The sequence below is a fragment of the Dipodomys spectabilis genome, unplaced genomic scaffold (assembly GCF_019054845.1).
Source record: "Dipodomys spectabilis isolate Male_0828 unplaced genomic scaffold, ASM1905484v1 ptg000157l, whole genome shotgun sequence".
Taxonomy (NCBI): Eukaryota; Metazoa; Chordata; class Mammalia; order Rodentia; family Heteromyidae; genus Dipodomys; species Dipodomys spectabilis.
The window spans coordinates 4595657-4810706 of NW_024870834.1; the positions used below are offsets into that span (position 1 = coordinate 4595657).

At 49.5% G+C, this 215050-nt stretch overlaps 10 protein-coding genes and 1 pseudogene across 16 annotated transcripts in view; 3 read left to right on the forward strand and 8 right to left on the reverse strand.

Moving 5' to 3' along the window:
- Window positions 1–7658, reverse strand: part of Serpina3 (serpin family A member 3) — an 8874-nt gene extending 1216 nt beyond the window's left edge. The window contains exons 1-4 of one of the 2 annotated variants that reach the window (XM_042692592.1): window positions 7576–7658; window positions 4640–5259; window positions 2854–3127; window positions 139–289 (exon numbers count right to left, since the gene is read on the reverse strand). In XM_042692592.1, the coding sequence (XP_042548526.1) occupies window positions 139–289; window positions 2854–3127; window positions 4640–5258 (1044 nt within the window). In that variant the 5' untranslated portion in view covers window position 5259; window positions 7576–7658. Of the gene's footprint in view, window positions 1–138; window positions 290–2853; window positions 3128–4639; window positions 5260–7237; window positions 7289–7575 lie in introns of those variants that run through there. The other variant, XM_042692590.1, reaches the window with a different exon arrangement.
- A 9704-nt stretch (window positions 7659–17362) lies between these two features.
- Window positions 17363–26931, reverse strand: Serpina5 (serpin family A member 5). Its single transcript, XM_042692783.1, has 5 exons — window positions 26819–26931; window positions 22074–22696; window positions 20161–20431; window positions 19011–19158; window positions 17363–18398 (listed from the first exon to the last, which is right to left on the reverse strand). The coding sequence occupies exons 2-5, from the start codon at window positions 22684–22686 to the stop codon at window positions 18213–18215; spliced, it is 1218 nt and encodes a 405-aa protein (XP_042548717.1). The 5' UTR covers window positions 22687–22696; window positions 26819–26931; the 3' UTR covers window positions 17363–18212.
- Window positions 26932–31872: 4941 nt separating this feature from the next.
- On the reverse strand, window positions 31873–37842 carry Serpina4 (serpin family A member 4). 2 transcript variants are annotated; one of them, XM_042692678.1, is made up of 5 exons: window positions 37768–37842; window positions 34934–35582; window positions 33847–34117; window positions 32868–33027; window positions 31873–32282 (listed from the first exon to the last, which is right to left on the reverse strand). In XM_042692678.1, exons 2-5 carry the CDS (start codon window positions 35565–35567, stop codon window positions 32082–32084), a joined length of 1266 nt encoding a protein of 421 aa, XP_042548612.1. In that variant the 5' UTR covers window positions 35568–35582; window positions 37768–37842; the 3' UTR covers window positions 31873–32081. The 2 variants fall into 2 exon arrangements, with proteins under 2 accessions (XP_042548612.1, XP_042548613.1); XM_042692679.1 differs by having other exon boundaries at window positions 34934–35602; window positions 37768–37800.
- A 4322-nt stretch (window positions 37843–42164) lies between these two features.
- Window positions 42165–45266, reverse strand: LOC122118750 (annotated as a pseudogene).
- Window positions 45267–54356: 9090 nt separating this feature from the next.
- LOC122118749 (alpha-1-antiproteinase-like) lies at window positions 54357–58747 on the reverse strand. 4 transcript variants are annotated; one of them, XM_042692683.1, is made up of 5 exons: window positions 58684–58747; window positions 57349–57983; window positions 56689–56959; window positions 55393–55540; window positions 54357–54626 (listed from the first exon to the last, which is right to left on the reverse strand). In XM_042692683.1, exons 2-5 carry the CDS (start codon window positions 57977–57979, stop codon window positions 54435–54437), a joined length of 1242 nt encoding a protein of 413 aa, XP_042548617.1. In that variant the 5' UTR covers window positions 57980–57983; window positions 58684–58747; the 3' UTR covers window positions 54357–54434. The 4 variants fall into 4 exon arrangements, with proteins under 4 accessions (XP_042548617.1, XP_042548614.1, XP_042548616.1 ...); XM_042692680.1 differs by having other exon boundaries at window positions 57349–58010; window positions 58684–58720; XM_042692682.1 differs by having other exon boundaries at window positions 57349–58010; window positions 58680–58697.
- Window positions 58748–66448: 7701 nt separating this feature from the next.
- Window positions 66449–70849, reverse strand: Serpina1 (serpin family A member 1). Its single transcript, XM_042692599.1, has 5 exons — window positions 70822–70849; window positions 69442–70076; window positions 68781–69051; window positions 67467–67614; window positions 66449–66686 (listed from the first exon to the last, which is right to left on the reverse strand). Exons 2-5 carry the CDS (start codon window positions 70070–70072, stop codon window positions 66495–66497), a joined length of 1242 nt encoding a protein of 413 aa, XP_042548533.1. The 5' UTR covers window positions 70073–70076; window positions 70822–70849; the 3' UTR covers window positions 66449–66494.
- Window positions 70850–78313: 7464 nt separating this feature from the next.
- Window positions 78314–83600, reverse strand: Serpina11 (serpin family A member 11). The gene is made up of 4 exons (XM_042692851.1): window positions 82958–83600; window positions 81189–81462; window positions 80347–80494; window positions 78314–78517 (listed from the first exon to the last, which is right to left on the reverse strand). The coding sequence occupies exons 1-4, from the start codon at window positions 83598–83600 to the stop codon at window positions 78314–78316; spliced, it is 1269 nt and encodes a 422-aa protein (XP_042548785.1).
- Window positions 83601–92381: 8781 nt separating this feature from the next.
- Serpina12 (serpin family A member 12) lies at window positions 92382–104879 on the reverse strand. Its single transcript, XM_042692717.1, has 5 exons — window positions 104861–104879; window positions 99172–99822; window positions 97163–97433; window positions 94106–94253; window positions 92382–92573 (listed from the first exon to the last, which is right to left on the reverse strand). Exons 2-5 carry the CDS (start codon window positions 99803–99805, stop codon window positions 92382–92384), a joined length of 1245 nt encoding a protein of 414 aa, XP_042548651.1. The 5' UTR covers window positions 99806–99822; window positions 104861–104879.
- Window positions 104880–132083: 27204 nt separating this feature from the next.
- LOC122118789 (alpha-1-antitrypsin-like) lies at window positions 132084–145561 on the forward strand. The gene is made up of 5 exons (XM_042692739.1): window positions 132084–132170; window positions 141861–142495; window positions 142899–143151; window positions 144404–144551; window positions 145335–145561. Exons 2-5 carry the CDS (start codon window positions 141865–141867, stop codon window positions 145524–145526), a joined length of 1224 nt encoding a protein of 407 aa, XP_042548673.1. The 5' UTR covers window positions 132084–132170; window positions 141861–141864; the 3' UTR covers window positions 145527–145561.
- Window positions 145562–159746: 14185 nt separating this feature from the next.
- On the forward strand, window positions 159747–167968 carry LOC122118787 (alpha-1-antitrypsin-like). 2 transcript variants are annotated; one of them, XM_042692738.1, is made up of 5 exons: window positions 159747–160016; window positions 164317–164951; window positions 165350–165620; window positions 166792–166939; window positions 167712–167968. In XM_042692738.1, exons 2-5 carry the CDS (start codon window positions 164321–164323, stop codon window positions 167901–167903), a joined length of 1242 nt encoding a protein of 413 aa, XP_042548672.1. In that variant the 5' UTR covers window positions 159747–160016; window positions 164317–164320; the 3' UTR covers window positions 167904–167968. The 2 variants fall into 2 exon arrangements, with proteins under 2 accessions (XP_042548672.1, XP_042548671.1); XM_042692737.1 differs by lacking the exon at window positions 159747–160016 and adding an exon at window positions 161356–161478.
- Window positions 167969–198213: 30245 nt separating this feature from the next.
- LOC122118815 (alpha-1-antitrypsin-like) lies at window positions 198214–207781 on the forward strand. The gene is made up of 6 exons (XM_042692778.1): window positions 198214–198249; window positions 198856–198966; window positions 199641–200254; window positions 203113–203383; window positions 205603–205753; window positions 206929–207781. Exons 3-6 carry the CDS (start codon window positions 199642–199644, stop codon window positions 207121–207123), a joined length of 1230 nt encoding a protein of 409 aa, XP_042548712.1. The 5' UTR covers window positions 198214–198249; window positions 198856–198966; window position 199641; the 3' UTR covers window positions 207124–207781.
- Window positions 207782–215050: the final 7269 nt, after the last annotated feature.

Consider the following 215050-nt stretch of genomic DNA (forward strand, 5'->3'; position numbering starts at 1 on the left):
TGGTTCTCTCGGGGGGCGGGTGTGCCCAGGGCAAGTGACTGGATATTGGGAAATGGAGGTGTGTGTACACACTCAAGACTCCCCCTCCCCAAATGTTCACGGGCCCATTCAAGCTCAGGCGTGGAGCTGACAGCTCACCTTGGTGACCCGTAGCTCGTGACATGTTGTGATCCCTGACAGGTTTGCCTTTCTGGAGAAAATTTCCCTGATGCCCAGCTGGGAAAGAATATCCTTCAGTTCATAGCTGTCCGAGATGGAAAACTTGGGCAGGGAGAGCTCATCTATGTCCCTGGAGAAGAAGAAATAAAAGCAGCTGAACATCACGTGTCTCAGCATCTCCATCTCCCAGCGCGGGCTAGGTGAGCTCCTACACCGTCACCTTCTCTCTCTGGAGAGAAGATCTCATCCGTTCCCTTTCTTGCATTGCTCTTCTTAGCTCACCCACTGTCTGGCAATACCTGTGAGTATCCGAATGTGCCAGGCAGTGTGCCAGCGTGGGGCTGGAGCCCTGCCCAAGCCTGCTCCAGGCCTTCGCGCAGCAGCGGAGGGGCCTTCACTCTACCATGAATCCTGCAGTACCTCACAAGGGCAGGCACACAGCCGCCTGCCCCATAGACAACAGGAAGGCTTCTTGTAGGAGGCACCAGAGAGAGAGAGGAGGATGAGCCTGGGCAAGGACCACAGTCAAGACATGAAGGTCCTGGTTGCAAACAAGGGGTCCGACTGAGCAGGAGATGGGCTGGAGCTCTGAACCCCTCCACCAAAGGTGTCTACGAGCCACCCCCTCCCTGAGTGCTGGGCCTGCTTGTGCTTGGATGCGTAGGCTGGGCGTGCCAGGCAGCAAGTTCTCAGGGCACAAGGTGGCATCTTCCATCACAAGGTGTGAGGTGTCACCCTCTGTCTCAAGTGCTCTGGTCAGCATCTGCCTGGCCTTAGGGCTGCTGAATTAGAGGAGGTTGTGTCTCCTGTGGAGGTGGGGGCGGTACCTCCTCACGTTCGTTGATTTGCACAATGAGCACCACTGTGGGCTGGGCACGTGCAGACGCAGCCCCCAGTGATCTGCACACTGGAGATGAAGAGAAGGGAGAGTCCAGAGGGAGTAAATGGAGGAGTGGGTGGGACCACAGGTCCTGAGGGCTCCCGGGAGTCAGGAGGGGCCCAGCTATCTGAGCAGGGGCTGGTTAATATAAAAGCAGGTCCTTGCCTTTTTGGTTTGTGAAGAGCCCTCCACATCCAATACATCATGGAATTCCAATAATCACCTTTTAAGGACCAGGATACAGTGCCATTACCGCCTTCCTTTTCAGCGGGCAGTTAGACCACAAAGAAGGGTGGTAGCCATGTCTCCTTGTGTCCCACTGCAGGGCCTGGGCCTAGAATGACTTCTCTGTCTTGCTTCCCTTCACTATTCGTTTGGCTCTATGGCCTGGCCTGGCTTAGATTTATCCAGGATTTGACTGCTACTCATACATTAGGGGTCCCTGCTGAAGTGCTGCCCCCATCGGCTCTGCCTGAGCCCCTGGCTGGTCTCTCCTGTTCCATGATTGGCCCTACAGTCTGGTCTCCACCAAGTAACCAGGAGATCTCCTTACAACGGCATCCAGGTCCATCACTCCTGGAAAACCTCAGAGGAGGAAGGCCAGGGATTTGCAGGGGTCTCCATGGCTCTGCATGGCCCTGACCCTCACCTCCTGGACTGCAGCTATCTGGCAGAGGGTTAAACACAAACATGCTGGGCTTGCTGGCCTTAGGCCTCATGCTGGCTGTTCCCTGATTTGGGATGGCTTTTCCAAGTGACTCTGTCACTTCCTATCACCTCTGACCTGAAGAATTTGAGCATCACCTAGCAGCCATGCTATTTAACAACTACAAATTCCCTCCAGCTCCAGCTCTCCTGACCCTTGGACTTCCCTGTTCTTACCTAATTTACCACATGCTTTACTGACTTATGACCGTCTATCTGTCTGTCTGTCTCTCTCTCTTCCCCCTCTCTTCTCTCAATTACAAGATAAACTACACAGTGCAGGAAATCAGAAGATTTTGTGTTTTTGTCTCTAATATAATCTTAGGTTCTATATCTATGCCTGGTATATAAGTATTTAATTTTTGTGTGTACCAGTCCTGGGCTTCAACACAGGTCTAGGTGCTGTCCCTGAGTTGTTTAGCTCAAGGTTATTGTTCTACCACTCAAGCCACAGCTCCATTTCCAACTTTTTGGTGGTTAATTAGAAATAATAATCTCATAGATTTTCTTGCCTGGGCTGATTTCGAATCTTGATCCTTAGATCTCAACCTCCGTCCGGAGTTGTCAGGATTCCATGCATGAGCCAGCCACCAGTGCCCAGCTTAGCAGGGGCTTAATCACTCAGCTAGTGCAGAATTGAGCTGAATGGGTCATAGGTGAATGTAACGGTCCACCCGTGCAAAGCTGATTCTTGGAGCCTGATTGGCTTCACCCTCAACTGGCTGAAGTGCTCTATCCCCTTCTACCTTTACCCACACATGTGTGTTGGGATTGCCTTGGAAATTGCTCCTGGACTTAGAATATGCTAGAAGCCATGGGAGCCTCATCTCCTTGTCATTGACTAAGGAAGAAAAACCACCAGGTCAGGCAGCAGAGGGCAAAATAACCCCTGATTCCTCTGGTCCCTGTGTGACTTTCCTACCGCTGAGCATCAGGTATGGCTGACGCCCTGAGATGAGACACACAACGTCCCTGCAAGCTGGGAATTGGGAAACCAGGTTGGGGGAGGGGCGTGAACGCAGCCAGGTTGGGGGGAGGGGCATGAACGCAGCCAGGTTGGGGGGAGGGGTGTGAACGCAGCCAGGTGGGGGGGAGGGGCGTGAACGCACTTGGGCTTCAGGTTCTTCTTCCACTTGCCCAGGGTCCCCGGGAGCAGCTTAGCTTCCACCTTCTGCATTTTGCCCTGGTCGGGGAGGATGAAGAGTGCACTGGCGTTGCCTGTGTATTTCAGCTCCACCACCGTGCAGGACAGCTCCTTGTCCCGGAAGTAGGGCACGGTCAGGTCCTCAACAGTCATCATAGGCACCTGCACCGATCGGGTCTTGCTCAAGTAGAACTTGGACTCGAAGGTATCGCGGGGGTCAAAGGGTGTCTCCCACTTGGCTAAAGGCAAGCAATCGATCAGAGACCATGAGAGCATTATCTCGGCCCAGCTTCGGAACTGTGATCACGCTAGGCCATCCACAGCTACCCCAGTCCCTCTTAGGGAGGAGGCGTGGCTGGTTTTGGAGAAGTGCTTTGGCAAATGAAAAAGGTTAGGGAGACACCCACACATCTGGAATGGAAAGGGGGTTGTGAGAGCAAGACATGGTTATTTGTGCTAAATGAGAAGTCAGTAGGAATCAGAATCAGGAGTCCATGAAAGAGATGGGGGCTAGAGAAAGTCGGGGGTGGGGAAGGGGTAGGACACCAAAAGGTGCTGGAGGCTGGGAGAAGCAGGGAACCCCGGGTTCTTGATAATGAACAATGCCTAGAAAGTATTATGAGTCACAGAAATTGCAGGATGTACACCTACCACCCCCTGCAGACCCTGCACCCTAAATCTCTTGCTCCCCTGCCGATGGCTTGTGGGGTTTGGTAGGAGCAGAAAGACAGAGACTGAGCTCTACCTGTAAGTTGGTGAGGTAAAGAGACCCCTGGCATTCACTCCAGTCTTCGCCAGTCTTCACTGGGCTGTGGGCCCAGCTAGGCCCCTGTCCTCTTTCCTAACTTGCATTTTTCTCTTGATGACTTACTGGTTTCTTGGCTGTAATCCGAGAACCTACCATCTCTCTGCTCTGGGCTATCTCAGGTCCAGCTTCAGACCCAACCCCAGTCATATCACAGTGGGGTTGGGTTTCCCATCTCAACTTCTGGGCTCTCAACATGGCTCCCTGATCTGTGGGAAATCAGATGGGTGTTGCTCCTGCGGGCTTAGAATGGCTCTGTCACAGGCACCGTGTACCCATAGCATGGCGGGGTCAGCTCCCGGCTTTCTCCCTCCTCCCCCCGTCAGTCATTCTGGCCCAGCACTCGGTCACAGGTGCTGTCCTTCAGGCCAAGGTTGTTCCTACACCCCTGATGGGACGAGATTGGCATTGCTGGGTTCCTATCAGTGAGATCAGAAGCCAAGGACCCCAGACCATGGGGCCTGGTCCTCCCAGAGGCTCTTCCCCATGTGAGAAGAGCGAAGTTCTAGAACTTCAGGGTGGCTAAGACTCCCTAGGGGCCTCCTTGGCTTTCCTCATGGAGATGGCCCCTCCACCCCCACCTGAGCCCTTGGGCTCAGCAGATATAGGACCCCTCCCGCATGAGCCGGTCAGAGGTGTCCAGGTTATCCCGGGCAGGGGGCTTTCCCACCGTGTCCTGCTCTGTAGGAAACAGTGTGGATCTTGCTCACTCCAGAGGGATTTGTAAGGAGGGCTGGCGCCTGCTGTCCACTGGGCAAGTTTAGAGCAGAGTCTTGGTTAATGAGGCGCCCCAAAGCTGTGTCTGGGAACCACAACCTCCATGAAGCAGACTGTGGGCTGGGTGCAGCCTGGGACCTGTGTCATTCCAGCCCCAGCACTTCCTCTCCAGGACACACCCCAAGGGCTCAGAACTCTGTTTCCTCCTCACCCCAAGCCAGGTGCTCACCTTTTAAGAAGATGTAATTCACCAGAATCATGGCCGTCTTTGGGTCCAGGTTCCGGACCAGCTCTACGATCTTCCCCTGGGTCTCATTCTTGACAAAGTCATTGATGAGCTGCTCAGCATCTGCGGGCTGCTGGAAGTTGGTGGGGACTATCTGGGCCTCGTACAGAGCACGTGCGTCTTCCAGGAACGCGTCCAGCACCTCCAGCTGCTCTCGGATGAACATGGCGTTGCCCATGCTAAGCTGTAGCTGGTCGCTGGGCTGGTTGAGCATGTGCAGCAGGTGCTGGAAGCCCTGGTGGATGTCGGCCACACGGCTTTCTGGGAGGCCGAAGTTCAGGCCTTTCAGGATCTCTGCCAGGGTAGTTCCTTGGGCTCCCAGACCCAGGAAGGCCAAGTCAGTGAAGATGCTTAGGGGGGAGAAGATGATATTTTTACCAGGGTTCTTCAAGACCAACAGCTTGTAGAGTTGGGAGGCGAAGTTGGTGTTGCTAGAGGCAATGGTGCTGAGCATCTCCACCTGCTTGTCCTGGACTGGGATCTCCCTGTCCAGTGTGCCACGTGGGCGGCCCAGTGCAGCTACCAAGAGGCCCAGAGCCAGGACCAAGGACATTCTCAGCATTCTGAAAAGCAAGAGTTCTTTAAGCCTGGGAGGACCAGCTGGTGCCCTGAGCAGTCACCTCCTAGGACCCCCCCACTCTGCCTGGATTCTGTCCCTGCACCCACAGTTGGCCGTGTGATCTCCCATGGAAAGTTCTGGAAGGTGTTGTACTCATTACTCAACACATCCTATATTTCTTTCTACCCCAGGAGGAGAGTGCTATAATTGCTACGTGTGGTGTGTGTGTGTGTGTGTGTGTGTGTGTGTGGTGTGTGTGTGTGTGTGTGTGTGTGTGTGTGGTGTGTGTGTGTGTGTGTGTATGTGTGTGTGTGTGTGGTGTGTGTGTGTGTGTGTGTGGTGTGTGTGTGTGTGTGTGTGGTCTAGTGGAGGATCCTGGCATAGAGAGAGGGAAGGGGCTTGCCTAAGGTCACACAGCAAGCAAATGGCATTGCTGGAGATGATAGAAACTTGTCTAATCAGAATGTCCTTTCCTGCTTCCTGCTGTGTGGCAGGCAGAGCCAGAGAAAAAGATTAGAAAGGAGGACGTTGTTTTTGTTTTTATCCTTGCTGGCCCCAGACCAACCCAAGAGCGCTGCAGCACTTCCCGGGCGCTCCATGACAGGTTAGGGCCTAGGCCAGGCGAGGCCAGTGCCTAAATGTAGCGCAGATTGAGAGTGACACACGAGCCCGCTTGAGCCCTGATAGCCCAGAAATGTTTGTTGGCATAAAGACCCAGGGACTATGGTTACGTTCTTTCCAGCCCTGCTAGGTTTGCACATGGTCATTTATGTCCACCTTCAGCCAGGAAAGGCCTTCCGGTGAGGAGAAAGCAGAGCTGGGGGGAAGAGGGATCGGAGAACCCCTGTGGGCTTCAGATCCCACCTCCTTGTAGCATGACCTGTGCTCAGGTGACTTAAGAGATGAAGGTGAAGCTGGGCGCCGGTGGCTCACGCCTGTCATCCTAGCTACTCAGGAAGCTGAGATCCGAGGATTGCGGTTCAAAACCAGCCTGGGGGCAGGAAAGACTGTGAGACTCCTATCTCCAATAAACCACTAGAAAACTGGAAGTGGCACTGTGGCTCAAGTGGTAGAGCGCTCGCCTTGAGCTGAAGAGCTGAGGGACAGCGCCCAGGCCCAGGGTTCAAGTCCCACGACCGACAAAAAACAAACAAACAAAGAAAAGAGATGAAGGTGGCTCCCCAAGATGTTCTTAAGGGTCACCTCCTTTCACATAAGCCTGGAGCTGTATACAAGTGACCCGGGACCAAGGCCTGTGGCTAGCAGAGATCCTTGAGGTCAGCCTTGGCAAGTTCTGTCCTGGCATTCAGAGGAGAAGGGAGGAGGGGAAAGCAAGGAGAGGGAAGAGATGTAGGGGGAGAGGAAGGGAGGGGAGAGAGAGAGGTGAGAGTGACAGGGAGGAGTGAGAGAGAGGAAGGAGCGTGTGAGGAGAAAGGAGAAGGAAAAAGAGGAGGAAGAGTGCAGGAGGAATGGGGGAGAGGGAGGAGGGGAGAGAGAAAGAGAGGAGGAGAGGAGGAGGAGCAGGATAAGGAGAAGGAAAAAGAGGAGGAAGAGTGCAGGAGGAATGGGGGAGAGGGAGGAGGGGAGAGAGAAAGAGAGGAGGAGAGGAGGAGGAGCAGGATAAGGAGAAGGAAAAAGAGGAGGAAGAGTGCAGGAGGAATGGGGGAGAGGGAGGAGGGGAGAGAGAAAGAGGAAGAGAGGAGGAGAGGAGGAGGAGCAGGATGAGGGACGTGTCATCAGGGGTATGGGAGTCTTTTGGAGAAGCCAGGGGACAGTGGTGGCTTGGCTGTCTCTAGTGTTTGCTTCCTCTCACTCTGGTGCAACCATTGCTTTGGGAAAATGTTCAACAATAATATTTTGCTCTAAGTTAATTTCAGTTCTCCACATTGGAGGTCTGGCTCTTCATGGCTGGACGAGAAGCCTGGCTGAGAACAGCAGACCCCACCCCACTGAGGCATTACCCATGGAATCCCCCAAATCACCTTGGGGCTTTTGACCGCTGCCCCAAGATGCCCACTTCAGCAATCCCCCTTCCGACAGAGGCCCCGGCGCCAGGCCTAGGCTCAGCAGTTCCTCTCCCCTGTGGAGTCAGACACACAGAGTCCACACGCAGCAGCATCCTGCCACCTGTATCCTTTGCACACATCTCCGGGTGGACCTTCTTCCAACCAAGTCCCAGAACTGTCCCCTGAGTCCCACCCTTGGGCCCTGGGCACAGTGCCTACACCTCCACCCTCCACCCTTCCTGGGCTCTGGACCACAGCCAGCATCACCCACCACCCACCCACATCCTTCACTCGCAGTGACAAGCCTGAATTACCTTCCCAGAGCCGCTGTCCAGAGTCGAGAGGATCATCCCCCTGGAATGAACCCCAATGGCTATTTATGCCTGTGAACAGCTCCTCCTCCTGCTTAGAAAATGTTGGCTGGGACAAATCTGCGCTGTGTTCTGACCAGAAGTGGTCAGATGATCATTTCTTGTAACTTGGGTTAAAGAAATAAATCTGAGACAATCCTGTTACTGGAACCTCCTTACCCTTCTCCCTGCAGACAACAATCACTAACTCCCCTGGGTCTCCTTCAGATGTTAGGAAAGGCTCATGGAGGCTCGTGGGAAAAGCGTGTGCGCATGAAGAAGGACAGGAGAGATATGCAACTCACATTTTGCTTGACTTATTTCCAAGTCACTTTTTAAAATTATCTGTGTTTGGGAGAAAAAAAAAATCTGTGTTTGTGATGGAAGGCGGTGACATTGATCAAGATACACTGCGTTCATAAACAGATTTTTTTTGTAAGTAAAAGCAGAAACAACTGTGTTTGTGAACCTCTGTGTGTGTGTGTGTGTGTGTGTGCCATGTCTCTCTATGTACATTTAGATACATTAGGGCATCCTTCCCCAGGAGTGGTGAGCCTCAGGGCTCTGCCCCCTCCAGATGTTCACTTAGAGTAGTGGGAGGCAGTGTTTCTAGAGAATGCTTGTTGGGGGCTCTAGTTCCCAGGCGCTCTTTGTCTTTGGCCGTCATCCTCTCCTGCCTCTTCGGCTGATTCACCCTCATTAACCTTGAATTTCAGGTCTCCCTTCATCTTAGGCCTGTCTCGGGCTCCTAACCAAACTCCCATCCATGATAGCTACTGAGAAAGCTGAGTGGAACCCCCCCCGCCCCTCCCCCGCAGGCTCCACACAAAGTCAGGTCTGGAAACCTCTGGATTAGTAGAGAGCTGATAGTTTGGGCCTGAGGTGGTTTGGGTTGAATCCCAAGGCTGCTACTCACTACCTATGTGACCTCTGACAAATCACCTCAAGTCCCGGCTTTCCCTATGTGTAAGAGGCAAGATGATGGGAAGTAGAGTCGGGTGCTGCTCAGAAACATTCAGAGAAATGTGATTCTGGATGTTTACCCAGTTGTATAAGTACTGTGGAGTGTACTTTCAGAGACACAGACCAGGTCGGGTATCAGTGGTTCACCCTCTAATCCTAGTTACTTACGAGGCTGAGATCTGAGGATTGTAGTTTGAGGCTAACCCAGGCAAGAAAGTCTGTAAGACTCTCAATTAACCAGCAAAAAAATGTGGAGCTGTGGCTCAAGTGGTAGAGTGCTAAACTTGAGTGAAAAAGCTAAGCAACAGTGCCCAGATCCTGAATTCAATACACTCTAGCCAGCCCAGTGGTACGCACACACATTGAGTTTGGCTCTATCCCTCTTTGAATAACTATTTGTGTTCTTTGGGTCTCCAATCCAAATATTGTCACTGTTGAATACGTATTTAATTACGTTAGTTAGTTGAATCAAGGATGGAGTCCAGAGACCCTCGCGTGCTAAAGTGGATGGCTTCACTTTGTCACGAAGCCAGACTGCTTCTGTCCCATTTCTCTGCCATCCCGAGAAACTCTTGTCCTGAAGGTTCTACCTGCGTCTTGTGTACAGGGTGCTGTCTGACACCGTCCTTCCCTGGGAATTTGCTGGAAAGCAAAGCAAAGGCCATCTAAGAGCACCTTCTGGAACCCTCCAGAACCAGCTCCTCCACTTACAACAGCGGATGTTAGGCCCATAACCACCACCAACAACAACAAAAAGGAGGCTTCTTTGCATTGTGTTGGACTTGCTGAATGGCTTTTAGTAATGGAAAGAGTATGGCAGGAGGACTAGAGAATTGTTTTTTGGGCTTGAATTACAAAGACTGAGACTGCCTGCTTTGTATTCTCTATTTCACACTCATTTTCGTTTGCTTGTTCTCACTTTCTCTCCCTCCGTCCTCCCCACCCCTTCGCCCTACTTTCTCCTGGAAGTCATTTGGATCAGCCCTCTGAGTAGGCCCACAGAGACTTCCCATCCCATGAGTGAGCTTGGATGGGGCACCTTTGGTCCTGGCCAACAATCTGACTACAGACTCAGAAGAGCCAGAGCCACTCAACTCAGCCCCTCTTGGATTCCTGACTCTGTGAGACAACATGTGTTTATTCTTTCAAGCTGTGAGTTTGGGTGGTTTGTTTTGTGGCAGTTCATGACTCACGCAGATGTACACCACCCTTTCTCTTGGCTCCTTGTATCAGAGAGAAAGACGGTAAGAAGAAAAATTGGAAGATTTTAGAAGAGAATCAGGCAATGTCCTAGCACAACCACTGGGTGGATGTCTTACCAGATGGGAGTCCCCGTTTCCTCTCCTTGTGCAAACTGGCTTTCCTTCCCTCGTCCCTCAGAGGCCCCAGGGCTTTGATTGTGGTCATGGCTTAAGAGCCGTACCATCTTCCTGCTGAAATGGGCTCCATTGGTTGCTCTTTCTTCTCTAGGGGGGAGAAGTAAAAAACTCAGAAGGTTACTGGCCAAAAGTGAGTCCCACACCCAAATAGGAGTTGGGGTTGAAAACCTCCAGTCCACTAGCTCACCCTCTAGCAAGCACAGCCCAATCCTGGCTGACCTGGGCCCAGCATGGCTGACACAGCAGCCCCTGAGTTTCAGTTCCTTGCGGAGGTCACCCGTGGGGAGGTCGAGGCTGAATGATGCCAGCTCTGAGGCTGTGAGGACTTGCAGCCTGGTGGTCATGGTGGCACACATTGTGCTTCTATGCTTTCAGGGATTTCACTGGGCTTTGGCATCAAGGGTGAGGGGTGTGCTTGGTGATCCTTTGTGACATCGTCCACCTCCCAGATCTGGAAGTGCTGCGGCTACTTTGTGTTTCAAGGTCTCTGGCAACCACGGGTCTGAGCCAGGGTTTTGACCCAGTCTCCTGGGCAGCTCCCCGAAGTGGCCTCTTGCAGTGTGCATGCACTAAACAGTTATACAGAGCTAGCCCTGCCTCTGCCTGCCTCCTGTGTTCCCCGTCTGTAACCCGTGCCTCTTCCCTGTGTTACCTGACTCCCTTCGACCTTCCCCCTGTGTGGGAGCTCCCTGCCCCCCTGAAACTTCCTCCCGTCTGTCTCTGCTATCCATACTCATCCTTGCCTCAAACCCTGTCCCTGCAGCAATGAACTCTAAGCTCCCACACTCCTGTACTGGCCCCTACCATGGTGGCCAGAAAATGAGTCCTTTCAGTCACTTTCTGTGACCCAAGAAGCCCTCATGGGAAGACCCCACTCTTCTCTAGAGCTGGGATTCTGACCCCCCTCTCTCACAATGCTCCTCAGATCAGAGCTCTCCCAGCAGACTCTAGGTGCCTCCACTAAATCCAGGGCCAGCAACTCTGCATGCATGAGGTACCTCACACAAGACCGTCTCAGGCAAGCCGCAGTCTGATATAATCATGCGTGGATAAGGCCCTGTGAACGGTGAGCTGTGCATCACCAGCAGCAGGCCTCCCCAGACATTCCTCATGGAAGCCACCCTCTTCTACGTCACCTGACTGTCAGGCTGGAGATCTTTACCCGTGGTTCTGTGACTGTCCCTCCTCACCACGGGGAAGGCTGTGTGCTCTGGGTCATCAGGATGGAGGCTTCAAGCTCATCTCTGCTCCCCAAAGCCATACTTGCCAGATTTGACAACTCCTCACTAATAGCCAAATGTGTGCACACTTTATGGGGGGGAATCTTGTGTGTGGTCAGTTCACCTGCCTGCAGAGTGGCTACTCCCTGGGTAAGTAGTGCAAGTGTGAGTCCCTGGACTCCAGGTGTGGAATGGCCACACACACACACACACACACACACACACACACACACACACACACACACACACACACACACACACACTATGACTAGTAGAGAATGAGAATCTCTGTGTATTCAAATGCACACCCTCACTTCATATTGATTCCTGGGATCAGGGCAGGAACATAGATGTATTTTGGAGGGATGTGGATGTTGAGGATGGAACCCAAGGCCTTGTACCCAGGGAAAGTCCTCTGCCCAAAGCTACATCACCCTACCTATGCATTTGCTAAAACTGACTTCAGTTAGTGGCACAAAGGGGTTTCATTTTGACAAGTCCATGTATGTATAGGATACTTCACAATCATCCTCCCTAGTTAATTTTATTAGAATATTTTATTTGCATGTGAGGTTATTTTGATGGAAACTGTTCTTCTAATATCTCTTTTGTCCTGTTCATTGCCGATATAATAAAAGCTGGTGTGTGTGTGTGTGTGTGTGTGTGCACGGGCATGTGCGCGCAAGCACGCACACTTGTCCTAGGAATCGAACTCATGACCTAGGCACTCCCCATAAGCTTATGTGCTCAAGGCTATTACTCTACCATTTGCAGCACATCTCCACTTCTGGCATTGTTTTTGGTGATTAATTAGAGATCAGACACTCATGGACTTTCCTATCTGGGCTGGCTTTGAACCACAATCCTCAGATCTCAGTTTCCTGAGTCACTAGGATTATAGTCATGAGGCACCGGTAACCAACTATGGTCTATTTAGTGTTTTAGTAATGAGATAATCAAATATGAATGCATATATTTTCTTAAAGATAAGCAAAGAAACTAAGTAACATAACAACAAAAGGGTAAAATATAAGTTTATAAAAGCATACAAATATTTTGGCAGATTTAAAAAATGTAGACTCAGTGACAGACATCTATGCTATTTTCTCTATTTGTGCTAGATAATTTGTACAATAGAAAGGACAATACTAACTTCAGAATCAGGAAAACAGCCTTTTCTTGTCCCTTACAATAGTTATTGTCATTAGCAAATGATACGACTTTTTTTTGGGGGGGGTCTGGTCGTGGGGCCTGAACTCTGGGCCTGGGCGCTGTCCCCCAGCTCTTCAGCTCAAGGCTAGCGCTCTACCCCTTGAGCCACAGCGCCACTTCCGCCTTTTTTCTTTTTGCTTATGTGGTGCTGAGAAATCGAACAAAGAGCTTCATGCATGCAAGGCAAGCGCTCTACCACTGAGCCACCTTCCCAGCCCTTTGATGCAACTCAGTTTTTCCATTGAACCTCATTTTCTACATTTCTACACTGAACCTTCATTTTCAACATCTTCCTGTTTGCTTTTACCATTCTGTTCTCGTGTCAGTTCAGTTTTCTTTCCTTCAGCTATTTGTTTGTAATAATCACTATTGGGTAATAAATGGAAAATTTAGCAACTCCTCCCCAAACAAACAAAAACAAAACAAAAACCCAAACCCAAACCCTCTTGAACCTGGCTAGATGTAAATTTCTTAAGAGTTGGGATTTTCTTTTTTGTTTTTACTCTATTGAATGTTTCCTATGCCTTTAGCTACCATCTCTTCACCTTTATGAATGCCCGTAAGGTGTACTTTGTTCTTTTGAGTTTCTCGCAAATTCCACTTAAATTTCTTTCATCTTTTCCCTTGTATTTTATTTGTTTTCTATTGTATCTGTTCTATCTTCAAGCCTGAAATTCTGTCTTCCATATCATCTGGAAAAGCTGGAGAAGCTTTCCACTTTGATTGTTTGATTTTCCTATTTAGGTTTTCTGTCTCTTTGTTGACATATATCACTTCATTAATCTGTTCATCTATGTTTTCTTGACTTCTTTTAGCTGCTATGCAAATTCTCTCTGAACTCATTTCACTGTTTATCTGTATTGACTTGGAATTCATCAAGCTTTTTATCTGTGTTTTCATTGAATCTATTTCTTTGTGTTGTTTGTGTTCAGGTCACTGCTGGTATATTTCCTCTTTTCTTTCACTGAACTTTCTTATCAACTTTTTTTTAGGCTCAGTACATTGTGTTCCTTCTCCACCAGCATTTCCATGTTTTCTCATAATATGCTTTTTGTGTTGGGGTTTACTTATGTGTGGGCCTCTATATTCTCACAGGGCTGCTATTTGCTGACCTGATGAACAGTTTCTGGCCACGGGTAAAACTCAACTCTAATCATTTTCCCATTTCAAAACCGAACAAAATATTTACATACAGTAAAATGCTTTTGGCGACTTCAGTCAACCAGTTACATCAAATGCACTGGGGGCTGTGTTTTTGTGTTGGACTATGAGGCCCTGGTCAGATCAGAGAGGGTGAGAAAGAGAGGAGTAAGGAAGGTGGTGAGAGCAGGGATGGGGAGTGAGGGATGCGGGTACTACTGTACTCACCTGCTGGTACATAGTTTACTTGATGCAGAGAAGGGTGGTGAAGCCAGGAGTATTAGAAATAGCTCGGCATGTTGAGGTGTTGCACAGGAATAAAGACACCACTCCAAAGGAACTCAAGTTTAGTTCTGCAGAAGGGTGTGCATCAGCCAGCAAGCGCAAAGAGCAGGCAGGCTGCTTCCTTTTTATCTCCAACCCAGCAGGCCCCGCCCCTCTGCTCACATGGGCTGAGCTCAGGTTCACAATCTGTGAAGGGATGTGGCTTAATTAACAGTAAGTAATGAAAAGTCAAGGAGCTTCTAATAGAATGTCTTACTGTAAGTGCTGAGAAAAGGATGTATGTAACTAAAATGTAATGAATGAGGGCCAAGCCACCTGGCAAAGCAGGAACTTCTCAGAAAAACAGCTCTCAAGATTAGCAGAAAGGACAAAAATTACTCCAACAGAAAAGAAGCTTTTCTCACAGGAGTTACAAGAGTGCAGAAAACAGATGAGTATTCGTGTAAGGAAGGGTGAAGCAGGGTAGACTATTAGTAGCAGAAAAGAGATAAAGGAAACAAAAGAAAAAAAGATGAAAACAAATATAAAATGTGAGGGTAAGTTTGGTTGCCAGCTGGGGTCTGTCATCAAAAAGGACTAGCTCAGCCTGTGGCTCATGCCTGTAATCCCAGCTACTCAGGAGTCTGAGATCTAAGGATTGCAGCTCAAAGCCAGCCTGGGCAGGAAACTCTTATCTCCAATAAATCACCAGAAAACAGGAAGTGGCACTGTGGCTCAAGTGTTGGAGTGCTAGCCTTGAGCTGAAGAGCTGAGGGATAGCGCCCAGGCCCAGAGTTCAAGGCCCAGGACTGACAAAAAAACAACCGAAGGACCAGCTCGCCCAGGCCCAGTCTGTTCTGTGATCTCATTGCAGAGGTGGAGCTCCTCTACAGGCCAGCCACATCTGCTGCCTACTGTCCCTCAGCTCCCTGCACCAGCACCTCCTCATTCGCCTCTTCCTCAGCTGAGCCAATGTATGCAAATACAGTTCAGAGTAAGTGCCAGGCACTAAGGACTTGGCCTCTAAGTGTGGCCTGTGTCATTACCCTCACTGCCTCCTAGCACACCGTCCGCTGTCTCAACTGAGAAGAGTGAGTCTCCGTTTTGTACTGCTTCTCCATCCTGCCTCCAGACGCCCACCCCGTCCCACCTCGGGACTTTTGTTTTCTTAACCTTTATCCCTCAAGTCTTGACTTCAACATTCCTCTGACTGCCAAAAGCCCCGAAACCCTTTCCAGTTAAGGGACTCTCCTCTCCACTTGGATTCCCAAGTTTACTGCTATCTATTCCTTTCCTGAATCTCTTCTTCTTTTGGAAAATTTTATTTTAAAATCGCCCTTTCTTTTCTTTTCTCTTCTTTTCTCTTCTCTTCTTTTCTTTTCTCTCTCTCTCTCTCTCTCTTTCTTCCTTCCTTCCTTCGTTCCTTCCTTCCTTCCTTCCTTTCTTTCTTTCTGTATTTATTTATTGTCAGTCGTGGGGCTTGAACTTTAGGCTTGGGGACTGTCCATGAGCTCTTCAGCTCAAGGCGAGTGCTCTACCTCTTGAGCCACCGCACCACTTTTGGTTTTCTAGTGGTTTATTGGAGATAAGAGTCTCATGGAGTTTCCTGCCTGGGCTGGCTTTGAACCGTGATCCTCAGATCTCAGCCTCCTGAGTAGCCAGGATTACAGGAGTGAGCCACTGGCCGGCTTGCCCTTTTTATTTTGAGACCAGTTTTAGGACATACAGACTCCGTGCAGCACAGTCAGCCCCCCTCCAGGCTCCTCCCAGCTCCTCTAGTGTATATGTACACATCTCCTGTTCTCATAGTGTTGTTTGTTTAAACCAAGACCTGCATACCAGTGCAACCTCGCCTGAGAAAATGAATTCTATGCATCTGATATCTTGATAAGATAAAATTGGACACAGAAATCCACAACAGAAAGAGCACCGGAGGACACGAGTAGGGAAGGCTGTCTATAAGCAGAGGAGCAGGCCTAAGGCAGAGCCAGCCCTAACTTGATCTTGTCTGTGAGTGGATCCCTTTCTGTGGCTGTGGCGCTTTGCCATGGCAACCTTGGAAGCAGATTTGGTGCCTAAGCACAAGACTCCAGGGGTTACGTAGGTTGCTCCATGGACGAGGTCAGTCCTGGGAATGTGTTGAGGAGACCTTGGAGAAGATGCTGAGAGCACCCCCTAGAGGGCTGAGCAGAGGCACCTGCTGAGGCACAAATGGAGAAAAGGGACAGGGAAGGGTACAGGGACCCTTGTCCCTGCTGTGGATGCCAAACCATGGTCATAGCGATGAGAAACAGATAAGGTGTTGGCCTCCTGTCCAGGTTCACTGTTCCTGTGCCATCAGCACAACAGTTTGCTATCTCTCTGTTCTGCTTCATACTCGCTCCACTGGTCCAGAAGAGCCTCTGTAATCCCCTCACCCCAGGCTTCACTCATCTCAGGCTCTTTCCAGCTGGTCTTTTCTACCTGTTCCTCAAGTCCAGGTCTTCTTTAAAATGAGCTCCATCTCCTTCTGCCAAAGGTTTCTTCATCTTCTCTCTGAGTCTCCTTCTGAGCTGCCAAGCTCTTCTCTGAATACAGGATTATACTGATGTTGAGCTAATTATCCTGTAACCATGCATGGGACAGACTGCAATGTACAACATACAATAGAGACCGAATGCATGAGATGCCACCTGTCCTGCACTACAGTAGTTGTTTTGAGTCTGTTTTTTGAGAGTCAACTTTAGACACCATTGGACTTTGATATTCTGTATAGGCAGGACATACCTCTGACCTTGGACTGGTTGAATAAACAGGAAGAGAACATTTGCCAAGAAAGACCAGATATTATGCAAGGAAAAGGTGCACAGGAGTGAGGTGGTCTCACAAGGAGGCTCAGTCCTGGAGGGTCATCCTGAGCTCAAAGCACAAACATAAATGAGACGTCTGGGCCTAGTTATAGACATGTGATCACCTGCTATTATCTTCTTCTATGTCAATGGTAGATCTTGCTGAGTTTTTGAGGGAGAAATCATCTCACAAATGCGAAGTGGCCAGTATGGGCCGGTCCACAGAAGGTTCTTTGTACTTTGGAGGGCAGTAAAAACATGGGGTTCTGATCTTGTAATGTCAAATGAGCTTCTATCTCCAATGCCATCCAGCCCCTGGGATCAGTGTTAGACACAGCCTTAGGGAAAGCATGATAGGAAAGTGCAGAGTGGTGGGTGGATGTTCTGTGGGCAGATGACCAGGGGACCATTGGTGTGAAGCTGAGTGAGGTAGGACTCACTCATCCTGTTGGCCTATTAAGAGAAGAGAAGGAACTCATCTGCATTAACCACAGGCTGCTATGGCCAAGACACACCTGAGTACTGCCCTTTCCCAGCGGAGTCATCCGACGCTGGTTCAACCGAGTGTGAGCTATGTGTCAGGGCAAGTTGCCTAGCCTCTCCAACCCTTACCTTCCCCATCTATACAATGTGAACATAGCGATGACTTGCTTTGTGAAGGGTGAATGTGAGTGCCCAGATGGTGTCCTGTACCAAATCATTAATATCACCTTGCTGATAGCTGCCTCATAAAGACAACCGGACCCAGTCTTTGCAAATGCTTTATTGTTATTACAAAGTAAAATTCGGAAAGCTAATCATCAGTGCCTGCCATCAACACCCTACTGTGTGCGGAAGACCTCTGTTCTCTCTCTGTAGCCTGGCCTGTGAGGTGATAGAGATGATGGCTGCATTCTAGGGACGGCGTGATCCTGCACTGGACCCCAACATGATGGACTCACAGATGATGGTCAGCTGTTGTGCTTAATGGATGAGTGGCATGTGAGTGGACTGAGCCAACCGTGACTGCCATAGAGCAGCCTTTAATGCTTCCAAGGGTGGGATTCTTGTCTTGATCCTTCTCCGTATGTGGGGAAAGTCAGGTTTACAGATGGACTGTGTTATGCCAGTGTCACACATGTGGACAAGGCTATAGACCCATACCAGACCTTCGTTCCAGAGTTCTTCCCAAACCATGATGAATTGAGAGTTGTTGGCTGATAGGTGGGACCACACTTAAACAGGTGCTTTGTGGTAGCTCACACCTACTCCCCTGCAGAACTTTGTGGCCCTGGATTCTAGCCTGTCCATGCCACAAAGGTACAGTGTGAGCCTGGGCACATCAGCTGGCCTCTCTAGGCCTCTCTAGGCTAATCTTCACTGGCTAAAGGCAAAGGAAAGACCAGTGTTGTCCTAATCACCCATGTCTCCTTGCTGTATATCAGAGGAAGCAATTATCAGTATATTGACAGCATTGTGGCCTATGATACCTCATTGGGCAACTAAACCTATGTGAATCAGTAGCTACCAGCAGACAGATGACCATACCACACTTTTGGCTCTCCTATGAGCTCTGCCCACAATGGGAGGCCTGTGGAATTCAGGAGCAGCCCCCCTCAGGGGTGGTTTACTTTCCCAAGGAAGAGGATGTTCTGGTTCTGCATTATGAGTAGCAGAAAGGGCCTGTTGAACACGATTCTTGGTGGACTCAGTTGGGCCGATCGGAAGGTGAAGATGACTCCTGTGGCTGCAGCCGCCCTGGTCCCTGCCTCATCCACGTCCACCTTTGCTTTGTGCACCATCTGCAGGGGGACACTAGGTATCAGTGGACCGCAGGGGCTGGGGGAGTCTTTCCAAGAATTGGCATAGACATGGAAACCGTGTCTGTGGGAATCAACACCAAAGCACCAAAACACTGAGCAGGTGCCCTGAGCCAGACACTACCTGGAGGCACATGTCAGCCATTGAGTTCCTGTGACACCTGACAATGACATATGACTCTAATTTTACAGACAAGAGAAAAGCTTGGAGACTCAAGGATTCGCTGGAGGCTATACATCTAGGGAAGAAAGAAATGGGTGCCCCAGATTTTGAGATCTGATCACTTGATACAGGATTTCTTTCCCTTAGGCAAGGCATGGCTTTCCATTGCCAAAAGGATAAGACTTAAAGGAAAGGAGGGGAAAGGAGGAAGATATGGGCTGGGTGGGGCTGGGATCCGATGGGCTAGCTTGGGGTAGGATGGGATGGGCTGGGTGGGGATGGGGGGGTGAGGTGGGATGGGATGGGTGGGGGATGGGATGGGTGGGTAGGATGGATGGGAAGGGTGGGTGGGCTGAGGTGAGTTGGAGTGGAGTGGGATGGGAAGGGATGGAGTCATCTGAAGGCCGGTACTCAGGAGTCTCAGGACCCACCTCTGACACCTGGGTGTTGGGGTGGTCAGTGATGCCGGACAGGTCTGCATAGGAGGAGAAGACATCACTGATACCCAGCCTGGGCAGAATTTTCTCCAACTGGTAGGACCCTTCAATGGAGAATCTGGGAAGGTAAAGCCGGAGTTCCCTGGAGAGAAAAACAAGCACCAAAACAAAACAGCTTTTTAAAAAATTTTTTTGGTAGTTTTTGGGTTTGAACTCAGGGCCTCATGTTTGCTAGGCTGGCTGGATGCTTCCAGGTCTGGAGTTGTTTTTCTCTCATTACTTTTAGAATAAGGTCTTGCTTTCTATCTGGACACATGACTTTTATCCTTTCTTGGAGCACAGGCTCAAGACACTATGTCCAGCTTCTCCCTGTAGAGATGTGGTCTCAGGGACTTTTCTGCCCTAGTTAGAATGGAACCACGATGTATCCCATGTAGCTGTGGATGACAGGAAAGTCTGTGAGACTACCAAAACACCCAAACAAGAGTGGTGGCTCAAGTGATAGAGTGCTAGCCTTGAGCACAAAAGCTCACAGACAGTACCCATGTCCTGTGTTCAAGTCCCAGGACTGGCAAAAACAAAAAAACAAAAACAAGTCCTTTTCCTATCTGAGCATGAGTGATTCATACTGTAAGCCTATTACTTGGGAGGTTAAGAAAAGTTCTCAAGACCCTTTTTGAATCCATAGCTCAGTCTCACAGACTTTCCTTCCCAGACTACCTTCAAACCATGATCCTCAGATCTCAGCCTCCTGAGTAGCTAGGATTATAAGCCTGAGCCCCAGAGCTTGACAAACAAAGGACACACTTTTAGGCTGATCATGGGCTCATGGAATAACTTTCAATTGGCTTCTTTCAGCCTTGTCTGCTACTCTGGCCCCTTGTCTAAGATGGACTTCCCTATGCTGTGGACGCAAATGGCTTGACCTCAGAGGTAACTGCCTGCTCCAGACCCCCCCGGGGAAAGCTAGCTCTCAGTTCTGGTTCCTTCAGCAGGGCCACATCCCTGGGCCCATGACCTCATGAAATGCCCAGATGTAGAGGCAGCTCACTGGCTGCTTGAGCCCTTGTTAGGCCCGGACCACCCTGGGGCCTGGGGATGGGAGGGTAGCACTGGGCTGACCCGGGAGTACTCTGACGAGTACCTCTTTGTGAACATGCGAAGCCACTTTTTCACTGTGTTCTGGCTCAGCCCATTCTCCAGCTGCTCCATCTTGCCCTGGTTGGGGAGAACAAACAGCGCCGTGGCGTTGCCTTGGTAGGGGATGCCCACCACCCTGCAGGCAAGGGTCTGGTCCAGGAAGTAGTCAAACTCGTCGACGCGGTTCATCATGGGCACCCGCACGGCCCTCTCCGGGGTCACGTGGAAGTCCTGCTCCTGAGTGTTCTTGATGTTGAAGCTTGTTTCCCACTTAGCTAAAGAAAACATAGGGATGTTGATGGAAGAGAGCTTTGTCTAAGAAGGAGAAAACCTCACCTGCCCATAAAGAATGGAGACAGACTGCAGACATAGAGGCTTCCTCTTTGGAGGGGCCCCAGCAGCAGGACACCCAAACTCCCAAGGCCCAAAGGTAAGTTCTTTAATAACTCTGGGATGGCCTGGACCTCTTATGGGCCTCCCCTCCATCCTCTCCCCCATCCCCCGCATCTCCACCTGCTCCCTGAGAAGATCAGCTTTACTGTCTGCTGAGGACCTTGGCTCTTTGTGTTCTTTGATTCTCTGCTATTAGTCAAATAGCCAATGGAAGAAGTTCAGCCAAGTACAAGATGGCAGACCATGCTCAACCTGACAGAGAGTTCCTCTGCTTTCCTTAATATTTGATTTTGGTCTCAGTTTCCTCTGCTGGAAAGATATGATATTCCCCCTCCCTCCCAGAAAGCTGTCATGTGAACAAGGTCTCTCTTCCCTCCTCCAACCCCCGCATTTTCTCTTTTGCTTAAGCCAGGCTGGAGAGCAATCATCTTACAACTTCCCCCCTGAATACCTGGTATCACAGGCAAACACCACCACATCCAGATTACTAGTTGAAATGGGGTCTTACTTAATTTGCCTGAGTTGGTCTTGAACCTCCATCCTCCCAGTTTCTGTCTCCCAAGTAACTGGGATTACAGGAGTGAGTTACCACGTCTGACTCTCACGTCTTAGTAGTTAATAAAGACAGACCCTCACCAAAAATCAGACTCATTTTACACTTGTCTTCTGCAGCCTGCTGTAGCAGGATCCATGCTGAGCTAGGAATCATGAAATCTAGACTTCGTGTGTGCCACTCTCCACCATCGAGTGACATTTGTGTCTATTCTCCAAAATTCATTTGTTGGTCCTAACCCTGAGGGTGACAGTATTAGGAGGTGGGGTCCTTGGGAATCAAATCCGTGATAAGAGCGGAGCCTCATGAATGGGATTGTCATCCTTACAGGAGAGGCCCCACCATGGACACTGGCCACAAATCAGGGGACAGCCTCGGCAGACTCCGAATCTACGGCTGATCCTCAACTCCAGAACAGACCTAGACCCACCCTGGCTGTCTGTGGCTGCTGAAACAGGGACAGGACAATTGGACTCCCCCCCCCCGTTCCTGCCTTTTCTCTCTTTTCCCTCCTCTTTCTCCACTCCTGCTCCCTCCCCCTCCCCAGTGGGAGCTGGGAGGGCTGCCAGGAGCACCTCATCTAGAAGGAGACATAGAGTCGCCCACTGGCAGGGCTGGGTGTTCACCTGCAGTATAGGAGAGGAGAGAACTTTTTAGAGAAGCAGCAGGTGCTTCTCTGAGGACATCCTGGTAGCAAGGCAACTGGAAGGGCAGCAGGCAAGGGCCGGGTGAGGGAGGGGCTGGGACATGTCCGCCAACCTCTTTCAAGCCATACTCATTCTCTGAGAGACGGCAGGGAAGGGCACCCTGCCTCCACTGACACCATATCACCAGCAAGAAAGTCCCGTCTTTCCTGTATCCCAGGCCCCAGGGGGGTTGAAAGCCACCCCCTGGTTCCCTTTTGTGTCTATTGTTTTGCTAAAAGCAGGAGGCAGGAGAGAGAAAGTACAGATTTCAGCCCCAATTCTCACCTTTAAAGAAAATGTAATTCACAATCACCATGAAATGGGTGCTGTCCAGGTTGCGGATCAGGTCCACAATCTTGCCATTGGTTTGCTTTGCCACATAGTCGTTGATCTGCTTCATGGCTGCGATGGGGTCTCCAAAGCTGACGGGGAAGGTGTCTGCCAGGTACAGTGTCTTCATGGCCCTTAGGAAGCTGTCCTGAACGGCGATTGCAGGGTCCATGAAGAGGGCGTTGCCCAGGGTCAGCTGGAAGCCCTCTCTGGGTTGGCTGAGTTCCTGCAGGAGCTGTTTGAAGTCCTCATGGAGCTGGTCCTCTGACCTCTGCTGGAGGTAGACGCCCAGACTCTCCAGGATCTGTGCCTTTGTGTGGGCTTGGGCTCCCAGGCAGAGCATGGCCAGGCTGGTGGTCACACTCACAGGGGAGAAGAAGATGTTCTGGCCATGGGCAGCTGAAGCCAAGCTTCTGTAGAGGTCAAAGGTGAAATCCTTGGGACTGGAGGTCACTGTAGCTCTGCCAGAGGGCTCCCTGCCTTTCTTCTTCATCTCCCGGGGGTGGTGGCGGCGCGTGGTAACCTGAGGGCTGAGGAGCATCAGGCACAGGAGGAGGACCAGCTTCATGATGGCCGCCCTGAAAGGAAGAACAAGAAGGTGTTCTTAGAGAGGGCATGGCTGGGCTACTTCCTGTAGAGAGAGACGCTGGGAAGCCAGCAAGGCTGGCACTGTGGAGGGATGAACACACCCAATGCCCAACATGTAGGGTGGATCTACAGGGCTGCCCTGCAAAGGCTGGGGCAGAGTTTGTAGCAGAGGGAGACAGCTGCTTCAGGAGAGACTCGGGGGCATGATGTCCAGCAGTCAGGAGAGGAAGCAGAAGGCAGAGGAGGCACAGGTATGGCCACCAGGACAGGGTTCTTCCCCAGGCATGCCATCAAGATGTATGTGGGAAGTCAGGGTGGGGTGGGGGAGAGAGCCTCTCACGCTCTGTCCTGTCAGCATTGCTGAGGCTGCCAGGGAACGGGAGTCTGTACCCGTGGTCACAGACTTTTCTGTGGGTTTCCTGACCAGCCCTGAGGTCCTATCAGCTCAGCCCAGCTGCTCCCTTGTGCAGCGAGAAGCCAAGGAGGGCACTGGGGTGTCCACTAATCCCCTCCTCTTCCTGAGGCTGCTCCAAGTCACCCTTGTGGGCACTGCCCCTTCCTGAAAAATGCTTGCACACTCAGTGTGGGAATCCAGACCTCTTTCTTCTTCCATTAGGGGGTGACTAGTGCCCCTTAAAATTCGTATGAAATCCTCACCCCAACACCTCACTGTGAAACTTCATTTGCAGAGGGACATGTACAAAGCATTGAAATGAGGTCATTGGATGGACACTAATCTTTGTGAGCCCACTGTTGGCTGCTCACTCTATAGTCCTACTTACTCAGGAGGCTGAGTTTGAAGCCAGCCCAGATAGAAAAGTTCATGAGACTCCAGCTCTAAAACAACTAGCAAAAAGCCTGGCTGGGGGTCTGGCTCAAGGGGTAGAGTGCCAGCCAAACAGATGTGAGGTCCTATGCTCAAATCCCAGTACTAGAAAATTAAAATGAATAAATAAAGAGGGTGATAGGGCCCAGGTACACACCTAGGGATGACTGTGTGAAGACACAGAGTGTGTAGCACCTGTCAGCCCAGGAGAGGTGTGCTGCTATTTCTCTGATCTTGGACTTCTCCCACGCAGCATTGTGAGAAAATAGATCCCTGCTGTCTAAGCCCCCAGCCTGTGGGGTCTCTCCTTAAGTCTTGCAGTGGAGGCTGCAATTCCTCCTGTCTCTCAGGTGGACCTCTGGGGGCTTTCTATGCTCCTGCCTCCTCCTCGAACCGTTAGTCCCTCTTCCTCCTCTTCCCTCAAGTCTGTCTGTCCAGCACCCACCTCGGGGCCTCCCATCATCTACTTCGCTGGTACCTCCTCATTTGCTGTCTGGGTTCAAACCTCAGCTCACTGTATTCTCTTAGTAGCAAGTTGCTGTTCCCAGAGCCAAGGCCTACCTGGGGCCTTGGTAGGGTGGCAGCCTGCCTCTAGTGTGACAGCCGCCCCTAGTGTGACAGCCTTCCCTTAGTTTGACAGCCCGCCCCAGTATGACAGCCCACCCTTACTGTGACAGCCCACCCCTAGGGTGACAACAGACCCCTAGTGTGGCATGCTGCCAGAGCTGCGGGACATGAGGTATATCACATGGCAGATCCCAAAGCCCCCAGCTGACACCCCAGTTCCTCAGGGGGTGGCGTGGGGTGCAAGCTTCCCATGCGTGCAGACACAAGCTTGGTGATGTTTCATCCTTGCACTGTTCTTGGGAAGAATCCAGGTTTCTGGGGTCCCCATGTCACCATTACATTGAGTCCCCTGGACCCAGATCAGGAGGGATAGCTTGTTGTGGTCCTAAGACCCAAGCAGATCCAAACCCCAAAAGGTCCAAGCAGCAGAGTGGTCGTCCCATGGTAAGACCCCTGGCCGGGAAGGCGTGGGAGCTGCAGATAGGACTGCAGGCCTGCCTCTGTGTCCAGAGTTGTGTTCATCCCCATCATCTCCAACCTCAAGCTGCACCCTGAGTTCAGAGGGGGCTCTTCTAGAACATTCTGCCTGCAGAACCCCTGGGATTGGGGTACAGCAGCCTCGGTATTCACCTGGCCACAGGAAGTCCAGTGAGACATCCCTCCTCCACTGAGCTCTCTGTCTTGATCTAACTTTGTCCATCAAGGGGCGGCTCAGGCTCCATTCCACAGACAGGAGAGCGTCTCTAAGCACTGCCCATTCGACGCCCCCAGATCCCTGGGCTGTGCCTCAAAATCCTGCTTCTGTGAGCCCCGAGGTAGATAACCCTAATCAGCAGATAATTCAGCAACGCTCTGCCCTCTTGCTGCACTCCCTCTTGGTTCTCACAAGATAGCGCCCTTCCAAGTCTTCAAGACACGGTGGGGAGGAAGTCTTGTGTCCTTTGCCCGTCTTTGTGTTCTGTACCCCTGTGTGGGGGAGGTCCTTCTGGACAACCCACAAAAGCTCAGGGCAAAGATGAGAGCTTTCCTACAGGAAGAAGGGGCCCCAGAACCCATGCAGCTGGTCGGGTCTCCTTAGCAAGCTGCTCCTGCTCCCTGGGCCTCAGTTTCTTCACTGACAATACCAGGTCTGTCTATAATCAACACTCTGGGGGACAAGAGCAGCTGTATCACCATAGCTCCCCCACCTTGACCAACAGCTCTCTAGGTCTCCTGGGATAGCAGGGTCTGTGCTGCAAGGCCCAAGGTCACATCGGATCCCCTGGGTGGTCTTGTTCTGTCTGGATCCACTCCTTTAGGAAAGCCACTATTTTGGAAGGACCTAAGAGACTCTCTGTAGGTATGGCTACATCTAAATTCACAGCAGGAAGGCCTGGTCATCAGCTCCATTTTACAGATGGATAAACGGAGGCTGAGAGAAATGGAAAAGCTTATTCTAGCTAGGGAATGATGGAACCTGGGTTCATATCTGGGTGCTTCTGGCTAGCTCACGCACTGACCTTGGCTGCCTTTTGTGGCTCTGGGGAATGACACCTCCTTCCTTGCCCCTATCTCCTGGTTGCTGGGTGCCGGCTTTTCTCAGGCTGTTCTCTTGCATTAGGTCCCTTACAGACTTGGGATTGTCTTAGTATCGCAGAAGAGGAACCAAAGGCCAGAAAGGCTTCTTTGATGGCGAGAAGAGTCCTCAAGAGCTCATTTTTCTTTTTTAAAAAATTATTAGAAAGCCTGAGCATTCGCATTCTGCTCTGATGGAAATACACAGCTTGGATGGAGATTTGTACCAACACAGAGCCAGGGTATGTCTGCCCCAGGTCCCAAAGGAGGACAGGGAGACCCTGGGCTGGCTGGTCCTTCCTGGCCCAACATGAGTGAGCTGCAGAGTCTTACATGGTTGATTCTAGACTCAGCTGAGGAAGTATGCAGTGGTGTGTGTGTGTGTGTGTGTGTGATGATCCAATATCTGTTCCTTCACTAGGATTTTCCCCTTGTTTTATTATTTTTTGTTGTTGTTGTTCTCAAAGCCCCACCCTTAGAAAAACTGGATATTCCTCTCATGTGATTTCTGTTGTGTCACACTTGGTCACAGCCCCCGGGGGTCAGGGAAGCGGCAGGACCAGCCTGCGGGCAGCCTCCAGCGTCTATCCCGGGGAGTGTGAGGGGCTGTTTGTTCTCAGCTGAGCCGATCACATTTGAGTTTTTCCTGACTTCTAAGGTCCAAGACAACAGGCACTGAGAACAGAAAAACTTGCTGTGTCCCCATCTTGTCCTGTAGCCTTGTTTCAGAGGCCCCCCCCCCACTTCTGCCTGCAGGATCTTGTAGGGGGGCTGTGCTGGGCGTTGTGGGATCACTGTCAACACCTCTGCCTTTGCCTACCAGATGCCTGTAACGTCCCTTCTGGCGGTGACCACCTAGCCCGTCTGCACAGGTGACGCCTGCGTGAGTCACAGCATTGTAGCTGTGTCTCAGTTACATTGTGTAGATGGCGTAACCGTTTCCGTCTTCCCTGTGAGGAAACTGAGGCTCAGTGTTGCTGAGGTGGCTGGGGGAGGGAAGACTCACCTCATTGACCTCCCCCTCCCCCTGCCCAAGGACCCAGCTTATTGCTGGACACCACAGAGGCCTTTCCTGCCACCCTGGGACCCCACAGAACTTTAGGTACCCTGGGGCCTGTCCCCTCCACCCCAAGCCCACCGGGTCCCATCCCAATGGTGTACTCACTCTGTCCAGAGACCAAGCGTGTGCACCGCAGAGAAGGCAGCCCACGGAGCTCAGGAAAGGGCAGAGGGCGGGCTGGGCTGCAGCCTGTTATTGTCTCTGATCCCAGGGCTCTGTCCCCACCCCAGCCCAGCCCCGCCCATCCTGCTCTGTCCGGCTTTCCATGCACTGGCCAACAGACCTCAGCAGACACAGTGGCTTGAGTCAGAGCTTCTCACCACGCTGCCTGCTCACTGTGCCCCAAGGCCATGCTGGCCACCATCTGCCTCCCGAGAGGTGGAAATGCCAGGCTGCCAGCTGCTGGTGCTCCGGAGCAGAGCAAAGGACACAGTTGACCACCCTCCTTCTGCCAGGCGGGATTCCTTCGCTTCCTGCAGTCAATTTCCTGTGGATTCTGTGGCCTTGGGCTGCTTCCCCACAAGCCTGCCGTCCATTTTCTGTGGTCAGTGGGCAAGTCTCACAACGGTGGGTATGCAGAGGTCATTGTACCCACTTCCAGGCACAGTAACCCCACGATGCTCAGAGGGCCAAGGGAAAAGTGGAAGGTCTTCCATCAGATTAGAGGCCTGGGGATCAGAACCTTGAGGCCAGGGCTCTTTGCTCAGAAATGGGCCACATCTGGAACTTCAACTTGTGCTCAGTTTTCTCCTTTGAGGCTGAGGCTCTCTCATGTTGCCCTAACTCAAGGGCATGTCTAAGACCTGGTGCCCTCTGCTAAAAGGGGCTTTATGATGTTTCCAAATTCCCGGGCCTGTGGCTTCCTCTCAGCCCAGTGCACGGTGTGTGGCCATGACCCAGGAAGGTCGTATGGGTGCGAGGTAGAGCGCGCAGGGCCCAGTGTACTCCGTGAGCAAACTCGATGCTCACAGCAGGTCCCTGCTCCCTTCAGGACGTCCCCCACCCCCACCCGTGCTTCTCATGACTGAGGGCAAGGTCAGTGACAGGGCCTCTGGGAGCCCCAGGGAGGGTGAGAACTAGAAACCAGGCTCTTCTCAGGCCGGACACTGCCTGTGTCCTGATCGGTCAGTGTTGGGATACATCACCAGTCAATCTCCAACCGGACGTCTTTGGAAAATCCTGGGAATTTGGGATTAGGTCAACGCTGCCTTTGACCTCCCATAATTCTGCTGTTGCGCACCATGCCTTGCTGCCATGTTACTTGTCTGCCTGGGTCTGGTTCCACATGTTCTCCCTCCCTCCCTCCTTCATTCCTCTCTCCCTTCCTCCCTTCCTCCCTTCCTTCCTTCCTCCCTTGCCTTCCTTTCTTCCTTCCTTCCTCCCTTGCCTTCCTTCCTTTCCTCCCTCCCTCCTTCTCTCCCTCCTTCCTTCCCTCCCTCCCATTCCTCCCTCCCTCCCTCCCTCCCTTCCTCCCTCCCTCCCTCCCTTCCTTCCTTCTTCTCTCCCTTCCTTCCTTTTTCCTTCTCTTCCTCCCTCCCTCCTCCTCCTTCTCTCTTCCCTCCTTCCCTCCCTCTCTCCCTCTCTCCCTCCCTCCCTCCCTCCTTCCCTCCCTCTCTCCCTCTCTCCCTCCCTCCCTCCCTCCCTCCCTCCCTTCCTTCCTTCCTTCCTTCCTTCCTTCCTCCCTCTCTTCCTTTCTTCCTCCCTCCCTCCCTCCCTCCCTTCCTCCCTTCCTTCCTTCCTTCCTTCCTCCCTTCTTCCCTTCCTCCCTTCCTTCCTTTCTTCCTTCCTTCCTCCCTTGCCTTCCTTCCTTTCCTCCCTCCCTCCTTCTCTCCCTCCTTCCTTCCCTCCCTCCCATTCCTCCCTCCCTCCCTCCCTCCCTTCCTCCCTCCCTCCCTCCCTTCCTTCCTTCTTCTCTCCCTTCCTTCCTTTTTCCTTCTCTTCCTCCCTCCCTCCTCCTCCTTCTCTCTTCCCTCCTTCCCTCCCTCTCTCCCTCTCTCCCTCCCTCCCTCCCTCCCTCCCTCCCTCCCTTCCTTCCTTCCTTCCTTCCTTCCTTCCTCCCTCTCTTCCTTTCTTCCTCCCTCCCTCCCTCCCTCCCTTCCTCCCTTCCTTCCTTCCTTCTTTCCTTCCTTCCTTCCTTCCTTCCTTCCTTCCTTCCTTCCTTCCTTCCTTCCTTCCTTCCTTCCTCTCTTCCTTTCTTCCTCCTTCCCTCCCTCCCTTCCTCCCTCCCTCTCTCCCTTCTTCTCTTCCTCCCTCCCATCTTCCTCCCTTCTTCCCTCCCATCTTACTCTCTCCCTTCCTAATTCCTTCCTTCCCTCCCTGCCTCCCTCTCTTCTTTCCTCCCTCCCTTCTTTAACAAGATATAACTGGTTAAGACAAGGTCACACTGGAGCAGAGCAGACTCTAATCCAAAGGGAGCCATGCTCATTATAGAGGGGAAATCTGGAAAGAACTTGGCCCCCTAACTGCTGGCAGGGGCTTATTGCCTGGGGCTGTCAGCATGGCACCATCTCACCTTGAGAAGCACCACATCCCACAGAGGACCTTCTCCCTGCCCTGTGTCCACCACACCAAGTCAGCAGCCAAGGCCCCAGACCTGCATCCTTGGGGACCCCATGTTCCCCCTGCCATTTCCAGGGCTCTGGCTGGTACAGGGCTCTATGCTTCCATTCACAGAGGAGGGAATTCAGATCCACAAGAGAAGCCATGGCCCCAGCGTATCACTGATGGAGTGGTGGGACCGAAGTCCTGTCCACTTCCCTCCACACTGCAGCGGTCTCTCCCCTGGCTGCCCGGCCACCGGTCCCTGCTCTGTGACATAGCAAGAAATACATAGTTGAGCTCTTCTCTCAAGCAACTGAGTCAGAGGTTCTTATACCTCATAGGGAATGGTACTGGAAGAATCTTTTTTTTTAATTTTGTATTTGATCCCTAAAACCTTTGCAATTTCTTAAGTGATAGTAGTGTCTGACATAGAGCTCCTCTGGTTACCAGAGAAAGCAAGCCTATGACTGGAAGGCTGGGAAGTTTTACCTCATCACTCCTGCCCTCTAGGGACAGGAGAAAGACAAGGCTCATCAATGGCCAACATAATTAACTGTGCTGTGTAGGGTCTGCCATAAACTGGAAAGGACAAGGACCCAGGAGCTTCCAGCAGCTGATCACGTGGAGGAGCATCGAGGGGGAGGGGAAGCGTGGGAAAGGTCCTGGAGGCTCCCCTTCCCCCAGGCTTTGTCCTGTGCCTCTCTTTCATGAGACTTCATTGCTGCCCTTGATTAACAGCATAAACTGGCAACATTCTGTCAGCTCTCCTAGCTGACTACCAGACGCTCAGGGAAGGGGTTGTGGGCATGCCGTGTAGAGCCAGCTGGCAGAAGTGTAGGTGCATTAAAGGACAATCCGACTCTGACTCCAAGTGGACCGTGAGCCAGCTGGACAGAATGAACTTGTAGGGTTCAGCACTGGAATCTGCCACGGTTTTGTGAAGGCCAGAACGTGGTACCAAAAAGGCCGATGGCTTGCTGTCCCCTCTCAGACACAGTGAGCTCCCATTCTAAGTGAAGAAGGAAGGGAATCACCCGCTGAGCCAATCTCTGCATGCCACTCCCAGACTCCTCACCACTGTCACCCTCCTGCGATCCAGGATCTCGTGGGGACCGGAGTGTGTCACAGGTGATCACGCTGCCTCTGTCTGCACTCCGCCTCAGAGGCCATACATGTTTTTTTGCTGGCAGATGGCCAGAGAATCACAGACACGATGGTCCCTCTGCACACTGGCTTTGGACTAGTGGCAGAACCTTTACAAACCCAAGGTCCCAAAGACAGCGACAAATGTAAAAGGGGCCTGGGCACCGCAAGCGGGCTGCAGCATCTCCTGCCTGACATCTTTATTTCACTTCAGTGTTATTCTCTTTAATGCTCCCAAAGGGCATTTTGAAATCTGAGAGGTTGGACTAAATATTTGCCCAATCAATTTCAGGCCAGGGCCTGTTAGCAGTGGTGGTGCAGAACAAATAGCTCAGCGACCTTGTACATAGCCCAGTGTCCAGCTTTCCTTCCCATTCACTTCTTCACTCAATCATTTGTTCATTCATTCATTCTGTAAGTACTGGCTGGGGCACTGGTGTATACAGTTGGCGCAGGGATCAGGGAGCTCAAGGAAGTCAGAGCACATAGTGCTGGCTGAGGTGTTTCATCTCATGGGCTGGGGTAGGTTAAAAAGGTGAAATGATTCTCAGGCCAGTTGTTTTTGATAGCAGGATGGCCTTCTGTCTTGAATGGGTGTGTGTGGGCATTTGTGTGAGGCCTTGTATGGCGTCTCAGATGGAAATCTGTAGGAGAAAGGCTGGAGGAAGCCTGAGGAGACAGCAGGATCTTCCGTGACTGAAATCACAGGAGATCGGAGAGCAGAAGGAGGGACTGAGGCATCAGGGCAGGCAGTATCAAGGGAGAATCTCTTATGGTCCCTTTTTAGACCTGACTAGACTCCACTCGAAAAGAAGAAGGAAGTGAATCAGTCCCTGAGCCACGTCCACCAATAAACCCATAGGCACTGCCCAGAGGAGGCGTTAGTCATACGCCACTGAGGTCAGCGGCTAACGAAGCTAGTTTTTGCAGGCCTCCCTCCTTCTACAGGAGCTGTGCTCATTCTCCCTCTCTCTGCGGGGGGAGGTGAGGGACCTTGCTCCTTGAAGAATTCAATATGGGCTGGACCAGCTGGGACAGCCTATATTACTCAGGAGGGGAAAATGAGGCCCAAGAAGAGGCAGAGTTTGTATGAATTTCCATAGCACATCAGTGGCAGGGCTGGCAGGTGAAAGACACGCTCCCAGCTTGTCCCTTGTTCCTGTCTCCTAGCTCTTGGGCAAAGCCACCCATACCAGAGCAATACGAGTACCTCTTATGGCCACAGGCAGGAAGCCCTCACCAGCCCAGAGGCCAGGCTGCCTGGATTGGTGCCTCCCCTTCCCAGATCCTAACCTGGAAGGAGGCCTGGGTTCCCCTTACCATCCACCTGGACAGCCTACTAGGATCTAGAGCACCTTTCTCCCTATGTCCCCAGGTTTTCCAGGGAAGGACAGGGTAAACCCTAGAGGGACAGGCAGAAGACACTTTTGTGAGGGTCCAGTATGTAAGCAGAATGACTTCAGAGTCTCCGAGACATCACTTGGTTTAATCAATGTGGCCAGCTAGGAGGCTCTCTCCCACTCCCCAGCCATCTCACCCCCATCCACCCATGCCCCTCCCTTTGCCAATGGCTTCTGCCCTGGACTCAAGCCCCTCTCACATGCCCAGGCTTGACCACAGAGCCGCTTCCATGCAGCCCTTCCCAGCCAAGTCCTCCCACTGGGGGCGGGGAGACCTGAGAGGGCTATGAGGTTGTGGGCTTGACCACCTTGCCCTGAAAGAGGACAGTCTGCATCCTGGATGAAAAGAGGATCATGAAGAAGGGTCTGTTGAACCGCAGGACTGGAGGGTTGTGCTGGGCAGATAAAAAAGCGATGGAAAAACCAGTGGCCGCGGCAGCCTCGGCGCCAGCTTCATTCACGTCCAGGGTGGCCTTGTGGAAACTCTACAAGAGAAACCACAGGCATTACCTCCACAGGCATTACCTCTGCAGACATTATGCTGGGTGGTGCTGGGTAAGGACTGGAAGACAGGGAACTCTTAGCAATCAGCATTGCCAAACCACCCATTGCTGGGATGGCAAACACCTGTGGTCACTGCGTTGGATGACAGGTATCAGTAATGGAACCCTGTGTATGCGAGATCACGTGATCACTATAGCCATTCTACAAAATCAGCATCATATTGACCATTCTCCACATGCAGACAGTTAATTCAAAGACCAGGCAATGTCCCAAAGTCATAAGAAACAAGTCTTCAATCTGAGAGGGTCTCTAGTACATGTCTGCTTTCCCCAGCCAAAGTCACATTACTCTTATTTAAACACACATGTGCACATACACATACACACACCTGGGCTATTTCCAAATTGCATTTCCTCTCCTTGAGGGCCAGAGCTGTGTCAGCTCTGAGACATGACCCTCAGTGCCTAGCATGTGACTGTCCCAACCCCAGCTGCTCCCTAGAGGCATGACCCGCCCTCCCCCCTCCCCCAAGACGTTCACAGACTTGCTGATCCTTGATCACTTACTTTGGATACGTGCAGTTTCCGCTGTCTGGTGATGCCAGAGAAGTTAGCCTGCTGAGAGAAGATGTTCCTGAAGCCCAGCTTGGGCAAAATCTGATCCAATTCATAGGAGCTTGAAATGGAGAACTTGGGGAAATGCAACTCCACTTTTCGGTAAAACTTTCTGGAAAGAAGATTGGGGAAAACCATTCGATTCATGAAGCAACCAGGGTTCCAGGAATGCTCAGTCCTCCTTAAAGGGTACTCTGACCATACCTCCACTTCTACATTTGCTCAAAAGGAATGCCTGTGGCTCAGGTGCCCTCTCAGAGAGCAATTGCAGTGGCAGCAGGCTAGGTTCCTCTGTGTCTCCTGGGCCCTGCAGCCTGGGAGCTCCTGCCCCTGGGAACTCATCTTCCACAGATGTTGAGTTCTGGGGCATCCAGGGGCTGGGAGGGTCGGGTGCAAATCCTCCACATGGCCCTTTGCTTTTGCCTCTGCTGGGCCCTGTGCACGTGCTCTGTATTGGATTTCTTTGGCCAGAGCGGAGTGAAATTTTCACCTCGTTGGGGGACCTCACGATGTCTTCTTTCCTCTACTATGGCTAAAACCTTTCACTCTGGGGCATTGGGTGGTGGGAAGCTGCCTTACTACTCCCTTGTGAGGGTAGATTTAATTTTATTCAGCCACTCAGGCAGCCAGAGGGCACTTATTTGTTTCACACGGGGGCGACAATGTCAGAGACACAATGTCACTCGACCCATAGCCTGTGCAAAAGAAGAGCTACATCCAGATCCCTCAGCCTCTATGATGGTTCTCTCCACTGGTGAGGGTGAAATGACATTATGAATACCATAGAAGAGTTCACTATCCAGGGGACCCCATGGAAAGCGAGGACAAGTATCTTGCGTAATGAAGCCACCACCACGTGTTTGGGGACCCTGGCTTGTCAGTAAAGAGCCTATCTGCAGGCCGGTTTAGCGTGAGGTGGTACGCTGGTTACCTGTTCTGGAGCAAGCGGTTCCACTTCATTATCATCATTGGAGTCAGCATCTGCTCCACCTGCTTCATCTTGCCTGGGTCAGGAAGGATGAAGAAGGCGGCTGCAGGGCCTTGGTAATCCAACCGCAGCACGGAGCAGGGCACATATCTGTCGTGAATATACCAGTGCGGCCACCAACTCCGCATCATGGGCACCCTCACCGTGGTGACCGCATCCACGTGGAAGTCATCCATCCTGGTTGTGGAGACAGAGAAGGGCTTCTCCCACAGACCTAAAGGGAGATGTGAAGGCGGCAACAGAGTATCTGTGGCCAGAGAGCCAACCCCCGAAGGGAAGAGCACCACCAGGAGCCCTCAGCCATGGTCCCTTTTATCTCATTAGTATGCATCACCAAGGGCATTTGGAAGAAGAGGTAGCAGAGAGTGTTCACTAGCTGCTGTGTGCACAGCGCTGGAACTCAAGGGGGGGAACAGGAGGGGATCCTTGAGCAGAGTGGGAGCAGAGGGGCTGGCTCTCCATCCAAGGTGGGTCCCTGCTCTGAATGCAGGGAGGGGGGCAGATGTGGAAGCAAGAAGGTGAGAGATTTCCATCTGCTTTCTCCATGGACTACAACGCAAGGTTTTTAAGCAAGAGTGGAGAAGGGCATGGGGATCAAGGAGGAAGCAATCCTCCTGGTTCTGGAGAGCATAGAGAGGTGTGAGGGGACCATCCGTAGGTGATGTACGGTGGCTGGTACAGACCCACACTCACAAATACCAGGCGAGACCACTGTCCACTTGGGTCATTTCCTCCAGCCACAGCCAGCTGCAGCAGATGTGGGGAGGAGGTTGAGGATGAGCGTTAAGCTGGCATACAGCTATACAGATAAGTGTGAGGGAGAGCACATGGTTTCAAGGAATGATCGCACCGAGCCCTGTGCAAGCCCGTATCACTCCAGGCAGTTATGATCAGATGGACTTGGAGATGGTTGGCTGTGCCACTCAGTCTCTGCCTGCTTCCCTGTAAGTTCCCCCACCCTTATACTTTGGGGGGCAGCACCCCAACCTCTGTGCTCAGCAGTGGGCTGATTACAGTGGTCTGACCTTACCTTTGAAATAGATATAATTCACCAGTATCATCTCGGTGTCTGGGCTCAGCTCACTGACCAAATCGATGATCTTTCCACGAGTTTCCTTCTTTACATGGTCGTTGATGAGCTGGACTGTGCCCGCAGCGTCTTCAAAATTGGGGCGGAAAATCTTGGGGTTGTAGAAGGCCACGGTGTCATTGAGGAACTCCGGCAGGAGCTCCAGGTCGTGGCTCAGCAGCAGCGCATTGCCTAAATGCATTTCCAATCTGTCATCCTGGAGGCTGAGGACACGCAGTAGCTGCTGGAAGCCCTGGTGGACATCGCGTGTGGACAGCTCGGTGAGGTTGAAGCCAAGGCTGGTGAGAAGCTGGGTCTGGCTCTGTCCACGGGCCCCCAGTGACAGCATGGCCAAGGCCGCTGAGATGCTCAGTGGAGAAAAGAAGATATTCTTCTCAGGGCTTTCCGACGCAATTATGTGAAAGAGGCTGAAGGCAAAGTCCATATTGCCAGCAATGACCTGGGGGTGTGAGGGGCCCTCCTCTGCCCCCTGAGCCTGCTTGTCAGAGCTGTTGGTGGGAGCTTCATTGTCACCCTGACCATAGGAAAGGTCCAGGAATCCAACCAAAAGGAGCAGGCAGAGAGCACGATGCATGCTTGGCTCTCAGATCTGCAGAGGGAAAAAGATACCTAGGGTGTTCCGGATCAGATGTCAGGCTTTGCTGAGATAGCAGCAGGCCCGGCCTCAGGAGTGCTGACGCATTGCTGTAGGTGGAGACTCATTGGAGCCAGCACCGGTGCTTTAAGGACCTACAGGCCCTCCACAGGACTCATACCCCTTCACGTTTTTGTTTTGTTGTGGCTTGGTTTTGTTTTGTTTCAGATAAGACCTTCCAGAGAAAACCCAGAGAAAACATGGAATCGGTTCAAGCTGGATAGAATTGCCTATCCAGCCCCTCTTCCACAGAGCTACAGTAAGCATGGCTTATCGAGAGCTAACTTTCCTCCACCCAGGCATTCCTGCCCACCATCTTTGACCACACAGCATAGGAAGTGTGATCTGCCACTGAGCCTGAAGGTAGCATGTGCTGCCTCTGAAGGTGATGGCGGGCCTTTCCATTGTGAACAAGTCCTGAGTGTCCCCAGTAAGTGTCCTGCCTCCCCGTGTTCAGGGAGACACTCCTTTGGGTGTCTGCCCTGCTGCTCTTCCTGCTGCTCACTTCCTGCAGTGATAAATCTTCGTTGAGTCTTTTATCGCCTGATTGTGCTTACCCTTGGAGTTCCATTACAGAGGAACACCTGTGCTCTGGTGCAGACAGAATACCGGGAGACACACTGCTCTTCACCATATGCATAGTGCCTTTATTTGGTAGCAGCTCTTTAGATTCACAAAGCATGCTCCTGTGTCCCCATCCCTTTTATTTATCATCCCCGTCAACATAATGAGGCTTCGTCTCATTTCGGAGAGGAAATGACCAAGTCACCACCTAGCCAGTGTCCAAGCGGGAGCCCAGATCTATTCTCCACCAGGCCCTGCTTCCCCGCGCTGCACCCCCATGCTTTATCTCCAGGCCCAGGGACAGGACACAGGCTGAGCATTTCCAAGGTCATTGGAGCATCTGCTCCTGCCGTCCGTGCTGTACTTTACAGTCTACAGTCCACTTTCCCGACACTTCCTATGACCCTCCCCTCCACCAGCAGAGGCCAGGGGAACAGTTCTTATTACAACCCTTCCAAGAAGGGGGGAGTGATGGTCAAACGGAACCTGCTAAAGGTGGCAGTGACTGGTACTGATCTCCTTCTCACAAGGAACTTGACCTGGCCAAGGCACACGGTGCCATTTTCCCCACCAGACCTGCTCTTGCTCTATCAAAGGACCCATGGTCATTGGACTCTGGGGCCAACAGCCCAGCAGCAGATCTAATATCTCTGTGGCAGCCTTATGCCTACTGCTCTCCCTTTCACCCATTCTCACATCCTTGGGCCTCTCTCCTCCCCTGTAGGACAGGATCCTAGTCCAAGTCTCCATGTATTTTCCTCAAACCAGGGCTTAGAAACTTTCCCTAGGGAAGGGAAGGGCCCGATCGTGACCTTGTGATCTGGCAGGGCCATAGCCTCTGTGGTCATGGCTCATTGGGAAGCAGCCTGGATACAATGTACACAAATACACAGAACCCTGTTGTAGCAAAACTTGATGGACCCTGAAATCGCTTTCAAACAAAAAAAATCACAAGAGTTTGTCTATTGACATTTCTCTCAGCCACCTACGCATCTTACATTTATGTTTATGTTTGACATTCACCGCATCTATCTTCAACTTCACACATATATTTTTAGTGGCCCTTCTTGGCCAATGAAAAGCCACGTTTCTCTAATGTTGACTACAGCAGTAGCTCCTATGTGGTCTTTCTCCTGTTTCCCCTCAGCAGCTGGACGGGACATTTGAAAACACATCTCCACTTACCTGCTCAGCATGGCTGCCAAGATCCCCACCCCCAACACCACGAACTTCTCTGTGGATTTATGTGAGATCACCCAGAATCTTCTCTGGCAGGAACGTGCCAACAACTCCTGGTCTGGGAGCCGGAAGACTTTGGCCCCAGCCTGATCCACCTCAAGCTTTGGGTCTGGATACCTGCTGCACAGTACTGCAGCAAGAACAGCGGGCACCGGACATAGGGTTGGCATTTCTCACGTCCAGGAGGCACGGGGCAGTGACCTGTGGTCCCGGATGGCCTGAGACTTTCCTGGCTTTAGCACTGAACTGCTGGGACCCAGGAGAGCTCATAGTCCTGTGCAAACGTGTCACCCTCCCACTGCAGTCTCCATGTGTCCAGGGTCCCCGGGCTACTCACCGCACTGCCAGTCCTGCGGGGGGCCCTGGTGGCTGTCAGAGCTGTGGTTTATCAAGTGCAGGTGGACCAGAAAACAGGGCCTTTGAGCAGGATGCAATCCTCCCCACTCAGCTAATGATTAACATCCAGACCCACAAGGAAGACATGGTATCCCCACAGAGAGCGAACTCCTTGCCGATGGGCCCAGTCTAGAACACTCCCTCTTTACACCCAGGGACCCCAGGGGTTCACCTCTGCTTAGTGTGTGGAGGCTCAAGCCACCACCAGCCCTCCCCCCATTTTCTGTGTTTTAGTCCATATAGCCCTGTCTCCGGGCTTCAGAAGGCCCCCTCCCATGTCACAAGGAGGGGCAGCAAAGTCCAGTGACCCCGTGAACTAGGTGAGGAGCTGCCAGGTGCGAGGGAGGGATGGCGGCTGTGTGGACAGTCAGCCCTCACAGGCCACACTCACCAGCCATGGGCTGGGCCTTCAGTTTACTGCCATGGACTATAGCATTTGGAGCCTTGGACCTCACAGGTTCAACCCCAAGGAAAGTGCATCTGGGACAAGGTAGACCCCTTCTTGGGCTGAGCATGCTTCCTCTCAAACACTTGACTTGAAACCTGCTCTTTCGAGGAGCCTCTACCCACGGGGAAAGCTCTGTCTTAGGCAATTTAAGAAAGAACCGTGGTGATAGTAGAAGGGACACAGCCTGTGGTGTTCGGAAGGAGGTGGCCTTAATGACTCAGGGTTCCTTTAGGAGACTTTTTTGTTTTTAGTGGTAGTTCTAGGGCTTGAACTCAGGGCCTAGGCACTGTCTCTGAGCTTTTGTGCTCAAGGCTAGTGCTCTACCACTTCAAGCCACAGCTCCATTTATGGCGTTTGGTAGTTAATTGGAGATTCTCATCTCCATGTCTCAAGGAATTTCCTGTCTGGGTTGGCTTTGAACTTTAATCCTCAGATCTCAGCCTCCTGAGTAGCTAGGATTACAGGCATGAGCCACTGGTGCCCAGCTTAGCAGACCTTTTGGAAGTGTTTCTAGGTGCTTGGGACTTAACTGAATGAATATACACACATAGCTCCGGGACAGGGCTGGGATCTCTGAGCCAGGAAGAACCTGGGATGGCAAAGCACGTCAAGCCAAGTCCCAGTGTCGTCATCATGTCAATATTGGGACAAGAGAGGACTGGATGTGTTAGGCTGTGAGATCTGTGCTGTCACTGAAGTCCCTCTCATTCTTCTCTCTCTGTTTCTGTTACTCTAGCCCTCACTGACTCATGGCACACCAATGCCCAGGAAGCCATCAACCCCGACGTCAGAGTCAGGACCTACCATTGGCTATGAGATGGGAGCTGAACTTCCTTTTGGCACCCAGGGCTTCGTTTCTGGGACTCACCTCACATCCACTGGAACAGCAGCTCCAGCTTTGTCCCCCATGGCATCGCAAGGACAGGACAGGGCTGTCACACACGGGGAACTCTGGGGTTGGTTTCAGGAAAGTGAAAACACAACACCCCCTTCACCACAGTCCACATCTGGGCTTTGCTCCCTCCCTCAGTGCTTCAGCGAGTGAGCAGCTGATGTAACAGAAGCCAGGGGTCAGCCTGTGCCTGGCTGCCACCCCAAGGACATACCCTTGTCCCTGCTGTGAGCACGGCGCCACTGACCTTTGGTCCGTGGCACCGGCAATGCTCTGGACAGAAGCCAGGTATTGGAGTCAGACGGATGCCGCCATCTCTGAGCTATAAATTTGGACAAGTCACACCATCTCTCTGTGCCTCAGTTTCCTCATCTGTCAAGTTAGGGGCAGTTAGCACACTGGAAAGGTGGGCAGGACAGCAGGAATGTGCAGAGTCCTCTTGGCTCATGGCACATCCTTCTTCCCTCCAGTGCCCAGCAGCGGGGAAGACAGGCTGGAGGGATGGTTCCTGCAGCCTGGTGGTTAAGTCACTGAATTTGCCTTGGTTTCCTCATCCATAAACTGTGCAAACTGTCCCTGAGCAGCAGGGTAATCAGAGGGTCAGGAAGTTGACACCTTTGAGGGCTTAGAATGGTATAAATTCAATGCCATGTGAGTGTGGAAGTCCAGCATCTTTTTTTTTTTGTCGGTCGTGGGGCTTGAACTCTGGGCCTGGGTGCTGTCCCTCAGCTCTTCAGCTCAAGGCGAGTGCTCTACCACTTGAGCTACAGTGCCACTTCTGGTTTTCTGGTGGTTTATTGGAGATAGGAGTCTCACGGTCTCTCCTGCCCGGGCTGGCTTTGAACCACGATCCTCAGATCTCAGCCTTCTGAGTAGCTAGGATTACAGGTGTGAGCCACCAGCACCCGGCTAAAGTCCAGCATCTTTTATTCCAGAAAAGTGCCCAGTTCCCTGACACCCCACCCCTAGTGTGTTCACAGCCTGAGGCAGTGATCAAACTCTGGAGTCAGGGCATCTTGAGAATCACAAGGGGGCTTGGGCTGCCCTCAACTAGCCCTGGATCCCACAGTGAGGAACATTCTGGAGCTCCCTGGGGTCCAGTGGTTCCTGTGTGCTTGGCAGTCACTTCCTCCATAAGAATGGACCGCCCAGGCAAGTGAGCTTCAGATCTGGCATGCAGCTACATGTCATTATGGAAGAGGAGGAGCAACAAAGCAGAAGGAGGAGAGGAGCAAGAAGACGAGGAGGAGGAGGAGGAAGAGGAGGAGGAGGAGGAGGGAGAAGGAAGAGGAGCTGACGATGGTCCTGGACCCAGTAGACTGCGCTCCGAGCTCGGAGGGGCTTGGTGCTGCCCCCAGCCTGGCTGCTCTTCACCCTGAGGCCTCGGTGGCACGTTTGCAATGTGGAGGGCGTCCCCGCCATCACCGTGGGTCCCAGGGGATGAGGAGTGCTGTCACCACCAGCCCCTCCGCCCCGTCTGAGGACAGCCTGGCCCCGAGAAGGCGCCCAGCAGAAGTTGGCAGAGATGGTGGGTAAGGAGACCCGAGGCTCTGCTCCAGGGCAGCGTGCGCTCTGAACACAGCAGGAGCGCAGCAGGGTGGGTTCATGCAGGGGCAGGGTGGTCTGCAGCAGTCCAGGCTGGCACAGGCAGCGGGGACCCAACGCTGGCCTCGGCCCTCCCAGGGTCGGCGTGCCAGGCCCGGCTGCTGCATGATGGGCTACCGTCCCCATGATGCTACCAGGCCCATCTCTGAGCTGCTCCGGCCTGTGCTACACCCATGTGCACAGAACAGCAGGTCCTATGAGGTCTCAGAGGTGCTAGGACAAGAAGGATTCACCTGTTTTTTTTTTTGTTTTTTTTTGTTTTTTTTTTTTTTTTGCCAGAAACAAGCCTTCTTCCAAGTATGGCTCTGGAGTCCTTGGAAGAGAGGTTTTGGGGAGGGGAGAATCACAGGATTTCCAGGGTGGGATGGGTGGTCTAGGAACCTGGCCTGAAGGAGCCCCCTCACCTCCCACCCCAAAGCCGGTACTGGGTCAGGGCCTGCAGTTTGATGTGCCACCTCTAGAGGGCACAGCACCAATTCCCCTCCCCCCCCCCCCCCCCCCCAGGGGCCTCCCCTGCATCTTCAGGTGAACCTAAACTACTGTCTTCTGGCTTTTGGTGGCAAGGATGGGTTCAGTTGTGGGAAAGCCCTCGTGAGCCTCTGACTTTCTCACAGAGGGACAGAAGTTGCCCCAAGAAGGCTAAGATGGGACTTGAGGTCAGTTAGACACAGCTTTGCCCACTGCCCAGAGGCTCCTTCCTCCCAGAGCTCACTGCCTGGGTGAAGGGTGGGCAGGGAGGAAAATGGGAGAGGGGAGGCATGGGCTGGATCACGAGGACAGAGTTGGGTGTCCCCAGCTGGATCACAAGGACAGAGCTCGGTGTTCACAGCTGCCCATATAGGAAGGCTCCACTCCACCTCCCGGAGCTATGCTCCGTGAGTCTCAGGCAGATGTGGAGTCCAGGCCAGGACTGAGCTGACAAGAGGAGGAGAGTGGATGGGGTCCTCTCCCTTCAGGGGCAGGAGAGACAGCCGCTGATGCCAGGGCTGGACAGGAGCATGGACACCAAGGCTGGGCTGGAGGCTCTGGGAACAGAGGGCGGCATTGGGTGGCACAGCCATCTCTGTGGGAGTGGCTGTGGGGAGGGAGTGGGTGTGGGGAGCACTCCCACAGGGACTTGGGACATGGTAGATCCTGGGCCTAATGCTGGTGTCTGAGCCAGAGGACCCCAGAATTCCCAGACCAAATACAGTTATGGGGCTCATATGGATTCAGGGCTATGGACTGAGGATTGTGCCAGTCCTGCCTGCCCAGGACAGAGACCTCATGAATATGAAGGACAGTGAGGGACGCGGGAACTGGAGTCTAAACACACTCTCGGGGAGTAAAGGACTATAAGTGTGAAGGTCATCCTGAGTGACACATGGGCCAGCTTGGCCTTTGTTGCCAAGGAAGGGAACTGCCCCGAGAGGTCACCGCTGTGTGGGGTTCACCACTTTGCCCACGAAGAGGGGACTCTCAGTTTCTTCATCAACGATTATGGCAAGGAATGGACGGTCAAATTTCAGCATGTCGGGAAGAGAAGAGAATAAAATACGATCTCCGTAAAGGTGGCCGCTGCGGCCTCGGATCCTTTCTCGTCCAGGGTCAGCACAGCCTTGTGCACAGCCTGCAGGAGAGATGTGCAGATGGCTTCTGACCTGTGCTCTCATGCTCTGCACACCACCCAGCCCAGACCCACGCTGCAGACAGCTCCAGGGACGGCCTCCCTAGCGCGTCTCAGCAGGAAAGTCCTGCTGCCCACCCACCCTCACCACTGGCCACACAGGCCTCTGTCTGTCCAACCCTAGCTTCACCTGGCTGCTCCCTTCGTCTCTCCCACCCGGAGCTCAGAGTGGAGACGCCCTGCACTCCATGTCTCCTGCACGTGGCTCCCCCTCATTGAATGCTGGGAGCTCGTTGGACAGGTCTGAAGGTGACCTTCACAGGACCCTGTTCCCACCGTGTGCAGACGTGATGCCCTCATGTCCTTCGGTATTTTCTCTTTCGTGAACAAATGGCTTTGGGAGGAGGTGATGTTCCTAATTTAGATTTGGTAGTGAAACAGCCCTTCTAGATGGTGCCTGTGGAAACCTCTAGAACATTCTCTGAGATCAGTAATTCTAAACTTCTGAGTGGAGAAATGAGCCCAAGGACTTCTGGACTCTGGGTGAAGAAGAGAGTGAGGGTCTGAGAGACACTTCTGAGAAGTTCCCCACCACATGAGCCAAATGAGAGGCCGCCTTTCCCATTGTCTCCTGCACCCGCCCTCTCACGTGCCCTCAGAGCTCAGCCTGGACCTTAGTGGTGATGTGGCCCCTTCCTCAGCCCCGTGCCCCAGCTATGACTGCCAGCTCCTCTTAAGGCCCCAAAGACCCTGGGAAAACACCCTCATCAGGTGACCTCACCTTGGAGACCTTCAGTGGGACATCTTTGGTGACTTAGAAAGGTCAGCACCATTGGTGAAGACCGTGGAGATGCCCAGTGTGCTCAGGACAGACCTCAGGTCGTAGGTTCCAGAGATGGACAGTTTGGGGAAGTATATATCTGCAGAGCTGCCATGAGGGAAAGATCACAAAGGAGGATTTCACCATTTCTCCCAATGTGCCAGGAATGCCATGTAAGGCTGTCTTCTTTTCTGGCTTTTCCTGCCACAGTCCCTGGGCAGGGCCTGCTCACTGCTGATGCACCAGTGTGTGCTGACCCGAGGTCTAGGCTCTAGGGTGATGGACACCTAGGAGTGGATAAACCACTGGTCTGGGGTCAGAGCAGTGGAGCCTCCTGCCTGGGTGTCCAGCACTGTCTCCGGCTGGCCTTCCATGTTCTGGGCCTTTGCAGCCAGACATTCCCATGGCCATCCTGGACACTCTGCCTTAGTCCACGATCCACTGTGTCAGAGTTCAACCCATCACAGGCCTTGGTACTGTGGCCTGTTCTGCTGTGCTGCCCCTGCACTGGACACTGGGTATGGGGAAGGTCTGTCCTCTGGGGAGGACGCCCCCAAACAGTGTATGGGCTCCCCACTCTGAGCACTGTCTCTTAGCAGGTCCCTGCTGCTTCTCCCTGAACTGAGCACACTGTGTGTCTTTCAGCACAAGGTCACACACTTAGCTAGGGTTAATAGCTGCTCCCCCGCCTCCCGCCCGCCTGTCTTGTCCTGATGGTCAGCCCTGATATGGCTCAGAGGTCTGGGCTCTCAGGCCAGTCTCTGCCTGAGGGCCCACCTTATGTCAGTTTCGTACAGGAACTTGCTAATGATGCTAGTGGTAAGCGTGGCCTCCAGATGTGACATTTTGCCCTGGTCTGGCAGGAAGAAGATGGCGGTGGCATTACCCTGGTAGTCCATCAGTAGGACCCAGCTGGACAGCTCGCTGCAGTAATGGACTCGGAACATGCCCAGCCGTGTATCATAGGCACATTCAACACGGTGGCCTCATCCACCTGGAAGTCCCCCTCTCTGGTTTGCTCTGGGTTGAAAGGTTTCCCCCACTTGCCTGGATTGGAGGGGGACATAGGTGGCTGGGCTTAGGTTTAAGGGATCCAGGAGACTCTGGTGTCTGTGGTGAGACTTGGAGCTCAGCTGTGTCAAGCACAGGAGACCTGGGCTCAGCCGTCCTGACCACCCCGGGGACTCAGTGATGAGAGGAGATAGGGAATTTCTGTGTCACATGGGAGGGTGTCCTCCTGACTGATCAGGGGACACCTGCATTTGCATATATGATTATTAAGAGGAGCATTACAAAACACGGTTTGGCTTAGCAGTCATATTTTGACACCTGTTCACTGAGGCTCCCTTCCTCTGTGAATCAGCCTCTCAGTTTACCCTTTGGGGCACCGACTGGTGTGTTTCCATGGGAACCAGCTGGGCTGGCTGTGCAGCCTTACCTTTAAAGAGAATGTAATTCACCAGGGCGAGCACCGTATCTTTGTCCAGGTCTTTCACCAGATCCACAATTTTCCCCTGGGTTCCCTTCTCCACATATTTGTTGATCTGCTTCTTGGCTTCTTCTGGGTCAGTGAAGTCAACAGTGAAGGCCTCTGACTGGTACAGGTTCTTCACATCCATAGAAAATGGCTCCAGGAGCTTCAGGCTCTCGTTGATGAACAAGCCACTGCCTGTGGTCAGCTCGAGCTGATTGCTGGGCCTGTTGAGGGAGTGGAGGAGGCTCTGGAAGCCTGTGTGGACATCTGCCACTGGCATCTCTTTGAGGTTGAAGGCCAGATCCTCCAGGATCTCTGAGTGGGTAGTGCCCTTTGTGCCCAGGGAGAGCATGGCCAAGGCCACGGCGATGTTCATGGGGGAGAAGAAGATATTGGTGGTGTTGGATTGCTGGGCCAGTTCCCAATATAGACTGAAGGTGAAGTCGGCTAAGTTTAGGGTGATCCTGTGAAAGACTGGGTGTTCCTGGTCCTCCTTGGGAGCACCAGTCTCCTGAGCATCTTCAGCCAGGTGGCTGGGGAGCAAGCACTACAGGCTGGCCAGCAGCAGCAGGCCCCATGCGATAGAGGACGGCATTGTCCTCTAGGACAGAGAAAGGAACAAAGCTCTGAGGCAGGGCTAAGATCACTCCCTGGGCTCCTGAACACCTTGTGAGAGCAACTCAATGCACAAAACATTGGATGGGGCCTGCCTGGGTCTTGCCCTTTTCTGTGTTTTCAGCACTGAACAAAGATGAGGCAAGCTACAGACAAGGTGCAATAGGCCAATTGCCCAGCCTTGTTCTCCTGTCACACTGGAGTCAGAAGATATGGACAGCAAAGCTTGGAGTAGCCTGGTTGCCTGGATTGTGACAGAGTTGCTGTGGCAACTATTAGAGGCCAGATACCTGGGAGCCAGGGAGGCCTGCAGACAGAGGCCTCATGAGGGTCTTCCTCATGAAATACAGATGAGCCTGGGCCCCTGGTGCCACCTCTGGCCTTATCCTATCCGTACACAGAGCAAGCTCCCAATATTCCAGAATATTCGTAGCAAGAGGCACCTTTAGACCCCAGGCACCACTGGGACCCAGTCTTGGTTTCCCCGGGCTTGGGACCAGTGGTCCCCTGCCATGCCTGGGTCTCACCAGGAGACTGCCCAGGAACTGGAAAGCCTGGGAACAGGACCACAGGGACTGTGTTGCCATGACAACGTGGCCTGGCTGCAGACAGCCCTATGCCCTCTGCCTCCCTGGGGCCCAGGCCTGCTGCCTGCTGGGTGGTGCAGGGACCTGGGGGCCCATTGAGCTCTCCCCGAGGGCGGGCGTACTTACGGATCACTGTGCCAGGGATTGTCGTGGAGACAGAGTCCTGTCCTCATCTGTATTTAAGCAGGGGATGGAAAGGGACATGGGAGGCTGCTAGTGAATATTAACCCAGGTCACCCTACGTAGCAGAACAGCAAACAGACTAAGGGACTAAGTCCATTGGCTAAGTGCTGAGCCTCGTGCCCGACCACGCTGCTGTCATCCCCTGGGCAGTGCCTGGCCCTGGGCCCCACAGCCATGGGGAGTTGTGACGCCCTGACCATCATGCATAGCTTCCTGCGGCCAAGGTGGAGTGGGTGACAGGAGCTAGACGGCCTCTGGGACATGATATGGCTTTGCCTGTGTGACCCGTTCCCCCTGTGTTGGTGGCTGAGGTCCCATATTCACAATGTGCTGGTCAGGACGTTCACAGAATTTGAGTACAGGGCCCCTTGTGTGGGGGAGGGGCTTTGTTTGGGTCTGTTCAGGCTCTGTCCACTCTGCCATCCAGCGGCTCTGAGCAGGAGCAGGTGCTACGTCCCCTGTCCTGGCCTGTTTCTGTCTCTGGGAAGCCCAGTGAGATGCATTGGCCACCTGACTGTTTCCTGGGATGGAGGCCTCATCCTGGGCAGGGCTGGTGGCTTTGCAGTCCAAGGTCAGAGCCAGTGGGACTCCACTGATGGTGGACCCTGCACACGAGCCTGTTTCTCCTGTGCAGCCCCGGGCTGGCCCATGCCCAGGGCGGCAGTGCAGATATGGGTTGGACCATGGAGCATTTCATCCTTCTCTCTCATCAGCACAGTCATCCCTCCAGTATGAGCTCTGCCAGGGTAACCACAGGGTCACCATGGTGGGGACAGTTCCCTAGTGGGGACCTCCTCATTTGTGGGAGGCCTGGATGCAGAGTTCAAGGGACACCCAGAGCCTGGAGCCCAGGGCGCTCAGGCAGCCCTTTGTGATGGCGCCTGGTGGTGGGTGGGGTTGAGGTGCTTCCTCCAGGCACACTCTGTGTGGGTGTCCCCAGTGGACTCTGTGGGAGACTCTGCACCCCATTCCCCTTGCAGGAAAAGGGAGACTGGACTCAGCAATTCTCCTTTCTCTTCTTCCCGTGTGTTCCCCCATCACAGGCTTCTGGTCTTGGCCTAGGCTCTGTCTCTGCATCCACTCAGGCATGGACAGTCATCCTGAGGCTGGGCTATGGCCTGCCATCCCCACTCACTGCTCCTCACCCCCCCCCCTAGTTTTGGGCCTCCAGTTCCCCAATTCAAACAGCTTCTCTGGAAGCCCAGCTACCCCTCCCATCTGTGCTAGGTGGGCAGCCACAGGTGCCCTGTGTGTCCTGTTTTCCCACACTCAGCACCTGCAGGTAGGTGAGTGGCCTACAAGTGCTAGAACATCCCCAACCTGGAATTCCTGGTGTCTCTGTCCAAGCCACCTGTAGCCCATGCCCCTCCTCAGAGCTGAGCAGGTCAGATCAGCACTCCCAGGGCTGCAGTGAGGGCCACACACCACCCAAGCTCCCAGCTTCCTCTTCTGCCAGCACGGCCCAGGGATGTGGTCCAGAATGGGATGGGTGCTGAGAGAGGAAGGGACCTCCCTCTGCCAGGTGCACAGGAAACCAGCCCTTGCTGGCCCTGGCAGCCCTCTGGGCCACCTTCAGTACTGAAAGGAATCCTTCACATCCATCCAATGGGAGCACGTTGGGACAAGTAGGCACAGGAGAAAGATTATTATAAGGTTTATTAGAGGGGCCACATTTCATAGCAGAGGGAGCACACAGCACCCCTGCCTATACAGGTAGCAGGAGGGTCTGGGGGTAGGGAGTGAGGTAGGTGTGTACTCAGGTAGGTCTGGCCAGCTCTATGGCTGGAACTCAAGTTGGGAGGAACTCAGTTCTGGGTGAAGCTGAGGACCAAAAGTGAGCATAATGGGAGCAAGTACCTGCCACTAGTGCCAGAGCTGTGTGACCCTGAAAGACAGCTTTCACACTGACGTCTATGAGAAACTGTTGCCCATCATCCATTAGAGGAACAGTGGCACTTGCTCAGATCTCTGGAATGGACAGGCTTTGCCTTCTGGCACAGAGCCCCGCCCAGCACCTTGGCAAGGTTTCCGGGCCAGCTTCAGAGAGAAGAAGCCTGCCTTGCCCTGCAGTGCCCAGCAGTGGCCCCTGCATCTGGGAAAGGGCTGTGTGCTGTGTGGGCCAGGAGGGCCCTGGCTGAGGGCAGAGAGGGTCACAGGTTGGCACTGAGTCATTGGGAGGGGAAGGACACAGAGTCGAGGCAGCTGGGAGTTGGGAAGGGTGAGGAACTGGCTTGATCTGTGTAGGTCAAGGGCTGCATGCTCAGCTCTCACTCTCCCCTGGCCCATCAAGAGCTCTGATGATCTGGGGAAATGGATACAGATACAAGGATACAAGGATACAAGAAGCGGTGGGTCTCACAGATGATGGGGCCCAGACATTAGAGGTTGAACCCTCCCAACCAGGCCTCACGGGGGAGACCTTGCCACTAGTTACTTTCTGACATTACTATTTGGTAGTCTGGGCTGATTTCCCACAGTGAACCCATCCTGGGGCCTCCCATAGGTGGCTATACACAAGGGACACCTGGTGACCCGCCTCTGCCTAGAGACAGTAGTCTGAGACCACCATGCTGAGCACGGACTGTGACATGGCACCAGGAAGGACAGATGGATGGCTGTGTGAGGGACCTTGCTTCAGGGGCTCAAGGGAGGCTGTCTGGGGAGACCGCAATCTACCTGATAAACACACAAACCATTAGGACACAGCTGTCTTCAATGGCTAAGGCTCCTGGTTCAAGTTCCACTCCACTACCTTGTTTGTGAGCTCTTAGTCAAGACACCTAAACTCTCTGTACAGGCAGTGTTGTCTCTGAATAGGGCCACAAGGTCACTCTGGGATCAGGAAGAGCAAATGAGGCAACAAGGTGACATGGTATATCAGGCAGCCTCTGGCCCATCATGGCTGACAATCTTGCTAACTATCTGTGGTCTTGGTGGGTGATGGGCCTAGGAAGTCTTCCTGATGAGACTCAGCACAGTGACTTCTGACCCCAGCTAGAGGAGCAGCAGATCAAGTTTCTAGTTCTCCAAAATGGCGCCCATTCAACTTTCAGAGGACTCCTGCCCATTTCACTACTTGAAGGGCACAGAGCCAGATGTGTTTTTGTATCTTCCTGAGGCCCTGTGATGAACTGGGGCCATGTGGCACCGTTGGCCATGCAGACACAAATTCAGGATAGATCTTCCTTTCACTTCTCTGTAGCTCATCTTTCCCATCTGTAAGGCAGCAAGCAATGGGCTTCTTTCTCATGCAGGCGGATGGAGAAAAGGTCTGGGAGAAGTTTCACATACAGTATGTGACATTGGCTCTTGCCAAACCTACCTTTGCCAAATCCTGATTGTGGGTAACCAGTGGGGTAGTTTCCTGTGTGGAGACAGTTCCAGAATTTTCTGGAACAATATGCCTACTCATAGCTGTATCATGTTACCGAACATGCTTCCCCAGCTAGCGCAAAGAAGGGGAGTCTCTGTGCTGTGCCAGCAGCAGGGTGAACAGAGGCAGGGAAGATGAAGCTCAGCTCCGCCCCTTCCACATGGAGGGAGGGAACCTTTGCTTGGCATGGTCCTTCCTTGCACCTTACTTTATCTCTGCTCTTTTCATATTCTGAGCCAGGAAGGACATCATGGATCCGGCAAAGGTCAAGAGTCAGCCTGTCCCATTTCACTCTACCCAGGATGAACTTTCTGGACAGTTTGTCACTTTGCCCTGTTGAGTGGGCTCTTTCCACCTGGGGAGGTTCCTGTTGACTTTTTCCCCTCCATCAATGGCACTGACACTGCCCACCCCACCCCCATCCTCTCCTGTCCCAGGACATGGGGTGCTGAGCTCCTATTGGGAAGACAGACAGCAGGGGGTGGCGAGGACCTCAGGGAAGCGCAGGCAGGGCTGGCTGGGCGAGCAGGACTCCCCTGGCCCGAGGGCTGAGGGCAGGCAGCAGGCCTCTGGGCCTTGTCCACAGCTCAACCCTGCGGAGGTGGCTCACATCACAGAGCTGTGCTTCCTGGAACTTGCCCAGCTCAGAGGCTGGCAGATGGTGGATCCATCCACCCTGTAGACTTTTCATGTTTCCCAGAGCATTTCTGTGAGTTTGGCTTCTCTGAGTCCTCCACTGCTGTCATTTCCAACACACATTCTTAGATGCACTCCAACACGGGTGTCACATCTTCTGTCTCACAGATTCATCCAGAACACGTGCTGCCTGTCAGGTTCTAAAGGATGTAGTTGGATCCACTCATCCAGTCCCAGGTACAAATTGGCCAAGAGGGTGTGCCTCTGGCACACCACAAAGACCCAATCAACTTGGGAGAAAACAGAGAGTTTCATGAAGTGGTGGGGGCAGAGGGTGATGGGGTGCAGAGCATGTGGGAGAATGGGATTGGAAGTGGGCTGAGCTCCACAAGATGAATCAGGACCAAGGCCTTTGTGGAAAAGAGCATTCTTTGGGGCAGGAAAAAGGGATTAATCTGCAGTGATTGGAGACCAGCACACACCACTGGAGTCAAGCTCATGGTTGTCTCAGCCTTTCAAGGTGTGAGATTGTACAGAAGGAAGCTTCTGGTGGCTTCTACATCCATTTTGATTTGGATGTTAGCGCTTAGAAGGAGTGAGACGCTGAGGCTCAGTGATACCCCCATCCTCATCTCTCTCCCTTCCTCCATGTTTGATGCATCCACAGCTATTTGCACACACCACCTCTGTTAGCATGAGGGTGCTGACTGACATCCCTGAGCGCATGGCACCTGCTCTATTTGACTCAAGTGTGTAGCACAGTTTCATTGTTCTCTTCACATGGCATCTCTGAGTTTCATCCTTTGGTTAATAGACAAGTCAAGAAAGGCTCTTAGGGGGCCAAGCAATGAGCACTAGGCCACCACAAAGCTGGTAGGGGAAGGAGGGACATTCTAACCAGGTTTGGGTAGGAGGGCAGTGGAGGTAGCACATAATCCCAAAGCTTGGCTACATTCCTAGACTGGTGGTGATCCGACTGCAGGGCTTATAGTGAGACCAAAACTGAATTAAAATAAAGTTTTAGAAAGAAAGAAACAAAAGAAAAGAAAGGATGAATGAAAGATAGAGAGAGAGAAAGAAAGAAAGGTAGAAAGAAAGAAAAGAAAGGATGAAAGAAACAAAGAAAGAAAAGAAAAGAAAGGAAGAAAGAAAGAGAGAAAGGAAGAAAAAAAGAAAGAAAGAAAGAAAAGAAAGAAAGAAAGAAAGAAAGAAAGAAAGAAAGGAAGGAAGGAAGGAAGGAAGGAAGGAAGGAAGGAAGGAAGGAAGGAAGGAAGGAAGGAAGGAAGGAAGGAAGGAAGCCAAAGAAAGGAACCTCAGCTATTTCATTTGTGAGCTGGAAGAGAAGACTGGAGCAAGGAGGGCAGGCAGTTCGGCAGCTTCCACCACACCTAGTACTGCCCTTCCCCTTTACCCTCTGAGGAAAGGGGAGCAGGTCCTGGTAGGGAAACAGAGGGAAAGCTGAGTAGTGATGACCAGAAGCCCCCATTGCATTGTGTTTCCCTGCTCCTCCTCTCAATCTCTGGTGGTCCCTTAGCGCTCCCCTTGGCCAGGACCTGGCCTCTCACCTAGACCTCCTTGCCCCACCTATTCCCAGAAAAGCAACCTGAATTCTGATTGCTTCCTGGCACCCTCTTGGTCAGTCTGTGTAGACATCTCCACAAAGAGGACTTGGCACATCTGCTGTGTGTCTGAGTGCCAGAGGGGGCATAGAAGATCAGCCCGCAGGAAGATCTTGTTCCTCCCAATACACCCAACCCCTGCCTGCCACATTCCTACAAGGCAGGGTTTCTCCCCTGCCTTTACTTCTTTTTTTGAGGCGGGGGGGTCTGGTTGTGGGGCCTGAACTCTGGGCCTGGGCACTGTAGCTCTTCAGCTCAAGGCTAGCGCTGTATCACTTGAGCCACAGCGCCACTTCCAGCTTTTTTCTTTTTGCTTATGTGGAGCTGAGGAATCGAACCCAGAGCCTCAGGCATGCAAGGCAAGCGCTCTACCACTGAGCCACCTTCCCAGCCCCCACCTGTACTTCTAATTGCTTGGTCTTCACTTAGGTATACATGAAGTAGAAGTTCAAAGCCTAAAAGCAGTATGGTTCCCATATACACACGAACTGTGGTAACAGCTTCTGTGACACTCAAACTAATGAACAATAAAGATGGCAGTTATAGCTATGCCTCAAATCATTGCTGAGCTCTGCCAGTCACAAGGTGGACATTGAGAAGTTGAAGCAATATGCTTCCCAGAAATCTTAGCGGTTCTGAGTTATTTCCAACTACTTCCAAAATTATTAGAAGTATAGGAAAAGCCATTGGAATTCTCATTTTTCATATAATTTTCATGAGCACAGGCAGGGTTTTCTACCTTTCGCTTTTTTAAATTCCAGGATATTGGAAGCAATCATTTCCTCTGTGAAAGACCCCCCCCCCCCCCACCCCGAGCCTCCTCTATGGAGAATATTGGACCATAAATATGAGCTAAAGTGGCTAGAATGCCCTGCTGTGGGACTGGCAAACCTGGGGCTTAGTGCAGAGCTGAGTGGTAGAGGATATCGTGGCATGGACCTCTCTGTGCCTCAGTTTCCTCATCTGTCAAGTTAGGGGCAGTCAGCACACTGGAAAGGTGGGCAGGACAGCAGGAGCGTGCTGAGTCCTCTTGGCTCATGGCACATCCTCCTTCCTGCAGGGCTCAGCAGTGGGGAAGACGGGCTGGAGGGATGGATCCTGCAGCCTGGTGGTTTCCTCATCCTGTCCTGAAGGAGCCCTGTCCTCCCCTGCCCAAAAGCCAGTGCTGGGTCAGGGCCTGCAGTTTGGTGTGCCACCTCCAGCAAGTGCAGCACCAATTTCCTGCAGGGGCCTCCCCTGCACCTTAGGTGAACCTAAACTCTGTCCTGTGGCTTTCAGTAGCAAGGGTGGTTTTGGTTTATGGGAAAGCCTTTGTGGGCCTCTGGCTTTCTCACAGAGGGACCAAAGTTGCCCCGAGCAGGCTAAGGAGGAAGCTGAGTTCAGGAAGACACAGCTCTGCCCACCCCCAGAGGCTCCTTTCTCTCAGAGCTCACTGCCCGGGAGAGGGGTGGGCAGGCAGGGAAATGGAAATGTCCAGCCTGTGGAGCCAGACTTTGTGCAGCAGTGGGTGGACTCTCATGACCTTTAGTCTTCCCTCCTTCCCACCAGTGACTTAGCTCCTTGTCCCCCCTGGTGGACACAGGCAGAGGAGCAAGCTCAGCCCTGCACCCATGCCCTGTGCCCTCTGAGGTTGAGCAGGAGCAGGAGCAGCACTGTTGCTGCAGGGAGTGTGGAGACACGCTACGTGATGGATGCTTGTCGGGTGTGCCTCAGGGGGCTGCATAGGGTGTGTGGTGGACATGCTGACCCCCCCCCCATTACTGCTGGAGGCCCTGCCTGGCCCATGACAAGGGCTGCTCCAGCACAGCCTCCTGCATTACAGAAAACCTGGGTTTTCCTGAAGATCATGAGGAGGGCCATGGGCAGCCCAGGATGGCTCTGCACTGGGCAGTGCCTCAGCTGCTGGCTTTCCAATCCTGTAGCCCAGGAGCTCTTGGGACTGACCTTCCAAAAGCATGTACTGCACTTCCATGTTCCCAACATCAAGGAAGAGAAAGAGGCACGTGGTAAGTGGCCTTGAGATGGTGGTAGAGTTTGAGGAGGAGACAGAGGCTGAGATCCCATCTTCCTGCTCAGTGGGAGAGGGGAAGCATGGGCTGGATTACAAGGACAGAGCTCAGTGTCCACAGCTGCCCATGTAGGAAGTCTCCACTTCACCTCCCTGGGCTATGATCTGTGAGCCTCAGGCAGCTGTGGAGTCCAGGCCAGGACTGAGCTGATAAGGGGAGGAGAGAGGATGGGGTACTCTCCCTTCAGGGGGAAGAGAGGCCACCACTGATGCCAGGGCTGGACAGGAGCATGGATACCAAGGCTGGGCTGGAGGCTCCGGGAACAGAGAGGGTAGCTTGGGTGGGCACAGCCATCTCTGTGGGAGTGGCTGTGGGGAGGGAGTGGGTGTGGGGAGCACTCCCACAGGGACTTGGGACATGGTGGATCCTGGGCCTAAGGCTGGTGTCTGAGCCATAGAACCACAGAATTCCCAGACCAAATGCAGTTCTAGGATTCAGATGGATTCAGGGCCATCGACTGAGGTCTCTGACATGGTCCTGTGCTAGTCCTGCCTGCCTAGCCCAGGGACTCGTGAATGTGAAGGACAGTGAGGGACGAGGGTCTGGAGTCTACACAAGTTCTCCAGTGCAAAGGACGACACAGAGACCACATCATGACAGAGGTGAAGGTCACCCTGAATGAGGCTTGGGCCAGCTTGTCCTGTGTTTAATGCCGTCAAGGAAAGGACCTGCCTAGAGAGGTCACTGCTTTGTGGGATTCACCACTTTGCCCATGAAGAGGAGACTCTCAGTCTCTTTTTCAATGATTATGACAAGGAATGGGCGGTTAAAATTCACCTCGGGGGGAAGAGACGAGGCCATGACACCCAAAGATGTGGCCCCTGCAGCCTCGGATCCTTTCTCATCCAGGGTCAGCACAGCCTTGTGCACAGCCTAAGGAGAGATGTGGAGATGGCTTCTGACCTGTGCTCTCATGCTCTGCACACCACCCAGCCCAGACTCACACTGCAGACAGCTCCAGGGACGGCCTCCCTGGGGTGTTTCCCAGGAAAGTCCTGATGCCCATGACTGACCACAAAGGCCTCTGTCTGTCCACCCCTAGCGTGACCCAGCTGCTCCCTTGGTCTCTCCCACACAGAGCTCGGAGTGGAGACGCCCTTTATCCATGCCTCCTGCACATTGCTCTCCCTCTGTGTGCTGGGAGCTCCTTGGACAGGTCTGAAGGTGACCTTCACAGGGCCCTGTCCCCACGGTGTGCAGATGTGCTTCACTGGTAGCCTTGGGTGTTTTCACTTTCATCAACAAATGGTTTTGGGAGGGCCTGGTGTTCCTAATTTAAATTTGGTAGTGAAACAGTCCTTCTAGATGGTACATGTGGAAAAATCTAGAACATTCTCTGAGATCATTAATTCTAAACTGAGTGGAGAAATGAGCCCAAGGACTCCTGAGCTCTGTGGAAAAAGTGAGCGAGGCTCCGTGAGAAACCCCTGAGCAGTTCCCCAGCCCATGAGCTAATTGGGAGCCGCCTTTCCCACCGTGTTTCCTGCACCCTTCCTCTCTGTGAGCCCTCTGTTAGAGCTCAGCCTGGACCTTAGTGGTGATGTGGCCCCTTCCTCAGCCCCGAGCCTGAGCTATGAATTCCAGATCCTGTTAACGCCTCAAAGGCACCCGGGAAAACACCCTCAACAGGAGACCTCACCTTGGAGACCTTCAGTGGGACATCCTCGGTGACCTTGGAAAGGTCAGCACCGTTGGTGAAGACCGTGGAGATGCCCAGTGCACTCAGGACAGACTTCAGGTCGTAGGTTCCAGAGATGGACAGTTTGGGGAAGTATATATCTGCAGAGCTGCCATGAGGGAAAGATCACAAAGGAGGATTTCAGCATTTCTCCCAATGTGCCTGGAATGCCATGTAAGACTGTCTTCTTTTCTGGCTTTTCCTGCCACAGTCCCCAGGCTGTGTCCACAGGAAGATGGCAGCTCCTTGGGTCCTCTACACCCAGTGCCAGTGAAGTTTAATATCAATGGACTCCCTGTGTCCTGAAGAGGCTGAATTGCCCCTGCCTCTGGAAGCCCTGCAGGCAGATGCAGAGTGAGCTCCTGGAGTCAGGGTCATCCTGCCCTGTGTGTCTGCTCATCTGTCCTCTGCCAGGGAAACGCCTGGACTTCATACTCTGGGGATCTGTGCACAAGCAGCAGAGTGCTGTCCACCTCTCATCAAGGAGAGAAAATGTCCCCCGATGCTGAAGGCTGGGCCTCTGTTAGTGTCTGGCCCTCAGGCCCTGCAATTGGTTCTGGCTTCAGCCTGGCCTAGTGGTCTGTGCTCAGTCTGGGTTCAGGGTCTGATGAGGAGCCAGCTGGAGTGGAGTGGTGACCCCTCTGCTCACGGTCGGCCTTGCCTTGTGTCTGCTGTGTTTCTGTGTCTCACAGCGTTCACCACTCTTCCGTGCAGCAGGCCCTGTTCACTGCTGATGCACCAGTGTGTGCTGACCCGAGGGCCAAGCTCTGGGGTGATGGACACCTAGGAGTGCATAACCCACTGGGATGGAGTCTGAGCCGTGGAAATTCCTGTCTGAGTGTCCAGCACTGACTCCTGCTGGCCTCCCCTGCTCTGGGCCTTTAAAGCCAGACATTCCCATGGCCATCCTGGACTCTCTGCCTTAGTCCACTCTCCATTGAGCTTTATTGCTGTGGCCTGTCCTGCAGTGCTGCTCCTGTACTGGACACTCACTATGAGGAAGTTCTCTCCTCTGGGGAGGATGTCCCTAAACAGCTCACGGGCTCCTACTCTGTCTCTTCCCATGTCCCTGCTGCTTCTCCCTGAACTCAGCACAGGCCCTGTGTTTCGGCACAAGTTTATACCCTCAGTTAGAGCCAAGGGCTGCTCCCCTACTCCCAACTCCTCCTCCCCACCCCTGCCTGTCCTGCTTAATTGTCAGCCCTGACATGGCTAAGAGGTCTGGGCTCTTGGGTCAGTTCCCGCTTGAGGTGTCACCTTATGTCAGTTTTGTGCAGGAACTCTCTAATGATGCTTGTGGTGAGTGTGGCCTCCAGGTGTGGCATCTTGCCCTGGTCTGGCAGGAAGAAGATGGCGGTGGCATTGCCCTGGTAGTCCATCAGTAGGACCCAGCTAGACAGCTCGCTGCAGTAATGGACTTGGAACATGCCCATCCGGTACATCATGGGCACCTTCACCACGGTGGCCTCATCCACATGGAAGTCCCCCTCTCTGGTTTGCTCCGGGTTGAAAGGTTTCTCCCACTTTCCTGGATTGGAGGGAACACAGGTGGCTGGGCTTAGGTTTAGGGAGGCCAGGAGACTCTGGTGTCTGTGGTGAGACTTGGATCTCAGCTGGGTCAAGCACAGAGATCTGGGCTCAGCCGTCCTGACCACCCTGGGGACTCAGTGATGAGAGGAGATAGGGAATTTCTGTGTCACATGGGAGGGTGTCCTCCTGGCTGATCAGGGGACACCTGCATTTGCATATATGATTATTAAGAGGAGCATTACAAAACACGGTTTGGCTTAGCAGTCATATTTTGGCACCTGCTCACTGGGGCTCTCTTCCTCTGTGAATCAGCCTCTCAGTTAACCCTTTGGGGCACTGACTGGTGTGTTTCCCTGGGAACCAGCTGGGCTGGCTGTGCAGCCTTACCTTTAAAGAGAATGTAATTCACCAGGGCAAGCACAGTGTCTTTGTCCAGGTCTTTCACCAGATCCACAATTTTCCCCTGTGTTCCCTTCTCCACATATTTGTTGATCTGCTTCTTGGCTTCTTCTGGGTCAGTGAAGTCAACGGTGAAGGCCTCTGACTGGTACAGGTTCTTCACATCCATTGAAAATGGCTCCAGGAGCTTCAGGCTCTCGTTGATGAACAAGCCACTGCCTGTCGTCAGCTCGAGCTGGTTGCTGTGCCTGTTGAGGGAGTGGAGGAGGCTCTGGAAGCCTGCGTGGATGTCTGCCTCTGGCATCTCTGTGAGGTTGAAGGCCAGACCCTCCAGGATCTCTGAGTGGGTAGTGCCCTTGGTGCCCAGGGAGAGCATGGCCAAGGCCGCGGCGATGTTCACAGGAGAGAAGAAGATATTGGTGGTGTTGGATTGCTTAGCCAGTTCCCGGTACAGGCTGAAGGTAAAGTCGGCCAAGTTTGGGGTGATCCTGTGAAAGGCTGGGTGTTTCTGGTCCTGCTGGGGAGCAGCAGTCTCCTGAACATCTTCAGCCAGGTGGCCGGGGAGAAAGCAGCATAGGCTGACCAGCAGCAGGAGGCCCCATGCGATAGAGGATGGCATTGTCCTGCAGGACAGAGAAAGGAACACAGCCCTGAGGCAGGGCCACAATCACCCAATTGACACCATGCTAGATCAACTTGGTGCATCAGACATTGGACCAGGCCTTTTCCCTTTGCTGTGTTTTCACCACAGAATAAAGATGAGGCAAGTTATAGACCAGGTGCAATTTAGCTGCCGCCCAGCCCCTTCACCTGTCATATTGGAATCACAAGAAGTGGAGAAGGCTTGGAGGTGGCCTGGTTGCATGAAGAGTGACAGGGTTGCTGTGGCTAACATGCGAGGCCAGGTACCTGGGAGCCATGGAGGCCTGCAGGCAGAGGCCTGAGAGGATCTTCCTAATGAGGTGGGGCTTAGGCTGGACCCCTGGCACACCCTCTGGCCTTATCCTATTCATACACAGAACAAGCTTCCCATGTCCCCAAGTAGGGATGCACAGTAGCAAGAGGCACCTTTAGACCCAAGGCTCCGCTGTGCCCCAGTCTTGGCTTCCCAGGCCTGGGGATCACATTTCTTGGGCCTTACCAGGAAACTGCCCAGGATCTGGGAACAGGACAGGACCACAGGGTCTGCGTTACCATGACCACCTAGCCTGGCTGCAGCCAGCCCTATCCCCTCTGCCTCCCTGGGGCCCAGGCCTGCTGCCTGCTGGGTGGTACAGAGTCCCGGGGGCCCATTGCGCTCTCCCCTAGGGTGGACATACTTACGGCTCTCTGTGCCAGACGTGTCCTGGGGACAGAGCCCTGTCCTTCTCTGTATTTAAGCAGGGGATGGAAAGGGATCTGGGAGGCTGCTAGTTAATATTAACCCAGGTCACCCCATGTTGGACAGGAGCAAACAGACTGAGGGACTAAGTCCATTGTCTAGGTGCTGAGCCTCCTGCCCGCCCACGCTGCTGTAATCCCCTGGGCAGTGCCTAGCCCTGGGCCCCACAGCCACCCTGGAGACTGTCCATAGCTTCTTGGGCCAAGGGAGAGTGGGTGGCATGAGTTAGCTGGCTCTGGGACATGATATGGCTTTGCCTGTGTGACCTGGTAGACGTTCCCCCTGTGTTGGTGGCTGAGGTCCCATATTCACAATGTGCTGGTCAGGACGAACACAGAACTTGAGTATAGGTCCCCCATGAGTATGGGGAGGGGCTTTGTTTGGGTCTGTCCAGGCTCTGTCCACCCTGCCATCCAGTGGCTCTGAGCAGGAGGAGGTTCCATGTCCCCTGTCCTGGCCTGTTTAGTCTCTGGGAAGCCCAGTGACATGCATTGGCCACCTGAAATTTTCCTGGGAATGAGGCCTCATGCTGGGCAGGGCTGGTGGCTTTGCAGTCCAAAGTCAGAGTCTGTGGGACTCCACTGATGGTGGACTTTTGTAAAACCTGCATGCGAGCTTGTTTCTCTTGTGCAGCCCTAGGCTGGTCCACACCCAGGGCTGCTGTGTGTGTATGGGATAGACTTGTGCCTGGACCATTTCACCCTTCTCTCTCACCAACACCATCATCCCTCCAGTATGAGCTCTGTCATGGTAATCCCGGGGTCACCATGGTGGGAAAAGCCTCCTGGGGAGACCTCCTCATTGTGGAACAGCCTCAGGCATTTCTGTATCACCTTCTGTGGTCTGTGGGAGGCCTGGATGCAGAGTTCAAGGACGCCCAGAGCCTGGAGCCCAGGGCGCTCAGGCAGCCCTTTGTGATGGCGCCTGGTGGTGGGTGGGGTTGAGGTGCTTCCTCTAGGCACACTCTGTGTGGGTGTCCCCAGTGGACTCTGTGGGAGACTCTGCACCCCACTCCCCTTGCAGGAAAAGGGAGACTGGCCTCAGCGATTCTCCTTGCTCTCTCTCCCATGTGGTCTTCCATCACTGGCTTCTGGTCTTGGCCTAGGCTCTGTCCCTGCGTACACTCAGGCTTGGGAAGCCAGGCTGAGGCTGGGCTGCTGGCTGACCTCCCCACTCCCTTCTCCTCACCCCTCCCCATCTTGGGCCTCCAGTTTCCCATCTTACAACGGCCTCCCTGGAAGCCCAGCTGCCCCTCCCATCTGTGCTAGGTGGGCAGCCACAGGTGCCCTGTGTGTCCTGTTTTCCCACACTCTGCCCCTTTAGGTAGGTGAGTGGCCTAGAGGTGCTGGAACATCCCCTACCTGGAGTTCCTGGTGTCTCTGTCCAAGCCGCCTGTAGCCCAGACCTCTCCTCAGAGTTGGGCAGGTCAGATCAGCACTCCCAGGGCTGCAGTGAGGGCTACGTACCACCCAAGCTCCCAGCTTCCTCTTCTGCCAGCATGGCCCAGGGACGTGGTCCAGGAGGGGATGTCACTGAGAGAGGAAGGGACCTCCCTCTGCCAGGTGCACAGGAAACCAGCCCTTGCTGACCTTGGCAGCCCTCTGGACTCTTTCAGTACTGAAAGGAATCCTTCACATCCATCCAATGGGACCACACGGGGACAAGAAGACTCAGGACAAAGATTATTGTAAGGTTTATTAGAAGGACCATATTTCAGGGGAAGTAGAGCACATGGTACCTGTCCCTGTCCAGGTAGCAGGAGGGTCTGGGGACAGGAAATGAGGTAGATGTGTACTCAGGTAGGTCTGGCCAGCTGTATGGCTAGAACTCTAGGGCTGGGAAGAACTCAGGTCTGGTAGCTGAGGATCAAAGGTAAGCATAATGGTAACAAGTACCTGCCATGTCTGAGCTGTGTGACCCTGAAAGACGGCTGCCCACACTGACTCCTAAGAGAAACTGTTCCCCATCATCCATTAGAGGAACAGTGGCACTTGCTCAGATCTCTAGAATGGACAGGCTTTGCCTTCTGGCACAGAGCCCCGCGCAGGACCTTGGCAAGGTTTCTGGGCCAGTTGAGGGAGAAGAAGCCTGCCTTGCCCTGCGGTGCCCAGCAGCGGCCCCTGCATCTGGCAAGGGGCTGTGTGCTGTATGTGCCAGGAGGGCCCTGGCTGAGGGCAGAGAGGGTCACAGGTTGGCACTGAGGCATTGGGAGCGAGAAGGATACAGAGTTGAGGCAGCTAGGAGTTGGGAAGGGCAAGGAACTGGCTTGATCTGTTTAGGTCAAGGGCTGCATGCTCAGACCTGATTCTCCCTTGGCCCTTCGAGGGCTCTGATGATCTGGGGAAATGGATACAGATACAAGGACACAAGGATACAAGAAGCAGTAGGTCTCACAGATGATGGGACCCAGACATTAGAGGTTGAACCCTCCCAACCAGGCCTCACGGGGGAGACCTTGCCACTAGTTACTTTCTGACATTATCTATTTGGTAGTCTGGGCTGATTTCCCACAGTGAACCCATCCTGGGGCCTCCCATAGGTGGCTATACACAAGGGACACCTGGTGACCCGCCTCTGCCTAGAGACAGTAGCCACGTGGTCTGAGACCACCATGCTGAGCACGGACTGTGACATGGCACCAGGAAGGACAGATGGATGGCTGTGTGAGGGACCTTGCTTCAGGGGCTCAAGGGAGGCTGTCTGGGGAGACCGCAACCTACTTGATAAACACACAAACCATTAGGACACAGCTGTCTTCAGTGACTGAGGCTCCTGGTTCAAGTCCCACTCCACTACCTTGTTTGTGAGCTCTTAGTCATGGCACCTAAACTCTCTGTACAGGCAGTGTTGTCTCTGAATAGGGCCACAAGGTCACTCTGGGATGGGGAAGAGCAAATGAGGTGACAAGGTGACATGGATTCAGGCAGCCTCTGGCCCATCATGGCTGACAATCTTGCTAAGTATCTGTGGTCTTGGTGGGTGATGGGCCTGGGATGTCTTCCTTTTGGGGCTCAGCACAGTGACATCTGTTTTTGGCCCCAGCTAGAGGAGCAGCATTCTCCTAGATGAAAGTTCTACTTCTCCAAAATGGCGTCCATTCCCCTTTCAGAGGACTCCTGCCCATTTCATTACTTGAAGGGCACAGAGCCAGGTGTGGTTCATTTCTTCCTGAGCTCCAGTGATGAACTGGGGCCATGTGGCACCCTTGGCCATGAAGACACACATTCAGGGCAGATCTTCCTTCCCCTCTATGAGGCTCAGCTTCCCATCTGTAAGGCAGCAAGCAATGGGCTTCTTTCTCACGCAGCTGTGAGGCGGATGGAGAAAGGGACTGGGGGAAGTTTCACACAGAGTCTCTGACGTTGGCACGGTGGCCACCCTGCGCCCCTTCTCCATCCCGCTGTTTCAGCCTCTGTCTTCTGGGAGATGAACTGTGTGGCACCATCTTGTTCCCTCCTACTTGGCTCTTGCCAATCCTACCTTTGCCAAATCCTGATTGTGGGCAACCTGTGGGTAGTTTCCTGTGTGGGGACAGTTCCAGCATTTTCTGGAACAATGTGGCTACTCACAGCTGCATCATGTCACCACACATGCTTCCCCAGCTAGCGCAAAGAAGGGGCGTCTGTGTGCTGTGCCAGCAGCAGGGTGAACAGAGGCAGGGAAGATGAAGCTCAGCTCCGCCCCTTCCACATGGAGGGAGGGAACCTTTGCTTGGCATGGTCCTTCCTTGCACCTTACTTTATCTCTGCTCTTTTCATATTCTGAGCCAGGAAGGACATCATGGATCCGGCAAAGGTCAAGAGTCAGCCTGTCCCATTTCACTCTACCCAGGATGAACTTTCTGGACAGTTTGTCACTTTGCCCTGTTGAGTGGGCTCTTTCCACCTGGGGAGGTTCCTGTTGACTTTTTCCCCTCCATCAATGGCACTGACACTGCCCACCCCACCCCCATCCTCTCCTGTCCCAGGACATGGGGTGCTGAGCTCCTATTGGGAAGACAGACAGCAGGGGTGGCGAGGACCTCAGGGAAGCGCAGGCAGGGCTGGCTGGGCGAGCAGGACTCCCCTGGCCCGAGCGCTGAGGGCAGGCAGCAGGCCTTGGGCCTTGTTGTCCGCAGCTCAGCCCTGGGGAGGTGGCTCATACCACAGAGCTGTGCTTCCCGGACTTGCCCAGCTCAGAGGCTGGCAGGAGGTGGATCCATCAGCCCTGTAGACTTTTCATGTTTACCAGAGTGTTTCTGTTTGCTTGGCTTCTTCCAGTCCTCCACTGCTGTCATTTCCAACACAGGCGTTACCTCTTGTATCCTCACAGATTCATCCAGAACACGTGCTGCCTGTCAGGTTCTAAAGGATGTAGTTGGATCCACTTATCCAGTCTCAGGTACAAATTGGCCAGGAGGGAGTACCTCTGGCACACCACAACAACCAATAAGCTTGGGAGGAAACAGAGAGTTTCTTGAGGGTGGCAGAGGGGTAGGGGGTAATGGGGTACAGAGCATGTGGGAAAATGGAAGTTGGAAGTGGGCTAGGCTCCACAAGATGAGGCAGGACTCAGGCCTTTGTGGAAATGGAGCATTCTATGGGTCAGAAAGAAGGGATACAGCCACAGTGATTGGAGGCCAGCACACACCACTGGAGTCAATCTCATGGATGTCTCAAATCTTTCAAGGTGTGAGATTGTGTAGAAGGAAGCTTCTGGTGGCTTCTACATCCATTTTGATTTGGATGTCAGCTCTTAGGAGTGAGACACTGAGGCCCAGCAAATTAGCTTGATGCTGATCATGTCTGTCACCATCCTCACCTCTCTCCCTTCCTCCGTGTTTGATGCATCCACAGCTATTTGCACACACCACTTCTGTTAACATGATGGTGATGCCTGACATACATGAGAACATGGGACCTGTTCTATTTGACTCTGAGTGTGCAAAACAGTTTCATTAGTGTGCAACAGAGTTTCATTATTCTCCCCACATGGCACCCCTGAATTTCATACATTGGTGATTAGACAAGTCAAGAAAGGATCTTAGGGGGCCAAGCAATGAGCACTAGGCCACAACAAAGCTGGTAAGGGGCCAGGCGCCGAAGCTCACACCTGTAATCCTATCTACACAGCCTGGGCACGAAGGTCCGGGTGACTCTTATCTCTAATAAACTACTAGAAAACTGGAAGTGGTGCTGTAGCTCAAGTGGTAAAGCTCTCTCCATGAGCTGAAGAGCTGAAGGATAGCGCCCAAGCCCAGAGTTCAAGCCTCATGACCCCCCCCCCCAAAATAAAGCTGGTAAGGAATGGAGGGACATTCTAATAAGGTTTGGGTAGGGGGGCAGTGGAGGTAGCACATTATCCCAAAGCTTGGCTACATTCCTAGACGGCAGGTGATCCAACTGCAGGGCTAATAGTGAGACTAAAACTCAATAAAAATAGTTTAGAAAGAAAGAAAAGAAAAAAAGGACAAAAGCAAGCAAGCAAGCAAGCAAGAAAGAAAGAAAGAAAGGAAGGAAGGAAGGAAGGAAGAAAGAAAAAAGGAAGAGGGAAGGAAAGAAGAAAGAAAGAAAGAAAGAGAGAAGAAAGAAAGAGAAAGAAAGAAAGGAAACCAAAGAAAAGACACCCAGCTATTTTGTTTGTGAGCTAGAAGAGAAGATTGGAGAGAGGAGGGCAGGCAGTCGGCAGCTTCCACCAGGCCTAGTACTGCCCTTCCCCTTTTCCCTCTCAGGAAAGGGGAGTGGGAGCGCAGCAGGGTGGGTTCAAGCAGGGGCAGGGTGGTCTGCAGCAGTCCAGGCTGGCACAGGCAGAGGGGACCCAACGCTGGCCTCGGCCCTTCCAGCGTCCGTGTGTCAGGCCCGGCTGCTGCATGATGGGCTGCCGTCCCCATGATGCTACCAGGCCTATCTCCGAGCTGCTCTGGCCTGTGCTACACCCATGCACACAGTACAGGAGGCCCCATGAGGTCTCAGAGGTGCTGGGAAAAAGATTCACCTGCTTTTTGAAAGAAACCAGCTTTCTTCCAAGTATGGCTCTGGAGTCCCTGGAAGAGGGGTTTGGTGGAGGGGAGAATCACAGGATTTCTTGGTCATTCTTCTGATTCAGAACCGTGGGCAGGGGTGGGATGGGTGATCAGGAACCTGTCCTGAAGGAGCCCCCCCCACCCCGCCCCAAAGCCAGTGCTGGGTCAGGGCCTGCAGTTTGGTGTGCCACCACAAGAGGGCACAGCCCCAACTCCCCACCAGGGGTCTCCTCTGCATCTTCAGGTGAACCTAAACTACTGTCTGTGGCTTTCAGTAGCAAGGGTGGGTTTGGGTTGTGAGAAAGCCTTCCTGGGCCTCTGGCTTTCTCACAGAAGTTGCCCCAAGCGGGCTAAGGAGGGAGCTGAGCTCAGTTAGACACAGCTCTGCCCACCGTCCAGAGCTCCTTCCTCTCAGTGCTCACTGCCTGGGAGAGGAGTGGGCAGGCAGGGAAATGGAAATGTCCAGCCAGTGGCAGAGGCTTTGTGTAGCAGAGAGCAGACTCTCATGCACTTTAGTCCTTCCCTCCTTCCCACCAGTGACTTAGCTCCTCATCTCCCCTGGTGGACACAGGCAGAGGAGCAAGCTCAGCCCTGTACCCATGCCCTGTGCCCTCTGAGGTTGAGCAGGAGCAGGAGCAGCACTGTTGCTGCAGGGAGTGTGGAGACACGCTACGTGATGGATGCTTGTCGGGTGTGCCTCAGGGGGCTGCATAGGGTGTGTGATGGACATGCAGACCCCCCCTCGCCGGCTCATTACTGCTGGAGGTCCTGCCTGGCCCATGACAAGGGCTGCTCCAGCACAGCCTCCTGCGAGACACAAAACCTGGGTTGTCCTGAGGACCATGAGGAGGGTCATGGGCAGCCCAGGGTGGCTCTGTCCAGGGCAGGGCCTCAGCTGCTGGCCTTCCTCTCCTATAGCCCAAGAGCCCTTGGGACTGACCTTCCAGAAGCATCTAGGGCAATGCCCAGTTCCCAACACCAGGGAAGAGAAAGAGACACATGGTAAGTGGCCTTGAGTTGGTGGTAGAGTTTGAGGAGGAGACAGAGGCTGAGATCCCATCTTCCTGCTCAGTGGGAGAGGGGAGGCATGGGCTGGATAACAAGGACAGAGTTGGGTGTCCCCAGCTGGATCACAAGGACACAGCTCAGTGTCCACATCTACCCATAAAGGAGGGCTCCACTCGACCTCCCTGGGCTATGCTCAGTGAGTCTCAGGCAGATGTGGAGTCCAGGCCAAGACTGAGCTGACAAGGGGAGGAGAGTGGATGGGGTAGAGGACCCCCCTTCAGGGGCAGGAGAGACAGCCGCTGATGCCAGGGCTGGACAGGAGCATGGACACCAAGGCTGGGCTGGAGGCTCTGGGAACAGAGGGCGGCATTGGGTGGCACAGCCATCTCTGTGGGAGTGGCTGTGGGGAGGGAGTGGGTGTGGGGAGCACTCCCACAGGGACTTGGGACGTGGTGGATCCTGGGCCTAATGCTGGTGTCTGAGCCAGAGGACCCCAGAATTCCCAGACCAAATACAGTTATGGGGCTCATATGGATTCAGGGCTATGGACTGAGGATTGTGCCAGTCCTGCCTGCCCAGGACAGAGACCTCATGAATATGAAGGACAGTGAGGGACGCGGGAACTGGAGTCTAAACACACTCTCGGGGAGTAAAGGACTACAGGTGTGAAGGTCACCCCGAGTGACACATGGGCCAGCTTGGCCTTTGTTTAATGTCGCCAAGGAAGGGAACTGCCCCGAGAGGTCACCGCTGTGTGGGGTTCACCACTTTGCCCACGAAGAGGGGACTCTCAGTTTCTTCATCAACGATTATGGCAAGGAATGGACGGTCAAATTTCAGCATGTCGGGAAGAGAATAAAATACGATCTCCGTAAAGGTGGCCCCTGAAGCCTCGGTTCCTTTCTCGTCCAGGGTCAGCACAGCCTTGTGCACAGCCTGCAGGAGAGATGTGCAGATGGCTTCTGACCTGTGCTCTCATGCTCTGCACACCACCCAGCCCAGACCCACGCTGCAGACAGCTCCAGGGACGGCCTCCCTAGCGCATCTCAGCAGGAAAGTCCTGCTGCCCACCCACCCTCACCACTGGCCACACAGGCCTCTGTCTGTCCAACCCTAGCTTCACCTGGCTGCTCCCTTCGTCTCTCCCACCCAGAGCTCAGAGTGGAGACGCCCTGCACTCCATGTCTCCTGCACGTGGCTCCCCCTCATTGAATGCTGGGAGCTCGTTGGACAGGTCTGAAGGTGACCTTCACAGGACCCTGTTCCCACCGTGTGCAGACGTGATGCACTCATATCCTTCGGTATTTTCTCTTTCGTGAACAAATGGGTTTGGGAGGAGGTGATGTTCCTAATTTAGATTTGGTAGTGAAACAGCCCTTCTAGATGGTGCCTGTGGAAAACTCTAGAACATTCTCTGAGATCAGTAATTCTAAACTTTTGAGTGGAGAAATGAGCCCCAAGGACTACTGGGTTCTGGATGAAGAAGAGAGTGAGGGTCTGAGAGACACCTCAGAGAAGTTCCCCACCACATGAGCCAAATGAGAGGCCGCCTTTCCCATGGTCTCCTGCACCCGCCCTCTCACGTGCCCTCAGAGCTCAGCCTGGACCTTAGTGGTGATGTGGCCCCTTCCTCAGCCCCGTGCCCCAGCTATGACTGCCAGCTACTCTTAACACCCCAAAGGCACCCGGGAAAACACCCTCATCAGGTGACCTCACCTTGGAGACCTTCAGTGGGGCATCCTCGGTGATCTTGGAAAGGTCAGCACCGTTGCTGAAGACCGTGGAGATGCCCAGTGTGCTCAGGACAGACTTCAGGTCGTAGGTTCCAGAGATGGACAGTTTGGGGAAGTATATATCTGCAGAGCTGCCATGAGGGAAAGATCATAAAAGAGGATTTCAGCATTTCTCCAAATGTACTAGGAATGCCATGTAAGACTGTCTTCTTTTCTGGCTTTTCCTGCCACAGTTCCCGGGCTGTGTCCACAGCAAGATGGCAGCTCCTTGGGTCCTCTACACCCAGTGCCAGTGAAGTTTAATATCAATGGACTCCCTGTGTCCTGAAGAGGCTGACTTGCCCCTGCCTCTGAGAAGCCCTGCAGGCAGATGCAGAGTGAGCTCCTGGAGTCAGGGTCATCCTGCCCTGTGTGTCTGCTCATCTGTCCTCTGCCAGGGACATGCCTGGACTTCATACTCTGGGTATCTGTGCACAAGCAGCAGAGTGCTGTCCACCTCTCATCAAGGAGAGAAAATGTCCCCTGATGCTGAAGGCTGGGCCTCTGTTAGTGTCTGGCCCTCAGGCCCTGCAACTGGTTCTGGCTTCAGCCTGGCCTTGTGGTCTGTGCTCATCCTGGGTTCAGGGTCTGATGAGGAGCCAGCTGGAGTGGAGTGGTGACCCCTCTGCTCACGGTCGGCCTTGCCTTGTGTCTGCTGTGTTTCTGTGTCTCACAGGGTTCACCACTCTTCCGTGCAGCAGGCCCTGCTCACTGCTGATGCACCAGTGTGTGCTGACCCGAGGGCCAGGCTCTAGGGTGATGGACACCTAGGAGTGGATAACCCACTGGTCTGGGGTCAGAGCCGTGGAGCCTCCTGCCTGGGTGTCCACTACTGTCTCATGCTGACCTTCCATGTTCTGGGCCTTTAAAGCCAGACTTTTTCATTGCCATCCTGGACTCTTTCCCTTAGTCCACCGTCCACTGTGCTGGAGTTCAACCCATCACAGGCCTTGGAACTGTGGTCTGTTCTGCTGTGCTGTCCCTGCAGTGGACACTGGGGATGGGGAAGGTCTGTCCCCTGGGGAGGACGCCCCCAAACAGTGTACAGGCTCCCCACTCTGAGCACTGTCTCTTCCCAAGCCCCTGCTGCTTCTCCCTGAACTGAGCACACTCTGTGTCTTTCAACACAAGGTCACACACTTAGCTAGGGCTAAGGGCTGCTCCCCCCCCTCCCCTCCCTCCTGTCTTGTCCCAGTGATCAGCCCTGACATGGCTCCGAGGTCTGTGCCCTCAGGCCAGTCTCTGCCTGAGGGCCCACCTTCTGTCAGTGTTGCGAAGGAACTTGCTAATGATGCTTCTGGTAAGCGTGGCCTCCAGGTGTGGCATCTTGCCCTGGTCTGGCAGGAAGAAGATGGCGGTGGCATTGCCCTCGTAGTCCATCAGCAGGACCCAGCTGGACAGCTTGCTGCAGTAATGGACTCGGAACATGCCCATCCGTTGCATCATGGGCACCTTCACCACGGTGGCCTCATCCACATGGAAGTCCTGCTCGCTGGTTTGCTCCGGGTTGAAAGGTTTCTCCCACTTTCCTGGATTGGAGGGAACACAGGTGGCTGGGCTTAGGTTTAAGGGATCCAGGAGACTCTGGTGTCTGTGGTGAGACTTGGAGCTCAGCTGGGTCAAGCACAGGAGACCTAGGCTCAGCCGTCCTGACCACCCTGGGGACTCAGTGATGAGAGGAGATAGGGAATTTCTGTGTCACATGGGAGGGTGTCCTCCTGGCTGATCAGGGGACACCTGCATTTGCATATATGATAATTAAGAGGAGCATTACAAAGAACAGTTTGGTTTACAGGTCATATTTTGGCACCTGCTCACTGGGGCTCCCTTCCTCTGTGAATCAGCCTCTCAGTTAACCCCTTGGGGCACCAACTGGTGTGTTTCCATGGGAACCAGCTGGGCTGGCTGTGCAGCCTTACCTTTAAAGAGAATGTAATTCACCAGGGCGAGCACAGTGTCTTTGTCCAGGTCTTTCACCAAATCCACAATTTTCCCCTGTGTTCCCTTCTCCACATATTTGTTGATCTGCTTCTTGGCTTCTTCGGGGTCAGTGAAGTCAATGCTGAAGGCCTCTGACTGGTACAGGTTCTTCACATCCATTGAAAATGGCTCCAGGAGCTTCAGGCTCTCATTGATGAACAAGCCACTGCCCATGGTCAGCTCGAGCTGGTTGCTGTGCCTGTTGAGGGAGTGGAGGAGGCTCTGGAAGCCTGCGTGGACTTCTGCCTCTGGCATCTCTGTGAGGTTGAAGGCCAGACCCTCCATGATCTCTGAGTGGGTAGTGCCCTTGGTGCCCAGGGAGAGCATGGCCAAAGCTGCGGCCATGTTCACGGGTGAGAAGAAGATATTGGTGGTGTTGGATTGCTGGGCCAGTTCCCGGTACAGGCTCAAGGCGAAGTCAGCCAAGTTTGGGGTGATCCTGTGAAAGGCTGGGTGTTCCTGGTCTTCCTGGGGTGCACCAGTCTCCTGAGCATCTTCAGCCAGGCAGCCAGGGAGCAAGCAGCACAGGCTGGCTAGCAGCAGGAGGCCCCACGAGGTAGAAGATGGCATTGTCCTGCATGACAGAGAAAGGGACACAGCCCTGAGGCAGGACCATATTCACCCCCTGGTCTCCTGAACACCTTGTGAGAGCAACTCAGTGCACCAGACATTGGATGGGGCCTGCCTGGGTCTTGCCCTTTACTGTGTTTTCAGCACTGAACAAAGATGAGGCAAGCTACAGACAAGGTGCAATAGGACAATTGCCCAGCCCTGTTTCCCTGTCACACTGGAGTCAGAAGATATGGACAGCAAAGTTTGGGGGTGGCCTGGTTGCCTGGATTGTGACAGGGTTGCTGTGGCAACGATGAGAGGCCAGATACCTGGGAGCAGTGGAGGCCTGCAGACAGAGGCCTCATGAGGGTCTTCCTCATGAGATTCGGATGAGCCTGGGCCCCTGGTGCCCCCTCTAGCCTTACTCTATGCATACAAAGAGCAAGCTCCCAATATTCCAGAAGTGGGGTGGGGGTTGCGTAGCAAGAGGCACCTTTAGGCCCCAGGCACCACTGGGACCCAGTCTTGGCTTCCCCAGGCTTGGGACCAGTGGTCCCCTGCCATGCGTATGTCTCACTAGGAGACATTCCGTGACCTGGGAGGCCTGGGAGCAGGGCAGGACCACAGGGTCTGCGTTACCATGACAACGTGGCCTGGTTGCAGCCAGCCCTATCCCCTCTGCCTCCCTGGGGCCCAGGCCTGCTGCCTGCTGGGTGGTGCAGGGACCTGGGGCCCATTGAGCTCTCCCGGAGGGCGGGCGTACTTACGGATCACTGTGCCAGGGATTGTTGTGGAGACAGAGTCCTGTCCTCATCTGTATTTAAGCAGGGGATGGAAAGGGACATGGGAGGCTGCTAGTGAATATTAACCCAGGTCACCCTACGTAGCAGAACAGCAAACAGACTAAGGGACTAAGTCCATTGGCTAAGTGCTGAGCCTCGTGCCCGACCACGCTGCTGTCATCCCCTGGGCAGTGCCTGGCCCTGGGCCCCACAGCCATGGGGAGTTGTGACGCCCTGACCATCATGCATAGCTTCCTGTGGCCAAGTTGGAGTGGGTGACAGGAGTTAGACGGTCTCTGGGACATGTTATGGCTTTGCCTTTGTGACCCGTGAGGTGTTTCCCCTGTGTTGGTGGCTGAAGCCCCACATTCACAATGAGCTGGTCAGGACGTACACAGAACTTGAGTACAGGGCCCCCATGAGTAGGGGGAGGGGCTTTATTTGGGTCTGTCCAGGCGCCATCCACCCTGCCATCCAGCGGTATCAGGCAGCCTCTGGCCCATCATGGCTGACAACCTTGCTAACTACCTGTGGTCTTGGTGGGTGATGGGCCTGGGAAGTCTTCCTGATGGGGCTCAGCACAGTGATGTATGTGTTTGGCCCAGCTAGAGGAGCAGCATTCTCCTCAGATCAAGGTTCTACTTCTCCAAAATGGCGCCCATTCCCCTTTCAGAGGACTCCTGCCCATTTCACTCCCTGAGGATGTGGGCTGGGTGTGCTTCGTATCTTCCTGAGCTCCAGTGATGAACTGGGACCGTGTGGCACCCTTGACCATGAAGACACACATTCAGGACATCTTCCTTCCCCTCTATGAGGCTCCGCTTCCCCATCTGTAAGGCAGCAAGCAATGGGTTTCTTTCTCACGCAGCTGTGAGGCGGATGGAGAAAGGGACTGGGGGAAGTTTCACACAGAGTCTCTGACGTTGGCATGGCAGGCACCCATGCCCCTTCTTCAGCCTGCTGCTTCAGCCTCTGTCTTCTGGGAGAGGAACTGTGTGGCACCATCTTGTTCCCTCCTACTTGGCTCTTGCCAAACCTACTTTTGCCAAATCCTGATTGTGGGCATCTGTGGGTAGTTTCCTGTGTGGGGACAGTTCCAGCATTTTCTGGAACAATGTGGCTACTCACAGCTGCATCATGTCACCACCCATGCTTCCCCAGCTAGCGCAAAGAAGGGGCGTCTGTGTGCTGTGCCAGCAGCAGGGTGAACAGAGGCAGGGAAGATGAAGCTCAGCTCCGCCCCTTCCACATGGAGGGAGGGAACCTTTGCTTGGCATGGTCCTTCCTTGCACCTTACTTTATCTCTGCTCTTTTCATATTCTGAGCCAGGAAGGACATCATGGATCCGGCAAAGGTCAAGAGTCAGCCTGTCCCATTTCACTCTACCCAGGATGAACTTTCTGGACAGTTTGTCACTTTGCCCTGTTGAGTGGGCTCTTTCCACCTGGGGAGGTTCCTGTTGACTTTTTCCCCTCCATCAATGGCACTGACACTGCCCACCCCCATCCTCTCCCGTCCCAGGACATGGGGTGCTGAGCTCCTATTGGGAAGACAGACAGCAGGGGGTGGCGAGGACCTCAGGGAAGCGCAGGCAGGGCTGGCTGGGCGAGCAGGACTCCCCTGGCCCGAGCGCTGAGGGCAGGCAGCAGGCCTCTGGGCCTTGTTGTCCACAGCTCAGCCCTGGGGAGGTGGGTCACACCACAGAGCTGTGCTTCCCGGACTTGCCCAGCTCAGAGGCTGGCAGGAGGTAGATCCATCGGCCCTGTACACTTTTTCATGTTTACCAAAGTGTGTCTGTTTGCTTGGCTTCTCTGAGTCCTCCACTGCTGTCATTTCCAACACACATCCTTAGATGCACTCCAACACCGGCGTCACCTCTTCGATCCTTACAGATTCATCTAGAACATGGACTGCCTGCCAGGTTCTAAAGGATGTAGTTGGATCCAGTCATCCAGTCCCAGGTACAGATTGTCCAAGAGGGAGTACCTCTGGCACACCGCAAAGTCCAATAAGCTTGGGAGAAAACAGAGAGTTTCCTGAGGGTGGCAGGGGAATGGGGGGCCAATGGGGTACAGAGCATGTGGGAGACTGGGATTGGAAGTGGGCTGGGCTCCACAAGATGAAGCAGCACTCAGGCCTTTGTGGAAAAGGAGCATTCTTTGGGGCAGGAGGAAGGGATACAGCCACAGTGATTGGAGGCCAACACACAGCACTGGGTTCAAGCTCATGGATGTCTCAAACTTTTCAAGGTGTGAGATTGTGTAGAAGGAAGCTTCTGGTGGATTCAATTCCAGACACGATCCCTTATTCTTTCTTAACTCTTCTACATCCAATTTGATTTGGATGTTACCTCTTAGAAGGAGTGAGACACTGAGGCCCAGCAAGTTAGCTCTATGCTGACCATGTCTGCCTCTGTCCTCACCTCCTCCCTTCCTCCATGTTTGTTGCATCTCTGCTATTTGCACACACCACCTGTTAACATGGTGGTGATGGCTGACATCCCAGAGCACGTGGCACCTACTCTATTTGACTCTCAGTGTGTAACACAGGTTTTCTTGTTTTTCCTCACATGGCACCTCTGAGTTTCATACTTTGGTGATTAGACATGTCAAGAAAGGATCTTAGGGGGCCAAGCAATGAGCTCTAGGCCGCCACAAAGCTGGTAAAGGATGGAGGAACATTCTAACAATGTTTGGAGGAAGCAGTAGGGGTAGCACATAATCCCAAAGCTTGTTTACATTCCTAGACTTCAGGTGATCTGACTGCAGGGCTTATACTTAGACCAAAACTAAATAAAAGAGGGGAAGGAAGGAAGGAAGGAAGGAAGGAAGGAAGGAAGGAAGGAAGGAAGGAAGGAAGGAAGGAAGGAAGGAAGGAAGGAAGAAAGGAAGGAAGGAAGGAAGGAAGGAAGGAAGGAAGGAAGGAAGGAAGGAAGGAAGGAAGGAAGGAAGGAGAAAGAAAGAAAGAAAGAAAACAAAACAAACTCAGTTGCTTTGTTTGTGAGCTGGAAGAGAAGACTGGAGCAAGGAGGGCAGGCAGTTCGGCAGCTTCCACCACACCTAGTACTGCCCTTCTCCTTTACCCTCTGAGGAAAGGGGAGCAGGTCCTGGTAGGGAAACAGAGGGAAAGCTGAGTAGTGATGACCAGAAGCCCCCATTGCATTGTGTTCTCCTGCTCCACCTCCCAATCTCTGGTGGTCCCTCAGGGCTCCCCTTGGCCAGGACCTGGCCTCTCACCTAGACCTCCTTGCCCCACCTATTCCCAGAAAAGCAACCTGAATTCTGATTGCTTCCTGGCACCCTCTTGGTCAGTTTGTGTAGACATCTCCACAAAGAGAACTTGGCACATCTGCTGTGTGTCTGAGTGCCAGAGGGGGCATAGAAGATCAGCCCGCAGGAAGACCTTGTTCCTCCCCACACTGCCGCCCACCCCAACCCATCATTACTTCTTATTGCTTCACTTCTTATTGTCTTCATTTAGGTGTATATGAAGCAGAAGTAGAAGTTCAAAGCCTAAGAGCAGTATGGCTCCCATGTACACCCTAACTGTGGTAACAGCTTCTGTGGCACTCAAACTAATGAACTATAAAGATCACAGTTAGAGCTATGCCTCAAATCATTGCTGAGCTCTGCAAGTCACAAGGCAGACATTGAGAAGTTGAAGCAATATGCTTTCCAGAAATCTTAATGGTTCTGAGTTCTTTCCAGCTATTCCCCAAATTATTAGAAGTGGTTGAAAAGCCATTGGAATTCTCATTCTTCTTATTTTTTAGTTCTTTTTTTATTGTGAAAATACCATACAGAGGGGTTACAGTTACATGGGCAAGATAATGAGTACATTTCTTATCAAGCATTGTTGCCTCCTCCTTTTACTCATTCTTCTTATAATTTTCATGACCCACAGGCAGTTTTTTATTTTACCTTTCTCTCTTTTTAAAAATTCCAGGATATTGGAAGCAATCATTTCCTCTATGAAGAACCGGTTCCTCCTGAGCCTCTTCTATGGAGAATATTGGAACATAAAATATGAGATGAAGTGGATAGAATGCCCTGCTGTGGGACTGGCAACCCTAGGAAACAGTGCAGAGCTCAGTGGTAGAGGCATCTTAGCATGCATGGAGTCCTGGGCTTGATTCACACAGAAGTCTCTGCCTGGTCTCTCAGGGACCCTGATGATTGCCAAACTGTCCCTAAGGTGGCTGTACCAGTTTGCACCCCACTGGAAATGGTGGCTTCACTCATCCTCACCTGTGTTTGCTGTTACCAGTGTTCTGCTGTCCATTCTCGTAAGTATCTGCTACTCTTTCTGTGTATGTGGTGCTGAGGAATCGAACCCAAGGCTTGGTGCATGCTAGGCAAGCACTCTACCACTAAGCCACCTTCCCAGCCCCTATCTGTTACTATTTGTTGTTATTAAACATTAACAGGAGCAGATTTTGTAGGGTGGATCGAGAAGCTGCCCTCCTTCACACGTCCCTGTCCTTAAAGCACACCCTTCATGACTGAACCAGCCTGAGGAACTCAGCTCCTGGACCCACCAGGACCACTAAGTTGGTGCTGAACCAGAGAACCAGTTCTTCTCTCTGCTTCCAGGTGGTGGGACACTGAGTGGATTACCTTCACCAAGATCCATATCTAATTTTTTTGTGTGTGCTGTCTTAGGGCTTGAACTCAAGGCCTGGGCACTGTCCCTGTGTGTTTTTGTACAAGGCTAGTGCTCTACCTCTTGAGCCATAATTCTACTTCCCGATTTTTGGTGATTAGTTGGAGATTAGAGTCTTATGGGCTTTCCTGTTTGGGCTGGCTTCAAACCATGGTCCTCAGATCCCAGCCACCTGAGTAGCTAGGGTTACAGGTGTGAGCCATCAGCATTCAGCTCATATGTAATTCTGTCATTCCCAGTTCCAAAGCCCTTTAGGCCTGCAGGGTCCCTGAACCCCAGTAGGTACCCCAACACCTGTTCCCTCAGACCTTGGGGAGAACAGTGAGGGTGGACCTGCCAGGACCTGGCACTCGGGAACGGCAATGTGTCATGTGATCTCAGCGCAGCCTTCTCCAGGCAAACCCACCATTGCCTCAGTTACCTTTTGCTGCATGACACCTTCCTTCCACATTAGTGGTTCCAAACAAGAGACAGCCAGCTGCGCAGTTCTGGGCCAGGCCTCGCTGGGCCCACCCTACCTCTGGGATCAGCTGGGGCCTCTCCCACAGTGTGGCAAGAGGTTGCATGCCCACCTGGACACTGGGACAACTGAGCCACGTGTCTAATTCCCCAAGAAGCTCCTTAGGGTTTGTTCATGTCATAGACACAAGGGTCTAGCTCACAACTTCCTTCTGAATACTCCTCCCTCTGCCATGATGCTGGCTGGCCTATTCTGCAGCATCATGTAACTGTCTTCCTTCTAATCCATCGAAAAAAGTATGCCTCCCTGGGCTCCAGATAGAGTAAGTAAAACCACAGAATAACCCTGATAGTTTAAATATTAAGTAAATGGCAACATGTTTGTATACTTTTATTGTAAAAATTTGTGTGTGTGTGTGTGTGTGTGTGTCGTGGGACTTGAACTCAAGGCCTGGATGGTCTCTGTGAGCTTCTTTGGCTCAAGGCTAGCACTCAACCACTTGATCCATAGCACCACTTCCAGCTTTTTCTGAGTAGATTATTGGAGATAAGAGTCTCATGGACCTTTCTGACTGGGCTGGCTTTGAACTGTGATCCTCATATCTCAGACTCCTGAGTGTTAGCTAGGGTTATGGGCACGTTGCATTTTATCTATTTTAAGCCTTTTTAAAAATCAGTCCAAAAGGAGAGGGATAGGTCGATGCCTCTGGGTACCCAGCACTGGACACCTGCCTCCCAAGAAGGCCAACGTATTTTCTCTCCAGGTAAAAGGTGTGTGGTAAAAGGTAGGTGAGGATTCCTGTTATCTGGATTTGAATGGCTGTGAGGAGCATGCCTCCTCTTCGATATGAGGCTGGGAAGGCAGATGGCAGAATCTGAGTTTCAATGTTGTTTCGTTAATAACTCTGTAACGGGCATGTGGAAGCCAAGGCACTTCCCACACCCGGCCACCCTGGTGTTATTTCATCATTTGTAGACAGTCACACTACTGGCCCACAGCTGTGCTAGCAACACAGATTTGGGAACTTTATAGGCTCAGAGGGTTAAAATGTCAGTGCAAGTCTCTGCCCCATGTCTGGGTGACGTGCAGTTGGCTAATTGCTTCCTGACATCATGTAAGGCTGCATTAGTAGGTCTGTCTGTCTAGATCCCTGGGGAGAGCTTTCTTTCTCACCTGGACCACAGCTCCTGCAGTGTGGGTGTGGGGTAACCATAATCTCTTTCTGTTTTCTCCCACATCTCCCTCTCCTTACCTCCCCTCATCTCCCACCTGCCACTGGCTTTTGTGTGGGATCACATCTTAGTGTTAAGACCCAATGTTTGCATTTGGACTTTAGAGAAATAGAATTCTTGGGTCCCTGGTTTATGTCAAGGAGCCCTACTCAAGTGCACAGGGTTTCGTGAAGGATCTTGGTTCAAAGTCACAGCCAACAATCACCAACCTTGCTCATCCATGTTCTTTTAGCACACAGTTCTTATGCGTACTGCCATTGGAGAACTGCTAGAGAGATTGGGGGTCTGAACTGGAGTATGTCATGTCTGCTTCCAGATTCCTGTTCTATTAGAATCTGAAGAACATCCTGGTTTTGAACACTCAGTGAATAAAATCATCTCCTCTCCATGCTCAAAGATCCAGCATACAGCTAGCAACCCTTTGCTCCCGGGGTCATTTTCACAGGGGAGATTTCAGGTGCGTGTGAGGTGTCAGATGCGTGCATATGGGACATGACTAAGTTGGCACCCGTGCCCCGACTCATTACAGATGCCTGTGTGGGGGTGCTGAACTTCTGTTTTCTGAAGGGGGCTCCATCTCCACAGAACACAGCCCCAAATGCACCCACCAGCCACATTCTGTCCTACGTTTATCACCCTTCTGGCCTCACACTTCCCTTGGTTTTGGAGTGGCTCAGCTCTGATGCTCTGATGCTCTTTTCTTGTTTGCCTTAGCTGCCCTAGGACTGCACTCGTCTGACCCAGCACAGTGATCTAGTTCTCAACGTCTTGGTGATGACACCATAGAAGAGTGCATTCGCTCATTTGTCCTCAGGTCCCCGGTGTCTTTACAGTGTCCCTTACTCAAAGGACACTCAGCAGATATCTGCAAGAGGGGGCTGGGACATGAGTGTTTCCTCGTCTCATCTAGTGCCAGGGGTGAGGTGGTGCTGGGGCGAATGGCTAGAAGCGGCTCTGGGGAGCGCCCTCCTCCTCAGCGCAGATCCTCCGTGCTCACAGACCCAATGCCAGCTTTATTAGAATTGGAACACTATGCTCTGGCCTGCAAGGGTCCCGCCACACAGGTGGGGGCTGGCTTTTCTGTTCAGTTGGGTAGAAAAGACACCCCTGGCCCTCATCACAGTCACCCTGCAGCCGGGTTGACCACTTTCCCCAGAAAGAGTAGACTCTGGGTGGTCACCTCCCAAAGGAGCAGCAAGAAAGGCCTGCTGAAGTGGGCATGTGGTGTCCAGGTCACATTCAGAGGCGAGGGCTGGGAGAGGAGGCCGGAGGCGGCCCCTGCCTCCGTTCCTTTCTCATTCATGTCAATCACCGCCTTGTGGGACACCTAGGAGAGGAGACAGAGAGGGCTGCTGTGAAGCCAGGGTTTCCATGGCAAAGGTTACATCTGCAGTACACTGGGGAGATGGAGTAGGACCACATCTGGGCCCGCAGTCCTGCCTGCCTAAGGAGCAACCCCAGCCCTTACCTCATTCTCCCTTCTGCCTCTCCGTTTCTCTTCCTCCTTCCCTACCCCAATGGGTTTGCCTCATGACAATGAGTGCCTTTTGGCAGGAGGACAGTTGAGCCCGATCAGGCTGGGGCTCCTGAGTCCTCTCAGGCTGCAAAACCAGCAGCACCTGCAGGAGCACTGCCCATGTCCCGGTGTGTCTTTGTATTGCAACGAGCTGCATTTAATCTCACTGTGCCTCAGTGTTGTTGTCTTCAAAATGACTGGTCATCCTAAAGCAGTGGTTCTTAATGAGCCTGGTGAAATCAGGCCATCTACTGGCCTCCAGGGAGGAGCTGTGGTTTGTTTTTAAAACTGCTCTTTCACACAACTTCCTGGGAATGAAGCGTTCTGAGGCTTTGAAAGAGGTTGAAAGATGGAGCCTTGACATTCCCTTTTATTTCTAAAAGGCTCTATGAAAAGACAACCGTATCAGTCGAGGTCACTGTGAAAATGGTCTTTAAAAAGCTGACCTATTTTTTCCTTGTCTTTCACCCTTCCTACACACACACACACACACACACACACACACACACACACACACACACATACACAGCAGGCATGTATTCACTTAAATCCACACAATTGTACACACACATATACTTATGCACATACACACACAGAGCAGGCATGTATACACTTACACACATATACACCTACAGATAGTCATGTATGTACACACACATACACACACACACACAGCAGGCATGTATGCACTTAAACCCACACAATTGCACACACACATATACTTATGTACACACACACAGAGCAGGCATGTATACACTTACACACATATACACATACAGATAGTCATGTATGCGCACACACACACACACACACACACACACACACACACACACACACACATTGGCCTTGGTTGGGCACTGCACCCTCAGTTGTTTGTTCCCAGATAGAAGACAGAATGAAGTCCTAGAAAACAGTCCAATGGCAATGAACAATTCTATCCTGAAATAAGAACAATAACCCAACCTTTGCTGCCTTCCTTCCTGTAAAAGACTGAATAATAATTCAATTATTCTCATCCATTGATTCTCTTCTAGTTAGAGGGTTATCAGTCCTTCCCCACTTCACATGGCCTCTGTGCCCCCATTGGTAGCTGTCTGGCAAGTGGGACTTGCTTTATCTGTTAGAATGACAGTGGTCATCATAGAAGCCATAGGGCAGAAGAGTTGTGAGCCTCAGTACATTTTCTCTTGCTTTCCCCTTCTCATCTGAGAATGCTATGTCCCAAACAGCAGGTTTTTCTTTAACCTCCATCCAGGCAGGAAGAAATCACCGGAAGCTCATCTGTAGCTGATGGTAGTGATCTATTCCTGACATGCAATATTGATGGTTATAATCTCATGTGCTGAGATTCAGGGATGCTTGTTACTTTAGGAAAGCTGACTGATACTCTCGCCGCTCACATCCCACACCTCTCCAGAGCTGTAATGAAAACAGCGCTTAACAGCTGCCCCAGGAGAAAGTCTGAGGAATAAAAATAAAACTACCCCATACCTGGGAAAATTACATCTTCATGAATGATCTAGAATGAGCGTCTACCCTATGCAAAGTCCTTGACTGTAGTGTGGAGGTGTCACAGGATGAATGGGGACTGTGGTTTTCAGATGTATCCTGCGGGAGGAGGGAAGTATTGGTGGACTCACCTGGGAGATGGTTTTGTTGAGCTGCCCCATGATTCCTGACAGGCCAGTTTCCACATTGAATATGTTGGTAAGGCCAATCTGAGGAAGGATCTCTTCCAGGTTATACGTTCCAGAAATTGAAAACCTCGGCAAGTGCAAATCCAACAGACTGCAGAGAAAATCAGACACAGGAGAGGTTCCATCTGGTTACGTGTGCTGCAGGGGCCCTGTCTGCTGGCAGCCCACACCGTGGGGGAGGCAGCCGGGGTTGTCAGCACAGGGCACCCACAGTCTTCCCACAGCAGCATATCACATGACCACACATGATACTCCCTCGATTCAGACTTCACAACATGTCCCAGGGCTGGATATGAGAAGTCTCCCAGGATAGATATTGGTCCTTTTCACCTTCGCTGCCTTGGTAGTGGGCTTTCTAGGTGCCAGACACGAGCTAGGTTTTGACAAGGCTTACCTGGATGAATAGACATGATGTCATGTAAAGTAAACACTGTTTTCCCTTTTCCACCTCCACATCTGATTCATTTGTGAGTTCTGCTGGCTCAACTTCTGAACTATATCTTGAGTCTGTCTACTGAAGGGGATTCTTGGGGAAGAAAATGGAAGTTGGAAGGGGGGATGCCTAAGAGGGGAATGGAAAGGCAAATGTAATCAAAGTACATAATATGTGTGCTAGATGTGTGTTAGTTAAACATCGTGTCCTTATCTCCACACTCTCAAAGAAGTGAACAATTAGGGCAGGCCAGTGAGCCAACCTACCGGTTGAGCTCATGAAACAGGAGCAGATCAAGACCTGTTCCAGTACTTGAGCACACATGGCCAACATCTTGCCACTCAGCACCCACCTGGGCGGTGAGAGTCGGCTCCACCTCCTCAGGGTCTCGGGCTGCATGGCGGCCTCCACCTGCTGCATTTTCCCGGGGTCAGGGAGGACCAGCAGCAGCAGGGCGGTGCCGCTGTACTCTATCTGGAGGACGGTGCAGGCCACCTCCTGATCATAGAGGAACCTGTGCATCTCCTTCTGCTGCATCATGGGCACACGGAGCGAGGTCTTCTCATCCACGAAAAAGCTGTCCTGCTTCCGGGTCTGGTAGCGGTCGAAGGGATGCTTCCACTTGGCTGGGGACACAAAAGCCACAGGGCCGTGAGCACCCAGGCAGAGCGCAGCTTCGGACAGCCTTGCTGGGGAAGGGTCTTGGATATGAGGGAAAGCTGTACCATGGAGAGAGTCAGGAGGGCCTGGCAGGAGCTCTAAGGTCCTACAGGCTAGTTCTGGTTTGGAAGAATGATCGTGTATAAGGGGCCACAGAAGGGATTTCCATCTACTAAGCCATCCACGTGTGAGGCGCTATGTCTTTAACTCATCACAGAAATCAATAGGCGACATTTCTTTTTATCTCCATACCAGAGATGAGGAAATGGACTCTTTGTGAATGTGCTCAAGCCTCCCAATTTTGGATACATTGGCAACCTCACTGAATGGATTCTCTTAGCCCAGACACCTCTGGACAGTCTGTTTCTAAAGAGAAGCCAGATGCTTTGGATTCCCTCAAGGCTACAGTTTGTGCTCACACTGAATCACTTTGAGCAAATTGAATTGTGTCTCCTCATCTCCCTGTCACTCCTCTCCAAACCAGATGGCAAAGTGATCTTTCTCTCTTTTCTTTCCCTCCCTCCCTCCCTCCCTCCCTCCCTCCCTCCCTCCCTCCCTTCCTTCCTTCCTTCCTTCCTTCCTTCCTTCCTTCCTTTCTTCCTTCCTTCCTTCCTTCCTCCCTCCCTTCCTCCCTCCCTTCCTTCCTTGTTATCTTCCTCCCTCCCTCCCTCTCTGTCTCTGTCTGTCTGTCTGACTGACTCTCTCTCTCAATAGGATTTCATTATACTGTATAGTTTAGTTTAAACTCTTGGATTCATCCTTTTAAGTAGCCGAGATTATAGGCATGCACAACTTTGCCCTGCCATGGCAATCATTCCCACAATATAGTTTAGTTTAAACTCTTGGATTCATCCTTTTAAGTAGCCGAGATTATAGGCATGCACAACTTTGCCCTGCCATGGCAATCATTCCCACAAAGTTGCGTTGATGTCATTCTGTGGTTTCAGTCTCTATGGACGGACGTTCTTTAGGTCTGTTGATAAAGGCTGGTATCCTCAACATGGCCCCTGTGCAAGTCCATATTTCAACTCTTGACATGCTCTCTAGGCAACGCTTTTCTGTGTTCTATGTCCCAGAAAACTAACTTAGCTTCAGTTCTTTCACCATGCAAGGATGTCTCTCTCCCACGGACTTTACTCAGCCTCAGCCCTCCTCTCTCTCCTCTCCCATGGCCTCTTCACCTGAGCTTGCCCAACTCCTCCATCATGTCTCCTCAGTCTTCATGTCTCCGCTTAATGCCTCCTTTATCAGGAAGCCTTCCCTTGGCTCCCAATGCCAGATGTGTGTCTTTTTTGAGAGCACCCATCGCTACACAGAAGGACATCCTCCTCCCTCTGAGCTGTGTTGCTGCCTTACTCATCCCCAGTCCCCATGGGGTGTGAGCCAACCAAGTCCCATGAGGTTGGCCAAGGCATGTTCGTATGAGAGCAATTACTTGCAGAATCTTCTGCCCTCACTCACCTTTGAAGAAGAAGAAGTTCAGGAGAACCATGAGCGTGTCTTGGCCGAGCTCCGGGAGGCAGTGGGCGACCCTCCCGTACGTCTGCTTCCTCACGTAGGCGTTGATCTGCCTCCCTGTGGCGGCAGAATCTGTGAAGTTGGCGGAGAAGGCGAGTGCTCCATACAGCTCCTTGGCGCTGTCCAGAAAGCACCTCTGGGGCTTGAGCTGCTTGTCCAGGAACAAGGAGTTTCCCACTTTAAGTTCCAGTTTGGGGCTGGGCAGGGCCAGGGTATGCAGGAGGCTCTGGAAGCCTCGGTGGATGTCTGCGGCTGGGGTCTCTGTGAGGTTGAAGCCCAGGCCCTCCAGGATCTGAGTTGAGATGTCCGCTTGAGCCCCAAGAGAAAGCAGGGCCAAGGTGCTGGAGAGGCTCACGGGGGAGAAGAGGATGTTTCCTGGGTTGCCCGCTGCCAGCTGCTCGTACAAATGCAAAGCAAAACTGGTAATGGTCGGCGTGACTTTGTGGTAGATGGGTTGTGGCTCTGAGGCCTGGTGGTGGGGGGCTGAGGGGCGCCCCAGATTCTTATCTGCATGGGCAGGAAAAGGCTGACAATGGACAGAGGCCAGAGTCCCAGCTCCCAGCAGCCACAGCCACGTTGGACTCATTCTCTGAAAACAAGATGGCAAACACTCATCAAAGAAAGAAAGGGAGGGGGGACAGAGGGAAGGAAGGAGGGAGGGAAGATAGAACAAGAGAGAGGATGATATAATAAGTACCAGTTATGTCCTAACCAAGACATGAGTGTGCTCTGTTTTTCTCTTTCATTAGTGGGAGGATGGGCAATGATTGGCAGTAAAAACTGTGTGGAAGAGGACAGCTTGCAAGTCCAGTGGGCTGGTAGATCCTGCGAGGAGAGCAAAAGAGATCACCTCTGTCTCTGTCATGCCTCTGCTATCTGCTCTTTTCTGAGACAGGGTCAGTGTCACTCTGTAGCCTAGGCTTGCCTGGAATCTACAGCATTCCAAGTGCTGGGATCACAGGTGCACACTGCCACACCTGGTGCTATCCTCTATGGCAGGTATTCTCTGTGGTGACGAGAGCCTCTGTCATCACTTACGCAGTGGGTTGGGAACCATGTCTGTACGGGTTGAGTGTGTGCTCCAAGTTAACGAACTGAACGCCCAACCTCCGGGACCTGAAAATGTGATTTTTCTTGGAATAAGGTCATTGCACATACAGTTAGTTAAGATGAGGTTATTCAAGTAGGCCCGTGGTTTATGCAGACACAGAGAGAAAGAACAGACCATGTTTTTACAAATGAACCTAAGCTGCTCTCGGGAGCCAGGGGACAGCATTGGAGCAGATTCCCCCCGCCCCCGCCCAGTGTCAGTGCAGATCAGCTCTCTGGTCACCTTGATTGTGGACCTCCAGCTTGCAGAGCTGTGAGTCAAGCTGGGCCCAGAGTGTCACATCCCTTCTACTCCCATCCAAGTCGCAAAGGTGCAGGAGCAGAAGGGGTCCAGCCTGGGCAGTGAGTGCAAGGAAAAACTACACCGTGGACAAGCCGGTCCCCACCCTAGCTCTGCTGCCCCCACAGGGGACAGCTGCCACCCTGTAGCCTGAACCCTCCCAAACCCTGCTGCCTTCCTGTTCCCTCTCCTTAGTTTCAAGGCGCAGTGGCTGCCTGCTGGTGACCCACAAGCTCCTGTCTGTCCTCCTGAAAACTTCATCCTCGTAATCAGCCCCTCCTGTGCCTTTTGTGTTAGTGGCAGAGCCTACTGCAGAAGGTTGGCTTCTGGTCCCTGGTGGCAACACGTGGCACCCACACAGGCCCGCTGCCACAAAGGATGAACGATTTCCCCTTATCTGCTGTGTCGAAACCCTCTGGCTGGACAAAGTGCAGGGAGCACCTCGCCAAGGCCACATCTTCGCTCCAGCACAGTCACAGCTCTTCACACAGGGACTTCCCTGAACAGGAAATGTGGAAAACGCAGAGCTATTCAAACACTGGCCTGCCCTGTTGCAGTCAGCACCCTATGTATCCCCCAGGACCCCAAACTTGCAGAAAGGTTTGCTTCCCAAAGAAGACTCCAATTGGTTGCTAGCTGGGGCTGGGCCTCTAGTGTGTCACAGAATAATACTATTTTTAAAATTGTATCTCCTTCTGCAAAATGCAAGGGGAAAAGGGGTGGGCCTGTAAGGATTCTATGACATGTAACATGCAAAGCATCCGCACATGGAAAAGATGGAAGTTTTCTTCCCCTCTACCAAGGCTGCATGAAATGATCACCTCAATACCCTTTCCAGAAAGGTCCAAGAAAAAAAAAATCAAGAGCACTGTTTGTGAACAAACAGGTGCAGGGGAGGGGGGGAAGGAGGGTGGTGTTTGGGGGTCACGCTGGTGACTGGTGCTGCTGGCTCAAACATGGAAATTCTTGAAATGCCTAGAAAAGTCACATCCAGTGAAGAGCAGCCCTGCCCAACTGTGCTTATACCTTTGTGGAGAAACCTTGTTGTGTATTGTTTAACCCTTATAAATCCTTTAAATTGTAGGGAAGTCAGGGCACACAGCCAGCAAGAGGCAGGAGCAGGATGCAATCCCTGACTATGAATTGTAAGTGTGTTTCTTCAAGGAAGAGAATTCCTAGTAAATGTTGTCATTTTTCTTTGGATCGTCCTCCTCCCATCTCCTTGTCTTCCTGCTAGGGTTACTCTGACTTCCCCTTTCCAAGTTCTTTAAGGCCAAGTTTTCTGTGATAGTGTTTTTTGAAAACCTGAAGTTCTGACTGCAAGACTCAGAGGCAGTATTTAGTATCTTGTTCAGCGGCCTCTGTTCCCATCTCTGCCTCTAAAGGCAGAGAGATTCTGGGACAGAGACAGAGACAGAGACAGAGACAGAAGGAGGGAGAAGGGAGGAGGTCGCAGGCCGCTTCAGTTCGGGCACCAGTGTGTACTCACAGAGCGAAGTCACTGAGCTGGGTCTGGGTCCTCTGCCTGGACAGCTTCCTGATACTGAGAAATGGTGTTTGAGGACCTCTGAAGCCTGGTCAATATTTGTCAGGCAGATTCCTGGAACTGGGATGAATGTGAGTGTAGCAAATGGGAAGGATTTTTTTCCCCCCAAAGGGCCGATCCTGGTTCCCTGTCTCTCAAACAAGCATGACCTGTGCTTCAGGGCCCCGTGGGTTCTGGGGCACGTGACAGTGATGCCAATGAAGGCCATAAAGGTAGGAGGAGACAGTGTGGCCGCTGCTGACCTTGTATTGGGGTGTTTTAGAATCCAGTCACCCTGGATTTACATTCATACTATATTTATAACATTTATAGATTGCTTATTACATATTATTGCTTATTACATATTATTCATTACAATAAATAATATAATCCACAGAGTAGGAGGGACCAGAGGGAAAATCAATACATAGAGCAAGCTGCAGTTAAAGCCCCCGGCATGGTTCCCCAGACTCTCATTCATTCATGTCTTTGAAATGTCTAGGAGGAAGTCTGGACCTAAAGGGACACTTTTTATGAGAGAATAGCTCAGTTATGGAATAGAGGTAACTTATGATCTTCTTTGCTCGTTTTCATGGTCTTTAAACTTCTTACAAAAAGCCTGTATCTTGCTCTTGCTTGTTGTAAACACACACACACAATAAAGTGTTCCTATTATAAAATAGAGACCCACTGTGTGTCGGTTGCTGGAAGACTTTGGGTGACAGCTTTGGCAGCCTTTGCAACCTAATGTGACAACGGGGATTATCAGAAGGGGAAATGAAAGCCAGTGACCTTTGAGACTGTGGCCATAAACTTCACCTTGGAAAAGTGGGTTTTGGTGGATCCATTGGAAAGTTGATTTTGGAAAGGCTCAAGAACATGGCCTCTCTAGAACTGAAGGGGTAGCAAGATTCTGAAGAGAAACAATGTGGTATTTGTGCAGAATCCTTTCCAGTAGGCTCCAGACCATATTGTGAATTAAGAAGCCTCTTCTTAGTGGACTAACACCATGCATGTAAAAAAACAAACAAACCTCATTCACCAGTAAATGTGTCCCTCCAAATCACACTGGACACAAAACCTGTGCATATCATGCATATATAGAGAGGCCTTACAATTCTAAGGACTGTGGGAAAGACTCCACTTCCCAGTGCTCTCAGAGACATGAAGAGGGAGAACCTGGTAAGACTCAGCCGTGTGATACCTTCACATGTGTTGTGCAAATGAAGTTCATTTTTCATCCATCTCATGAGAATGCTGCATTTTAACACCATGAATATAATCACTGTGGCAAAACATTCAGGAACCTGAGTGATTTGGAAGTACATGAAATAATTCACAAAGAAACCATTTATATGTAGAAACCAGGAAGAAGACTTCAGCTATCTTATTTCCTTTCTTTTAAAAAATTATTTACTTTACTGTTATTTTAGAGGTGATGTACAGAAGGATTACAATTACATGAGTTAAGTAATGAGTACATTTTCTTTCATACAATATCTTCCCTTCTGTCACTCTCTCTCAGTCCCTCCCTTCTGTCCACCCCTGAGTTGTATAGTTCACTTTCATCCATGGCCAGTGAGCTCCACTGCTGCACTTTTCCACCATTTCCCTCAAATTGTGTACCAATTCTTTTCACAAACTTGAAAAAGTTCACACTGAAGAGAAACTCCATGGATGTAAGCTTTGGAGAATGTCTTCGCTGTTTTCAATGACCTTCAAGGCCATGAGAGAACTCACAGTGGAGAAAGACTCTATGGCTGTAAGCAATGTGAAAAGCCTTCAGTTGTTCTAGTGCCCTTCATAAAGATGAAATCTTTCAAACTGGGCAGAAACACCTTCTATGTAAGCAGCATAGGAAAGCTTTCCCTTGTCCCAGCCACCTTTACATGGGAGAGGAAACCATGAGGACATTGGCCATATGGTAAAACTAGCACTCTTGGAAGACATGAGAGAACTCATGCTGTCAAGAGACCTTAGGGATGTAAGCAATGTTGAAAAGCATTCACTCATTCTGGTGACCTTCAAAAACCTGAAAGAACTCACTGGAGAGAAACCATATCAAGGTAAGCAATGTGAGAAAATGTGAGAAAGCCTTTTCTAGATCCAGTGCCATTTGAGAACATGAAAAAACAAAAAACCTTACACTGGCGAGCAATTGTATGGATGTAAGCAATGTGGGAGAGCCTTCCCTAGGTTCAGTGGCCTTCAAAGGCATGAAAGAACTCACACTGGAGAGAAGGCACTTAAATGTAAGCAATGTGGGAAAATCTTTCCTTTGTCTTAATGCTCTTGGAATACGTGAAAATTTCACACTGGAGAGAAGCCCTATGGGAATAAGGAATATGAGAAAGACTTTACTTCTTCTCCCACTGCCATTCTAGCCAGGAGATGTTTGAGGTAAGAAACTTAAACGTCACTGGCTTGAGTCAAGATCAAGCCTAGCACTGTGAAGAAAAGGTAAATGGTCTTGAAAACAAATCAGCAGGAATAACATAAACTGAAGAAGTAATATAGCCTCAAGGCTTGGAGACATGTTTCAAGTGGTGGAGCATCTGCCTAACAACCAGGAAGCCCTGAGTTCAAACCCCAGTACCACTGGGAGAGAGAGAGAGAGAAAGAGAGGGAGAGAGACAGAGACAGAGAGAGAGACAGAGAGACACAGAGAGAGACAGAGACAGAGAGACAGAGAAAGAGACACAGAGAGACACAGAGAGAGAAAGAGAAAGAAACAAAGGAAGAAAAGAACCCAGTGACCCACAGGAAACTATTAAGTATATGTGTAATTGGAGTCCTAGGTTAAAAAGAGAGTAGATTGTTGATGGGAGGTGGGTGGTGGTAAGAAGAAAGAAAAAATAAAGGAATGAGTAGAAAGACTATGTGGGCTTTATGTAAACTATAGCTAAATAGAAAATACTAAACCAATGAGTATAATAAAATAAAGGCAGCGCTGTGATTTCGTTTCCTATTCTGATGATGGTGCCTGGTAGTTCTCATTCAGTCTGCCATCTTTCCCCATCCTCTGACCTCCTGGACATCCTCCTTTCCTTCCCACAGCTCCAGCTCGAAACTGCTCACTCTTGTCTTCCTTGAGCCCCACTCCCTTTATTTATAAACCAGCCACAGCCATCGTAGCTCTCTGTCTCTCTATCTCTGGTTAGACAATCTACACCCCATGCAGTTCCCACAGGTCTTCCCCAGCGAGGGGAAGATGGAGAGAAGGGGGAGGACCCAGGGGAAGTAAAGACTGAGGAGGGACTGGGATGGCAAGGGAGAGGTGATGGGAACTCTGACCTGCTGCCCTGTCAAGTCTGATGGTGAGCCCGGGGGAGGCAGCTAGAGGGGGTGGGGCACTTTTCTAAGTTTGGTTAATTGGACGCTTGTTGTGATGCCGAACTATGGAATCAGAGCTTCCAAGCAATCCCTAGAAGGCTTGAGATGGAAGACAGCTGGGTGCTCCTCCAGCCACTACCCCCACCTCAGCATCTGTCCTAGCCTAACGAGGAGCTCTTCAGTTCACCTTCAGGTCCCCGACTTCCACTCCTGGCTGTCGGAGATGGCTGCAAAGCAAAGGCCAAGCTATTCCTAACGCCATAAATCCAATCCTGCCAGAGCAGCAAAAACAGGAACAAGACACCCTGGGTTCATGCAAGGCTCAGCACAATGTAACCTGTCCCCAGTCTGCATCCTCCATGGGGTCTCTTCTGCCACAGCCAGGTCATCAACTTTCTAGAATCTTCTGTTCCCAAGACTCTCTTGCTAACTACACACATCTTTATGCTTTTGCTCCATTTCTGGTTTCGTGTCCGTGTCTCATTTAAAATCAAGCTACACTTTTATGCTTTGATGTTTTGATACTTATTTTTACATTTACTTATCCCCTTCCCCCATTTTCCAACACTGAGATGGAACCAAGGGCTTTGTGCTTGGGTAGACCAGGTCTCTAACACCAGAGCCCCACCACCAGCCTGCTCCTTTCTTTTGACAGACTGAAATTAAGTACCATCTTAGCCAGAATCCTCCCAAGGTGGGATTGCAGTCCTCATGTGGACCTGTGGCATGGGCAGCGCTCCCCAGAGCCTCCTAGGTGGGTCTGGAGTCTGGCTGCAATAGACTGACCCAGAATAGCCAGGAAACCACATCTCTTCATGCATGTGCTTAAAAAGCCCATCAGGACCCTCAGGGCTGTGTGAATGCCTTCTGCAGCTTGTGGTAGAGCTACAGGAGTGTATTGCGGAGGCCTCTCCCCGACATCAGCCATGCACATTTGTGGTCAATGCTCCTCTTTCCCCAGATCAAGATACCCAGGTCTGCTTGAGTTCACACTGATATACAGGCATTGCCCAGGGGACCTGCCTTTGCTCTTAGCTCTGTATTTTTCTATTTGGGGGCCTTTGGGCACCTTATGTGACTCTGCGGTTTCAATGGCTAGAAGCCAAGTAGTTTGTTATTTTGATGATGAGTGTCACCTTCTGAGGATGATCAACCTCCACCCGCCTCTACCTGTGCAACTCAACATTCTTGTTTCTTTACCTGCCTCTCTAATAGCCTGAAACCTCTGTGAAGGTAAGGATCTTTGTAGATTCTATGTACTGATACATCTCAAGCCCCTAGGACCATCTCTGGCACAGAGGGGACCCTGGATGGATGGATGCATGCATGCACGAATGAGTGAGTGGATGGATGGTTGGTTGGGTAAATGAAAGCCAAGAATGCTCAGGGGACTTGCATTTGGCCCTAGCACGCTTTCTTTCTTTCTTTCTTTCTTTCTTCCTTTCTTTCTTTTTTCCTTCCTTCCTTCCCTCCTTCCTTCCCTCCTTCCCTCCTTCCTTCCTTCCTTCATTTCTCTCTATATCTCTCTTTCTTATTAACTGTGAGCACAGGGCAGGTTATGCAGTTTTCTTCAGCCCTGGTTTCCTCATCGTGGGGATGGTCTCTCCACGAAGGGCTGGGGATCTGTAGGGTTACTGGGAGCTCTTGTCAGTGTAGGCTTTGTTGAGACATGTTGATTTCAATCAATGGAGAAAACCCATTGATTTATTGCTCATTAATTCGTGAGGTCAGCCAGTCCACAAGCAGTGGCTCAGGTCAATTTCTAGAAGGAGTTGACTTCCTGTAAGGCTGGTTAATGCTCTGGAAGGGAGTGGCGGAGGAGGGGTTGTGAGGAAAACACCTGGGTGAGCTGTGATGACATAATAAAATGCAGGGAAGTGGGACCACAGGCCTCCCGGAGGAAGTGGACAGGTGTGCCCTGTCTGACACAAAGATTCATCCTCTGGGACATCCTCCCCAGGCCACCTTGTCCATTAGCCAGCGAGCTGGGCCTTCAGTGCCCAGTGGAGCCCAGGATGCAGGAGGAGGCGGCTATAGGGGCTTCACATGCTAAAGGGACATGGAGAGCAGCCGAGCTCCCGGTCAGTGTTGAATTCAGGCACTGCTGCCTGCGGATCTTCTGTGGCCATAAGGGTACCACTCACTTTTGAGCCTCACACCTGTCACATCTGGCTGCCAATAGGTAGGTTGAGACAAGAACTCAAAGGTACAGCGGACCAAAGATCACCGGGCACACCCAGGAATGGATAAGCGCTGCTGGCTCAGGCTTCTTGGAGCCAGGTACATCAGGATGCCTTCATCCCAAAGCACCAGGGATGTCGGCAACTCCCTGCCAGGGGGAAAGGAGCTGCTGACCCACACTAGTGACTCTAAGTGGCGCTGTGAGCCCCCAGTGCCCTCTAGTGTTCACTCACAGACCCCACAAGGCCAGTTTTTTGGAGTGGGTTGCAAGAATCCCATTGGCTAACTGTTCATATGGTAGGCACCCCTTTGGTCACCAGCTGGGGGAGCCCCAGGATCCTCTTATGCCTCAATGAACAAAACTTGCAGTGAGTCCCAAGACGGCCTCCAGATGCAAGCCATGGGACTGGACTGCTTCCACCTCTTTTCTTCCATCCCGCTGAAGGCCTGGCTGGACACCAAGCAGAGACTGTACAAATGACTCAAGGCCAAAGACTCACAATGGGGAGCTAACTTCTCTAAGGCAATGGTGTTGGTTTCCTTAGACACACAGCGGGTGGGTTGGGATCCTCCTTTCAGAACATTCTAGAATTCGAGCCCAGGTCTCCAGGTCTCTATGAGTCCAAACCCCAGCTACTTGCTGTGGCTCGGACCTTCCTCAGATTACCCACCACAGCCTTGGCAAGCAGGACACAGAGGAATGGGGGACACAGCCGAGTGGGTGGGGTGTGGCACCTCACATGGAAATCCCCATGGGCAGGGAGGGGGACACACAGCTGTGGAGCCTGGAAACCCCAAGAACCAGCTATGTGGCTCCGCAGCAGCCTTGGGAGATGGAGATGGAGCAGGATTTGGTCAGAATACATCTGAAGCCTCATCTCTAGCAGATGCAATGTTTTCAGCCGGTGCGGAGGGCAGCAGTAAGCCAAGATTCCTCTTTATTGCCCTCTAGGGTCAACAATCTTTGCCAGGAAAATCATGGAAGGGGTGATTTTCTCATAAAGCAGTAGCATATAAGGTCTGTCTAACTTGAGTTTTTCCGGGGTCTCCATAGGCAGCGTCTGGGCTCCAGAGCCGGCAGCCCCCTCTGTACCCTTCTCATCCATCTTCAGCTCAGCCTTGTGCACTGCCTGTGGGAAGCAAGGGAAAAGTCAGCGCCTGCTGAGCCACTCAGAGGCTGTGGGCCAGAGGAAAGAGGTCAGAGAGGGACACAACTTGGCCAAAGTTGCCCAGTCTCATTGTAACCCAGTGCTGGTGCCAGCCATATGGGGACACTGGCACTCCTGCTGTCACCTGGATGATGTTTAATGAGCAGATACAGTGGAGGAGAAGGTGATGGTGGGGATTGGTAACAACAAAGGGGACAGATGGGGACTTGCTATCCCAGGAGTTCCAGGGACTGATCAGGTGTGATGGTCAGAAGGACCTGGGCGGTCAGCTCAGCTCTGTTGATGATACAGAGGGACCCAGGCTGTGCATCAGCTGTAGGAGGTTCCTCCACCCTGATCCACTGCCCTGTGTCTTGGTGGATGCATACAGGGCAGTGGATGGGCGGTGTGAGATGCACACATTTCATTCTGGTCTACAGAACGTCAACATTTTCCCTTACTGAAAATTCTACGTTAGGGCCATAGTTTTCAGCACAGCTAACTAAGCAAAAGAAACAAGCCAAGCAAAAGATTGGCAATGGCCTATGATAAATGATGAGCTGGCCTTGAACTTTTTTTGGGGGGAAGGAGAGTCTAAAAAAAAGACAGTCTAAAAGGCAGGAAAAAAAATCAAACTAGAAAATTCTGTGTCTTCTTCATACAAATCGAAAACAGATTCTGTACCTTCAGATTTGCCAACACAGATCCCTCCAAGACTGGCCTCACTTCTCCTTAACCCCATTTAGTACAGCCAGCCCCCACCTGCACCCCTAACTTTCCACCTTCTGCCTTCGGTCTGCCCTTTCCTCTACTGAGCTTCTCCTCACACTTGTCCCTGCTTCTGAAATCCTCAACACCACCCCCACTGGAACTAGATTTGGTACAGTATACATGACATCTAATTAAACTTTAATTCAAAGGCAGGCACCAGTGGCTCATACCTGTAATCCTAGCTATTCAGGAGGCTGAGATCTGAGGATTGCAGTTTGAAGCCAGCCTGGCAAGGAAAATGCATGAGACTCTAATCTCCCGTTAATAAAATAAATCCAGAAGTAGAGCTGTAGCTCAAGTAGCAGAGCACTAGCTTTGAGCAAAAAAAGCTCAGAGACAGCACTCAGGGTGCTAATTCAAGCCCCAAAACTGGCAGAAAAAAATTAATTCAAGATTCATAATGAATATATTTCAATATGAAATATGTCTCATGCGATATCTGGGACATAGTTATGCTCAAACTATTCATTATTATTCTAAATTTTAAATTCAATGAAATATTTTATAGTGTATCTTCTAAATATGATAACCCTACCTAGATAGTCCTCATTTTTCCCCAAATAGGAAGATGCTCACCCTGTCAGAGACCACAGACAGACCAGGCTTGGGCCTGCTTCTCATGTTGATCAGTTATGAATCATGTCTGTCTGGTGGGTAGGATCCTGGCGGGCGTGTGGCTGTGACCCTGTGGCCCTGACTGTGAGGGCTCCGGTGTGGGAGGGGGCAGCCAGCAGCAGGCTTACCTCACCCACTTTCAGGCTGCGGTAGGGGGAGATCCTGCTGAGGTCACCATGCTCCTCGAAGACTTTGCTGATGCCCAGTTGGGACAGGGTCTTCTTCAAGTTGTAGGTCCCAGTGATGTGGAGCTTAGGCACGAACACATCCACCACCCTGGGAAGGAGAGACGGGAGGGTGAGTGGGAGGATTACCTCCCATAGCGGGGTGGGAGGGGAGAGAGGGGCAGGAGAGATGCCCTGGAGAGCTTTGTTGTATCAGAGCCAAAGCTCTCAGACCTCACTATTCACTGGAAGAGGAGAGGCTCCTTCACCCTCAGACCCCAGAGTAGATACTCCATGCTCACGATGACCTTTCCATGCTAGTCCCAATGGAGCCCACACTCAAAGGATCTATGGCTCTGGGAGACATGTGCAAAAAGGAGGCTGCTGGTCAGGGCTCGGCAGGGTGTAAGCCATCTCTCTCTTTACTCCTTGCTCAGAAGCCTCATTCACCATCGACAGGGCTGCCAGCTCCCAACTTTACCTTCCTATTTATCCGTTTGCTCATTCGTTCATCTAGCCAACAGGAAGCACCTTTTGCAAAGCACCTGCTGTCCTAGGTGCTAGAGGGGAATTGGCCAGCAGGATTGGCTGCTCTTGACTGCGTTCCAGCAGGAAAGACAGATAGGAAAATCACCACCAGAAAAAGCCTAATGTGGCACACAGGCAAACACAGCCAGGGTGCCAGGAGGGAACACGAGCTAGGGACAGAAAGGAAGGACAGACATACTTGCTGGAATCAGGAAGGCCGAGAAACACGAAGAGATTTGAGAAACCCTTGCTGGAGACAAAGGGTTCAGGCAAGTGCCATCTTTCTCTCTGAAGAAGACAGGGAGCCACAGTAGACTTTTGACCAGAGGAATAATGTAGTCTTGTTTAGGATATTCAGAGCTTGTTCTGCTTGCTCTGCCAACCACACACACTTGGTGATGGGCAAGGAGAACAATCATTGTTCTTGAAGACCGTCCGGAAGCTTGTGAGGGAGTCAGAGGTAAGAGCACAGAGAATGGGAAGAGATCTGGACCACAGTGAGGCCAGCAGCTTTCCTGACATGCAGCCGGGGTTGCTGGGGGGTGGGGTAGGGGAATCATGATAAGTATGACGTCAAAGGGTATGGTCTGAGCAAAGGAAAGATGGGGTTGCTCAGCAATAGGAGGAGGCTCCCCAGTGGGACCAAGATGCTGATTCTGATACCCATGGAGACAGAGATCGCAGCCTACATCCAAGGAAACTATGAGTGAAGAGGAGCAGGTCTCTGGACTTAGGGAGACAGACTTGGGGCGGATGAGAAACTCAGACATCAAGGTGATGGCATAGTGGTGAAAACTCTGAGGCCGGCAGCAAAGAGCCCAAGGACTGAGCCTGAGGCTCTCTCCTCTCCACAGAGGGGATCTGCACAGGAGACGGGGAGCAGGGCCACGCCAGGCTGCCTGCAGGCCTCTGCCTTCCGTAGGAAGCCAGGCTGAGTACTGAAAGCCTCAATTCTGACATGTCCTATGCACTGGTAGTTTGGGCAAGTACGTTTAGATGCCTGTCTATTGATGTAGTTACTTCTCTTGAGAAAAAAGAGAATGTTTTTGTTTTCTTCTTCATAAGCATGAGTGCATTTAGGGGAGATGATTCCCTCTTTCAGGGGACGCTTAATGTACCTTACGATGGCGGAGCTCAGGAGCCCCTTGTGTGCGGTTAGCGCTGCAGCATGAGGCTGCAGAAGGCCATGGAGAAAGGATCGTGGCATACCACTGCCAGCACCAGAACCAAACTCGGGTGAGAAACTGTCAGACAGAACATGGCAAGGCAGCTGGGGCACCTGGGAAGACCCAACTGTAGAGTCTTAAGCCATTGCAATCTGTTTCTAAAGTTGTGGTCTTAAGCCCAGTCTCAAGAAGGCTATGAAACAAGGGTGGAAGGCTGAGATTCTCCCTACATTCCATCTTCTCTTCATCTCTGCCCCTCTCAATCTCTTAAGGAGGCCACTCCAGCTTTCTCAGCTCTGCAGCTCTGACGGCATACGCTGAAAAGAGCTGGTCACTTGTTCAGGGATGTCCACCCCTTTCCCTGGTGAGCAAGGCCTGCTGGGCTGGGCTTCCACAGCAGAGCGTGGGGTCTCCAGCAAATCAGAAAAAGATCGGGTCAAGCCGGTGCAAATCCTCTGTAGCTAATGCCAGACTAGTCTAGATTCGGTTCTTGCCAAGGTCCTGAGAGGTCAGCATCCGTTCTGCCAGCCACACAGGAGCCCGGTCCTGGCCTCACCTCTGCCTCTCTCTCAGACATGGCGCATTGAAGTCCAGACCTTCGCTGAGACCCGACGGATGACTGCCAGGCCAAGGGGGAGGAAGCCTGGGACAAGCAGGGAGGGGGAATCCAGACATGGCTCCTGCCTGAATGGAAACTGTCTCCCTTCCCTTCCATCCCATGCCAGTGACTCCCCTTAAATGTGCAAGAGCTAGCTAGGACACCAAGCTCCCCAGACACAACTGTGGCAGCACTAGCACTTTGCCTTCCAAGAAAATCCCCCCACAGCTCGTGGCTGAGACACATTCCACAGGCTTACCATACATCGACTCTAGTGTATGGTCCTCCACGTCACTGGCTTTGTCTAACACCCACGTTGAACACATTGTTCTATTTACAGCAAACCTCTGGCAGCTCTTTCAACACCCTAGGGGTTCCCACTCACAGTGTCCTTGGCCTAAGATTCAGTCACTCCTCTCCCTCCCACACAGCCCTGCATTGACAGTCCCACCTCCTCTGTGAGGCCCTCCCTGACTGCCACCTCCTGTTACGGCTTCATCTTCTGTGCTCCCACAACTCCACTGCATGACCACCAAAGATGCAGTGACTCATTGTATTCCAGTGAGGCACTACACATTCCCTGACCGCAGCTACCCTCAAAGAAGCTCTTCACAGAACCCCAAAGAGGGCTTGGACAAGAGCTTGCTAAAACCACCATAAGAAAAATAAAGAGCGGGAGGGAAGCAAAGAAGCAGCAAGAACCTACCTCCGCCAGGTCCCCGCTTTTACCTTTTTGCAAGCAGACTCTTCCATTTGCTGAAAATGTCCACCTTCAAGCCCTCTTCCAGGCTCTGCATCTTGCCCTTGTCGGGGAGAATGAAGGCGACGGTGATGTTCCCGTAGTACGGCATCTCCAGGATGGTGCAGGCCAGCTGGTCATCGTAGGCGATGTCATACAGGCCCGAACGGAACATCATCGGCACCCTCACTGTCTTCCTTTCATCCACAAAGAAATTCTCCTCTTTAGTTTTCTTGGGGTCAAATTCATATTTCCACCTGGCTTCGGATGGAAGGACAAAATGACATGAGGGCCTGGAAGGAAAGGACGTGAGCAAATCCAAGTAGTCGCTGCTCACTGTGGACATCGATTCTGAGGAAGGACTTGGGCTTTTCTGGGAGAGGAGGGCTTTGGGTTTTCTGGACTCCAGAAATGCCCATTCTCCTTCTATGCTCTTAAGATTTCTGGTGAGGCCTGGGGTGAAGCCCAGGGATCCAAACAAAGACGAAAACTATAAAAACAAGACCAGGGCTGCAGAGCTATAAGCCTAGCAGACTACCCAGAGCCTAGGTATCCCTGAGGCTCTGAAAAAAGCCCGAAGTTTGTCATCATGAAGAGAGTTGATGGCAATTAGTAGTGGCTCTTTGAGTGTGACTGAGTGAAAGCATTTGATTGGATTCCAGGTCAACCTCAAAGGAACCCCTCTTGTGTGGGGCTGGGGAAACTAACGGGACACACAGAAGTGGCACTTTCTAGAAAGCAGCAAACACTCAAAATGTATATTTGGACTCTTCCTATTTGATACTGAGGATGCTCTGACCCCTTTACACATAAATTCAGATCTCTTTTCAAATCTGTGATCCTTACAGCTCCCAGCATAGGCCCTTGAGAGCCAAACTTCCCAAGCGCAAATCCTGGCCTCATTGTTCTAAAAGAAGGACCTTGGGCAAGAGTGTCAATCTCCCCAGGCTTTGGTGTCCTTAATTCACGGACTTAATAATGATAATTCTAAGCATCGGTTAGAACTACATCGAGACAGAACGAGAAAGAAGAAGGCAGTGTGTGTAGCTCTCTGTCTAGTACATGTTGAGTAGATGCTGGTCACTGTTGCTAAAGTGATCTAGGGGATGAGGAGACTGTGAGCAATTCCAGCATCTCCTCTCAGGTGGGAAAGTATGTTCTCCCTTCCCTGTAAGAGCCATCTGTGTCTCCACGGAATTCCGGAGACCCTGTCACCAGCAGTGCAGTGGTGGTCTGGCCTGGACTGAGGGATGTCAGCCTTTGATGTTTATCTTTCTGGCCAGTTCCTGTGTATGTGAGTATGGCAGATAGACGATGAGAGGTTGTGAGGTGGGGGGGGGGGGGTGGATAATTTGAGTAACCTTCCTTTTTCTTTTTCAGTCTCCCCCTTAGTCTTGGGAGATCTACAACATCTGAGAGGGAGACCCATCACCCAGCACAGTGGTGGCCACCACACCAGCATCCTGACTCTGGGATCCACTTGGTGTGAAGGAAAGTGCACAGCTCTAGGCCTGTGAGAAATGGTCTCTGGTACCAACTCATACCAGCTGGCCTTGGGAGTGGAATTAATTGAACTCTCTCTCTCTCTCTCTCTCTCTCTCTCTCTCTCTCTCTCTGTCTCTCTCTCTGTCTCTGTCTCTGTCTCTCTCTCTCTCTCTCTCTCTTTTTCTGGTTTTCACTTAGATCATCTAAGAAATGCTATCAAAGTGCCGCCCTCCACCCTCTACAACCAAAGCATGCTGAGGTCAACAGTAATGAACACACAGAGCTGAGCAACCCAGATATACAAAGCTTGTATCTGCATTTTCACCTTGGATCCCTCCAACTAGGTGATGGATGATGTATTGCTGTGCTTATTTCACAGATAAGGAAGGCAGGCACCTGAGAGAGTGTGAAAGGTGTTTGAGTTCAACAGAGCAAGCCAGTGGGGGTGAATCCGGGCTTCCAATGCAAGTCTGCCCACCCTCCCCTCCTCACACCCACATGCCCCACACCTTACCTTGAAAGAAAATGTAGTTTGTAAGAATCATGACTGTTCCCGGGTCTATGCTCCTGACTAGGTTGTGGATTTTCCCGTGAGTTTTCTGGCTGATATAGCCATTGATCTGCCTCTGAGTTTCTTTCAAGTTCTGGAAGCTGGTGGACAGCATCTCTGCATTGTACATGCTCTTGGCAGCTCTCAGGAAGTTCCTCTGGGGCTTCAGCCTCCTGTCGATGAACAGGGCATTGCCGAGGTCCATCTTGACGTCCTGCTTCTCCTGGTTTAGCCTTTTGAGGAGGTAGTGGAAGCCCTCGTGCAGGTCCCTGTCTGCCATGCCCCGGAAGCTCAGGCCCTGCTTTATCTCAGCCAGTGTGGAGTCCTGGGCCCCCAGAGACAGCATGGAGAAGGCGGTGGAAATGCTTAGTGGGGAGAAGAAGATGTTCTGCCTAGGGTTCCTGAAAGCCAGCTTCTTGAGCAGCTTGAAACCAAACTCCATATTGCGCCAGGCGAGTTGCTGGGCGTTTCTCTTGGCCTTTGCCTCTCCATCTTGGCCCTGGGCTCCATAGCTGCTTGGAGAGAGGTCGGGCTGCTGAAGATTCTGTGCCGTGAGGAGGCCAGCCAGAAACAGGCCGAGGCCCAGCATAAGCTTCATGGTCCTTGGAGATTGTCCTGTGGAGCAATAGGTCTGAGGTTAGCAGAGAACACAAGAACTCCATCACCTCTCAAATATCCAGGAGTGAGAACAGATGAGCATGGAAACAGAGACCTGTGTGTTGCACATTGTGGCACTGAGTGCTTTGACATACACAACCATATTCAGCCTCTCTCATCACCACAGCAACAAGAAATAACCAACCCCAGGTCACGAGTGAGAGGCCTGAGTGTAGAAGCTCACTGAGACATGGCAATTCCTCTGAGTGACTTTATATAGGCCTGACAGGACTCCATCCATGCTGCATACTGATAGCTGTCCCAAGAGAACCTGTAGTGAAGCCACAAGATAAAGAGCAGAGCAAGGGTGCTGTCCCAGACCAAATTCAGCCTTGGTTGGCTTCCAGAGCAGCTGGCCAGCCTTGAAGGAGCTGCTGGATGGAATCTGGATGGAACCAGATAGTGGGTGACCGTGGTCTGTCCTTAAGATGTAGGACTTGATGTACCCTGGGACCATTAGCTCCCATCAACTCACCACAGTCTTCTGGTCTGAGAATGGTAGCTATGATTTGTTAACAGCCATGTGTCTTGGCCCTGCTAGACATCAATAGGGTCCACCAAAGCCAAATCCAAGTGTCTGATACTTCTGGTTGACTGAATCATCAAGCACTAATGCCCAGCCTATTTCTAGAGGTTTCCTAATCCCAAGTCCTTTCTGTTTGTGAAGGTATTAGGGATGCAACCTTCCTCACAGCAGACATGGGTCTTCAAGAAATTTGTGGTATGATAGTGGAAACTTCTAGAAAAACTGCCAAAACCGGTCCTCTCTGGAGCCTCCAGTCTCAGCTCCAAAATAGGATGTGATTTGTGCAAGACAATCAAAACTCCTCTACTTGTGATTGGTTCAATCAAAACTCCTTTGCTTGTGATTGGCTCAGAAGATAGACCTGACCCAATCAGTTCAGGCTCAGGGAAGGGGTAACTTCAGTGATCCAATGAGGGTGAACTTCAGAGCTGGTTTGTTGCCATATTAGGTTATTAGCTTCTTAATTTCCCAGATGTCCTAGGCAGAAGTATGTGCATCTGGGGTCTAAAACTCTGTATTACCCCATGGAGAAAAGTGAAGGTAAAGCCAGAGCACAAGTGGACACAAGCTACACAGAGAACTGGATGGGACCAGCTCCCTATTGGCCTGCACTTCAAACCAAACCATCTCATACATATACAGAAGATGTAATATAATATATGATATATGTGTGTAGATAGATAGATAGATAGATAGATAGATAGATAGATAGATAGATAGATAGATAATCCCAGGGTACCCAAGCAGTCAGGAGCCCCTCTCTTCATGCCTTCACAGCTGGATGACATCTAGGAAAGAGTTTCCTTCTCTGAGCCCAGGGTCCTCTTTTTAACCTAAGAAACTTCCACTCCCAGGACTACTCTGGTAAAGTTTAACTTGTGGTGAACAAGAAGGCTCTGTGGGATGTATGAAAATAGGCTTTAGAGATAAACAAAACCAACCACAACAAAAAATTAGAACATGAAAGAGACTGGATCTCAGGAGCTCATGGGTTGGACTGTTTATAAAGGACCAAAATAGAAGCGTCAGTTACTCAGGGAGATTGCCACCCAGGCATGCACTGTTTCCCAATGTCAGGAGTGGAGAAGTTAGGACATGCCACTCAAGCAAAAATGTCTCAGTAGATGGTTTGCCAGCAAGCTGAGAGGCAAAGCAGTGAGCCAGCTGCCAGGGGCTGTGCCTGTGAGTCAGGGCAGCCTGGGCTGAGCCCCAGACCAGCAGGCAGAGTGACTGCTGGGTGCTCTACCCTAGAAAAGCTCCCTGGCACATGGGTGCCCTCACCCAAAGCTCTGTGCTGAGAAGCTGAGCAGAAGACTCACCAGGTCTTTCCACTGCACAGTTGTAGCCATGAGAACTGACTGGGGATCACAGGGTTGGGTGTTGGTCTCCCACATAGATGATGGGAGGCAAGTTTCTTTCCCACCTCCTGACTGACAGTATCTTCGTCTCCTGAATGGGAGGTCTTTCCCCATTCCACAGTGCTAATAGGCAGGCCCCACCCCTCAGAGCAAGGACACAGCTACACCAGGCTGGGGGTTTTCTGCCTCTGCCCACCTCTACCAGCCTGTGCCACAGCAGTCCTCTCAGGCCGCTTGCCCAGGCCTCCTGGGTATCACCATCCTGGACCTTTCTCGCTCAACAACCTACACATTCTGAGTCTTTCTACTTGTTATCACCGGCTCTAAACTGACCCAAATTTGTCAGATGGGTAAGATGCCTGAGTAGGCTCAATTTTTATTCCATAATTAAAATAGATGAGCCACTGTTTATTTCCCAATACATTGATAGGTTGCAATTTATTGAGCAATCCTCTGCAGAGTTTTAGCTGAGAGAGAGAGAGAGAGAGAGTGTGTGTGTATTTGGTTGTTACTCAAAACAAATTAAATTAATATATTAAATAAAAAGAAAAGAAAAAAAAAGAGAACAAGATAGAAGCCAAATTGTCTGGGACACCCACAGGACAGATAAAACTAAAACAAGTATTTCAATTCCCTGACCATTCCCATCTCACATTCTCTATTTTTTTGGAAAAAATAATTTCCTTCTCCTGAAAAGAAATACAATAACATCTCACTGATCCTAGAAACAGAGTCCCAACCAGGTGACTTCAAAGCCATCTGGACAAATGGCACAAGTGGATTAAAGTCCACATGTGGACGGGGTCCCCCACATTGAGGGGGTCCCTCAGGAGGGCTCTCAGGACAGACAGTGGTCACAGCTTCCCCCTCACACTGAGCAAAAGGACAATGAGATACGACAGCAGATTTAATCATGGCCAGCCATGGTGTCATGTGCCTGTAATCTAAGCACTTAGAAGGAAAAGTAGGAAGATCCTGACTTTGAGGCCAGCCTCAAAAACCAAACAAATAATAACCATTTCATACCTTGTTGTCCCTAGGTGATTTTTTTTTCCAGAATTTTCCAACACATAGATGCCAAAACTCACAAGTGGTCAGTCTCCTATATAAAATGGCACCGCATCTACATAAAATCCACACATCCTTCTGAGCCTTTTGAATCAGATCTGCCTTGAACATGGCACCTAATATAGTACAGGTGCTTTGGAAAGAGTTGGCATACTCTATTGTTTGAGAATATGACATGAAAGACCACCTGTACATGTTCGGTACAGATGTAATTTTTCCCCAACTATTTTCCATCCCAGGTTATTTGAGTCTGTGAACGTGGAACCCGTGGACAGAGTGGATGAGTGGATTCATAGTTTTATAGAGTGCTTCCCCCAGCAGGTTGGGAAAGCAAGATAGAGGGAAATAGAGCACTCAGGCTACACAAGGTCTACCAGATGTGGGGTGAGGCCATTCCTGAGAAGAGGAGCTTCCCCTTCCCCAGCAGCTCTCTCTCTCTCAATGTTCTCCCTCCCACCTCATCCTGAGGATGACTGGATGGAGAAGTGTGGCAATCACCAGCATCAACAAGATCAAAACAGTTAGGATGCTCTGCCCATGCCCCCAACCCAACAGAACGAGCTTCAGACAGCCTAGCTCCCTGCTCAGTGGGGATACATTGTATAGCCTGGCTACAACACTCAACCTTTCCTGCTTGGGGACCCTGAGCCCTCTGAACCCCAGATTCCCTCAGCTCCTTCGCAGAGTTCCATGCAGAGTTCAGAACACCTGGATACTCTCAAGTACTCTCCCCTGAGCTGAGAGACAGGGAGGATCCTTCTTGAATATGCATGTTGATTCTCCCCCACCCAAAGGAGACTACCATAAAAATCCTTACAGCCAGCCTACACATGCTCTAGGCTCCTCCTGTAGTGGGAACTGATACTGTTGTTCAGTTGGGGGATTTTCTTTCTTAAAGGAAATTACTCTAGATGTGTTAGAAGTTAAATGATTGTTTTCCTGAATAAGTATGGAACTAACTTGGTAGGGAAACATAATGCCTTCTCCTAGCTGAAGTGAGCATTCACAGAGAAGAACTCTATCTAGTCCATGTTGCAATATACTTTATCCTACCTTCCTGGAAAACACAAGATGAAACACACATGCTTTTTAATTTTTTGAGCACAAAGTATAAAGACATATACCTGTAATCCCAGCATTCATGAGGCTGAGTGAAGATTACTAGTTGGAGGCTACCCTGGGCTATACAAAAAGGATGTCTCTAAAAAGAAAAGGAAGGAGGAATAGAAAAAGAGAAAAAAATAGGAAAAGAAAAGAGAAATGAACAAAAGAAAGGAAAGAAAAGACAAGGGAAAAGGGAAGAGCAAAGAAAAATAGAAGTCCAGTTGAGTCCTCATGCTGACCCTAGAGCAATGCCCAGGTAGGGGCCACATGGCTGCTGCCACCTAAGAAATCATGGTACTCTCATACCCTCAAAAAAGGGTGAATGACAGCAACAAGACTCAGAACTCTTAGGGACTTTCATATCTTTGCCTGACCTGGTCCTCCTACCCTTTAGTAGTAGCTTCATTCTAGAGTGAGGAAATAGGGACTGGAAAGCTCGAGTGGCCTCATGTGACGAAGGAGAAATCACAACCCCAGTGGATGAAGGAGACCAGCTGCAATGTGCGTTGATGATGGAGCAGAATAGGAATCTCAGCCCTGCAAAAACGTACTGAGCAGGCCACAAGGCCCCTGGCTTCACTTTCTCCACTGACTGACTGTGGGTTGATGGATGAATGCAGCCTTATTTCAGGGAGAGCTCACACACCAAGCCCGCTGGCCAATCAGAGAGCAGAGTGGGCTCCAGGTGGAAGGAGAGCTGCCTGTCTCTTGAGGCCACCCCATGCCCACTCCCACCCAGGCTTTCCCTCTAGTAGATGTCCATGGAGATGAATCAACAAAGTCCTCCAGGGGAGTCCTGCACATATTGGAAGTGTTCTAGAACTTTCTTCCAAGAAGCACACCTTGAAGAGTACCATATCCTCCCTTTCGTGTGCATCCCACTTTATGAGGAATAGAGTGGAAGCACTGAATCTTTCCAGAAGGGAGCTTGCATACTCACAGTGTATCCAGGGGATCCACGGGGTCAGCCAAATGGACCTGCCCTTCCTTTTTTTTATTTATACCTCCATGGTCTGCTGGAGAGGCAGAGTATGGCCAATAGAATTAGCTGGCCAGGGAGGTCAGGTGATGGGGGTTTCCAGAGTAGTGGCCACACCACTTCCCCAGGGGCTTCTCACGCCGGAGGCTGGCCACAGGGTGATATATGTGGACCACACCTACTAGGCTGGGACTACCTTAATGACGTCCACCTCATATCTTTTGCAACAGCTTTGTTTCCCAACGGCTGTCTGATCTGGTAGACGGGATATTCTACCACTAGATCAGCCTGTTGTCCTGACATTGAAGAACCAACCCCCAATCATCTGTCACCTGTGTAAAGCTACCAGCTGAGCTCCAAGGCACCAAGGAAATCTAGAGGGCTAGACAGGTACTCAAAGGGAAAATCAGAGCAAGAGGTTGAGAAGTGGAGTCCTGGGGGTGGCAGGAGGGCAGTGGGACACCTGGTCTCTTCATCCCTGCACATTGTCAGCTCCTTCACCCGAGCCCACGTGGATTCCGGGGAAGAGGACTGCAGAGAGATGAGTAGCTGATTGCAGACGTAACTTCTGCTGGGGTGACATTCATATCAAAGCTTGCGCTCCTTTGGGACAGTGAATGACTCGATGCTCTGTTTCATCTTCGTGGGTTAATTGTACTGATTCCCTGGGTACCAGGGTGGGTTCTATCCCTTGTTTGCCTCTTCTTGCTTTTATGCATTTTTCTTTAAAGAACAGGCATTATTTTAAAGTTAAGTTTTAAATGTTGGCAATATAATGCAACTTATTTTCAGTTTTACCTCACGGAGAAAGATGCAGGTGATGTGAAAATCTTCCGACACCCGTGGACCTCGAATGGAAGGGCAATGAACTCCACAGACAGATTCTCGATTCTCGTTTCTCTTCGTGACCTCCAGTGGGCAGAACAGTCAGCCTGCATGCCTCTCCCGTAAACCGCGGCTTCACAATGGTCATTCTATGACCAGAGCACCAGAGAGGCCCAGAAAAGGGATGCCTCCTTTTTCCAAAGCTGTGGCTCTCGTTTCCAAAGCTGTACAGATACGTGGCCCAGTGATGCCTTCTTGGAGAGAAGCAATCCTGGTTGGTGGCCAGGCCCTGTTTCACCTGATTTGCCTCTCTCCCTTTCTTCTTCCCTTCTTCAGGGAGCCTATGTGGCTGTGTGCATTGGTTGGATGTACCTGTGGGTGGGCAAGAGGCCTTTGTTCTGGCTGTAACTGTGACCCCCAATGGAGGACTGGACTGAAGCCAGGGACAGTGGTCCCCTTGTGTCAGAGGCTGAGATACTGACCCAGAATCCAACTCTGTGTCCATGGCTTGGATGCGAAGAACCCTGCCCATTAATGATAGGGTGAGGTCCATGTGAGTCCTATGGCCCTGCCCAACTGCCCCCTACATTGTCTATGCTTGGTGCAAACTCCCACAGGAGAATGTGTGGGGAGAGTCTCCAGTGGAGAGGTTCACCCAGTGACATGGGCTGCATGAGGATGCCTGAAGTCAAACAGGCTAATTGGACATAGGTGGAGACAAAGCCAGAGATGGGCCACAGGCCAGGGTGGGCAGTAGACTTGGGAGAGGAGCTGTCCATCCTGCCCAGGGAGACTTGCAGGTTGGCAGCTGTGTGGAGCAATGAAGGAGATGTCTGAGGGACACACCCCTCTCAGCCCCCCTCTGGGGACCTTCCCCTCCCAGTCCCCATCAACGGACCCACCCCACCCAGCCCCAATCAAGAGACCAGCCCTGCCCAGCCCCCATCAGGGGGTCCTTGGCTACACTTGACTGTCCCCAACCTGTCCTGTACAAAGGAAGTCCCTTAGTGAGCATTTCTCTGGAGATTTGGGTTGTCCAATCCCTGAGAGTCACCTGGGAACTTTAGGCAAACCCATTCTCCAAGCTGCTATAGAGATCTGAGTTGAGTCGGTTGGTAAAGAGAGAAGTCTGGACAGGGGAGTTCTGAAGAACTTCGCTGCAGGGTGACTGTGAGTCACTGGGTGAAGAGTCTCTGCTCTCCACAAGTATGTCCCCCCCCATCTGATGTTTGTGGTAACCATCTGGGTTGCTTTAAAACCTCATAGCAGGGGATAGCAAAAATAAAATATAGTACATGAGATAGATGCAGGGATCTGGGGAACAGACCAGTCTCCGGAACAGCGCAGGAGGGAGGCATCCTGACAGCTGACCACAGCATCGTCGGAATCCGAGGGGAAAGGACAGTCCCGCCGGCTGGCAGTGGGCTGGGGATACCGGCGGCCACATGGGGAAGAATAAGAAGCCTGGACTCCTCTTTTATTCTATGTATACAAAGCTTGAGCCACACAAAATAATGGTTTTCCGTTCTTTTAGGAAACAAATCACAGTGATCAAAGCAATAAAGCTTCTTGAATCTTGAAACACTGGCGTACTTGATAAGTCTATTTGATATGTTTGCTCTGAAAGCTCCTCTTACCAATCTTTTCAACAAATAGAAGATCGCGCTGAGCCATTTGACACCTTCTGCCACAAGCAAGGAAGTCAGTTTTTGGCATACTCAAAGACGATATGTATTATCTCTGCTATTTTTGTGAAACGATACCAAATTTATTCAAAATAATTTGAATTCCTAAAGTTTTTCCCCGGCTGATTTTATTATTGGAATATTGACATTTTAAAATCATGTATTCAAATATTTGAAGAATCTTGGTCATTTTGTACTTAGAAGTTAGGAGGATATATTTTATGTTCACTATAGATCTTTAATTTAAATTACCTTCTTACTATATCTAAAAGAGTAAACAAAGCTTCCTGAAGAAAATATAGTGCACTATTTTCATGACCTTGCACTGAGCAAAGACTTCAACAGCACACAGAAGACCCTAAACCAAGACTTTGTTGCCACTAAGAACTTGGTTTATCAGAACCACCTAAGGAAGTCAAATGTAAGCCTCAGGCTGGGAGAAAGCATTGGTAAAATTTATAGCAAATGAAAGAGCCGTAATTTGTCATTAAATAACAAGTCGACCTTGAAAACAGCCAAGACTTGAATGAATACATCACCAAAGAAAACACCAGTGCTCTCACCATGCTGCTAGAAGGGTAAAGAAAATAAAGCCATAAAGTAAAACCACAACAAGACGTCATAACACACCCACCAAAACAACCAGAATTAAAAGGACGGACAAAAGCTGGGTATGGAGCAAGGGGGACTCTCACAGTGGGGATGAGGCATCACCTGCCATGAATGCTCTGGAAAATTGCTTCACAGGAAGGATGAAAAACAACCCTTTGCTTGCCCTTTGGCCCATAAGTTGTACTCTAAGGCATTTGCCCAATAGGAACAAGCACCTGTTGGTTACCAAAGATGCATACGCAGTGTCTACCACGGCTTTATAGATGAGGCCCCAAAGCAGCAACAGCCCTGGTGTCTTGTCATAGTGCAGCTGGGCCTGCTAGGCACCATGGAAATCGGGAACACACACCGCAGTGCCCAAGGCACAGAGAGCAAATTAAACTGCTGCCCAGCAACCAGGCAATGAGAAATTCAACAAAAATGCCACTTGGTTCATTGAGTTAGACTCCCACTGGGGAGCTTTATGATAAACTATTTTAACCACACAGCTTAAGTGAATAGATGATTCCTTTGATGAGGAAAAAAAAATACTTCTAAGGCAATCTGCAACAAGATCCTTGGTCCCCATCTTTTTATCTATCCAAAGATGGAATATGAAGGACTCACTCCTACCCAGTTACATGCAAATGTGCTTGATGCAGGCAGGGAAATCCAACCTAAGCCTAATCTGTAGGGAACTCTGAGGCTGAGCTGAGGAAACAGGAAAGGGTTAAGAGGTTGGAAGACTGAGAACTGGACCACAAGAAGGTCAAACCATCAAGGCTTGTGTAGAGCTGTCTGAGCACTGAAAAGTTTGGGACCTTGGATAAAGGAGTCAGTTGTCACTATACTTACCCTATTTTCTGCCTGCATCTGCAGTCTCCTGTACTAAACTCAAGTAACCTCTGTCTTCCTGCTCAGACTCCACAAAAGTCTAACTCCAACCCCACCTCCTTGCACAACCTTCATTCCCTGGGGAAGGCTGGGCCTCTCGCTGTGACTCAATCAACAGCCCTCTCCTGTGCAGAACCAAGTCCAGCTTTTTCCTTTTCCTTTCTCCTCCATTTTCCTAACACTACAGATATTTTAATCCAATATGTTGAAACGAAATTGTAAGAGTTTAGATTTTCAAGAAAAAAAAAAGGCTGAGGCCCAAATAATAGACCATCTCTTCAGATGCTTGGTATTTATCAAGCATGAGGCTTTGAGTTCAGACCTCAGTCCCACCAAAAACAGGCGAAAGAAAAAGGAGAAACATAAAATATGTCATGAAAAGCTAGGAATAATATCACCCAAGATCATTTTAAAACAATGAGGAAAAGGTGAACGACTCTTTAAATGTTTCTGGGAAACAAACTATTTACAAAAATCAAATTGAGAACTAAAATTAAGATTAAAAAGAATGGAAGAAGCTGGGCAGCGGTGGCTCACACCTGCAACTCTAGTTACTCAGAGGGCTGAGATCTGAGGATCTCAGTTAAAAGTCAGCCTGGGCAGGAAAGTCTGAGAGATGCTTAACTCCAACTAATCACACACACACACACACACACACACACACACACACACACACACACACACACACACACAGCCAGAAGCAGAGTTCTTGCTCAAATGGTTGAGCATTAGCCTTGAGCTGAAAAAGTTCAGGGACATTGCCTAGGCCCTGAGTTCAAGCCTGGAACTGAAAAAAAAAAAAGAAGGAGGAGAATGGAAGGAAATCTGTCCAGAATGTTAGAGTTGGAAAGAAGTTTGTAAATATGATACACAGGCAGAGACCTTACAAGGTAGGATGGACAGAATGTTCTCATATTGCCTTAAAACTATAGCATATCCAAAAGAAGGGTAAATCACAGCTCGGGGTGCATGTACCAAAACACTGGTGCTTTTCGGGATAGAAAGTAGTCACACATCTGCCCTCGGCAGACAACAGACAAGAGTGGGAAACGCCCCAAAATGTTCTGGCTGGGAGCCTTGCGTTCCTTCTGATCTTAGCCTCCTTCTTTTCCTCTTTTCCCTTTCATCTGTTCTCATTCCAAGTAGATCTGCTCACTGATAGGAAGCAGGGATTTTTCACTTGGGCTGCAAGTTCTGAGCTGCTCGATCCATTTTTAGCTGGGGGGGGGGGGGGGACGGGGAAACCCACAACAACAACAACAATAACAACAAAACCTCTGAGGTCCCAAGAATCAGGTAATCGGCAAGCATAAGACTCAAAGATCAGGTCTTCTGATTCTGACTTCTTCATTCTGTCATCAACTCTGAATGACCACAAAGACCAGCTGGAACCATAGCATTTCCATCGCGCGCACACACACACACACACACACACACACACACACACACACTCACCTTGACCAGTCCCCACAGGCCCCTTTTCCCCTTAACGTCTCTTCCTTGGTCCTCCCCAGGGCTAGATGCTCCCCTCCTTGCAGAATGCTGTCTGCCCTGGCAGGCACCCTCAGGCTTTTAGTATGCCTCCGTACCTTCCCCTGCCCCATGAGCCTCCTCGGCCTACTGGGTGGGCTTCTCCTGACTTGCTGAGCTTGCCTCTGCCACCTGGATCCCTCCTCCCCGGATTGGCTCTATGGGAGCCACACCCAGATAGCAACACATCTGGGAGTTCCCGTCCTTGCCCCTCCGGAGGACTGGAGCTGGATCTTCTCTGCCTTCTCCTCAATGTGCTACACGCTCTGTGCGAGGCACACACCAGTGCTCTGCAGATTTCATCGAAGGGGACCTGGGTTGTAGATCCAAGTTTTGGCACCTCGAAAACCTCAGAGGGAAAGGCAATGCATGCTGCCCAGGTGCCAGGATGACATTTGCTATTCCAGCCCATTCCATGGCCTATCTTGAGATGTCTTTGGGCAGAGTCAACCATCCCCAGATTCCTCCTGGTGGCAGGGGAGTTGCGGCTGTGGTACTTTGGCAGTGCTGTGAAGTACCAGCCACCCACCATGGTTGCTTATCTGGCTCCAGACCCAACCCCCAGGGCATGCAGGGAGCAGACAGTGTAACCCCATCTCACCCCCAAACGCTGGGATGTTTCAGGTCTGAGTCTGGGTTCTAGGATGCAGGCCTAGGAGATACATCGGGTGGCTGGAGAAACCATCCTTTGCTCTGATTCCCAGTTTACTCACATTTCAATGGGCTTCATTGGATCTATGGTTGGTGTTAGGAGGGTGTGTGTGATTTCTTGGAAATCATAATCAATCAGTTTCACTTAAAATATTAGTGACATGTCTGTGCTAAGTGTCACTCTAGCAGAAGTCGTAAGAATGAAGCATTACATGAAAAAAGAATGGAGCATTACAGAAAATGTAGCAGCAAGAAATTAAATCATGAGCTGCAGAAAGAAAAAAGAGCAAAAGAGGAAAGAGGAGAGGAAGGAAAAATAAGAAGAAGGAGGAGGAGGAGGAAGATGAAGAAGAAGGAAGAGGAGGGGAGGAGGAGGGGGCAGGGGGAGTAAGAAGGAGAGTCCCTAATGTAATATTTTACTATACTTTGTGGTATGAGAACCAATTTGATTTTTATCAGTGTGACTATTTATAGGAATGCACGCACACACACACACACACACACACACAAGCACTCAAGTACACTCAATCCTGGGAGTCCTCCCTTTCCGAGGGCCCCAGGGGAGGCCAGGGCAAAGTCAGCACGATCACACCAGGTGCAGGCTTGATTTCAACCCATCCCTCCTTGTTGAGCCTGAGTGAAGTCTTTGGCCAAATCTACCCACCTGGAAACTGGGGCAGGCACTGTCAGAAGAAGGGAAGAAGGGCAGAGAGGAAAGCCAGGTTCCAGGGAAGGATGGATCACACTCTGTGAGTGCCCAGCAGAGCTGCACATTTAATATAGTCAAAGCTCCCAGTCCCTTGGTCCCTGATCCCCACAACCTGCTCACCTGGATCCTGCCCACTCGGGGGCTACCCACCCAGGCCCACGCTCACAGAAGCTTGTGACAGTGAGCTAGAGCACAAGTCCTGCAGTGGACTTTGCTCCTACAATGGCCATGCCTGCACTGCACCTTATTCTTCCTATTTGCTCAATGTAATGACTGAAAGACCTGCGCTGCTTACATCACCAAGTGGTTAGCAATGGCCAAGCCGAAGGAACTAAGTTAAAAAGAATTAGTCATCACAGTAACAGCAATAATGGCAATGAATAATGTTGATAATGAAGTAAAGACCGAGGGCTGATCGCATCATCCAAGTCACCCACTTCACCCTGTGCCATCCTCTGGTATAGAGCACATGTGTGTATTTAATACAGCTGCAGGACCTGGGAAGGGTTCTTCTGTCCCTTCAAATGTGCTATAAATAATGAATTGGGTAAGAAGGATGGGATTTAAAGGAAGGCCAGGCTCTGTAAATAGTTTGCAAAGTAAAAGATGTCCATATCTGTGTGACTCCTGCTTTCTATGCTACAACGCAGGTTAAGGATAGGAAGCTGTTAGACATTCAGGTAGACACAGCAATTATTGACCTCACATCAGGGAAGAGCTCGTTCCTAGGCCAGGACACTGAATGGCTGGCAAAGGAGTGTCAGGGAATGTGTACTCTCAGGGGGGCCCGGGCAGAAGGAGGCCTCTGGACATGATCCTCATGTAGCTCACACCGCACCTGGAAGGGGAAGGATGTCTTTCAACACCCCACGATTCCAAGGCTCCTGCCAGCAGCAGGCCGCAGCAGCAGCAGCAGCACCAGGCAGGCACAAACCATGCCCGTGTTTGTAAGTAGGTCACCTTTTATCTGCAAAGGTGTACTTGGAGCTGCCACTGCTTGCTGGTTGATATCAGATAGTCCTTTGACAGGGCATGTTCTTGAAAATCCAAGAGAATGAAAAACAACGGATTTTGAGAGAAGAATGATCGATTTTGATTTGATTTTGATTTTGATAGAAAGTTCCTCCTACAGAAATGTAAATGACCAGGAAAGAAGCAGAAGGTACCCATCTGAAACAGGCTAGGAGAAAGATGACAGACTTGGGGGTGAGAGGGCCAGATAATTTGATCTGAAGTCAGAAAATGAAGCAGGGCTTCCATATCCACTACTTCCCGGATGTACAGCCCCTCTCCAGTGACTTCCTCTCTTGTGCCCGGATTTCCTCACCTTGAAAATTGGGGAGATGTTTGAGAAATCCCACCGATCCCTTGGTGATTACTAACTGTGAGGCTCTCCCACTTCACACAGCAGCCTGGGTCTTTCTGTGGTTGTGGTTTTCAGTTAGTAGTCATGAGGGGATTGGTGGGGTTTCTCAAATATTTCCCCAATTTTCAAGGTTTGGTTGGGCCTAAAACTAAAGGATTTAGGTTCCTAAGTGGCCAAGAAAGTACAGGGACAGAGAAGAACAAATTCCTAGTGGTTCTAATAAGCAGGAGGTCAAGCCAACCCTGTATTATACAGTCTCAGAGAATAGGCAACATGTCTATATGCAGGTCTCAATAGAATCTGACTTAGGGTTAAGCAACAAAGGGGACAGGCATCGCATAAAGGAGAGATGTCAACATTTTATTTCATTCAGTCATGCATCAGAGCTGTTACAACCCACCCTTCAGAGGTGTGATCACAGCAAAGCCAGTGGGAAGCTAATCCTGCATGGTTCAGCTGTATGATCGCCAAAATTAATGAAGGCAGCTTGAGAGATTGATACAGAATCTCTCTGTGTAACCCAGGCTGGCCTCAAACTTGTGATTCTCCTGCATCTACCTCCTAAGTGCTGAGATTACAGGCATGAGCCACCACGCCTGGCTAAAGATAATCATGAGTAAGTGCTGTGATTCTACTTGGACAAACTGCTTGACAAGCTTACTCATATTATAGTCTTGGACAAAAGATTTCTTTCATCTGCTTAATATGCCTATCTGTAGAATCTGACCCAAGAGCTAAGTTTACTAAGGAATTTTATGGATGAAGATTTTCCATGTAACAAAATGTCTGAAGAGTAGGAACCTGGACCAATCAGCTCCCCTCTGAAGAGCTCCATATTAGAAAAGTTTTCCCTCCCACTAATAGGCAATCTGTAGGTTGTTCTAGTGGATCTGAGCAGAAGGCTCACAATGTGAGGAGAAACAAGAGTTTCAAGATGTCAGCATGGTGCCAGGCCAGACTCCTAGGCACATTTCTGGGCCTCCCGTTGCTATAAACTGAGGTCCACCATGCTTATCTCTTCACATTGAGGGGCTAAGGGAGGTCCCCTTTTCCAAGTCCCAGGATTGTCCGACACAGAGCACTCTTAATGGCTTCTGTGTTGTATCATTGTTATATTATCACATGCAATTTTAATTATTGTTTTATGATGACACTGATGATGGAATTGATTGTCTCAGGGCAGCAACCCCAAGTTGACTAGCCACAGCAAGCAGTGTATTTCCATAGATGTGGCCACACCCCCCTCCCCACCCCTTAGCCATGGCTGGCAGTAGCCTTGCATACTCTGGCAACCTTCAGCATGCTGGGCTAGGTGAGAGGCACGTGCCTGGATGCCAAGGGCACCAGGCTGGTAGTCTCACCCAGGCCCTAGTAGCTATGATTCACATCCTAGCTATGCCTAGCAGAGGAGGGAGAATAATGCTTAGAACTCAGTGCTGGAAAGGGGCAAACTGGACCAGGACTAGGACAGCCTGGGAACCTAGCAGATGCTTGGAGATCAGGATTTACTTGGGATTTATATCCAAGCAGTGTCCAGAAACAGGGCATATAGAAAAGATGTTCTCTGGTATTAGTCTGGACCAATACCTGTAACTGGGGGCTGGTGGGAAATTCAGGCCCTAGCTAGTCCTGAGGGATGGCTCTGTCTGCAGGAGTGGTATAGGAACATCTCCCTAGGGCTCAGCCTGAAGCCTGCAATTGGTGCACTGCCAGGCTTGTGACTGGTTCATACATATTGAGCCGAATGTAACTCCAATGCACATTGCTCAGGTAGTCACCACTGTCTGGAACCACGCTGGGTGGAAAAATCTGAGACGCATGCTCCGCTCTGGGCTAAGTTGACACACCTGCCTGGTGTGTCACATAGTCTCACATCTTACAGCTTTTACCAGCAAATCTTGTGCCTTTGGTCTTCCTGACCAAAGTCCCTAATCATGCACCTGGATCTGTCCTTACCTGGGTCAGGTGACCCTCCCTGGACCAAACCCCTCTAGATTCAGGGAAAGGGAAAGAAGATAGTGAAAGAGCAGCTCCTGTAGGGAACTAAGGACTGACCATTTCTTAAGGGTCAGAGGGATGAAATGATGTCATCTTGGGTATTATACACACGCATCGATCAAAAAAAGAAAGCAGGACTCATGCAGGGGAGTAAAGAGTAGTAAAGAAAAGTAAGGAATCTGTCAACTTTAAAAGATGATGCCATGAGCTGGACACTGGTGGCTCACCCTTGTAATCCTAGCTACTCAGGAGGTTGAGATCTGAGGATTGCTGTTCATGGTCAGCCAGGGCAGGAAAATCTTATCTCCAGTAAACCACCAGAAAATGGGAAAGTAGCACTGTGGCTCAAGTAGTAGAGCACTAGCCTTGAGCTGAAGAGCTGAAGGACAGTGCCCAGGTCCAGAGTTCAAGCCCCATGACCGACAAAAAAAAGATGCCATGCACTAGCGTGTACAAAAATGGCTCTCTGGTCTCTTGGAGCTGAGGGCCACACCCTGCCCAGGGCTCTCCGTATGAGTGTAACTGGGTGTCACTCCCATATACTTGAACAGCTTTATTGAGAAATAATTCTCATTCTCTTTCCAAAGACCATGATGTAATGGATGTTGGTATATTCATGAGGTTGGGGAAATACAGCAGGTCCCTGTCAGGAGACCACAGTCTATGAATGGTACAGGGATTTCAGTCTGTCTTCTGTGGCTGCCACAGAATACCAGACAATGTCATGTGTAGACAGAGGAGATGTGAGTTTTCCCCATAGCGCTAGAAGCTGGGAAGTCTAGGACAGGGGCTGGCATCTGGCCTTGTGTAGTCTCATAACCTGGTATAAGACAGTTCGTGGTGGGGTGTGATGAGAAAGCGTGTGAAAGAGGGCATGCAACTTCAACACACTCTCATGATAGCATACCCTATAATAAGAGCATCAACCGCACATGCACGTGAGATGAAGGGTCACCTCTGGAAGGCCCCACTGCTCAGTATCAATGGCCATTGGCTTTCACCATCAAATCATAGAGGAGACATTCAATCCAGAGTCCCAGGCAAAAGGACATTTCTATGACTACACTAGTCACTCATTCTACATGTTTATGCAGAGAAAGGAGAAAAATCAGGTGTTTTAATGGCAAAATAATATGGACACAGTTTGGGTTTTGTATCATTGTTTATTTATTCATTTATTTCAGCTTTGAGAAATGCACTTAGAGCCTCTCACATGCTAGGCAAGCATTCTACCACTTGAGCAACACTCCCAAACCAACACACAGCTTTTATAGATCATATTTTTCTGCTTTTGCTTTATGACATGTGCAGAGAAATCAAATAATGTATATCAATTGATACCTTATGAAAAGCTGTTAGGGAATAAAATACTGTAAATTCATTACATTTAAAAGAAGCTATAGATCCAGGCACCAGTGGCTCATGCCTGTAATCCTAGCTACTCAGGAAGCTGAGATCTGAGAATCATGGCTCAGAACCAGCCTAGGCAAACAAATCCTGAGAGATCCTCATCTCCAATTAATCAACAAGATGCTGGAAGAGGGATGCCTCAAATAGTACATCACCAGCCACCTGGGGGAAGAAACCTAGGGAGAACATGAGGCTAGCAGAGGCTGAACACATGATGCGTAGTGCAGCTTACCACTTGTGAGATTGGCCAGGGTGAGAACATGCATCAAGACCCCATAGCTACAGGAGGATGAGAGCCACGTGGGTCAGACGTAGACCCAAACTGAGACTTGATCCACCTAAACCATTCAACCCTCAGCCAACACACAGGCCTGTGCTTGAGCAATAAATCTATGAGTGTAAGCCAGTGAAAGTGTGAGGTGTTGTTACACATCCATAGCTGTCTGATACACCTGTATACTTGTTCAAAGTCCACACTCCCTTCAAAGCAAGAGTCACCACTGGGTCCCAGCAATAAGGCATGTGGTGTCAGACCATCCAGGTGTTCTATGCACAGAGGTGGTGCCCCAGGTCCCAGCAGAGCACAGCCGTCCTTCCCATGGCCTGGCCATGGGCTACTGAGGTCTTTAAAACTGTGGATAGAGACAAGGACAGTGCACACCCAAACCCACAGCTCTTCTCTAGCTTGAGTTTGCTTCTGCCCACTGCTGGGCACCACATAGACTTAGAGCTTCATAAAATACGAGCTTGGAGCTAGGGAAAGGTAGCTCATACTAGTAATCCTAGATACCCAAGAGGCTGAGATCTGAGGCTCCTGCTTCAAAGCCAGGCTGGGCAGAAAAGTTTGTAAGACTCTTAGATCCCATTTTAACCACCAAAAAGCCAGAAGTGTAGCTGTGGCTCAAGCAGCACAGTGCTAGCCTTGAGAAAAAAGGCTCAGGGACAGAGCTCAGACCCTGGGTTCAAGCCCCAGGACCAGTGCACACACAAACAAAGAAGCTACAGTTGATACTTACTTTGTTTGTTTCAAACCCCCTCTAAAATCAGTTACCAACCCACACAAGGGTCTTACATGTCCTAGGATATTTAGCAGCATCCTTGGGGTCTCTACTGGATTCCAAAAGCACCTTGCCCTAACTGTAGAATCTTGGTTCAGAACAGGGGCTGTATGTACCCTCTCCGCTAGCATTACCTGACCCTGGAATAAATGAGGAAATGGGTAAGGCAGAGAAGGTAGAATCCACCAACGCCTCAGGAAGCATCACTGCTGGCCACCCAGAGCCTTTGTTCTCCCAACCTAGCCTCTCCTGCTTGGCAGGCAGCCCTGTGTAAATGTGGGCTGCCCCCAAAAAAAGATGTTCAGAGGAACCACCTGGAGGAATGGATGGAAAACATAAACCAAGGACATAAAGCTTGAGTATGTGCTTTGTAGGAGATTTACAAGTTGGGGGCAGAAGCCAGATTGTTGGAACAGAAAGAGAGGACAGATACAGACATCCCCATACCAAGCATTCTCCAAGGGAAAGGGGTATTGAGGGCGGGCAGTTTTGACCCCCAGGGACCCAACATCTATTTCCCATGTGACCAGTGGGAAAGAGCCTTTGACTCTGGTCTCCAGGAAGTTGGAGACCAACGGGCTTCAACACGCACTGTACACACTGCCTTCCGGTGTGGCTTTCTGAGCTTGTTACTTAACCAGGCCCTGATAGCAACCAGGCCCTCATAATGGCTTTCATCCAGGCTATGGTTTAACTTCTATCCTTCCTGGTTACTTGGGTCTGATCATTAAAGTCTGGATCTTTTTACATTTACTCTGGGGGGAAGTTCTTGGTTCTGCTCCCATATCTTTTACACAACCATTAACATCTCGGTCCCTCTGGGACTGAGGAAGAACTCGAAGTTCTCCTAGCCTAAGGTATGCACATCAGCACTGTTGAGCACCTGCCGATTCTATACTTACTGAAACTAGGAGCCCGGATCTAGAGACAGAGATAGTTCATGCTTTTTGAAGTCTAACTTTCTAACTCTCTTGAAAATGAGGAAGTTTGGAGTGGCCGCAGGGTGGGGCATCCAGGCTCCCTCCTGGCTCCCAGGGATCTTTGCGGAGCACCTGCCACAGGATGAACAGACCCAGCACTCACCTTTCACGGCAGTGACACCGCCTGAACTCAGTCCTGGGGGCGCAGACAGGTTTTGCACATACTCCTGTGGCCTACTTGATTGTTGCTGTGACACCTGCTCTTGAGGCGGTCAGTTACAATCACCTGCACTCATTGATGGCTCATCCAAGGCCCAGGAAGGGAGTAACTTGCCAATCACCACTCAGCGACCCAGGGCAAACAGGAACCTAGAAACGCAGTGCCTCCTTCACCTGACATTGGTCTGAGCCATGCTCCCCTGCCTTTGTTCCCCACCACAGTTCTGCTCTGCCCCTTGCCCAAGTCCATTCTGCATAGGTTTTCCCTCTCCTGAAGCTTCTCTCAATGAGATAGCTGAGTTGGTCTGACCGGGTCAGCCAGCCTTTAAGGCACATTCCTCGCTGTCCCAGCTAAAGGAGAGTCCACCACTTCAGTAAGGAATGTATGTGAAGAGCAGCGTCAGTCTCTTCCCTCGACCCAGCCAACTGAGTAAGGCTACTGTACCTTGTTTGGTTTTTGGTTTTTGGTTTTGTTTTTTGGTGGGTGGCGGGGCTTAAACTTTGGGCCTGGGCGCTGTCCCTCAGCTCTTCAGCTCAAAACTAGTGCTCTGCCACTTGAGCCACAGTCCCACTTCAGGTTTTCTGGTGGTTACTTGGAGATAAGAGTTTCACAGACTTTCCTGCCTGGGCTGGCTTTGAACCACAATCCTCAGACCTCAGCCTCCTGAGTAGCTAGGATGACAGGCGTGAGCCATCAGAGCCCGGCTAGGCTACTGTACCTTATGTGTTTTCTTTTCTTCATCCTAATCCAATCACATGATCTGCAGGCACTTCTGCCCTGCTGGCTCCGTGGTGAAGCTTGTCTTTTCTCCTTACGTTCCCTGTCATCCCACCAACACAGCTGTGGGAAGCCATGCCCTGCTTGCTTCTTCCCCCCCCACCCCGTTTCCTTCCATGGTTCATCTCTACAACTCTCCAGAGTGAGGAAGAGGGACCACTGCTTTCCTTGTTAGGTTTCTATGACAACGGGAGCTGTGGCCTCCAGAGAAGCCATGGCTGCCCTTTCCGCAGCCTCCCTGTCCTTCCTCAGATGCCCCTGCTGCTGACTTCCAGTGGGGCTCAGATGACTCCGCCATTCAGCCTGGAGCACTGTCACTGAGGTTTGGGTGGCTTGGCCCTGCCCTTCCTGTGGGTCTGGCCTCAGCTGCTACCACCTCTGTGTGGACTCAGTTGGCCCCCTTACTCTCTAGCCCCTGCTTTCTGCTATGCTTTTTGCTCTTACTACCAGCCAAAATTATTTTATTTGCTGCTCATGATTCTGTTGAGAACGTGAGTTCCCTGAAGGTGGAGACCTGGCTGTGCTCATTACAGTGTTCAGTTTTGCATGGTACCTGTCACGAGGTAGGTGGCAACCAGTGACTAATGATTGAGTAAATGGCTCTGTGCATGCCTGGCTGAGCTTCAGCTTCCTCTTCCATCCACCAGAACATCATTAGTCCAAATGTCACGATGGACTATTTCATGTCTCTTGGTGAAGTTACTTTGGAGTTCCTTAGAGAGAAAAACAAAACAGGACAGCCATTAGAAAAGCTTTGATGTCTGAGATGGCTACAGAGAACATGACTCCAAACCTCTGGGGTGGAATCCAGCAGCCTCATTTGCAGGATTTGATGGTTCATGGATGCTCTGCCTCAGGCTGACTGGTGTTACGCTTTCAGTTGCATTCACACCATGCTGGGCTGGGTCCCGCAGCCCACGTTGGCTTACTCTTGGGAGTGGTGTTCTTCCACATGTCCTCTTTGTCTCTATTCGGTCATCTAAGGCTTCCTTGCAGCATCCCTGGGGGACTCAGACTTCTAATGTCACACTGTACTTAGGACTCAGCTCTGGAAGTTTGCACAGCCTCCCTGCTGCCCAGCATAGCGTGACATGTCAGAAGAAGAGGAAATAGATTCTACCTTCTAGGGAAGGAGCTGTCAAGACGGCATTTATATTTCATCGACTTGATGGACCAATCCCTTCTCAGTCCTCTCTGGAAGGACCCGGGGCACGTGATGGTCTCCTCACCCACTGCCACTAATTGAAGGATTACAATTAATCCTAGCAAACCTCCGCCCAAGGATGGGTTGAGCTATGAAGAATGAGTATGCTGGGCAAACAAATACTAAGGACAAAATTGAGAAAGTACTTAGTCCAATTTAGAGAATGTTGTATTCATTATTTATCAAAACAACATTATAATGTTGTTTCATTATTTATTAAATTAAAAAAATCTGCTGTATGCTGAGTGCCGGTGGCTCACGCCTGTAAGCCTAGTACTCAGGAGGCTGAGATCTGAGGATTGTGGTCCAAAGCCAGCCCAGGCAGTAAAGTCTGTGAGACTCTTATCTCCAATAAACCACTCAGAAAACTGGAAGTGGTGCTGTGGCTCAAGTGGTAGAGCGCTAGCCTTGAGCTAAAGAGCTGAGGGACAGTGCCCAGGCCCAGAGTTCAGGCTCCACGACTGACAAAAACAAAACAAAACTGCTGTGCTAGTCAAAGCCCTTGTGTTTGCAAAGCATCATAGAGACACTTTGGATTGCTTCAACAAATGAATAAAAAAAAGATGGATCATTGAGTCACTGGACCACAGGGAAGACAGCCACTGGACCACAGGGGAGACAGCCCCAGGACCAGCTGCAGAAGTCTGTAGCTCTCCTTCCTGTTCTTCCCCACAACTACAACTCAGCTCTCAGAATCACTGCTTTCTTTTTCTACTTCTAAATCCAGCCTAGGGACAAAGGCGCAGTTTTGGTGTCTGCCCAGTGTATCAGGGTCAAGTTCTAGAGAACATGGCTGATAAACAGAGGCAGGATGGACCTCATTCCCAAATGAGGTTTGGGAATGATGATCCAAATGGATGGTCCTACAGCATGAGCATTCAGAGGGTATGACAGAGTTTAATACCAAACTGGGCAGTGTGGCAAACACCTGTAGTCCCAGAACTAGACAGTTGGAGGCCAGCGTGGGTTTTATCATGAGATCCTGTCTCAAAAAAATAAACACATTGAAAAGCTTAACAGTCATGCTATTGGGACTTCCTAGGACCAGCAGGGCTCATCTCCCATCCTTGTTCAAAAGCAACTTGAGAAAGCCAGTAAAAGAGACTACTGGGGATTTTTATTTGAATATTGGTGAACATGAGGCAAGGAGTCCCCATCTCAGTTTGCACTGCTCAGTGACACTGTAGAAGAAAGCATTGTGTCTTCTCATGACCAACCCCAGATGTGGGCAGAAGGGCCCAATGGGAGGGATGAGACTCAAAAGTTGTCATAAGTGAGACATCAATAATGGAGTCAATTCTGCTATCAGGGCCTGTTACAGCAGTCAAACATCAATAATGGAGCAGCAGGAGGACCTGAGGCGAAGGGATCAAAGATGGCTGTGACATGGTGGAAGGGGGTAGAGATTGTAGGAAAAAGTTTCCCTGAAAAGGCAGACATCCTCATCCCACCCACAGAAATACAGAAGGATTTTTACTTGCTCAAGTAACCTCCTTAGTGCCAGATGGAAAGTGCTAGTGGCTAGGTAATACTTGTTCTCAGTGGACTGATGCACATCCTGGTACCCAGCCAACTTGGATGAATCTGAGGGCTGTTCCTCTCTTCCCCCTTCCAGTTTCTGCTTTATAACTCTACTCTTACCATGTTGTCAGTGATCCTTGAAGCAAGGTGTTGTGTGGGCATCCCATACAAAACAATAAAAACTCTAGGCTCAGACCTTATGGCTTTCAAAAACTTGCCTCAAAACAGATCCTAGGCCTAAGTGTAAAATGAATGCAAAAGTATCAAACTCCTAGAAAACAACTAGAAAGACCTGGATGACCCTGAACATGGCACAGACTTTTTAAATCCTGTTCTAAAGATACAACCCATGAACTTCATTGAAACTAAAACCTTGGCTCTGTGTGACAGACAACGCCAAGGGAAAAGAGAAGACAAGCCAGACTGGGAGAAAATGGTTGCAAAAGAATTCTTAACGAAGGATGCTTATCCAAAAACATAAAAAAATTCTTATAACTCAACAAGAGCACTAGCAACTTGGTTAGAAAGTGAGACATAGAATACAATAGACATGTCACCCCAGAAGATAAACAGATGGTAATGTAAACATGTGAAAAGACTCTCCACATCATAAGTCATCAGGAAAGTGATAATTGGAACAATAAGACATCACTGAACACCTTCGAGAATTGTCAAATCCAGAACACTAACAACAGCGGATGCTGGTGAGTATTTGAGTGGCTAGAAATCTCCATCACTTTCAGTTGGAAACCTTGGAAGAGAATTTGGTAGATAGAATACAGAGAGATTTATGTGTATGGCTCTGGGGAATAAAGTCCAGGGCTCCATGCATGCCAAAAATGTCCTCTATCCCTAAGCTGCACACCCGCCCAAGAACTGCCAATTCCACAGCAGGCATTTTATCCTCTTCATCTCGTATTTTATGTTCCAATATTCTCCATAGAGGATGCTCAGGAGGGTCCTTCATAGAGGAAATGATTGCTTCCAATATCCTGGAATAAAAAAAAAGAAAAGAAAAAGAATAACTGCCTGTGGATTGTGAAAATTGTATAAAGAATGGAAATTCCAATGGCTTTTCTTCCAGTTCTAATAATTTGGGAAGTAGTTGGAAATAACTCAGAACCGCTAAGAATTCTGGGAAGCATATTGCTTCAACTTTTCAGTGTCTGCCTTGTGACTTGCAGAGTCATATAATGATTTGGGGCATAGCTCCAACTGTGATCTTTATTGTTCATTAGTGTGAGTACCACAGAAGCTGTTACCATAGGTCAGGTGTGCATGGGGACTGTTTTGCCATCTCTGGAAAGCTGCTACACACTTGTCAGCCTGAGACAAGCCCCTCTATGCCCTCCAACATTTCCTTCTAATATTAACTAAGTCTGCCAGTTAGAAACAGCAGAATATCTATCTATCTATCTATCTATCTATCTATCTATCTATCTATCTATCTATCTATCTATCTATCTATCTCTATCTCTATCTATCTATATCTCAATCTATCATCTACCTACCTACTTATATATCTATCCATCATCTATCTATCTGCCAGCATATCTATCTCTAATCTATCTAGCCTCAATCTCAGCTCTATTATTCACTAGGTGACTTAAGTAAGTTATTTAAACTAAGCCTCAGTTGCCCTATGTGTAAAATGGGTATACTAACACCCCTTTTTTCAGCAAAGACCCGAATAACTTGTCTCCTGAGAATGCTCACTGTGTGTCTGGTGCTTTGCAAATGCTTGACTCCCACTTTCCCATTTAAATGCACAATAGTCTTTGACATGTTAGCAATCAGCACATTTTATTTGCAGTTTAAAAAAACATGGAAGCTCAGAGCCATTTAACAATGCATTACTGTGATTTGGGCTTGTAAAAAACCCAGGCTGAGATTTTCATGCAAGAAGGTTATTAGGGAATACTCTCTGGAACTGTTCTCACGATCCTACAAGAAAACCAAGCCTGGATAGAATTGCAATGGTGACCATGGGTGCCACAGGGCAGTATGAATGGGAAGGTACCAGATGGAGTCAAAGGGAACCAGATCTCTGTACCCTCCATCAACCCATCATTGGTGTGGATTTCTCCCCAGAGGAGTGGTAACTGTGGGTGGGAGAGAACAATTTTCAGAAGGAGATAAAGCTATGAGTTCTCAGCAGCCAGCACCGTGGACAGCTGAATGATTGAGAATCTTCCTCCAGAACAACAGCCCATGGTGCACAGCCTTCTCCCAAATGTGATGGTGGAGGAGCAGGAATGGAGGGACAGCCCTGTTTCATTCCAGAGCACATGCCTTTGCCCACTTTGCTACACCATTGGTACAGTACATGAAATGACATGTGTACCCTCAGAACACAGAAAGTACTAATTAAATGTTGATTCTTTTGTTGATAAAGGTCCAATCAGGAGGCAGAAAAATCATAGGCTGATTTAATACAAAAAAACCCCGCACAATATTAAACTAAAAAAAAGTAGAGTAACTAGAAGGCTCTAGAGAGAACCTTCTGTGTACAGAGAGTGCTGTAGAATACTAGAGTTGATGAAGAATGCCCAAAGAAAGATGTTCTCCCTAGAGTTTGGGACCTCAATGGAGAAGATAATATTTCTGTGTGCGTTTGCTGGACGACCTAGATCATAGCTGATCTCCGGATGTACACAGGGAGCCAGGGGAGGGGAGGCAGGAAAACACGAGGCCCACACTGAAGAACCATTGGGTCAGAAGGGCCATGGCGGAACTTAAGGAGAAGGACATAGGGTACCTGTTCCATGAACATGGTACGCCAGGCCCATGAGCAGGAGTCCTGAAACTCACAGAGCCTCTGTTGGGGAGGCTGCAATGTGGCCACCAGCACGTTGGGCATGGCCATGAGGCTGTCAAAGACAGCATAGCATGTCCCCACCATGTACAGGCACAGAGCATCCATCTCCTCACAACTGCACAGCCCTGTTCCACCCTGTCCCCAGCAGTGCGTCTCCAGCGCCCCCTACTGAGAAAGCCTGACGTTCTCAGCACGAGGCAGAAATACAGAAAGGAATCCCTCCATTAGCACAGGGCTCAGGCTGCAGGGTGAATTTGGAAGTGAGGAGCAAAACTTTGAGAGGTAGCATGCAGACACATTATTTCTTAGTGGAAAGAGTACAGGCAGTTGTGATGGAGGTGGTGAAATTAATTGGAACGCAGCAACATAAGGTGTATAGAGATGTAGCACAATTGATGCAAGCCAATATTTTTTTTTAAAAAAATATTGTCATAGATCAGTTCTGCAACAGATCAAATCACGGAGACTCAATTGCTAAAATAAATATCTTCAGCCAGCTGTGTCTTGAGCAGTGGCAGAAGCTGACTGTCACACCTGCCCTGGGAAATCAGGATGGCTTTGATGTCTGCATTCCTAAGCCTCAGATTCCCCCAGTGCAGAGGAGTCTGTGACTGCATTCTTGTGACCCTTCAGATCCTGTTTAAGATTTTCCAATTGTGTGAGGGGACACACATCAACTAGGAATTCTGCTTTGGAGCTGATGGAACAGGTCACTCCCACGTCCTGACACTGGATGGCAGCAGTAAACTAAACAGCAGCTCTGAATCAGTCTTGTGAACACGGATACATAAGCTGCACCTATTGTGTGCACAGAAGCACCTACTATGCACACAGCAGCATCTACTGTCACCTCCTCAACATCTCCTTGTACTTCCTCCAAGAGAAAGCCCGTTGTCCAAACCCTACCAACAGCCTTTTGTCCCCAGTGAGTATCACAGCCGCCTTTGCAATGCTGTCCCTGGGGACCAGGGGTGATACTCACACCCAGATCCTGGAGGGGTTGAGGCTCACAGAAAAGCCCTGGGATAAGACCACAAATGCATCCATCACCTCCTGCACACCCTCCACCTGCTGAACTACCAGCACTGGCGGACCACGGGCAGCAGCCTGTTCATTGATGCACATCTAAGGCTGGTGGATGTGTTTGTGCAGAGTGTCAGGGTGCTGTACCACTTGAAGACCATCTCCACCCACTGCAGGGACCCCAAGGAGGCCATGCAAGAGATCAACAGTCACAAGGAGAAGAAGTGCCATGGCAAAATAGTGGATTTGATCAGGGATCAGGATACACACAGCTCTGGGCCTGGTGAATTCCATTTCCTTCCATGGTAAGAGGGACGTACCTGTCTAAGCAGGCCCAGTCCACAACGCAAGCCCAAGTCCCCACTTCCACGGCTTCATCTTTGCTTGACAGCGCAGACTGGGGCAGGGCAGGGCATCTGACACAGGCGCCTCGCCTCTCCACTCTGAAGCACTTTCACAATTTCCGTGAGCAAGTAGGTCTGGGGAATTAGGAATTAAAGCCAGACAAGCCATTCTCCTCTCTGTAGGAACTTCTGAGCTTTGATTTCTCCAATGGTTTCCTTTGGATAAAAAATAATTTGGGAAGTAAAAATTGTCTTAAATGTTTGTTTCAAAATGAAGAAAGGGAAAATTTAACCACAGAAGATTTGAGGAAGTAGCAGATGGTATGAGTATGCTTTAAATTTTATAAGATAGTAAAGTTTATTAGTAAAGTTAGCAATGTTAGTACATAATTAAGTTGGCTGTGGCTTAAATAAGGTCAAGAGTAATACACTGATACAAAACCAGTATCTCATTCTTTATGACCATCTATGAAAGTAATGGTTTGTGTACTATTAAGCTTGTCATGTTTTGGGTTTGTTTTCTTTTTGGCTGATCATGGGGCTTGAACTTTGGGCCTGACTGCTGTCCCTGAGCTACTTTTGCTCAAGGTAAATGTTCTGCCACTTCAGCCACAGCGCCACTTCCAGCTTTTTTGAGTAGTTTATTGGAGACAAGAGCCTCATGGAGTTTTCTGCCTGGGCTGGCTCTGAACCATGATCCATAGATCTCAGCCTCCTAAGTAGCTAATATTATAGGCATAAGGCATGGGGGCCTGGCATTTGTCAGATTTTTTAATGACATAAAACTAGTAACTAAACCAAAGTTCTCTTAAGAATTTGTTTATGTCAAGGTCCTTCAAATGAATACTTTTTAACCCCAATGCTATTTTTTTGCTGTCTAATATGTCTGTTTCCCAGTCATGTAAGCCTCCTTGGATACAGAGCTCCTGTAGCAATTATAATCAGGCCATTAGAGGAACAGACAGCTTTTACAAGTTTGTCACATTTAACTTCAATTCTTAATAAGTTCCAGGTAAGCTCTGCTTAAAACTATTTCTACTGACACCCTTCTTGCTTGAATTGGAAATAGAAAGGGGTTATTGGCACGGACTCTCAGCCAACCTGTTAGTCACCTCTCTCAAATGTGGGATTCAGCCAATTGGGACATGTCAACCTAGCAGCAAGCAAAAATGCTACCTAGGATATTATTCCAGCAAGAACAAGACAGCCACCAGAACAAAGCTTGTGTAAGCAATGAAGGATATTGGCAACAAGGGATCATCCAGGGATAGTTGGAAAAAACTGCTCAGAGGAGAGGTGAGGGTGTCAGATCCTGAATGGAGTCACTTTGTGCTTGTCCTTTCAAAAGTAAAGCCAGGAGGTCATTCGAAAATAGCTCATAAGCATGACTATCTAATGCCCATACCTGTCTACTTTGTAATGGGGCCATAACTTACACCCTTACCTATTAGTTGTAATAGTGGGTAGTAAAATGCTAGGGTTGTCAAATGGGAGATAGTTCAAAGTTAACAAAAAGCCCATCCCCCAGTATCTGCTAAAGGCACTAATAGGCAGTACATTTTTGGTCTGGTACCAGCCACATGAATCCATCTGGTCGAGGAAAGAAGGTAAGGCTGGAGTGTTAGTAGGTCAGGACCCTCTTCTGGATACCTGGGCAGTTGGGCCTAATAGACCTCACGCACTCATGTAATGAGGTCTTAGTAAACGTCTATACAGATTCCAATATGCTTTCTTGGTATTACATATCCATGCAGACAAAAAAGGAGGTTTGTTGGCTAATGAGAACTTCCCAAGAAAACATGGATCTGAGTTTGTGTCCCTGTTAAAATGCTGGCTGGAAACCTTCACTGGTAACAATTATGTATCATGAGGGTCAAAGATCAAGTCCCCCAGTCAGACAGGAAAAATGCTTCTGCAAACTGGAGATCTAAACAGGTTGCACTAACAAACCTGCTGTAGAAAGATGGCTTTTACGTTCCTTCAGATCAACTTTTACCTAGATAGAAGGAACCCTGTGCAATTCTTCTCAGTACTCCTACAACTATAACTCATTTTTGTGATGGGTGCCAACTTTAACAAAGCCTGCAAATCTGCCAAAATTAAAACATAGGTAATCTAAGTCTGTTTTCCCACTGGTATGATTACGTTCCTCTGCCTCCATTCCATCTGCTGGCTTGAAGGATATTTCCAAAGAGTTCTCTTTGTTAAATCCAGAGGTAAAAATGATAAGACAAGCTGTCCTGCAAAATAGGACCCCTTTAAACATCCTTCCTTTGGCCCATGAAGAAATCTGCGCAGTTGTAAAAAGTTAAATGTTATATAGCACTTTGGTCTTAGCTTTAATGAGCTCTTTACCTATGTTTTTCTGGAACCACTGGATGAAAATTTGCTATTTTTCTTTTTGGTATTAATATAATGGGAGATACTGATTTGTTGTTCCTTATATTGTTTCTGTGGTTTGTTACCCTCCCTAACTTTTCATATGGTTTCAATTCATATGGTTTCAATGCTCCTAATGACAGCTGATCTTGGAAATCTGACAACTGAATTTCTCATGACACCCCTTGGTTAGAGAGCACAAGACTTCAGGTCTCTGGCTAGACAGAGGGACCGAAGTCATTTTTGGGGGGAAAAATGAGGCAGGGTAGATAGTTTAGAAAAGATAGTCATGGGAACAAAGTGATGACAAGTACAGATTCCCTGGAGTGTGGAGACCTCACTTATGAGAGATGGTTACAGGCCCAAGCCTTCTACGTCTTCCCAGGAAATCCTAGTGTTACTGGAGGAAATCTGGTTACCAAAAGTCAGCGCCAGGGCATCAGAAAGGGGATTCTGCAGTAGTAAAAGGAAATCACACAGCTGCTGCTACTGCCTGAGAAGCTGCTTTAAACAAGTGCGGCTCCTAAATATTTTATGGACTGCTACTGACCCCATCCAAGCAGGTGTACTCAGAGGAAGAACAACATCTAGCCAAGAAGTTGGACGGAGAACAAAATGCTGAAGGGTGGTGGATCTTGCCAGACAGTAGGATTTTCTTACCCAAAGTTCTGGACAGAATTTTGAGCAACCAGGTGCAACAAGCAACTCCCTGGGAAACAACTAAGACTGTGAGCCTTCTAAAGGGACACTACTTTGTTCCTAAATTAGAACAGATACCTGAATTAATAGCCTCCAGGTACTCTGCTGTGCTCAGGTCAACACAAAACAGAGTGAAAAGTCACCCCACCCAGAAGTAAGGACCTGAGGACACACTCCAGGGGAGCACTGAGAGCTAGATTTCACTGAAGGCATCACCCCCACACACATACCCCTTAGGTTACAAATATCTCCTAGTTTTCACCAACACTTTTTCAGGATGGGTAGAAGCATTTCCCATGAAACAGGAAACAGCTATGGTTGTGATTAAAAACTTGGTGTACTATCGATAGGATGGGGTTTACTCCATTCAAAATAATGTTTAGAAGAACCCTTCCCTTACTCTCCAGGCTTCACTCTAAAATATCGGCTAAACTTAATAATTGATCCTTACTTACCTTTCTGCAGAACTTACAGGCATAGGTAAATGCATAAACTGGTCTGAGAGACACTGCCCCAGCCACTGCCCAGCTCAGATCCAGCCCATCCCTTCCAACTGGGGATTCCATTTGAGTTAAGAAATTTGTTAAAGAGGGCCTCACTCCCACCTGGAAGGGACCCTACACCATTATCATGACCATTCCCACCATGGAAAAAGTAGACAGGATTCCTGCCCAGGCAAAAACTGTAAAGGGTGGACTCTGTGCACTTTGGGAGAAACTTGTGGTTTTTATGCTGATGCAACAGGTCTAATACAGGAGAGCCTCTCTATGTGAGACAAAACATAGAAACAAGAAAGCAAAGGTTGGAAAAATTCCCAGAACTTGTTCCAAAAATTGTTTAATTGGTCCCCATGGCTAACAACTCTGATATCTACAGTCATAGGACCCTTAATTCTACTTCTCTTGGATAAAATCATAGATCAATGTCTTCTCAATTATTTTGTAAACTTTGTTCAAAATTGTGTTATTTGGTTAAGCTCATGGTCCTACGGGCCCCAAAGCAATGATTTGATTCCTTGTGCATAAGATCAGTGATTTGAAGAATCAATTATTTGATTCCCTGTGCATAAAACTAGTAGCGAATGAAATACGGTATCGGGTCTAAATAATGCCATCTTGTCCTCACCACCCTCTTGGTGTCTTAATAAATGATGAGGACTTTCACCCAGTTCCCAAAACTCTAGAGGTAAGCTATATAGATCCTTCTTTGAATTGCCGACGTGTCATATTTAGCCCCAAGACAGTTTTGTCCCAGAGAATGCTTGCCCTATGTTGCCCATGATTGTTCCCTGAGATAGTTTGGTTTGTTTATATATATATGACACTTTTGTTAGTTCCCCACTCCAATCAAGTGGTTTTTGCCTTTATCAGCTTTGTGCTAGCTATGTTCAGGGCTGCAAGTTTTGGGGGTACATGAGACCACTTTGCATTTCCAGCTTGGTAATAATGATTCCCAATTCAACCTCTCAAAATGTGGCTTCTCTATCGCGTGATCAAATTCTCATATAACACTCTCACTGAGCTCAACAGGTGGTATTTACTGGAAGCCATCATGGAGCATGTACAAGAACAGGCTTAGACATAAATGAACCCATTACCTCTTCTCACAGCTGTCTGATAAGGTGTTGGTTGACCCCAGGGTGTCTACACCAAGTCCCATCCAGACAGTCTAGAATCAGCTAGATTCCCTGGAATAAGACAGTTGGAGGTAGGGAAGCTGGGTCTCAGGTGAGAGTGGCACTTTGCACACATCATCAGCTTCAGGAAGTGCCTCAGGCTCATTTCTAACATGAAGGCCCCTAGTTCCCTACACACTGGTGCCCCCATCTCCCTCCCATGTTCTCCAAAGTCCCATGGCAAAAGTGTGAAAGGTCAGTGTTACCATCCAGTCCAGGATCCCCTCAGTGAGTCCTTCTCCATCCACCTCCCGCTGAGCTGTTCAGGTCGGTGTTGAGAGCTGCCGGCCAGGCTCAGCATCCCCACTCCACACAGGGGAATAGAAGCACCCGGACGCTGCACTTGGGGGCAGGACCAGAAGGCTGAAACCAGGGACTTGAGCCTTGGCTGGCCTGCTATTCTAGACAGAGCCTGGAAGAGCCTTGCCCTGCACTGCCAGCACACAGTAGGCCCTCAGGGTGAGCACTGAGTAGGGCTGATCTGGTGGGCCTGTTCCTCCTTGTCTTTTCCTCCCAGGCCTGAGCTGTTGTGGGGTCTTCAGTGTGGATCTGATCTCTTCCTGCAGAGGCTGAGGAGCACCCCCCCAGGGCCGGGTCTGTCCCCTCCTCTTTCCCAGCATGGACCCAGCCTCAGGTTCCTTCTTTGGGTCTCAGTCCCTTTGGAGCTCAGCCAGGGCCACAGAGCCAGGCCTTGGCCATGGAAGCTGTGGACAATGACCAGGGTGCCATGACTCCCTGAGGTTCAGGGCCGGGCACTGCTCAGGTGAAGACAGCAGCGTGGGAGGGCAGGTGGCTCAGCAGCTAGCCAGTGGACTTAGTCCCTTAGTCTGTTTGCTTCTTAGTTTTGTGAGATGACCTGAGTTAATATTCACTAGCAGCCTCCCCAGACCCCTCTCCATCCCCTGCTTAAATACAGCCGAGGACAGGGCTGTGTTCCTCAGCCTCTGTCTCCGACACCCCTGGCACAGTGAGCTGTAAGTATGCCCACCCTCGGGGAGAGCTCAATGGGCCCCTGGGTCCCAGCAGGCAGCAGGCCTGGGCCCCAGGGAGGCAGAGGGGATAGGGCTGGCTGCAGCCAGGCGAGGTGGTCATGGTAATGCAGGCCCTGTGGTCCTGCCCTCTTCCCAGGCCTCCCAGTTCCTGGGCAGTCTCCTGGTAAGGCATAGGCATGGCAGGAGATGCCCTGTCCCCAGGCCGGGGAAGCCAAGACTGGGCCACAGCAGTGCCTGGGGTCTAAAGGTGCCTCTTGCTACTGACACCACTTCTGGGATGTGGGGAAGGAGGGGGGAGGAGAGTTGCTCTGTGTACAGATAGGGTAAGGCCAGAGGGGATGCCAGGGGCCCAGGCTCATCCCTATCTCATGAGGAAGACCCTCATGGGGCCTCTGCCTGCAGGCCTCCATGGCTCCCAGGTGCCTGGCCTGTCATGTTTGCCACAGCAGCCCTGTCATTCTTCGTGCAACCAGGCCACCCCCAAGCCTTGCTGTCCATGTCTTCTGATTCCACCTTAGCGTACAGAGAAGATGGAGTGCTAGGTTCTAGAAGTAAATTTCTAGGATAAAGTCCTAGCTCTAAGGTACTTGGCTCTGCCGTGAGTTACTGAACCTGCTTGGGCCTCAGTGCTTCCTCCTAGAAGACTGCACGATGAGAACTTGGATGTCCCAGGGTGAGCGCTGAGGGAGGACTGGATGAAGGAGGCGCACAGGGTGCTCGGGGTGGTGGCAGCGCTGGTGCTCCACGTGAGCTTAGCCTGGGGTCAGGAGGCAGACAGGAAATGTTCTTGTGTGGGGAATGTTTCAGGCTCAGGGGTGGTCCACTGCTCAGCAGGAGCTGGTTTATGCCATGGGGAACGGTGTAGGTATCCAGGAAGCAATTGGCTGGGTCTCGGGTGAGCGTTCACACACAGGGTAGAGGCCTCCGCACGTGTCTGTGCCCGCCTGGTCAGGGTCTTGCTTGTGCTGCTGCTCTTCCTTCAGAGGTTCTCCTCCCACAGTGGAGTCAGGAAGTGAGGCTCAGGGAGGCTCTGCCCAGGGGCCAGCAGTGAGAGGCAGGGCGGGCCCACACCAGCGCTTGTTCAGTGCTGGAATCTATCCCACAAGCCTCCTGGCTGCCCAGGACAGCTGTAGGTAGTTCATCCTTTGCTCCTGGATGGAAATGGTGTGGGATGAGGAAGAGGCACTCCCCTCTCACAAACAACCCCCATGGCACAGAAACCCACTGCAGTGTCTCCAGGGTCTTCTCTGAAATGGTGGCCTCTGGCAGCACACAGGGCTTCACAGCTGCCTTCTCTGCAAGTGGCCTCCCTGGCTTCAGGCCTTGGAGAGTCAGGGGCTCCTGCAGAAGACCAAGGAGAAAGCAGGGCTCAGCACTCTGAGGTTTGAAGGAACTGCCTGGGATGCAAATGATCCTGGCTGTAGCCTGATTTCAGCACAAAGGCCCAATCCTGCCACTCAGTTGTTAATGGGAATATGATCACAAGATAATAGAGAAGTCACATTTTAAGAGGTTGAATCCAGAGTCTTTACTAGAAAGCTGGTAATGGCAGGCAGACTCATGTCCCCCTAAAACTTGCAGCATCCAGTATACTTAATTCTGTTAGGATACCGAACCCTGAGTGTACTAGAGTAAAGAGTGAGCAGAAAACAATCTCCACAGACCACATCAACTCTAATAGAGAGTCGAAGAGGGATGCCATCGTGCCCTGAGGAGAGTCAGGAGACACAAGGTATGGCGCAATGGCAGCAGGGGCCAAGAGGCCTAAATAGGGTCATGGTCAGAGGGCAGGGGCACAGGGCGCTCGAGAGATCAGTCTCGAGTTCATGGTCCAGGTCTGGCAGGTGCGGGAACCTGTTATCAAGTCCCGACCCAATGTGCTTCGAGGAATTCGGGCACCTGTCACCTGGGGGTGGGGATGGGAACTGAATTTCACCTCTAGAGTTTTTAGAAAGTCCCCATCATCCACCAAGATGCCAAGATGGCACCACTTAGACCCAGTATGTATATCTGATTCTCCACTAGTTTTATAATAGGGAACCAAATCATTGATTCTTCAGCAAGAGGGCTGTTTGGGGGCCCTTAGGACCATGAGCTTAACCAAGTAACGCAATTTTGAACAAAGTTTACAAAACAATTGAGAAGACATGGACCTATGGTTATGTCCAAGAGAAGTAGAATTACAGACCCATGTCTGTAGATGTCAGTGTTGTTAGCCATGGGGACCCATCAAACTATTTTTGAAACCATTTCTGGGAATTTGCCCACCTTTGCTTGCTTGTTTCCGTGTTTCACCATAGAGAGACTCTTCTGTATTAGACCTATTGCATCAGAATAAAAACCACAAATTTCTCCCAAAGCTGCACAGACTCCACCCTTTTGAGTTTTTGCCTGGACTGATCCTAGCTGCAACCTGAGGAGTGTCCAGCTGTCAGACTTGGCACAGTATGACCAATACTGGTCAGGAGGCTTTGAACTTCAACATAACCAGCGATCCTTTCCCAGGTCAGACTGGCTAAGGTTTACAAACCTATGCATCACAGAATGTGTCACACAAAGTAGGCTCCAGGGAAGTAGTTGATAGAAAAGGTGAAGAGTCAGTACAATGCATAAGTCTTAGTTTCAGCAGATCTGATGTGGTGTGTACCTTCCTTCCTGTATCAGCAGGATGTAGCGGCTTGTGGTATAGCCAGGCAAGAATCCCGTCTACTTTCACCATGGTGGGAATGGTCATGATGATGGTGTACGGTCCCTTCCAGGTTGGAGTGAGGCCCTCTTTAACAAACATCTTAACCCAGATGGAATCTCCAGGTTGGAGATGGGTTTGATCTGAGCTGGGCTGTGGCAGTGGCAGTGTCTCCCAGACCTGTTTGTACACCTCTTGCTGAGTTGTCTGTAAGTTCTGCAGAAACTTAAATAAGAAAGCATTATTAAGTTATCCTACAGTAGGGGCCTGACTTCAGTGAAATCTATTGCCCAATGTCCCCTGGATTGCTTCCTCTGAGCATGCTGACTTAGGTGGCAGATTGGGGTCAGGAACAGTCAATAAAATATTTAGGGCCTCACTTGATTTAAGGCTGCTTCTTAGGCAGTTGCAGAAGCAAAAATCATGTGATTTTCTTTAACTACTACAGAATCCCCTTTTTGATGCCCTGAATAATGTAGCAAGGTGATGATAACACTTGAAGTTCCAGCAGACATCGAAGCTTGAGTCTGTAACCAAATACATCCATTGTTATGTATTTGCTTAAGGAGTTCATATGCCATATAACCTCCTCCAGGCCAGCAGATGGAATGAAGACAGAGGCCAGGTGATCACACCAGTAGGAAAACAAACCCATTCCACCTAGGTTGTCTGGCAGATTTGCAGGCTTTGTTAAAGTTAGCACCCATCACAAAAATGAGTTATAGTTGTAGGAGTACTGAGAAGAACTGCACAGGGTTCCTTCTATCTAGGTAAAAGTTGACCTGAAGGAACATAAAAGCCATTTTTCTACAGCAGGTTTGTTAGTGCAACCTGTTTAGATCTCCAGTTTGCAGAAGCATTTTTCCTGTCTGACTGGGGGACTTGATCTTTGATCCTCCTGATACATAACTGTTACCAGTGAAGGTTTCCAGCCAGCATTTTAACAGGGACACAAACTCAGATCCATGTTTTCTTGGGAAGTTCTCATTAGCCAAAGAACCTCTTCTTTTGTCTGCATGGATATGTAATACCAAGAAAGCATATTGGAATCTGTATAGACGTTTACTAAGACCTCATTACATGAGTGTGTGAAGTCTATCAGGCCCAACTGCCCAGGTATCCAGAAGAGGGTCCTGACCTACTAACACTCCAGCCTTACCTTCTTTCCTCGACCAGATGGATTCATGTGGCTGGTGCCAGACCAAAATGTACTGCCTTTTAGTGCCTTTAGCAGATACTGGGGGATGGGCTTTTTGTTAACTTTGAACTATCTCCCATTTGACAACCCTAGCATTTTACTACCCACTATAACAACTGACTAATAGGTAAGGGTGTAAGTTATGGCCCCATATGGGCATTAGATAAACATGCTTATGTACTTTTTTCTGATGACCTCCTGGCTTTACTTTTGAAAGGACAAGCACAAAGTGACTCCATTCAGGATCTGGCACCCTCACCTCTTATCTGAGCAGTTTTTTTTTCCCAACTGCCTCTGCATGATCCCTCATTGCCAAGATCCCTAGCTGTCAGGACAAGCTTGTCCGGTGGCTGACTTCTTGCTAGGATAATGTCCCAGTTAGCATTTTTGCTTGCTGCGAGGTTGACATGTCCCAGTTGAATCCTACACTGGATGAGGGTAACTGACAAGTCAAATGATAATATGTACCAATAGCCCCTTTTGTTTCCAATTGGAACAAAAAGGAGACCAATAGAAATAGTTTTAAAGTAGGGCCTACCTGGAACTTATTAAGAATCAAAGTTGAATCTGACCAACTTGTAAGAGTTTCCGTCCTTCTATGGGCCTGACTGTAATTGCTACAAAAGATCAAATCTGTAAAGGCAAAGCTAAGTAGTAGTCATGATGAGAGTTTTGAAACAGCCACTGAGTAAACAATCAAGTTAATTTTTCACTGAATATAGCACTTTAGAATATTAATATTGAAATAGTTGTTATTAAGGTGATCCTTTGTTGTTTTAATGTTTTCCTTTCTCCCCTTTGAAGCAAATATTTAAGATACTTCTTCCCAAATTCTTTTTACCCAAAGGAAAATTTTTTTTCTCAATTCCCTTTCCAAAGCCTTTCCTTTTTTATTAAAAAAATTTTTTTGGTTGGTTGTGGGGCTTGAGTTCTAGACCTGGGCATGTCCCTCAGCTCTTCAGCTCAAGGCTAGAACTATGCCATTTGAGCTACAATACCACTTCCAATTTTATGGTGGTTTATTGGAGGTCAGAGTCTCATGGACTTTCCTGCCCAGGCTGGCTTTGAACCCTGATCCTCAGATCTCAGTCTCCTCAGTAGCTAGGATTACAGACATGAGCCACCTGCATCAGCCTTTCCAAAGCTTTTCTTTCATTCCTAACTTCTTTTTTTTATACTCCTTTGCTGTAAGTTACTTTTTTTTTGTCAGTACTCTGGGCCTGGATGCTGTCCCTCAGCTCTATAGCTCAAAGCTAGCACCTTACCACTTAAACCACAGTGCCACTTCGCCTTTTTTCTGCTTATGTGATGCTGAGGAATCGAACCCAGGGCCTCATGCAGGTGAGGCAAACATTCTATCACTGAGCCAACTTCCTAGCCCTGCTTTAATTTACATTTTTAATAACTTTTAAAACCTTTTAACTAAAGTTCCTTTTAATGCAATGTAACAATCCTTTAAAACATTTGTTAACACCTATATCTGATGACCTTCTTTGCAGTTTGAGTTTAAGACTCCCCATTTTCTCCCTAACTTGGCTGCTGGTCACAAGCAACACAGATACTAGTTTAAAATGAAGTAAAAAAAATGATTTTAGAAAATATCAATACTAAAAACGAAATCACCATACAAAACTGAAAAGACTACTTTTTCTTACCTCATGTTGATAGTTTTTTGTATTAAAATACCAGATTATCTTGAACATATTTACACACACACACACACACACACACACACACACACACACACACTTGTGCATAAAGGTCTTAAAGAGCACTTAGGTTTTAAAAAATGAATATTGACTGTATGTTTTCTGGAATTCTAGTGACAAGATATTTTTTGCTGTTAGCAATATAGAACCATATGGTCAGTGTTAGATAAACAAAAACTTAAAAACAAATACTTTGCCAACAAACAAACAGAATCTCTTACTCTTACTGATAACCAAGACCTGGATGTTTAGGTAACTGTGCTAGCATGTCACATTAGCATACAAATTGGCCTTGAATACTTCATAGATGGGTGGAGGAGTAAGCTTGATGGAAGAGTTGGGGTTGCATGAAACTGAACCTTCATTCTATTTTTCACCCATTTTTAGACTAAAGCATTTTACATATCAATTTACACTAGCATTTCCCCAAATCCCTGGGGGGATACATTGGGAAGCAGTGTGCTTACTATGGGAAGAACCATTTTTCTAGAGACAGAACCAAGTACAGTTGGTGCAGGCACTATAAGAGCAGAGTGAGACAAAGAAAAGCTAGTGCCACCATAGAAAGAGAGACTGCACAGAACATAGATGGACAAACAGACAAAATGACACCAGATGTCTTCCAGAGACCAGATGGATGTCCTTCTCTGGACCACCTAACAAGAAACAATCCCCAAAAACCAAATTCAGGAAGACCAGACAAGTTATCTCACCATGAGTTAACTCAGCACAACTAAACCAAAACGCTCTACTGAGGTCTCAAGCCTTGAGGGCCTGTTGGGAGGGTAGTTATCACATCTCATCCCCTTCCACAACAGTGCAGGAAGATGGATCTCCAGAAACAGAAGCAGAGAAAAAGAGAAACACAGACTTACCTCCAGAGGTCTCAGGCATGTCACCTGCTGTTGGGTGGAGGAAGGGCTGCAGGGCCCTGGAATATCTCTGGTGGCACTTCTACAAAATTTCCCATTCTCTGGCAGCCCTACCACTGAGGCTGTCCACTGGTGGTTAAAGGAACCCAAGTGTCTGCCTTTGGTGCTAGGACCTCTCTGGTGCCTCCAAATGTTATAGAGGAATTTGAACATGAGATACAGAGAAGTCACATTTTGGAAGTCTTTATTAGAAAGCTGGTGACTACAAGCCAACTTATGTCCCCCAAAAAACTTACAGCCTCAGATGCACTTAATACTGTTAGGATACTGAGCCCTGAGCATACCAGAGAAAAGAAAGAGCAGAAAACAGTCTCAATAGACCAAATGAATTTTAATGGAGAGTTGAAGAGGGACACTCTGGTGACCTGAGGAGAGTCAGTAGACAAGGCATGGCACAATGGTGGCAGGGATCAAAGGGCCTAAATAGGGTCTTGGGTAGGGGGCAGACAGGTAGCTAAAGACTTCCAGAAGTCTCTCTAGTTCATGGTTCAGGTCTCATGGGTCTGGAACCTATTGTGCAAGTCCCTCCCCATCTGCTTCTAAGAATTCAGGTGCCTGTCATCTGGGGGTGAGGGTGGGGAAGTGAATTTCACCTCTAATAGTTTTTGGGAAGTCCCCATCATTGACCAAGATGCTAAGATAGCCCCACTTAGACCCAGTATCCATATTTCAGTCTGTGGTCAAGGGCAAGAAAGTCAAGGCTTTGTCCAGCTTTGTCCCTGGTCCTCTGGGTGGTCTTGGCCAGATCCCATCCCTCTCTGGGCCTCAGACCCTTCACTGAAAATAGAGGACAGCAGATAGGACGGGACCAGACCCTGGGAAGGTGGGCACGGGTGTAGTCACCCCAGGTGGAGCAGCCAAAAGGCCACAGGGCTCTGGAATAAATCAGCTGGCGCTTCTCCCATGGAGTTTCCCATTCTCTGGCAGCCCGACCGCTCAGGCTGTCCATCAGTAGTTTCTCCACTTCCCCCCCAGGCCAGCCATGCCTCCTTTCAGCCCAGCAGCCCCAGCAGGGGGCACCACATCTCATATCCTCAAAACATTCCACTCCAGCAAGCTGAGATACCCAACTTTGTCCACAAGGCCCTGGTCATTTAGGCCTCTCTGGGCCCAAGCCATACCACTGAGAACAGGGATGACTAGCTCAGAGCCTGGTGGACCGTAGTGGCCCGGTCCAGGTTAGAAGCCAGGATCACTCAAGGGGTCTTGTGCTCATTCTGTAACAAGACCAGCTCTCTGTGGTTAGTGAGCCCTGTGGAGGGAGGAACTTTCCACAGAGCCACACCAAAGTACAGATGGGCAGTAACAGAAATTAAAGAGAGGTGGGGAAATACAGAACTAAATTTAGCACCATCTCAGCTGGCTAGTTTAAGAGAAATATAAAAATGTATTACACAATATGTGGTCAACTCTTTTGGGATTATTAGAGACTTGAAAGCCAGCAAAAGAAGGAGGAAAAGGAGGAGGAGGAGGAGGAGGAGGAGGAGGAGGAGGAGGAGGAGGAGGAGGAGGACAAGGAGGACGAGGAGGAGGAGGAGGAGGAGAAGGAATGAGGAGGTGGAGGGGAAGGAGGGAGAGTAGGAAAGTGCTAGGAAGGAAACAGCTCTGTGCTTTGCTTCATAGTCTTCCTGTAAAGAAACTTTTACCATATAGACAAAACTGAACTCTCACTTTTTATCAACATTTTCCCTGTAGGTTATCACCGTCCTAATACTAGGGACCCATAGAAGTATTTAATATTAAGACCAAGATGGGGATTTTAGTTGTGTGAAAATAGTAAATGGTGGGCTACAGGCAATTCTCTGTCCCTCTTACCTCTGTTTCCCCATTGTAAAGAGAGCAGATTATAGCCAGGTAGTGGCAACTCATGCCTGCAAACTGAAGACCTGAGGATCCCACTCCAAGGCTATTCCATTCCAGAAAATTCGACAATTTTATCTAGACTTAACCACCAAAAAATTCTGGAGATGGAGCTGTGGATCAAGTGGTTAGTGCATCAGTGCACAGCAAAAAGAAAGAAAGGAAGAAAGGATGAAAGGAAAAAAGAAAGAAAGAAAGAAAGAAAGAAAGAAGGAAGGATGGAAGGAAGGAAGGAAGGAAAGGAGGGAAGAAGGAAGGGGAAGGAAGGAAGAAGAAAATGCTAAGGGACAGTGCCCAGACCCTGTGTTCAAGTACCAGGACTGGTACCAAAAAATAAAAGTGTATGAGCCGGGCACTGGTGGCTCATGCGTATAATCCTAGCTACTCAGGAAGTTGAGATCTGAGGATCTCAGTTCAAAGCTAGCCTGGGCAGGAAACTCCTTGAGATTCTTATCTCCAATTAACCACCAGAAAACTGGAAGTGGTGTTGTGGCTCAAGTGGTAGAGCACTAGCCTTGAGCTAAAGAGCTTAGGGACAGCACCCAGGCCCAGGGTTCAAGCCCCACACCAACCAAGAAAAAAAGGGTATGTGTGTGTATAGGTGTGTATATGTTTGTCGGGGGGAGGGATAGAGACAGAGAAAGAGAGAGAGCGCAAGTCATATATATGTGGGTGCAGTCTGTGATTCAGGACGTGTTTGTATCTGAAGCAGAGGGAGTTTGTGGGACAAAGCTGACTGTGCTCCTGGTTGTGACCTTGACTGTGACCTTCCCAAGGCAGAGTTTGCTCTCAAAGGCTCAGCCACAGGCCATGCCACTCCTGAATGCCTCATCCCAGTTATGAGACACACTTCCTTCTCCTGACTGCCCCTGCTGGTGGGTGTTCACCCATACCAGCCCCTGACACCAACCATAGCAGCCCTCCTGTGAAGATCTGGCTGAGTGCTCCCAGCTGGCCCCCTGGACACAGAGGCAGAAGGAGGACCAGGGAGTTTCCAGGACTGGTCCTGGATCAGCTTCCTCCTGTTTAAGCACAGGACAGTGTCAGGTTCCCCACAAGGCTGTGACAAGCATGGAGAACTCCAGTGTGATAGGGAAACAGAGTGGGGCAGGTAGCACTACTGCACATTGTCTATAGCTTGCCTCATCTTTGCTCAGTGGTGATAATGAGACCCAGGCAGGCTCCATCCAATGTCTGATGCACCGAGGTGCTCTTGGATGGTGTCAAGGAGCCGATGGGGTGATTGTGGCCCTTCCTTGGGGCTGAGTTCTTTTCTCTGTCCTGCAGGACAATGCCGTCCTCTTTCTCCTGGGGCTTCCTGCTGCTGGCCAGCCTGTGCTGCTTGTTCCCCGGCTGCCTGACTGAAGATGTTCAGGAGACTGCTGCTTCCCAGCAGGACCAGGAACACCCAGCCTTTCACAGGATTGCCTTGAAGTTGGACATGTTTGCCTTCTGCCTGTACTGGAATCTGTTCGAGCAACCCAACATAACAGATTTCTTCTTCTCTCCTGTGAACATCGCCGCGGCCTTGGCCATGCTCTCCCTGGGCACCAAGGATGCCACCCACTCTGAGATCCTGAGGGGCCTGGGCTTCAACATCACAGAGATGCCAGAGGCAGATGTCCACGCAGGCTTCCAGAGCCTCCTCCACACCCTCAACAGGCCCAGCAACCAGCTCGAGCTGACCACGGGCAGCAGCCTATTCATCAACGAGAGCCTGAAGCTCCTGGAGCCATTTTCAATGGATGTGAAGAACCTGTACCAGTCAGAGGCCTTCACCATTGACTTCACTGACCCCGAAGAAGCCAAGAAGCAGATCAACCAATACATGGAGAAGGGAACCCAGGGGAAAATTGTGGATCTGGTGAAAGACCTGGACAAAGACACTGTGCTTGCCCTGGCGAATTACATTCTCTTTAAAGGTAAGGCTGCACAGCCAGCCCAGCTGGTTCCCATGGAAACATACCAGTCAGTGCCCCCAAAGGGTTAATTGGGAGGCCGATTCACAGAGGAGAAGAGGCTCAGTGAGCAGGTGCCAAAATATGACTGGTAATCCAAACTCTCTTTGTAATGCTCCTCTTAATAATCATATATGCAAATGCAGGTGTCCCCTGATCAGCCAGGAGGGCACCCTCCCATGTGACACAGAAATTCCATGTCTCCTCTTGTAGTAACTCAGTCCCCAGGGTGGTCAGGATGGCTAAGCCCAGGTCTCCTGTGCTTGACGCAGCTGAGCTCCAAGTCTCAACACAGACACCAGGGTCTCCTGGATCTCCTGCCCTCCCTTAATCTAAGCCCAGCCACCTGTGTTCCCATCCAATCCAGGCAAATGGGAGAAATTCAATGCGACGGATGTCAGAGTCAAGGCGAATCCCCAGGTTAAACTGAAGACACAGTTCCTGTATGGCGTAATGCAAATGCATTATTGCAACACGCTGTCCACCTGGGTGATGCTGACGGACTCCCTGGGTGATACTGCCACCGTCATCATCATGATGACAGGAAACAACGTGCAACGACTCATGGCCATGCTCCTCGTGGACAGTATTGACAAGTGTCTGAAGAGCACCAACGGAAGGTGACACCTCAGTCAGGGACCAGCCCCCAGCCTACAAGAGCACAGACCTCTTAGCCATGTCAGGGATGGTTGAACTCTCAGGACAGGACAAGGGAGGTATTGCCAGCCCTTGGCCCTAGCTAAGGGTGTGACCTTGTGCTGAAAGACAAAGCCAGTGCTCAGTTCAGGGAGAAGCAGCAGGGACCTGGGAAGAGACAGTGCCAAGAGTGGGAAGCCCAGGGCTGGGAAGGTGGCTCAGTGGTAGAGCGCTTGCCTTGCATGCACAAGGCTTTGGGTTCGATTTCTCAGCACCACATAAGCAGAAAAAGCCAGAGTAGCACTGTGGCTCAAATGGTAGAGCACTTGCCTTGAGCTGAAGAGCTGAGGGATAGTGCCCAGGCCCAGAGTTCAGGCCACATGACTGAAGAAAAAAAAAAAAAAAACAAGAGTGAGAAGCCTGTGCTCTGTTCAGAGACGTCCTCCCCAGAGGACAGACCTTCCCCAGACCCACTGTCCAGTGCAGGGGCAGCATAGCAGAACAGGCCACAGCACCAAGGTCTGTGATGGGTTGAACTCTGGCACAGTGGACAGTGGACTAAGGCAGAGAGTCCGGGATGGCCATGGGAATGTCTGGCTGCAAAGGCCCAGAACATGGAAGGCCAGCAGGAGACAGTGCTGGACACTCAGGCAGGAGGCTCCACGGCTCTGACCCCAGACCAGTGGTTTATCCACTCCTAGGTGTCCATCACCCTAGAGCCTGGCCCTCGGGTCAGCACACACTGGTGCATCAGCAGTGAACAGGGCCTGCTGCACGGAAGAGTGGTGAACGCTGTGAGACACAGAAGCACAGCAGACACAAGGCAAGGCCGACCTTGAGCAGAGGGGTCACCACTGCCTCAGAACCCGTTGTAGGGTCTGAGGGCCAGTAACTAACAGAGGCCCAGCCTTCAGCATTGGGGATCATTTTCTCTCCTAGATGAGAGGTGGACAGCACTCCGCTGTTTGTGCACAGGTCCCCAGGATATGAAGTTCAGGAATGTCCCTGGCAGAGGACACAGGTCAGGATGGCCCTGACTCTAAGACATGAGGACTCCACTGGCACTGGGCATAGAAGAAACAAGATTGTAACACACTAAGGAGCTTCTATCCTGCTGTGGATGGAGCATGGGCACTGTGGGTAGAAAAGCCGGAAAAGAAGCCAGCCTCCCATGGCATTCCTGGCACATTGGGAGAGATGCTGAAATCCTCCTTTGTGATCTTTCCCTCATGGCAGAATTGAACAAATGCGCTTGCCCAAACTGTCCATCTCTGGAACCTATGACCTGGAGCCGGTCCTGAGCGCGCTGGGCATCTCCACGGTCTTCAGCAATGGTGCTGACCTTTCCAAGGTCACCAAGGATGCCCCACTGAAGCCCTCCAAGGTGAGGTCACCCGATGAGGGCATTTTCCCAGGTGGCTTATGGGTGTTAAGTGGATCTTGGGGTTCATAGCTGGGGCACAGGGCTGAGGAAGGGGCCACATCACCACTAAGGTCCAGGCTGAGCTCTGAGGGCTCGTGAGAGGGCGGGTGCAGGAGACATGGTGGGAAAGGCGGCCTCCCATTTGGCTCATGTGGTGGGAAACTGCTCAGAGGTGTCTCTCAGACCCTCACTCTCTTCTTCATCCAGAGCCCAGGAGTCCTGGGGCTCATTTCTCCACTCAGTTTAGAATTATTGACCTCAGAGAATGTTCTAGAGTTTTCCACAGGCACCATCTAGAAGGGCTGTTTCACTACCAAATCTAAATTAGAAACATCAGCTCCTCCCAAAGCCTTTTTTTTGTTCATAAAAGAGAAAATACCGAAGGACATGAGTGCATCACGTCTGCACACGGTGGGAACAGGGTCCTGTGAAGGTCACCTTCAGACCTGTCCAACGAGCTCCCAGCATTCAATGAGGGGGAGCCACGTGCAGGAGACATGGAGTGCAGGGCGTCTCCACTCTGAGCTCCGGGTGGGAGAGACGAAGGGAGCAGCCAGGTGAAGCTAGGGTTGGACAGACAGAGGCCTGTGCGGCCAGTGGTGAGGGTGGGTGGGCAGCAGGACTTTCCTGCTGAGACGCGCTAGGGAGGCCGTCCCTGGAGCTGTCGGCAGCGTGGGTCTGGGCTGGGTGGTGTGCAGAGCTTGAGAGCACAGGTCAGAAGCCATCTGCACATCTCTCCTGCAGGCTGTGCACAAGGCTGTGCTGACCCTGGACGAGAAAGGAATCGAGGCCGCAGCGGCCACCTTCTCAGAAGCCATTCCCTCGTCTCTTCCCCCTGAGGTGAATAATTCCCTGCCATTCTTAATTACAATCTATGATAAAAAGACTAAGATTCCTCTCTTCCTGGGCAAATTTTCATACCCTCCACTGCTGTGACCTCTCTAAGCAGGTCCTTCCTTGATGGCATTAAACACAGGCCAAGCTGATCCAGGCCTCATTCAGCATAACCTTTGCATCTGTCACGATGTGGTCTCTGTGTCGTCCTTTGCACCCGAGAGCTTGTGTGGACTCCAGGTCCCCAGTCCCTCACTGTCCTTCACATTCACGAGTCCCTGGGCTGGGCAGGCAGGACTGGCACAGGACCATGTCAGAGACCTCAGTCCATGGCCCTGAATCCATCTAACCCTAGAACTGCATTTAATCTGGGAATTCTGGGGTCCTCTGGCTCAGACACCAGCGTTAGGCCCAGGATCCACCACGTCCCAAGTCCCTGTGGGAGTGCTCCCCACACCCACTCCCTCCCCACAGCCACTCCCACAGAGATGGCTGTGCCACCCAATGCCACCCTCTGTTCCCAGAGCCTCCAGCCCAGCCTTGGTGTCCATGCTCCTGTCCAGCCCTGGCATCAGCGGCTGTCTCTCCTGCCCCTGAATTGGAGAAGACCCTATTCCCTCTCCTCCCCTTGTCAGCTCAGTCCTGGCCTGGACTCCACATCTGTTAAGCATAGCCCAGGGAGGTGGGCAGAGCCTTCACTCAGCTCTGTCCTTGTGATCCAACTGGTGACACTCAGCTACTGAGGCTCTCACCTCTTCTCCCCTATGGCCTCTATCATGGCCACTGTCATACTACCAGCTAACTCAAGTCCCACTTGCCAGACAGTTACCAATGGGGGCACATCGGCCATGGAAATGGCTGAGGACTGATAAGCCTCTAACAAGAAGAGAATCAGGGGATGGGAATAATTGAATTATTATTCAGTCTTTTACAGGAAGGAAGGCAGCAAAGGTTGGGTTATTGTTCTTATTTCAGGATAGAATTGTTCATTGCCATTGGACTGTTTGCTAGGGACTTCATTCTGTCTTCTATCTGGGAACAAACAACTGAGGGTGGAGTGCCCAACCAAGGCCATTGTGTGTGTGTGTGTGTGTGTGTGTGTGTGTGTGTGTGTGTGTGTGTGTCCGTGTCCGTGTCTGTGTCCGTGTCTGTGAATGTATAGGTGTGGTTGTAAGTGCATACTTGCCTGCTGTGTGTGTGTATAGGCGAAGGGGTGAACAACAAGGAAAAAATAGGTCAGCTTTTTAAAGAACTTTAACTGCTATAGTTGTCTTTCCATAGAGCCTTTTAGAAATAAAAGGGAATGTCCAGGCTCCACCTTTCAAACTCTTTCAAAGCCTCAGAATACTTCATTCCCAGATAGTTGTATTCAAGTGCAGTTAAAAACAAACAAACAAAAAACAAACAGCTCCTGCCCTGGAGGCCAGCAGAAGGCCTGATTTCACCAAGCTCATTTAGAAGCACTGCTCATTTCACCAAGCTCATTTATAACTAGTCATTTTGAAGACAACAGCACTGAGGCACAGTGAGATTAAATGCAGCTCATTGCAATGCAAAGACACACCGGGACATGGGCAGTGCTCCTGCAGGTGCTGCTGGCTTTGCAGCCTGAGAGGACTCAGGAGTCCCAGCCTGGTCAGGTTCAACTGTCTTCCTGACAAAGGGCACTCATTGTCATGAGGCAAACCCACTGGGGTAGGGAAGGAAGAGAAACGGAGAGGCAGAAGGGAGAATGAGGTAAGGGCTGGGGTTGCTCTGGAGGCAGGTAGGACTGCGGGCCCAGATGTGGTCCTACTCCATCTCCCCAGTGTACTGCAGATGTAACCTTTGCCATGGAAACCCTGGCTTCACAGCAGCCCTCTCTGTCTCCTCTTCTCTGTGTCCCACAAGGCGGTGATTGACATGAATGAGAAAGGAACGGAGGCAGGGGCCGCCTCCGGCCTCCTCTCCCAGCCCTCGCCTCTGAATGTGACCTGGACACCACATGCCCACTTCAGCAGGCCTTTCTTGCTGCTCCTTTGGGAGGTGACCACCCAGAGTCTACTCTTTCTGGGGAAAGTGGTCAACCCGGCTGCAGGGTGACTGTGATGAGGGCCAGGGGTGTCTTTTCTACCCAACTGAACAGAAAAGCCAGCCCCCACCTGTGTGGCGGGACCCTTGCAGGCCAGAGCATAGTGTTCCGATTCTAATAAAGCTGGCATTGGGTCTGTGAGCACGGAGGATCTGCGCTGAGGAGGAGGGCGCTCCCCAGAGCCGCTTCTAGCCATTCGCCCCAGCACCACCTCACCCCTGGCACTAGATGAGACGAGGAAACACTCATGACCCAGCCCCCTCTTGCAGATATCTGCTGAGTGTCCTTTGAGTAAGGGACACTGTAAAGACACCAGGGACCTGAGGACAAATGAGCGAATGCACTCTTCTATGGTGTCATCACCAAGACGTTGAGAACTGGATCACTGTGCTGGGTCAGACGAGTGCAGTCCTAGGGCAGCTAAGGCAAACGAGAAAAGAGCATCAGAGCATCAGAGCTGAGCCACTCCAAAACCAAGGGAAGTGTGAGGCCAGAAGGGTGATAAACGTAGGACAGAATGTGGCTGGTGGGTGCATTTGGGCTGTGTTCTGTGGAGATGGAGCCCCCTTCAGAAAACAGAAGTTCAGCACCCCCACACAGGCATCTGTAATGAGTCAGGGCACGGGTGCCAACTTAGTCATGTCCCATATGCACGCATCTGACACCTCACATGCACCTGAAATCTCCCCTGTGAAAATGACCCCGGGAGCAAAGGGTTGCTAGCTGTATGCTGGATCTTTGAGCATGGAGAGGAGATGATTTTATTCACTGAGTGTTCAAAACCAGGATGTTCTTCAGATTCTAATAGAACAGGAATCTGGAAGCAGACATGCTCTACTCCAGTTCAGACTCCAATCTCTCTAGCAGTTCTCCAATGGCAGTACGCATAAGAACTGTGTGCTAAAAGAACATGGATGAGCAAGGTTGGTGATTGTTGGCTGTGACTTTGAACCAAGATCCTTCACGAAACCCTGTGCACTTGAGTAGGGGTCCTTGCTGCGACAGACCAGCTCGGCCGGAGCACTGGGACCAACGAGACAGGGATCTCGGGATAGGTGGGCAAGGAGTCGGCGAAGTGACAAACAGACACAGACTCAAATGATTTGCATCTGAGTGCATTTTTATTGAGGAGAATTAACATTTTTATACATAGATTTTTTGTGACATAGATTTTTTGTTTATTTAAGCACGTAATCAATTTTTTAAAAAGGCAAAGCATTGATGAATTACATGAAAATTGATGACTATCCCACCAATTGTTTGAGCTAAGTGGTGCGAAACAAGTCTAGCATATTGTTTAATAGAATGCGTCATCTATCCAGCCTTTTTATGTTTAATAATTAAACCTAAGGCAGGGCTGTACTTATATTGTACTCTTTTTATTTTTTCATATATTTTCAAGTCCCTTTGAAACCATCCTAAAAACCACTTTTAGGTTAAGTCAGGCATTCTTCATTTCCTATTATTTTAATCCCAATATTTATACACATAAATTTCTAATTGTTGTTTTAAACTATCTTATTGTTGTTTAAATAATAAACACCATAATAATCTAGATCTACCTAATCTTTGTACAAAATCTAATGAGTTTCAAAATACTCTTTTTTTTTCTTTTACATTTATCCAACTACTTTTATCTTTATAAGCTCCTGTATAAGGAAATAGTTCATCAGTTGGTTCAGGAAATATGATGTCACTAACTTTATATTTTGTGTGAAACCACCATCTATTCCCTATAACGTAAGTTGGACTAAACTTAATCATAACTGTTGGGGGAATCTTTTTTTTTTTTTATAATCAGAGGTCCCTTTTTTTTAGAACTCTCTGAACTACTGGGATAACTCCTTCTAACTTAGTTTAATTCATTGATTTTGTCTGTTGTGACATATCTGGAAATTTTAAGTTTCTATATTTACTATGCGTGAGCCGCAAAACTGCTTGTGAAGTTGTAGGAGTTTTTGGAGGCAGCATCACATCAGATGACAGATTGATTGGGGCATTGCCCACATTTAATCTTTGGTCCCAGTCTTTATTATTTAGAGAAGCCGTCTCTATTGGACTGGAAAGATACAACATGCTCTGTTTGCGGATCAATAGAAAAATAGCCATAACGAGAATAAAGGCATCGAATGTACAGCCAAGATTATAGTAAGAATAAAGGTAGAGGCTATAAAGGTGCAGCCAAGTGTATGGGAAGCCTTGAACCAACACCTCCTTCCTGCAGGCATGCTTCCTTGAAGCTCTTTGTCTAAAGTGTCTCTCACGCAGACTCCGCAGGAGGTGGCGTGGCACCTTAACATAAACCAGGGACCCAAGAATCCTATTGCTCTAAAGTCCAAACGCAAACATTGGGTCTTAACACCAAGATGTGATCCCACACAAAAGCCAGTGGCAGGTGGGAGATGAGGGGAGGTAAGGAGAGGGAGATGTGGGAGAAAACAGAAAGAGATTATGGTTACCCCACACCCACACTGCAGGAGCTGTGGTCCAGGTGAGAAAGAAAGCTCTCCCCAGGGATCTAGACAGACAGACCTACTAATGATGTCAGGAAGCAATTAGCCAACTGCACGTCACCCAGAGATGGGGCAGAGACTTGCACTGACATTTTAACCCTCTGAGTCTGTAAAGTTCCCAAATCTGTGTTGCTAGCACAGCTGTGGGCCAGTAGTGTGACTGTCTACAAATGATGAAATAACACCAGGGTGGCCGGGTCTGGGAAGTGCCTTGGCTTCCACATGCCCGTTACAGAGTTATTAACGAAACAACATTGAAACTCAGATTCTGCCATCTGCCTTCCCAGCCTCATATCGAAGAGGAGGCATGCTCCTCACAGCCATTCAAATCCAGATAACAGGAATCCTCACCTACCTTTTACCACACACCTTTTACCTGGAGAGAAGCCTTGAGAGGAAAAGATGTCGGCCTTCCCCAGAGTCAGGCGCCCTCTGCTGGGTACAGAGCGGCATTGACCTATCCCTCTCCCTGTAGACTGAGTTTTAAAAAGGCTTAAAATAGTCAGATATAACACAAAGCATCTGTAACCCTAGCTACTACTCAGGAGGCTGAGATCCAAGGATCACAGTTCGAAGCCAGCTCAGGCATAAAGGTCTGTGAGACTCTTATTTCCAATAAACTACTCAGAAAAAGCTGTGGATGAAGTGGTAGAGTGCTAGCTTTGAGCCAAAGAAGCTCAGAATCAGCTCCCAGTCCCTGAGTTCAAGTCCTAGGAGACACACACACACACACACACACATGCGATTTTATTTTATACTAGAAGTATACAAACATGTTGCCATTTACTTAATATTTAAACTATCAGGGTTATTCTGTGGTTTTACTTACTCTATCTGGAGCCCAGAGAGGCATACTTTTTTTCGATGGATTAGAAGGAAGACAGTTACATGATGCTGCAGAATAGGCCAGCCAGCATCATGGCAGAGGGAGGAGTATTCAGAAGGAAGTTGTGAGCTAGACCCTTGTGTCTATGACATGAACAAACCCTAAGGAGCTTCTTGGGGAATTAGACACGTGGCTCAGTTGTCCCAGTGTCCAGGTGGGCATGCAACCTCTTGCCACACTGTGGGAGAGGCCCCAGCTGATCCCAGAGGTAGGGTGGGCCCAGCGAGGCCTGGCCCAGAACTGCGCAGCTGGCTGTCTCTTGTTTGGAACCACTAATGTGGAAGGAAGGTGTCATGCAGCAAAAGGTAACTGAGGCAGTGGTGGGTTTGCCTGGAGAAGGCTGCGCCGAGATCACACGACACATTGCCATTCCTGAGTGCCAGGTCCTGGCACCTCACTGTTCTCCCCAAGGTCTGAGGGAACAAGTGTTGGGGTACCTACTGGGGTTCAGGGACCCTGCAGGCCTAAAGGGTTCTGGAACTGGGAATGATAGAATTGCATATGAGCTGAATGCTGATGGCTCACACCTGTAACCCTAGCTACTCAGGTGGCTGGGATCTGAGGACCATGGTTTGAAGCCAGCCAGACAGGAAAGCCACCAAAAATTGGGAAGTGGATTTGTGGCTTAAGAAGTAGAGCACTACCCTTGAACAAAAACACACAGGGACAGTGCCCAGGCCCTGAGTTCAAGCCCTAAGACAGCACACACAAAAAAATGAGGTGTGGATCTTGGTGAAGGTAATCCACTCAGTGTCCCACAACCCTGGAAGCAGAGAGAAGAACCAGTTCGCTGGTTCAGCACCAACTTAGTGGTCCTGGTGGGTCCAGGAGCTGAGTTCCTCAGGCTGGTTCAGTCATGAAGGGTGTGCTTTAAGGACAGGGCCGTGTAAAGGAGGGCAGCTTCTCGATCCACCCTACAAAATCTGCTCGTGTTAACGTTTAATAACAACAAATAGTAACAGATAGGGGCTGGGAAGGTGGCTTAGTGGTAGAGTGCTTGCCTAGCATGCACCAAGCTTGGGTTTGATTCCTCAGCACCACATAAACAGAAAGAGTAACAGATACTTATGAGAATGGACATCAGAACACTGGTAACAGCAAACAAGGCGAGGATGAGTGAAGCCACCATTTCCAGTGGGGTGCAAACTGGTACAGTCACCTTAGGGACAGTTTGGCAATCATCAGGGTCCCTGAGAGACCAGGCAGAGACTTCTGTGTGAATCAAGCCCAGGACTCCATGCATGCTAAGATGCCTCTACCACTGAGCTCTGCACTGTTTCCTAGGGTTGCCAGTCCCACAGCATGGCATTCTATCCACTTCATCTCATATTTTATGTTCCAATATTCTCCATAGAGGAGGCTCGGGAGGGTCCTTCATAGAGGAAATGATTGTTTCCAATATCCTGGAATTTAAAAAAGAGAAAGGTTAAAAAAAAACTCTGCCTGTGGGTCATGAAAATTATAAGAAGAATGAGAATTCCAATGGCTTTTCCTCCACTTCTAATAATTTGGGAAGTAGTTGGAAATAACTCAGAACCACTAAGAATTCTGGGAATCATATTGCTTCAACTTTTCAGTGTCTGCCTTGTGACTTGCAGAGCTGAGCAATGATTTGGGACATAGCTCTAACTGTGATCTTTATAGTTCATTAGTCTGAGTGCCACAGAAGCTGTTACCACAGGTAGGGTGTGTATGGGGACCGTTTTGCCATTATTTCTGGAAAACTGACTGTCACATACTCATCAGCCCAAGAAAGCCCCTCTATGCCCTCCCATTGTCCTCCAACTTTTCATTCTAATGTTAATTTGTGTCACTAGGTCTATCAATTAGAAACAGCAGAAATCTGTCTGTCTGTCTGTTGTCTAGATGTTAAATCCAATCTCGACTACTCTCTGAGTGACTTAAGTGAATTATTTAAACTAAGCCTCAGTTGCCCTATGGCAAAATGGGGATATGAATATTTTTGTTTTGTCTGAATACCTGTCTCCTAAGTGTGCTAACTTTGCACACACTTTGCACGTACCAACCCATGGAACCATACCATAACCTTTAACACATTTGCAATCAGCACCTTTCTTTTACACATAAAAGAACGGCAGCACTGAACTATTCAGGAACTTATAGCTGTAATTTGGGTTCTTGAAAACCCCACTCTGAGACTTTACACAAATAGGCTATTAGGGAATGCTCTCTGGAACTGGTGTGAAGCAGCAAGCAAACCAGGCTTGGACAGATAAAGAATTTCAGTGTAAACTACAATGGCTGAATGCTAGGCCCTGCAAGGATGTTCAACCAGGAAAATGGAAGTCACTGATTTCTGGAGAATTCTGTTTATTCTTGCCCAGCCATTTCACTATGATTTAATTACTACCTGCCTATCTTTAAAATAAGTTTGAAAGGCAAAAGGAGAGGGATGTGATATTTGTCAAGTTAGTGTTTCATAATTAGAAACTTGCTCAATCCTCATCATGGCCCCAGGAATAGGGAGTCGGGGTCCCCACCTCCAGTCCACAGGGAAAAGACCCACTTCTGGTCCCAGGGTCTCAGTATGGCAGATCCAAGAGGTGTCCAACATCTGTCTGAATTTGTCTCCACTGTAGTCAGGAAAGCAGGAGAGGGAAGGCCCAGAAGAGAGCCACTCCTTTTCCAAAGAAGCATACTTCACCCTATAACTAGCATTTCACCCAAGAGAAAAAAAATGCATTCATGTATGCAAAGACTTGCACACTAAAATGCACAAATACTCTTGGAAGCTTCAGTCAGAACAGTCTAAATGAGACCCAACCCAGCTGCCCATCAATAGAGAACTGGATGTGGGATCCCACCCATAGATCAGGCCTCAGCAAAAGCAGAGAGAATTCTGAGGCATACGATCATTACGTGAGCCACAATAACACCATGCAGGATGAAGTAGCCAGACATAAAAAGCACATGCTAGCCACCCAACTTGTTTGTGTTTAATAAGTGACACAGCCACTGTTTGCAGAGTAGCCTCGGGTTATGGACATAGGGCCTTGGACAGAGGATTGTTCCCGACCTTGCTCAGCGTGCGGGTGTACTAATGTACACCAGTGTAGAAACGCATTGGACAACACTTTTAGGATTTGGACTTCTACCATATGTATACCTAAGTTAAGATCAAGCAATATGAAGTAAAGGAAGTAAAGAGACCCTGGCATGTAGAAATGTGGCAGGGGCGGTGTGGAGAGGCACAAGGTCTTCCTGCAGGCTGATCTTCTATGCCCCCTCTGGCACTCAGCCACCCAGGAGATGTGCCAAGTCCTCTTTGTGGAGCTGTGTACACAGATTGGCCAAGAGGGTGCCAGGAAGCAATCAGAATTCAGGTTGCTTTTCTGGGAATAGGTGGGGCAAGGAGGTCTAGGTGAGAGGCCAGGTCCTGGCCAAGGGGAGCCCTAAGGGACCACCAGAGATTGGGAGGAGGAGCAGGGAAACACAATGTAATGGGGGCTTCTGGTCATCACAGCTCAGCTTTCCCTCTGTTTCCCCACCAGGACCTGCTCCCCTTTCCTCAGTGGGAAAAGGGGAAGGGCAGTACTAGGTGTGGTGGAAGCTGCCGAACTGCCTGCCCTCCTTGCTCCAGTCTTCTCTTCCAGCTCACAAACAAAGCAACTGAGTTTGTTTTCTTTCTTTTATTGTCTTTCCTTCCTTCCTTCCTTCGTTCCTTCCTTCCTTCCTTCCTTCCTTCTTTCTTTCTTTCCTTCCTTCTTTCTTTCTTTCTCTCTCTTTCTTTCTGTCTTTCTGTCTTTCTTTCTCTCTCTTTCTCTTTTTTCTTCCTTTCTTTCTCTTTCTTTCTTTCTTTCCTTCCTTCCTTCTTTTTAAAACCTTTTTACTGAGTTTTGATCTCACCATAAGCCCTGTAGTTACCTGCAGTCTAGGAATGTAGCCAAGCTTTGGGGTCATATGCTACTCCACCTGATCCCCCAATGTCACAAAGCCTGGTTAGAATGTCCCTCCATTGAATATCAATACCAAATTTCAAACTCTACTACAAAGCCATAGTAATCAAAACAGCTTGGTACTGGCATAAGAACAGACCTCAGGACCAATGGAATAGAATTGAAAACCCAGAAATGAACCTACACACCTATAGCCATCTAATCTTCGATAAGGAAGCTAAAAAAATAGAATGGAAGAAAGACAGCCTCTTCAGTAAATGGTGCTGGCAAAATTGGTTAACTACTTGTAGAAAACTAAAGCTAGATCCTTATATATATCACCCTGCACCAGAATTAACTCCAAATGGATAAAAGACCTTGGAGTCAAAGCAGACACTCTGAAAACATTACAGAATGGAATAGGAGAAACCCTAGGTCTCCTTGGCACAGGCCAAAATTTTCTTAATAGAGACCCAGAAACACAACAAATTAAAGAAAGGTTGGACAAATGGGATTGCATGAAATTGCAGAGCTTCTGCATGGCAAAGGACATAGCTAGCAATATCAATAGAAAGCCCACAGATTGGGAGAAGATCTTCACTAGCCATACAACAGACAAGGGTCTCATATCTAAAATATACTTGGAACTCAAAAAATTAAACCCCCCAACAACAAATCTTCAAAGAAACAACTGCCAATAAATAAGTGGGCTAAAGATTTAAAGAGAAACTTCTCTGAAGAGGAAAGAAGGATGGCCAATAGACACATGAAGAAATGCTCAACCTCCCTAGCCATAAAAGAAATGCAGGGGCTGGGAAGGTAGCTCAGCGGTAGAGTGCATGCTTTGCAAGCATGAGGCCCTGGGTTCGATTCCTCAGCACCACATAAACAGAAAAAGCCGGAAGTGACGCTGTGGCTCCAGTGGTAGAGCACTAGCCTTGAGCTGAAGAGCTGAGGGACAGTGCCCAGACCCAGAGTTCAGGCCCCATGACCGGCAAAAAAAAAGAAATGCAAATCAGAACAACATTGAGATACCACCTCACCCCAGTTAGAATGGCTACAATCAAGAACTCTAATAACAACTGATGCTGGAAGGGATGTGGACAGAAAGGAACCTTACTGCATTGTTGGTGGGAGTGTAAACTTGTTCAACCACTTTGGAAAGCAGTATGGAGGTTCCTCAAAAGACTCCACATAGAGCTCCCCTATGACCCAGCAATCCCACTTTTGGGCATTTACCCAAAAGACCACACTAAAGCTACCAGCACGACTATGTTTATTGCAGCATCATTTACCATAGCTAAGATATGGAACCAACCCAGATGCCCCTCAGTAGATGAATGGATCAAGAAATTGTGGTATATATACACAATGGAATTCTATGCCTCCAGCAGAAAGAATGACATTGCCTCATTTGTTAGGAAATGGAAAGACTTGGAAAAAATTATATTAAGTGAAGTAAGCCAAGCCCAAAGAAACATAGGTCCTATGGTTTTTTTTGCTTTCATGCGATTGTTTCTAACACATTTATAAGAGTATTTCTTTGTTGCTTTGTATGTCCCTCCCCCGTGGTATAACCCCTGCTTTCACTGTATTTGATGTCAGTATAATTTGTGGAGGAGAAGGGAAAAAACAAATCGTTTAAATAGAGATACAGGTGGAACCATTGCAACAATGAGACGTACAAGTCGTTATGTCGAAAACGAACTTTACAACTTTGGTGGGGGCAGGGGGAGGAGGATGGGAAGGGATGGGAAGGGGAAACAAAGGAGGAGGCAACAATGCTTGATAAGAAATGTACTCATTATCTTGCCCATGCAATTGCAACCCCTCTGTTCAGTATTTTCACAATAAAAAGAAAGAATGTCTCTCCATCCTTTATCAGCTTTGTGGTGGCCTAGTGCTCATTGTTTGGCCCCCTAAGATCCTTCTTTGACTTGTCTAATCACTGAAGTATGACACATGTAAGGAGAACAATGACAGTGTGTTACATGCTCAGAGTCAAATAGAGCAGATGCCAAGTGCTCAAGGACATCGGCTGTCACTGTCACGTTAACAGAGGTGGTGTGTGCAAATAGCTGTGATGCATCAAACATGGAAGAAGGGAGGGAGGTGAGGATGGAGGAGGATACGATCAGCATCATGCTAACTTGCTGGGCCTCAGTGTCACTCCTTCTAAGAGCTAACATCAAAATCAAAATGGATGTAGAAGGGTTAAGAAAGAATAAGGGATCATGTCTGGAATTGAAGCTTCCTTCTGCACAATCTTATACCTTGAAAGGTTTGAGAAAGCCTGGACAGCCATAAGCTTGACTCCAGTGCTGTGTGTTGGCCTCCTTTTCCTTGCCCCAAAGAAGGCTCCTTTTCCCTAAAGGCCTGGGTCCTAATTCATCTTGTGGAGCTCAGCCCACTTCCAACTCCCATTCTCCTACGTGCTCTGTACCCTATTGTCCTTCCCCTCCCCCACCCTCATGAAACTGTTTTCTCCAAAGCTTGTTGGTGTTTGTGGTATGCCACAAACTCTCTTGGCCAATTTGTACCTGGGTGTACTGTGCTGGGTTAGTGGATCCAACTACATCCTTTAGAACCTAGCAGGCAGTACGTGATTTGGACAAGTCTGTGAGGATCGAAGAGGTGACGCCGGTGTTGGAGTGTGTGTTGGAAATGACAGCAGTGGAGGACTCAGAAAAGACAAGCAAACAGAAACCCTCTGGTAAACAAGTAAAGTCTACAGGGCCAATGGATCCACCTCCTGCCAGCCTCTGAGCTGGGCAAGTCCGGGAAGCACAGCTCTGTGGTGTGAGCCACCTCCCCAGGGCTGAGCTGTGGACAACAAGGCCCAGAGGCCTGCTGCCTGCCCTCAGCCCTCGGGCCAGGGGAGTCCTGCTCGCCCAGCCAGCCCTGCCTGCGCTTCCCTGAGGTCCTCGCCACCCCCTGCTGTCTGTCTTCCCAATAGGAGCTCAGCACCCCATGTCCTGGGACAGGAGAGGATGGGGGTGGGGTGGGCAGTGTCAGTGCCATTGATGGAGGGGAAAAAGTCAACAGGAACCTCCCCAGGTGGAAAGAGCCCACTCAACAGGGCAAAGTGACAAACTGTCCAGAAAGTTCATCCTGGGTAGAGTGAAATGGGACAGGCTAACTCTTGACCTTTGCCGGATCCATGATGTCCTTCCTGGCTCAGAATATGAAAAGAGCAGAGATAAAGTAAGGTGCAAGGAAGGACCATGCCAAGCAAAGGTTCCCTCCCTCCATGTGGAAGGGGCGGAGCTGAGCTTCATCTTCCCTGCCTCTGTTCACCCTGCTGCTGGCACAGCACACAGACGCCCCTTCTTTGCGCTAGCTGGGGAAGCATGGGTGGTGACATGATGCAGCTGTGAGTAGCCACATTGTTCCAGAAAATGCTGGAACTGTCCCCACACAGGAAACCACCCCACAGGTCACCCATAACCAGGATGTTGCAAAGGGGGGATTGGCAAGACCCAAGTAGGAGGGACTGAGATGGTGCCACACAGTTCCTCTCCCAGAAGACAGAGGCTGAGACAGCGGGGTGGAGAAGGGGCGCAGGGTGGCCACCGTGCCAACGTCAGAGACTCTGTGTGAAACTTCCCCCAGTCCCTTTCTCCATCCGCCTCACAGCTGCGTGAGAAAGAAGCCCATTGCTTGCTGCCTTACAGATGGGAAGCTGAGCCTCAGAGAGGGGAAGGAAGATCTGCCCTGAATGTGTGTCTTCATGGCCAAGGGTGCCACATGGCCCCAGTTCATCACTGGAGCTCAGGAAGATACGAAGCACACCCAGCCCACATCCTCAGGGAGTGAAATGGGCAGGAGTCCTCTGAAAGGGGAATGGGCGCCATTTTGGAGAAGTAGAACCTTGATCTGAGGAGAATGCTGCTCCTCTAGCTGGGCCAAACACATACATCACTGTGCTGAGCCCCACCAGGAAGACTTCCCAGGCCCATCACCCACCAAGACCACGGGTAGTTAGCAAGGTTGTCAGCCATGATGGGCCAGAGGCTGCCTGAATCCATGCCACCTTGTCACCTCATTTGCTCCTCCCCATTCCAGAGGAAGAGTGGCCCTTATGGCCCTATTCATAGAGAGGACAACTCTGCAACAGAGTTTAGGTGTCTTGACAGCTCACAAAAAGGTAGTGGAGTGGGACTTGAACCAAAGAGCCTCGGCCACTGAAGAGAGCTTTGATCTGTTTGTGTGTTTATCAGGTAGATTGTGGTCTGGGACAGCCTCCCTTGAGCACCTAGCGCATCCATCTGTCCTTCCTGTTGCCACGTCACAGTTCGTGCTCAGCACTGTGACCTCACACCATGTGGCTCCTGTCTCTAGGCTGAGGGAGGTCACTAGCCTATGGGATGTCCCCAGGATGCGTTCACTGTGGGAAACCAGCTCAGAAGAAAAAGTAGATGATGTCAGAAAGTAGTGGCAAGATGTCCCCCGTGAGGCCTGTTTTGGGGGACAGCCCCATCATCTGTGAGACCGATTGCATCTTGTATCCTTGCTCATTTCCCCAGATCATCAGAACCCTCGATGGGCCAGGGAAGAGTGAGGGCTGAGCATGCAGCCCTTGACCTACACAGATCAACCCAGTTCCTCACCCTTCCCAACTCCCAGCTGCCTCGACTCTGTGTCCTTCCCCTCCCAACGCCTCAGTGCCAATCTGTGACCCTCTCTGCCCTCAGCCAGGGCCCTCCTGGCACACACAGCACACAGCCCCTTCCCAGATGCAGGGGCCGCTGCTGGGCACTGCAGGGCAAGGCAGGCTTCTTCTCTCTGAAGCTGGCCCGGAAACCTTGCCAAGGTGCTGGGCGGGGCTCTGTGCCAGAAGGCAAAGCCTGTTATTCTAGAGATCTGAGCAAATGCCATGGTTCCTCTAACGGAGGTTGGGCAACAGTTCCTCTTAGGAGTCAGTGTGGGCAGCCATCTTTCCGGGTCACACAGCTCAGACAGGGCAGGTACTGAAGGTGGCCCCGAGGCCTGCCAGGGCCAGGAAGAGCTGGTTTCCTGTGCACCTGGCAGAGGGAAGTCCCTTCCTCTCTCAGCTCCTGGCCTTTCCTGGACCACGTCCCTAGGCCATGCTGGCAGAAGAGGAAGCTGGGAGCTTGGGTGGTGCATGGCCCTCACTGCAGCCCTGGGAGTGCTGATCTGACCTGCCCAGCTCTGGGAAGAGGTCTGGGCTACAGGTGGCTTGGACAGAGTCTCCAGGAATTCCAGGTAGGGGATCTTCCAGCACCTCTAGGCCACTCACCTACCTAAAGGGGCAGAGTGTGGGAAAACAGGACACACAAGGCACCTGTGGCTGCCCACCTAGCACAGATGGGAGGGGCAGCTGGGCTTCCAGGGAGGCCATTGTAAGATGGGAAACTGGAGGCCCAAGATGGGGAGGGGTGAGGAGGAGGGAGTGGGGAGGTCAGCCGGCAGCCCAGCCTCAGCCTGGCTTCCCAAGCCTGAGTGTACGCAGGGACAGAGCCTAGGCCAAGACCAGAAGCCAGTGATGGAAGACCACATGGGCAGAAGAGCAAGGAAAATCGCTGAGGCCAGTCTCCCTTTTCCTTCAAGGGGAGTGGGGTGCAGAGTCTCCCACAGAGTCCACTGGGGACACCCACACAGAGTGTGCCTAGAGGAAGCACCTCAACCCCACCCACCACCAGGCGCCATCACAAAGGGCTGCCTGAGCGCCCTGGGCTCCAGGCTCTGGGCGTCCTTGAACTCTGCATCCAGGCCTCCCACAGACCACCAAGGTACCTACTGTCATGGTCCCCGTTTTACAGATGGGGACACGGAGGCACAGAGAGCTTTCAGAAATACCCGAGGGCTCTCCCACAATGAGTAGGTCCCCACCATGATCCCCCTAGCAGAGCTCGCCGTGGAGGGACTGCCATGCTGGTGAGAGAGAGAAGGGTGAAATGCTCCAGGGTCCACCCCACACCTGCACAGCCGCCCTGGGCATGGGCCAGCCCGGGGCTGCACAGGAGAGTCAGGCCTCCATCCAGGGTTTACAAAAGTCCACCATCAGTGGAGTCCCACTGGCTCTGACCTTGGACTGCAAAGCCACTAGCCCTGCCCAGGATGAGGCCTCAATCCCAGGAAAAAGCCAGGTGCCGATGCATCTCACTGGGCTTCCAGGAGACAGAAACAGGCCAGAACAGGGGACGTGGCATCTCCTCCTGCTCAGAGCCGCTGGATGGCAGGGTGGACAGAGCCTGAACAGACCCAAGTAAAGCCCCTCCCCCACACAGGGGGCCCTGTACTCAAGTTCTGTGTAGGTTCTGATCAGCACATTGTGAATATGGGACCTCAGCCACCAACACAGGAAGAACGGGTCACACAGGCAAAGCCGTATCATGTCCCAGAGGCCATCTAACTAGTGCCACCCACTCCACCTTGGGCCCGGGAAGCTATGGACATTGGCCAGGGTGTCACAACTCCCCATGGCTGTGGGGCCCAGGGCCAGGCACTGCCCAGGGGATGACAGCAGCGTGGGCGGGCACAAGGCTCAGCACTTAGCCAATGGACTTAGTCCCTTAGTCTGTTTGCTCTTCTGCTACTTGGGGTGAACTGGGTTAATATTCACTAGCAGCCTCCCCAGGCCCCTCTCCATCCCCTGCTTAAATACAGCCGAGGACAGGGCTGTGGTCCTCAGCCTCTGTCTCTGACACCCCTGGCACAGAGAGCCGTAAGTACGCCCGCCCTCGGGGAGAGCTCAATGGGCCCCCGGGTCCCAGCACCACCCAGCAGGCAGCAGGCCTGGGCCCCAGGGAGGCAGAGGGGATAGGGCTGGCTGCAGCCAGGCGAGGTGGTCATGGTAATGCAGGCCCTGTGGTCCTGCCCTCTTCCCAGGCCTCCCAGTTCCTGGGCAGTCTCCTGGTAAGGCATAGGCTTGGCAGGAGATGCCCTGTCCCCAGGCCGGGGAAGCCAAGACTGGGTCACAGCAGTGCCTGGGGTCTAAAGGTGCCTCTTGCTACTGACACCACTTCTGGGATGTGGGGAAGGAGGGGAGAGGGTTGCTCTGTGTACAGATAGGGTAAGGCCAGAGGTGACGCCAGGCCCTCTCTCATGAGGAAGATCCTCATGGGGCCTCTGCCTGCAGGCCTCCATGGCTCCCAGGTGCCTGGCCTGTCATGTTTACCACAGCGGCCCTGTCACTCTTCCTGCAACCAGGCCACCTCCAAGCCTTGCTGTCCACGTCTTCTGACTCCACCTTAGCGTACAGAGAAGGTGGAGTGCTAGGTTCTATAATTAAATTTCTAGGATAAAGTCCTAGCTCTAAGGTACTTGGCTCTGCCGTGAGTTACTGAACCTGCTTGGGCCTCAGTGCTTCCTCCTAGAAGACTGCACGATGAGAACTTGGATGTCCCAGGGTGAGCGCTGAGGGAGGACTGGATGAAGGAGGCGCACAGGGTGCTCGGGGTGGTGGCAGCGCTGGTGCTCCACGTGAGCTTAGCCTGGGGTCAGGAGGCAGACAGGAAATGTTCTTGTGTGGGGAATGTTTCAGGCTCAGGGGTGGTCCACTGCTCAGCAGGAGCTGGTTTATGCCATGGGGAACGGTGTAGGTATCCAGGAAGCAATTGGCTGGGTCTCGGGTGAGCGTTCACACACAGGGTAGAGGCCTCCGCACGTGTCTGTGCCCGCCTGGTCAGGGTCTTGTTTGTGCTGCTGCTCTTCCTTCAGAGGTTCTCCTCCCACAGTGGAGTCAGGAAGTGAGGCTCAGGGAGGCTCTGCCCAGGGGCCAGCAGTGAGAGGCAGGGCGGGCCCACACCAGCGCTTGTTCAGTGCCTGGATGCAAATGATCTCGCTGTGGCCTGGTTTCCACAGCAGGGCTCAATCCTGCCACCTGGCCTGTGGTCAAGGGCAGGACAGACAAAGCTTTGTCCTGCTTTGTCTCTGGCCCTCTGGGTAGATGTGACCAGACCTGACCCTCTCTGGGTCGCAGACTCTTCACTGAGAATAGAGGACAGCACAGGGGATGGGACAGGACGTGGTTAGGTGGGAGGAGGTGCAGTCACCCCTTCTCCTCCTCCCCCAGCCCAGCAGCTCCAGCAGGGGCTCCACAGCTCAGTTCTTTAAAGATTCTGCTCAGGCAAGCTGAGATAACCCAACTTTGTTCATAAGGACCTGTATGATTTAGGCTTCTCTGAGCTCTGAATCACATAGCTAAGGACAGGGATGACCAAGGACAGGGCTAGCTCAGAGCAGTGGTCTGGTCCAGGTTTGAAGCCAGGGTAACTCAAGGGGTCTTGTGCCCATCTGGGGTATTTGACCTCCCCATGGTCACTAGGCCTGTGAAGGGAAGAACTTTCCAGAGAGCTGTGTCACAGTGCAGACAGAAATCTAAAAGAGGTGGAAAAACACAGAACTAAATTTATCACCATCTCTACTGGCTAGTTTAAGAGAAATGCCAAAATGTCAAGATGTATTATGCAATATGTGGTTCAGCTCTTTGGGGGTTATTTAGAGACTTGAAGGCCAGCAAAAAACAACAACAGAGTTCTGGGAAGAAAGCAGCTCTGTGCCAGGACCATGTGTAGTATTTAGTATTAGGACCAAGATGGGAATTTTAGTTGTGTGAAAACAGTAAATGGTAGGCTACAGGCACTCTTCCCTCTGTTTGTCCATCTAGAAAGAGAGCAGGTTATAGCCAGGCAGTGGTGGCTCACGCCTCTAAACTGGGACCCTGAGGATCCCGGCTTAAAGCTATTCCAGGCAGGAAAATCCCAGACACTTTTATCTCCAGTTAACCACCAAAAAATTCTAGAAGTGGAGCTATGGTTCAAGTGGTAAGAGCAAAAACCAAAGCAACGCAAAACAAAAACAAAAACTAAGTGATAGCATCCAGGCCTTGAGTTTAAGCATCAGTACCAATACAAAACAGTGTGTGTGTGTGTGTGTGTGTGTGTGGAGGAGGGAGGAGAGACAGAGACAGAGAGACAGAGAGAGCGCACAGGTCATACAAATGTGGGTGCACTGGGTTCAGGATGTCTGAAGCAGAGGGAGCTTGTGGGAAAAAACTGACTGTGCTCCTAGGTGTGACCTTGACTGTGACCTTCCCAAGGCAGAGTTTGCTCTCAAAGGCTCAGCCAAAGACCATGCCACTCCTTCATGCCTCATCCCAGGCATGAGACACACTTCCTTCACCTGACTGCCCCTGCAGGTGGGCGTTCACCCCATGCCAGCTCCTGAGACCATCCATGGCAGGGCTCCTGTGAAGACCTAGCTAAGTCCTCCTAGCCAGACTGCTGTGCAGACAGAAGGAGGACCAGGGAGTTTCCAGGACTGGTCCTGGCTCTGTTCCTCCTATGGAAGCACAGGACAGGGGCGGAGACAAGCAGAGAGCTCCAGTGTGACAAAGGAACAGGGCTGGGCAGCTGGCACTATTGCACCTCATCTATAGCTTGACTCATCTTTGTTGAGTGGTAAAAACACAGCAAAGGGCTTTGATGCTCTTGCATGGTGAGGAACCGATGGGATGATTGTGGCCCTGCCTTGGGGCTGTGTCCCTTTCTCTGTCCTGCAGGACAATGCCGTCCTCTTTCTCCTGGGGTTTCCTGTTGCTGGCCAGCCTGTGCTGCTTGTTTCCCGGCCACCTGGCTGAAGATGTTCAGGAGACTGCTGCTCCCCAGCAGGACCAGAAAATCCCAGCCTTTCACAGGATCACCCCAAATCTGGCTGGCTTCGCCTTCAGCCTGTACCAGGAACTGGCTAAGCAATCCAACACCACCAATATCTTCTTCTCTCCTGTGAACATCGCCGCGGCCTTGGCCATGCTCTCCCTGGGCACCAAGGGTCCCACCCACTCAGAGATCCTGGAGGGCCTTGGCTTCAACATCACAGAGATACCAGAGGCAGACATCCACGCAGGCTTCCAGAGCCTCCTCCATACCCTCAACAAGCCCAGCAATCAGCTCAAGCTGACCACAGGAAGTGGCTTGTTTGTCCATGAGAGCCTGAAACTCCTGGGGCCATTTTCGACGGATGTCAAGAACCTGTACCAGTCAGAGGCCTTCACCGTTGACTTCACTGACCCAGAAGAAGCCAAGAAGCAGATCAACAAATATGTGGAGAAGGGAACACAGGGGAAAATTGTGGATCTAGTGAAAGACCTGGACAAAGACACTGTGCTCGCCCTGGTGAATTACATTCTCTTTAAAGGTAAGGCTGCACAGCCAGCCCAGCTGGTTCCCATGGAAACACACCAGTCAGTGCCCCAAAGGGTTAATTGGGAGGCGGATTCACAGAGGAAAAGATCCCCAGTGAGCAGGTGCCAAAATATGACTGATAATCCAAACTCTGTTTGTAATGCTCCTCTTAATAATCATATATGCAAATGCAGGTGGCCCCTGATCAGCCAGGAGGGCAGCCTCCCGTGTGACACAGAAATTCCCTATCTCCTCTCATCACTGAGTCCCCAGGGTGGTCAGGACGGCTGAGCCCAGATCTCTGTGTTTGACCCAGCTGAGCTCCAAGTCTCACCACAGACACCAGAGTCTCCTGGATCCCCTGGCCTCCCTAAACCTAAGCCCAACCACCTGTGTCCCCCTCCAATCCAGGCAAGTGGGAGAAACCTTTCAACCCAGAGCAAACCAGCGAGCAGGACTTCCATGTGGATGAGGCCACCGTGGTGAAGGTGCCCATGATGCACCGGATGGGCATGTTCCGAGTCCATTACTACAGCGAGCTGTCCAGCTGGGTCCTACTGATGGACTACCAGGGCAATGCCACCGCCATGTTCTTCCTGCCAGACCAGGGCAAGATGCCACACCTGGAGGCCACACTCACCATATGCATTATTAGAGAGTTCCTGTGCAAAACTGACATAAGGTGACACCTCAGGCGGGGACTAGCCCAAGAGCCCAGACCTCTGAGCCATGTCAGGGCTGACCATCAGGACAGGACAGGCGGGCGGGAGGTGGGGGAGCAGCCCTTAGCCCTAGCTAAGTGTGTGACCTTGTGCTGAAAGACACAGAGTGTGCTCAGTTCAGGGAGAAGCAGCAGGGGCTTGGGAAGAGACAGTGCTCAGAGTGGGGAGCCCGTACACTGTTTGGGGGCGTCCTCCCCAGAGGACAGACCTTCCCCATCCCCAGTGTCCACTGCAGGGGCAGCACAGCAGAACAGACCACAGTTCCAAGGCCTGTGATGGGTTGAACTCCAGCACAGTGGACAGTGCATTAAGGTGGAGGGCCCAGGATGGCCATGGGAAGGTCTGGATTTAAAGATCCAGAACAGTGAAGACCAGCATGAGACAGTGCTGGACACTCAGGCAGGAGGCTCCACGGCTCTGACCCCAGACCAGTGGGTTATCCACTCCTAGGTGTCCATCACCCCAGAGCTTGGCCCTCGGGTCAGCACACACTGGTGCATCAGCAGTGAGCAGGGCATGCTGCACGGAAGAGTGGTGAACGCTGTGAGACACAGAAACACAGCAGACACAAGGCAAGGCCGACTGTGAGCAGAGGGGTCACCACTCCACTCCAGCTGGCTCCTCATCAGACCCTGAACCCAGGCTGAGCACAGACCACAAGGCCAGGCTGAGGCCAGAACCAGTTGCAGGGCCTGAGGGCCAGACACTAACAGAGGCACAGCCTTCAGCATCGGGGGTCATTTTCTCTCCTTGATGAGAGGTGGACAGCACTCTGATGCTAGTGCACAGATGAAGTCCAGGTGTGTCCCTTGCAGAAGTCAGATGACCAACCACACAGGACAGGATGTCCCTGAGTCCAGGAGCTCACTCTGCATCTGCCTGCAGAGCTTCTATGAGGCAGGGGCAATTCAGCCTCTTCCAGGACATGGGGAGTCCACTGATATTAAACTCCACTGTCACTGGGCATAGAAGAAACAAGAGTGTAACACATTAAGGAGCTTCTATCCTGCTGTGGGTGGAGCATGGGCACTATGAGTGGAAAAGCTAGAAAAGAAGCCAGCCTCCCATGGCATTTCTGGCACATTGGGAGAGATGCTGAAATCGTTATTTGTGATCTTTCCCTCATGGCAGCTCTGCAGATATATACTTCCCCAAACTGTCCATCTCTGGAACCTACGACCTGAAGCCAGTCCTGAGTGCACTGGGCATCTCCACGGTCTTCAGCAACGGTGCTGACCTTTCCAAGATCACTGAGGATTCCCCACTGAAGGTCTCCAAGGTGAGGTCACCTGATGAGGGCATTTTCCCAGGTGGCTTCTAGGTGTTAAGTGGATCTTGGGGTTCATAGCTGGGGCACGGGGCTGAGGAAGGGGCCACATCACCACTAAGGTCCAGGCTGAGCTCTGAGGGCTCGTGAGAGGGTGGGTGCAGGAGACCATGGGGAAAGCGGCCTCCCATTTGGCTCATGTGGTGGGGAACTTCTCAGAGGTGTCTCTCAGACCCTCACTCTCTTCTTCATCCAGAGCCCAGGAGTCCTGGGGCTCATTTCTCCACTCAGTTTAGAATTACTGACCTCAGAGAATGTTCTAGAGTTTTCCACATGCACCATCTAGAAGGGCTGTTTCACTACCAATCTAAATTAGGAACATCAGCCCCTCCCAAACCCATTTGTTCACGAAAGAGAAAATACCGAAGGACATGAGGGCATCAGGTCTGCACACGGTGGGAACAGGGTCCTGTGAAGGTCACCTTCAGACCTGTCCAACGAGCTCCCAGCATTCAATGAGGGGAAGCCACGTGCAGGAGACATGGAGTGCAGGGCGTCTCCACTCTGAGCTCTGGGTGGGAGAGACGAAGGGAGCAGCCAGGTGAAGCTAGGATTGGACAGACAGAGGCCTGTGTGGCCAGTGGTGAGGGTGGGTGGGCAGCAGGACTTCCTGGGGAGAACCCAGGGAGGCCGTCCCTGGAGCTGTCTGCAGCGTGGGTCTGGGCTGGGTCGTGTGCGAGGTGTGAGACACAGGTCAGAAGCCATGTCCACATCTCTCCTGCAGGCTGTGCACAAGGCTGTGCTGACCCTGGACGAGAAAGGAACCGAGGCCGCAGGGACCACCGGTTTGGAAGCCATTCCCATGTCTCTTCCCCCTGAGGTGGTATTTAACCGCCCATTCCTTGCCCTATTCATTGATATGGAGACTGAGATTCCCCTCTTTGTGGGCAAAGTGGTGAACCCCACACAGCAGTGACCTCTCTGGGCAGGTCCCTTCCTTGATGGCATTAAACACAGGCCAAGCTGGCCCATTCAGCATGACCTTCGCGTCTGTCTCCATGTGGTCTCTGTGACGTCCTTAGCACCTAGGAGCATGTGTGGACTCCAGGTCCCAGTGTCCCTCACTGTCCTTCACATTCACGAGTCCCTGGGCTGGGCAGGCAGGACTGGCACAAGACCCTGGTAGGGACTTCAGTCCATGGCCCTGAATCCATATGAACCACATAACTGTATTTGGTCTGGGAATTCTGGGGTCCTATGGCTCAGACACCAGCATTAGGCCCAGGATCTACCACGTCCCAAGTCCCTGTGGGAGTGCTCCCCACACCCACTCCCTCCCCACAGCCACTCCCACAGAGATGGCTGTGCCACCCAATGCCGCCCTCTGTTCCTGGAGCCTCCAGCCCAGCCTTGGTGTCCATGCTCCTGTCCAGCCCTGGCATCATCGGCTGCCTCTCCTGCCCCTGAAGGGAGAGGACCCCATCCACTCTCCTCCCCTTGTCAGCTCAGTCCTGGCCTGGACTCCACATCTGCCTGAGACTCGCTAAGAATAGCCCAGGGAGGTGGAGTGGAGCCTTCCTGCATGGGCAGCTGTGGACACCCAGCTCTGTCCTTGTGATCCAGCCATGCTTCCCCTCCACTGAGCAGGAAGATGGGATCTCAGCCTCTGTCTCCTCCTCAAACTCTACCACCAACTCACTTGCCATGTGTCTCTTTCTCTTCCCTGGTGTTGGGAACTGGGCAGTGCCCTAGATGCTTCTGGAAGGTCAGTCCCAAGGGCTCCTGGGCTATAGGAGAGGAAGGCCAGAGCTGAGGCCCTGCCCTGGGCAGAGCCACCCTGGGCTGCCCATGGCCCTCCTCATGATCTTCAGGACAACCCAGGTTTTCTGTCATGCAGGAGGCTGTGCTGGAGCAGCCCTTGTCATGGGCCAGGCAGGGCCTCCAGCAGTAATGAGCCAGGGCTGGGGGGGGGGGTCTGCATGTCCATCACACACCCTATGCAGCCCCCTGAGGCACACCCGACAAGCATCCATCACGTAGCGTGTCTCCACACTCCCTGCAGCAACAGTGCTGCTCCTGCTCCTGCTCAACCTCAGAGGGCACAGGGCATGGGTGCAGGGCTGAGCTTGCTCCTCTGCCTGTGTCCACCAGGGGGGACAAGGAGCTAAGTCACTGGGAAGGAGGGAAGACTAAAGGTCATGAGAGTCCACCCACTGCTGCACAAAGTCTGGCTCCACAGGCTGGACATTTCCATTTCCCTGGCTGCTCAGCCTTCTCCCAGGCAGTGAGCTCTGAGAGAAAGAGCCTCTGGGGGTGGGCAGAGCTGTGTCTTCCTGAGCTCAGCTCCCTCCTTAGCCTGCTCGGGGCAACTTCTGTTCCTCCGTGAGAAAGCCAGAGGCCCATGAGGGCTTTCCCACAACCCAAACCCAAGTTTGCTACTGAAAGCCACAGGATAGAAGTATAGGTTCACCTGAAGGTGCAGGGGAGGCCCCTGTTTGGGGGACAGGGTGGGGGGGAGAATTGGTGCCCTCTTGTGGTGGCATACCAAACTGCAAGCCCTGACCCAGCACTGGCTTTGAGGTGGGGTTGGGGGGGGGGGGCCTCCTTCAGGACAGGTTCCTAGACCACCCATCCCACCCCTGTCCAGGGTTCTGAATCAGAAGAATGACCAAGATTCTCCCCTCCCCAAAATCTCTCTTCTGGGGACTCCAGGGCCATAGTTGTAAGAAGACTGGTTTCTGACAAAAAGCAGGTGAATCCTTCCTTGTCCCAGCACCTCTGAGACCTCATGGGGCCTGCTGTGCTGTGCGTATCGGAGTAGCACAGGCCGGAGCAGCTCAAAGATGGGCCTGGTAGCATCATGGAGATGGCAGCCCATCATGCAGCAGCCGGGCCTGGCACGCCGACCCTGGGAGGGCCGAGGCCAGTGTTGGGTCCCCGCTGCCTGTGCCAGCCTGGACTGCTGCAGACCACCCTGCCCCTGCATGAACCCACCCTGCTGCGCTCCTGCTGTGTTCAGAGCGCACGCTGCCCCTGGAGCAGAGCCTCAGGTCTCCTTACCCACCATCTCTGCCAACTTCTGCTGGGCGCCTTCTCGGGGCCAGGCTGTCCTCAGACGGGGCGGAGGGGCTGGTGGTGACAGCACTCCTCATCCCCTGGGACCCACGGTGATGGCGGGGACGCCCTCCACATCACACAGCTTCTCACTGCTGAAGTGCAGAGACTCCATCCTCCCTCTGTACTTGGCTCTTGTCTACCCCTCTATACCAAGAAAAACGAGCTTTGGAGCCCAAATGGCACCGAGTGCAACTTCCAGTGTGGCAGGAACAGTGGCAGACACATGCTCACCAACTGTGACCCTCACAGGGGCAGGCAGTGTCTTTGTGTGGATAAAACCACAGCCTCCCCCAGCAGCCTGTGAGGTTGGCTGGGTGGCCACGAGGATCCCGCCCTCCTCGCTTCCAGATGCCCGTGTCCCGCTGGTCCCACTGGCTTCAAACACTGCAGAGAACAGCCAGACCCGTAAGTGACAGCACTCGGCACACTGGCACCTGACTAGATTTGGGGCTTATTTCTAGAGCAGTGAATCTCTGGGGATGTAGGAAATGATGTCCCCACACTCTTCACATGTACCCAAGACATGAGCTCGAGAGACAGTCAGTGCTGCACAGTTCCCTGGTCTTGGAGACACAGGGCAGGAGCTGGCCCTGGCTCACTGGTAGAGCCACCATTGCTGGGCTCCCATGTCTCCAGAGTCCCTCGTCTGAAGCACATCAGTCTTTAATAACAGTAACTACCAACTTTGCTCTCATATCTATTCATACCTGGAATCCTTCAAAGCATGAAGAACTTCTGGAACAAGGATTACCCTGCGACCTTAGGCCGCCCTTAAAAGTTCCATCTGCTCAACAAGACACAGAAGCACACAGACACGAGGCCAAACTGTGCAGAACTGTCACCACCAGGTGGTTCTAGACCCACCCCCAGCCTGGTACCTGCACCAGGGGCCAAGCAGCTGAGATGGGTGGGTCACTGAGCACAAGGCCGGTCCTTCCCTCTACACAGACTCACCCCACGGCCCCCCCGTGACCCCAGAAATCCACAGCTGTGCCCCATCCCAGAGGCCATGCTGGGCTTCATGGAGCAGATGTCCCTGAGTTTTCCTAGCAAAGCTTCCCTGGGGTTGGCTGATCCTGAGGAGAGATGACACGGCCTCCTGAGGACTCGGGCAGCCAAATGGGCGTCATGGGATATGACCTTCTAAGGGACTTCAGGACAAGGTGCTGCTGGGATGTTTGTGTTCTTGTCACCGACAGCTTCTTTCTCATCTTTCCTGAGTAACTGGTCAGTCGTTTTGCATCTACCCATGTGGTCTACTTCTGACGTGTGTAGGTCATCTGAGCACGCCAGGCGGCACCAATGTCCTCACAGCCAGGGCCTGTATCAGGGGTCAAAACAGGGCCCCCTCGGGCCTTCCAGGCCAGCTTGGCCTGGAAATTATTATACAGCCTGCTGCACTTGACTGTAACCACCTCTCCTAATCAAAACGAACAGGATTTGAGATCCCAATGTAAAAGTTTCCAGGGCAGGGACCGTGATGGAGATCTGGTCTATGACCTCAGCAGGTGGCAATTCTTAGAGGCCCCCACAGTGCATTTATCACACTAGGCTCTTGACATGAGCGAATCCGTTCAGCGGCTTTCTGAGGTAGAGATTGAAGGGCCATAGACCTTCCATCCTCCATGCTTCAAGATGGCCTGGCACCACATACTGTTCAGGGAAGAATGGCCAGGCCCTGGGGTCACAGCAGCACATGCACACAGACACCTGGTCAGGTGCGGGTTGGGGGGAGATTCAGGTTCATTTCCTGTTTGCATAGGAATTGAGGGAGGAAGTTGGCCATTCAGTTGACCGTTCATCCCAAGGGCCTCCAGGTGTTCTCTGTAGGCTCTGCTCAGTGAGTCATTCTCCACCGGGCTCCTGCTGAGCTGTGGACCTTCCCTGGGAGGCTGAGAATTCTATCTCCATAGAGGGGAAACTGAGGCAGCTAGATGCTGTTGTGCAGGCAGAGTCAGAGACAGAGCCCAGGTTCAGTCCAGACCCAGGCTGAGCTTTAACCAGCCTGCTGGTCATAGCCACAACATAACGTAAGGGTCCCTAGTCCTCTAGGCACTGGTGCCCCCATCTCCCTCCCATGTTCTCCAAAGTCCCACAGCAAAAGTGTGAGAGGTCAGTGCTGCCGTCCAGTCCAGGATCCCCTCAGTGAGTCCTTCTCCATCCACCTCCCGCTGAGCTGTTCAGGTCGGTGTTGAGAGCTGCCGGCCAGGCTCAGCATCCCCACTCCACACAGGGGAATAGAAGCACCCAGATGCTGCACTTGTGGGCAGAACCAGAAACCAAGCATGTGAGGCTTGGCTGGCCTGCTATTCTAGACAGAGCCTGGAAGAAGAGCCTTTGCCCTGCACTGCCAGCACACAGTAGGCCCTCAGGGTGAGCACTGAGTAGGACTGATCTGGCGGGCCTGTTCTTGTCTTCTCCTCCCAGGCCTGGGCTGTCTCGGGGTCTTCAGTGTGGATCTGATCTCTCCCTGCAGAGGCTGAGGAGCCCCCCTAGGGCCGGGCCTGCCCCCTCTTCTTTCCCAGCATGGACCCAGCCTCGGGTTCCTTCTATGGGTCTCAGTCCCTTTGGAGCTCAGCCTTAGTGATAGAGCCAGGCCTTGGGCCATGAATCCTTAACCCCTTCCCCATTCACTTAAGGAGAGAAGGGAGCCCGATGAACTCCAGCCCTTTAGTACTGTTCCCTAGAATTTTAGAGGTCTGTCTATGGGAGTTCCCTCTGCTTGCCCCAGCCACCTGCCCTTGAGAACTTGGAACCCTGGTATCCTGCTAGGACCTCCGGCCTGCCAGGGGGAGGTATTCATTAACTCCTCACATAACCCTGCTGCCCTCCTGTGCCCTCCTCCCTCCTGCTTATCTGAGTTCAGGCCCTAGACGCCCTTTCAATCCCTTGCTGTCCAAAAGGCAACAAATCTGCAAACCTCCCCCACAAGCTGACCTCTCAGGTCATACCAGTGGGTGGGAGGGAGGGAGGGGGGACACATTTTGACCTGGGGGAGGATTTTGATGTGCACATTTATTGTCTTCAATTCTACAACATCTTCCTTAAAAAAAATAAGGCTTGGAGAACATTAAATATTTACTGTGAATCATAAGGTGTTACACAGCCCAGGTTAGAAACCCAGTCTCTGTCTTTCTCTTAGTACCATCCACAGCCATTTTTTGCAGTTTCTCCCTTCAAGGCTGGGCTTGCATGGATTATTTGAGCTGCCTGGAGACCTCAGACCATGTGCCAAGGGACATAGATCCCTGCTGTCTTCAGTGCCCCTGCTCCAGCCTCAGCTAGCTCCCAGCCATCCTTAGAGGAAACGTTATCACAAGGAGCGCCTAGCAGCAACACAGAACAGAGACCTGCCCGGCCCCAGCCCCGCTGCCTCTGCTAGCCAGGCCGCCTTGAGCCAGCCACTGAACCACGCTGAACCTCATTTTTTTGCTCCATCCTGTAAAACAGTGATTGAGACACCTTGAGACCCAAGTTGAGGGCTATAAATATGGCAGACACCCTGGCTGTCTGATTGTCTGATAGCTGCTGCTTCTTCCTCCTCCTCCTCCTCCTCCTCCTCCTGCTCCTCCTTCTCTTCTTCTTCTTCTTCTTCTTCTTCTTCTTCTTCTTCTTCTTCTTCTTCTTCTTCTTCTTCTTCTTCTTCTTCTTCTTCTTCTTCTTCTTCTTCTTCTTCTTCTTCTTCTTCTTCTTCTTCTTCTTCTTCTTCTTCTTTTTCTGTCACAGGCCTGAACTCTAGGCCTGGGCGCTGTCCCTCAGATCTTCAGCTCAAGGCTGCCGCTCTACCACTTAAGCCACAGCACCACTTCCAGCTTTTTCTGCTCATGTGTAGCTGATGAATTGAGCCCAGGGCCTCATGCGTGCGAGGCAAGCACTCTACCACTGAGCCACCTTCCCAGGCCTTGGTCAAACAGCCCTTGGGTCCAGAATGTTACAGATGCCAACAAAAATCTAATTCACATCAAAATGAGCACTGTGAAAGCTGAGAAGAGACACATGAAACATGTGCCTAGTGTGGACTAAGACAGGCTAGGGCCATCACAGCCGCTCCGGGCCTGGGGTTCCTCCTCAGTGACAGTTCCCCCTTAGACTGTCAGAAGAAACTGAGGAATCCTTTCATGTAAGGAAAGTGCTAGGTAGATAGTATGCTGCCTGTATGCATTACTGTCTTGAATTTGGATGTAGGAGCATTTAATACAGCCTGGACATATAGTAGATACTCAATGAACTGATGTTGTTCAATGAAGCCAGTCATTGTTTAGTGGGTTTTAACTCAGGGGTTGGATTTCCCTCTCTGTCATGCAAAGCAATGCTATCTTCTACTTCTCATGGGGCTCCTCTTGCTCATAGGCCTGTGCTGCCTCGTGCTGCCTTGTTCACAGGTCCCAGGCTGAGGATGGCTAAGAATAAGATGCAATCCACCCCACCTTCCAGCACAGGGGGCATCCAGGCTGCCAGAGTATCTCAGACGGTACTTACCCAGTCATCCTGCACCTTCCTTCAAGAGTTACCTCATTGCTCAAAACCCACCCCCATCTTCTTATCCCCAGGGAATATCAGTGCTGTCCCTGAGGACCAAGAGAGACTCACATCCAGATTGAGAAGCAACTGAGGCTCAGACCCACAAAAACCTTCCAGCACCTCCTCCACACTGCCACCTGCACCAGCTGACCACAGGCAGCAGCCTATCCGCTGACCGGTGTCTGGAGCTCACAGACACAGATCGTCAAGCTGGTGGGTGCAGATCATCAAGAAGCTGTGTCCCTCAGAAGCTGTCTCTACCATCTTTGGTACCTCAAGGGAGCTGGGCGGCAGAACCACCACCATGTGAAGAAGGAATTCAAGGGTAAGAGGGAAACACTGGCCTTCCCTGGGCCCAGCCAATAATGTACACATGTGTTCCAGCTTCCACTGCCTCATCTTTTTGACCCCACAAACAGGAGTGGTGTAGAGCATCCCAACCTGGGCTTCTTCAATGCTTTCCTCAGATGTAATCCAATGATTATCATGAATCATTAATGTTAATGGATGGTTAAGCTAAAACCAATCATATTAGCTGGGCACTGAGGCCCAGGCTTGTCCTCCAGCTATTGTGGGGAAGCTGAGTTAGAAAGGATTAAGGCTCTGGGCCAGCCCAGAGGAAGCTGAGTGTGATGGTGTGTGCCTGCCATCCCAGGGATGGCAGGTTACCCAGAATGGGACGATTGAGGTCCAGACACTGACCTGGACCAAAAGTGAGGCTCCATTTCAAAATGACTAGTGGAAGAAAAGGACTAGAGGTTTGACCATCTGCCCAGCAAGCATGAAGAGTTCAAACCATAGTGCATAGGGGGAAAAAATCAATTATTCCGTTTTCTGTGCCAAAACTAACAAATCCTTCACTATGTTAATGCTCATTGGACATCTCTAAAAGGAAAGCAATATAAAATGAAATGTTTCCAAACTGCATAAATTATAGCAGAATAAATAAGACAAAAGTTTTTATGGGATGCATGTAGAAAGGTCAGTGTCAAGAGAGTGTTAGTTTGGGGTCTGGACACGGTCTCTGTCATCTACCTCTCCACATTGGATAAGCCAGATCTCTTCTTTTGAGTCACTATCCTCTTACTGTGGACAGAGCTATACCTTTGGTGTCTCATTATGAACGAATTCACAGTTACTTCTAGGACTTGGTGAGGTCATATTGCTTAGCTAACCTTGATCCTTAGCCAGCCTGGCAAGCCTGAGTACCTAGATTCAAAGCCACGCTGACACATACCAACTAGGTGCCCCAAGAGATGTTTTCTAACCAGGGGGAAGTGATGTTGAGGTATTCGTGTGGTCTAGCATGAAAGAAGGTTGCACCTGTCTCTCTCTCTCTCTCTCTCTCTCTCTCTCTCTCTCTCTCTCTTCTCTCTCTCTCTCTCTCTCTCTGTGTACCTCATTGTGTGTGCTGTGATTCTCCATGTTCCTGGTCATGTGTGTTCCTTGTAAATGTCTGTATATCTTGATGCTTCTGAGTGGGCTCTGGGATTTCTGAGAGAGGGTTACATAGTGTGGACCAGGCATAGCTGTAGGAATTAGAGGAAATGTTGCTCTGTGGTTAAAGAGACTGGAGTGAAGAGAATCCTTGCATAGTACAGTTCCTTATGTGGAACCTGCCACCTGGCTATGATCTCCCTTCTGCTCCAAGATGAGTGGGACTTGGAGCCCACATGGTGAGAGGCTGGCACATGGAAAAGTCATGCTCACTGTCATCAGCCAGTGGCAGCTACTAAACGACATCCTGGAGCGCACACAATGCCAGGCTCCCGGCATGTGCGACTCCCTTGCCTCCTCTCTGCAGTTCTCTGAGGTGGGCAGGGTGGCCACAGGACTCCTTCTCCTGCTCCCAGATGACATGTCCCTCGCTGGCTCCCTGAAACTAAGCCCGATCCAGACACGCAGCAAGGCCCTCAGGTGGCAGCCTCCCATCACACATGGTGAGGCTTGATCTCGATTGTCGGATGGATTGAGACATGTCTGGAGTTTAGAAAAGTACACCTCTGGCTATATACGTGAAGATATGTCTAGAGAAAATTAACTCATGAAGGCTCTGACCTAATGTATGATTTAACTAACAATGGACTCCAAATCTGAACAGACCCTTGGGAAGTTGTCTAACTATGGGAAGTAGAGCTTGTGTGGATAAAGCAGGATGTCCTTGGGCGGGGAGTCTAAGCTGCTCTGACTTGTTCTGCCGCAGCTCTCTCCTTTTTCCTGTCCACTGTGATGTGAGCTGCTGGCCCTCTGCTTTCTATCCACCATGAGGTGAACATTCTCCTCCTCTACAGGTTCCTAAGCACATGAGGCTACACCACTGTGGACTGAACCCTCTAAAACCATGGGTCAGAATAAACTTTTCATCCCTGAATGTCCTTCTTATCAGGTATTTGGGTGACAGTCATAAGAACCTAATGTTAAAAAATGGTAGCAGAGAACTGGGTTGATTCCTATGACTAAAGCCTGGGCTAAGATTCATGTGGTTCTTAAGCCCTTGAGACTGATTTGCACAAGGAATTTGGAAGAGTGTAGCAGGGCAGGCTAGAGAAGTTCTAGAATGCTATAAGCAGAGGTTAACGGTCAATGCTAATGGGAGCTCAGAAGACCAGAGTGTCAACAGGCATGTAGTACAGACCACATCCATGAAGCTTCAGATGAAAATGAAGACTCTATCCAGAATTGCACAGAAGTCATTGGCATTGCATTGAAAAGATTTGTCTATGCCATAAAGTTTTGAATAAGGTTGAACATGAGAGTAATGGGCTAATTAATTTGATGGAGGAAATTAAAAGACAGTCTAGAATTCAGGCTGGGCCATAGTTATTGCTGACTTAGCTTTCAGCTAAGTTAACAATAAAAATTAGGAGCAGAAAGTAAAGAACCAGAAGTGGATCTGTGGCTCAAGTGGTAGAGTACTTACCTTGAGCTGAAGAACTGAGGGACAGCGCCCAGGCCCAGAGTTCAAACCCCATGACTGACAAAAAAAGTAGAGGACCAAGGCTTGAAAACTTCTTGCAGTTTAGTCAGAAAAGCCCAAGTACAGCTGAGGCTAAAGAAGATATGTCTTCTAAAGAGATTCTTTAAAAGGAAGCCAGACATTTTGCTCCAGAAAATCAGAATGATGCTGAGTTTGGAGTCATGGATGTGACATTGGTTTTGCAGGAATCAAGTGTTGTCAGAGCACTGAGGCTGAGAGGCCAGCAAAGTGTGTCAGGGTCAGCAACTCCACAAGGAACCCCAGCGAGGACAATGCAGCAGTATGTGAGGGTGAAGCTGAAGCCTAAGATGTAATGGAGATCCCAGCTTAGGTCAATGTAGATTCCATGCCAAGGAAAGCCAGCAACAATGAGCATAGTCAGCTCAAGAGAAGGTGTGGTCTGTAATACAGCAAGCCCACAGAGGGAGATTTCACCATCCATGGGAGCTCAGATCACAACACCAAGTGCCAGATACGGAGCAACAACATTTAAGTTTTACTCTGCTATGTTTTAGTCCTGCCTTGGTCTGATGCTTCTTTCCTGTGATGTGTTCCTTCCTTTCAGAGTGAGAATGCTTCCCCTGGGCTGTGGTATATTGGAAGTATGTAGTTTTCTTTAGGGTTTTACATGGGTTTAAGCTAAGAGTTTGCCTTGAGTCTCTAAGAAGATTTTGAATTTGGATATTTGGACATTTGGACAATGTTGGCATTGTTAATGTTACGCAGACTCTTGAAGCTGGACTGAATGTATTTTGTATTAGGAGATGGACATGAGCATCTTGGGGTCTAGGAGTTGAATGTGGATTAAAGTGATACGCTTGGGTACCATGTTGACAATGGTTGGATGTATGATGGTTGATCTTGATCGTCATTCTGATTAGATTAAGAAACACCTAGGAATTTCACACCTCTAGGTGTGCCTCTGAAGGTGTTTCTGGGTACACTTAGGTCCTGAAGATTCTGAGGGTTCTGACTGGATGAATGGCTTAATCCAAGGGTAGGTTCAACATTTAAACCAACTACTGAGATTGGTATAACTGCAGAAGGTGGAGCTAGGTTTCGAGGAAGGAGGTCACTTGAGTTTGGCCTTGAAAGTGATCATTTGCTCTAGTTATCATTTGGTCTTGATGCTCTACTCACCTTCCTGTCCACTGTGGTACAAGCTGCTGCTTTACAATCCCCGCCCCTTCCATGATAGACGAAGCCACAGAAATGGTGAATAAAATAAAAGCAAATCCTCCCTTTCAATTGCTTCTCTCAAGTATTCTGTCATGGTGAAGAGAAAACGGACTAACAGACACACAGGCATCTGGAAGGTGCCTAAGAGCCAACACATAGTGTCCCTGGGCACCTAGGGACAGAGGAACAGAGTGTCCTCATGATCTTTGGATAGAATCTAAGACCTGAAGGCATGAGAGTGAGTAGGATGGTTGGCAGGTTCTCTATAGTGAGCCCTTCTCTTGAGCTGAAGGGAAGGTGCTGTGAGCTCCCAGTCTGGCTGAGCATCTCTATTCCACAGAAGAGAAACCAAACTGCTGCTCTTAATGGGTAGAGCTCAAAGCTGAGCCTAGGTAACTGGGTCTTGGCCAGCTTGCTAGGCAGAGACAGAGTCAGAGAAGAACCTCACTCTGCGCTCCCACCATATCGTAGGTCTACAGGGTGAGCACTGGGCATGGATTCTTCTTGCTGTGGCCTCCCAGGTCTGGGTTGGCATGCGGCCTCCTGCCCCCATCTGCTCTTGCAGGAACAAAAGCTAACCTTAAGTAGCACCTGCTCTTTTTCCCCAGCATGGACTTGGCCTTTCTCTTCCTATTCAGGTCCTTTGGAACTTGAGCACTAGCCACTGACCCAAGCTTTGTTTTTGTTTTTGTTTTTTTTAGATTTAAAGAAAGTCCTTCTTAGGGAGAAAGTGAGGTCCTTTTAGTCCTGGCTCTTTAAAACCTGCTTCCCAGAATCCCACAGCATGATCTAGCATCCTTTCTTTCTGCTTCCTTTGACCTCACTGTCCTGCCCCCGGAGACCCTCAGCGTTTGATCTCTTGATTGGAATTCCTGATCCCCAAGGAAGAGGTGTATTCATTAACTCCTCAGATAACCTGGCTGCCCTGTGCCCTCCTCCCTCTTTCTTTCTTATCTGGGTTCATGACCCTACTCCTTTACCTACTGGTACCTCATTGACTCTTCCCCATGACCCCTGCCCTTTAGCTCACCTAATGTGAAGAGTAGTTATTTCCAGGCACGACTATCTGTGATAGGAGAGCCAGCAATGGCAGGAAAGAGTCTCTCCGGAGGCATCTACACCTTGTGAGGTACCACGCAGAGGGGAGAATACTCCAAGTTAAATTCAAAGTGAACTATGTTCTTTGGACCTCTAGAAGGACAAACATTAAAATATAGAAAACATAAATGTGTCTGACAAAAGCATGGGCTAATTTCTAAACAAGTCAATAAAAAAAGAAGTCATAAAAGCAAGAACTGATATATTTGCTTTTATAAATGTAAACAACAGAGACCACCCGCCCGATCGCGATCACAACTACCCGGGTCTCAGAGACACAGGGGGTTGCCTGCAGATCACCCGCGCACTCAGACCCACCGGATCTCTACAACCCGCGAAGAAGCCGCCTGAGCGTGGACACTGTTGACCCGACAGCTTCGATAGAGGCAGAGACAGAAAAGAATCACACAGAGCCACCACCGCCCAGCCCAGCCCGCAACACCCCAACTGAACTCGGATTGCAACAACAACTGACGACCTACACCACACAGAAACAACCAGCTCCAGGGTGAGTACCCCACAGGGGACAGTGTATCCCTCAAGGGAGACCAGAGCTGGAGGGAATCCCCAGACCCTGACCTAGACTCCCTACCCCAACACCCGGACCACAGGACCCACTAAAACTGGGAACTGTCCGAGAGCTCCACCAGCCTGTGGAGCACACTCTGCTGGCCAGGCCAGAGCAAGAGTGCCCCTGAAAGGGAGCTTAAATGCCCAAGCCAGGAACAATGCCCCTGGGTCAAGACTACCAACAGTAGAAGAAATTTGAACTGTGTCCTCCAGGCTGCATAACCTAGGTGGTATACACATCAGCATAGGCCTAACGAGCGCTCTCCAGGCTGGGGCCGGAACCAGGCCCGGGAATCCGGCGCCTGAACAACACAACCAACTCCTCCCAACTGAAGTAAAAAGCTGAGCATACGCCTCAACAGAGGGGAGAAAATCAGGAAACAACACTCGCCGGGAAGCACACCTGTGACAACAAAAGACCTGGAGGCTCAGGACAAGAGAAGCCCAAACCCCACCAAAACTCCACCCATATACCCTAGGCTGGGAATTGGGCAACACAGGCTGCCAGCACCTGATAGTAAGCAGGAGCTCAGGCTGATAAGGTTGCTCAGCAATAGAGTGATAGTCTTGGATGTATGAGGCCCTGGATCTGATTCCTCAGCATCACAAAAGCAAAAAGGGTCAGAAGTGGTGCTATGGCTCAAATGGTAGGGTGCCAGCCTTGAGCTGAAGAGCTGAGGGACAGAACCCAAACCTAGAGTTCAAGCCCACAACCAGCCCAAAACAAACAAAAACACATCAGGAGCCCATAGCAGACTCCAGTATTTGGGAGAGTGCATCCAGAGCATCTGATCTTCCCAAGAGCACCCGTAGGAGCAAACACAAGCAGTCTAGGCTGCTCAACCCTTTCAAAGGCGGGAATTGCCAGCAATCTACAGCAGAGAGCTGAGAATCCTAAGTAAGTCAGAATAGCAGCTGGAAATAGGCTCCCAACAGAACCCAGATCAGGCACAGACTCTCTCTACCAATACAGAATCAGCAACCAAGCAAAGACAGACACACCAAAACAAAATTGAAGAGCAGTCTCCTGAACCCCCATGCGAAAATCACAGAGAAAAATCACAAGGTTTACCACCACCCAGGACAGCAAGCTCACCTCAAAAGCCAGCAGCCACGCAGGGGAGAGCCCCAGTGGGAGCAAAGCAGGAATGGAAGACAAAAGCTACATCCAAGGGTTGCTGGAGGCAATGACTCAAGAAATAAAGTGAGAAATGGATCAGAAATTGAAAGAGCACAAGGATGAACTATCAAAAGAGATACAAGATATCAAACAAAAGTTGGATGCAAAAATAGAAGCTGCACAAACCTCAGTAAGAAGTGAGATAAACGCCAAATTAGAGGTAATGCATAATGATCTCACTTCATTGAGAGGTGAGATCAGTACTCTGAGAACCAACATTGAATCCATAAAGGGATCCATTTCCTCCATGCAAACCACAATAGAAGCCACGGTCAACAGAGTGAATGAAATGGAAGGTAGAGTGTCAGATACAGAAGACAGAATACACCAACTGGACCAAAAAGTGACAGATATGGAAAAATCACTCAAATTAAACCAAAGGGAAATTCAAGAGCAAGCAGATAATGCCAAGAAATTTAATCTTCGCATAATCGGAGTGGACGAAGGTGAGGAATTCCAGAGCAAGGGAATGCAACACCTATTTAACAAGATAATCAATGAAAATTTTCCCCACCTCAAAAATGACCATCTTAACTACATTACAAAAGCTTATAGAACACCCAACAAGCAAGATCCCAGGAGAAACACTTCTAGACACATTATAGTAAAATGATAGATCTGAAAAATAAGGAAACAATCCTGCATGCAGCAAAAATGAAGAAGGAGCTATACTACAACGGGAAAAAAATTAGAATCACTGTAGATCTCTCCACACAAACAATGAATGCAAGAAAAGCCTGGGAAAGCACCATACGAGCCCTGAGAGCCAATAACTGCCAACCCAGACTGATATACCCGGCAAAGCTAGCATTCACATTCGATGGAGAACTGAAAACTTTTAATAGCAAAGAAAAACTAAATGAATACATAAACATTAAGCCAGCATTACAAAGAATTCTAAGAGGGGGGACACAACCTGAAGAAAGCAACCAGGAACTGGGACCTGCCCCAAACAGGCATTACTCAAAGTCTAACTGAGCAAGCACAGGAGGAAAGGAAAGAAGAAAAACTTAGGAAAATGGAATGGCAGGGACAACAATCCATCTCTCTATACTTTCTCTTATTATAAATGGGCTGAATTCGCCAATTAAAAGAAAACGAACTGAGGACTGGATCAGAAAACAAGACCCATCCATCTGTTGCCTTCAGGAGACCCACCTCTCAGCCAAACATACAAACAAACTCAGTGAAGGGGTGGAAAAGGATCTACCAATCAAATGCCCCCAGTAAGAAAGCAGGTGTAGCTATCCTGATATCTGACAAAATAAACTTTTCATTAAAATCAGTACAGAAAGACAAGGACGGACACTACATATTAATAAAGGGAACAATCCAAGAGGAGGATATAACCATCATCAACTTATATGCTCCAAATATTGGTGCACCCAGATATGTCAAACAAATACTCTCAAACTTACAGAATAAAATAAGTCCCAATACGATAATACTAGGAGACTTTAACACACCACTCTCACCAAAGGACAGGTCTACCAACCAGAGGATTGGCAAAGAAGCTACCGAATTAAGTGAGGCCATACTTCAAGCGGAATTAACTGACATCTACCGAGTATTTCACCCTAAAACAACACAGTACACATTCTTCTCAGCAGCTCATGGAACTTTCTCCAAAATAGACCATATCATAGTTCATGCAAGGAACTTAAGCAAATACAAAGGGATCGACATAATCCCCTGTATCCTATCTGACCACAGTGGAATCAAGCTAGCTCTCAATAACAAAGCATACCGCAGAAATTTCTCTAATACATAGAAATTGAACAGCATACTCCTTAACAATGCCTGGGTAACAGAAGAGATCAGAGAAGAAATAAAGCATTTCCTAGAACTCAATGAAAATGAAAACACCTCACAAAGAAACTTGTGGGACACAGCAAAAGCAGTCCTGAGGGGCAAATTTATTGCCCTCAGTGCCCACATCAAGAGAATGGAGACAGACCAAGTAAATAATCTCATGTTGCAATTAAAACAGCTAGAAAAACAAGAAAAAATGGGACCTAAAGCTACTAGACGAAGCCAGATAACCAAATTAAGAGCAGAGATTAACCAATTAGAAAATCAGAAAACCACAACCAAAATAAACCAAACAAAAAGCTGGTTCTTTGAAAAAATAAACAAAATTGATGGCCCGTTGGCAAGATTAATTAAAAAAAGAAGAGAGGAAACCCATATTAATAGGATTAGGGATGCCACGGGAAACATCACAACACGTACCCAAGATATCCAAACAATTCTAACAGACTACTTTCAAAAGCTATACTCTCTAAAGGAAGAAAATCTGGCAGAAATGGATGCATTTTTAGAGAAATACAAGTTGTCCAAACTGAGCAAAGAAGAAGTTAACCAATTAAATAAGCCATTATCCTATAATGAGATACAGGAAGCTATCAAAAGTCTTCCAACAAAAAAAAGCCCAGGACCAGATGGATTCACAGCAGAATTCTATAAGACCTTTAAAGAAGAACTAATACCCATACTCCTCAAGCTCTTCAGAGAAACAGAGAAGGAGGGAACTATCCCAAACTCATTCTACAAAGCCAATATCACACTCATCCCCAAACCAGGCAAAGACCCAACCAAAAAGGAGAATTACAGGCCAATCTCCTTGATGAACACAGATGCAAAGATCCTTAACAAGATTCTAGCTAACAGAATCCAGAAACACATAAAAAAAATAATACACTATGACCAGGTAGGATTCATCCCAGAGACACAGGGATGGTTTAACATACGTAAGTCAATAAATGTAATCCAGCATATCAACAGAGCCAAGGTCAAGAATCACATGATTATCGCCACAGATGCAGAAAAGGCCTTTGATAAAATTCAACATTCATTCATGCTAAAAGCTCTGGAGAAAATAGGAATAGAAGGAACATTTCTAAAAACAATAAAAGCCATTTATGACAGACCAATAGCCAATATTATACTTAATGGGGAAAAGCTACAACCAATTCTCCTAAAATCAGGAACAAGGCAAGGATGCCCACTGTCTCCACTCCTCTTCAATATAGTCTTAGAACCCTTAGCCAGGGCGATAAGGCAAGAAAAAGACATTAAAGGGATCCGCATAGGGAAAGAAGAAGTTAAACTATCCCTTTTTGCAGACGACATGATACTATACCTCCACGATCCCAAAAACTCCATCCCCAAACTCTTAGAAATCATAAATCACTTCGGCAAAATAGCAGGATACAAAATAAACCCACAAAAATCAGTTGCCTTCCTATACACTGATAATGTACAGGAAGAGAGGGAAATAAAGGGAGCAACCCCATTCACAATAACCTCACAAAAAATAAAATATTTAGGAATTAACCGAACCAAAGATGTAAAAGAACTATTTAATGAGAACTATAAAAAGTTAAAGAAAGAAATTGCAGAAGACACTAGGAAATGGAAAGACCTCCCATGCTCCTGGATAGGCCGACTTAATATAGTAAAGATGGTAATACTTCCAAAACTAATATACAAATTCAATGCAATTCCTATTAAAATCCCAATGAAGTACATCACTGAAATACAGAAAACAGTCCAAAAATTCATATGGAACAACAAAAGACCTAGAATAGCCAAAACAATTCTAGGGGATAAAGACAATATGGGAGGGCTATCCATGCCGAACTTCAAACTCTACTACAGAGCTATAATCACAAAGACAGCATGGTACTGGCACAAAAACAGACCCGAAGACCAATGGAACAGAATAGAAGATCCAGAAATAAATCCACAGGCCTACAGCCAGCTGATATTTGACAAAGGAGCCAAAGACATACAATGGAAGAAACACAGTCTCTTCCACCGCTGATGCTGGGAAAACTGGGCAGCCACATGCAGAAAACTAAAAGTGGACCCCAGCCTATCCCCATGCACCAACATCAACTCAAAATGGATTAAAGACCTTAACATTAAACCTGAATCTCTGAAACTACTGCAGGACAGAGTAGGAGAGACACTTGAACTAATAGGCACAGGAAGGAACTTCCTGAACAGAGTCCCAGGGTCACAACAAGTTGGAGAGAGACTCAACAAATGGGACTACCTTAAAATAAAAAGCTTCTGCACAGCTAAATCTATCACAACTAAGCTAGAAAGACAACCAACGAATTGGGAAAAAATATTTACCAGCAATATATCAGACAAGGGGTTAACATCCTGTATATACAGGGAACTCAAGAAACTAATCCCTCCCAAACCTAACAAACCAATTACTAAATGGGCAAGGGAACTAAAGAGGGACTTCTCAAATGAAGAAATAAAAATGGCAAAGAAACACATGAGGAAATGTTCATCATCCCTGGTGGTGAAGGAAATGCAAATAAAGACAACCCTGAGATACCACCTTACCCCAGTCAGAATGTCCCACATCCACAAATCAGCCAACGACAAATGCTGGAGGGGATGTGGAGAAAGAGGAGCCCTATTACACTGCTGGTGGGAATGTACACTTATACAACCACTTTGGAAAGCAGTCTGGAGGGTCCTTAGAAAGCTAAAGATTGACCTCCCTTACGACCCAGTCATACCACTTCTAGGCATCTACCCTGAACAACAGGAACCAATACACAAGGACACGTGCACCTCCATGTTTATTGCAGCACTGTTCACAATAGCTAGGATATGGAAACAACCTAGATGCCCCACCACAGATGAATGGATCCAAAAATTGTGGTATCTATACACAATGGAATATTATGCAGCCATTAGAAATGACAAAATAATGGCATTTGCAAGGAAATGGATGGAGCTAGAAGGAATCATGTTGAGCGAGGTTAGCCAAGAACGAAGAGACAAATGGTACATGGTCTCCCTGATAAGTGGATGCTAAATCCAAAATGTTAGGTGATACGACAAAACTAACAGGACTTAAGAAACAAAGAACTCCCACTCATCTGGTTGAACCACTACTAAATATCCCCATGCTGCTGATCACATATATGGTATATAACATGTGAACACTGTTATATATTACAGACTGTGATAGACAATTTGCTCCAGGAAAGTTAGAATGAACTTGTGACTTTAAATGAGCATCATTATTCCACAATACTGTGAATTTCCGGAAATTATGTAATCACTTAATCACAATCAAAAAAAAAAAAAAAAAAAGAACCTCGGGGAAGGGAGGGAGGGAGGGGATGGTGGAGGGAAAACAATGGAGGGGGTAACAATGTTCAAGAGGAAGTGTACTCATTACCTCACTCATGCAACTGTAACCCTCTGTATAGTATCTTTACAATAAAAAAAAATGTAAACAGCATAGAAAAAAGTGTCATTCAACTTACCAAGAAGAAATAGCAATTATAAATATAAGTACACCAAACATCAGAGCTCCTAAATACATGAAGCAAATATAATGATAAACCAATAGCAAGAAAACCTATTCCAACAGTAGAAGAATTTACTACACTGCTTTATATCAAGAGGTGATCAGACAGTAGGCCACAGACCAGTTAGACCCAGATATACCTAAAGCATAAACAGTAGCATTGTACATGTTGTCTCCAAGTGCACATGGGTTATTCAAGGCAGGTCTTAAAACAACTCTTTACTCATTTAAAAACACCCATATCATCTAAAAAAAAATCTCTCTTGATTGCAACTGAAGTAAACTGAAAATCAAGAGCAGAAGAAAAACTAGAAAAATCAACAAATACAAGCAAACTGTTCTCTTAAACAGCTAACGATGCAAAGAAAATACTAGTATATAAGGTAGAAAATTCCTGAGCCAAATGAAAATCAAAATATAATCAGAACATACTGGATGTGCAAAAGCAGTGCTAAAAACACTTGCTCACAAATCAAAGTCTGACAAACACTTAAGAATTAGACAAAAAGAGGACAAACTAAAACCAAAGCTCATAGTTGAAATGAAACTGAAAATTAGAGCCAAGATCTACAAAAACAGATGATTTTTCATGAGAATGTCAATAATAGATGATTAGAAGACAATGGAGAATAGCATTAACAAGCAATAAAATCAAGTTATTCTTCCAAAAGAAGATTGACAACTCCTTTGCTAGATTGAATAAGACAAAAAGAAAAGAATTTGTACCAATCCTCCTTAAGCTCTTCCAAAAGATTAAAGAGAAGGGAACAATTTCTATCTTATTCTGTGAAACCATGATTACCTTGATGGCAAAACCAAACAAAAACATAAGAAAACTAGATATTAATGTGAGCACTGGAGAAGCTGAGACTAGAAGATGGTGAGTTCAAACCCAGCCTGGGCTTTCACATAGTGAAATGCTATCCCCTCACCACCACCCCTCCAAAAAAAACCAAGTGAGCACATGATCCATGGTCTAGAAAATGAGTGACTTTGATACCTGGACATCTAGCCCCCATGACTGGGGACATGTCTTGTGACAACAGGGCTGAAGGTCTCCTATTGATACCTGGCAGCATTCAGAATGTTGCCATACATCCTTTCCCACACAGGTCAGCCCTATGCACAAAAAAAGACACTATAGCCTGTAATGTATCAGGTTTGAGAAGACAAGGCCAGGATAAAGGATCAAGGGGAGAGATGGGTGAGTATGTGGATGATGGATAGATGAATGATAGACGGATGATTGGATGGATGGGTAAATAGATGAGTAGATGGGTTAGTATGTGGATGATGGATAGGAGTTTCTTTAAAATACTGAAAATTGAATTACTGTTTGCTCCAATGATTCCACTTCCAATCCAAAACAGTTGAGGGAAGAATCTTGAAGAGACACTTGAACACTCATGTGGTTTTACATTTGTTGCTTATACACATTCCTATGGGATAAATTCCCAGTAGTAGGCTTCCTGAGATGAAAAGTGTATTTTCAGGTGAGATGGAACTCAGTGGTCCAGTGCTCACTTGGCACGGGATACCCCATGGTGCTCAGTATTACCTCCCAAAATATGTAAGACTGCTTTTCTGTTACCTTTGATAGATGTTAACAAATGGTCTTCTGATGACAATGTACCAATTTAGACTCCTTCACATAATATGTGAGTGTTTCTCATATGAGCATAGCTTTGTGGATTATAACCTTGTATATTTGTGCCAGTTTGATGGGTAGAAAATGGCACTCTAAATTCAATTTGCATTTCTTCAAATTATAAATGAAACTTAGAATTCTCGAACATTTCCATGGTACATTTTTATTTATTTCCTTCTCTCTGTTCCTGTAGACTATCTGCTTAAATTATTGGCTGATTTTGTATTGGATCACTTATTGCTTTCTTTTATTATTTGTTTATCTACAAACATGTCTATTCATGCGTACAGTGCATCTTGGTAAGTCACCTCTTTCCTCATGTTCCCTTTTTCGCCCACCTACCCTTCCCCCACCAGTCACATCCTTTCCAGATATATGCTTCGGGGATTGTGACTCCATTCATCTACCATTCCCTTTTCCAGACATCTACCTCGTTCCACTAAAATCTCCCACAATTCATGACATATGTCAACAACCCAATATCATTTTGTTAAAACTGCATTAGTTGTTCAAAAAGTTTACGCCATGGAGTTTCACTCCTGCATACATTATATTTTATTCAACTTGGTCATTTTACATGCAGATGTCCCTGTATGTGTTTACATGGGAAGTTGTAATTTGAGGTGTAACAGCCACATGTGTCCCCAGCCCCATTTTTTTCTAGATTGATCTATTTTCCTACAAAGGAAATAATAAAAATTATGTTCTTTTTCATGGTAGCATTATTTGAAAAGTAAAAATAAATAAGAGGGACTCTATTTAACAGATATAAGTTATATAAATCTAATCCTACCGTGGAGCAATCATGTAGCCTTTAAAAAGGTTCAATGTGAGTCGGGCACTGGTGGCTCATGCCTGTAATCCTAGCTACCCAGAAGACTGAGATCTGAGGATTGCGGTTCAAAGCCAGCCTGGGAAGAAAAGTCCTCATGAGACTCTTATCTCCTATAAACTACTCAAAAAAGCCAGAAGTAGCACTGTAGCTCAAGTAGTACAGCACTAGCCTTGTAGCACAGAAAGGCTCAGGGACAGCTCCCAGGTGCTGAGTTCAAGTCCCAGGCCCAGCAAAAATAAACAAACAAACAAATAAGGTTCAATGTGGGCTGGTATTTAACAGTGAAAGCTACAGTGAAAAGGAAATATGGACTCGAATTCCTATATGATCCCTATGAACATGCAGGTTCCTTCATGTGTATTCATAGTTTACTAGGTATGTATTTTTTCCAAGCACTATCATGAAGCTGTAAACAAAGCAGACAAGATAGCTGCCTACAGCAGTGCCTTGAGAACTTCACTGTGACTCACAGCTAAGTCAACCCACGCGTACCATAGGAGAGGCGATGACTTCGATAGTAAGAAGTGTACAGTGATAGGAGAAGGGAGTCCTAGGGTACAAGGCTTTCTCCGGAATGGTGTCAGGAAGGACCATTTCTTTGCAGTTACTTTAACCACTGAGAAGATAGCATCTGAGTCCCAAGTCCCAAGAAAATACCATTCAGGTATTGAAAGAAGACAATCTAGGCAAGGTGAACCAGAACCTTGGGGGTGAGATGTGTTTGACCAGGTAAAGGGAAGTCAGGAGGCAGTGTGCTCAGAGCAGTAGAGAGGGGGAGGAAGAGGTCGGAAGAGGAGAAAAAGCAAAAGGTTGGGAAGAATAGGTGTGAAGGTTGAAAGGGGTGACATTGATAAGGGGCGTTGCATTCACAAACTGTTTTGGCAACTCCTTTGTACAACTGACTTAGGTTTTTAATGGGATCATACAAGTCAATATGCATATGTATATTTTAATAAATATATATTTCATAAAATAACACAAGGAGGCTTTCAGCATGGTGGAATCATAGACCATTTAATTTTCTGCTTTGTAGTTTTTTGTTTTAAAAAGTATACCAGCTTATAATTGAACAATTGAATGACAGGAAGTACTGGGGATGAGAGAGGATAGGTTGACCGGTACACACCAAAAGCAGTTGTATCCTTAGATGGGGCCCAGGGCTTAAAGGAGCACATCCATTCAATGAATTTCCCTGGTGGAAGCTCGTTTGTGTTAGAGGAGAATGGATTTGGGAAAAATCTGGTCACATCTTTACTACAGGACTTCTCGGATCTTTTTACATATTACCATGCAAGTAGAAGAAAGAAGATTCAATGTTTTGACCACGGAGCCTGCCTGTCCACAAGCTATCTGTCACACACAGTGGAATACACTCTAAGAATGGTGAGGGCAGATCCAAACAGGCAGCCCACTTCAGCAGGGGTGAGGGGAATCTGCTGGAGGGGTAGGAGGGCGAGATCAGCACAGACAATTGCAGGGATTACTTTTCCATCATGCCTCTCTGTTGCCCTTCTGAACTGGCATGCCTTTGCCATCAGAGCAGTGACGCAGATGCCCTCAGTTGTCTACCTGAGACTCAATGGCATGTACTGAAAAGGTTTCACAGGGCAACGTGGAGTTGGATCTACTTGGTTAACCGTGACATTCCAGCAGCAAGTGGTACGACTATTTCCCAGAGTCCCAGACCATTTGCTTCCTTTCTGGGCATTAGCCAGAAAGCAACTAAGGCGCAAGAGAGGACAGCGAGTGGTTGTGGGGAGAGGTGGCCAGACTCAACGATTGCACAAGCCCACATTACCTTGGGCCTGTTAATATTAACTCAGCCTTCAGCTGGGGAAAGCATCAACCCCAGAGTCACTGCCCAAACAAGTTGTTTTGCTCATCTGGTTGGCAGAAATCAACAAGGCTCCTCATTTGGGACCCGAACAAGGCCCTCATTAATACAGCTTTCATCTGCCACTACCTGTTGGGGAGATGGTTCACTGGAGTGCAGGCACTGGTAGAAAATTGAGTGGGGCAGAAATCCAGGCAAAACATGAACTGTCAACCCCATGGCTTCCAAATGGTCACCATCTTCAGTCATCTCAATAACTGATCCCTCAACACGTATTCTAGTAATATCTTTCTTCCTCCTGGGCATTCCTGTATGAGGTATCGAGAAATATGTTTTGATTGCTAGTCATTGTTCCCAGAAATTAGGCTGATGTGAGTTCAACCAATTAATCATTTGTTCAACCGTCTTATAGTGAGTGAACTTTTATTCACGAATCATCTTATACTATGTACCTCCTTCCCCCGCATTCCAGTTCAGGGCTACACATCGTGCGATGTGTGGGTTCCATCTAAGTTCAGTGAACACTATTTAAATGAGATGCTTCTTTGTAAAGGAATCGGGGGCTTTGTAGTTAGGTACTCTGTTGTTCATTCACTGATTCTGAGGACTGTCGGAGGGCACAATGTGGACAGTAGAACAGGTGGTGCAGAACAACATGTGTGCACAGCAGAGGACTTGGAATCCAAACCATAGTCAGCTTGCTCAGTGGCACACCTATCGTATGGCAGCATCTATCTGGTCAAAGAAGAATGTTTTGTTGCTGCTGTTTGTTATTGTTAGTGGTTTATGTTCTTAGCACAAAGATGCCAGTCATCTAGAGTCTGGAACAAAACAAGCAGTTAAAATGTGAATGGCAGAATCTACGTGGTAAATTTAGTGTGTCCACTGTAAGAAAAATATTTAAACTTGGGTAGGTGTTTCATTTTTTCTTCCATAGTAAAAATTCAGAGGGGCAGGGAGCGTTCAATATCCCTTGTCATGTCACAAATGGGCTCAGAGAGGACAATTGGATTTTCTTCTTCCAAACTCATGTTGAAATCTTAACTCTGATAGCTCAGAATGTGACCATATATTTCAGAGGTAGTGTCCTTAATAGAGATAAACAAGCTCAAATAAGATGATTGGGGTGATAGCCTTAAACACACAGAATGTGACCATATTTGGGAGGTTGTATCCTTAAAAAGAGATCAAGCTCAAATAAGATGATTTAGGTAATAGCCTTACACACAGGATAGAATGACATGAATGTGGAGGAGCATTGTGTGAAGCTGCAGAGATACCAGGTGCACCTGAAGGTGATCTCTAAGCCAAGGGGAGTGGTCTGGACTAAATCCTTTGCTCAGATCTCTCAGAAGGAACCAACTCTGCCAACAGAACTTCTTGCCTTCTAAATTTCAAGATAATGCATTCCAGTTTTTTAAGTTTGTGGCATTCAATCTGGAAGCACTAATAAACTAGTATAGTGTAATCTGTACTAAAGGAGGCATATGAGGTCTTATGGTGTCCTGATCACATCCTTGAACTTGAACTTGAGTTCTTCTTGTAAGGAAGACTTTTGGTAGAGTTTTGGTAGAGTCCCCATTGCCTTTGGGAGCATGGCACACGTGCTTGTGGAAATGAGCGTGGACTAATGTTTGCCTTTTGAAGAAGTGAGTGGATGGGCAGAATGGTTGTTTATTGGGACCTAACGCCTAGCTAAATGTCCAATAAGGAAGCTTTAACATAGTGTTTTCCCTTGTTGACTTTTGATGCTCAATGAATTTTTCTGAATAAAGTATCAGATAAGATCGTTTAAAACCTCAACCAATTTGTTGGCATTTGGCTTCCATTAATAATAAGTCACTAATCAATTTTGGTAAGCCCTCGAACTCTACTATTTCTCAACAAAGGCATGGGTAATCGTCAGTTGTTTTTAGGATTGTTGGGAGGATTAAATAATCATCCAATTAAATAATCCTCCATTAAATAACTGCCCCAAGGTCACAGTAGTTGCTCAAGAAATGGAAATGGGAATCCTGAAGCTGGGCTGGATAAGCTTCATAAGGATTAGTAAACAGGCTCAAAGGCTTGTTTGTTCAATAAACAGGTCACCAATGGTGAAGGTCAGAATCAATATTCAGCTGATAGCAGATGTTTATCCCCATGAGAACTGTGAAATCATAAGGAACAAGACAGAATACAGATTCTCACTCTGCTTTAGCTTTAGCTAGGTATAGCTCTTGGTAAATCTTTCTTGAAACCTCTACTTCTAACATGAGTGTTAGATGCTACTAAAAGTAGCAAGCACCTGGACTTTGTGGCATTCCTTCTGTTCTGAATAGAGTTATTAGTAATTGAGGGGAAAAGCAATCACTTTTGTCAAACTAAACTCTCAGTCCTTTAACCAGTTACCATTCCGTACTGATGTTCCTTGGCGCTGATGTTTCTTGGAATTCTCTGCTTCTTGACTTCAGTTGTGACTATCATCTGTATTGTTTGTAATCAGCCAGTCAAGTCAAAGGTATGAGTCCTTACCAACCAGGTTAAAGAGTACCACTCCCCCAACTGAGTGGGAACTTTCCACTGACTTTACCAACCTCCTCCAACTGTAACCATCAGCTGGCCCATTCCTACCCAGCTATGAGAAGAAAAATGTGCACCTTTGCCTCCAAAAGGACAGCCTTCCCCCTCCCTGCAACAAGTAGGAGCCTTTTTACTAATGGTTAGAGTGCTCTCTAACTTCCTTGTATTACCTTATCACCCTGGTAACCAATTGTAAAAATATGTGAGCCTGACTCCTTAGCAACAAAAGAGATAATGTCACCCTTTGGGTTACTCCTTTGGTCTATCATTCTGCCTCGCTCTGGGAAGAGCAGCTGATCACTCTTCTTTACAGAAGCAAAATACCTTGATGAAAACTCCTGTATCTCTTGTGTGTCTATATCTTCTGACACTGGAGTGCCCTGTGTGTGTTTCCAACATAACCACCATGATTCTAGTTCTTTCTTTGCTCAGTTTCAGAATCCCCAGGATAATGATCTGGGAATCCTTATAATAGATCCAAGATGGCAGCCTAGATGGAAACCATTTGCCATCCTGTCACATGGGGTCTCTAAAAGGATGGCTAGGTCCTAGGTTTTCTGAGTCTGATCTTGTTCTTGGATAGAAATTGACTTCCTTTTTCACTTTTTAAGGGTTTTCATGTGGTAAACATGTGGGATCTTTTACTCTATGGAGTCTTATATCATGAATTGTCCTACTGTTCCATACCCCCTCTCCCAGAGACAGACCCATGATCCTCACTAGGACTTTGGTCCTAAATTTTAGTAACTTCAACTTTAAGTACCACCTTACTATCTTCTCCCTTGTTGGAACTCCTATATATCTGGAATAGTTTGAACATGATTTGTCCCTGCCTCCATTCAAAAGATGGATCCCTAATATTTCATGGTCATGGAATTAAGAAGGGGAAAACTAAATCCAACAATGGTGCTTAAAGGTGATTAGGTTTAGAAAAGATCCTTAGGGTGGAAGCCTCAAGATCTCCCCAGGTCAGAAGAGAAAGAGAAACTAATCATACAAACAGACATGTATGATTTTGGTGTCTTGTCATATAATGTTCTGAGCTCTCTTGGGACTGCCAGCAAGAAGGACATGGTCAGAACTGAGCCAATGTCAACACCATGCTCCTGAGCCTCTTCATTATTACTACCCTGCTTCAAGTATTTCACTGTAGTCATGAGTCTTTGTACAACATTCCAGAACAGGATTAATCCGTATTGCTTACAAGTTATCTCACTATTTCTTCTGCCCATCTCCCAACAGTCATGGTTAACAGATCAAGATGCTCTCCCATGAAGACAAGGACTTTCAAATGCTTTCTCAACCTGTTCTCCATTCTCCCAGACAGATCCTACTAATTGCTTGACATTGATGTATTAGTTAAAAATTTGGCCAGGTGTCAAGTGGTAGAGCGCTAGCCTTGAGCTGAAGAGCTGAGGGACAACGCCCAGGCCCAGAGTTCAGGCCCCACGACCGGACCCCCCCAAAAAAAATTTGGCCAGGTCATGTCAAGAAAGGTATCTAAAGAAACTCTAGGGAAAATTATTAAGTTGAGAAAAATTTACCTCAGTGCAAGTGTGTGTGTGTGTGTGTGTGTGTGTGTGTGTTTATAGAGCTCAGATTCAAATTGGTGCTGTGCAGACTACTTTCCTCTGAGTACTGTACCTCTGCAACCCCAGGATCAATTTCCAAGAAATCACCTGCTCCACAGTCAGTTGAAAATCTGAAGATCTGACTGTCACATGACTCAGCATGTCAAGCTCGTCTCAGTCTCTATGAGCTGTTAGCGTTGGAACAAATTTCTCAGCTTTTGTTGAGTTTACCTGCAAAATACAAGTAGAACTTCCTCACGGGGTGGTTTTAATACAGAGCACACATGCTACTAAATAAATGACACTCAGCAAACACTTTAGAATAGCTGTTCTCTCTACACATATTCTGACTCTCTTTATTAGTCCTGGGACTGTCAGTGCTTGGGTGTTTACATAAGGAAATCAAATACTGTTTTTTTTTTAATTTAATTTTATTTGTGAACATACTGTACAGAGGAGTTACAGTTACATGGGCAAGATAATGCGTACATTTCTTACCAAGCATTGCAGCCTCCTCCTTTGTTTACCCTTCACATCCCTTCCCAGCATCCCCCCTCCCCTCCTAATCCCAATCCTTCTCCTTCCCCCCCTTCCCCCCCTTCCCCCCCCCCCCCCCCCCGCACTAACATTGTAAAGCTCGTTTTGGACCTGACAACTTGTACTTTTCATTGTTGCAACAGGTCCACCTGTATCCTTAAACAACTGGTTTTTCCCCATCTCCTCCACAAGTTATACTGACATCAAATATAGTGAAAGCAGGAGTTATACTGTGGGGGAGGGACATACAAAGCAACAAAGAGATAATCTTATAAATGCGTTAGAAACACATGCATGAAAGAAAAAAAACATTAAAATACACATCTAAGGGTTCATCACATTATCTGACCTTTTCCGCTTGACTCATACATATACTAGATATTACAAATAAGGGAAACCATGGGACCTACGTTTCTTTGGGCCTGGCTTACTTCACTTAGTATAATTTTTTCCAAGTTTTTCCATTTCCTAACAAATGAGGCAATGTCATTCTTTCTGATGGAGGCATAGAATTCCATTGTGTATATATACCACATTTTCTTGATCCATTCATCTACTGAGGGGCATCTGGGTTGGTTCCATATCTTAGCTATGGTAAATAATGCTGCAATAAACATAGTTGTGCTGGTAGCTTTAGTGTGGTCTTGTTTGTAAACATTAGGGTAAATGCCCAAAAGTGGGATTGCTGGGTCATAGGGGAGCTCTATGTGAAGTCTTTTGAGGAACCTCCATACTGCTTTCCAAAGTGGTTGAACAAGTTTACATTCCCACCAACAATGAAGTAAGGTTCCTTTCTGTCCACATCCCCTCCAGCATCTGTTGTTGTTAGAGTTCTTGATTTTTGCCGTACTAACTGGAGTGAGGTGATATCTCAATGTTGTTTTGATTTGCATTTCTTTTATGGCTAGGGATGTTGAACATTTCTTCATGTGTCTATTGGCCATCCTTCTTTCTTCTTCAGAGAAGTTTCTCTTTAAGTCTTTCGCCCACTTATTTATTGGGCAGTTGTTTCTTTGAGGATTTGTTGTTGGGGGGTTTAATTTTTTGAGTTCCAAGTATATTTTAGATATGAGACCCTTGTCCGTTGTATGGCTAGTAAAGATCTTCTCCCAATCCGTGGGCTTTCTATTGATCTTGCTAGCTATGTCATTTGCCCTGCAGAAGCTCTGCAACCTTATGCAATCCCATTTGTCCAACCTTTCTTTGATTTGTTGTGTTTCCGGGTCTCTATTCAGAAAATTTCAGCCTGAGCCAAGGAGACCTAGGGTTTCTCCTATTCCATCCTGTAATATTTTCAGAGTGTCTGCTTTGACTTCAAGGTCTTTGATCCATTTGGAGTTGATTCTGGTGCAGGGTGAAATCAAATACTGTTTATGCCTGGTGTTATGAGAAGGGAGCCAAGATGATGGCCGGGAGGAATATGGTATGAACACAATGAAGCGCTAAGTTCTTGAGGACATGGCCCGGAGTTGCTTAGCCAGTGTTGCCTGTCTGTTCTTTTTCACTGTGAATTACCTGCCCCTCCTTGGGGAGCATCTCAAGCCCACCCTCTCCCAGGAATCTCCACTGAGCACTGACTCCTCTTTGTCTTTGTGAATCCCAGTTAAATGTTGTTAGTTCAACAGAACCTTGTCAATCCAGGATTCTTTCAGCCAATCCAGAGTCTCTTATTTCAGAAATTTTCCTGTGCCTGTATCTCTACTCCAGAAATATGAGGATGGACACAAAAGGCACCAAGGCCTTCGAGTGAGACCTACGTGTTGAAGGCAGCTATCAGAGGTGCTCTTGCATAATCCCTCTTTAATGCCTACCCATAGTCACACTTACAATATAGCAGGTACTTCAGAAGTAGATAGATGGGTTGAATGGGTGAATGGGGGGTGGTTTATTGGGTAGATGGATAGGTGGATGGATGGATGGATGGATGGGTGAATGATAGATGATGGATGTTGGATGGATCATGGATGAATCATGGATGGATGATAAATGATGGATGATGGATGGATAAATGGACGGATGAAGGATAGATGAGTGGATAGATGGGAGGGAGAGAAGAAATAAGGGAAGATGGGGAATCACTTCCCTAATCAGCTTGACAGTTTCTCTCAGTTTGACAGTACAGTGTGACTCCTCCCAACTTGGAAGTCTCTGTTCCTCCGTGTCTGCACGTATCACTGAGCACCACGCACTGCTGGGACATTTGCCTGTGGAGGGAACGAGCCGGCCTTCCCACATGACTGAGCCCCAGGATCGGCAGTTACCCTGGTGCCCTCCCACTCCTCAGCCCAGAACAGCTTCCCACAGAGGCCAGTTTTAAAGGTGTATCAGACTCTGGACACACAGCCTGTAAGTACAACTTACCTGCCGCTGGCCTCTGGTCTGGCCCCCAGGACTCCATTAGCCCCTGCAGACTGTGGGCAATGTGGGTGGGGGATGTGCTGAGTCCCCTGCCCCTTCAGGGCAGCATACCCCACAGACCAGGAGGTCATGTGCATGTAGACTGGATTGTGAGGGAGCACCTTACTCTGAAATAGGGAGCTGATGATGGATAAAATCAAGCCCCTTTCTTTGGAGGCAGCAGACCCAGGCAGGAATCCTGACTTAGCCACTAGCTGACCATTGACTTTGAAGAGGCCTCTTCCCTTACCTGGGACCAATTTGTTTTTTGAAGAGATGGGTTGTGAGCCCCTCCTCCGAAGGTTCAGGGACGGAACTTTAAGGAAAAGAATACAGAGAGAAGTGTAGAAGGCATTAAGGGAAAAAGGGAGATAGACATGCAGAGGTGTCACACAGAGGGCTAAAGCAGAGAGTTTCCCTAAGCAGGAGGAGCAAAGAAAAGCTAGAGAAAGCTGGAGCAGGGCAGGATGAACCTGTGGTCAAGACAGGTAGAGGTATAAAGCCGAAGAAACACTGAGGACTGGGACAAATACCTGGCTTCTCTCTTTCTTCCAGGACTTCACCATCAAAGCCGAGAGGAAACTGGTGGGCAGGACATCCTGGCAGCACAGACCGACCGGCAGAGCACAAGGGAGGACCTAGGCCGGAGACTGGCAGCCAGATCAGGTGAGCCGATGAACAAGTGCTTTGACTCTATGTTGTGGGTATATGGGGATTATAATCAGAGCAGGGAAACATTCTGACCACAAGCTACAAACACCTGCAGAGTGGTAGGAGGGCTGTTTTCCTAACATCGTCAATGGGGCTTTTAGCCCTTGTTCTAAACAGTAACTAACTTCTTTAACTTCTTTTTTTTTAATCTTTTAATACTTGTATAGAGGAGTTGCCACTTAACAAAGCAGTTTGTGAATACAATGCATCTCCACCAGTACCCCTCGCATCCCTCCTCTACCTACCCCTTCCCTTACTTTCCTTAATTTTGTAGTATAGCCAATCAATTCTTGACTGCATTCTCTCTGCACATGTGTGGTTTGATGGCACATCTGTTGCATTCCACGCAGTCTCTTCTCCCAGCAGGCCTCAGGCAGTGACGAGCAACAGGTAGCCCTACCTCCATTCATCCCTGACACTTACATCCTTCCTGATTCAGAGTCAAGCCCCCAGCCCAGGTCTGCCTGACTCCAAAGCCCAGTGTATCCAAACACTCGCTGCTCTCCATTTAAGCTAACCAACCATCTGGGCCCTTGGTGGAAGGACAGAGCAGTAGGAAGCCTTTGGGGGTGACAGGCCTTGCTGTGCTGTGTGGCTGAACTGGGTGATGGTACTGTTTCTTTGTGTAGGATGACGCACCCCATTCTGTTCCTCTGGCTGCTGGTGGTCAATCTGGATCCTCATGCCTGTGGCCAAGGGATCCCTGACCAGGAAAATTCTTCCATATCAGAGAATCAGAAGGCTGCTTCCTTCCTGAACAACTGGAGCTTTGCATTCAGCCTGTACATCCAGTTGGTAATCTCCAACCCAGGCACCAATGTGCTCTTTTCTCCACTCAGCTTCTCCATTCCCCTCACACTGCTGGCCCTCCAGGCCAAGCCAGAGGCCCGAGATCACACCCTACAGAGTCTGGGATACTTCACCATGGTCCCCAAGGCCCAGGCCCACACACACTACGGCCAGCTCCTGCAAGCTCTCCTGCCGCCCCCTGGGAAGTGCCAGGTGAACACGGGCAGTGTGCTGTTTGTGAACAGCTATCAAAACCTGGAGCAAAAGTTTGTTCAGACAGCCCAGAGTCTGTACCACACCAAGGTCTTCCTTGCCTCCCTGGGGAACACTCAGAGAGTCAAGCAACAGGTTGATGCAGCCTTGCAGGAAAAAACCCACGGCAAGATCAAAAACCTTCTTCTGGACCTGGAGTCACATTCTGTCATGATCCTGGCCAATTATATTTTCTTTAAAGGTAAATAAACCTCTACTGGCCATGTGAAAACCTCTTCACATGTCATTGTCCAAGATGCAATTTCCTTTCCTCACCCTACATTGCTTTTCCTGGGCCTCTTCAAGGCTTCATTCTGTGGATTCCCTTCTCTCTCCCATCTCTTCAGCCTCTCTCTTCTGCAACCTTCCTCTGAACAACCAAACTCTAGTTCCCCTTATAGCTATAATCCCCTAGTCTCCCTTTTCTGATACAACCGAACTTTTCAAAGGAGGAACCTTCATCCTGGACCAACTACACAATTTTCAAGGCCAAGTAACAGATGACTAGGTGGGTCTCTTCAGTCCCCCAAATTGCAGAGCCGTGACCTCATAACAGCAAACCCCCTGCAGATCACTGTGAGATCGCCAGGGTTATATCATCCTTGAAGTCAGCCCTGCCCACGTGAACTGGGCCATGCTACCTCCTGTTCCATAGCACGTGAGTCTCCCTTCTAGCTCCATTACTCTCTGGTCCCACATGGTTTGACCAAGTGCCTCCCACCCATTGCACAAAAGACCCTCTTGACTACCCTTCCACACTCATGGTGCCTGGCTGAATCTGGCAGTGTGGTTGACATACCTCCAGATGCTCCCCTCTCCTGGGGTCCCTGTGGCCTTCTGACCCACCTCACCCTCCCTCTGCCCCAGTCTTTCTCCCTCTCACATGCAGCCCACTCCCATGTTGATATGCCATAGAGTTCTTCCTGGGCCTGTTTTTCTTATGTGAGTCTCTCAGGCATCTGGGCCACTGGCAGCCTCTAACCTCTCAATTGGAGCCTCCAACTCTGTCTACATTCCCACACCCTACCAACCACCTGGTCACCTCTTTCTATATAAAGTATCCCAAGCTTAGCATGTCCCAAGCCTGAAGAGTTTCTTCCTTCTATCTCCTCCACCCTTTAAAGCTGTCTTTTCTTGCTCCTTTTCTTCCAAATCGCAGTACTCAGCCCCAAATTCAGCCCAATCCAGTACTTCAAAGTCCATCCTACACCATCCCCCAACTAACTAGTCAGGCTAAGAGAGTCTACAAGCCATGGTCTTCACCCATCGGACCTCCCTTCCCACTGACCATTGTTCTGTCCAGTGGTCACTATTCTAGTCCAAAGTCCATTATCTCTCACCAAAACCACTGCAACTGCTCCTCGGCAGGCCTTTCTGTCTGCAGCTTGCCTCCTCCTCAGTACCTCTAGCCCACTCTCCATGCTCAATTTGGGTTGACTGTTCTCTTTGACCTTGTATTTCAGCTTAGACCCTTTCAGTGCCCCTGATCCCCATGGAGCCCCCTTAGAATGTCTTGCAGGAACCAGAGGGGCTGAAAATGAGACCTGGCCCAGCTGGCTCTTCACCTACATTTCTCGTTGCTCACGCTACCCTACCCTCCCTCCACCAAGACAGGCCTGCCCTGAGTTGTGGGAGCCCTGGCTCCTGCTGGCCCTAACATGCCACTGCCATTGTTTGAAGTGTCCTTGGCTCCTCACTTCTCCCAGCCAGAAAGGGCACGCCCTGCAGAGCCTGCTCAGAAATCAACTCCTGACCAGCTCCTCTAAAAGAGGAGGCTGTCGGCTTTAGGAATACCAACAAAATGAGACATCATTGTATTCAATAGTGATCGTGTCTCTGCCACTCAGGTTTAACTGGAAACCCTCTATTAGATTCTTCCCATTGCAGTTTGGGCCATGCTTCCTGGACATTCAAATGGAGGTAGCCAGACAGCCAGTGGGAGGTAGGCCTGGTGCTCATGAGAGGAATGGCCTGGGGAAGAGAGAGCCTGGGGAAGAGGAGCCTTCAGTGGACAGGTCAGTTAGCCTGCGGATGGGGGTCACCAGGCCTCCCTCCTGTATTCTTCCTTCTCTGAGGACACACGGTACTGTGATGTTCTGAATACTACCGCAAGCACAGAGGCTCCTTTGCCCAAGACAGTATACAGTTTTGTAGCATACTTGCTTTTGCTGCAGCTGGCCACTGTGAGGACTCAGAGCTCAGAAGATCAGCTGCCTGGCTCTCCTCAGCACCTCCTGTACTAGCTGGAGCCCATAGCTTCATCCCTACTGCCCTGAAAGGCTCACCACATGTCCCTGGGGATCCAGACATCCTAGTTCCTGCCTAGAGCCTTAGCTAGCAGAGTAGGAAGGCAGGAAGCTGGCTCATGGGAGACAGAGTGGGTTCACCCTCTCCTAGCACTAAAACTCACAGACCTGCCTTCTAGCTTCTCCACAGGATGTCAGAGAAGGGGTCACTAGCCTACAGGTATATATTTTTTTTATCTGTTTATTTTAATCATTCAACGTGTTTACTTGTAGATTTATAGGCACATTCTGGTTACTGCAAATGAGGAAAACTAGGCAGCCTGTGTTTCTTTGACTCTGGCTTCCTTTGCTTAATATAAAGCAGTATGGAGGTTCCTTAAATAACTAAACATAGAGCTTCCCCATGACCCAGCAATCCTACTCCTGGGCATTTATCCAATGGACCACAACCCAGGCCACACTAAAGCCACCAGAACAACCATGTTCACTGCAGCACTGCTTACCATAGCCAACCTAGATGTCCCTCAGTGGATGAATGGATCAAGAACATGTGGTATAGATACACAATGGAATTCTACTCATCCATCAGAAAGAATGATATTGTACCATTAGTAAGGAAATGGAAAGACTTGGAAAAATAATATCAAGCAATGTAACTAGCTTTATTTCTATCCATGACAGACATCAGTCTCCTTGTTTACCCTGCTCCTTGCATTCCCCTAGACTCTCATGTATGCCTGTATCTCAGACCACAGAAGTGGTACCTGGCAGCTGACAGCTGGCAGCCTGAGCATCTGTCTCCCTTTGATTTCAGGGAAATGGAAATATCGCTTTGACCCAAAGCTCACTGAGATCAGACCCTTCTGGGTGAGTGAGGAGCTCACAGTACAAGTGCCCACCATGCAGCGGCTGGGCTGGTTCCAGCTCCAGCACCGCTCAAGCCTGCATAGCCATATCCTACGGTTGCCCTATGCCTGCAGACTCACTGCTGTCTTCATCCTTCCTGATGTGGGGAGGACCAGGGAGGTGGAGGAGGTGCTGATGGAGGAGAAGTTTGACACGTGGACCCGACCCTTCCCGCCAAGGTAAGACCCCAGTTACCTCTGCTCCTTGACAAATGGGATTCTCCCCACAGTCCCCCAGCCCTGGGTCTGAGCTAGGACACTTGTGGATGAAATCACAGACTAGTAATTAGTCAGGATGCAAGCACTCGGTTCTCCATGAGAGGGGAGAGAATTGGGTGAGCCAGCTCAGCAAAGATAGCCCCATCTAAATCATCTTTATCCCCTCTCCCATGTCCTCCCATTTATAATTTGCATACTTGAACTGTATGCACTAGAAAGCTAAGACTCAGCGCATCCCAGGCAGGATTTGAATGAGGCCCACACTGTGAGGAGGTCCTCTGAATAAATGGCAGCTGGTGTGATAGTCACCAGGGATCAGGACTGCGGTATGCAGGGCCATCCCGAAGCAGCTCAGCTCTGTCACACTCTGGGATCAACTTGCTTGTTTTACTCAAGTGCTAGAGGTCTTTGCTCCTCAAAATCTGACCAGCAACATTATCTTTATCTGTGAGTTTGCCCCAAATTTAAGATCTTAGTTTCCATCTCACACTTACAAATCCAACTTTTCATTTCATCAGAACCTAGGTGATTCATGTGTACATGAAAGACTGAGAAACCAAGCTGGGTACCAGTGGCTCAGGCCTGTAAGCCTAGCTACTTAGGAGGCTGAGTGTGGAAGGATTGCTGTTCCAAGTCAGCTTTGGGTAGAAAGACCAGGAGATTCTGTCTCAAGGTAAGAAGTTGGGCACGGTGACAAGCACCTGTCATCCTAGCTTCAATGGAAAGTTTAAAATAGGTGGATCACTGTCTAGACAGAAAATAAGATCTTATCAAAAAATAAACATTGCAAAAAAAGAGCTGGAAGTGTGGGTCAATACTAGACCACCTGCCTAGGAGGCACAAAGCAACAAACACAAAATTGAGAAATCTTGATCCAGACCTCAGGTAAATCCCGAGGCTTCCAGGCCAACCTTCCAGTTCCCTATCACTACAAACCACCAAGTGCTGAGCTGGGCGATTTCCACACCTGTCCCCAGGCCGCCATCCTGCCCTTGTCTCTGTGTTATAGGAAGTCTGGCAACAACATTCTGGATGCCATGCATAAGATGTCAGCCTTCCAGCCTCCTTGTGACAGAATCTGTCCCCAGTCATTGCCAGATACCAATCGTTTTCCAGATGAAGGATCATACAGTGAGCTTTGGAAGGCAGAATCTGCCACTGTCCTCAGCCCTTCAGCTTCCTTGTTCCCCCAAATGCCTGTGTGAAAAGACATGGAATTGAGACTCTTCGAGAATTTTTTCATGTCTCCAAGGCCCCTCCCAGGCTTGTGGTGTGGCTCTCTGTTGCTCAGTTCATTCAGTTCTATACATGGAGCCATGAAGAGGCTCTGGATGGAGAAGGAAGAATACACACTTCCTTGTGGCTAAAGCAGTTGAGAAACTAAAGCTGGGCTCCTAGGCACACAGATACCACCCAGCTGCTACGCAGGAAGGGTCTCCGAGTCAACTTGGATTTGCCTCTGTGTGTGTGTGTGTGTGTGTGTGTGTGTGTGTGTGTGTATGCTAGTTCTGGGGCTTGAACCTGGGGCTTCATGCTCTTGCTTTTTTGCTCAAGGATACCAGTACTATCACTTGAGCCAACCTCCATTTCTGGCTTTTTCATTATTTGAAGATAAGAATCTCCTCAATTTGTCTACCTTGGCTGGCTTTGAACCCACACCTCAGCCTGGTGAGTAGCTAGGATTACAGGTGTGAGCTACCAGCTCTTAGCTTATGCTTTTGAGGAACAAATTTGGAAAGGTAACCACAGGAGCAAGCAGGAAAATGTGGCAGGCAGTTTCTGCTCGGGGGCCCTTAAGATGTTTTAGAGACAAGGAAATAGGAAAAGATAGACAGTCAAACAGACAATCTGACAGCCTTTCTCGTTTTGCTGGCTACAACCCCTCTGAAAAACAGCAGCACCGCTTTGGTTAGGAGTCAGTCCTAGTGTTTTCAGAAATGGTGTGACTTTGGGCAAACTCTTAGCCTCCTCCTGCCCTGCCCTATTATCTCATTTGCAAAGTAGACACCATGGGCAGCTGTCCCCAGAGTTCCCAGGAGGGGAAAAGGAAGCTAGCTGGGGATACCTGCTTACTGCGGGCTGAGAGTCCACACACCGCCCTCTATCCCACTCCACTCATCTGTGTGTAGATCACCAAAAATAGCATTGAAGCCATTTTCTCCTCTCTTCCCTTGGAGTAGCAGGAGGAAGCTGTATTTCCCTAAATTCTCCTTTCTGGGGAGAACGCAACTGGAGCAGGGTGCGCTGCTGGCCAACAGTGTGGATCTTTTCAGTTACCGCACAGGCCTCTCCGGAATCACAGCACAAGCCACACCCATGAAGGTCTCCAGGGTAAGTTCAAAGGCCACGAGGACGTACTGTTCATATGGATGAGTGTGTTTTTCACCTTCCTGGTTTTGAGCAGGACCCAAATGCCACCCGCCACCCCAAGGCCGTCCCCTGCTTGGTGGAAATGGTGAAGTAAAACATCAGCCCCACCAGCTGTCCTGAGTCTCAGAGGCAACCAAGGGAGGGGGCATGCCAAGCTCACTCTTTGGAAGGAGGCAGTGGGGAACCTCAGGCTGAGTGCCTGTGCAGTCTGACCCCTTCGGCCCAGAGATGGACACCTCGCGTTACCCAAGTCTTGAAGAGAGTTGCGCAGGGATGGGCTGTCTGATAAAGTAAATTGCATGGGGAGGAGAGTCTACATTACACAAGAATGGAGTGGAATCTTCCCCAAAGAAAGAATCTTGAAGTTTTAATGGCAAAGAGAACAGAAGGAGAAAGTGGCCACAAGTACTGGCTGGCTTTGGGCAAAAGCAAATGACAGGGGAGGGCTGTGAGCAGTCATGGGTGGGGAGGGCCATGGATGAGCAGGGCTGGGGAGGGCCATGGGTCCAGCTCCTGGGCCAAGGGCCACAGGACCTTGATCACCAAACTGAGGTGCTTGGCTGGTCATGCAACGTGTGAGTGAGGAAGCAGGCTCCCAGTGGAATTTGAGCATGAGAGCTCCAGCCCATGGAAGGGACCATGTCTCAGCTACCGAGGCCAGCAGAGGACAAGCTAGAGAAGGACCATCAAGAAAGAAAGGGTATGGAAAGAAGGGTCGGAAAACAAGGGTTTTTAGAAGGTAGAATGCCAGCACTTGGCAGCTTGCAGGAGTGTATAGGGTCAATAAAAAGAAAAGAATTTTCTGGAAGTCAGGGAGTGTGTGACAAGCTGCCGGGGCATCACAGGAACACGGTGAGCTCTTCCCCAGACACCCAAGCTACCTGTGGGTGAGAGAGTGAGTGAGAGCAGGAGACCAGGCAGGCAGGGAGCCTGAGGGCTTCAGTGTCCTGGAGCTGTATAAATGATTACACTGAGTCATTACCAGGAGACAGGATGTTCCAGGTCCTGTCTCTAGTCTGGACAGTACCAGGACTGGATTCTGAATTTCCTGGGCCAGGACCACATGGAGGGTCCGGGGTGGGGGGCAGGAAGTGCAGTACCTACTTGGTGAACACTGTGACCCTTGGTCCCCAAAGGCAGAGCACTGGGCTGAACTGACTGTGGACGAAGGAGGAGAAGAAGAGGAAGACATCAAGGACCTCGGCTCATTTCCCAGGCAATTCATCCCTGCTTTCCACTTCAACAGGCCCTTCCTGTTGCTGATCATTGAGGAAGTCAGCCACAACCTTCTCTTCATGGGGAAGGTGATAAATCCCAATGTAACTTTGTAGGTGACAAGGGAATGCTCTCTTGTCCCCAATCTCCATCCCCAGTGGGCTTCTGAAGGAAAAGGAAGACCAAGAGCAGCTCTCAGGGTGCACCTGGCCCAGGTACACAGTTCACAGGTCCATTTTCCGATCTTAGCTCAAAGCCACATCCAGTGATTGTTCCCTTCACAGGTGATTGAACCAAGGTACAAAACACAACTTTGCACCATCAGAAGCTAAGCTCACTCCCCAATATCCTTCGTGTGATGGTCAGCCATGTCACTCTTTAGGCCTTTACCAGCTTCATGTTCTCTTTTGGCTTCTCAGCTTTTCCTTCCCTTCTGATTTCCTCAGACCCTTACCACTCAGATTTTAGTACAGCTACCTTTTTTCATAGGATCAACTGCATGAATCAATAAGTGACAACCTTACAAACGGTGTTTGGGTGGACAGGTGTATCCCTGGAAGGGCTGGGAAACCACTAAGAGTATCTGGGGGGTATGTTTGTGAGATTAGAGAGAGCAGGATTGTTTATCATGGCTGCCTGATGGCTCCTGACATGTGTAGGTTTGCAGAGTGTCATGAGTCTCAGTCTCTTCAAGGTGGCTGGGAGACAGGGCCTGCAGAGAATGCCTCTGGATATCTTTGATGGAAGAGCTTACTCAATATTCTGTCATGTGAATGCTTGCATACTGATGTTCAGTGGCTCTATATCTCCAGCCCTTACACACTCCATCCTAAATAAAGACTTCCTTCCATCACCTTTGAGTCTTTGCCTCACACTTTGTTGGTCCCAAATCACTTTAGCTACTGACCTGATTACTTCTTTCACTGGCAAAATACATGCAATCCCTTGCCTACCCAGAGGATATGAGATAGATAGCTAGACAGACAGACAGACAGACAGACAGACAGACAGACAGACAGACAGACAGACAGACAGACAGACAGACAGACAGATAGATAGATAGATAGATAGATAGATAGATAGATAGATAGATAGATAGATAGATAGATAGATAGATAGACAGAGAGGCAGATAATCATTTCCTCTTCCAGCTAATACACCATTGCTTGAAAAACTATCCAAGTTGGGGTAACCAACCATTTCAGTTTGCCTGGAAATAAAAGGTTTGTAGAACATGGAATTTTGAGTTTCATGACAAGAAAGTCAAGGATATGCTAAAATCAGGAACTAGGTTGTGGAGATGTTGGCACAGCTCTATAATTAAAAGTTATTGAATTATAGGCTGAAACAGTAAATTTTATAGTTTTTAATCTCAATGAAGCAGTTAAAATTTTTAGAAACTAATATGCTTAGGAAGAAATTTCATTGCTTTAAATTTACATATTAGCATACAAACTTTAAAAAGTTTATGAGATAATCACCATCTCAAGAAGTTAGAAAAAGAGCTGGGCGCCGGTGGCTCACGCCTGCAATCCTAGCTACTCAGGAGGCTGAGATCTGAGGATCACGGTTCAAAGCCAGCCCGGGCAGAAAAGTTCGTAAAACTCATCTCCAGTAAACCACCAGAAAACCAGAAGTGGCCCTGTAGCTCAAGTGGTAGGGCACTAGCCTTGAGCTGAAATGCTGAGGTACAGCACTCAGGCCCAGAGTTCAAGCCTCACAACCTACAAAAAAAAAAAAAGAAGTTAGAAAAAGAAATACATATCAACTGGAATGATATAGAAGAATGGAATAGCCAAAGCAAACCCACGCAAAAAGAACAAAGCTGGAAGCACCATATTTTCTGATTTCAAACTATATCACAAACTCTCGGTATCAGAAACAGCATGGTATAGGCATAAATACAGATACTTAGACCAATGGAACAAACTTAGTCTCTATGTCCAATTGATTTTCAACAAAAGTGTTAAGAACACACAATAGGAAGAGGACAATTACGTTCAATGTACCTACATAAAGATGAATCAAACCTTTACCTTATATATGAGAATCACCTCAAAAGGATTAGATACTTAGATGTTAGACCAGAGACTGTAAAACTATTTTTTAAAAAGTCTTAGCAAAGGGTTTTTGTATTTTTTTTCCAAAAAACCATAATCAAGCAAAAATAGAAAAAATAAGATTGCTTTAAATTAAAAAGTTTCTATGAAGCAAAGTAAACAAATAAGGTGAAAATACAACCTATACATTGAGTAAAAGTATTTATAAGCCACACATCCAATAATAGGTTAATACCCAAAATACATAAATAATTCCAACCACTAAAGGGCAAGAAACTAAATAACCTAATTTTTAAAATGTGCAAAAGACCTCAATAAACATCTCTTAAAAGAAGAGAGACCTGGCTTTGAGTTTATAGCTCTTGTTCATGACTGCTCCATGGGGTTCTTGTGGTGACTGAATAAGTCAGTACACACTCAACACCAGAGCTGGCACGGGACGTCAGCTCAATAAGAGCAACTCCTCTCCCCTTGATGTGGCTCTGTGCTCAGTGCTTTACATGATGCTAGAAGGCCAGACTACAGGAGGTACTGGAGGCAAGAAGAAGTCAAGGAGAAGGGAGATAAAAAGGGATCATTCTTCCCAGGCTGACACTTAATGAGCAAAGGTATGGAAACTAAGGCCAAATTAACACCACCTCCATACTATATTTCTGCATATCTAGGAGAATGAGGACTGAGGGAGGGCTGGAGAACCACCTGGTTCAAGAACTTCTCAAAGCCTGAGCTTGCGGGTAAGAAAGATGGTCCCAGAGGGAATCCATGTAGTTGTGTTGAATCACAACAGCCAAAAGGCAAGCTGCAGTACCAGGGAGAATCCACTCAAGTCCAGCCAAAGAAACCCAAGGTTCAAGAGAGCATTTGTAACGCTGGAGTACACCCAGCCAAACCATGCTACCTCCATGGTGGCTACCAGTACTGGCTGGCATCCCTCTTTGTTAACACAACTCTTGATCCCTTAAGTCAACAGCTAGGCAGAGCTCAGAAAAGTCAGCCAAGAGTTTTTTCTGGAAAATCTGGCTTGACCTGTCCCATACCAGGGCAGGCATGGGCCCTGTTTTTCTGTAGACAAGATTCCAAAGAGCACAGTTTTGGTTATAGCTAGATAAGTCCAAAGGCTAAGCTATCCCTAGGTCCAATTTTGTGGTGGGCAGGTATGTGACAGTGGGACTCAAAAAAACATGTTTCTCATTGTTTCCTTTCAGAAGATGAAGGGTCATTTGTGGTTGGTTTCAGCCAGGAGCTCCTGACAGATGTGGGGTAACCCCCTGAAAGGCTAGGGGTCAGATTCTCAAGTAAGACCCAGCAGCAGGATCTGGCCCAGTGGCTGAGGAAGCCTGATGGGTGAAGCCCAACCCTTGAAGACAACTGGGCTTTGAGGGTAGCAGGGTGCAGGTCTCATTTACCTGGAGGTCATGCCTACATATTGATAAGATCAAATGATGATATCCAAATAGCAAAAAAAATTATTGAAAATTTCACTAATCAGGGGCTGGGAAGGTGGCTCAGTGGTAGAACGCTTGCCTTGCATGCATGAGGCCCTGGGTTCAATTCCTCAGCACCACATAAGAAAAATAAAAAAGCCAGAAGTGGTGCTGTGGCTCAAGTGGTAGAGTGCTAGCCTTGAGCTGAAGAGCTGAGGGACAGTGCCCAGACCCATAGTTCAGGCCCCATGATCGGACCCCCCCCCCCCAAAAAAAGTTCACTAATCATCAAAGACATGCAACTTGAAATTATCATGTGGTATAACTATACATACAATAATGGTTAAAATGAAAAATGATGGGAAGCATTTATTACTAGAAAGGCTGCAAAACAACATATCACTCATGTACTATTGTTAGGACTCTGAATCAGTTCAATAACTATGGAAAATTGTTCTAAATGGTACCTACTAAGTATATAACTCAGTGATTTCTATCTGTTGCTATAGAACAACAATTCCAAATTAAAATGGTTAAAAGGTAAACGATTTTATTATAGGCCACAATTTTCAGGTCAGGCAGAAAAGGTCTGAGGGACTCTTTTACTTCATATGGCACTAAACAGGATCACTCAGAAATATTCAGTGGATGGCTGATATAGTATAGAGGATACAAGATGGTTTCACTTACTTGTGGTACCCTGGTATAGAACATCTAAAAGGCAAGTCCCAGCTGTGGCCCTCTCTCCACAAGTTCTCTCATAGTTTCTCCACATTATCTTTTTACCAGAGTAGTTGGGTATCTTACATGAGCTACAAGAAAGGTAATGAACAAAGAAGATAACAGGAAGAAGTCCTGGACTCACCAGGTACTGGTGGCTCACACTTGTTATCCTAACTCAGGAGGCTGAAATCTGAAGATCACAGCTCAAAGCCAGTCCAGGCAGGAAAATCTGCAAGACTCTTACCGCCAATAATCTACTCAGAAAAAGCTGGAAGTGGCACTGTGGCTCAAGTGGTAGAGCACTAGTCTTGAGCACAGAAAGGTTCAGGGACAGAGCCTAGGCCCTGAATTCAGCCCCAGGGCCAGCAGGAAAAAAAAGTTCTAGAACATCACTTATGCTATAACCTACTGGTTGGGAATGTCACTATGACAAGACAAGGTTCATAAGGAGAAGAGGAACAGCTTCCATCTCTTGATGAGGGCCTCAGAATACTCTCAGAGAGAAAGAAGAAATAAGATGGAAAGAGGAGCAAGAAGATGGATGAAAAAAGCAGCATGATTTTTACTCTGCAAATGAAAAGAATCCAGCAACACAAAAGGGACCAGACTCAGAGAAGAAACATATGCATGGTGTCTTGAGGACTGAAATCAACTACTGTCAGTGGGAACTTGTCCTTCTAATCCTTACATCACCACTATGTCATCACCCCATCTTAATGAAGCTGCAATATATCATCTCCTGGAAGTTTATAGGAGATTGAAATCTCAACTTCTCAGTCCAGATGGGTATTTTCCAGTGAAAGATCACAACATTTATGAATAAATAATGGTACATGTCTACCTAAAAAACAATAGCAAATGAAAATGAAGGGGAAAAAGTCTAAATAATGCAGTAAATAAAACAAACATAAGAAAATGACTAAAAGACTAAAGGAACAGATGGTTTATAAAACTGGACAAAGTCAAGTAGAATTAAAAAAATAATAGAAAACAAATAAGAGCAAAAACAATAATCAGCTGAATGAACTATAAAAGGCAAAAGAGGAAATGAGAGAGAAAATAAGGAGATGGAAACCTGGGTGGGGGGGAGGCAAACTGGAATCCTGTAAGTGAAGAGCTCAACTGTGAAAGCAAGCAAGGAAAGCAAGCAAGAAAAGAAAGAAAGAAAGAGAGAGAAAGAAAGAAAGAGGAGAGAGAAAAGAAAGAAGGGAGAGAGGGAGAGAAGGAGGGAGGGAGGGAGGGAAGGAAGGAAGGAAGGAAGGAAGGAAGGAAGGAAGGAAGGAAGGAAGGAAGGAAGGAAGGAAGAAGGGAGGGAGGGAGGGAAAGAAGGAAGAAGGGAGGGAGGGAAGGAAAGAAGGAGGAAGGGAAGGAGGGAGGAAAGGAAGAAAAGAACCTCAATACAAATCTATGTAGTAGAACAGAAAAGGTTGAAAACAAGGTATCATTGGTTGAAGAAAAAACAAGAAATTAGATCAAACACTCAGACATTAACACAAAAAACATAATATTCTAACAGGACTTAGAAGACCTCTCAGACTAAGACTGTTCTAGACATATACTAATTATTACAAATGAGGAAAACCATGGAGCCTATGTTTCTTTGAGTCTGGCCTACTTCACTTAATATGACTTTTTTGAGGATCACAATATCTCAATAGCTATGTGCATGTGACCATGTAAAATGATGCTAATCAAAATGAACTCCAAGATATGGAAAAAAGAGATCTTTTTTGTTGTTGACTTTGTTGTCATCAATGTACTGTATCAAATTATTTCTTTCTACTTTATTTTATTTTTCTTTTCTTTTTCCCTTTGGTTTAAGCCCAGTAGTCACTGTTTTTTGGTTCTAGTACCCTATGTCTGTATATACATTTATGTGATTAGGGGAAGGGAAAGGGATTAACAAAATGGTGAAACAAGGACAAAGGGTGACCCAATGCCACAATGATACTCACAAGACACTATATTGGAGATGAACTTTACAACTTGGGGGAGTGGGAAGGAGATAGTGGGAGAAAAACCAAGGAGTGGATAGCAATGTTTGACCTTACTGATGTAACTGTAACCCCTCTCTGTACAGCACCTGTACAACAAAACAAAATGTATTTTTTAAAATGACAAAAAAAATAAGACCTATCAGACAGTCAAAAGATCAAACCTACAAATTATGGGGATAGATGAGGAAAAAGAAATAAAAACTAAAAGCACTGAAAGCCCATCAAGAATAACAAACCTAGCAGAAAACTTTCCCAACTTCTTTGAGAATGTCATCTGTGTGATAGAGACTTATAGAACTCCAAACAGGTAAGATCAGAGAAGAAACACTTCTAGATGCATCATAGTGAAAATACTAGATATAGAGAATATGAAAAGCTGCAAAAAATAAAGAGAAGACAAATAACTTACAATGGCAAGCCCATTAGAATAACAGTAGATTTCTCAACACAGACCCTAAGTACAAAGAGTGAACAAAAAGACATAAGGTAAGCCTTGAAAGACAATTGACAATCTAATTTACTTTACCAAGTGAAGCTATCCATTAAAACTGATGGCGATATAAACCCTTCCTTCATAACTTCTAAACGAGCACTGCAAAGCATATTAGGGGAATCCTACCCACAGAAGAAGAAAATCAAAAACAGAAAAACACAGCAAAAATAACCCTAGAAGAGGTTCACAGAACAAGAAGAAAGAAGAGAGCCTCACACACAAAAAAGACAGGAAGTACAGTAAACTCTTAATATTAATACTGAATATTAATGGTCTTCTCTCCAATTAAATGGTGCAGTTGAAAACTTGGATCAAAGTCCAACCCTTATTGCCTGCAGAAATCCATCTGGGGGGAAGGGGGGAAACCAAAACATTAAAAAAAAATGTCCCAAGCAAATAGATGTTGAGAACATGTAGCAATAGATAAACTTAGCTGATAAAATGAACTGCAAACTAAAATCAGTCAGAAAAGACAAAGAAGGTCACTTCATATTAATATAGGGAATGATCTATTAAAATAAAAGTACAGTTATTAAATATATTCACTAGATAGCAAGACAACATTGTTCATTAAACAAACATTTCTGAACTTACAAGCTCTGATAGACCCTAGCACAATAATAATGGGAGATATTAATATGCCATTCTTATCAATAAATATTATCCAAACCAAAATTCAATAAAGAAACAACAGAATTAAGTGATCCCATAGACAAAGTGGATTTAACAGAGAATTTCACTGAGTTGCTAAAGCACACATATTTTTCTCAGTAGCCCATGGAACTTTCTCCAAAATATGTATCCTAGGACACCAAGTCTGAGAAAATATGTATAAACTTAAATAACTCTTGTATTCTTTCAGAGCATAATGGAAATAGGGTTCAGCAGCACCAGATACTACAGAAAACATTTAAGCACATGAATAGTGAACAATACACTGCTGAATGGCATCAGTCAGTCACTGAAGAAATAAGGAGAAATCAAAAAGTTTATAGAAGCCAGGCACCAGTGGCTCATGCCTATAATCCTAGCTGCTCAGGAGGCTGAGATCTGAGGATCCCAGTGCAAAGCCAGCCCAGGCAGGAAAGGCCATGAAACTCTTATCTCCAATAAACCACCAGAAAACCAGAAGAGGCGCTGTGGCTCAAATGGTAGAGTGCTAGTCTTGAGCTGAAGAGCTGAGGGACAGCACTCAGGTCCAGAGGTCATGCCCCATGACCGGGGGAAAAAAAAAGTTCCTAGAAATTAATTAAAATGAAGGCACATCCTACTATCTTATCAAAAAAGCAAAGCATTTAAATAGCCTTATGAAACAACTCATATTTCTGGAAAAACAGGTGCAAACC

What these genes read in the sequence shown, in the direction of transcription:
- Serpina5 (XM_042692783.1), bottom strand. Translation starts at nt 22,686, where the DNA reads ATGAAGCTGGTCCTCCTCCTGTGCCTGATGCTCCTCAGCCCTCAGGTT. An exon ending in GAATTACATTTTCTTTAAAG is followed by an intron (nt 20,432 to 22,073) that starts GTGAGAATTGGG and finishes TGTTTTCTTTAG; the next exon opens with CTAAGTGGGAAACAAGCTTC. An exon ending in CTTCGCATGTTCACAAAGAG is followed by an intron (nt 19,159 to 20,160) that starts GTACTCGTCAGA and finishes TTTTCTCTCCAG; the next exon opens with GGAACTCCGGCTTTACCTTC.
- Serpina4 (XM_042692678.1), bottom strand. Translation starts at nt 35,567, where the DNA reads ATGCATCGTGCTCTCTGCCTGCTCCTTTTGGTTGGATTCCTGGACCTT. An exon ending in AACCGCTTGCTCCAGAACAG is followed by an intron (nt 33,028 to 33,846) that starts GTAACCAGCGTA and finishes TCTTCTTTCCAG; the next exon opens with AAAGTTTTACCGAAAAGTGG. An exon ending in GGAAACTGCACGTATCCAAA is followed by an intron (nt 32,283 to 32,867) that starts GTAAGTGATCAA and finishes TTTCTCTTGTAG; the next exon opens with AGTTTCCACAAGGCCACCCT.
- LOC122118749 (XM_042692683.1), bottom strand. Translation starts at nt 57,979, where the DNA reads ATGCCATCCTCTATCGCATGGGGCCTCCTGCTGCTGGTCAGCCTATGC. An exon ending in GAATTACATTCTCTTTAAAG is followed by an intron (nt 56,960 to 57,348) that starts GTAAGGCTGCAC and finishes CCTCCAATCCAG; the next exon opens with GAAAGTGGGAGAAACCTTTC. An exon ending in CTGCACAAAACTGACATAAG is followed by an intron (nt 55,541 to 56,688) that starts GTGACACCTCAA and finishes CCCTCATGGCAG; the next exon opens with CTCTGCAGATATATACTTCC.
- Serpina1 (XM_042692599.1), bottom strand. Translation starts at nt 70,072, where the DNA reads ATGCCATCTTCTACCTCGTGGGGCCTCCTGCTGCTAGCCAGCCTGTGC. An exon ending in GAATTACATTCTCTTTAAAG is followed by an intron (nt 69,052 to 69,441) that starts GTAAGGCTGCAC and finishes CCTCCAATCCAG; the next exon opens with GAAAGTGGGAGAAACCTTTC. An exon ending in CTTCGCAACACTGACAGAAG is followed by an intron (nt 67,615 to 68,780) that starts GTGGGCCCTCAG and finishes CCCTCATGGCAG; the next exon opens with CTCTGCAGATATATACTTCC.
- Serpina11 (XM_042692851.1), bottom strand. Translation starts at nt 83,600, where the DNA reads ATGAGTCCAACGTGGCTGTGGCTGCTGGGAGCTGGGACTCTGGCCTCT. An exon ending in GAACTTCTTCTTCTTCAAAG is followed by an intron (nt 81,463 to 82,957) that starts GTGAGTGAGGGC and finishes TTGTGTCCCCAG; the next exon opens with CCAAGTGGAAGCATCCCTTC. An exon ending in AGCCGACTCTCACCGCCCAG is followed by an intron (nt 80,495 to 81,188) that starts GTGGGTGCTGAG and finishes TTTTCTCTGCAG; the next exon opens with TCTGTTGGATTTGCACTTGC.
- Serpina12 (XM_042692717.1), bottom strand. Translation starts at nt 99,805, where the DNA reads ATGAAGCTTATGCTGGGCCTCGGCCTGTTTCTGGCTGGCCTCCTCACG. An exon ending in AAGAGTCTGCTTGCAAAAAG is followed by an intron (nt 94,254 to 97,162) that starts GTAAAAGCGGGG and finishes TCTCCTTCCCAG; the next exon opens with GGTGGTGGATGTGTTCGTGC. An exon ending in GCAGCCTGAAAGTGGGTGAG is followed by an intron (nt 92,574 to 94,105) that starts GTAAGCCTGCTG and finishes TGCTTCCCACAG; the next exon opens with GCAGTGCACAAGGCTGAGCT.
- LOC122118789 (XM_042692739.1), top strand. Translation starts at nt 141,865, where the DNA reads ATGCCGTCCTCTTTCTCCTGGGGCTTCCTGCTGCTGGCCAGCCTGTGC. An exon ending in GAATTACATTCTCTTTAAAG is followed by an intron (nt 142,496 to 142,898) that starts GTAAGGCTGCAC and finishes CATCCAATCCAG; the next exon opens with GCAAATGGGAGAAATTCAAT. An exon ending in CCCCACTGAAGCCCTCCAAG is followed by an intron (nt 144,552 to 145,334) that starts GTGAGGTCACCC and finishes TCTCTCCTGCAG; the next exon opens with GCTGTGCACAAGGCTGTGCT.
- LOC122118787 (XM_042692738.1), top strand. Translation starts at nt 164,321, where the DNA reads ATGCCGTCCTCTTTCTCCTGGGGTTTCCTGTTGCTGGCCAGCCTGTGC. An exon ending in CTGTGCAAAACTGACATAAG is followed by an intron (nt 165,621 to 166,791) that starts GTGACACCTCAG and finishes CCCTCATGGCAG; the next exon opens with CTCTGCAGATATATACTTCC. An exon ending in CCCCACTGAAGGTCTCCAAG is followed by an intron (nt 166,940 to 167,711) that starts GTGAGGTCACCT and finishes TCTCTCCTGCAG; the next exon opens with GCTGTGCACAAGGCTGTGCT.
- LOC122118815 (XM_042692778.1), top strand. Translation starts at nt 199,642, where the DNA reads ATGACGCACCCCATTCTGTTCCTCTGGCTGCTGGTGGTCAATCTGGAT. An exon ending in CAATTATATTTTCTTTAAAG is followed by an intron (nt 200,255 to 203,112) that starts GTAAATAAACCT and finishes CTTTGATTTCAG; the next exon opens with GGAAATGGAAATATCGCTTT. An exon ending in CACCCATGAAGGTCTCCAGG is followed by an intron (nt 205,754 to 206,928) that starts GTAAGTTCAAAG and finishes TGGTCCCCAAAG; the next exon opens with GCAGAGCACTGGGCTGAACT.